We start from the raw sequence: 288,358 nt of genomic DNA, 5'->3' as shown, positions 1-288,358 counted from the left end.
CTATGTCAGCTCCTCAAAGTAACTTAACAAATCTTATACATATCAAAATAAATTCTGTCTAAGCCTTCACAAAACACCAAAAAAATTTAAATTAAACTCTGTCCATTTCATGACAGTAATACACATCAAACATAAACAAAAAAAAGTGGTTGAACTAAGCTCAGTCCTAAGCATTTGCAGCAGTAAAAGTCAATATATACATGAATGTAACAATAACATTAATCCAAAAACACCGACATGGACCATTGCGGGATGATTTTCTGATCATGTAATACCCAACTTGTCCTTCTAGTCTGGAACTTTCCCATCATGAATTAGTATTTTTTATAAAACAAAATGATCTGAACTCGACAAACACTACTGCTTTTGTACATGTGGTTCAATTCAGAACCGCCGCCATTACATGTTGGAAAATGATATGGTCCACCTTTTAAAAAAGGGACAGAGTGAACTGCCAAAAAAAAAAAAACACATTAAATTTGAGCAATAAATCTGTAGTGGCCAAGGCCTCAAGTCCAGTTTGTGCTTTGTGGGCTGGTGGGATGTGGTGTATGGCTGACGCCGGGTTGCTATGACTGCCTGTACACATGGTGCCTGGGCTGTCAGTGTCTGTCTTCCCCTTGGGTTGTTTGGTTGGGTAAACTTTGGTCGGCTTGTCTTCTGTTCTCATACATCTATGCTGGTTTACACGTCCACACACTACACACATTAGTGATGGTCTGACTCACATCCTTGATCGAATCGGGTCGTGACAAGTCTTAAATGAGCACAGAGACTGGTAGATTGAGCATAATCAAAGTGAGGTGATACTGGGACAATGAGGGTCACAAAGGACACCTCACGTCTTCAGGAAAACCTAGCTATTTTTTTTTTTTTTAAATAAAATTATCATTACCATCACCCCACTATGGTATCATCTGTTTGACTACACAAAAAACTCAATCTCATTATCACTTCAAAAGTTTGCATGAGGTCTCTACTATGTCTGGATCCTCTGCTTAGAAGGTGGTTCAGAGTTTTTTAAAGGATTCCTCATCAGTGGGATATAGGACGCTATTTGAAGTTATTTAGGGCAGTAAGGAAAGTAGCTATTGGCTGTTCTAAAAGTCACTAGAAGTCGCTGATAGACGCTAATGGGGCTTATATTGCATGCTAGGTACCACCTCCCCTCATCCTTCTCCCCCTCCAAAATAAATTTGCGACCAGGGCTTTAGGATGATGTAGATCAGTTACTGCAGGATGATCACAATCTCCAAAACACCATAAAAGTCTGTAGTAGCACCAGAAAAAGTCACTAGATTTGTTGCTAATCGGTTTTGACAAAAAAAGTCGCCAAGAGGATTTGAAAAGTTGCCAGATTTAGCAACAAGGTCGCCAAGTTGGCAACACTGATTCAGGATGCTTGCTCTTTATCCAAATAAAAATTCCAGACTTTTGCAAAACTGATATTTTTTTCTCCAACATCTTGACTTTATGTACTTTTATACTTGTGTGCCTACTTTTTTGGTTGAGATTGTACCTGTTGTGTGGAGTAGAAAAGTTCATTTTAATAAGTGTATGAAAGAATGAATGTAGAATTCACAGTAAATTATGTTTTACTGACAAAAACGTTTTCAAAACATATGAAAATGACATTTTTTGCTTCCCACAAGTGTAATGTTTACTTCCTGGATTCAGACACATGATGAATGATGGCCTCTTCAAGTTGAACACACAGGCTGCACAGGCTTTGATTGGATATCATTCCAGTATCGACCAGTTAGCAAAATTATATCACATATTTTAAATGCGTTCCTCATGTATTTCTTATCTTACCAGATTATGTGCCTTTGTACAAACTCTAAAATTCGACTATGAGAGAAGCTTTTTTTACATACTTTATTAAGACTTTAACACAAAATTCCAGACTTTTCAAGGTCTGGAAAACAACGTTTCAAAACTCCATATATTTTTTCAAGACTTTCAAGACCTGCACAAGCACCTAGTTATTGTTCTGAAAAAATCACACCCACACTGGAGGATAATATATACCAACATGATCCATTTCTTGTTAATTTCTTGTTGAGGGCACATTTCATGGGTGTTCATAATCTGAGTTTCGTCTGATTGTCATTATTCACATTATTATAAAACCTTTTCATACTCTGATAATAGAAATGACAGTAATGACCCTGAAATCACATCCTCTCAACCTCGAGTAACTTCAAAATGATTGATAATAGAAACATGAATCAAATCCCGACAGCATGTTTTAAAGGTCAAGGAACTGAACATTTATATGTTTCTTAAAGTGTATTCATAACAGTGCAATTATTCAGCATGGTAGTAATGGTCTAAGAGAGCAAGAGACTGCATAAAAAACAAAAATGATGCCTTTTTTTCTTATTTCCACTGCTGTATTATCCACCATTTTCTCTAATAGTAGTGAATATATGTGGCAGAGGTTTGGCAGGTGTATTCTGGTTGTAAAGCAGAAAAAAAATAGTGAGTAATACCAAGGGACAAAAAGAGACAAAAATGGAATAATAAAAAAAAAAAAAAAAAAAAAAAAAAAAAAAAAACTACCTGAGGATTGCCAGTGAAGTATTCGCCCACACCTGTCAGCGATGGGAAAAAACACGATTGGTCAAGACAGGCTCTTTTCATTTCATAACTTTGAACAAGAGAGTCCCTCGAAAGGACAGTTCTAAGCTCTGACGCTATCAGTGTAATCTTCTGCCAGAGGAACACGATCCTTATCTCAATAATGACCATCAAAATTATATTTTAATGCTGAGATCGGCACTGGCAGTTGTACCCTGGGGAAGGACTTCTTAGAGATGAGTGCGGCTAGATGTTATCCAGTATGGCGGTTATCAGATCTGCTACAGAGGATGTGAAGCTTCCCGATCTGGGTTTGAGGGGAGGGGACAGAAAAAGGAAACCATTCCACTGCCCGTGGACGTCATGGAAGGCAGGTGACTATGATGCAGTGTACGTAGAAACAACTCTCAAACACACACACACACACACACACATTGGCTGCTCTCACCGTCTGAAGACATGCATCAATATTAAAGCTCCTCTCTCTCTGTTGGTCTGTCTCACTGGTGTGCAGCTCACCCCTGGGACAACCATGGATTTTACCACGATGAATGCAAATGAAACCTCTTCTTCTGCATGTCTGACACAGTATCTTGAACCCTCTGGGGCAAAGACACTCCTCAACAAAACCCTCCACCCCACCCCACTGCTCCCCATCCCCTACCCCTCTGTTACACTCATCTTCCAACAACACTGCATCAGAGATTTTGAGACCTGATCAAACCAGTTTTCACTGGATGAAAAACAGATTCCATCAAACTGTAACGCCATCGAATAATCTTATAAAAACAGTGGAAGAGCCCAAGTGCCCAAGGCAAAAAAAAAAAAAACAACAACATTTAAGAGGCTGTGGCTAAGGCCCCCTTAGCCAACAACAGGGCTCTGTGCAGTCCCCGCTTCCAACTGAACGTTTAACATTGTACCACACATTTACCCGTCAACTACATTAACTGACAGAACCAGTGTGGCAGCAAGTTGTAAAGCAAGAAAAGTTAAGAATCAGGTCAAAGGTGACTCAGTGGTCTATAATAAAGAGAGTCATGGATTCAGTCTATGGTCGTGGTTATAATAAAGTACCGTCATTTAGTCTTTTAACCCTTTATAGTTCACTCATAGAAATACTCTGAAATTCAAACTTTCAACCTTAGTCTGTTATTGGAGGACATAACAAGACTTTATTACTTTTGGGAAATTTTTCTAAAACATTTATTGTCATGTAGAAAATCAAGGTCAATGAAGTTATCGTATTTGGTTCCTTGCCAGTATGTGGCAATAAATAAATACATACATACATACATACATACATACATACATACATACATACATACGTAAACAAACAAACAAGCGGTGTCAGGCACAACAAACCCCGCCCCTCACACATATTGTACCTTATTCTGGCATCGATCCAGCTGTCATCATCTCTATGCGTGTGCTGATGTCAGCTTATCAATTGCTTCTAAATATGCGCCAAGTTTGAAGTAAATTAAGGCAAAATTGATGTATTTATAGACACTTGAAATTTTGCTCTTTTTAAGTAAATTGGAGAAGAAAATAGAGTTTAAAAAATCATAAAAAATGTGAACTTTGATCTACTATTCCCAAATATAACCACATCTATTCTGGGTCACTGGCAATCTATAAACCCAATTTGGCATGAATTGAAGCAATAGCTCCTAAAGTATTAACAAACAAAGAACCCGAACCAAAAAGAATAACCCTTGCCTCCCCTTCAGGGAGCAGGGTAATAAACAAATAAATAAATACAAGTATATTTAAAAATACAAGAAAATCACATGTAAGGTGAAATGAACATGTATTTTAGAACATTAGACCACCATCAGTGCTGATGCAGACCCCTGTCCACATCCACATTTTCCCTTTGAACATCATTCCTTACATTAGTACCATTACTTCATGGTACCTAACAAAGCAGGTCCACTCACCGTTCATGCAGAGGTGGACCTTACAGACCCTGTAGACCACATTGGACCTGAGATTGTTGACTCACTGTAACTCTAACTGTTGCTGCCACTGTCTTGTAATGTGTGTGTGTGTGTGTGTGTGTATGTGTGTGTGTGTGTGTGTGTGTGTGTGTGTGTGTGTGTGTGTGTGTGTGTGTGTGGAAATGACCAAAAATAGTCACTTGCCCGATAAAGGGTTAAGGCTTAGCTGTGACTCTTTCTGTTTTTTAATAGTGCTGTATAAGCTTTTCCCTTTCAGCTTTTATTCAGCCAAAACCCATTCTGTTGTCTTGTTAGGTAACAGTCCAAAACTTTGAAGAGCTATCCATTAGCGATGAAAGCAACCGCTGGGAAATGGATCGTTCCTGGCTTACATTTGCTTTTACCATTTAAGCTAAATAGGGTCTAACCAGACCAGCACAAGACAGTAACTGTCTCTCAAAGCCAAAGATTCTGCACCATTTTTTAAGTAAATACACTGCCATTTGGATTTTTGACATTTTATTCTGCCAGCATTATCACCGCAGTATCAACTTCTCGCTAACAGGCATGCTTTCAATTTGCCAACAGGCGTCTTTGCAGGGCTGTCAGTTTGTGCATAACGGTACCTGTTGTGTTAAACCGTGTAAATTAGCATGATGAATCCAACACCCCTTCAGGTTTTTTGGGTTGCTGTAATCTGTGTCTTCCACCCATCAAGTGTCCAAACCTTAACATGACATTGAACCATCTCAACCCATTCAGAAGTGAGGGAGTGAAAATGTACAAGAAGATGATAAGAAGAGAATGGCAACACATAGGAAGTGAGGAAGAGGAGGAAAAAAGATGAGAGGAGGAGGAGAAGAGGAGGCCTATTTATCAGTCTAATTATGAGAGACAGATCAGAGGCCCCAGTGTATAGTGGGATGGTCTGAGTCAGGGAAAAGACTTCGGCCGGCCGCACTGAATATTAATAGAACCACAAGAGAAGGGGGGAAGCATTTTATTAGTGAGACTAATGGTGGATGCGAGTAAACCTCTTTTCCAATATATGGGTTGCTCTGACCTCTCTCATCTCCGTGGCCTCTTTTGAATAGAACAGCTCTCAGATAAGCTGGACCACTGCAGGGCGACCTTCTCCGATTTCAATATCAGACGCTCAGATTTTAACCCACTCTTCACCCGGGAGTGGAATATGAGGAAGGAATTGGAAGCTGGACTCCAAATCCCAGCGGACTAGCACTAGAGATTTGGAGGTTCTTTTAATTTAATGTTGAAACATGAAATAACAGCTGCACGGAGCATTTTAGCTCCCTTTGCATGAGCATCTCATTTTATTAAAGTTGGATACACTTTACTCTCATCTCATCTGTCCTGCATTGTAAAATGTATAAAAAAAAATAATAAAAAGAAAGATGTGTTTTGTACAAATTGATTAGTGATGAAGTAACTTATTTTAACCCATAAAGACCCAAACATGCACTGGTGACCAAAATCATTTACTGATATAAAATGTTAAATAACTGTTTATCCACTAATCTCAAAAACACGTGTAAATAATTGGTGTAAAATACAATTTGTCATCTTTTCATGGTCATCAGCAGAGACGATTTCTCATAGACAACACGGGAAGCTCGGCTTCTCCTAAAATTATGAACATTAAATGGTTAAATATGTTCGGTTGTGTTGACAATTCATTGACTACAAATGTGTTAGAACACGTTCATCTCACAGACGAGTTTGTTCAGAATCAGCTTTATCACAAATCAACGGACGCAATGTTGTTCACTTCTCATACATTCCCGTTGTGCTGTTTTCTCATTCGATCTCTGCTCAGTGCATTTGCCTGTAGACGCCCAGCATCCATACACTTCAGTGGGACTGAGTGGAACAGTTTTTCTCATTGCCTCAAAACTGGACGGTAATTGGATAAATGCCACAATGTTGCCCCGCCCCCGGATGCTCTGCGTCTCTGGGGGTGAATGGAGCTGTGGGCGGAGCTCGGCTGGGCTGGACGCCAGGCTTCCAGGTACTGATTGGAGGATCAGTTGAAAGGCTGAATCCCGTTTGATTGACAGCTATTTTGAGATCTACTCCTTCACTTGACAGAGTTCAGTTTAATACCGTCTCACATTCTGCTGTGAAATTGAGAGAGAAACCACTACAAAATTACTTGTTCACTCCTTGCACTGTAAATAAAACACACTCATTGTACTTCCTTGTTTCAATTTAACATAATTTCAACGTTTTCTTGTTTACTTGGTACGATAAGGTCACTGACCATTTTCTTAAAAAGGAACGGAGGGCCAAATTTATGTTTAAATAACTTGACTTTTTTTTATGTAAGCCGACAATGAGCTTCCTCTCTGAATGACGAGCAGCCGACACTGGTCATCAGATATGACCCATTTGGACGTTCAGAGGCTCCGTAGTTACTGTGGAAACGCCATCATCTTCTACAACATTGATTCCCCAGTAAAACCCATGGAGTTGGATCATTGACAGTGGATGGTAACACTTGTTTTTACATTCAGTTATTGATATTATTGCTGAAAGTATCTTTTTTCTCCAGTTTTTTCTGTTTCAGATATGATAACCTCCAACTTTAATCTGAGCTTTAATGAACATCTACTTGATCTACTTGTAAATTAAATATGGGAAAATACATGATTTTCAAGTAAAAATACGAAATACAGAGGGTAATAATATAGTAAATGGTGATAAATCACTTAAAGGTTAAAAATAGAAAAAAAAAGTGGAACTCCCACAAAAGTATCACTGTGTCTAAAATCAATCTCTATATTTCTGCAATGTATAAAGTAAATTGAGTTAAAAATTTACGTTTTTATAGTGATTTGAAATTTTGTCCATTATAAGTAAATGAGGAAAAAAAAAAAGATTTTAAAAATTCAGAAAAATTTGAACTTTGACCTACTTTTCCCAAAATGTAACCACATCTATTCTGGGTCAGTGGCAATCTAGAAACCCAATTTGGTATGAATTTAACCAATAGTTTAGCTGCTAAAGTGTTAACAAACAAACAAACAAACCAAACCTAAAAACAATACCCGTTGCCTCCCCCTCAGGGGGGTAGGGTAATGAATCTGGAGTTGTAGAATGCCAATAACAACAATTATCCATTTGCATAGCCCATTTAAAGTCACAAAACTTCAGGTGAAAGTGATACAGTCAACACCCATAAAAGTAATTTAAAAAATAATCATTTAACCTGTCCATTAGGTCACCAGCCCACCACAAATGGTTAGGGTGAAGGTTACATTTAACACGGTTGTGTTTCAGCCACATGTCAACACAGTATCTTGAATATGTTCCCTTACAGATGAAGCTGATATATGCACACTGGCCTTACTCTTCTTAGGGTATAAGCCTACTCGTAGATCAAGGCTCAAGGTTTCGTTTGTTTGTTTCCCATGGGAGAAACTCATGTTGTACAAGGGCAGCGCTTTAATGCAAACAGTAGAAAACACCTAAAATTACAGAAGACAAATTAATGTCAACATATGATCATGTACATACGCAAACATAAAAATATAAGAACCTCCTAAACATTAAAATAAAGAGTACAAATACAAAATGCAGAGATAACCCAGGAAAACCATGATTTTAACAGGGTAAAATTTATTAAAACCTGTCAGATGCTTTATTTTATGGCCACACAGGAGGTTGTAGCCTCAGTTAAACTGTTTCACATGTTATGCTTCTAAAACACTGTTGCCCATAAAGTTGGAATAATTATGTTTTCGGACACATTCCTGTTTTTATTCCTATTTATACACATTAATAATCTCCTTTGAGTCTCAGTTGCAGTTTATTTATCAAGAATAAATCATATTGTCACAATCATTTCATGACAGAAGGTAGAAATATTTTTTTCCAACTTTATGTGCAACAGTGTAAATATCTAAACCCATTGATTTGAAGCTTAAAGAGTTTGTTTTGGGTTGTGCAGTATACTAGCCATCACTTTTTTTATTGTGTCTGCCAGTGGTTTTTCAACCGTGACATAAGGGGGGGGGGGGGGGGGGGGGGGGTTGTTAATTAGAAGTAATTTACCAGAAAGGTACCAGTTTACCAAAGTCTCCCTTTTAGCAATAATTGCTTCTCATTTACATAATTATTTCCTTGAAAGTTTCTCATATTTCCCAGGAAACTAAGCAGAAATGGTAAGGAGAGTAAAGCTTTAATGAACATCCAGTATTAGGAATTGAAGAAAGCTAGTACTTAGAAACCAAAGCACAGGATCGCAGTCTTCTGAGCGGTCGACTACAGCCAATCAGACGGTATACTCTTGTTTATCTTAAAAAAGAAAAAAAAAAGTATTGTTAAAAGTTAAAACATTTGATGAATTTTACAATTATTGTTTGATTTAGTCATAGTCTTATATACTGAAATGCATTTTATCACCGCTAAATTTTTTTTGTGCTCTTTAGTAAAAGTTTATTCGTTATGATCTTGACATTTTATCGCCTCATTAAAATGATTTCATTTTAATGTGGGCAAGCTCGGACTTCCGTAATTTAACACTGACACATAATAAAAGAAGAAATACATGATTCTGGCAAATTGGCCAGAGCTGTCGTCAAACTATTTCCCCTTCAGAAAAGAAAGCTGCCCTTAAATCAACCTGAAAACTGTCTGGTCTTGTTGGGCTGGAATGTGACGGTTAAAACCAGACCTCATGGCATGCAGCACTCTATGAAACAGAGAGAGAAAGAAAGACGTGGGGTCAGCCAGAGAAAGACGAAGAGGCTTAGGGGAACTTTTCGTCTGATAGCACGCACTATGTACAAATACCACAAAGCATTCACCAAACTGCCCTTTTTCTTTTAATCTTGCTACACAGGAATATTGCAATAAGCGCTAAATCTGATCACCAGCCCAGATTTCCTAAAGGTCAACTTATCAGCGAGCCGAGGCAAGGAAAGGGAGAGAGAAAGAGTGAGAGTGGAAAATATGTAATGATAATTTACTGCTCAGACAATGAAAGGCAAAGAAGATGTTATCGCTAAATAATATGTATTAAACATACAAGGACGGGTTTCTGCTACATGTGAGACTGCTAAGAGAAGGGAGGTTTGCTTATCAAATATAATCACCAGTCTGGGGCAAATACACACGACTGAGGCACAATCTGAAACATAAGAATAACTGTAAAATACTGTACTTATTGTTTTTTATTCACAGCCCTTACTTATGATAAATTATGATGAATGGGCCCTGGATGCAGTGTAGACAACTGCACGGACGGTATGTTTAACCTTTTGACAACTAAATTATTGGTTATTGTTAAGTAGGAAGATGAACAGCTAGTTCTGAACATGTTAAAATGATGTCTTACACATTTTCATGTAATGATGTGGAAGTGGACTCTATCATTTTATGGTTAAAGGTGAAAGGTTAAGGTTAACTTATCCCTGTAGGGAAATTCAGTCTCTGTATTTTACACATCCTAATACAGTGTTTTTCAACCTTGAGGTCACCTGGAATTCAAATGGGGTCACCTGAAATTTCAAGTAATTGATTAATAAAATAAAATTACTAATAAAAAGATTTTTTTTTAATGATTCAGTATATTTTTAATTATAATTAAAACACCACTCATTTTAAAAAAAAAATAAAAAATTCATGTTCAAATAAAATGCAGGGTATAATATCTGAGAGGGCATAGCTTGATCATGTGACCGTGTGCATTACTATGTTTCAACCTGCCCGGACACAGTCGCAGTCAAAAAAACAGACCAAACAGAGAATGCAAAGATTTCTCCACCCGCCTGGCCCTGCTAAGACATCTCTAAGAGAAACTGGAGCCTAAAAGTCATGTAAAATTAACGCGTATTTGGAACATAGTTTATCAAACTATTACATGATCAAAAACAAATTCATTTTAGCAAAAAAAAAAAAAAAAAAAAAAAAGTCCCCGTTTTGAATGTGTGGAGTCGCCAGAAATTTGTGATGTTAAAATGGGGTCATGAGTCAAAAAAGGTTGGGAATCACTGTCCTAATACATACAGAGCACCTAGCATTAGCAGTGACAATTAGCATTAGCACATAGCACACACATAAGGAGTGGTGAGTTGCCACTGAAGGACCTCGAGAACCAAATGCGAATCTTCGTTAGCACTGTGGTCAAAGGCACCGACTGGAAAATTAGTAACCTATAAGTACCTGTTTTTAATGACCGGGTCCTCGAGCACCTTCAGTGGAAGCCCACTGTTTCTAATGTGTGCTATGTGCTTATGCTAATTGCTAACGCTAAGTGCTGTATGTGTATTAGGTCGGATAAAGTACAGAGACTGAATTTCCCCACAGGCATAGTAGAGTAAACCTGGGGATCTTATAAATAAATAAATAAATAGTTTTCCCCAATGTATATACCATTTTTCTGTTTTTAGTGTCACTCAAACTGGTAATGCTACTTGCTAAAAGCACATCTGATAGGATTTAACTGCTGCTTCCTTTAATGTTTGTATGACAGCTGCTTAGTTATAGTAATTTATAGTTTTCCTTTTATACTTTCTTCTGTGTCTAGCACATTGGTTGGATCCCCAGATTCAGAAAGCGTGCCTCAGCAGAGTGTGGGAACTGCTGACCTGAACAGACATGACCCTAATTGTGTAGCTAACACTTGATTAATGAACTGCACCAAATAAAATACATTTCATGATGAGCACTCTCCAGATGTGTCTAACGTGTCTTTATATGTTTTCTTTACTATTTCCGGTTGGGATTGTTTGTCTGAGGTATTGTCCCAGTTCGTATCAGAAAAAATAATAGTTTATACATCATGTGTCTTACTATTAGAGATGTAACAATCTGAAAATTTCATAACATGGTTATTGTGACCAAAATTATCATGGTTATCATTATCATCATGGTATTGTTGAAGTGTGCTCAAAATGTTCAGAAAGTACTGATACATACACTGAAATGATTTAAACATGTTTTATTTTGATTAAAAATAAATAAATAAATAAATATTACGTACAATGTACTTTCTGTTGGCAGAAGCATTAAAATGTTAACATGTAAATATCAAACATACAGACGTGCAATAAAGATGGCACCTTATGGCCATAAGAGGTAACTGCACTTAGTGCAAATTGTAGGTAAGAACCAAGAATACTTTTCTTTACATTCAGCGCTCAAGAGTAGATCTAAGAACTGGTACATGAACTGCAGATGGCTCATCAAATTTGAAGTGTTGGTCCATTTCACAGAGACTTGTTTTCTGCATTTTCTGCAGACAGGCTGACCATCTTCAGTTAGTTTCCCCTCAGCACCCTTTAAAAATCCAAAATACGTTCAGACTTCCAACTTTGTCCTTTTAGTGAGAAGAAAAATCTCCGGAGCACTGTCCATAAGGGTGCCTTCCACCAGGTTTTCAGAGGCCAAACACTGCAAACTGCACTTGCACACTTCTCCAGGAAATGAGCAGGATCAATGAGTTTTTCAAAGAAAAACAAAAAACCACAGTTTTAATGATAATTAGAATTTGAAACAGTAATAAATACTAACCATCAGGAATTTTACAGGGGTTTATCATTTTACCGATAGTCGTTACATCCCTACTTACTATCAATGTTTATTTCAATTGTTTTAAACTGTATTTACCTACCATGTGAGGGCAACAGCCAAATGAATGCGTATGTACTGTATGTTGTTCAACATTTGGCAGGCGACTTAAGGCTGCAGCCAAGTTGGCTGTTGGTTGTTTACAGATTTCCCACAAAGCACAACTCTGTCATAGCTAAGCAAAACAAAAAGGGATGGTGCAAAACACTTTTTGACTCAGAGATGTTCATTCAAAGCTCAGCACTGTTTAGAACTTACAATCTGTATGTAAAAGTTGGATGAAGTTGAACATTAATGTGAAAGATGAAGATCTCTTTTTCCACTAAAGACATGTAAATACAGTAGGAGCCCAATTAGTGGGAATGATGATCAGTGCATGGCTCCAAATGTTGACACTATACTATCATGCCATCCAACACTTGTGAAATATAAAGGTCAAAGCCTTAAACTTTTGCTTGCTGATACCTGCAGATCATGCCTGCACACCATGTTCTCTATTGGTATGTCCTCTGGTCCTGGCTGGGTGCCAGTAAGAATCTGTTTAGTAGCCTCATGTTGTCCTGGTGCTGCAGGATGAAGCTGCTCAGTGCTGTGTTGAAGACCTCTTTGGTTTTATTCAAACCTGTCATTTTGGTCAAACCCCATGCATTCAGTGCCCTCAGGAGCAAACCATTGATTATAGCTTTGAGGGGGGGACGAGCAGGGTTTCTTTTATATATATATACATATTGTTGTGTAAAGCAAGACCGAGTGATTGTTGCTTTGGAGGCGGGGAGGTGTTAGCAGGCTGGGCAGAAAGGATTTGATTGTAGGTTGGTTTTCCCAGAGCCTGTGAGTCCATGCAGACAGTCAACCTTGAAGCAATAGAAGTCACAAAACTGGATTTCTTACATGCCTGTTCATTCTTTCCCATCAGGCCAAGCGATCCTGTCACCCGTCTCCAACCCTCAGGCCTTTTCTGGATAATTGCAGCAGTTTCACCTTTTCATAACAAATATATCCAAGATTATAAACAGAGACAGAGAGAGAGATTGAAACGCAATATTTTTAATTGAGGACATTTACTTGGCGCATCTGCATTTTCAACAATAAAATTCCCTGTAACCAGCGGTGTACACCTTGCAGCGTTTCTCCCTCCCCGTCTGACCTCAATTTGTGGACTTCATAAAAAGGTGGACAGATATCTGGCCCCGTGGTCCAGGAGGTAATTACTAATGTTACCGCTTCTCCTTGGGGAGGGAAGATGCAATGCCTCGGCCAGCGCTCCCGTTTGGAGCCGGGCCAGTTATTTCCTGTGGAATCAGGCAGCATTAACCTCCTGGATGCAGATCCATTCGCTTGTAAATTAGCAACTAATTAGAAGGCTCTCGTCATCTTCCGGAGACACTGCAGATGAAAAACACATCAGCGTATGACAGTGAGAATAAAGAGCCACAGAGGAAGAATAGTAGGGGATTGTTTAGTTGGTTTTTGCTAGTGTTGCTTTTCCTTTTTCACTAGAGACACAATGTTAACAGTCTTCCCCTTATGTGTGATATAAAAACACATCCTGATCACTTGTAGAATCAAACTGTCATCAATATGATCAGCTGTTGGGGGTAATAAAATAGCTAGGCAGTAGTAGCAGAGATGGAGTATTCTATGAACACACTGAATTTATGGGATTGTCATTAACCCATAAAGACCCAAACATCCACTGTCGACCAAAAGCGTCTACTGATCTAAACTGTTTAATACCTGTGGATCCACTAATCCTATCAATACATGTAAATAATTGGTGTAAAATACAGTTTGTCGTCTTTTCATAGTCATCAGATATGACCCATTTGGACGTTCAGAGGCTCCGTAGTGAACGTGGAAACACCATCATCTTGTACAACATTGATTCACCAGTAAAACCCGTGGAGTTGGATCAATGGCAGTGGATGGAGACACTTGTTTTATGTTCAGTTAATAATAGATTTTATTGAAAAAGTCACATTTTCTTCAGTTTCTCTGTTTCTGATATAGAAATCCTCAACTTTAATCTGAGCTTTTATGAACATCTATATGAACAGTAAACCTGATTTTCAGTCAAAAATGCAAAATACTGAGGATAATATTTCAATAAATGGTGATTAATCATTTAAGAAAGGATAAATATAGAGAGAAACTCATTTGGGAGCTGCCACAAAAGTAGCACTGGGTCTTTATGGGTTAAGTAACTGGCAAAAATCAGCCATAGTGGCTACTTGTAACGAAATGTCAAAAACTAGAATTGAAAACACAGTTTTGTTAACTGATATAAATATGAATTATAATTAAAAGAAATAATGATAACTAACTGAAACTGTATTGTGTGCTTACAAAACTAACTAAAACTTATAAAAATTATGGATAAAATTCCCTTTGTCTTCATCTTTGTCAATGTCGGATTGATATGAAATTGATTTATTTTGCTCGAGCAATTTTCGCTGGCAGCACCATACGACACTTCACGGTCCGTCACTTCTCGTCACTTGTCATTTGGAATCATCTTCTCGTTCCCACTCTACCTGGAAACATGAAGGCTAATTGGGAGAAAGCAGCAGAGTCATATTTGGGATTTAGGTGAATATGACGATGAAGATAAATGATATGAAAAAACTAATACTAAACTAAAACTATGCATTTAGAAAAAAAAAGAAAACCAATAAAAACTAGCAAACCTGCTCTAAAACTAATTAAAACAAACTGAAACAGGGAGAAAAAAAAAGCAAAAACTAAATAAAACTAAACTATATTGAAAAATCCAAAACTATTATAACCTTGCTTCTATAAGGTGACATTAAAGCTGAAAACTATAATTTATGATCATGAAATTAAGGTCAGATGTTAGAGCTGTCCCCTCAGAGGTTCCAACCCAGAGCTGGTCATCTGGGGTCTTTCTGGAGTTCGGATGTCCTCCCTTTGTCTGTGTTATGGATGTTCCAGCCTCTTCAATCCAATGACATGAGCGTTAAAAGTTTAGGTGGTCACTCCCAATCACCCTTGTTATGAAACACGGTCTGTCCCTGTGATGGAGTCTTGAACTGTCCAGGGTTAAACATCATCGTTGAACATCAGAAATACAACTTCCTGACGTGATTTCATATCCGATCTGTGAAAGACAAGTAAAAACTGGTGATAGGTGGAACTCCGACAGCACTTCTGGAATAGTGAGACACCAGACTGTGATTGGCTTATCAAGAGTCTGGTCCTGCTATAGAAACAGAATGTGATTTGATTTAGAACATAGAACAACTTTATCAATGATAGACTTTTTTTTTTCGTATTTTTTTTTAAGTGTATACAAGAGAATTACAGGTACATACAAATACCACCAAATGTCAACATTAACCATGTTTGTAAACACCATTACGTTTAGATTTGCATATTTTTTAGGAACAAATAACAATGAAACCTGACAAACAATACAATGAAAAGAATACGAAGACATAGTCTGTATAAAATAAACTGGTGACATAAACATAAGAAAAAAAAAAAAAAGGGAAGGGAAGGGAATTACATTGTCTCAAAAAAAAAAAAAAAACATAAACGGTTGCCATTCATTATAGAATTTGTTCAAGTTTCAGTGAAAGACCATTTTGACTTGTGGTCTTTGTTGTGATATATCTCAAATCATCATCAAACTACTCAAACTTAAACATTTTTCAGTTAACCCTTTCATGCGTAAATTATGAGAACCTTACTCAAGATTTTTTTCCTGAGTGTTTTAATTCCTCTTTAGGCATGAAAAAAACGATGCCATTGATTTTTTTTTTTTTTTTTTTTTGTAATTAACCTATTTTTCATGGAGTTGCAAAAATGTCCACACAGCCAGACACCATGCATTTAATTTTTGAAGCAAAGAAACATGTATTTACTGACATACTGTGTGAAAACTATGGAATCTTTTTTTTTTTTTTTTTTTTTTTACCTGTCTCATCCAGCATCATAACAGCAGAATGGTAGTCTGGTTGACTTTTTGTGCTGAACAAATTTGTTTTGCCAAGGGAAACTTCAATGAGGCTCCCCTACTCCCCTGCTGTCTTTATTATGAGTTTTGTTTGAGTCACATTTCGATGCCGGACCTGACAACAAAACATGTATTTACTGAAACACTGTGTAAAAACTATGACTTTTTTTTTTTTTAACCCTTTCATGCATAGTGGTCACTACAGTGGACAGTTACTCTACAGCTTTACTCTTGTATATTTATGGGTTTTGTTGTTTTAGTTCCATATCAACCAAAACAGTGGACACTTATGCATCATCTCATAAACTGCAGTTCATACCATTATTGTAACTTTGCTGTTCTTGATTAGTTCTTGAGTGGAAATCAATTGTTAATATTTATTTTTTGCATATGAAGTGAGTAATAACTAGTATTAGAATATGTTAAAATGTGAGAAAACATCAGATTAGCTGCATTAAACATGGTTTCATTTCACTGTTTTCATATCACTTTATGATATTGGGTTTTAAATACATGTTTCTTTGCTTCAAGAATAAAATTCATGGTGTATCTGAGTGGACATTTTTGTAATTCCATGAAAAACAGGTTGATTTAAAAAAAAAAATAAATGTAATCACATTGTTTTTTTTTCATGCCTAAAGAGGAATAAAAAGGAAAAAAAAAATCTTGATTAAGGTTCTCATAATTCATGCATGAAAGGGTTAATGCTGCTAATCTGATGTTTTGTCATTTTAACGTACTCTAATACTAGTTATTACTCACTTTATGGAGATAATATGCAAAAAAAAATTGTTTAAAAAACATGTTCATTACAGTCAATAATAATAACAAGCAATTGATTTACACTCAAACATGTTACTGCAGATCAGGTTTATCAAGAACAGCAAAGTTACAGTAATGGTTCCAATGTCAGTCTATGGGATGATCCACTGTGTTGGCTGAGGTGGAACTAAAACAGTAAAATCCATGAATATACAAGAGAACAGCTGTAGAAAAGCTGTCCACTGTAGTGACCACTGTGCATGAAAGGGTTAATGCCACGTCAAATCCGTCAATGACAGCATCATAAATATCCTATTAATGTAGAATCTGACACGCTTGTTTATTAGTGTCTCTGTGCAGTGACTGCCTAGTAAAGCGGAAATGATTTCGTACCAACTTATGCAATGCTTTGTAACAGATATTTCCTATCTGTCCTTATAATATTACATATGTTTACATATATTTGTGCTAACCTTCCTGAATGTGTCAAAATTAACACAACAAACATTCTCCCATAGATGTGTAAGAATTGAACATGGTTTGTGTCAGTTTTAACACATCCTTTGTGAGAGTGTAATACATGTACAGTATTTGAACCTCGGTTCTACACGTAGACGCCTCGCTGCTGCAAGAACATGCAATAGGCTGCAGACGTCAGTTGAAAAGAAAGACAGAAAGAAAGAAATCACAAGCAATGAACTCGACAACAAAGAACAACATGAACTACACTCAATATCAGGGTTTTTCTGCAGTGCTACTTGTTCTGGTATATTCCTATTGGCAAACTTTTTATGGCTGTTGTATAAGTGGCATAACATATCGTCGCTGTTGGGTGGAAACCTCGTAAATCCATAAGTTTTGGTGTTTTGTTTACCTCCACCAAGTGAAACGGCGAAGGTTATGTTTTCACCGGGGTTTGTCTGTCTGTCTGTTTGTTTGTTTGTTTGTCTTTTAGCAGAATAACTCAAAAAGTTACAGATGGATTTTCATGAAATTTTCAGGAAATGTTGATACTGGCACAAGGAGCAAATGATTAAATTTTGGTGGTGATCGGGGGGGGGGATTTTTTGTTTGTTCATCTGTCTGTTAGCAAAATAAGTCAAAACGTTATGTACGGATTTAGATAAAAATTTTCAGGAAATGTTGATACTGGCACAAGGAACAAATGATTAAATTTAGGTGGTGATCGTGGTGAGGGTGGGGAGGACAAGGGGGACGGGGTCGGATTTTGATGAAATTATGAAATTTTGATGAAATTTTGGTGGTAAATGGGGGGGGGGCGACAACAGTGGTCTGCATTCTCCGAGTGCTTTTCTACTTTGTCATAAAACGATTCTATTGGTCAGCCTTCTTGTTGGCCTGGCAGTTTTAGGAATATTTAACCAATAAAAAGGGTTGAAAACTGCAGGTGACCACGTCTATTAACTCCATTCATTTAATTAGAATATACATAATTTTCCAATTTCCTGAAAAATAGAGGTTTTCCACTCGTGTCAGGCTGCTGCTCCACTGTGTTTCACCGTTCACCATTGTCCTGCAGCTGATAATACTATTTCCCTTAGACATGTCTTAATGTTTGTTGTCTTTAAAGTCTTAGCTGACACTAACTCCTGCCACATAATCTCATACCTGAGATGTGATTTCAATTCATATAACCTATCTACATGCGTGTACATGTTTGCCAGTAGAGTGGCTGGTTGTGGATAAAGGCACCTTTCATACTCTGTCACACAGCTAAGATCCAGTGGATATCTGGAGATAGGGATTACCCGTGGATAGTGGGACTGAAAATCTCTCTCAGTATGTCTTTGTGGCCGAGCAGGTGAAGTGGATTATGAACAGGTTGTGTAATCCACAGCTTCTCTTATCTCTTTGGGGGAAATAACCATCGCTCTTTGTCTCACAGGTCAACACACTGCTGGGTTTTTGCAAGCCTGCAAAGTCAGTGTGATTTTTACTTCCTCTACAAAGTAACTACAGGGTTTTACTAAAGTAAATTCATAAAGATGCTGATTTAATGCATTGCTGTGATGATATAAGAAGTTTCTTGGGCTTATTTTATTACAATCAACGGACGGTAGCAGCACCCATGGTTCGATACGCGTTGTAAAGACTCATTGCCTTAGATGATGCCGGCACCCCACAGGCCAATCAAGATGCGACTTCACCCAAACCGGACCACTTGAGCAGACTTTGTGGCCTTTCAAAGTTTGAAATTTTGACCTTTAATTATGAAACCCCCCACCGGGCCAATCAGTCGAATGTCTGCCACGTCAGAGCGGTGTGCTAAAATATACCATCACTCCTGGTTTCATCGGAAACCAAGCAGAAGTGCCTGAGATCACATTTGCGTTAAAAATCATGACATTTAATCAGAGCGCCCTCGTAAGGTCAATTAGCTTAGCATTACATGAGTGTTGTTTTTAGCATTATGTAAAAGAACAACACTCAGTAAGTACCTCTGTCTGGCCCGCGTTGATAGTGTTGTATGGACAGGCTGCAACAATAACACACAAACTATTAATCAGTACTTACCGTAAAATAACTCAGAAAGTTGGACTTTTTCTATCTGTCACAAAACGGCAACAAACAGCAGGATGGATAGAAAAAATGAATAAGGTTGTACTTGAGAGGAACTTCATGGATAAGGATAAGGTATATCCTCCTGAGACCCAGGAAAGTGAAAATTTTTGCTTTTCTCAGATACATTTTTAACATTATTTTATTTATTTTTTAATGGAATGTCCTTTGCAATGGTCAGCATTTTTGAAGTATAACTGTCAAACTTTTGTCCCCTATGGAGGACAAAAATGCATTGCTGTGTCTCAGGAGGTAAAAAAAAAAAACAAAAAAAAAAAAGGCAGAGCTGCATTCCCACCAAAATGCTCAAGAACTTTAGTTGTTACAAGACTTTTCACCATAATGAAACTTTCATATGAAGAACTAGGGAACAATTTAGCCCAATGTGATTTAAAATTACATTAAAAAGTGTATGTATTTTTGTTTTAATTACCAAAGAAGTCCCTCTTGGCCTCCCCATTTCATTTCCCCTCTCTGACAACTGTTTTTGACTCTACTTTTTTAAGAAATGTCCAACCATATATCAACATCAGAGTAATTTATTAATTAGAAAAGGACCTCTGAAACTTCTTAAAAAACGTACAAGTGAGAAACATTTGTAGGGCCGAAGATTTTATTTCAAACATTAAAGCAGTTGAATCATGATAAGACAGACATGAGAGCTAAGTGCTTTACAAACTTCTTGTTCCTCAGCCAAAGGTCCTGTTGTGGAACCAGGGCTTTTCTGAACCCATCCATCTAATATGGCTGTGTCCTTAAAAGACTCTCAGAGTTTATAATATTAATACCACACAACTTATATTACATCCATGTAGGTGCTACTGTTCCTGAGGGAACACTGAACAATCAATATGATATCATGCAATCATGTAAATATACACACCACTTTGAATTGGCATGTGATCTGTTTGCATTATTAGCTCTCATGCCGCATCAGATACCACACACTGAGAGTTAGGGTTAGGGCTTAGGCCAGTGGTTCCCAACCTTTTTTGGCTTGTGACCCCATTTTAACATCACAAATTTCTGGCTACCCCAGACATTCAAAACGGAGAGTTTTGGGTTTTTTTTTACTAAAATTAATTTGTTTTTGATCATGCAATAGTTTGCTATACTATGATGCAAATAAATGTTAATTTTAGATGACATTTAGTCTGTATAACGTATATTATTATGAACGGAGGCAGAAAAGCCAGGTGTAGATTACTGCACAAAGTGAGAATTTTATTTTCCTTGGTCAGGATATGTACAGTCAGTCCAGCTTGTATTTACAAGGCTGACAATTAATACTGAACAATCAGGAACTCAAACTATGAATTATCAAAGAGCTGCAGCATCTGAAACTGACCACAATGAACATTTGAAAGATAAACAGAACCACAGTGCTTCAGTTTCAGCTTCACAGTTTGTCATGTCTTTTATGGATTGTGATTGTCTCTGTCAACAGATATTTTTTACCTCCACCATGGAGGTTATGTTTTTGTCTGTGTTGGTTTGTCTGTTTGTCTGTCTGTGTGCAAGATAACTCAAAAAGTTACGGACAGATTTGGATGAAAATTTCAGGAAATGTTGACAGTGACACAAGAAACAAATGATTAAATTTTGGTGGTGATCGGGGGTGGGGGGGGCACTGATCTGCCTTGGCGGAGGTCTGCGCTTTACGAGTGCTTTTCTAGAAAAGACAGCGCAGATCTCCGCCAAGGTAGATCAGTGGCCCCCCCACCCCCAGTCACCACCAGAATTTAATAATTTGTTTCTGGTGTCACTGTCAACATTTCCTGAAATTTTCATCCAAATCTGGGGCACTGATCTGCCTTGGTGGAGGTCTGTGCTCTCCAAGTGCTTCTAGTTTTTTAATTTTTTTTTTTTTTAATCAGTTACTAGAAATCTGAATTCCAGGCGACCCCACAAGAGGTCCTGACCAAAAGGTTGAAAAACACTGGCTTAGGGTTATATGAACTGGACATCTTGGCCTAAAATGACATGCCATCAAATGCCGTTGAATAACACACGAAAGGTCGAAAATGCATATGTATAGCACGCCAAATGCCATAAGAACTGGTGTGATATACAACGCAATTTCATGAGATCAGTCTCGAACAATATAGGAAATATTTGTGTTAAAGAGTTAAAAGAGACACCTTTTTCATGTAAACATCACTGAGAGCAAAATAATTCTACTATAATGGAACATAATATGAAGAGTGAAAAAGCAAAGACAGTATGATCCTAATGAACAGAGATGTATGACCTTGATACCCCTCCAGCTCCTTCTGTCTGTCTGTCTGTCTGTCTGTCTGTCTGTCTGTCTGTCTGCATAGCATACAAACATGTGCTGCAACACCAGTCAAATACACAATAATCCCTTCACCATAAACATTAGTGAACCTGCACACACACACACACACACACACACACACACAAACACATAAAATGCTTTGCACGCCTGTGATGCATGTCAGTGTTTGTGCGTATGTGTGTGTGTTTTGCCACGGGGGCTTGGCTGGCATTAAAGACGGGAATTGGGAAGACAGTAGCATGCATTGTGTGTGTGTTTGCATGTATTTGTGTATGTGTATGCATATTGTACGTGTCCAGCTGGCAGGCTAAGGCCTTTGTACAGCCTTTCATATTGTCCTATCAGTTCACAAATAAACATGGCTGCTGATGAAGCCCACAAGAGAAAATGATGACTGCATGTGTGTTTACAGAGAAGCCTGCACCATTTGTTTTCACTTTACACATTCATATCCATTGTGATATTTAGACCCAATCACACATGCAAACACATTCAGATATACTTTACTTGATTGATTATAATTGTCAAAATGGATCTCTTCCACATGGAAAGTCCATCAAAATGTTGGATCGTGGAACAGCAGGGTCATGGAGCTTCGAGGAAATGTTTCTATATGGAGCATTATCGGGTAAATGTGTGTGTGAGTAATGCAGTGTGTTCTGCAAAGCTCAGCTCCAGAGGCTCAAAGGTCTGGACCCTGAGAAAAAACATGAGAAAGGACCTTTTGAAACCTCTGCTCTTATTTAAAGTGATTCATACACCATGTTCTTTCCTTCCCTCTCTCTCTTTCACTTCTCCTCCGTCTTCTAAATGCAGACGTTCTCCACTATCCAGCCCAGAGCTGCAGAAACGCAGGTAAAATATTTAAAAGTTGCAGCTTATTTTTCCTGTAGAGATATTTGTGTTGGTACACTGGAAGTATATCAGCTTTATGGGAACTCTTTCTCTTCATTATTTCCTATTTCACTCCCAGTTTTTTTTTTGTATGTGTGTGTTTTATTAAGGAGTGGTGTGGGTAAATCTGTGCAGGAGAAGGCAAGGGGCTATTCTGTCTTAATTACTGCAGTGAGGAACAAGTCACCCCAAAGCAATCATCTGTGTGTTTGTTAAGGAGACACTATCCGCCTGGACGCACTTACTGTAGAAAGAAAGACAGGAAATAAAGGAGAAAAGGGAAAAAAGGGAAAGGAAAAAAAAAAAAAAAAAAAAAAAGGGAAAAAAGGAAAGGAAAGAAAGGAAAGGAAAAGATGCTAGAGGAAGATGCCGAGAGAGAAAAGATGAGTACAGCAGCAAAAGGTGACAGGATCGAAACAAAAGTTGGCACAAAAGTGATAAAGGCAAGGTAAGCAAGGAAAGAAATAATGGAAAAGGGAGGAACTAGTTAGGGAATAGCAAAGGAAAGAAAGCAGTTATGAATAGGAAAAGAGGAGATAGTGGGAAGGGAAGGGAAAGGAAGGGGAAGGGGGTAAGGGAAGGGAATGGAAGGGAATGGAAGGGAAGGGAAGGGAAGGGAAAGGGAAGGGAAGGGAAGGGAAGGGAAAGGAAGGGAAAGGAAAGGAAAGGAAAGGAAAGGAAAGGAAAGGAAAGATGATGATGAGAGAGTAAGGAAGGACAGGACAGAAACAAAGTGGCAGAAGAAAGAGAAAACATGGGTAAAAGGGCAAAAAGCAGACAAGATTGGTCAAAAGGAAATAAAGGCAAAGCAAGGAAAGATGAAAAGAAAGGAATGAATGAAACTGGGATCAGAGTAGAAATAGAAAAGAAAAAAGCAGGTGTGAAGAGTAGAAGAGCAGATAGTGGGAAAGGAAAGGAAAGGAAAGGAAAGGAAAGGAAAGGAAAGGAAAGGAAAGGAAAGGAAAGGAAAGGAAAGGAAAGGAAAGGAAAGGAAAGGAAAGGAAAGATGATGAGAGGAAGGTAGCAGAGAGAAAAGATGAATAAAGCAGCAAAAAGGTGACAGGATCAAACACAAGTGGTGAAAAAGTGATAAAGGCAAGGTAAGAAAGGAAGGAAATAATGGAAAAGGGGATAATAGTAGAGTTAGCAAAGGAAAGAAAGCAGGTATGAAGAGGAAAAGAGGAGATAGTGGGAAAGGAAAGGAAATGTGATGAGATGAGAGTAAGGAAGGACAGGACAGAAACAAAGTGTCAGAAGTGAGAGAAAAGATGGGTAAAAGGGCAAAAAGCAGACAAGATTGGTCAAAAGGAAATAAAGGCAAAGCAAGAAAAGGTGAAAAGAAAGGAGAGGGATGAATGAAACTGGGATCAGAGTAGAAATAGAAAAGAAAAAGCAGGTGTGAAGAGAAGAGCAGATAGTGGGAAAGGAAAGGAAAGGAAAGGAAAGGAAAGGAAAGGAAAGGAAAGGAAAGGAAAGGAAAGGAAAGGAAAGGAAAGGAAAGGAAAGGAAAGGAAAGGAAAGGAAAGGAAAGGCAGAGGAGAGAACATATTATATGAAAGGAGGACAGACAAGAAAAGACAACTCCAAAACATGATCTTCTCTCTATTTTCCTCAGCTTCCTCAGTATCTCACTCGCTCTCCGTTATCTGATGAGCCTCACGAGGCCTGTCATGGCTGACTGATCGAGGCGGCCAATCGCCATCTTTGCCCCACAACCCTACCCTACCCCACCCCACCCTTTCCCAACCCCCCACCCCACCCCACCACCACCACCACCCCTTCTGATGTAAATAACCTCCCCGCTGGTTCAAGGTGGGACGTCACTCCAACTCCATTAGTTTATTTTATTACCAGCAAAAGGCAGGAGGTGGAGGTGGAGGCGGGTGGATGCAAAGAGGAAATGGGGTGTGGGTGACAGGCCTGATGGGTGGAGAGGAGGGGGTGTGAGGGAGTACAAGGGGGGAAGGAGTCCTCTGTAGTGGGACAGAGGCGGGAAGGATGGAGATGGGCGAGAGAGATTAGGAGAGACAGAGGAAGAGGGAGAGAGAAATAATGCAGAATGATAGAAAGAAGCAATCTAAAAGACAGACAGGGCTGAGGGAGGAATGGAGGAGGGTGACAGCTGACATGAGAAGGTGTGTGTGTGTGCATGTGTGTGTGTGTGTGTTTGTATGTTACACATGCACTACATAGAAGATGCACCCTGAATAGTGTGGATGACACCCACCAGACGCCCACAGTCCGGGTTTGTTCAGTCCACCCCGACACTTACTTTTATCATTCAACAACAGCCTGATAAGCAAATTACTTAAAGCTTCACTAGGCAATATTTTGTGGTGTCATTGGGCTGTAATAACCTGTCAGCATATAGTAATTCAAGTGATCTTAGAGAAAACTATATCTCTCCACCCCCTCTTTAATCTGTTTTCAGGCTATAGAAAATGTAGGCGATTATAGATAATTTTGGCCAATCACAGATTTTTTTTTTTTTTTTTGGTCATAGATGGAGTGATAAGGACTGATGCTTTATGACCAATCACATGGAAGCTTAGATTCAATGCAGCTCCTTTATATACATATTTACTATATTTAAGCTCCTGAGACACAGAACAGTACAGGTTTATGCTTTTTTTTTTTTTTTTGTTGCTTTTTTGCAGTAAAAAAAAATGTCTAAAACAACCTTTTTTTCTGATTTAAAAAAAATAAATAAATAAAATAAAAAAAATATCTTTATTAATCCATAAAGACCCAGTGTTACTTTTGTGGCAATTCATTTTACTCTCTTTCTTAACCCAAAAAGACCCAAAGAGCCACTGGTGATCAAAAGCATCTACTGATCTAAAATGTTTAATAACTTCTGAACCATTAATTCTATCAATATATGTAAATAACTGGTGTAAAATTCAGTTTGTCATCTTTTCATGGTCATCAGATATGACCCATTTGGACGTTCAGAGGTTCCGTAGTTACCATGGAAACACTGTCATCTTCTATAACATTCATTTACCAGTAAAACCCATGGAGTTGGACCAATGACTCCATGGATGGAGATGCTTGTTTTTATGTTCTGTTAATGATATCTTTGCTGAAAAAGTCACTTTTTTCTTCAGTTTTCTCTGTTTGTGATACAATTACCCTCAACGTTAATCTGAGCTTTTATGAACATCTACATGATCAATAAATTAAATACAAGAAAATACCTGATTTATACTGATAAAATACAAAATACAGAGGATAATATTATAAATAAATGGTAATAAATCACTTAAGAAGGGTTAGATATAGAGAAAATTTTATTTGGGAACTGACATAAAAGTAACGCTGGGTCTTTATGGGTTAAATGATTTATCACCATTTATTCTAATATTATTCTCTGTATTTTGCATTTTTTTTTGTGAAAATCATGTATTTTCGTATTTTTAATTCACTGATCATGTACAGTTGCAGAAAAAAATTATTAGACCACCCTTGTTTTCTTCAATTTCTTGTTCATTTTAATGCCTGGTACAACTAAAGGTACATTTGTTAGGATAAATATAATAATAACAACAAAAATAGGTCGTAAGAGTTTAACTTCAGAGCTGATATCTAACCATTTTCCATGGTTTTCTTGATAATAACCAAAATCACTTCAGTTCTTACATCAGTATCTATGGCATTGTACTGACAAAAACAGTGCTTTTAGGCATTCCATGTTTTCTTTTCTGTCTGTTTTAGTCACATGATACACACAGGAGTTACTACTGGATTGCATAACCATTGTTTTTGATGACTTTTGATGGTCTAAAAATGTTTTTTCCACAACTGCAGATGTTCATAAAAGCTCAGATTAAAGTTGAGGGTTATGTCAGACACAGAAATAAGTGAAGAAAAAGTGAATTTTTCAGCAAAGATATTAATAACTGAACATAAAAACAAGTGTCTCCACCATTAAAAGATGAAAAACTGTATTTTACACCAATTATTTACATGTATTCATAGCTTTAGGGATTCAGAAGTTATTAAACATTTTAGATCAGTAGATTATTTTGGTCGTCAGTTGCTGTTTGGGTCTTTATGGGTTAATGGATGTCCTTTGCAGTGGATGGCCTTTTTAAAAAACTAAAGCTGTAAAAGTCTTGTTCACAAACTTGGACAAAAAAAAAACTTTAATTTAAACACAGACACTAACTGCAGGAAGAAGGTGTGTACTTTCAATTCTGGTATTTTTTCCCCATTGATTTGTGCTGAGAAAATCATAAATGCTTCACTTGGAACAGTTAAGGTTTTATCTACATTTAAATGTTTTTCATCTCCTGCTGAAGTCTGTAGTTTGTGTTGTGGTTCCCACTATGTTGGTATTTGGGGTAACAAATGACCGTATTTGGACAAAAGGGCAGAACTGGGGGAACACACGATAAATGGCATCTTACTGATACAGTAAAATGGTAAATTTAATCAGCTGTGTAAGTTTTTTGAAGGTCTTGTTAGTGGTAACTTATGAAGCACAACTACAGTGGAGCCATCTATCAGGGAAAATATGTTTTATTCAATAACAAAAAAAAAAAAAAAACCTCAGAAAAACTCTGTAGATGTTCAAACTGTCAATCACACCTGCCACTCAAAGTCCAACAAGGCACACTTCAAAAACCTTTATTCTGCCTAAAATGTTCTTAATGGAGCCATAATTTACAGATGGATCATCAGCAAACGTACTAGAGGATCCAAATGAAACGAATGAGACCAGAATGACTCCTGGGAAAAAAAAAAAAATGTATTGACTTTGTATTTTAGGTTACAAATTCAGTGTAAGTCTATGGGAGCCAGGCCTCTAGTGGCCGTTGTCAGTATTGCACTGATACTGAACTTTGACGTTGGCTTCACTTTAGAGCTCCTGGCCCCTTGGTTGTAACTTAGGAAAAAATAATGTCACAAGAAAATCTTAATTGAGATTCATGTGAGGCATTGAATCATACATGTGTACATACATGTGCAGGTGTGTGGGCAATAAACACAAAAATATGTGCAATTTTGTTATGCAATTCTGTAGTAAAGTCAGTATAATGTCTGTTTCCCATTCACCGATGTCATCTGTACAGAAACAAAATATGGCAAACCAACAACTATATGACATTTTCTAGTATAATTTATATAGAATGTGTCACATACATTATGATTTTATGCTAATTAACTAACTGTAAACTGTGTTCACTCCATGTTCCTGTCAATCAAGTTTAATTTTCGCATTAACCCTGTAAAGCCTGAACTATTAAATCATTGACAGAAAATTCCAGTTCTTTGAAACCAGAGCCTTTATTGGTCCTTCTGAACAACCAAAAAAAAAATAAAAATTCAAATGTCAATTTCCATGTACGAGTTTCAATTTTGTATCATATTTGATACATCAGGTCTCAACGCTCAAATATTATTATTTTTGAACAAACAAAAAAATAATATAACACAAACATGTCAAACAAATTGGTAATTCCTTTTCAAAATTACCAAAGTTCTGCCTCCTTCCTCATTAATGACAGTCTTGTAGTGTCACTGGAAAGGCCTGTGGTGAACGAATTCCTCCCCCTGGTGGATTATCAGTGTATTGCGTGTATTAAATTGTATACATCCGGTTTTTCAAGAAAAAAATATCCCATTGATCATGTAGAGGGCTTCAAAACTCATGTATCAAATATGATACGTTCGGTGTTATACGGTTAATAGTATATCATTAAAAGAAACATGGCCAAGACTTTTCATTTGAAGGGTTTCAAACATGAGAATTACAGTGAAAACAGATGTGACATTGAATTTAACATTAGTTCTACTGTAAAAAAATTAAAGCCGTGCCCAAAATGTATGTATGTAGTTGTATAAAAACACACTCTCCAAACCGTGGGCCTAAGTCCGACTGTCATAGTTGGGGGCGAAATGCACTAATCTTTAATAAGGAGATAACAGCACACACTTCCAGACAATCCCCCCAGAAGGCTTTCATGTGCGTTGCATTTGTTTGCCAAAAAGCAACAGTAGCAGTCGTCTAAGGAGAGAACGCCCATGTGAAAGGAGAATGTGTATGTACTTTTACACCACTGCAGCCTGTCTGATTGTTGTCAGATTAGCTTTTACATGAGCTGTTGAATGGAGAAACCCTAGTTCCAACGCAGATATGTTGACGGACACGACGGAGAAAAGAACTCTTCACTGTGACATTCATTATTTAAAGTAGAAGTTTGGAAAGATTGTACATAAACCACACCACACAGAAGCAGCTCTACAGTAGTTGGAGCTGATTCAGCCTAAAGCCACTTTGTTCACATGGGAGAGTATGAACATTTGGACCTGCAGTTATTTAGAAATTAACCCCTTGCACCTCTGTTATATGGTATATTCACACTGGATAAGGCTTTGCTTCAGTGAAATTAGCAGACACCATCCAGGGAGATGGGGGCTAACAGACCACCACCCACAGAAGACCACTGAGTCTATAGCAGTGTTTTTCAACCTTGGGGTCACCTGGAATTCACATGGGGTCACCTGAAATTTCTAGTAATTGCTAAAAATAAGAATAAAAACTTACTAATAAAAAAATATATGGTGAGTTGACAGAGACAATCACATCCATAAAAGACATGACAAACTGTGAAGCTGAAACTGAAGCACTGTGGTTCTGTTTATCTGTCAAATGTTCATTGTGGTCAGTTTCAGATGCTGCAGCTCTGTCATAATTCATAGTTTGAGTTATTGTTTGTTCAGTATTAATTGTCAGCCTTGTAAATCCAAGATGGACTGACTGTACATATCCTGACCAAGGAAAATAAAACTCTACCTTTGTGCAGTAATCTACACCTGGCTTTTCTGCCTCCGTCCATAATAATATACATTATACAGACTAAATGTCGTCTAAAATTAACATTTATTTGCAACATAGTATAGCAAATTATCACACGATCAAAAACAAATTAATTTTAGCAAAAAAAAAAAAGTTTCTGTTTTGAATGTCTGGGGTCGCCAGAAATTTGTGATGTTGAAATGGGGTCATGAGGCAAAAAAGTTTGGGAACCACTGGTCTATAGAGAAATGTCCACATCTGATCACCTTTGGAGATTTCCCTTTTCTGAAGGGTTTAATCTCGCTGTGTCATGTCATGAGCCCCCTAAAATTTATCCCAAAATGCATTTAAACTTGTCATATTTAATGGACATTCTCAAAAAACAGAATAAGTGCAGATGAAACAAATTGTTGTAAATCTCTCCAGTTAAAGATGTTGATGAGCAATGGACTCCTGTTATCACTGGACCTCAGTGTTTACCAAAACAAGGTGGATAATTTGCAGTGAACTTCTATGAACATTGCATGTTTTTACAGGTATTACCCATAAAGACCCAATGCTACTTTTGTGGCAGTTGTATGGGTGATTTTTTTCCTCTATTTTTAACTTTTCTTAAGTGATTTATTTCCATTTATTCTAATATTACGGTCAGTATTTTGTGTTTTTCTATATTTCATTCATTGATCATATAGATCAGTTTTTCTCAAACTGAAACTGTGTGGAGGGTGACTCGAGGGGAGGGGGGGTACAAAGGCTTACCATGGGGGCATGGGATCACTCCTGGGTGTTTTGTTTAGTTTTTTCTTCAGGTTAGAACATGTACCAGGTGGAACTAATGTTTTAGCATTGGAGCACCCTGGACTCATTTTAGGGACGTACAACAAACCAATCTACTGCTATGGTGATCTGTCACTAGACTAGACAAAGAGTTTAGGTTTGGAGAATGGACAAGGACTGGACTGGAAAAGAAACATGTGATTTGGTTTTTGCAGTTTTCCCTTTAATGTTCTGAGATGTGCAATGGAAACAGGCTCAGTGCAGCCACTGATATTGTTCAAATGTTCATCTTTGTTACCAAAATATGTTTGTTGTTCTTAAAAAAGTAACTTTATTGTCATAGTTGTAAGATTAATTGCGCTCTTCCTATTTTTATTTGGAAAAACATTGTCTCAGGGATCAGTCTGGTGGAGTTTATTTATACTGTTCAAGCAAAAATCTAAGTTATTTTTAATTTGCCCAACAAATTATTCAAGGAAAAGCTAAAAGTATTCTTGCGATATAGATGTTTCTTTCAATAAAAGTTATAATTGCACCACTGTTACAAAGTTCTAGGGGTTTAGAGGGGGCCTGGAGATATTTCATCCTCCAAAGAGGGGTCCGACAGAAAAAGATTGAGAATCACTGATGTAGATGTTCATAAGAGCTCAAATTAAATATAAGGGTTATGGTTTCCAAAACATAGAAAATGGTTATTATGCTAGTATTCTACTGGTCTGACCCACTTGAGACCAAAATAAGGCTGTAGATCGACAGGTAAGAAATTACAGATGTATGTGGCCCCTGAACTAATAGAAGTTTGACAGCCTTCATTGCAATCATGTAATTTTTGTATTACACAAATTCATCCCATGGGCCAGATTGGACCCTTAGGTGGGCTGGTTTTGGCCCCTGGTCCATATGTTTGACACCCCTGGTTTGCAGTATACATGCATTAAACATATATGCACAGTTCCTTTATCGTACTGGAGTTATGCAACAGAACATGTTAGGTATCGCACATATCGTGGGTATCGCCCACCAAAGGGCCCAGTCTGGCCCCTGGGATGAATTTGTGAAATGCAAAAATTACACTGAAGATATTAATCATTTTAGTTCAGGTTCCACGTACAGACCAATTTAATGTCAAATGGGTCAGATTAGTAAAATACTATCATAATAACCTATAAATACTCACAACTCCAATTTTTCTCTTTAAATGTAAACGTTTTCCTGTCATTTTGCTGTATTTACACTAAAACAAACTATCATTTCACAAAAACACAAATAGCCTGAACAAATATGAAATGTCTGAAGTGCAACTTTACCAATATTCTGCCTGTTATTAAATGTTTTATGTATTTGTTGATCCACTGTGATCTGTAAGTTGTAATTTACATGTGTAAATGATAAACTGAGACACAATATTGTTAAAATCGCACTTAGTTTTCTTAAGAAGTGTCAGTTTGTTCATGTTATTCACATTGTTTTAAAGGATAGTGGGTAGATGTAAACATTTTCATCACATAATTTTACTTTTTTCGCTTTAAAACATTGAGGAAAGTTTGAAGTTGACATTATTTATATATTATTATGCTATTATTTCACTGGTCCATCCCACTTCAGATCAAATTTGTCCCCTGGACTAAAATGAGTTTACAGCATTGAGACCAGGTTTTATTTTGCTGAAAGGGCATTTTATTAGCCTACATTGTCAATTACATACTGTATATTTAGTGATAATGAAAATATAAATATGATTTGTAAATTCACAGAGCATTAAATCACACGGCGGAGCCTGAACTATCATGGTTTGACACGCTGATTTCTCCTTGCTGGAAGGCTTCATTTCTATAATCATGGCCAGTGTGTGAAATAAAGGCTATGAAACAAGGCTGGAGCTGAGTGATAATGCTACTGATACCGTCACTCATGCTTCACCTCTCTCTCGCTGCCTCGCTTGGCCTATAATCTCAGTTTTCCCCCTGTAACCTCCTCTTTATTTCAAAGCAAAAAAAAAGCAAAAAAGAAAAAATCGCCTTCAGTGGTCAGATCTATCTGATCCTATCTTTTTTCTCTCTGGCTTTAATGTAAGCAGATTCCCAATCAGCCAGGATGAATCCAATCAAGGCGAAGGGGGAGGCGCAACAATCTAGGGCACTTTTCCCAATGACTGCTGCAGGCCAGGAGATTAGAGGACAGAGAGTGAGAAAGACACTGAAAAGGAATGGGGGGGGTTTGAACGGTAGAGTTTCTACGAAGGCGAAGATGCTTTTCATTCAGTGCGACACTAAATCACAGATGCATTCATCACCTTCACCTCCGTTTGTCGAACCCCCAACACAACTCCTCTCCCAACACAACTCCTCTCAGATACAGGGATGCAAATGTCCCTCCTCCTTCTGCATTTTCTTCTCTTTTTTTTTTTTAATTATTTCAACCATATGGACGCCAACGAGGATGCAAGAGTGGATGAGGATGGGGGTGGAGGTGGTTAGTGTAGGGGTAGGTGTGTGTGTGTGTGTGTGTGTGTGTGGGGGGGGGGGGGGCAGTGTTTCTTCAAATCAGCATGACTACCGGTTGATTTATCCTCAAACTTTCCTCCCTCCCCTCCCTCCATCTCTTCATCCTTCCACCACCAACACCCGGTGACGGCTCTCCTTCCTCTCTCCTCTCTCCTATTTCCAAAGCTTAACTTCATTGTCTCAAGCCCCACTCCGCTTTCATCTTAAGACAAAGATTTATGTAAATCTTTGGGCCGGGCGTTAATGCGGAGCGCCGTGTGAGAAATAGCATCCCTAAATCGTGGCATTGTTGTTGAAAATGACAAGGCAGGCCCGTTAATCCTACAATGCGATCATCCAAATGTGTCATAATGCCGTGTGTAGGCAGGCGAATCTGAATATCAAAAAGACGCCACGCACCTCTTACAGCGCCTTCAGTACTTCCACCGCTAAGGCACTACTTCCCTCTTTCTCCCTCTTTCTCTCTGTCTCTTTAGCTTCTTAAAGAACTCACCCTGCTTGTCACCGCGCCCGCATAAAAACCGGAATAAAACACACATAAGACGCCACAATCTCAAGTTTGTCGCAGAGCAGAGCCATCACCGTCATATTTAGCTTTTTTCTTTATTGTTTGCCTTGTTTTTCTCCCAGATATGAAGGCTTTTGATTCATTCAGATAATAACAAAACTACATCTGCGTAATTGTCTAAGTGGCTGCGATTGTGAGTTGAAATAAATCGATGGCTTTTTGCTTTGTCACCCAGATGTATTTATTTCAACAAACTGCATCACAAAGCTTTGTGGCGGAACAATATGCAAATATAAAAGAAACAAAGGCCCGTATCAACACGTCGAGTCAAGTCACTACATGTATGGAGCATTTAGCTAACAATCAGTTACCTTGTTTTCCTTCATTTAGGATCTGAGGAGGAGGCAGTGCCAGCTCTTCCTCTTATTTGTCTGCGGCGCTGCAGTCGGGGGGGATCAAATTGAGCCCCGGTAAAAGTCTGATGAGGATTCATTTGTCGGGGAAATTGACAGTGGAAGGGAAGCAGAGACGGAGGAGCGTGATAGCACCGCTGCTTTTTGGAAAGAGCCATGAAACAGGCATGCCAATCAATTGGACAGGGACATGGCTGCTGAATGATAATGTTAATAATTACCAGCCTCATCGTGGGACTCCTCCCTGATTGGCCGTGAAACCTCTGCTGTAATTAAAGGCCCGGCCCCCCCTCGGTTTGGTCGTTCCCTCCTGACATTGCGACACCTCCTTGTCTGACCCCTCTTTCTACCACCCCACCCCCAACCCCCACCCCTTTTTTTTTTTTTTCTTTTTCCCCCCTCCTTCATTCCTCTGCCATCCCGTCGGGGAGGAGACCCGCAGGGGGATTTTGTCAGGGAGAATAGCAGCGTTGATCTTGAAGGCTTAAGACCCTACTGTACCTGTCAACAGTGTGGCTTTGGCGCTGACGACCAGCGGCTTAAGTCATTTGAAGTTGCTTTTTTTTTAATGAGGAGGGGAGGAGGCGCAGCGAGCGTTGACAGCCAGTCAGGGTCTTGAAATAATTCCATACCTCTGAATAACCAGAGGTGTCTGTCTGACTTAATCCAACCCCCACCCCTCCCTCCTCAACCCCCCCCCCCCCCCCCTCCCCAAATCACACATACTCTTTTAAGGTAGTGGAAATAAAAGCAGGTTGCAGGGCTAATAATGAGGAAGTGGTGGCAGAGAGGGCGACATCCTCATCCTCATCCTCGTCCTGTCACAATGCAGAACTGCGGCAGCTGCGAATCAAAGGGGAAAAGACACATTCCTTAATTAAAATGAAAAAAAATCCAGCTCTTTTATTGTCTTTAAGATCCTTGCACCTCTCAGCCGTCATCACCGACGTCCTTTGTTTATGATAATGTGAAACTGAACATAATTGTAAGCAAAAACAGTGTTAACGTCACCCTTTCATCTAACTTTGAACCCATGGAGATGTGTTTACACCTCAGATGTAAATCCGCCACCACTGTCCGTCAGTGATTTATAATTTTGAGATTTTAAAATGTATTAGTTGTGCTATTTTAATCTGTGTTTCAGCACAGCTTTACTCCTTGCTTTCTCAATTTCTCCCTTCTTATTTGGTCTCATTACTTTGCTCTCACTTTCTTTCTCTTGGCTGGGATAATCCCCCCTGTAGGGGACTTCAAAGTGCAGGCCGGCCAGGGAAAAGCCTTAATTACCCATTTGCCTTGAAACTCAAGCCAAATCACAACTCGCCCCGGTCCGTCCGACTCTGCACTCCTGCCTCCCTCGGACTAATTGTGAGTCTGAATTTTTTATTTTTTTTTTTTCCTTTCCTCAGCTGTGGAAATGGAAAGATAAAATTAAATGAAAATAAGACAGGGAAAAATATGTTGAAGCAGGAGGTGAGATAGTGACCTCAAAAAACTCAAAAGAAGTATTTTAATGCAAAGGATCGGCGATAAACTACCTCCTCGTGCTTGTTTTGGTGTTATTCTACCAGACAAACCGCACTTCATCTGACCAAAGACGTATTGTGTTTCTTTGGAATCAGATTTAATTACCCCGACTTGTCATTTATTCACTGCGGTCTGTGAAAAATATTGAGCTCCACTGATTGATGGCGAGGTTCAACATTTTAACAAGTCGTGGTGCCACCTCTGAAGTGGAGCGCTCATTCTGACTGGAGATGTCAATCAGAGCACAGACGCAGACCCACTAAAGCTACTATTGTGGATGACAATTGTGTTCAAATTAGCTGAATAAACTGAAGGGCTGCAAATGTTTTCTCAGAAGGTTTCAGAATTAATTATCCACACTCAAAAGGAAATCAAATATGCTTACTGTATTTGTGTAAAAGTATCATGTTAATGGCGACAACACAAAGCGACGACTTCAACAGAATGAGAGTAAATTAACTTGGGTTATTGTTCGGGTCAGAAATATCCAACAAGTAAAGGTTTCATTCAAGGTTTTAGCTTTATTTATACATGATAATTAATAGAAATGGAATGCTGGTACTGTTAATAAAATAGCCCGACCTTGTGCATTTTTGCATCATCCTGCAGAGAAAATACAAGTAAATGACATTTAAGTTCATTTAATATTATTTTTCATAAACTGAATATGTAAAATTCTATACTACTGGCTTCAGGGTTAGTTACAGGCTAAAAAACAACCAATTATGATACGATATGTGAATAAATCATCATGTGAAAAAGGAGTTATGAAAATGTTTTCACTTGACTATATACCGTTACAGTGCAAAGTGCATCCAGCTGTTTAAAGTATGACTCTAGCACTATTTTTGTTCATTTTTTTAATTTCCAACCTTTCCAAAGTGATTTATTATAATATTATGCTCTGCTGTTTCTAGTGAAAACCAGGTATTTTCCTTTTTTTAATTTATTGATCATGTAGACGTTCATAAAAGCTACAGAGTGCATTCAAAGGTTATTATATTAAACGGAGAAGATGGAATAAAATTTGACTTTTTCAGCAAAGTTTATCATTGATTGAATATAAAAACGACTGTCATTTGTCAAACAATGTGAGTTTTACGATGACGGTGTTTCCATGTTCACTGTGGAGCCACTGAATGTCCAAATCAGATATATATGATAATGTTGAAAAGCTGAGAAATCACTTTTTACCTAATTTATTTCAACATAATGATAGGATTGTTGGTTCAGAAAGGATTACATAGTTTATATTAGTAAATGCTTTTGGTCGATGGTGGCTTGTAACTCTTTAAAACCTGACGTATCACCGCTGACACACCCTGTGCATATGCAGTTTGGATGGCTGTAACTCTTTCACTGTTTGTGCAATTGGGAAAATTCCAACAGTTTCTGAAACTTGAGACATTGCACTTTATAGGTTTTTATTGTGTCATTACGGTAATTTCACTAATGCCTGTACTAGAAGCTGGAGAAGAAGCCATTTTAGCAGAATAATAATGTGCAGTAAATTGGAAATAATTACTAGATTTTGAAAAATCTGAAAAAAGTGCTCTAGAAAAATGTTCAAACGGACTCACTCACAGCATATTTTCTAACCTTTTAGTCAAAATAAGAAAAAAAAAACAGTCCAGGTGGACCATTTTAGGGTTTAGAGTTTAAAGGGTTAATGTTAACTCTACTTCAAATACTCATCTACACAATGAAAACATATGTAAATAGTAAAGTAAATCAAAAATGTGATTGTAGTGTTTTTGTGTATAAGTGTGTTTCTTTAGGATTAAATTGCAGAATGTGCCCAGTAATGAGATATATGTTGTGAAATGCATCTGGTCAGAGGCTCAAAGGGAATTAAAACACACTTACAGTATCATAGAATATCGTTGAATACCAGCAGAACTCACTTTACATGAGCTTTGGAAAGTTTCATTGAATTTTCTATTTTTTATATTTTCAGAGTGACGCTCATTTGCCATTCATTACGCATTGTGTTTAAAAACAGAGGAGGTAGACAGGGGCGGTGTGAATGTCATGTTTACTGCAACCGACCAATGAGGTTCATCGATGACGTCATAGAAAAAACAAGCCTATGGAAGTCAGTTCGTGTGTTTAGAGAAAGTGACATCACCAACAGCAATAAGCCCCGCCCCTCTGCAGTTTAACATTATTACATAGCAAAAATGACATGGTGCTGTTTATTACATTCGCCAGGAGGTTTTGTGTGTTTGCGTGCATGCATGCGTGTTTGTTTGTTAGCAAGATAACTCAAAAAGTTATGGACGGATTTTCATGAAATTTTCAGGAAATGTTGATATTGGCACAAGGAAGAAATTATTAAATTTTGGTGGTGATCGGGGGGGCAGATCTGTCTTGGTGGGGGTCTGCGCTCTCTGAGTGCTTTTCTTGTTATATGTTTATTTTTGTTGTAGAAATATGTAAAAAAAAAACAAAAAAAAAACAAGCTACCTAAATAGAACATGGAACAGATATGATTTGGATTTGAAGGCTAAAAAATACATTGTGAACTGCTGTACTGTTCTTTTTTTGTTTTTGTTTTTGTCAAATATACATTTTAAAGAAGTCAGTCATCTTTATCATCACTTTTAATCTGACATGTTTGTATGATTGTGTCTATTTGAAGTTTTCAGCAGCTAAACATGACTGCAGTTCGTGCTCTAAGTGTGCAGATTTTCAGGCGTCGAAACCACAAGCGTAATTTAACAGTGCATGAAAAATAATGTGGGTTAAAATGCTGTGATCTGTGGTCGTTTTTATTTATTTATTTATTTATTTATTTTCCCTCTGACCAAAGATGGAGCAAAAATGAGACAAACAGGCAGAAGATGGAGAATTGTAACAGCTTGTATTTGTGCTCTGTTCTCATGCCGAGAAATATCAATGGGGAAGGCAATACGCCTGAAAACTGACATGGAGGTCACAAAGGTCAAACAGAAGAACCCCCCACACACACCCACCCACCCGCCCGCCCCCAGCCCCCCTTTACCCCACCCTCTAAACATAGGGAAGTCACTGCCAGTGCCAGTTAGAAATCACAAACAAATAAAAAAATTCAAACAAAATGAAAACAGCGTAGTCATAAAAAACTATGTACAACCAATGGAGCGGTAAACAAAACATCATCAACTTGTGTTTTATTTGTTGTCACTAAAAGGCCGTCAAACAACCTTTTTGATCCCCTTCTGTACAACGTGACTAATTACAACAGTACAAATTCATCAGGTTATATGTGTTTCCTGCCGAATGAAAAGAAAAATAGATCATGGCAGCCTGTGAGTTTACTCTCGTCACTGAAATGAAGTCACCCACCCCACCCCACACCCCACACCCCCTGCACCCAATATAAGAGCATGAGGTACGCAGAGGTACCCTATTCACAAAGGATGCACAAGTTAAAAAAGACAAGCTCTGTAGGAAAGACAGCAAGTGCCTACACATGTATTTCAAACCATGAAGAATAATCAATTCCAGTAGAAGAAAACTAGATACAAGTCAGGATTCTGTGTTTTTCCTGAAAAGTCGAACCAGTGGTTTGTGGGAGAAAAACCTCCGACTGCTGACGGAGCGCCCATTTCAACCCCCCACCCCCCTCCCCCACCCACCCACACACCCACTCCCACCCCCCCACCACCACCAAATCCAAGTTTGTTACAGCTCAGTCATTTTTTAATTCATTTATTTTTTTTTTTTATTTCATTACACCCAAGGCAGAATAAAAGTTACTAAAACTTAAGACTTTTACAGTTACAGTGACAAAAACAGTTTAAGAGACCCACAATTTAAATTGGACTGCAAAATAAAAAATAAAAAACAACCTTTTTCTATTTTTGTAAAATGCCCAGGCATTCTCCAATATTACAAATACTGGTATACTTTTACAGTAAACAAGAAAAATGTAATATATATTCATATATATTTATATATATATACTAAAACCCCTTCACCGAAATAAAAAGGAAAAAAAAAAAAAAACAATATACACATCGCCACTACGGCATTCAGAGAAATTTTAGAAGCAAACCTGGAAAAAAAAAAATACTCGTTTGTTTAAAACACACATACACACAAATATTATTTTACCCTTGTACTTGTTTCAATACTGTAAACTTATTTTAAGACGGAGTGCACTAAATTCTTTTTTTTTTTTTTTAGTTTATGCATTTCCTGATTTTTGTCCAGTCTCTTCCTTGACTTTTGTGTGGCTTTTAACCACTCCTGGAATTTTTCTGTTGAGGGACAGATTCTTGTCCTTATGAGTGAGGAATTTGATAAATATCTATATATAGGTTTGTGCCTTTATATGTACATATGCATACATATATACACACGCAGACACATCAGTATTGTGCTGGGTACTCCTAAACCTAAACTCAGCATTGTTTCATTTGCGCTAATTTCAATAAATCTGTTGAAATATCAGATTACACGTCAAAGTCACAATTTTACAAGATTTTTTTGACCTCATTCAATTTGTTGCTTCATAAAAAGTTGTTGCATTTGTCAAGACAATAAATAGGAAGATCATTATTCAAGGCACACTCATGTCAAATTGAATGGCAGTACAAAAACTGTCCCAAATAAATTAATTCTGCTTTTTTTGTTTTTTACTCAATTTTATAGTGCCAGCATTGGGAAAGCCAAGCCTAACAACCCTGGGCACTTCAGCGTCAGGGGATCCCAAGCTCTAGACCCTTTTTAGTACCTTTTTCTGTCCAGCTCTGTGTGTGTGTCGGACGGAAAATTATAAAGTGCGGGTCTGTTGTTAAGAGCTCCGAATGATCCGCTTACATTGACAGCATACAAATGTGATCCGATTTAAAGGTAAAAAAAAATAAAAAGGACAAAAAATTAAAAAATAAAAAAGTGCCAGTTTAGGTGGGTGGGGCTTAAGAAAAGTTATGATATCTAAAAAATAACAAAGAGGCATGGAGCAAACTGATGCTGCTTGTCTTACTAGTAGTCTTACTATTTCAGCACACACTGATACATGTTTTTCCTCGTCTACACAAAACTGTCCCACAACCAACAGTGAAATTTAGGAATGAGGTTTCCTATTCCAGCAGAGGTGACTTAATTCATCAGATTAATTTTATACAATCATAGACTCACTATAACAATACAAGTCAAAATTTACTACTAATGTTATTTATTTTTTTTAAGAAATTGTAATTTATTTAAGCACAAAATGCATAGGGATGTTGATTTTTAATAAATTTTGAGTTAAAATTTTCTGCAGAAATCTAGTTACAGTGGTGGCATCTGCCATGTATGCACATATTTAACCCTTTAAATTTGTATTATTAGAAGCAGTGATGTAAAATATACTGTAGGTGGGTATGGTCAGGGGTAAAGCTTGGGTGTTAGCATGGTGTTTTTTGGGTGGGGGGTGATGGAGGGCAGCAGGGGAGACTGGAGTGTCCCTAATTATTTCCATACAATGGAATGAAAGTACTTGGCCGAGGGGCAACTTAGGAGTGAATGAGTAAATAAAGAAAAGTAGTATAGCTCACCCTGAGATGTCCCTGTGCTCACTCCCTAGTCTTGTCCATCCATCTGTCTCTATGCATACACGTCTTTCATGGCTTCGTGCTCAGTTTACTCCTCAAATAATATAGCCTCGATCATATGGCTTCATGCAAAATATAATACATAGGCGTGGATATATGAATGAAGGTAACATGGTGAGGTGAAAGGGGGATGAGGAAAGCAGGGGGAGTGAAGGGTGGTGTTTGTAGCGTTGTCAGGGCTTGGTACTAAGTACCAGTCAGCAGCTGCCTTATCTAGAATCTGTTTCTTGTGGCTGGTAATGATGTTCTCAGGAGGAGAGGCTTTATGAACCTTGGGATCCTCTTTTAGATTTACCGTCAAACATGACAGTCAGTGCTACATATCCAATTATATTGACATGTTTTTAGAGTCAGTTCATGCTACAATGCCAAAGGATTGTTGTCCGCGTTATCGTCATCACACAAAATAGACTAATTCTAGCATTCTCAGTGAAACGCACTTTCAAATCGAAGATTGAATTCAGCTTCTCTTCAACAAATCACACGTTTAGCTTAATATACAATTTCCTACAAGCAGCGGCCAAAAAAGTTTACTTAAAATGGATTTTTTGTCATTTTAAAAAACTCTCAGGAATATCATGTGGGTTTTTAAAAAACAGAGTAAAGCAAAATCAAAGTAAAATGTAAAAAAATGCCTAAATAAAAATGTACCTGCACATGCCAAAATACAAAATCCAATAAATACAGAAATTATTGCACAGTTAAAGGCTCCACAAATGTTAAAACTCAACTGACTGATTGTTTAAAAAGGAACGCCAAATGAGGCAGTTTAGACAGCTTCAAATGGTGTTAAGATTTCTGTTTTCACTTTTTTCTCAGTTGGCAGTTTCTTAGGCAAAAACACAAAATTAACCCAAAATTAATATTTCACAAAAAGAGTATCCAGCTACCCCATTTTGTTTGTTTTTTTAAAGTCAAAGTGTGGCGCAGAGTACAGAAATATGGAACCTGCTTTAGGTTCTCTCTGCTTGTTCAATTTTGACCTCATTGGTCATCAAATGTTCTCCATGCCACTTTTTCATATGTTTCTCCAGAGTGCTGTACACACTGAAGGGCATTTGGCAAATGTCACAGCGGTAGACCTCCTTACCGAGCTGGCCGTGTGTTTTCATGTGGCGTGTGAGCTTGGAGCTCTGGGCGCAGGCATAGTTGCACAGCTCACACTTGTAGGGCCTCTCACCAGTGTGGCTGCGCCGGTGCACCGTCAGGTTGCTACAGTTCTTAAACACCTTGCCACAGTATTCACAGGTGTCACACCTCCTGCTATCCTTGGAGCTCGGTCGGCCCGGACCGCCCCCTCCACCCAGATGAGGCGTGCTGCCTCCGCTGGCGGTGCCGCTGCGGCCTGACAGGCCGCCGTCCAACAGGTCACCTGGAGGTGTGGAGAACCGTAGGCTGCCGTTCTCAGATGAGTGCTCGGAGGAAGTGGCAAAGGGCGATTGTCTGGAGTCAGTGAAGCCTAGGAAAGGGTCTTTGATGAAATGGCGAGAGGCAGCATAGCCCACCAACCACTGGGAGTAGACATTCTCAGAGGGGATGTGGGGGGCTGGGGGAATGTCCAAGTCCTTCTCAATCTTGATCCTCTTATTTGAGGAGTTGGATAGACTGGGACTGGTGATGGGAGTGGGCTTACGGGGGAACAGGCCTGAGAAAGAGTCACCGGAGCCACAGTTCCGGCCATTAATGGTTGTCCTCTCTCCCTGCTGGTGGTGGTCTATCTCCCCAGCCACTGAGTCCTCATCCCCAGTGTCTCGCTGGCCATCCATGCTTCTCTTGGAGAAGGGCATCCTTTTACGATTGTCAACGATTAAATTATTGTACGGCTGTATAGAGTTGAGACCCCCACCTTCCACCATCTTGTCAAGGGCAAGCGACGACTTCTCCTCTAAGGGCGGTTTTGAACCATTCTCCCTGTTCCGGTAGAACTCAGACTCTATGCTAAAGTTGGATTCTGGTCGGCTCTCATTTTCAAGTTCCTCTTCTTCTTCTTCCTCCTCCTCCTCTTCATTGCCGTCCCCCTGGAAGTCCCCATCACGATTCTTCATGCCCTCACCTGTAACGTCACTGGTGCCTGGCTCTGGAGAGCTTGTGGTGGATAAACCATCATCTGAGCGCCCCGTCAGCGAGCCAGCCTTGTGCATGTGGGTTTTCATGTGGCGTTTCAGCTTGCTTGCCTGCGAACAGGCGTGGTCACACAGCTGGCACTTATATGGTTTTTCGCCAGTATGGCTCCGCCGATGTACCACCAAGTTGCTCTGAAACTTGAAGGTCTTACCGCAGAACTCACAGGATTTGACCTTGTTCTGTGTCTGGGGAGGGGTAGTGCTGTTTGGGGGCATCGGCGGTAAAGGGGGGGTGCTCAGAAAAGGTGATTTTGGCCCTGGCTGGAAGGGGTTGGGGTTTAGTAGTCGGTGCATAGGGTTGGCCCTGCTGGGTGACAACGGTGGCGTGGTGTTGTTGTTGTTCCCTGCCAACTCACGTAACCGCCTGGAAAAGTCCATAGACTGGGACTCCATGGCCATTGGCGTCAGCCGCATCACCCTCTCAAAGGCACTGGGGTGCTGGGAGATGAGGCCCATTTCCTCAGCGCTAAGGCGTTCCAGCCGATGGGGATCCAGGTGGTGGCGGGGAGGCGGACTGACAAACGGAGGCGTGTTGGGGAGGCGGTTCTCCACAAAGCCTGGTGGAGGCTCCCGGAGTAGTGGGCCTGTCATTCTAAGGAGGTGGAAGGGATTGTTTTCCCCCAAAAAGTTGTTGAGGGGGGACTGTGGGATGGCGTCATTGCCCATGGGTGGAGGCATAGTGATCCGTGGGGTAAGGGCTGTACTGGAGGGGTTGGACTCCAGGTAGATGCGAATGCCGTGGGTGTTCTGGGCATGCTGCAACAGGAACCAGGCGCTGGGGAAGGGCTGCTTACATGTGGTACATATATAGCTGGAAGGTTCATCCCTGCCACCTGCAACACACAGAAAGAAATACATTAAATATTTTAGAGGAAACCAACTCTTTTACTGTAGGCTTTAGGAGCTCCAGGGAAACATCAGACAAATCTGAAATGACACGTACAAAATAGAAAACTGAAGAAAAATGTGCTTCATTGATACTTTAAACTGTCATTAACTATACTTTTTTCAACAGCTGTTCTATTTATTATGAATGTAAACTATTCTTAGATAATAGGCAGCAGGATGTGATAAGTGTGTGTGCTTTTTATTCTGCCTAATATTCCCTGTGGCTGGAAAAGGCCTTGTCTCATCATGTTGTCACATAAATGCTATGTACTTATCACGGTTTTGACAAGTGCATTTTCACAGTCACAGTGGATTGGCCCACACTAGATCCATGTTTTAAGAGGTGCTTAATCTCTCACTTAGTATTGGAGTGAATTTCCCACTGTAAACCTCTGAATTATTACACTGAATGTGTGTGTGTGTGTGTTTGCACCTGGGTTTGCTTGCATGTATGCATGATGGTAGGTGTACTGTATATTATGTCAGCCTGGGCGCACTTGAACTGTGTGCATGTGTGATATTAAAACGCCGGGAACACCTCCAAGCAGAGTCGGAAATGTTTGCCTAGCTGGAGATGGCAGTCATGTGGTTATCGATAAAGTACGGTGAACAACTTCACGAGTTATTTCAGAGAGACTAATACCTAGATGAACAAAAATAAATGACAAATGTTACTCTGTTTTTCAGCTTTGGTTTATTTATGAATGCACTTTTTAAGTAGGAGCAAAAGGTTCAACAAATCATTGAGGACTTGTTTCCACAGCGGCGCAGCCTCAACGCATTGTGACTTAAGGACACAAAACAGGCTAAGGAGCACTCCTACAGGGATTAAACACAGACATCCCCCACATGTGCACACACACACACACACACACACACACAATGGTAATTGTGCTCTTGTTCATGCTCTTGTATTTATTAAACGAGAGCTTGTAGTCTTGACCTAGTACACTAATTTTAGATACCGGGGAAAACATATGCTGCTGTAATTGTTTCACTTATTTGTGTGTGTGTGTGTTTGTGTGATTGTAGCTGCTGCACACATATGTGCATAAATACAGTGCAGTCATTGTCAATTTAGATGCTATTTGGATCAAAATACACTACTTTTATATATTTATTTTACATTCCTTTATTTAATATCTTGAATGCAAATGTGGTTTACTTCTTAAAAAAACAAAATTAATGCAAAGACAAGTACAATAATTTTAGTTTTGTAGGTTACGTATACATCATATTTACATTTTAAAGATGTATTTAATATGTATTTTGAATCTGGTATAGGTTTGATGCTTTAAACCTCTTCCAACATTATAAAAATATTTCTCGTAAAAATATCAATATTAAAGATTTTTTGGCGTTGGAAAAGGTGGGGAGAAAAGAAAAATGTCCCCTTAATAATATTTATGTGGGTGGGTGCACGTGTGTGTGTTGAGAAGGAGAAGCGAGAGGCGGAACAGCTGTTCACCTCCACAGTCCTGTAAAGCCTTTTGACTTAATTATAGTGGACAGCGCATTCGCACACACACACACACACACACACACACACCCTCACACCCTCACACACACACACACACACACACACACACACACGCACACACAATGAAAATAGCAACTCCCCGTCTCAGCTTTTGTCTGCACCCTCTTCTCTTTCTCCCTCTCACACACACACACACACACACACACACAAGCTGTTTTACTGCTGAATCTTAAGAGAACACTCAAAAAAAGAAACATCCAGCCCCCCTCTCCACGCTCTCGCTCTCTCTGTCTCTCATACGGCATGTAGATCTGTGAGTAAAAAAAAAAGCAAAAAAGAAACCCCAACCCTAACCCTCCATCCTCCATCTTTCAGTTGAACTTCTCATCTGCAGACAGAAGTCATCCTGTAGGAGGGGGTGGGGTTATGGGGGTGGGAACCAATGTTCATTTCTGCCCAACAATTAAAAGTGAGTGTGTGTGTAAAACAGAATGTGAAATAGTGTGTGTGTTGTTTTTTTTTTTTCTTCCCCTGCGCTGAAACGCCATTTCTCTCCGGCCGCAGTGCAAAGAGTGGGTCGTGGTTTTTGTATGGGTGTGTGTGTGTGTGCATATATATGTGTGTTATCATGTGTGTGTGTGTGTGTATCTGTGTGTGCGCCCTCCCGGGGGAAAGGAGTCCAACGCAGATGGCAAATAAAGTATGCAGCCCGAGGCGAGAGCACATTATGCTAATTCTAATGTCAGCTGTACTTTAATATACGACTCTATTTAATCACCCCATTATTTCCTATTTCCATATGAAAAAACAGAAAGAGAGAGAGACTGAGTGAGAGAGAGAGAGAGAGAGAGAGGGAGAGAGAGAGGGAGAGAGAGAGGGAGGGAGCTGCTCATCACTTTATTTGGTAGAATGCAGAGGGCTGTGTTTTATGAAGTGTCATGTGTACGTCTGTCTGTGTGTGTGTGTGTGTGTGTGTGTGTGTTTGTGTGTGTGTGTGGGGGGGACTGAACGAGAAAACACACTCCCTCCTCTGCATCTGCATAGACACTTTCTCCCCTTCACTCGTCCCTCTGTGTTTCTGTCTTGCATCCCCACACACATGCACATGCACGGGTTGAGTTATGACCTACTGTATATGTGTATTTACAGTAAGTGTGGGCTGTGTGTGTGTGTGTGTGTGTGTGTGTGTAGAAGCTACATCTCTGAGAAGGTTAAACCAGTTCACTGTGTGTTCTTGGCATCCTCCTCTCTCTTTCTGTAGAAACATTAATACTAGAGTAGGACTTCTTAAAGTACGTTAACTCAGTGTCCATTTGGTTGGTTGATGCTATTCATTTATTACCAAGCAGCAGGATGTGGGTAATGGCCTTATGTAAGTGAATTAGTATTAAATAGATGTAACTGTAATTGTTTACAGCTACTGAGAGGAGAAGTGGAAATTTTTGTGAACATTTTAAAAACAAAAAGGACAGGAAGTGTTGTAACATCAAATGATTGAATTTTCCTTAAAACAAAAAAAGGCTCTGACTGGACTGTGTAGCATTAGTTATTTTAACCCATAAAGAAGGTGTTACTTTTGTGTTTTCTTTTCTATATTTAACTTTTCTCAGTTGATTTATCACAATTTATTATGACATTATCTTCTGCATTTTGCATTTTTTGCATTTCAGTGTAAATCTGGTATTTTCCTATATTTAATTCACTGATCATGAAGACATTCACTAAAACTCAGATTAAAGTTGAGGGTTATTATATCAGACACAGGAAAAACTGAAGAAAAAGTGACTTTTTCAGCAAAATATATCATTGACTGAACTGTGTCTCCATCCACTGTCCTTTATCAAACTCCATGGGTTTTACTGGTGAATCGATGTTGTAGAAGAAGACGATGTTTCCACGTTCCCAAATGACCTTGTCTCTATATTTTTAGCCTTTCTTAACTGATTTATCACCATCTATTCTAATATTATGCTCTGTATTTTGCACTTTCAATTATAAATCATGCAATTTCCTATATTTAATTCACTGATCATGTAGATATTCATAAAAAATCAGATTAAAGATGAGGGTTATTATATCAAAAATAGAGCAAATGTGAATTTTTTTTTTTTTGGTAAAATCTATCATTAACTGTACATAAACCAAGTGTCTCCATCCACTGTCATTGATCCAACTTCATAGGTTTTTCTGGTGAATTGATGTTGTAGAAGATGAGTGTTTCCACATTCACTATGGAGCCTCTGAATGTCCAAGGGGACCATATCTGATGACCGCGAAAAGATGATGAACTGTATTTTACACCAATTATTTACATGTATTAGTAGGTTTAGTGGTTCAAAAGTTGTTAAACATCTTAGATCAGTAGATGGTTCTAGTCGTTGGTGGCTGTTTGGGTCTTTATGGGTTAAGGAAAATAACATCCCCATCACTCATAAAACTATCTTATTCATTTTGTTTCAGTGCAGATGACATTAGAAACAGAATACAGCTGCTATTAAGGCTCTTTAGTTACACCTATAACATTAAAAAGTCAGCTATCTGTGAAAAACTGCATTTGAATCTGTAGTATATGCTTAAATAATGTTTGCAAAGATGAAATTGCGCTAAGTTTTAAGGTCTTTTATAAGATAATTTTGTGGTACATAAATAAAGGAGAAACATACAGTATTTTGTCGTCTTTGTGTTTATTCTAATGAACAGAGGAGACAGAGGATTAGACGAAAACTGAGTGATTGTAACTTGTTAGTTTAGGGATAGAGTAGCAGCCAAAAGAGTGTATGATCATTTTGCAAAAATCTTTCATCAATTACTTGTTGGCAAAAACACTGTAATAAGCCAAATGATTTATTTGTGGGGAGCATTCAGGTGCTGACAGAGAGAAGTCAGTAGTCAGTCAGTCGGTGTGGAGATTCTGTTTAATCCATTCAAACCATTATTCTCCATGTAGTTGTGTCTCTCTCTGGCTCTTCAAGCCTCTCTCTCTATCAGTCGAAGTGCGGTCTGGCCCTTTGCCTGTGTTTTGTTTGGCTCCCATTCTCACACACACATGCACACACACACACACACACACGCATACACACAGTTACACACTCTGGCAGCACAACCTGTTTGGATGAGTGTGACAGAAAAAGAAAATGTGTGCTGTTGTGGAAAATAAAAGTTCTTTTTTTCTCTCTCCTTTAATTCTTAAAAAAGGTTGACAAATTTATAGACACACACACACACATTTTTTTTTTTAAAGAAACTGTGATAATGCGAGTGTTAAAAATCCAATGTTATAAATACCACTGTATGGCTCTGGTTTGTGTGTTGTGTTTTTATAAATACACTCATCACTACATGCTATATAGTGTGTATATCTGTGTGTGTACGTGTGTGTGTGTGTGTGTCCTCTAGCAGCAGCCATATGGATGAGAAACATCCAAATAGAAACAATACGCAATGACAAATACTCTGGCATCCATCCCTCATCCCTTCATTCTTCCAGTAGCGCTCTCGAGGTATTCTCTCCTCCGCCTTTCCTCTATTCCTGGTTCAGTTTCACACAGTATAAAACTCATTACTGCCTGATTCCAGTTTTCACTATGATTCAATTTGCCATAATTACTGCGGCTGCGGCTAATAAAAAAGGGAAGAGAGGGAACGGCTAGAAATCCAGTGCGAAGGTCAACTGGCAGTTAGCGGCGTTCATTTTCATCTCAGTGTATTCATCTGGGGCGGCTAATGGCCCAATTTTCTCCCCCTCACTCCTCAATAAATATTGCTGGAATTACAGGTTAAATAGCTAAATTAAATCACAGCTATTACAGATGAGGGAGGGAGGAAGAGAGAGATGGAGAGTAGAAGAGGAGGAGAGAGGGAGTCGGATATGTACAATTACGCAGGAAGTGCCAATTGACGCAAATTATGCGATTAATGTAGCGAGTGTCAGAGGAGCGCCGTCGGATTATTGTGTAAAAAATTATTACATAGATCATTTTTCCTGTGGCCGGGAGCCCAGGAGAAGACAAACACAGAGAGAGTGGACTGGGAAAAGCCAGGGCGGAGGTGAACAGACTTGGCTCTATAACTCCACTTCTATGGATGCTTGTGCTTTTACAGTTTAGAGTAAATAGTCGTCTTGATATTTGTTTGCCCTTTTATAAAGATTTACTGCTTTTCGATCACTAAAACAAACACATCTGAATTTATTTTATAGAACAAAGTTTTATTAACCCATAAAGACCCAGTGCTACTTTTGTGGCACTATTTTTAACCTTAACTGATTTATCACCATTTATTCTAATATTATCCTCTGTATTTCGCATTTTCAAGTATAAATCCGGTATTTTCCTATATTTCATTCACAGATCATGAAGATGTTCATAAAAGCTCAGATTCAAAGATGAGTGTTATTATATAAAAAATAGAAAAAACGTGATATTTTTTTAGTAAAATATGTCATTACCTGAACATAAACCAAGTGTCTCCATCCACTGTCATCATTACTTATCCACTGTATTTTGTGTTTTTTCAGTGAAAATCATGTATTTTTTCAATATTTAATTCACTGATCATGTAGCTGTTTGTTAAACTCAGATTAAAGTTGAAGGTTACTGAATCAAAAAGAGAGAAAACTAAAGAAAAAGGGACTTCTTCAGCAACATAAATCAGTAACAAAATAATAAAAAGTGTGTCCATCCACCGTCATTGATCCAGCTCCATGGGTTTTATTGGTGAATCAATATTGTAGAAGATGACGGTGTTTCCACGTTCACTACGGAGCCTCTGAACATCCAAATGGGTCATATCTGATGACCATGAAAAGATAATAAACTGTATTTTACACCAATTATTTACATGTATTGATAGGATTAGTGGATCAACAGGTATTAAACATTTTAGATCATTAGATGATTTTGGTTGTTGGTGGATGTTTGGGTCTTTATGGGTTAATGCAGCAAATCCCACTCATTTAACTTTGCCACAATAAAGATTTTAGGACAAATTCTGACGCTGGAAGTTCAACCTTGACTTTGAGATCAAAACATTGCGATAAAAGACTCCAAACAGAGAGTTAACTTCGTGTTTTTGTCAAGCCTTTGGCTATATCTCACAGTGTGACTGAAAACAATGAAAAACTCAGGAAGCTATAAGTGACTTTGAATATTTAATGTCAGGTTTGATGAAAGTATTGGATTCTTCAAGTATAGAAGAAATCCCTGCTCAAATGGAGAGATAAACCTCTTCCTTCAATGCATTGAGCTTAGGGGGTTCTTTAAAAATGCAGAATGACCTGATGTTTTTCCCATCATTTACATTACTTTGATATTGTTGGGATTTGTTTTTCATTAAAAAATTTTTTATCAGTTCAGTAGGGATGGATGATGCAGTGCAAAAGTGGAAATTTACATGACAGACACTGAATTTAACCTGCTTTATCACCTGGTGTCTCAGAGAATCACTGAAAAAAAAAAAGAAACTGTGTTGATGATGGTATTATTTGCATTATTACATAACCACAGCTAAAATAGAAAGTACAGTAGCTTCCCAGCTGTAATAAACACATGACCAGAATAAGTTATGTTATTTATAGGTAGTGTCTCCGTGTGAATGTAGCCTAAAATAAAAGATAAAACTGTCTATCTGTCTCTGCTGTGACAGGTTAGAACTGATGAATGCAAATAATATAGCAAGTCCCAGATAATGTACGCAGAGAGGCGTCCAGGTGTCTAGGTTACCTTCAGATTAGCATGTTTTTTCACACTAGGTTGATTCAGTAGAATGACCGTAATCCCAATTCATCTGCAGATTTCCTTTCGCCCTCTAATTCGCCGCTGTGTTTCATTTCATTCCTCTGGATACCGCGGTGCTGTAACTGCCCTCCACCTTGATCTCTCAATCACGGAGGCTTACAGACGCCGTGCTGTACGCCAGCGCCCGCTCCCTCTGTCCAATCAAAAGTGGATTAGAGACCCGAGCTCGTTTGCATACAGGAAGTACAGCAGCAGCAGAGGGGTCTTGATGTAAGGGGGCCAATGTCAGCACAGAGGCATTTACATACAGAACAAAGCTGACATGAGCCAAGGGTACACCGCTCTCATGTGTGTGAGTGTAAGTGTGTGTGTAAGTGTGTATGTGTATGGCCTCGGTGGCCTTTCGTCATGCTTGTAAAAACTTTCCTGACATTTTTTTTTTTCTTTTTTTGCATTATTAAGATGACGCTATCATTAGCATGTATGTGATCTCAACGTGTCCCTGCCCCGCCCCCACCCTGCATCCACCACCTACACACAAATACACATGCACCAAGGTGCTCTGGATTCCTCACCTTGCATGGATAATGTCTTGTTTATCACCATCATAGCACAGAAACAATTAGATGCAAATCAGACAGTGGATATGTTGTCTCTATTTTCTGCCTCCACAGACACAATGCACTGTACTGAAGAACATGAGCTTTTACCAGGGGTCCCACAGGGGCTTAAAAAATCTTAAAGGTCTTGAATTTACAAATCTGCATTTAATACCTTAAAAAAAGTCTTTAACTCTTTAAAACCTGATGTGTCGTTGCTGACACACCCTGCATATATGCAGTTTGGATGGCTGTAACTCTGTCACTGTTTGTGCAAATGGAAAAATTCCAACGGTTTCTGAACCCTGAGACATTGCGCTTTACAGGCTTTCTTGGGTCATTATGGTAATTTCACTCAGTTCTGTACTAGAAGCTGGAAAAGTAGTCATTTTAACAGTATTATAACATGCAGTAAATTGTAAATGATTGCTAGATCTGGAAGTGCTCTGGAAAAATGGGCAAACAGACTCACTCACAGCATATATAAAAAAAAAAAGTCCAGGCTGACCAATTTTAGGCTTAGGGCTTAAAGGGTTAAAAAGGTATTAAATTTGATATGGTTGGTCTTAAGTTATGTTGCCATAAACTTGTTCACTGTATTGTGTTTTAATGTATCTGTAAATGTCCAAGCTGCATAGAAAGTGACATTAGTCTCCTCAGTTCCACCCATTCCAACCTGACAATTTATATTGAAATTAAGAACCCATTATGGCTAAATCTGCAGCCCCCGGTGAGAAATAACTCAGAACGGTGGAAATCAAGGCGTTGGAGTAAATAAGTACATTTTCTTAAATTCTAGGAGTCACCAATTTTTGCCAGAATGGCTATGAAATGGGCATTAAATTCTGTTCAAAGCAGTCTTAAAAAGGTCTTAAAAAGCTCTTAAATTTAACTTGCAGAAACCCGTAGGAACCCTGTTTTACTGTACATACATCCATGCAACAGCTTCAACCAGAGGAATATTAACAAGCAAGTGGGGCTTTTTGCATTTCACAGCTCTAAGAAGCATTTATTTCCTGTGTGCGTCTCCTCCTAATTAGATCATTTCAAAAAAAAGCAGACCTCATTTGGCGCCAAGTTCCCAGTATTCTTTTAGTAGTCTGTTAGTTTTGAATGAAGTGGTTTGAGTGCAGGGTTTTAACGTCATCCAACAAGCTTTTTAAATTGGCTTTAATAGCTAGCGCCTAAAATCACTACAGGACCACACAGCAGCAGCGTTAATTAAATCACGCTAACTGAACGGAAATGAAAATGTTGCACTTTTCTTCCAAACAGACAGCAGCAGAATCGGTTAAGGCTTTATCTGCTGCGTCTGAACCGTGATTCACTACAGCAGTTCACAGCTCCTGAAGCTCCAGTCGGCCAGACTAAACTCCTTCTGGGGAAACTGAGTCATCTCTGAGCTCAGCTCGCTGTGGTTGGCTAACGACCAAGAGGCAAACCCCAAACTCTTGCTGCTATACAGCCTGTTACTGCCACAAACTGGGTGTCTATCCAAGGTTTGTTCTTTTTGTTTGTTTATTGGTGTTTTTTTTTCCTTTTTGATGTCTAATATGAGTTGAAAGGAAGGATCCATATCGACCTTTCAATGATTTTTTGGTGGGAAATTAACCCATAAAGACCCTAACAGCCACTGACAACCAAAACCATCTACTGATCTAAGATGTTTAATAACTTCTGATCCATTAATCCTATCAATACATGTAAATAATTGGTGTAAAATACAGTTTGTCACCTTTTCATGTTCATCAGATATGACCCATTTGGACGTTCACAGGCTCCGTAGTTAATGTGGAAACACCGTCATCTTCAACAACATTGATTCACGGGTTCTTTTTGATATAATAACCTTCAACTTTAAATATTAAATATCGAAAAATACATGATTTTCACTGAAAAAACACAAAATACAGAGAATAATATTATAATATGTTGTGATAAATTGCTTAAGAAAGGTTAAATACAGAAAAAATTAATTTGGGAACTGCCACAAAAGAAGCACTGGGTCTTTATGGGTTAAAGGAACTGTGGAAATAGTAAGTTTCTAATCTTTATCTTTATAACTTTCTCATAATAAAGCCAACATTCATCTTCAAACAAAAATTACAAAACAATCCAGCCTCTGTTGATGTTGTCTGGTTCATTCCACATTTTCTATTATTTTGAAAAGTCATAATTTATTCAGAATTTCACTTCTCATGGGGTTTCAGCCAATGCTTTTTCACCCAAGACAAAAGTTAAAGTAAAATTCAGTGTAATAAAAGTGGCAACAGTAACAAAACAGGTGAGTGGATTAGAACAAATGTGTTTCAGATGCCTAATTGTCATTTTAAAATAGATTGAAAACCTCAAGAACATCACATTGGTTTTCTCACAGGTAGCTTAAAATCTCTATTTCCATTTTTTATGTTTCTGTTGTTTTGTTTACTTCAGTAGCATGTTTGTAATAGCCATTCTCTAAGACAACAGGGCAATGTCAAAAGGAAGATTAGCTGTTGATGCTTTCAATTTAACATTAAAGAGTTACACAGATTTAGTAGTTTAAAGCTAATTGGATACACGACAACCTTTGCTTGCATGCCTGCATAGCCTTTGCAACATCAGACTTTTGTAAAATGCTAAAAATAAACTGAGATTGAGCACCAATTTAAAGGTCGGGAATCTTTATTAAACATTTAATCACTACCAAAGGAAGACTTGGAGCTATTTCTCAGTCATGTGTTTTCTTTGGAGCAGTTGATGGACACCTGCTTAACTCCTGTTTTAATTTAAGCAATGTTTCGAGCATTTTCCGTGTAATTTCCCTGACAGTTGGATGGGAACAAAGTGAGTGCTGGCATCCAGCAGAGCCGGTTGATCTCAACAGGACTAACCCAGATAAAAAAAGTTAACAGGTAACGTCAAAAGAATCAACACGAGCTGCATTTATTTTTATTTTCTCCACCTCACTGGAACTCTCTGTCCTTTACTCGGTCTCTTTCGGAGCCTACGCAACCTTCTTTCATCCCAGCATGTGTTGAACTTTAGCATTACTCCATCTTCTCTGCATGTTATCCAGCCAACAAAGGATTATCATTGTGCAAGGTGTCGGAGTATGTGTGTGTATGTCTGTGTGTGTGTGTGTGTGTGTGTGTGTGTGTGTGTGTATACAAGCCCTGACAGTCATGGCAAGATGAGACGGGGAGGGAGGTAAGAAGGGGGGCTTTGACAGTCTTATGTTATGAATTTTAAAGGAAGGCTTAGCTGATCATAGCCAAATTAGAATGCATTTAGCTCATTAGGGGAGTGGAAGAGCAGCAGGAAGAGGAAGAGGAGGAAGACGAGACCCTCCGTCCATCACGCAGAGAGAAGCAGCACCGTAGTCAAAACTAGGAAGTGAGATGCAATCCAAAACAAACCGCCACAGTGAGTGTATGTATGTGTGAGTGTGTGTCCCTGTCTCTGTGCCCTGTTAACAAATTAGAGGGATTACCAGAAGAGAGTGCCAGAGCATACCAGCTAATCCCACACTGATGGCCCGCACCACTGCACCTGGGGAGTGTGTGTATGTGGGATAGCATGTGTGTAAGTGTAAGGGGTGTGGTGGCAGGACGGGGCTTTGTAAGGGTAAAAACACGCCTCCCGGTGCCAGTGGTCCTCCTAATCCTGGAGGTAAACTCATAGGGTCCAAGCGGGATGCACCTGGTACGTGTCACTCTCACTGTGTGTGGAGGTGTATGATACGGCGAGGTGGAACTATTTGAAGCAGTGAACAAAAGGACACTGAATACAAGTGAGTCGGCGGAGGATGAAACCCCGCTGAGTGTATTTTCTAGTTTTCTGTTTAGTCCAATAAAAACCTAAATTACCAAGAATAGGCTCTAGGATCAAAAGTAGCTTCACAGCTCATATTAGTACTGGGCAAAATATCAAATTAATTCGATTACTAGAGGTTTTGCTTTGTAAAAATGATTATAAATGAATAAATCGCAAAAGTGGGACTATTCCTCTATAGACAAAAATTAAAAACGCAACCTGTTTGCATATATTAACTGTAATTGGGTTTCTCAGGTTAGATATGGACTATAGATTTAGTAAAGAAAGAGTGTCTTTTAATCATCTTTTGTCTTTAGATCATCACAAAATAATCAAAATCACATAAAAAAAATTAAGCCTAGTTTTCATAATATTTTAACCGACTATAAAACGTTTTCTAGTGTTTTATATTTTAGGTGTTTCGGTATTGTATCTAAGTCGTGGCACCTCCAGTGGTCTATCTGGAGTAATTCAAAGTCAGTTTTGTGATTTTTGGTGCATTATTTGTGATAATAATCAGAAAAGATGCTGACCAAATAACTGCAACATGTCATTTAACACCATATAACAACCTATCAAGTTTACTATTTACTGCACTTAAGAGTAAGTTGTTAAATCAATCATTTATTCCAATTTAGAGTCAGGTTTAGATTTAAGCCACGTTGAAAGTGATGTAGTTTTTGTTTGTGTTTCTCGTACATGTTAAACACACACTTAGATTCCTTTAAAATAAAGTGTAATACATGCATGATGGCTTTACATTTCTTTTGTTATAATGCTGGCTTTAGGGTTTAGGGTTCCAAGAAATAAGTGGATGTTTAAAAAACTAAAGAAATCAGATGGAATTCCACTCTTACTGAAAGCATAGATTGAAACATTTGGGGAAATAAACAACAAATGGAAGAAGGGTTGCGCAAGCTGATTGTGATTTATTTCAACGGCAGGATGTATAAGATGATAAATCCCTTATCGAGCACACGGAGGCAGATCTATGCTGTTCAGTATCCTGCGAGGAGTGCGCCTCTGTGGAGACTCAAAGTGTTTTCGTCTTTTGAGGTTTAGTCATTGACATCTTGTCAGGTGAAGAGTTGGCTTGGTCTCTGTAGCCACAATAGAGAAACTCTGCCATGAGCCTGATTTGACCGGGACGGCGGTCCAACACATTTTTGGATCTCTCCCCCTCTCTCTCTCTCTCTCCCTCCTCTCTACGTCTCTCTGTCGCCTGTCCCATCCAAATCCTCTCCCTCCTTCCCTCCCCTCATATAAATCTGGTCCAAATTGTGCACTGCCAAGTGGGAGTCTCCTGGAACACACACACACACACACACACACACCTACACGTACACACACACACACACATGCCAAAGCCCCATCCCAGACTATGATGTAGCAGTGCCCCTCCTGTCTGAATAAGACATATTACAGTGCTGCCTGACACCGGCATCAAGAAGAAAAGATGTCTCTTTCTCCCTCACTCTCTTGCTCCACCAGTGAACCACACATAGTTGAGTGTAATCCTAGGTTTATGAATTCAACATTATGCCCTCTGATCAGCTTCACCTTTTCAACTTACAGCATGAAGCAGGGATCTTTTCTTGTAAATGTAACCTTTAACGGCTATTTAAATATCTTCCTCCCTATAAAAGGTACATGTAAAAGAAGTCATATTTGAGTTGAGTAACTTCACCTATGGAGACAGTAGAAAGCCGACAGAAATGGTGTGCTGAGGTGGAAAAAGAGGTGAAGCAGGGGAAAGGAGGGGGGGTGAAAATGAAGGAGTGTAGCCCGGGGTCTGAGTGTTATGGTCAGACTCCACTTGTTTATACAGAAATGGCAGCAGAGAAGTAGGAGCGGGGAGGGAGTGGAGGTAAAGGGGGGGCAGGTCGAGGACGAGAGCAGATCCAGACCAGATGGAGGTTAGAGGAGGGCACGGATGGAGGGATGGTGGGAGGAATGAGGGGACAGGTCTGTGCTCAAAACCCTTATAAGGCCTGGATGACTGGGAAGCTGTGGAAAGGCAGCAGAGACATTGCAGGAACATATACTGTACCTGCAGGCAGGGACACAGCACAGGGGAGCTCACATAAAGTCAGTTTATTGACATTTTAATACGCACAGTTTGGCTCCTTATCACCACATAGAATGAAGTTACCTTAGTAAGGTGGGTTCATTTATTTAAGTACTCTAGGTTTTGTGTATATAAAGAGTTGGATTTCACTTACAGTAATACACAGAGTCATTCAAGCTTATTATTACAGGATTTTTTAAGTGTCTGAAAAACATTAGTCTCCACAAGGTCATCTAGTAGCTTCATTAGGCTACTATATATACAGTAAACCAGTCATCCAGTGAGACTGGTTTTGGGCAATTATCAACTTAGTGTCTGTCAAGAATCAAATGTTTGGATGCGTGTACCTTCCAAAATTATGACTAGTTGGGAGAATTTAGGAGAAGGAATAGTAAGAAGGAATAAAGTTAACCATAAATAAACTTATTCATGACCAAACCACACTTAAGTTTTTGTATTGCAAATTTGGGACATGGGAAAGGAAAGAAAATGAAAGGAAAGGAAAGGAAAGGAAAGGAAAGGAAAGGAAAGGAAAGGAAAGGAAAGGAAAGGAAAGGAAAGGAAAGGAAAGGCGCAATACTCCCACTGTCTCCACACTAACTGGAAGCAGGCCTGCTCCCATAACCACTCCAATCTGTTTTCATTTGTCGAGCTTCATACCATCACACACACACACACATACACACACACAATCTGAAGCATAGTGTAGCAGGACTGTCTCATCTCTTAAAGCAGCATTTTGTTTTTGAAACAAACATCTAGAATATCACGGTCACACAGTTTCTTAAAAAATCACATGAGCCAAAATCTGAAGAAATGAAACAGATTCATTTCACACAAGTGCACAAAATCCAACACGCACCACATCCTCCTACTGTAACGCACTGCCTCGTGCAGCAAAATCCTGTGAGGGACTGTAACATGCTTTAACGTGCAGTCACAATCTCCGACATGCTGGAAATCACTGCAACATGATGTGACATGGTCTAATGCTGCGGCATATGCTAAGACGAGTCATAGCATGCCGCCGCTTCACGAGGCTACATTTTCTCTGTAACCCAGGTATGAAAAATAATGTATCATGATGAGTAAAAGGGTGAGGGCTACGAAAGGAAGGAGGAGGTTAAGTGCTGGACAGAAGGAGGAACTAGACAGACTGGAAAAAACCCTTTGTCATATGAGGACATGACACTGTCAGAAGCGAAAGAGCACTGTGGAACTTAAAAGAACCTCATAGTCATAGCTCACTGGTCATTGCAGCAGCCAAACACAACAAAGATGTGAATAGAGAGTGAGGAAAGATATATGATGAGTGAGTGTGGGGAAAGAATGCTTTTAACTCATCTCTTAGACAAAAGTTACTACAGGCTATTTTGGCTATAAAAGAAATTTTCAACCAGAGGAACTTTTGTGGAACTTTCCATGCATTTTGTCCAAAGGAATCAAGATTCTGTTTTGGTTCCTCAGCTGAAGACTTCTTTTTTTCCTCCAAAAGGCCCTGCGGTAGGTTCAGGACTTGTAGATCGAGAAACAATCTGGACGCAATGTGTGCAATGTGCAATATGAATGTTGCTGACTGATCAAAGACAAGTCTTAACAGTAGATCAACTTTTGAGCAACATTTACTCGGAGTATAAGAAATACCCTTGTATCAACATACTGAGAAATAAGCGTTTGTGCATTCCTGTGTGCATGTGTGTATTACAGTAGCAACAAGGCCAACTCTGATCTTAATATTCTGTACTTTCAGCATTCTTGGCCCATCACTTTACTTTCTGTCCTTAAATAATGTATATGTCACAAACAGTGCTGGTCAGAGCTGAGGTCCCAGCTTGCTCCACTGCTCATTAGACTCAAATAGTGACCATTTAGGTCAAGGCTTCCTCTGCTAGATTTGCTCTAGTGCTCCTTGGAGTGTTTCAGTGTGCTTTGTCTAGCTGTTGTAGTGAAGCTTACATCAAGCTACACTGAAAGCACTGATCTGATTTCCCTTGCTAGCGAGACTCCACACCGCAGCCAGGCAGATGGCAGTGCTGTGCTGGCAACCATGACGGAAGGCCGCACAGGGCCCGGGCTTGCTGACAGCTGGGCGCACTTTATCCACTGACCACTCGTAGTCGGGAAATGGAAGAAAATGTTTCAGGTCCTGTGATTGTTGTGAACGTCTGCATGGGTGGTCATACAGCGCTCTGGTGTACCTAAGTATCTTGATGACATAATAATCTGCTGTGGGGCAGGGGGAGCAAAAACAATGGAGGAACCCTCTGGTGATTAAGCAGCCTTAGACAGGGAGAGACAAAACACAGCGCCCGCCAACCTGCAATTTCCTCCCAGGTATGCCTTTTATCTGCAAGCCTTCAAGTGGTGCCAGTGGGGCAGTTAAGGGATCCTGTGGCTGGCCAGGAGCTTCGCTAAATGGGCCAAAAATTTAGCTCTGTGTCATGCACACACAACAATTCATATGTAGACTCTTAGCATTTGTGGTCAGGGATATGGGAGAGCATGTTGGTTGCAATATGGTGGCAAGATGGTCCTGATTTTAACAATTGCTGTAACCGACAAAACTCAGTTTAAAGCAACACAGTGAAATAAGAGACTCGCTCCAGCTTTCACTGTATGAAGAAGACAAAAAGCAAGCGAGAGTGTCTGCCTGTTTCTAATCAGAGGGGTTGTACTGCCAGTTGTTGGCCTTCAGCCAGCATTGTTTACTTGGCCGGCCCCCAACCTCGCTCCGACTAGCAAATTACCCCAGCGAAGGGCAATTTTAGCCTAAACAACAGGTAGAAAAGACTGCTCCCACATGGGAAGGCCCCCAATCCATACACACATGCTCTAACTACCTAAATAACAAAGTAGATATAATTTAAATGCATTATTTGCTTTCCTGGGAAACAGGACACAGGTTGCTTTCTCAGGAGAAAAACTACGCATGTTATTGATTTATTTACAGATGAAAAAAAAAGAGACGGCAGCAGCTCAGCTCCTATCCTCCGGCCCTCTTTTTGTTATCTGTGATGTTGCCCAAAGAAATCAATAGAACAACTGTAGCTAGCAAGCTTTGTTTATCTTTTCCTCTAAGTGAATAATTCAGGGGTGTCAGCGGGGGTGAGGCAAAGCTTTGATACAACCGAAAGGGTTTGGTGTTCAGGGGGGGAAATCTACCCCTTCACACAACCCTAACCCACTCTTCTTCACCCAAAAGTCTTGAAGAGATGAGAGGAGCTGAAAGCAGCTAAAATCTCAGTCTGGGTGAAAGACAGAGGAAGACTGCCATGCTGGGTTTTATAGCAGCGCTACCAAGAATGTCCCTCACACCAAATAAACAGATGACTATGGGAGCTGAAGACTGCAAAATCTGCCAAGTATTGGTTGAAGAGAATAGCCAGAAAAAAAGTTGGTTGGAGTACAGTGGTAGAAGGGGTGGTGCTAAGTGTGTTTAAAAGGCAATAAAGAGCTTTGAGCATTGCTAGGAGTACTACAAGATGCAGGAATAAATGGTTTTACAGCTGTTAAAGGAGGTGGATGTCATGGACAGGGCTAAAACAGTGCAGCCAGTACATATAAATATATACAGAACAGACAAAAGAGAGCTCCATAGACATGTTCAAATCACACATACTTTACAGTCCATTCATGTTTCTTCTAGAGAAAATATTTTAGGCAATGTTGAATGATCTGAAAAGCACTTAACTTGATGTGTTAAGAAGGATGCAAAGGTGATGTAAAGGCTTTTGAAGACGGTATGCGATGAAACCTGAGTGTGAGTCTTACAAGTGATATATTATCAGACCTACTGTTTCCATGACACCACACAAACAGGAAGGGTTTAAATTGCCTAAGCTTTGATTGTAAGTTGTCGCTCATCGTGTAGCGCCCAAGTGCTGTTAGTATGTGAAACTGGGGAGACTTAAACCCTCCTAAACAAGGGGATCAACATGTATTTGTCAGGCTATGCCACCCTCGGCTGCATGCACATACGCACACACAGGCACACACACGTGCACAACAAGGCAGCAAACATTTCCAGCGAAGTCGCTAAAACCTTAGTGTCCCACCTTCGCCACGGACACACAAAAGCCCTCAGTCCCTTGTAATTGAGGTTTAAATCCTTTCCTAACATGCCTCCATCCCTCACTCTTCACCAAACATGGATTGCGCCGACACAGGGCCCCTAATCCTTCCCAGTTTAACCAAGTGAGAAATTAGCTTTTGTTAAGTGGTGATTTGGCCGGTGCTAAACGCCAACAGCCCATTGTAGAGGAGCGGGGCAGTCATGAGTCCCCCCAACGCAGCAAAATACTGTGGTAATCCCATCCTGTCCGTGCGGCCTCTGCTGCCTGCTATTGTGCAGTGACAATATTGTCAAGTTATTTTTAGTCAAGAGTTCTCTGCCTGTTTACGTCTCTCTCTTTTTATCCGAAGATGTTTTGAAGCATCAACTTTGGCAAGGAAGGCTTACAGTATGTGTTACCTATTTCTGAGAAGTTGTGTGTGTTTTGCAGCATCTACAAGCCTCACGAACTCGCACCCCGACCACCCCACCCCACCCCACCCCACCCCTACTCCACCTCCCTCTTTTCCCTCACTGCCATCTCCGACTTTACAAAATCAAATCATGTATGCAGAGTTGTAGTGAAAGCCACCAGTGTCAGGTTGATAGACGACACAAGGAGCGGCTGCGGATTCAGATCCTCAAAGCCGGTGAGAAAGAGCAGGCTGTTCTGGCAGGAGGAGACAAGACAAAGCACAGCATCGTCTCGGAGACTCAGCGGGGAGAAATCTGCCACAGAAAATCCCTGTGACTTGGTCTCAGTCCGAGCAAAATTCAGGAGTTAATTCAGAGAAGTCTGCAATGGCAGGGTGTTACGATATAGCTGGAAGGCAGGAGATATTTTCAGGCAATAAAAAAAAGACAGAAGAAGACCAAAGAGCTGCTGGAGAGAGAGCTGGCGATGACCAGCGTGCCAAACATTTTTTATGGCCAAACCCAGGCCAGATGACTGTCAAGTTTATTCCCCACTGTGGTAGGAAGCAAGGCAGATACCACAGTTCTACTGAGCATGGACGTGCACACAGGGAGTTGATGTCTTTATGTGGAACACCATAACTCTTTAATCCGCAAAGTACACTATGTGTAGCCAAGCTAACGTTTTCATATATGCAAATTTAGTTTAAAAAAACCCCCAAAAACTAACAAACATGCCAAATGGTCACTGATGTATCCCATTCTCAACAGACTTTAGATATACTCTGTTTTATGCTTACGGTCCACTTCGTCTTTTATTTATTCCAATCTAAGTGGAAGTTCCTGTTCCTAGTGTCATTGAGGGAACACCTTACAAACACCAGGACCCAAGCCTGACAAATAATAGATTGTCTTTTTTTTTTTTAATATTTCATTTCATTTCGTTTTTGTTTTTTTTTTACAGTGCTTGTCTACAGGTTTTCTACATGGGTTTGCATGGGATGTGTAGACTCATGAGGTTGTTCCACTTTGTTATATTCACACTGAAATTCAGAGGTTCCCTGTATGTCTATACTGGATTTCTTTTTCAGATTTTTTTTGGTAGAAACAATGATGATACATTTCATACTTAAATTAAAACAGCAGTCACTGTGTAATGATTTTAAAATTGTGAATACATATATAAGCCAAATGTGTAAAATCTCACTATAAAATGCACCAGATCATCCTGATTTCACTGAAACATGTATTCACCAGTTGTTTTCACATCCATTCAAAATCAAGGAAGCTTTAAAGGAGGCTGAATTTCATTGCATGTGGTAAAAAAGTAAAACAACCATTTATTTATATGTAAATATTGAAGATTATTAGTTTAACTGCAGATGGAATATTTTCTATACTTACACATGCCAGGAAGTGACACCCACCATCATTCTGTTACTAAGTATAAACGCTTGTGAGTGCATTGGAAAAGGCAGGTTTTGGGTTCACTGGGTAAATGTGTCGGGTTACTGTAAGATCTCATCATATGGATCTCAGTCTCAGTGTGTCTGCGCTGCTTAAAATACCACAGAAAGGCTGTGTCAGTCTGCAAACATTACACTGGGTCTGCCTGTGAGGGAAATTTCACAGTAGAACCCAGTCCTTGCACAAAAAAAGCTCATTTTTTAAATGCATCCGCATTCACAAATTGCAGAGTAAACACATGTACACACACAAATTTGCCCACAGACAATACAGCATAAACACACACATATTACAAATTTGCTTAGAGAGAAATTGCACTGTAAACACAGACATGCACATGTAGCACACTGACACAAAATAAAGGTGTACACACACAGATTGTACACACACAGGAAAAGTGGAAGCAGCAGGCACAGTTTCTCTGTAAACACACACACACTTGAGCACACACACTGCAGCCTACATAGCGTACAATGGCATTCAGAATGAGTGTGGGGTGCAGCCTTTCCTGGAGGGCCTGCGTCCTGAAATATCATCAGCGCAGAGTCCAGATGAATGCAGAGGCGAGTATAGCTTTGCATCCATCCATTGTCACCTCCACAAAGCTTCCCAATCAGCCTCCTTCAGCCTTTCTCCTCTCTCTATTCACTTTCACATACTACCTGCCTGACAAGAGCTCCTCGCTCAGGGACACAATTGGAAACAAACTACACCTCGCGCTTTATCGCCTGATCTGATCGCTCAGAGTCACAATAGCCAACACGCTATATGAAAACCTCTCCCATTGACAGAGGGATTATTCACCCAGGAACCTATATTTTATTCAGAGATTACATTTCCCTCAGAGCGATCATTACAGCTCTGATGACACTTGAAGTGAATATTGTTGATACTCCCGTGTGAATACATGTCACTGTTGTTAGAATCTATTTGTAAAACTGTGTTCAAACTTTAAGGCAAAGGTTTTTTTTTTTTCTTTTTACAATTTCTCTCTGATTGTGTGAGCCTTTCCTTTCTATTCTTAAGTCTCTTCATTCCTTTTCATTTTTAGTCATATTTAGCCTTGTAGACTTCTATCTAGAGTGATTCTTTTCATTTTAATCTTTATTTGTGCAGTTGTGGCCCAGTGAGAGTAGTGCACCTTAAATGAGCAAATCAGATCAGTCTAAAGTTTTTGTAATTGATCCCTCTTACACTGAATTAAAAAGCCTCCCTATCTTTATTTGTGTGTTGATTGAAGACCTCAATAACTTGGAAATCTAGTGCAATGCACCCTCAATCTTTATTTAAGCAAGTTAATCAAAGATAAATCTAAGATTCTAAGGGGGAAAAAATTTATATATATAAATATATATTCCAGTATTGCAAGGCTACGTGCCATTGTAAGTGGAGACAAAAGCTGCCACAACACTAATACATTTAAAAGATAAAAATTAGAAGTGTAGAGAAACACAGTGAAATAAGGAATAAAATGTGCTTTTTGCAACAACAGTTAGTTCAATATTTATTCAGCTCTTTATCAGATTTACTTGCACGTGAACCGGTGAGGGTACTGTGCACACACTACAGGAAGAGGTGTTTTATATTGTCAGTAGGTAAAAATGAATGAAGACCTAGGTTTTGATCTAAGTGAGCAGACAAAAAAGAGCCCCACCTACAGAACCTGCAGAGAAATAGACCTCACGCTGTTTGACTGACAGGTGATCTAGGATGTGTAAAGCAGAAACAGAAACCTTTCACGAGCTCTCACGGCTAAAATTAAGAGAAAACAAACAACAACTGGAATCTTCTGTACAACCACTTTAAAACCTTTATCCGTGGCTGCCTATGATTCATGTCCATCCTGTTGGAAATGTCTTTGCGTTGGCCGATGCCCCAGACTCTCCATGCTGCTAATAGCTTCTGGCTTTAATTCTATCGTTGCGTTCGAGTGAATCAGAGACCACCAAGAAAAACACATACATTTTCTCTCCTTTTCAACAAGGCTCTCTGTTTCGCTAGATTTTTCTGTGCACACATGACACATACATCCAAAGCCCTGTGCCAAAACCACAAGCAAAAGGCCAAAAAAATACCATGAATAAACGTCTGAACTCCAGAGGGACCATAAAGAAAATTCTCTAACTGGGTTTAGCAGAAGGTTTGTTAAACCTGATCGTCCCTGTGGGGAATTCAAATGAGCCCGTCCTTGAGGGAAAAGCTTTAAATAAATGGAAAGCTTCTAAAATCAACCTTCGCTCACTTAGATGCCATTTTCATCAAAGAAAAGCTGATTTTCCAAAGCTATTAAAAGCCAAACAGCAAAGTAGACGTCATTTCTCAGTAGCTGCTAAACCAAGTGGTTCTCAAAGTGGGGCCAGGGACCTACGGGGGTCCACTAGAGGTGCAATAAATGCTATGCTGCAAATCATACAGTTATACATAATCAAATGTAGGTCTCTTCAGAAAAGTGTTCCATTAAAAAGTCAAAGACATTTGCTTCTAAGCCATCATATTCCACCACACACACACACACACACACACACACACACACACACACACACACACACACACACGCACACGTACTGTAAAACATAAAGTAAACATCGCAAGAGAGAATTCTTATTAGTACCAAATTATCATCTTTAAAATGCTGTGAATATTATCCAATTTGATCAAACCTGGCACTGTTTGAGAAGCTGAAAGCAAAATAAAAGTGTCTGCTGTTTGAAATGAAGAACTGAGAGTAAACAATAGATTCACAAATGGCTGCCAGCCAGCCTCTGTGAGTATGTGTGACTGCAAGTGTTAGCGTGTGCACGCTGTAAGACAAAATTAGGAGGGGATTTTACTGAAAAGCCTCTCCTCTCTCAACAATTAAAGGAGATTTCATAAAAGTTATAGACAGACATAGAAAGAAAGGCTGTGCCTGAAAAACAAACCACACCAATCTGCCATCGATTCTGCCTCAATAATGCCCCCCACTCACCAATCTACCGTCACCCCCTTCTTCTCCTTCGCCTTCATCATCTCCATCCTGCCTCCATCCTCATTCACACACACACACACACACACACACACACACACACACATACAGACACACACACATACACACACATACACACACATACACAGAGCCTCTTCCACCAATCTCATCCCTGACGCCAGGACATCAATTTTCGCAAGTCGCCGAAAATTACCATGCATGAATGCAAAAAAGGCTGATCAGGAGTAATTAACACGGCTTCATATGCAAATTTTATTAATGCAGAACTACAAAGTCATTATGCAAATGAGGGTTTCGTCGAGCCTCTTGACAAATACTCCCAGCTCCAGCCATCTAGCAGCCGGAATGGATGACAAGTCTACTCGCTTAGTTTAGACTGGAGGGATGCCTGTGTGTTTTAGTCTAGTTAGCGGATTAGCACTGGTTAGCGCCAGTGGCTAGCTGTATGCGTGTGTGTGTGTGCGTGCAAATACATGGCCTAGTCTGTGTGTGTGTAAACTGTGTGATTAGGGAAGTGGCTAATGGCTCCACGGCAGAGTAATGAACCTGAGATCCAGGGGATGGAGGGGAGAGTGGGAGAGAGGGGAGGGGAGGGGAGGGGGGGGGTAAGATGATATGAATATGCATGATGCTCACTGGCTTTGATGATTAAAGAAAATTTTAATATTTAAATGAGTGCATGCAAAGTGATTAACGCGGCAGAGAGAGGCGACGAGGCGAAAATCGCAAAAAGGGATTTTGAAAATGCTAAGAAGCACATGAGATGCCGCTTTGCCTTTTTATGCTCTATTAATGGTTAAACTCTCTCTCCTTGTGTCTCAGCGTGTCTCTCTACCCCTGGTCTGTCTCCTCTGTCTTTTTCCAGCCTTCATGTCGTGGTTGTTTTGCTCTCAGTGTCTGGTTTGTGTCCAGGATGCTGGATTTACAGAGGAAAGGTAGAGCGGCGTTTAGACGATGAGAAGAGAGGAAGGACACACACTTTCACACATGGACACACAACAGGTTTCACTCTCAGGTGGAATGATGAGTGTCGTCGAGACCTGGACAATAATCCTTATACTCAAACTAAAACGTCATCACTATACATATTAAATCACTGTGATATGTGCAGTCTGAGTGTGTTTCAAACTTATTTGGAGCTGGAGGTGAAGAGAACCAGCTTACCTCTTATTTACTGCATATTATCACTGTCAGGTGGAAACCTCTTAAGTCCATTTTTGGTCTTTTTTTTTGTCATAAAAAGTTTCTATTGATCAGTCTTCACGTTGGCCTGATGGTTTTAGAAATATGTAACAAATCAGAAGTGTTGAAAATGGCTTGCAGCTACATTTCTTAACTCAATTCAGTTATTTAGAACATACATAGTTTTTCCAGTTTCCTGAAAAATAACTTTTTTGGACGTAAGAGGTTTTGTCATATGTTTTTGTGCTGTTAACTGAAAGATGGTAGATCTTGGATCCATCATATGGCTTCTTGCTGTAGACGCAACCACTGGGGCTAAGTGAGCTGTCAATGGCTAATAAACACCTCTAAATTGTAGGCTTGCAACTTTTTAAACCACTATGTTTTGTTTTCTGTTTTTGCACATGAGACATGGTTTATTTACTTTAAAGTCAATAGGAATTCCAGCTCTGACATAACCACAATAGTGTTTTTTAGTAGAACGTATGCTACATTCTACTGCATTCAGAAAAGAAGTAAAGGAGAAAATAAATGAAGATTATTGCATTATGACTCGTTTCCATACACTTCAGATTCTGTGAGAACCTAATACTGCTCTTGCATAATTATTAAACTAATCCAATCCGCCTTTTTTTTTGTATTCCATGTAGCTTGCTCAACAGTGTGACTATAAAAAAAAAGCAACTCTAGTCGTCTTTACGTTTCAATGTGTTTGTGCATGTGCGTTTGTCCACATCCTCACAGGCCGTATTAAAAATGCATCAGGACTGTAGTGGTGTGAACACAGACACACACATACATAACACACACAAACACGCCGAACCGAAACTAGCCAAAAGCGCACAGGATACAGAGGGCGAGAGAGAGACAGAGGGAGAGAGAAAGAGCGAGCAGCGATACAAACCAGAGTAATTACCACTTCAAAAAGGCCGGCGCTCCATCCGAGAGGCCTCCCAGCTTTATTGAAACAACGCAAAAAAACAAGAGCAGCGGGCGCCGTAATGCCTCTAAAGTACAGGCTGTTATATCAAACACACACACATACACACAGACACTGCGCCGTAGCTCTTTGTTAAGTCTTTGTGCAATTTCATTTGGAAGATAAATAAGCATATGGTAAATATTTTAGGGACACACCACTGTGCTCAGTCATTATTTATTAAAAATGTGTGTGTGTCCAAATGAATAATGTTTACACACGATTCAAACATGCTCTTGAAAATGATTTTTTTCACTCTGTCTTGCTCTCCGCATCGCACTGAAATAATTCGTATTAATTATGATTCTCTCTGCTGTCTGACAATCAACCTTAAGCTGAGCGTGTGTGAGAGCGAGCATCTAAAGACTGCCTTGTCTGCTTTTACAAGTAACCATCTGCATGTAAAAGAAAGAGAGAGACAGTGAGAATGAATTGGAGCAAACAGATAAAAAAAAAGTCAGCTGGGAAAAAATATTTTAAAAAATAAGAGTGTGAAAGCAGAGGTATAGCTAGACAGCTGGCACACACACATAACACACACACAGCCTGTCAAATGGCTGTGCCAGATTAAAAAGGTGTCATCATATTTGAGTTTGTCAAAACTACTCAAGCCTTTATATATGTGTGTGTGTGTGCATGTGTGTGTGTGTGTGTGTGTGTGTGTGTGTGTGTGTGTGTGTGTATGTGAGCTTCTCCACTCCAACTGGACTTAGCTAAATGTCTGAATTAAACCCTAGTTGACAAGGCTTTAAGGACTGCACAGCACCGTGTCAGGTGGTGTTAAACACTCCTCAGTGATATGTATATGTTACGTGTGTGTGTGTGTGTGTGTGTGTGTGGTTGTATGCCTTACAGTTAAAAATGACACGCTTCCTTCTCTTTTCTCTAATCCAAAGTGTCAGGATTCCACCTTTGAAATGGAGTTTACCCCTAAACTGACTGACAGCCACCTGGGAGTTTCGTGCATGTGTGTGACCAGGTTGCTAGTTTAAATCTCTCTCCCTTGAAAAAAAAAATAAATAAAAAATGGAGTGATGACTATCGGTGCATATGAGCAAGATCTTGCAAACCAGCAGAGAACTGTGCACTGAGGAAGGCATGATCCTCTGTGAATCTAAATAAAGGTTTAAAGTCTTAATTAGCCACATTACTATAAACAGCAATGTTACATTTCCTTAATTTCAGGATTAAATTGCTTGTATCAGGTTCCAAATTAGCCTACGTTCCACAACATATTTCCTCAAAGTTTCTGTGAAGTATAGTGATGGCCATGCTACAAGGTTAATTTGTCTCTAATGTTTTACTTGTTAAAATAATTGGGCCACATCTCCATTTTCAAAGCTCGTACTTTTCTAATTATTCAACGACTTCATTTCCCACCAGTATGTTTACTATCAAAGGTTTAAGCTCCTGTTAATACAGTCAAAATCTGACAATATGAACAGAATTTAAGTGTGATTTCTCCAGTGATCATGTAACAGGTTTTATGTTTAAATTCTGTCAATATAGTCGAGTTCTGCTTGCATGAGCGACCTAATAGCAGTTAAATTATCCTGACTATTGCTATGGAGCTGTGTCATAATATGAAGTTGCTGTTCACTTTGACTTTGATTATTAATTGATAACATGTGAATCCAGTGGAATACTGCAGAGAGGGAGGATGAGGAAGAAGAACCATGCTGGTTGAGGCGAGAAGCGATAGATCCAGGTAGTGAAGAGGAGGCTGTTTGTTAACGTTACTCTTTTCCCCAGATATGGATTTGTGAGATCAAAGCTTTTTGGGGGGGCTGTAAGCAGCCTGAAGGGAGTATGTGTGTTCATGTCATAAGATGGTGCTTTCAGATATTCTTCATGTAGTGTTGTGTTTCCTCCTCTGGTGATTTACACATACACACACACACACACCATGGCCTACAGATGACATTGATGACTATCATTAATGTCTAGGCGAACGGATTAGAGGTGGAAAACAAGAAGACACAGAGCTCTTCTAACTTTGTCCAGCTCAACAAAAAAAAGACACTGTAGTGATATAACTACTGTTCAATGATAATATAATAAATGTGAACACAAATAATTCAATACATCAAATTTGACAAACTAGATTGCGGGCTCATTTTATGATATGGTACTATTTTTTATGTTGGTTTTCTACTAAACAAGCTTCACTTCAGCATGACCAATCTACACTAAAACACACCTTCCTCTTCAATACCAGTCTGTCAATGCGACTCACAAAAACGTATGATGTAGGTGGCAGCAAAGAAACTCGATAAACCCAAAATGGTGTGTCCGTGATAAGACTGAAGCTTTTTTCTACACTACACCTGTTACTGGTCTTTGTACTGAATCCAGCTTAAGTCACCAAAACTGAAAATAAGCTCTCTGCTGTTTTATTTTCATTTTCATTTCTCTGCTACCAGGCAGAAGGATACCTTGGAGAAAAAAAAACACACACACACACACACACACTAGCACTCAGAGCAAGAACACATCTTCTAATTTAGGAGTTAAAAAAAAAAAAACTTGGCTGGATGCACTTGTAAGTGTGTGTGAATATATGTGTGTGTTCCATTTCACATGGTGAACAAATGGAAGTGAAAAAGCTGGAGAATAAAGGAGTAGTTTGACCTGCTGGGAGCCAATTACGAAGCGTCGTCGTCGTCAGTCGTGTTCTGAGCTGACATTCAAACTCCCTGATCACTTTTCCCCCTTCGCTCGCTCTCTCTCCTACTTCCTCCCCTATGTCTCTCGCCCCCCCACCCCCTTTCACCACGTAATGAAAGGTGTAAAAATCTGCCGGAGAAAAAAGCTCAGTCTGACTTACAAAGACAAAATTCCACCTGCCATATTTCAGTCCCCTGGTGATTATGAGCGGTGCTGAGCATGTTCTCTCAAAATTAAACTCTGGCTCGATTAATAAACCCCTCTGTCCTCTCCTCGTGTTAATAAGGTGCTAGTTGGACATATTTCATGTGGAAATTGTGAAATACAGAGGGTAATTTTGAAACATAAAATGTTATTGCAGCAATATAGTTTACAGTTGCCGCAGTGCACGTCCAATTGAGCCGCTAATATGTTTTTGCTTTTAATGTGAAAATTATTGCGCGTTCTGTTATGAAGAAATATTGTGCAATTACAATTTCAAGCCTCTCCAATCTGCACATGTGGAGTTGATTTCACAGGAGGATTACAGTTAGATATATTGCGAGCATTTAAACGCAGGGGGAAAAATTTACCTGTGCACATAAATATGAATAATGTCAGACTAATAACGTGACCAACGCCAATCAATTAGTCCTCATGCCTGGGTGCAGCTGTGTACACACTCCGGGACTGTATTAGAGCTATTTGCATTCTCACACTGCTCGGATTCTAATACGGCAAATGAAAAGCCAGAGTGTAGTTACAGACCTAAGTGTTGAGCTTTCAGAGGTTCAGGTGGCCGCGCTGTCCGCAACGGTGCTGGGCGTCTGCTTGGCACAGTTGTAACAGCCTGGTAAAATATTGATGAAGTTTAGGCCCAAACACAGTGTTATACAGCGCAGGCCAAACCGCAGACTGACACATCCAGAGGAGCTTTGTCCTGCTCCAACGCACTAAATGGGGAAACAGAGCCAGGAGTGCTACCTGTGAGTGCATTTCCTCACGTGGCTTTGGGCCAGTCTTGTCTTGTAACTCTAGTCCAGGGCTGGGGATGAAGTTAGTTATGTTTCCGCCCAAACGTCAGGCTGATTCTGCACAAACTTCTGAAACACTGCTATAAATAGAGCAAACCAGAGGGCTGCTTCTATCAGAATGAAAGGAATAAACAAGCCTCCAGAACAACAAAAATCAGGTTTGGAGGAGAAAATAAAGTCTTTACAAGATTGAGCTGCAACATTTACAGTAACTGGTATAATACTGGTTTGTATTAGAGAGCTCATACATTCATCTATTTGTGATTTTGTATGTATTAAACCCAACGTGCACTCAGTGGTTCATGGTGAAAGTCTCATCTAATCTGCTTCGGAGTGCAGAAACCCCCCAGATCGTTTTAGTCATATGGGCCTGGTCTACTTACTAGTTAGGGTTAAAATAAAGCACGATAATGAAGCGTTTGGTTTGTATGAACCACATGTCAGGACAGTAAACTACTGTTTGTGGTTTGCTTCTTCTGGATCTATTTTTCTCTGTGCAGCAGCAGTCCTGAATCTTTAATACAGCTTGTATTACTTCATATGGTCACATTCTCATTTGGAACTTATTTTATTTTTCTTCTCTCTGCTCTTTTGTTCTGTGTTGATTCTTTTTTTATCTATAAAATTTCCAAAGTATTGATCCCTACACCTCCATATTTCACTTTCATACAGACAAAAAAACTTGCCAATATGATCTTTATACCACCTTAAACCTATGAGCATGAATGGGAAAAACACTGGGTTGCAAACAAACAGGTTAGATCAAATAACAGTAAGTTGTGTATCTTACTTTCTGGGAAATGACCAGCAAATGTCACACTCACACATCAAACTGAACAAAACAGCTTTTTTTTTATTTGCTGTCATCTTTAAGAAGTCCTTATTTAGGCGGTGACTCGTGGGCCATTTTAGCACCTGCTGGCTGTTGGCGTGTACCTGCTATCAAACACTGAACCACCGAGTTCTTCAAACAGTGACCTCTAAGAAGGCAGGGCGGCTGAAAGGGGTTCTCGGTGCACACTGGAGTATCCTGCTCTTCCCCTCTGGCTTTTTTACGAGCGTCTTGACTGGTTTGAGAGATAACTGCTGGTGCTCTTCTCCCCGCAGCTGCTCTCCTGCTAAAATGCCTCTTTACCCCAATGAATGGGGGAGAAACTAGCCTCTTTTTAATCCCTCTTTCTCTGCTTTTTTTCTGCCCGGCTCTCTGCTCACCATGTTTTTTTTTTTCTCTCCCCTCCTTTGCTTATTCGAATTTTAATGAGCTTTTCACCTTTTTAAGCAGATGGCTTAGGCTGGATTTCTCCATGAAAGTCGGGGTGAGTCTCTCTGTCACGTTTTGCACAATTTGTTTCAACTAGCCGAGTCCTTGAGGGGGTTTAGGGCTCTCAGTGGGTAATGTGCCTGTCTCTCCCCTCTTATTCTTCTCTTTCTTACTGTTGTCCTTTCCTTCGACTAAAATGAACATCCTTTTCTCTCCCTCTCTCTCTCTAGGCCTTTGTGGAGCGGAGATTGAATGCTCATTCTCAACAGGGTGACTTACAAATTTTGTAAAGACATATTCATGTGTGTTTATGCGTCTTGCTGCGTAGTCAAGTCCTGTGTCACTTTACTAAACTGCGGGTTTGCGACTGTCCACAAACAGCCCTCATCATCCCTCACATTGTTCATTTCCTTTCTTTAAGGTGTAGTTAAACACTTTACAGACTAGATTTATGAGCCTTGTATTTCAGTTTACATGAAAATCTCATGTCTGTGCATTCAGTAGAGAACCAAAAACCAGATCTGGTTAGCTCAGGTTAGTGCAAAAAAACAGAAACAGATGGAAACTCACCTACATCTGGACTAAGTTTGAAAGGCTGAATTTAGTTGTTAACCCATTCCAAAGATGTGTAATGATAAAACAAGTTGTGGTTTCAGTTTAAAAGCACATTGAGTTTGCTTGTTGTGCCTCTGCAAAAACCAGATCTCATGCCTATTGATTGCATCTAGAAAACAGCACTAGGCAGAGACACTTTAAGTCAGTTATAGAGCACACTGGTAATAATAAACTAAAATGGAAAAACTAAACACTGATATACTGATGTCACATCATGTGATCTTTAAGTCCAAAACTAACCAAAATGTGCAAATATTAACCCAGTTCATTATCAAAACAATTATTATTTTATTTCTCTTTTGTAACTCTTCTTAAGTCCTATTGAGTTCAGTTTTTTCAGGTTAAATCTACAAACACTAAGTGGCACATGCATGGTTGGTATACTGGTCAGTCCATTTCTTAAAATAGTATGTTTTATTACACTTTTTGACATTTTTTAATCTTACCTCTGATAAATACTGTAAAAAATGACTAAAACCGATATTGAGATGAATTAAAACTGAATTACAGCTAAGCATTTTCAACAAATAAAAGATAAAGTAAACTACCAAACCAAAAAGTAACAGATATTGATAAAAAGTAATGAAAATGCTAACTTTCCTAACCTTTGCCTATGCAGGTGATGCTAATGAAACCAAAATGTCAATTGGACCATGTTGATCAGAAGGACAAAGCTTATTTCTGAATCTTAGAAGTAGTTTTATTAAACTGAAGTGGTACCTGGCTCCTACTCCATACTCAATGCACAGATGTGAAGGTGGTATAGAGTACATTCATACAGCATTTTCTCTAAAACTACTTCTATGGAGACTGTGTGTTCATTGTGCCTACCTGCCAATGGGTTCTCCTGCTTGGGACAAATTCCTTTGGGGGGCGTCCTCTGTCCCCTGTTGCCTCTTTGACCTTCTCCCGCCTCCTCATCCTCCTCTGGTGTCACTTGGATGCCGATCTCCACCGGCTCCAGCACCTTCCTCAGCTCCACCCGGTTGGCGTGGTGATGAAGGCTGTGCAGAGTGGGGCTCCCTCCCCCGCCTCCTCCCCCTCCTCCCCGGTCGGTCATCTTGTCGTAGCAGCCGTTGGCTAACAGCGGCGTTTGGCATTGCTTCTTCTTGTGCTCGATGAAGATGAGGATGTCACCTAGCGGGAAGGTCATCTGGCACTGGCCGCAGGTCAGCAGGTCGTGGTCAGCGTGGAGGCCCGGCGGCAGGGCGTGGGCCAGGCTGGGGTCCAACGGGTGGGGTAGGCCGAGAGGGTGTGGGGGTAGGCTGAGCGGGTGAGGGGGGAGGGAGTCGGAGAGCAAGCCGCCATCAGGATGCTCGACCTCCGCTGGCCAATGAGAAAAGAACGGAGAGGTGATGTCAGAAGACCAGACACCCAACACTGGTAAAAGTTTACTCTTTGACATGGACATTTGAGAAAGAATGGAGCTGCTTTGTCCTTATAAAGCAGCTGTTCTATTTGTTGTGTTGTTTCTAAAGTGTCAGATAATGCAATGATTCATTTTGATATATATGGACCCTGAATGTAAGTATGTCTTGGTGACCAAAACCTTTGATCTAAAGCTCTCAGAGTTTGGAAAACGGTGTACCCGTCCAATTTAACAAACAGATCCAAGCAACTTTTCATGCAACGATTAATCTTATGTGCAGAAGAAGTCTAATTGCAAGTCTATGAATGGCTTCAAGGAAAGTGTGCTTTTACCTCTTTAGCGTCCTTAAGAGACAAGATGTGGTTAAACTGTTTATAGATTTCTATTGACAGAACCTTCAAATGTGCTCAATAAGCAATAAGAAAAGGTACATACATGGTTTTTGCACTTGAAACAACCTGTCATACACAACAACTCGTATGTATTTGTAGATGTAGCCTGTTTCCTTTAACAAAGATCATATGCCACTACACAGTGTTAGCATGAGGAGAGCTAAAGACAAAAACTTAGTAGCAGAAACCTTGAATCATTAGTTTCTAGAATTTAGTTTCAAACTTTTTGGTTTAAAGTGTAGAGTGCATAAATAAGTGGATAGAGCCACCGTCGGTTTACTGAGCTGCAACATTTGACAAAAGACAGGAAGCATGATTAGTGATAGACGAACTAATACTCAACGCTTACGCTAGCTTACTGGCACAGTAGAGTACCATACTTCAAATATATTCATAACAAAATCATGTTATAGTCTTGTGAGTGTAACTTATTAACCACAACTACAACTGAGCTCTTTGTCAGGAGCAAAAATGTTCTATTGGCTAAAAAGATGCTCTGACTCTGCAGGCGTCAAACAGCTGTTAAATATATATCAAAGCATTCTATTAACTCAAAAATCTTATCAAAGGAGGAATAACTTAAAGATGGAGCACCAACAGGATGACTAGAGGGTCCAAATGAAACAAGTGAGACCAGAATGACCCACTGGAAAGCTCAATGTACATCTCTGGAGGTTTTTTTCAGCCAGCATCTAGTGGTCAGCAGAGGTATTACACTTTCAAATATTTCCGCAATGGCATCACTCCTTGGTTTAAAATGAACCACTGAGGCACACTCTTGATAGTAAATTTGAGATGAAATTCACAATAACAAATGTGAAATTCCGAAATATCTGACCTCTAGTCTAATAAACAAACCACCTCAACAGTCATACTGGGAACCATTGATCCAAAAGTCCCCAGAACTGTATAGATAGAGCTACAATACTTCTATACATTACACCTCTCCTCTTTTTTTTTTGCTTGGTACCGTCAGTAGATGTATAAAATACTAACAGAAGTAAAAGCTGTTATGACTAGTCTTTAAGTATGAGACTGGTTTACATTATCACTTCAAGCAAGTAGAGGGGAATGAGTGAAAAGGTCTGGGAGAGGATGGAACAAAGAACTGACGATAGAGGTAAACAGGAAAAGAGACATCGTCATCTCTCTCTCTCTCTCTAATACAAGATGATGGATTAGCAGCAGGTTGGCCATTTGTCTCAGCCTCCACATTAGAAATGCAAACAGATTTGGGATGTCAAATGCTGATGGAGGCTCCAGATGGAGCAGCCCACCTCAGTATCTACCTGCTTTAAGTCTGCTTTTAAATACTGATGCACACTCTGCTTTTCACACTGGAAATCTGAATTTGCCTGAATATATTAAAAATGTTCCTAATGGGAGTGGTTTCCGATATTTTTGACTTTTACATGCTTATATTGAGCAACATTTGTGTCCGCTTATAACATATTTTAGCAGTTCCAGACTGATTTTAGTAATTTCAGATGGGACACACTTTGGAGTAAGAGTAGCACAAATATGTTTTTTTTCTTTACATGACTGATTTTAGCTCAATTTGTGCTCTTTTATACACTGAATTCAGATGACTAATGTTTGCTCTATGTATAATTATTTGATAAAATGACATATCTATACTGTCAGTCAATACTGCTAAAAATAAATTAAAAAGTGCAGTAAATACAAACAAGTCTTTCATGCATTTTTGTATGGAACGTTATTATGACACACAGTAAGTCACAACTGTAAAATACAACAAAAACAATAATTTTAAGCCAATAATGTGTATAACTAACAATAAAATGCATTTTGTGTGACATGTTGTAGTAATGGCCAGTATTTCTCATCATCCTAACTGAACTTATAAAATGCTCTTTTAGTCAAAGACAAGTATATTTATGATTTTTTTTTTTAGAGATAGAAAAAGCCCAGACATATATGTGTGTGAGCAGGTGTGCAGTGTATTCCCTCTGTCAGCCCACATCTCTGCACGTTACAACTACACCGCTCCCTTTGCATGTGCATGTATGTTGCATGTTATTCTGCAACCGTCGTATGTCGTAGCATGTTTGTATGTGCACGGGTAGACGTACATGTAAATTATCTGTGTGTAGATGTGTGTGTGTGTGTGTGGCCTCCAGGCTGTAACCATCTGTCCTCTACTACTGAAATGAACAGCCATGTACAGTACAGTGCATTTCCCCCACAATAAACATTAGAAAGAATAATGTCAGTGAGTTGACCTGGAACAAACACATTCGGCAATTACACTGACCCCTGAGAGCCCTGGCTTCATCTGAGAGACCAACTATTAGAATTAGATGAGAAATGAAATAAAGCTCAAAAAAGCGTATCTCACTTCCTGTGTGTGTATGAATATATGCTGATCAACTGATTTTGTCAAAGCCACAGACGTATGTTTTATTCATTTGTGCTCATCAATAAATGCCCTGATGTTTGAAATGATGTTAATATAAATTCCAGTGTTTTCACAGCGGAAGACTGTATCAAAAAACAAAATGAGCATTTGGATGCAGTTTGGGTATACGTGATTGGAAGGAGCCGAGATGTGTGTATGCAAATGATGGATGTGAAGAAAGGGGTGTCACTTTGGCCTGATTTACTTAATAAGGCTTGGGTGAGTCAGCCAAGAGAACTAATAGGATTTCAGTTAACCGGGCTGAAGAGGAGCAAAATATATATATATATATATAAAAAATAAAAAATCAAAGGAAATGGAGTATCTAAATTTGAACTGTGGAAAAATAAAACTCGGCTGTTGACAAACCATCTGCAAAAGCTGCACAAGTATTTAAACAGGTGAATAAAATGAGCGTTTGGGTCACGTGGAGGCCTAAAGGTGTCCACGCCGCTGTGCGTTCCCGTCGTCAGGGAAAAGTCTGGGAGCAGACCTCCATCTCTGGGGTTCAGTTTCCTCTATTTACAGCCTATCACTCCAAATGCGCTGTTAATCCATCTAGACCCTTCACGCTTTCCACACAGCCGTCACATAATAAGCTCGACACAAATGGGATAGCATATTAGCAGCAAGCTGCTTCTCAAATATTTGTTCTCGTTGGTCGTCACTAGTTTGTTTTTGATGATTTTACCCTTTTTTTAAAAAAGCGTTATAACTTCCCTCTGTTCTGGCTGATGAAAACCTTGCAAAGACCAATGAAAATGATGAGTGAATGTGTGTGTGTGTGTGTGTGTGTGTGTGTGTGTGTCAGAGAGAGAGAGAGAGAGAGTGTATGAGGTCTGGACCGGAATGAGAGACTTTATCAAAACTGTTAAAACTAGTGGGTTTTAACTGTTTCCTCCACCACGAACAGACACATGCAATGTCTAAAATCAAGATTAAATGTTTTGTGGGTGAGACTGCACACAAACGCACAACCACACATGTACACTAGAGCTGCTACACACTCTCTCACACACACACACACACACACACACCTGCAGCATCACAGTAAGTCGTCGCCCGCTTAGCTACAGCCACACCTCAACATTTCCCCAAACCTAAAGAAACTGACGGTTATTACAGTACATATGCACACGCAGCAGCTGTGTTACTGCTGCACGCCTGTAGATTAAGAAAAGTAATTTGGTATGTGTGTGGCAAATGTTTGCTCAAATCATTTATAAATTAAAAAAGCTTCAAAATATGACGATTCCTGAGCTGATTGCTGGTTGGCTGCACACACCACTATGTGTAATTGCAACGTGAATATTCATACAGAACGTAAATGATTCATCCTCCTCTAAGAGGCGAATATTTGAAGAAAAACCTCAGATTGATTGAATTTTATCTGCCACCACAGATACTGTTGAACAGCACACTTTCAATTTAAGCAGGAAGTGGCTTTTCATCTTGAGTCAATTTTGTTACTGTACTGAGTACTCTCTGGTGTATTTATGCAGTATTTGAAGTCAGTAATTTTATATATAAAAAGGTATGAAAGCACGTTTTAGGCAGGAGTGTTATGGCGCTCTCCACTCATTTTCTGTCACCTTTAAAATGTGGACCACCAAAGTAAGGGCAAAAACGCCCTCACTGGTAATACTCGTGAGCCATATTTGCAAAAATGTCACATTATTTAACATTAACTGTACATAAGTGACTGTCTGGAAGTGCAAAATGTATCTTCGCACTCAAGCTGAAATAGAGGAAACATTGAATTCGAACTGTTGCAGCTTTCAGCCTACTTTCAGACTTGGCCTGGTTTAGAATTAAAACCTGTTTACCTCAAAGCTAATTCAAGTTCATCACAAGGTAAACCCTCCCGTTCTGGTTGAGGTCGACCCAATCAGATGTGTCTCTACGGCAAATTTGCAAATAAACTTTGTTTCCGATGTGAGGGTAAACAGTAGCAAAGAGTTCAGACGGGAAGCGTTTCTGAGGAAGAAGTGAGTACAGAGCCGCCTGCCTGGGAGGTGCTGTGGTAGGAATGAAACGCCCCTCAGAAAAAGACGACAGAAGAAGCTCTTTGAGGGAAATGAGGGCGTTACTTCCAGTGTTTTACGCAAAAATAACAGACAAATCATCTTTTTTTAGTGGTTTCTGAATTTAGAGTACTTTTTTTTTTGCTTTAAAAACTCAAACTCACATGATCAAAGCACAGTTCAAGTCATTAACAACATGATTTCTAGCTGCCTTATTATATGAGTCGCACACACACCTAATATAGACGACAACACACACACATTTCACCCTTCTGCTGTCATGAAGTTACAGTATATGCAGTAAATAAAAAGTGAGACGTGTAGTGAAGTGCAGTGTGCAGGTGTTGACAGTTAAAAGAGGCGAATGTGGTCTTTGAGCACTGATGTCATCTGATTAACAAACACACACACACACACACACACTGCATGTTCACACTCTCCCCTCTCATTGGTAGAGCGAACGCAGCACTGACAGCCGGAGAGCTCCCTCTAGCAGGAAGAGAGAGAGAGACATACAGACGGACAGAAAGAGAGAGGGTGGGTGTGTGTGTGAGTGTGTGTGTGTGAATGGGGGGGCCGTAGAGAAACACACACTCAGAAAAAGAGAGAGTGAAGGGCGAGCGGTGGCAGACAGACAGCTCACCAAGCCTCAGCTGAGCAAACCAACACTCTGGTATGCAGGCAATGGTAGTGTGTGTGTGTGTGTGTGTGTGTGTGTGTGTGTAGGTATGTGTGTGTGTGTGTGTGTGTGTGTGTGTGTGTGTGTGTGTGTGTGTGTGTGTGTAAATGTAGTATCAGTAGTGGGAGAATGTGAACAGCCTGCTGATCAACAAAATGAGTTTAGGCATGCTCTCTGGGAACTGGAAACCCTTGTCCTGTGGATTCATAAACACACACACACAGTCAATAGTGACACCTTTTCTGTTGTACGTGCGAGGTATTTCTAATGTTTTGCATTTTCTAACAGAAGAATAACCAAATTGGGAATTTAAAGGGCTAGTTCACGCAAATTGCAATCCCTCCCCATTTGTGGAACAGATGCTTTTTCCACAAAAGATTAAAACAAAAAAGAAAATGTAAAAAAAAATCAAGTAAAAATGAAGTGTCTATGAATAATTCACAGAACTGTCAGTGACTACTTTTAGAATAAACAGAAAAGGAAACAACAAAATTGAAAAGTTTGTTATTCTGGACGTTTATCACTGCACTTTCTGGGTGTGTAAAAAGGCAATTGTTAAAACATAATGTACAATTTGCCTATTATGAATGTCATTATGCATTCAATACAATCAGCCCAGACACTTAATAAGACACAGTGAAGAAATGCATTTTCCATTTATGGGTTTTTAACAAACACCTCATCTACACAACGCTTCAGTGCATATAAAAGAAGAAGGAGTTGCTAGGTTTTCTCTCCCTCTCTCTCTCTCTCTCTCTCCTCGCTGTCTCTCTCTCTCTAACAAAGACTTAGCCCCAGCAGGGTGCACGGCTATTTGACAAGCCAAAGGGAAACATGCATCTCAAGTGGGCGACTGCAATTTACACGCAGCCCTCTCTCCCTCTCCTTGTGTGTGTGAGTGTGAGTGTGTGCGGCTACAATGGGAGCTCTCGTCCTGTTTGCATCTCTTCACACTAAATCAGCCTCTCTGAGGAAAGCTGGGGTTATTTGCAGTGAATGAGAAGCAGAAGGCGCGTCGGCACCTTCGGGTGTAAACTGTCTTGGCGTGGCGATGCCAAAACACACACTGAATTCGCCTGACAAGCATAAAAAATATAGATTTCCACTGATTAATCTTTCCCACGTGTCATTTGAGAGTGGAAATTGCAGTGAATTTCTTGTGAAGGCTTCCCACTCGGGGTGGGTTGTTTTTTGGTGTTTTGATCGTTTTATCGTACCAGGAAATGAGTGAGAATTAGGTGAGATGTAAAGCATAAAATAGGTGGCCCTGGTGCTGAATCCGGCAGATTTAAAACAGAGGAGGGAAAAATAAAAATCATGCAAAACTTCTCCGGGGAAGTGTATTCCAGTTGAAAATCTTGATTCTTTTTTTTTTTCTTGCTTTTTTCTTTGTAAATCTGTGCTGATCATACAAGACAGGAGAATGCACAAAACAAAGGCTGAAACAAGATTGAAACAAAGGGAGGAGAGGAAATTAGTGGATGCATTTTAAGCTTTGAGACAAGTGGGGATTCTGCAAAAAGTCGCTGCAACTCATAGTGAGGAAGTTGCCTTCTGTCATTTTGACCATAGAGTGTAAGAATGAGGCTGCATGACCGAGGCCTCACCAAACTACATCTTAAAAATATCAGCAATTTAACTTCCAGACACTCCGCCTAACCTTCCCTAACACCTCCTTTCATTCAGGGAAAGACACTGAAAGACAAAAGAGGTGGAGAAATCAGGAATCCATGCAGGAGGTGATTATTCACCGATGTGATGTATCATAACTGGAAATATAAATTAAAAACAACCTGGTTAAAAACAAGATTCAGGTCAGATGGATTTTATGACCTGAGAAGAATTATGCCAATTTTGGAGATGGAGATTCACATATGTGCATTTGCATACATGTCCGTGTTGCTGTCTGCGTCCATGCAAGCCTACTTATATGTAAACGTGTCTGCATGTGTGTGCGACTGTGTGTGTACTCAAGCATACTAAATCTGCAAGCATCTCTTACACATAAATTATGGAATGTACAGCACTGTGCTGCAGCCTGAATAGTGATAAATCAGACAGGGAGATATACAGGTCAGACCTGCTCTGTGGACACAACTACCAAACATGCATTTTACACTTCACACACACAAAAAGCAGCTTTAAATACAGTTCAGTCACAAATCTCTCGTATTAACTTCCTAAGCATCTTGTGTCTGTCTGTCCGTCCACCTGCCTGTCTACCTGTCTGTTTATGTGTTAGCATGTATTATCGGCCCTTTCCTGCAGAAGCTGATGTCACAGCAAGTCGTGCAGCGTTCACAATGTGACCCATTTCCAAAGGTAACAGTACACACTGCAGGCCTGCATACGAGCTACCACACACACACACGTTTCAGCTCCGTTGAGCAAATCTCTACTTGTCAAGAGGTGATTTGACATCTAGGCTAGTGTGTGTGCATGTGTGTGTGTGTGCGACTATAGTGGTTGGTGGTACAACGCTGTGAGGCTAGGCCTTGCAGCAGAGCCGAGGAACTTAATGGAGAGCCGGGCAGCATCGGCCACAACCTGTGCATAGGCGTTTACTGCACAGGCATGCAGATTGTCCACTGTAAATATGGATGTTCCACACACCAAACCACTGAAGTGCACACTGATAGAGTGTAGTGTAAGTGATCTGATCTGGCAGCCTTCATGCAACACAAGTCTCACCAAATAACCTCAAGCTGAAGGAAATTCAGTAAAAGTAACATCTTGATCCTGTGTTGCAAAAAAAAAAAAAAAAAAAAAAAGTCTGAATCTTCTCATTGACATTGGTGATTTAAAGTCATGAATCCAAATCTGCACTTCAGCTCTGTAGTTACATGTATCTGATCACTAGAAGCTTGGACTAAATTGTTTTTCCTCCAGTAGTTAAACTCTGCTTCTCCTGTCAGGACATTCAGTCTTGCATTTGCTGTTAAACTGATCTGAGGCCAGAGGATCATTTTAGTGCTCCGAAGTTAAGCGGCAAAAGGTATATAAAAAAAGCAATTGTTTGCTTTCAATTATACATCATGGCTCTGGCATTAACGTGCGTTTCATCTTTAAATTTCTATTTCATTTTTAGAAAAAAAAAAAAAAAAGTTGATATGCTGTGTAAAAATAAGAAAATGTATTTTTATCACCTTTTTATTTCTCAATAAACGCCACTTAGATTACACCAATACTACACATAAATAAGAAACCTTAATTTCATGGTATTTTGTCCCTAAATGCCGCCACTTATTGTACTCTGCATAAAAGTGCCGTGAGGGAAACCCTTGAATTTTTCGCTGTCAAGGCGTGCAAGCTATTAAATAATCCAAACCTACCATTAATATTACAACCGGGGGGAGCAGAAGCTTTGCATCCAGCACAAAAACACCATGAACGGGACCAACTAATTAAACTGAACACAGAGGGTCTGACTGCGCCACTAACGTGGATATGAATGATTCAATAACCTGTGGAAAAACAAAATAAAGTCTTAGTGTTCAACCTGAGGCACTCTGTGGCTTCTTCAAAGTGCGCAGAAAAAGAAAATCACCCCGTTGAGTTCTTTTTATGATCTTTTTCTTTGCGGCTGCTGGTTATTATAGAGGACTTTTACAGTTTTCTGCTGCATTAAAACAAAAGGTCGGTGTTCTACTCCAAATAAAAGACAAAAAAGGAAAATGTTTTTGTTTTAAATCTGGGAATTATTTCTTCTATTGTATGTTGATCTAAAATGAATCTTTAAATTGTTCACCGGGTTGGAGCGAACTCTGCTGTGAAACCGCGTTAAAAAAGTAATTAATGAGTTCAATTGTAGTAGTTGCGCTTTTTTTAAAAAAAAAAAAAATCATTTAAAAATCTTGAGTAATTTGTTAATTGTTCCATCGTTCATAATGTAATAATAATTAAAAAAAAAAAAAAAAAAAAAAAAAAAAAAAAAAGACAAATAAAGTTTGTGTTCAGACAGAAAACAGAGCTGGTCCGGAAGCTGCTGAAGTCAAACAGCCAGAGTTTTGACTCTGAACCCGGTGTGTACGTTTCCCCTGCGCCTTTTCATTGACTGTAATAATCGGAGTAATTATGTCCTCTATCTAATTTTATTAACGTAGTAAAAGAGGAAAGAAAATTGCTTTCCCGAGACACTTCTGAAAACTTTGAGCAAAAGTGTGAAAGTGTCAAAATGTGCGTTTTTACGCACCGATCGTCCAGGGAGAGAAAAAAAAATCCAGTCAAGTTCTTTAGAGTAAAACAGATGCCAGTCCTGCGCTGTGATGGTGTGCATGTTTGCGGGTGTACTTACGTGTTATTTCTCTCTGGGACAGGTGCTGCGGGTTCCCCTGCTTTCGTCGGGACATCGCCCTGGCATTTACACTGGCATCGCCCGGAGAGCGGCGCTGGAAGGGTCGGCTCTCCTCCTCCGGCTCCTGTATACTGGCCGCAAACTGGCCCCAAAAGCGGCCGCTGGTTGTCCACCCCAAACTAGCCGCTGCGTACTGGCCCCAATTCTGGCTCCTCAAACTGACCCCTGCGCGACAGACCTCCCTCCAGCGGGCGGCGGCTCCTGCGCTCTGCGGTGACCGGCCGAGGCGCAGCGCTGGGCGGCCGGGCGCTCGGTCGGAGCTCGGTGCCAAAGTGGTTGCGCGCTCGCTTGGTTGAGTCTCGGTGTGGAAGGAGGAGAGGTGGGGGGTAGTCCGGCTCTGCCTTCCGCCGCTTTCACACCATATGTCAGGGGAGCGGAGGAAGTGAGCAGCCGGGCGGAGTGGAGTGGAGGAGAGACGCGCGGAAAGACGCTGGAGGTCGGCGGTCACCTCCTGATGGTCAGTCACTACCTGTGTCCACTCTCCGGCCACCCTGGACACCGTGCGTCCCTGTCCGGAGAAACCCGGTGATCAGACACCAATTACCGTATTAAAGTGTATAAAATATGAATCCAATTTTCTTCTCGGCACTTCTCGAGGTGTCGCCAAGTGGTGGGCACTTCTTCTGCTGCACTGGCAGTGCCAGCCAGGCGGGCGGGTTAGACTTGAACTCTTCGAGTCAAAGCCCGGTGCTGGTTTGAGGACAGTCTGCCACCCTCTTTTCTCTTTGTACTCGCTGCAGAGTCCCGCATCCCCGGGCTGTGTGCGGCTCTGTGCGGCTCTGTGCGGCTCTCTGGCTTCTACAATGGGAGAAAACTCAAGTTCAAGTGCGGACGTGACGTTCAGTCTGCGGTGAGAAGGGAGAGTGGAGACTGAAGAGCACTGGGGGCGACTAGTGGTGGCTTTCACACACACTGACACACACACACACACATATACACACACACGCCACTCACACCCTCGCACACACCCGTGCGTGTGGCGCGCACGGCAGCAGTGGTCAGAGACGCTCAAGTCATGTCTGCCGGTGTCCCATCAGGGTTAGGACGGGCTTTATTCTGTTCAATGTTGACCTGAGGGGCTTCCGTAGCGCGTCCACAGGATACTGGACACTTTGCACGAGCCTGTGCACAGATCCGAGACGCATGATGGTTTGCTGTGTGTAATTATCCTGCCGGTCGTTTGTTACACACTTCTCCGCCTGCTTCGATTTAACCCTGACATTTTACTGTTTTAACTAACATTTTATTTACGTTTGACCCTTTAATCCACTTTGCAACACACACATGGAAACACCTTTACAATAAAGACCCGTCACACAACACCTCACTTTTAATTTACGCATAAGTTTGGGACCGTTTGCGTTTTTAATGCGTAGAAGACTAATTATGTATTTATAATAAAAACTAATTGTATTTATATTTGCAGAAGATTTCCGTTTAATTTTCTGTATTGTTAATAAAATCTTTATTTCAGTTGTATTTTTGCATGACAGATTCCCACTGATGCGTCGTCGTGGCCTAGATACGCACACATTTATGGCTCACACACCCTCGCGTTTATTTACATTCAGATCATTTAATTTATGAACACACACTTCGTTTTATCTGTTGTTTAGATTTTTTTTTTTTTTTTTTAAAAGAGTGCTGTAAGTAATATGTCAGATAATTAAAGGTGTTAAATAAATAAAATAAAGGCAAGTGAAGTGGGGAAGACAGTGGAAATGTGTGACCCCATGGTGACCTGAGTGGACAAAGAAGGTATGATGCATTTCAGGTCATCAGGAATTTGTTGTTTCCATTAGCAAAGATGTGACAGCTACTCATCAGGGAAATAAAATTAAAATTCAACCCAAGCACCCCATAGGCTGTGAATGCTATAACATATAGAACGAGTGGAGTGTCCCGTTTGGCACAGTGTGTGTGCTCCTACAGTAAATGTGTGTTGGTTTGTGGATGCGGGCTGATGATAGATAACTGGTTGGTGGCAGAAAGCAGCATCTCCGCATGCCGGCTGCTGACTGACTCCCCAGCACAGTTTAAAGAGAGGCAGGTACAGTATAGGGAGCGTCTGATTTTCATCCACACTCGCTCCTGTGAGAGAAGAGTATGAGACAGGTTTTTTTTTTATTCCCCCTTTTTTTTTTTTTAAAGAAAAAGTGAAATTTGGAGACTTGGAGAAAGACGGTGTGGTTTTGGAAACATGTTAGGGGAGTGTGTGTGTGTGTGTGTGTGTCTGTGTGTGTGGAAACTGGGTGAGAGTTGCAGCAGCTGAGCGGTGGCATCTCTATGATGAAACCCACCTAGCTCAGATTTAGATTAGAGGAACATCAGTGTTTTTTTGTGTTTTTTTTGTGTGTTTTTTTTTAAAGCAGAGTTTTGAACCAGTGGCCAGTCAGCCTTGACTAGAAACTAAAGCTGCCAACCCCTTCCTCCCTACAGTGTCTCATCTGAGCTGGATTAGCTGCTATCACATTCCAAAAACACTCCTTCCTCCTATTTTTTTCTTCTTCTTCTTCATCTGCATGTCTGCTTCTCAACTTCGACGCTCCATCTCTATATCCTCAACCCCATGGCTCACAGGAGGAGGGGAGGGGAAGGAGGGGAGGAGGAGGAGGAGGAGGAGGAGGAGGAGAAGGAGAAGGAGGGGGGGGTCCAGGCCTCAGGGTTCTTTTTTATCCCTCCCTACCTCGCATCTACACAAGCCTCTAGTTTGTTCCTGGGCCAGGTGTTGTCAGAGCGGCAGATCATCCTACAAGAACGCCTTCCCCATCCCTCGTACAGCATCAGCCCAGGCTTTGTGTTTGGACTCACTACTTTTCTGCATCGCCTCAAGTGCCACCGCTTTCTGCTCCGTCCTTCTCTTTCTCTTTCTATGTATCTTCACGGGCTCGTCTTGGCTGTTTCGGGCTGTCTCCCCATAAGCCAAAAGCCTCTCCTTATTTCACCAGTAGGAGGACATAAATAGATTTCCCATGCTCATTTACAAGAAAAAGGAGAGGATGGCAGGTTCGTCCAAATGTCTTTGTCGCGCACATAACAGAACACCCACTTTCATTTGGGAGGGATACATCCAGCACTTTGTCACAATAACAGCCGACAGAGAGCATTATGTTGAAATGTAAATCATTGTCATTTTTAAAGCAAGACTCAGTGCCAGTGTTTTTTTTTTCATGAAGATATGGGATTAAAGCTGCTTTGAGCAGCTTTGGACGGACGGAGAGAATGCAGAAGGAGCTGTCTTTATTGTCGCTCTTCATCCAGCATATTCAGTCCACACACACATGCACACACAGACACCTCTAAACATACATTTTCAGATTCACACTCATCAGTTTGTGAGTTGTAAAATATTTCCTATCGCTGCTTCAAATGTTTTTGAGGTTTCATTTATTTTGAGCTGTTTTCATAGCATCTAAAGCTGTGAAATCCTCACTATTGTGCGATCATACGTGCATTCTCTTCCAAGTGATACTCCAGGCCAACAGCACTTCCTGGATGTGCTCTTTGTCCTTGCAACCTGATTGGCTCATTAGTCAGATGGGCGACAGGTGCATCATTTCCACTTCCTTATTGGACGTTTTTCGAAGGCGATTTCTCACTAAAGGCCATCAGTGTGAGTTATGGCGCGTGGCTCCCGGCGTCCTGCTTTTGCCTTGCCTTCATTTGCATATATATATGCGGCTGTTTGTTTTTATGTTAATGCTAAATAAGCCTTTTTTCCCTCCCCCCTCCAATCGCCTACCGCCTCGGCTGGGCGGTTAAGTTTTAATTAGAGGGACGTGGAGGTGTCCTTTGGAGTTTTAAGATCACTTTCCCAACAACTGTTCACCACTAAACTGCTAATATTGATGTTTATGTGCTCTGATGCATGCTGGGGGAGAAAGCGTGACGTGTAAAGAAGCAAATCTGTGCAGTGAGTTCACAACTTTAAGGAGGAGCTCCGGAAGGAACGCAAACATTTTTTTAATTTCACTGTTATATTGTGACATAAGATTTTAAAAGCCAATGAAAATATACTATTTTGAGGGTGGAAACGTGTGATAAACATCCTTTTAATCAAGCAGCTTTATTTGTGGAATGACAATAATGTAGGATGCAGTTGACAGCTTGGAAAAAAGCAGGTGAGTTGACCTTGAGTTAAATCTTTCTTACTCGAACTATAAAGAGTATTAGTTGAGATTCAGTGATTTTTCTTGAGGTTATAAAAAATAGGTCTATTTTGTATAGTAGGTCTTTTTTGGCTTTCAGTCAAACCACATGATCCTCATGGCTGATTTCTAATTAAATTGTAGGTTTTTAGAATTACAATTGTCTAAACACCTGAAGGACTACTGTAGGTGCACGTTGACTTTACAAGTTAATTCTCTGACATGTTAACAATATTTAATAGTGTATGAAGATCATTACATTTGAGTTAAAGCTTCTGAAAATAAATAAAACGGACCTTTGTATTAGGTTTCCTTAAACAAACAGATCCTTGCCTTAATAACAGGATACTAAAGAAAATATGTATCTGAAAAATATGTACTAAAGTTTTCAGTATTTTCCAGTTAATTTTGGATTTAATAAAGAGCTAGATTTTTCAGAATCAGCAGCTATATCTTATGTAAAAGATTCCTGTTTATCAATGAACAGCTGACAAGTCCTCTTTAACAGCAACCATCAAGTCTTAATGTCAGCATCATCCATTAAAGGGGTGATTTCCTTTTTTTCCCCATCCCGTCATCAATAATGAAAACCAGATTAGAAAGGCAGGTGTTGATGTGATGAGCTCCATGTCGCTCCCCGTTGAAAACGATGACCCTCTATAGCCAGACCCGCAATGCAACACCACCCTCTATTGGTTAGCCACTGCTACATGCAAATAACAAGCCCTGTGTGCCACTGCACGGCAGCTTGTTTGAGTGTACATGTGTGTGTATGTATACTTCTTTGCATTATTTTATGTGTGTGTATGCAGAGAAAGGACGGAGCCTCCAGTGGATTAACAGACTTTTCTATTCTGGGTGTCCGAGCCTGTTCGAGAGTATGTGTTACAGATGATTGATCACTCCCAGTGTCTGCTCTGCTGTGTGTTCTTTTTTATCTGCACACACTGTTACATGAAGATAATGTACTGTCGGAGTACTCCAACACTTCTACATACCTGGAACAGGCCGGGCTTTGGGTGTTGTAGTGGTTTGTTTCATTTTCTTTTATTACTACAGGTTCTGAATGAAGTGTTAAGTGAATAAAGCGTGGCTGTGATAGTCTCTGCATGGGTTGAAGAGCGAGTGTTTGAGGGCTAGCAGAGGAGCGCAGAAGCCCTTAAGCACAATTACAGATATCAAAGTTGAAATTATTCCCTTTAAAGGGAAAATGCTAATCATAGATTTATTTAGAGCAAGTTAGCAGCAGCACCGAGCTCTCATTACCAACACACACACACTGATGCAAACATGTGTGTGCTCTCACTTCAAGACCTTTTACTCCTCTTTATACTCTGTTTTCATTTCGCACTCTCTTTTCAAAGAGATTTATTTTCAGAATCATTAATTTCCTCATAATTATAGCAGTGGTTAATGTATATGTTGGTCATTATTCGGAGTCTCATATAATGAGCCAGATAGAAGAAACAAGAAAAAAGAATGTGCTCTCGACTCAAAGAGCGACATCCTAATTAGCTTTGCCTTCAATTAGAGGCTATATGAGCAGGACAACCCTCCAATGGCTTCATGGAAGTTTCTTTACCAAGAGAAACCTGAAGCATCACAGAACACTATGATGACTTCTACTCTTTTAGTAATTTTAAGACAACATTACAGATAATTAAAGAGTTTGTGCGTTGACGATTAAGGAATAAAGAATGGATTTATTCTTGGAAGTAAACTTACCAAAGTTGATCTTGAATTTGGCATCATATATCTGTAGAGGAAAAAACATACTTAGACTTAAGAGTAATTTCACGCACAAGACATCACAAGGCAAAAAGTTAGAAAAAGAACATTGAACATTTGAGTGAATAAAAGAAAAAATGGGGGTTACAATAGTCAGAGTCAACCAGTACAAAGTCTCATGCAATGGGATAAATAGGACATAAAATAAAAAGTGGCTATGCCTCAATATTAGATCCAAAACCCACCCACTGTTGTTCACAAACCGACACATGATGCAGTTAAAGTCTTTGTCAATTCACCATCTTAAATATTTCAGTTCTGGAAAGTAAATTTGCATTAGCTCTGCTGGTCAGCACTCTGTATTTATCATGAAAGCTAGCTGGGTTAATGCTAGCTGCTACTAGCCGTCTAAGCTAGCTTGGCTAACAGCTACATAGAAATACAAAATTCATGGACATCTAAAACGAACAGGGAAGTGAATAGTGTCAATGACTTACTGTAGATATATCAGGTTGGCAGAGACAGGACTCAAAACAAATACGAGTGTGGCTTTGTGTCTTCTAGAAATGTAAATACAGAGTCTTTGCCAACGTGGCCTTGTAAGCTACATTAACTCGATGTTGATTTTTTTTTTTAGCTTGGATGAAAGGTAACCAAAAAAAAAATAATTAAAAAAAACTGTAAAATGAGACCTTAAACTCCACTTTAAGTAACTGTATGGTAGAACATTTTAATTGGAATTTTTTAATCTAATGACCAAATCAGAGGAGGTGTATTTCATAAAGTGCATCATACTTGCTGTTGTCAGATTATACAGTCAATACTGTAAGCTAGTTCTATCTTATTAACATTATTATTAGTAATAATAATAATAATAATAATAATAATAATAATAATAAAAGATAAGTGCAATTTAATAATACGTGACATTTTAAAATAAAAACACTGAATTAGTAATAACGTAAATGTGCCAGTTTTTTCAGTGCTGTTTCACTGTTTTTGACCATTAGCGTACTAGCAAAATACTATCATAAGATAATCACATGGGTGTGTTAGAAAACATGCATCCTAAACTATGCTAGAAAGCCAGATTCTTTGGCTGGAGGCTCAAACCTTGCTTTTAAGTGCATTTCAGTGTGTCAGTGCTCATCACTTGAATTCCATCGAGACAATGTAAAAAGTGTACAGCTCTTGTTGCTAAATGGTTTCCAACAGAAATTTGAGAAACTATGTACATAACTATGTACGCTTTGCCTTGAAACTGCAAAAATCCCCCACTTCAAATATACAGTTAAAACACTACAGCTCTGTTAAAATGAGATCTAAAGCCAACCGTCCGCCCGGACCAGTTGAGGACCCCTGAGCCTGCAGACGGCCGGCCACCGGCCACCGGCCAGCGGGCCAAACACGATTGTTTTGTCGAAGAAAAATGGCAGCAGAGTGTGACTAAATCAGGTTTGCTTGGCACTCGGACGGCAGGCCTACTTCCACCACAGTCCCTGGAGGAACGGGGAGAGTGAGCAAACAAACGAGTGAGGGAATGCGCAGCCCTGAACACACACAAAACACACACTAGCACAGATACACACATACAAAAAAAATGTTGGCATCTGATAGAGGAGCCCGGCGCTGCCAAAGCTCTGTATTCACCACAATTAGCTCCGTCCTCAGACGCTCATCCTAAACCCAGCGGTGGTGAGCCAAGTGGATGCTGTTGTTTTAAAGAAGCTCTCATGTCCTTTTCCTTTTCCAGTTTTGACTTAACTTTTGGCTGTGTAACCTCATCCTTTGTCCTTTGGTGGACAGAAACAACAACACACAGGCTATCCATGGCCAAAACACATTAACAAAGTCTACACCCATTTTATGTCAGAAAGGAGGGCTAATGAGACTGAAAAAAAGATAATAGCAGGTTGTCAAAGCATTATTCCAGGCCTAAATTGAATGTGTAAACTCATGGTGGCTTATTGTTGTTTGCCAGTCATTTGTGCAGCGAAGATGAGGCATTCAGAGCCTGACACTCAGGTGAAAATTGAGATGAAATACTCAGATTCTATTTGATTGTGAAAGCAGCACAGTTTAAATCCTTGTACTCGCACCGCAGGATTTTGAGGTTCAGTGTAGGAGAACATAATATAACATAATGACATTGTTTTGTCAGTAAGCAAGGGAAACCTGCATAAGCACACACAGCAGCCAGTCCAGTCAAGGTGAGAGACGTGGCGCTGTCGTAAACTGAAATGATCAATACAGAAGAAAAGGAGTTGTCAAAATGTTGGACAACACATACATGGGCACGCACACACACACATCCAACATCCAACGCTCACTGTTATTCCATGTAAATGAAGCTGAGGTGCAGCTCTTATCAAGCTGAACTGCAGCTGACTCCTGTGTCGGGGCAGCGAGAGACGGAGCCAAGCCTATCCATCACTGTGATGTATGAGAGAGAGAGAGAGAGAGAGAGCACTGGGTCAGTACTGGAGCTTCACCATCAAACTGGGTTTTTGCTTTTCGCAGTTCAGTGTCTTTCAAGTTTGAGTCGTGCATGGAAAAAAAAAAGGATCCAGACTTTCCTCCAAAATTGGTGGTAATTGGCAGTGGTAAAATCTTAAAATGACAGTAATAATGTGACAAATGATTGCAAACAATTTAGATTTTTAATTTACATTTGGAACAACTGATGCAAGAGTTATCCTCCTGAGACCCAGTAGTGCATTTTTGTCCTCTGTAGGGGAGAAGAGTTTCAAAGCTTTACTGAAAAGACAGTAGAAGTGTCTGAAAAAATTGTTATATTATACTGTTTCCAATCAAGGCATGTATTTATTGTAAGTAAGTAAAAAAAACAAAAGAAAAGAAGAAGAATAACGCCAAACCTTTTACTTTCCTAAATCTCAGGAAGGTAAATTTAAAAAAAAAAAAAAAAAAAAGAAGAGTAAAACCACACATTACACATAGTATTCAATATATATACATAGATGTTCATATACATGGGCTTATTGTGTGCACTACATTCTTAGTATCACCTTAATTTTCTGCATTCTGTGATTTTTTTCATGCATCACCTTGTGCCTTATCTCTGTCTGTTTATGCTGAATATGTTATTTTTTGTGGAGCACAGATACCCAAGTTTGTCAGCTCAAGACGTGAGACCTTCCCTCAATTCAAACTTACAAAAACACAGCATTAAATAGGATTTATTTATTTAGTAGATTAAAAAAAAACTTTTGAAAACCACAAATTAAAACTATACAAATGCACTAACCATATGAATTGTTGCATTTTTCACATCAGCCAAAAAGTATGACTACTGTTGAATTAATGTAAAAAATAAATATATAAATAAATAAATGTTTCAGATACTAATGTTCTAAGTATGGAGGAGAACGTGTGTACCCGCCTCCTAAAACCTGCATCTATGCACAGCTTTAACAGTGATCAATGACCTATTACATTTAGGGTTCCTATTATAGGCCTTCTTTGACTTTAAGGCCCTATATATGCAAAAAGTGTCACATTGCTGTGTTGAAAATATGCTTTGGACTGAGAGCACATCACCATGTAGAATAAAGCAGTCCTTGATAGTGATTTATGATATTTAGTTGGCTGCAGCTGTATTTTTTTTCCCCATGTGGAATTCCATTGAATGCATTGTAAATGTTTGTATAGTAGAATGCATCATGAAAGTGTATGGATATAGTTTCACATGTAGGAAAAAGACACAGTGATTGTCTCTGCCTCTTCCAGTCCTGGTTAATTAAACAGCTCTGCTTCGTTAACTGTCCTTCGCTGCCCTCTTCTGGTCAGTCTGTCCTCACAACACACATGTACTGCACCTCAGAAATGCTGCTCCTGGATTTACATAATTGCTCACTTATTTACATTTAACACTTACCTTTGTGACTGTATTTTATGCAGAAGTCTTTAATTTATTTTGCATTGTTTATCAGGGTTATATAAACCACTTGAGTCTGCATTCTAGTGAACGCAAGTTGTGTCACTCAAATAATTTCTTTGTTTTGTTTGTTTCTGTATCAGTATTATCATCTGTGCATTATTGTTACTGCAAAGGACATTAATTTATATTCAAATATTCTATTATAACACATCTGAGACTTCTGTGTTTTGATAATTTTCAATTGCAAATCAGTATGTTTGACCTCTAACATCAATTGTCATGATGTTTACAAATGTTTGACCTTGGTTGAAAACTCAGAACAGTGATATTAGTTCTGCAGGAGCATGCAAATAAATAAAAATAATCACAGATAAAGGGGTTTTCAGTGGGGGGTCAGTTCTGTTCACGCTCTATATTTTCTGCTCTCTTTCATTAATGCCAACCTTTTTGCTTGTACTTACTCCTTTAACAACAGAACATATACATTCATTGCAGAAAGTTATCATACAGTACAAACCCCATTAGCTTATTGTATGTTGCAATCTACATCAACATTTGTACTTCATTGTACTTGTGGAAATTTTTTATGTATTACAGGGTGGGGAAGCAAAATTTACAATGAACATTTAGTTGTTTTTTCTCAGCAGGCACTACGTCAATTGTTTTGAAATCAAACATATATTGATGTCATAATCATACCTAACACTATTATCCATACCTTTTCAGAAACTTTTGCCCATATGAGCAATCAGGAAAGCAAACGTCAAAGAGTGTGTGATTTGCTGAATGCACTCGTCACACCAAAGGAGATTTCAAAAATAGTTGGAGTGTCCATAAAGACTGTTTAAAATGTAAAGAAGAGAATGACTATGAGCAAAACTATTACGAGAAAGTCTGGAAGATACTATTAAAGAAGTATGGGAGAAGTTGTCACCCGATTATTTGAGGAACACTTGTGCAAGTTTCAGGAAGCGTGTGAAGGCAGTTATTGAGAAAGAAGGAGGACACATAGAATAAAAACATTTTCTACTATGTCAATTTTCTTGTGGCAAATAAATTCTCATGACTTTCAATAAACTAATTGGTCATACACTGTCTTTCAATCCCTGCCTCAAAATATTGTAAATTTTGCTTCCCCACCCTGTACATTTGCAAAGTTTTGTACACGCAACACTTGTTATGTTGATCTTGACATCACTTCTATTTTTGACAACCTCTGTGTGACGATACACAGGTAATAGGACAGAGTGTTTCATATTGTACAGAATATACAGCCCATAAAAAGTCAATATGTGATTTGCTATTTCGGGCTATTTCAAAAAAATTGAAATGAAAAAAACAAAAATAAAATCCACAAAGTTTTGTGAGTGCTAGTCACTGTCAAGTTGTCAACAACTGTTTTAGGTTTTTTCTTTTCTTTTTAAATACCATTATTGTAAACAGAGAACATTTTCTGTCCGGATGGCCTATATCTTTTGGTTCAGGATAATAGACATAAGTAACACAAACGTGTGTGTGAGTTAATTAATTTTACATAGAAATGACACATGTCAATGCACAACATATTCTTGAGTAAACTACAGAAAAAGAGGCTTGATCCCTGGCTGAGAGTTAGGCCAACACTGTACTCTAAACTCTTGAAAGTTCTAACTTCTCCATACAGCACATTTATTTGACACCGCTGACAAGTTGAATTCCCTGTGCCAAACTTTAGTAAAGTTCTGCCACCCAACAACACTGTGGAAAGCTAAGCCACTGTAATATTTCTATACAAATCTGACGATAAAATGATGCAAGAATGTTGGTTTTATTTACAGAATCCTGCTGGACTAAAAGCCTCAGTTCCAGATCATGTTCTAATGCAACACCTGAGAGCTCCTTCAAGTAAAAAAAGAGTGAAAGAATCCCATAAGTGTGAGAAGTACTTCTGACTTTGCATGAGATGCTGCAGTGTTGGAGGAAAAAAAAAACTGGGGGAGAAAAGCTGCCTGTCTCCTTATCAGTTCTGAGAATGAGGTATGGATGGAGGGAATGTAAAGTCTATACGACTGACTTTATTATAAGTCATGATTCCCCCCCTCTACCTCCATCCCATCGTGTTTCTCTCCAGCCTTCCATTCTTCTCCTCGTCCCTCAGATATTTGGCCTGACAGTCAGGCTACTGGGCAGGAGAGCCCACAGTGCCAAAAGCCATCATGTCACACACACTCACACACATTCTGTGTCCACCTGAGCAGCCAGGGCCGCAGCGACAGTAATCATGGATGTGGTCAGAGGAAGCAGACACACACAGACACATGCAGAGCCAGGGGTGGCAGGTCTGGAGGATTCTGGGTCAGGGCTGGGAGGTCTGATGGAAATGAGGTGGGACACCGGCACTGGGCCTCTTCACTGCTCACTGGTCAGCACACCGCTGCGCCTGGGCGAGTATGTGTGAGGGGATCAGGTCTGATCTGAGCTGATTTTGTCGTCTCTCTGCCCTCTCGGCGGCTTCTCCTGACAGGCCATCACACCATAACCAAGGAGAAGGACCAGAGACACGGAGGTGGTGGTTTGGGGGTGGAATGTGGAGGATAGGAAGTAGCAGGTCAACGGAAGGAGAGCTCACTGTGTGCACCTCAGATCAACTTCTGAACAAAGCGCTGATTAGATTAGATTAGATTAGATTAGATTACATTAGACATTATTGATCCCACAACAGGGAAATTCATTGGTCAAGGCAGCAACAGAATAAAGTGCAAGAAAAAATGTGCATGCATGAAGATAGTGAAAAATAAAAAAAATAAAAAACTGTAATAACAGTAATAAGAAATAAAACTCTCTAGACTAAATACACACAGTGTGTACAAAAGAGATCTGATCTGAATAAAAATTATAACAATCTACATCACATACATACAAGAAATAGTAGAAAAGTAGACTAAAGGTAGGTAACAAGTTTAGTAACTTCAGCAGAAAAATAACCTACGATCAATGGGACTAAACAAACTTTAATGTACAAAATGTACTAATTCATCTGTCTATTTCCACCAGATTGTATTGCTATGTATTTTCCAGTAGTTTTTGGTAAGAAATTAAAGTTTAATGAGGAAATAAATCAACTTCAGCAACAAAAGTGCACTTATTAAATTGACTTGAATTTAGCTTCTTTTTTATATATATTAAAATGCACTAATGTTATTTAAGCAGATCTAATGAAAATTAATGGAAACTGACCATATTAATTTGTGAAAATAGTAAATGAATCAAAACTTTTAAACACATTTTTGACTTTGAACCTAATTTTTGGTCAAATTCATCTGGTTATATTCAATATTTAGACTGCATTATATACATTTGATTAACTTCAGAAATACATTTAAATACGGTCTGATTTTGATCAAGTGATTCAACTCAGTCATTGTGCGCAGCAGAAGTTCATTAAGTTGTTTTAGTTTGTCTTAAATCATGTAAAAGGCAATAATTAATGCAGTCAGAATATTTCCACCTGTGGTGACCCAGTGGTTAATGATGTCCACTACAAAAACCATCCTGGACCTGGGTCACTTGTCCTCATCCTGTTCTGTCCTTTTGTAGCTTTTGCTTGTAAGAGATTTAATTGCCTTTTGAATATTATTTGGATAAATAGTTAAGTATAATCCAAATGCAAATCAATGTGTTTGAAATACAAACTGATCTTAAGTTCTTCCTGATTCAGACTTATACTCCTTTTATTAAATTAATTAGTGTTTAGTCATTAGCTCAATATGAAATGTGTATTCATGACACAACATACTTCCATTGTGTTCAGTATTGTCAGTGTTTCCTGTCATGTGTCTCATTTATTGTAAATCTATGTTTGTAGTCCAAGTGTGTCAGTGGACAACAGTACTCCTGATTTTGCAACAGTATTTATATGAATAATAATTATGATTTACATTAGTTTGTTTGGGGTGCATGACGGTTTTGTTGCGTTTTTCATTGCTCATCTATGAAATCTCTCTGTAAGAAGGAAGGAAGGAAGGAAAGAAGGAAGGAAGGAAGGAAATATACAAGCTACCACCATAGACATGTAAATCCAGTGGCATTTTGGGCATGAGAACACTTTTTACACACATAGATTTGCATAATTCTGTTGGGTTTCTGTAAATCCTGTTGGGTTTCTGTAAATTGGCTTAGAGTCTGGTTTTGACCAACTCTATATATAAAGTGTCATGAGATAACTTTTTTGTTGTGATCTGGCGCTATATAAATAAAATTTGATTGAGTGATTTGATTGGTTTTCTCCAGTAAGTCGCTTTGGAAAAATGCGTCTGCCAAATGTATAAACATAAACATAAACACATAATTTTAAACTATGAAAATGGATCTATTTTTGTCATTAGTAATCAAGTCCTTTCATAGAACACATCTATACATAAGTGATTTATAGATGTTGGTTTAAGTATGTAATTCCCTATTATATTATGATATAAAACACATTTTTAAAACAAGTTCTTCATAAAAGTTCATGGCCTTTTGAAAATAAGAATCAGTTTTTGGTTGTGGTTCTTACTTTTGTGGTTCTTAGGGTGACATGATAATAACAATATTAATTTATCACGGTGTCTGTAGAAGTGAGTTGTTATGTACATGATCAGCCTCATTTCTTCACCTTAAAGAACACCAACACCAATATGGACACTGATTTTGCACATTTGACCCTCTAACAGCTGACTGTACCGCATCCTTTGTCGCATGTAATTTTGTCATCAATGCAACGGTCACTGCCTTCTGCTATTTATATTACTTATTCTGTACACACACACACACACACACACACACACACACACACACACACACACACACACATACATACATATTATTTACATATTTGCAATACAGTTGCACATAATGTTGGTATTTATGTGAGTACCACAGTTTAGAGAAACTTTGATAGAAGGTGAAAAAGAACTAAAAGAGATGAGAATCACTACAGGTCTCATCATGTTGAAGCACAGAGACATCTATGATATCTGTATTGTCTATTTACAGATTTTACTGATACTTGAATAATTTTATAACTTTCTTGATTTGTAAATCAAGTCTTGTTTTTTGGCAAACATCATATGTATAAATGATGGCATTGTTTAAACAGGATAAACAATGACTTTCCTCTCACCTTTGACTGTAATCAGATTGTTTTATAATGTCAGGTTCCATGAGGCAGCACCAGAAGGGGCGGGGCTTCTACTCTAACTTCAACTCCTCCATTCAATCAAACTTCTCTAGGATATTAGAAATTCACATTCACATTTCATGCAGTTGTAGTAAGTACCTCACTATGACAACCTATATTTATTTTAAGACACTACACATTTTATAGTGCTACAAAAAAAAAAAAAAGGAACACCTCTTGTTCCACAACCAAGATGTCGTTTTGATGACGTATTGCATGTGCGACCCCCCCAAAAGATGAGCGCGGGCTGTGTACAGTGAACAAACATATGAACGCGACCAAAAAGATGACAAACTGGGGAGATGCTGAGATCCACGAGCTGTTGTCACTTTAGGCGGAGGACTCTATCCACACTAACATTTGTGGAACGGTGAAAGACGGGCTAACTCTGGAGAGGTTAGCAACACTGCTATGCTTGGGGTACTTACGACGTGCAAGTTATATGTCATATGTCACACTAAATGCTGTGTTACGTCACCACCCCTTTGATTCCAGAACTCAGGTCAGCTGTGTAAAAGTCCAGCCTGTCTCACCTCTGTTACTCCTTTGACTTGGCTGTGGAAATCAGTCAATGGTGGAATAAAGGTGGGATCACCAGCTCACCGTTTTTCCAGGATCTCTGTGTAAAAGTTGCTTCAGGTGACACATTACCATCCAGTGCTGGGTCCCGTCTCTAGGATAATGGTGGAGTACAAAGCTTACAGCTGCACAAATAACAAGCATAAACATGTGTTTCCACTCAATCATGCTCACTGACTGCTGCTTGTTTACTTGTACTCCTAATCTGGAATCAACGATGGATTGTCACTTCTGGGGCTCCCTCCCATAGGTTCTGCCCCCACCTGTTATTCACATACTAAAAAGGTCCAGTGTGGTGCATTTATGGTGATTTTTTTTTACTGAATTTGCGCCTCTTTTGCTTATAAGTAATACACAAACCAATATGGTAAGCATGACCAGTACAGGTACACTTTAATGAGCTGAAAAGCTATGTTGGAAAAGCACAAAGTCAGTTTTTCACCACGTGTCACTCAAATGAATATGGGAACAAAGGCCTCAACGTATAGTCACGGAAAAAAATATTAGACTACCCCTTGTTTTCGTCAATTTGTTGTTCATTTTAATGCCTGGTACAACTTGTTTGGACAAATATAATGATAACAACAAAAGTATCTCATAGTAGTTTAATTTCAGAGCTGGTATCTAGCCATTTTCCACGTTTTCTTGATAATAACCAAAATCACTTCAGTTCTTACATCAATGTCTATGGCATTGTACTGACAAAAACAGTGCTTTTAGGCTGTCCATGTTTTCTTTTCTGTCTGTTTTAGTCACATGATACACACAAGAGTTAGTACTGGATTGCATAACCATTGTTTCTGATGACTTTTGATGGTCTAATAATTTTTTCCGCGACTGTATTTGCAGACAATCTTTACAGAAAACATAACTATGAGTAAGGGTTCGCAATATTATCCAGACTGTACATGTTCCATCTGGTTTAGATCAAGTCATAGTGCCTCGTGAGCCAAACAGAGATCACCACATTTATTTCTCCATTACACTATACACACACATACACAGTGTATATGACAAGGAGGAGTGTTCCTGGCTTCCATCAGCAGCAGCACAGCAGATCCATCAAGCAGACAGTCAACGCCTGCCACATGCAAAACAAGGACACCACCTTTGTGTGTGTGTCCATGCATGTGTGTGTGTGTGTGTGTTTGCATGTCCGGGTGCATGTGTGTGAGTGACTCAGATGTCCTCCAATGTAGACGTACCTTGTTAAGGGTATTAGAGATCAAGTAAGTGATTGATCTACATGTCAGGTGACTAAGTGGTGTTTCTGTCCACATCTCGAGTCAATTAAGAAATGTGTGTGTGTGAATAAGTGTGAGAGAGGTGGATAAGTTGAAGGGAGGGGAAAGATTGAGATTCATCACGGAGGAAAATGAGGGGTGTCCATTCAGCAGACAGACGATTGGAGGGGGCGGGTTTACTTGCATTTTCCATCTTTAAAGGTCTGCTGTAGAATTTAGGAGACAGAATTAAATATAGCACAAACAAGCTAATACATAGAGCAGTTAATGTACAGTTGGCTGTTTTTGTAAAAGTGACTTATAGGTTGGTTTGAGTCTTGTAACCATAGTTGTTTCTCACTGTCAGCTGTGGCTACGCAGTTACAGAAGTGTAACCACAGAAAGGCCTGCATCTCGCAACCATGACAACGGTGAATCAAATTAAACACTAGAGTCTGCAGCTACAGCTACTACGTTAGCGCGACTGAAACCACAGAACTCACAGCAGTTAAGGTCCAAGCCTGCATGGGGCTTCACATCACTTATTTCGCCTAAAAATAAAAGCCGTGACTTTTTACCTGTTAGCAAAATGTTAGAGAAAGGGACGATTGACCACCAATTTACTCAGTTTTGTAAATACAATACTGCCATTTCTCAGTATTTTTTGCAAGGTCAGCTGGAATTTTGGGGCTACATTTCATTTGCATTTAGCTTGTTATTATAGCAATTAAGTTCAATTCTATATGTCAGTGGTTCTCAAACTTCTTACAGTGGAGGACCCCCGAAATATACTTTTTTTTAGCCAAGTACCCCCAACTCTCGCTTCAGCACTTTTGATTGAAAAAAATTGCCAATTTCCAAAGGTGTCTGTTTATATTTCCAAAACGTTGTAAACAAACAACATATATTTAACTTTAATATATAATTTAAAAAAAAAAAAAAATTAAAGTGCATTTCATGTGCAAAATATAATCTGAAAAGTGCCCTCTTTCATTGATAAGAAAAATGAATAATTTGGTCGTTAATTAATAAATGAACCTTTCATTAACAAAAAAAGAATTGCTTAGCTACTCAAATAAACTCATTTTGAATAATATAAAATAGAAATGTTCTTAAAATGTTACCAAAGCTTAAACAAGATGATTGACAATAAAACTATTACATGAATGTATTTATTGTGTTTTATATTTCAGCATTAATTCTCTTTTTTTTTTTTTTTTTTGTATTCTGTACATGATGATTTATTTAATGTATTTTTCCCCAAAAAAATTTCAAGTACCCTCTGGGCTTCTTCCAAGTACCCCTGGGGGTACTTTGGGAACCCCTGCAATACATTATTGTCATTGTATAAAAAAACACAACAAGGTTAAAGTTTAAAGTGATGAAAATGATTCAAGGTAAACATAAAGTTAGAGAAAAAAACAAATTCAGTTATTTAACCTTATTATTAGAGAGATATTCTGTTTTTTATGTCTTAATATTAACTGTATGGACAAAACGTGGACTTTTTTTTTTTTTTTTTTTTTTAATTCATGACCACAATTTTGCACTCGCTGGCCAAAAAACCTTTAAATTATGACTTTAATTATATTGCACAATTTGCAGTATCACAATAAATTCTATGTTTATTTCGGTCCAAGATCTTGTATTGATGATGGGAGAATCAGACTGCAGTGTAAAGTCGTCTCCATCAGATCACATAGATTTTCAATGTGGTTCATGTCTGGACTCTGTGGAGGCCAATCCATGTGTGACAAGTCCAATCCAGTATCATCCTCCCTGAACCACTCTACCAATCTGACCCTGATGAATCCTGGTGTTGGTGTTGGAATACGTCTGTGTCATCTGCAAAGTAGAAACCCACTGATGTTCTCACCTGGTCACTCAGTACATTTAGCTGATCTCATTTTACGGACGTGTAACATTACTGAACCTAGACCTGACCAACTGAACCAACCCCAGATTATAACACTGCCCCCACAGGCTTGGACTGTAGGAACTAGGCATGATGGGTTATCACTTCATCCACCTCTGTTCTCACCCTGAGTCACCCAGGGTCAATCTGGACTCATCAGACCCACTGAAACATGGTGGTTGTTTAACAAATGTGAATCTACTCACTGCATTAGTTTGGGTTAAAAAACTTGTATTAGCTGAAACGTATTAATCACAGCAGTATTTATCCAGTGGAAGTTCTTACAATGAGCCTGTTTACATGCACAATAATACTCCGATTATTATCTGATTTAATCTGATTGTGTGAAATCTGATTAACACACCTGGATTTCTAACCGATACTTCGATGTCTTCCTGCATGTATACAGGTTAATCTGATTAGTTTAATTTTTTTTTACATCTGTGCATGTGTAAACACAATTAAAATAATAGGAAAGGGAAGTTACGTAGTCAAATGTGAGTGGAAGACAATAAAAAGAAGTTTGATTCTACCATCACTAAGTACGAATATACTCTGAAAAAAATCTGATAATGGACTGGAGTATCTAACCCAGGGTTTACGATTATAGCATTTCTGAAGTGCATGTAAATGTGTTAGATCTGATTATTACAATTGTCAGATTACTCCCAGTTATCAGATGTGTATGGTCATGTAAACAGGCTCAGTGTTTCTGTCAACATCTATGTCCATCTCTTTCCTTGAAAGGCTTTTACACTCTTTGTTTTCTATTTTACACAAATTAAAATTTGTAAAATGAAAAGCTCACATTTTACAACAATTCACCAAACAGAAATAAACAGGTGTGGATAGGTGTGGTAGGGAAGGAATATGGTGGGCTAGATGAAGGGCTGAGGGGAGGTGGGGATCATGTTTATTTTATTGATTGTTAATGGATTCTTATTCCATTTTTTAATGCAATATCTGATTTTAAAAATTGATATCTTTTGCTGATAGCCAGGAATTTATGTTTGGTGGGTTTAGCTGTTTCTCTGTTCTTGTCAGGTGCTTCACAGCCATCGCACACAGTATGTTAAAAAAAAATATTTACATAATAGGATATTCTGAGACTATTTACCTGTCTAATGTGTTAATGGTTAAAATCGTGATACTAAACTGAAAAGTTTTTGCTGTTTATCCAATCCCAGTGTCTTTGTGTGGCAACAATAATTAAATTTGGGGCAAAGCAAGGTTTTTCCAGAAAGAACAACGCACATTGCCTACCAAGGTCGTCACCCAACAAGGTGTATTAAGTAGATATGTGAGTAAACAGAACCATTTATGTGGTTTTAACATAAAACCAATGAGAATTCAGAATTAATGGGAGCTGTGTTATAACCTTTGCTGAAACAGCGTGAGCTTCAGGAGCGTCTTTGACTCCGTCACAGTGGATTGTGTACAAGGCTGTTGGTCAACATTGTGATGCGATGATGCTACCATGCCAGCCCGGCTGCAGCGTATTCCCCAGGGCAGTTTGCTGTCTGGAAGCCTCCATCAGCTCTAACAAATGAGCCTCTCTGCTGGGCAGGTGGCTGCATCTCCTCCACCTCCTCCCTGTTCTCCTTGGTGAGAAATGATCCTGGAAAGGGTTAACCCCCCCTCCTTTTCCACTGCCCCTGACTTTCCCTGCCTCCACCCAACCACCCCCGCCCCTCCCTCCCATCCTCTATCTCCCCGCATCCATTTGCAAATGATCTGGCTTGTCTGCATATTGTCAGTTGCAGCCGGCCTGGCCATTCATCACCTGTCGGCGACTCCCAGCGCCCTCCACACTTAATTGTTCCCTCTCTGACCTGGAGAATAGAGAATGATGTCCCCTCTCCCCGAGAAGGGAGATGGAGAGAAAAGAAAGAAAGAAAGAAAGAAAGAAAGAAAGAAAGAAAGAAAGAAAGAAAGAAAGAAAGAAAGAAAGAAAGAAAGAAAGAAAGAAAGAAAGAAAGAAAGAAAGAAAGAAGAAAGAAAGAAAGAAAGAAGAAAGAAAGAAAGAAAGAAAGCAAGCATCTATTAAATGTCCACAAAGCTGGTCACTCTTCCTTCCTCTTGTTTCTTGTTTTCTGCCTTTCTTCTCTGTCTTTCTAGGTCAGATTGAAGAAGAAGAAAGAAAAAAAAAAATGGACAAGAAAATGAGATAATGACAGGAAAGAACAGGAAACCTAGTCCATAGCAGCCAGTCCATTATAGCATATTTAATATAAAGGCCTGAGTAAGAGGCACATATACATACGCATGCATATATATATATACACACACTCAGAGGATTTATGGGTGCTTATCAGCATGCCATTTGCATCTATACTCAGATGGCTTGAGCACACGTGTCCCCTCACATCTTCCCTCTCTTTCCTCTTATATTTTCCTCCATGTCTGAACCTGTCTTTTCTCCGCTCGTGCAATTACTCTCATCTCTCCATCTCGGTTCTGTCTCGTTTTTCTCAGTCACTCAGCTCTGTATTCTGAGATTAAACGTGATCATATTCAATTAACGGAGGTTACTCGTTCCCTTAATTATCAATATTAAGGCAGTAGTGTTCCAAATACTTGACCCCATTATTTTAATCATCAATAATAAAGCAGGGAAATGTGCCCATAATCTATTTAATAATTCTGAACACAAAAAGCAACTGATTTGCTTTTAAGACCTCAATTATCTACAATGAATCTGTTCCTCATAAGCTCACCTATGACCTTTAACCCCTTCCAGTCATGTTCCCTGTGCATTAGCAAGGAAACACCATCCATTATGCATGGAGCAGTTTCACTGTTGCAAAATACTATTTCCGTCTGGCTAAAGTTTGATTAAAAATTAAATGTTGCTCACCGAGCTGGAAGAGGAAAGTCAGTGGGATGCTATAGTGGAGTGTGTGTTTATGTGTGTGGGATCACGCTGTAGCAGCTTGTAAAAGCCAGATAAAATCGACTCTTACAATGCCTTAGTTTTTTTCTGTCTTTTAAGTTTAATAAAAGGGAATTCAGTATTTGAATATTCACAAATGGGTGCTTCTATGAAAGTGGGTACATTTTGGTGCCTGGCACTTTGCCAGCTTTTTTAGACCCAGTAATGAAAGAGAAATTTAGACATATTTCCCCCCAGGATGTACCTGCTGACGACCTCAGATAAATGCAAAAAAATTATACTCTTGCTTTGAGCCATCCCAAAATTAATTAATTTTTAATAAAATATTGAGGCCAAAAATAGGACCAAAATTGGGACATGAAAAACTACCTAGGTGTCAGTGCATTTGATCTGGAAAACATGGCTGGAAATGGTCTTATATACCGCTATAAATAAGGACACTGTGTTACATTTGATGATCCTAGTGGTTTTTCTAATCCAGACATGCAGGTTGTTCATGAGTCTCAGTCTCATTCCAGGTTTTGTATGTAACCCATCGTGTCCACTTGCATTACATGCAGAACCTACCCATTTCAACACATGTAAATCGCGAATGATTTTGCAACAGCTGCCATTTTTGTGAAACACTCTGCCTTGCATAATTAGTTCAATTCCCAAAATGTACCTGTGAGAGAATAAAGAGATACTCAAGAAAATAATAGCATGTAATTTTCGTGTCCTTTTTTGTGTTACATGCAGATTTTTGTATTAAATATAATGTAAAATAATATAAAAATGTGTTTTTTCTGAAAAATAGTTTCTCTTTTATCCCAGTAAATATCTGTTTTTAAAATAGACCCAAAGTGCTTCCAAACTTGCTTCATAATATTAGTCTACATCTGGTTTGAATTTTTAGTTCCCATGTCCTGTTTTTAGGACCAGTTTCATAGAAGCACTCAAATGCATTAAAAAGAGAAGATTAACTGAACTTTACTCGAACTGTACGTGGATCACAGATGCTGACTGTTTACCACTACTGTGATATATGCTCAAGGGCTTATGGGATGTGTGATATTCGCCTTCTTCATATGCAGACCATAGAACCACTGTTCAGTAAGGGAGGAGAATAGGCAGCCTGCCATTGACAGAAACATATTATTTTACATATTCAGAAGAAATGACATTATTAGAACTGAGATAAAACTATTATTTTTCAAAAAATACATAGTGAGGGGTTTTTGTAAATATAAATATGTATGTTACATTCAGTGTGGATATGCTGAATATTACCATACTTCTGTTTCAACTCATTTTTTCAACATTTTATGAACCACAGAAGTGAAACATGACTTCTTTTTTTTTTAACCCCTTTTTCATGTATTGCTGTGTGTGGCTTGTTTCTGGGATTTGAATGAACAAGTAATTCTTTTCCATGAACATATCATCAGCTCAATACGTTTATTTGGCATTTCCACTGAGTGTGAGCAGGGACCAGCAGATACTATCAAAACCATAAATATGACATTAAACACACGCAGACCTCAGATCAGCTGAGTCAGTATGGATGTGTCTCATCATGTTGAGATATGAGACACCAAGATAAGCTAGCAGACAATCTCTAAAAACACCAGAGAAAATTTGTAAATACGCTTTATCTGGATAAATCCATCACAGATTTGAAATAATTATACTCGCCAAAAGAATCATAATATAATGTTTTACTTTGAAAATTATAATTAACAGTTTAAATTTAACATTCCTCCATTGTTGTCGTACTGATAGATGCACTTGCACAGCAGATGACATCAAAATAGTTTCCACAGTGTTGTTATGACGACCAGCTGTAGTGGAAATGCATTGCACTGGTGTAAAAAGAGTATATATCTATATCTATATCTATATCTATATATATCTATCTATATACATATATATATATATATATATATATATATATATATATATATATATATAAATATATATAAAGAGGTTGATTCTAGTCATTGGATTAGATCATGCTGCCAATATGTTCGTTTAGAGCCTATGTTTGATAGTGTAGAGTCTTATCAAACAAGTTTCTAATGCAGGGCCGTTCCTATCTTCATGGGGGCCCTAAGCAAGATGCTGTTTAGGGGCCCCTAGTTTCTCAAACTACGATGAAGAAATTCCTAAACCCTTTAGATGGTCTACTAAGGTGCCAAAATCTGTTACACTTCATGAGCAAAACAGGCTACAGTTAAAATTAAACATCTTAAGTTAAGCCACTGAGGTAAGTTAAACTGATAAAAAAAAAAAAAAAAAAAACAACTATAATACAAGGAAAATGACAATCCTCTATAAATAAATACCTATGTCAATAAATAAAGCAGATTTTGAGTGTTTATAAAAAATGTTTACTTTAAATAAGAAAATGCAACAACCGCTGAGATAACTTCTTTTTGATGCCATTATTGTGTTTGTTTTGTTTAATACTCTCACTAACTGAAATGGTCGGTGGGTAACTGTCAATCATTCCCATCATACCTGTCGGCAGCCTGCTACATCACTAACTGTGTGACGAATATGACTAATTAATGACACAGAAACACCAGCCACAGCTAGTCATTGCAGTTTATTTTATTCACATCCTACATTTATTTATTTATTTAAGTATATAAGGGATCTAATAAACATATGAGATGGCTACAGATAAAGACAGGACATTTTAATTTTCCTTAGATGAGGCTGAACATGCAGCTTCGGGGCCCCCTGGTGGCTTGGGGGCCCTAAACATTCATCTATAGTAAGAAACAGCCCTGTTCTAATGCATCTACCAGCTTCTCTTCTTATGTTTGTCCATGTTAGTGTGTTTACATCAGGTGTGTGTCTGACATTAGCTGCTGTTAAGTTAAAAGTTTGCAGTCCTTTGCACTTTTGCAGAAGCAGTAAGTGAATGAGTTTAGGAATATGAGGTTCGTTGACCCAATAAAAGTCTCCATAATATCAATTTCCATGTTTAGGTGTATTTATATATTATGTCTTGCGTTCCACATCACCTCGTCTTGGACCTAGGACATAGGCCTGACACCCTCTCTGATCATTTTGTTGTATAAATAGGAGTTATCATGGATTGTTGACCCAGATCAGGGGTGTCAAACTCATTTTAGTCAGGGGCCACATACAGCCCAATGTGACTTCAAATGGGCTGGACCAGTAAAATAATAACATAATAACCTATACATAATAATCCCAATTTTTTTTCTTTGCTTCAGTGTGAAAGTTAAATTACATTTTATGTTTTAGTATATCTTGTATTTATTCTTATTTTACTCGTTTTTGCATATCTTGCATTTGTATCTGTAGATTTGCACAGCACTTTGCATTGTTTCAAATGTGCTTTCTAAATAAACTTGACCTTGACCTACATTATAAACTGCAAATAACCTGAACAACCATGTACTCCCTGAAATATCTTTGGAAAAAATAAGTGCAATTTCAACAATATTATGTCACAATATATTATTAACACAGTTTACAGATCACAGTGGATCTAAAACTGCAGAACAGATTTGTAACAAGCATTATATGGTTGACTCTGCACTTCTTTTTCTTCACTTCACTTCTTATATCTGTTTGCATTATTCACATATTATTGTGACAGGATAGTTTGTAAATGTAAATATTTTCATAATGTAATTGTACTTTTTTTCACATCAGACCAAAATTTGGAGTTGTTTTTATTTAGGCGAATATGTTATTATTTACATGATATCACATTTAGATGTACATGGCCCCTGAATACCCTTGAAAATTAATATTTCCAGCATAATCTTTGCACTTCTAAAATGACTCCCACAGGCCAGATTGCATCATGTGGTGGCTCACTTTTGGCCTCCGGGCCATATGTTTGACACCCCTGGACTAGATCTTGGGCCGCACTAGGGGCCATAAGTGTAGAGTTTTTTAAGAGAAGAAGATGAAGACAAAGAAGGAAATCAATAATAACTAGAAGCACTCGGAGAGTGAGTTGGTGATGGTACACTGTCTTTTCTAGAAAAGCACTCGGAGAGCACAGACCTCCGCCAAGGCAGATCAGTGGGCTCCTGTGGCCCCCCCACCCCCCCACCAACCCCAATCACCACCAAAATTTAATCATTTGTTCCTTGTGCCAGTATCAACATTTCCTGAAATTTTCATCCAAATCCATCCATAACTTTTTGAGTTATCTTGCACACAAACAGACAGACAGACAGACAAACCAGCGCTGACAAAAACATAACCTCCTTGGTGGAGGTAACAAACATGGCAATGACAAAAGAAGTGTTATTAATGTCGGAAATATGTTGGTAGGTTTTCACCAACTCACACAGTCAGTTTTTGAAAAGTTCCACCATTTCTGGAAATGATTGTCTTCAAATCTTAGTGTGGACACCCGTGACTACTGCTCTTCTTTCTCCAATTGTGGATTCGCATCAGCAAGCTCCCAAAGGATGGACAGAAATATGCATGATAAAAAAAACAAAACTAAGAAATATACTTCATCTGTATACATGCACGTATTTAACATTTAGCATGAATGGGCTTTTACATGCTAAGATGATTTAATACATATAAAACCTCCGTGTTATAAAAATTGATAGTACACAAAATCATTTCTTACCATTTTTACATGTGTAAAAATGTACTGATGTCTCCTCTTGGTCTACTATCTGTTTCATGGAGGATTTTTCATTATTCTGGAAGTAATTGTTATCAACTCTGGAGCACAGAGTTACATCTAAAATGTTATCATGATTAGTTTATACTGGATAAAGAACCAGACTGACACATCCCTAAATTGTGTTGTTGATGTGGTACCCACTGAAACTTCCCTGCAAACTTGGTCAAACAGGTTTGTTGTGTATTCATAAGATGTTATCAGCAAACAGTGACAATGACTGCACTGCTTGAAGTTCTTCTGGTTCTTATTTGGCCTCATTGCATATCATCATCAGAAGTAATAAATGTAATAATGTGCCCCCCTGGAGTGAATGTCTCTTTATCTATCCATAATCAGCTCAGCCTTACCTTCCTCATAAGCGCTGTGGTTGTTGTCACATTGTTTCTCCAGCTTAAATGTTGAAGTCTACCTGTACTGGTCATGCTTACCACATTAATATCATTTATAAGAAAGAGAGGTGCAAATTCAGTAGAATTGCCATAAATGCACCACACAGGACCTTTTTATTACGAGAATTACGTGTGATGGAAGCGACGTACCATCATTGACTCTAGGTAATGAGTGTGAGTAAACAAGCAGCAGTCAGTAGGCGCTTTTCCATTGACCCTAAAATTGTGCAAATATAACTTGTGCATAAAAATTTGCGTAATGGAAAAACGAAAATTTCGCCAAAACTGTCATTTTTCGATGAAAAGTTTTTGCGCTGGCAAGAGATGGTTTTTCAGACATATTGAAATTGGTATATCTCACAAAACTGCAATGGAAAGACCTTTTTCCGCAACTAGAGTCATGTGAACAAAAAAAACGGATGTTGACGGATGTTACAACAAGCAAATAAGAAGAGTTTTAAAAGAAACATGACATGGTATGTGTGGACACACCAGGAAACCAAATCATTTTTTAAGTTAGGATAGAGGGGTAATACATAATGTAAATCAATATGATATATATATTCGTCCTGATGTTTATGGAATGACTTTTCATGTTAGCTCATGATAATAAATAAACAAATCATCGCATTTGTGATTTAATGGAAAAACCAACATTACACACTTGTGTTTCTTCAACATTTAGTAAATATATAAAGTTTTGTGCATATGTCCAATGGAAAAGTGACTCGTGAGACTAGGGTGACCAGGTGTCCCGCTTTGTGTGGGACTGCACAGCATTATGACCATTTTTTCCATGTCCTGCAAATTGAGACGAAGTCCTGCATTTCATTGGCTCTGTCTGTCCAAAGTGCAGGACAGTCGCCTTCCTCCAAACATGACTTTCATTTTATAACGGAGACAGCGCTATCACCATTGGCTGTGTCCACTGTCAATCAACCAACATACACGTGGGGTCAGGAGTCCATCAACTTGTCACCTGTGTCCTCCTGAGCTCCGCCCACTGACACACAAAAAACAAAGGGAAAAGCCTAAGACACCGGCATGCAAATATATGCGGAAATCATGGAAACTCTGCGCAAAAAAAGAAGATACAACTACAGAAAAGACATCAGCGAAAGCGGTGGGGGATGATTCACAGAGGGTATTCTGCGAACTATGTCAAACTTATTTCTCCATCGCACACGGAGACGAGTATGACCTGAAGCGACACACTGTATGTATATTATGTTTTGGTAGATTTGATCCATATTCCCTTTTAACTATTTTCAAGTTTGGAGTTTGAACTGAGAGACTTGAGGAGACAAATATGTTTTTGTTATGTTTGTGGATATTTATTTTTTGACAAAATTCCACAGGATATTTACTTTATCTTTTTCTATTTCTATTACTGTGTTCAAATGCTAAATGTTTGACTGTTCTGTGTTTGGATGCACAAGGTTTTTGGTCCAAGTAATTTTAGATTGACTGGAAGTGGAAACAGCTGTTAGAATGTTGTCAGTTCTGCCTTTTTTGTTTTACTGCTCATAGATTAGTTTACCTTCGAGGGTTGAGAACATGTACTCAAATAAAAAAAAAAAAAAAATGCTGATTCTCTAAAAGTACTTAATTACAACATTTGAAACTTGAGTTTTCTTTTTGACTTTTTACAAGTCGATATTTTTTTGTTTTGTTTTTACAAGCAAAAAAAGTTGTTGAAACCTGTGGAAAAAAAGCAAAAAATAAATGCCCAGTGCAAAAATATGTTTATGTTTATGTTTATGCATTTGGCAGACACTTTTTTCCAAAGTGACTTACAGGGGAAAACCAATTAAATCACTCAATCAATCAAATTTTATTTATATAGCGCCAGATTGCAACAAAAAAGTTATCTCATGACACTTTCTATATAGAGTTGGTCAAAACCAGACTCTAAGCCAATTTACAGAAACCCAACAGAATCCTCCAGGAGCAAACACTTGTGACTGGTGACAGTGGCGAGGAAAAACTTCCCTTTAACAGCAGAAACCTGGAGCAGACCCAGACTCCTGGAGGATGGCCGTCTGCCTTGACCAGTTGGGGTTAAAGAGAGAGAGTAAAGAAAGAGAGAGTGATAGAGATAGAGACTGGGGGAGAAGGGGGGAGTAGGGGGAGACACATGGAGGCAGCTGAGGATAAGTGAGTGGTGATGATGAAGGCAGGAGAGAGGCAGGACCACCGCAGCAGGTCCAGAGATAATCCTGGGAAAATCTGATATGCTAAATATGCATACTGTGTGCAACTACATCAAATTGTTGTTATTCATATTTATAAGCTCGACAATAAGATGCACATTGTTTAAAAATCTAGACTTTGTTCCAGCATTACGGTTATGTGTCCCACATTGTCCCACACAAACACACTCCTTGTCCCACATGTGGCTTGTCACCCTATGTGAGACAGATTAAGTGGATTTCTGGGATTTCTGCGCTTGTTGTTTGTGCAGCTGTAAGATTTGTACTCCACCATTGTCCTAGAGATGCAACCCAGCACTGGACGATAATGTGTCATCTTAGACTGGTGTCTGCTGCACGGGGTCAGTGTCCAGCCCATCACAGACCAGGTAATCAGACAATACAATGAGTCTGCATCACTACCGGTGCTGGAACAGCCCATGAAGGAGGAAACATGACACTGACCATGACTGACTGACGGAGCAGTGACTTAGTACTCACGTGTACTTGACATAAGTTATTTGATGGAACTGCTAGTATTATCCATGATCTTTTGAAAATTCAATGAAAATTCACAACGACTACCATTTAAACATCAACCAAAATGAGCTGCAAGCCATACTCCTCCTCCTCCTCCTCCTCCTTAATCCTATCACCCATCTTTTTATTCACGCTGTCTTTGCTGCCAGCCGTCTTGTGTCCCTTCATTCTTCACTTCCTCTGTGATGAAGACCTCTCACGCCAGGCCAGGAACTCCTCCATCCCACCCACCTCTTCAATAATAAATGTACGCCTCCATTATGAGCTGCTGAGAGCATTGAATCATAGTCAGTCATGCTCTGGGGAGAAGGGGACGGCTGTGGAATGGCATGGGATGTTTGTGCAGTGAAGTTAAGCTGACATGCTTATTTATGTGGTTACTTAAAGAAAGTTGGACTTGTCCTGGGGATTCTTGGTTCGTCCAATGGTTTTTAAAGGAGACAGATGTTGTATTGCTACTCAAAAATGACCTAAAAGTTGGCTAAAATCCAGAGTTGTGATATTATGTCAGATCTCTATCTCTACGTATTGCAGAGATATTAACCCTTTTATGCATAGTGATCACTACAGTGGACAGTTATTCTACAGCTGTTCTCTTGTATTTTCTTGTTTTTTGTTGTTTTAGTTGCATATCAGCCAACACAGTGGACGCTTATGTATCATCCCAAACACTGCAATTCATACCATTACTGAAACTTTGCTGTTGTTGATAAACCTGATCTGCAGTAATATGGTTTAGTGTAAATCAATTTTTCTTTCATATCTCTGTGAAGTGAGTAATAACTAGTACTAGAGTATGTTCAAATATGAGCATTAGCAGCATTAAAAATGTTTCTATTTCATAGTTTTCATACATTACATCACTTTATGATGATGGGTTTTAAATACATGTTTCGTTGCTTCAAAAATTAAATGCATTGTGTCCAGCTGAGTAGACATTTTTGTAACTCCATGAAAAATACATTCATAAAAAATTTCAATTGCATTGTTTTTTTTCATGCCTAAAAGAAGAATAAAATCACTCAAGAAAAAAATATTGACTAAGGTTCTCATAATTCATGCCAGAAAAGGTTAACTGAATTTATTCACAATCACAGTGTTACTGTGAATGTATTTGACCACTAGAGGGAGTAGTGAGTCCTGCTGGTCCCTCATGGTTTCAAACACTAAGTTGAGAACTGACTGAAACAAGAGACCAAGAAAGTGACAAAGTGATAATAAAAAAAAAATAACTAAAAGGATTTCGTTGCTGAAATTGCAGTGTTTCTTGGGCATTTTCGGAAATTTGTCGCAACGCGCTTTGTGGGAAGCGGAGCTCCACGCAGCTGCAGTAGGAAGAGGCAATAAAGCCGTTTCCATGTTTGTTGCTGCTGCGGCCATAATGCAGCTGCGTGGAGCTCCACTTTCCACAATGCATGCTGTGAAAAATTTCCGAAAATGCCAGAGTGGCTGACCAGCTCTGTTTGTAAACATGTGGATTGCTTATGATGGAGTACACTTGAAATTGTTCACTGTTAGGGAAGCGATTTGGGTGCGTAATCATGGAAAGACTTACGGATTCGTGATACCTCGGCTATGACTCGGGTTTTCTAGATTTGATGAAAAATTGGTGATGAAAGTAATACACAACTTTAAGTATAAAATGTGTAAAGGTGTGAAATTAATATGTTATGTTTGGTAGTTTCAAGGCGAAAACTTGATACTATGATACAGATGTGTTTAAATAAAGAGCTTCATACTTGATTCAGTGAGTGATACAGTACGTTGAAATGTATCGTTAGTATTTTTGGTAGCCGTGGATTCATTCGATACAGTTTCCCATAACAATATCACTAATGTAGATTTCACTGACAGACGTTGACAGAGCAGCTATTGTTGGCTGTATTTGTAGTTGTAAGTACAGTTTTACACTTGACCTCATCATCACTGGAGGTTTTTTTTAAACCACATCAGTTATTCAGAGGCCAACCTGTAGCACTGTGTTAACCTTTATGCTAACACTTCCTATTTGTGGACAGCTGGGCCTGTCATACAAGCACAACATGCTAAACCACAATCATTTTAAAACATTAAAGCTCACTACGTGTGGTTAGAGTTGACTTACTGATGTGCAGCTTTTCAAGAGCATGAATGGAAGAGTTTAAGGGATGAAGAAGACAGTGGACAGATGTGTGATTCAACTACTGCAGTTCTTGCCATCCCGACTAGTTTATACATTCTCAGTGTAATATCCACTGTTCACAGTCGAAATTAGTGCAACTGAGAAAATGAACAGGCTGTCTCCATGCCCCACTAGAAAAATAAATCCAGTATTCACCCATCAAGACCAAACATTCACTATCAACCAAGAGCATCTACTGCTGTAAAATATTTAAGAACTTCTGATCCACTAATCATGTGAACCCATGTACATAATTGGTGTAAAATACATTTTGTCATCTTTTCATGGTCATCAGATATGACCCATTTGGACGTTCAGAGGCTCCATAGTGAACGTGGAAACATGGTCATCTTCTACATCTTTAAGTTATACGACCTGTCACTCCTTTTTGAACGTACAAATGAAGTCATACTTTGTTTTCATGTATATGTAGGCTACAGGCTTTTGTTTTTTGTTTTGTTTTCTTATAATCTGTTTCATTTGTAAAGACTAAGTAGGATTATTTTGTTTTGCTGCATATTTGAACTAAACTAAACTAAACTAAACTAAACAACATTGATTCACCAGTAAAACCCATGGAGTTGGATCAATGAGAGTGGATGGACACACTCGGTTTATGTTCAGTTAATGGTAGATTTTGTTAAAAAAAAGTCTCTTTTTCCTTGGCTTCATGCAATAACCTTTGAATATGCACTGAGCTTGAATGAACATCTACAAACCAGTAAATTAAATAAAGGAAAATACCTGACAAATGCAAAAGGTGGAGGGTAATATTACAATAAATGGTCGAGACAAAAAAAACAAAAAAAAAAATCCTTCTGAAGGTGCAGCAAAAATAGTTGTGAGTCTTTAAGGGTTAAATATTTTCTCTTACTTTTACCAAGTTGTTACTGTATTACATTCCAGTATGTACAGGGATGGCTTTGTCAAATTGTTGAGATCTATTCAGCCTTGACCTGAACAATGTAAAGAAACCATATATCTTCCAGTCGTATCTACAGTAACATCAGTGTAAGGTTGTACAGTCGGATTAGTGTTGACTTTTCACTGATGTCCAGCTCTATAATGGTCCTCAATCTCCCCCTTGATGGTGAATAAAGGTGTTGAACCATTTCACAATGTAAACAGCAGAGATTTGTTATAGGGAAACATAACATAATTAATAGATGGACATCTGTTGTAGTTTTCATGAAAAATCCATGTATGTTTAACAAACCCTATTACACTTAAAATGAAACATCTTTGAAAAGGCTTGAGTAAGTTCCATCAAATATGTACCAAAAAAAAAAAAAAAAAGATGCAACTGCGAGGAGAATTTCAGGCAAATATATAATGAAATAAAAGAAGTGATGATGTTTGTGTGTCCAGAAGGTCAAAGGTCAACTTTACTTTTAAGCCTTGAGTTTTGTTTTGTTTTTTTTGGCACATATTTTACCTTAGAGTTCAAGAATGATTGGATTAGATTTTTGTAGTCAAAGATCAAGGTCACAATAGTAATTAAAAAAAACCAATACAATCCAGGACACTACACTAAAAAAGACAATCAATAACTTTATTTGCCAGTAACTGAGAAAATTGTCTAAACAGATTGTGATGCATTGATAGTGGATATTTTTAATGCATTTCATGTGTTTTAACCACTTTGGCAGATTTCTTAGACACTAAATTCCAGGAATATATTTAATTTTTAAGGAGGATGAAAAAAAACAAAGACCTCATGGATTTTTTTTTTTTTTAACTGTATTTCATGTTAGGGGTGTAATGGTACAGAAAAATTTCAATTCTGTACGTTTTCGATACTGGGGTCTTCAGTTCGATACATTTTCGGTACAGTAAAAGAGAACAGTGGGGGGGGGGGGGGGGGGGCTATGGGGGTGTACTCTATAACTACCGAAAACCAAAAGTGAAAACTTAACATGGTGAAAAAAGCCCTGGTGAAGACCAGAGGTTGCAACACGTTGGCTGTATTTTAAAAGATTGCCATGGAGTAATAAAGGCATTTTATTTTTACAAAAATCCTATAGTGTGCCTTGGAATATTTTTTGAAATCTTGTATGCTTATGTGGATTTTTTTGACTCCAAATGTAAGACACACCACAAGTTTCCAAAGAGCACCAGTGGATAATCACCAAGAAGACCCAGCAGCACCTCCACTTTGTTGGTTTATTGAAAAACTTAACATGCTTCAACCATCCAACCCGGCTTCTGTGCCTCTGTTATACTCTCTGTTGTCATGTTTACACCCCCCCCCCCTTATTGGTGCCCCAGCCTCAAAGTAAAGTGTTTGTGTTTTTTTTTTAACAGCGGCGCCACTGCTGAATGTATGTAGTGGAAACCCTGCACGTGGGTTCTGCTTGCGTTCTTCACCTTGGCTACATGCATTTGTTCGGTCCGCCTCTGTATTGTATCAAAGGCCTCGAACCAAAACAATTCGGTACAAACCAAGGTTATTATCATTAACGAAAACTAACGAAATGACGAAAACTAGAATTGAAAGAACATTTTCGTTAACTGAAATAAATAAAAACTATAATTAAAAGAAAAAAAACGATAACTAACTGAAACTGTATTGTGTATTTACAAAACTAACTAAAACAGATAAAAATTATGGATAAAATTCCCTTCGTTTTCGCCTTTGTCAATGTCAGATTGATACGAAAGTGATTTATTTCGCTCTAGCAATTTTAGCTAGCAGCACCACACGGTACTTCACGGTCCGTCACTTCTCATCACTTGTGGTTTCCAGTCGTCTTGTGGTCCCCACTCTACCTGGAAACATGGAGACTAAATTTGGGAGAAAGCAGCAGAGTCCTGGCTGGGATTTATTTGACTTTGATGGCGAAGAAGACAAAAGATACGACAAAACTAAAATTAATACTAAAACCAAACTAAAACTAAGCATTTAGAAAAAAAATGAAAACTAATAAAAACTAGCAAACCTGCTCTAAAAACGAATTAAAACTAACTGAATTAGAGAAAAAAAAGTCAAAACTAAATAAAACTAAACTTTAATGAAAAATCCAAAACTATTATAACTTTGGTACAAATGAGTTCACCGTTACACCCCTATTTCATGTGTTTTAGCCACTTGTGCCAGATTTGTTCGACACTAAACTCCAGTAATATACTGACAGTCAATAGAAACTTTGAGGTAGAAATGTCTGCATATTTCTACTTGTAGGGGGTTGTAATTATTCACTGTGGATTTATTGATGACCTAGTGCTCGGGTAGTTGAGATAATGATGAGTTGTCATGTTGTCATGTTGTCATGGTTCATTGCACATGGGTTGGTCTCTTTGTAAAAGTGGACCAAATACACATTCAGCAATACTCAGTGGGTATCTGCACAATTTGAGGATTGGTTTGGAAGGCCTATATAAAGGCCCAAAAAAGGCCACCATTGTTAGTCCAGTGAACGGCATCATGCCACGTCTCTCACATGGACAATGTCTCCAGGCACTGGGTATGGTGGAGGCCGGTTTGAGCTCCAGTGATATAGCCAGGCCTATGTATGGGCTGTTCCCAACCCACGATCACAAACCTGGTTGAACACCACAACACCACAGGCTCTGTTGACCATAGACCACATCCAGGGTGAGAGAGAGAGACAACTGCAGACCAGGACCGCTATTGTTGTGACTTTGTGTTTAGCAGGTGCCATCTTCTATTGTTAGGTTTTTTGTTTTGAAATTATTCTCTAAACTTTAGATTTTTGTTTCTGTATGCCAATATCCTAAACAAATGATTCATATGAAAAAAAATCCAGTTTAGGGTTTCAAAATAAAAATTATGTGGAAAAATATGGTCTCAAAGTTTTCATTGACTGTGAGTGTACATTTAATTTTCTAAGGAGGATGAAAAAAACTCCTGACAGATATACAAACAATTACAAAGTCAGCTTACTATCACCTCAAGAATATTTCTAGGATTAAAGAACTGATGTCACAGCAGGACCTTGAAAAACTTGTCCATGCATTTATCTTTAGTCGAGTTAACTACTATAACAGTATCTTCTCTGGTCTGCCTAAAAAGTCTATCCGATGACTGAAGCTGATCCAGAATGCTGCTGCTCGAGTCCTCACTAAGACCAAGAGAGTGGACCACATCACTCCAGTTCTGAGGTCTCTACACTGGCTCCCTGTTTCTCAGAGAATAGACTTTAAAATTCTCTTGCTAGCATATGAAGCGCTGAATGGTTTAGGCCCAAAATACATCAGAGACCTTCTAGTCCAGTATGAACCATCCAGACCACTCAGGTCATCTGGTGCAGGTCTGCTCTGTGTTCCAAAAGTCAGAACTAAACATGGAGAATCAGCGTTCAGTTTCTATGCTCCATATATCTGGAACAAACTACCAGAAAATATCAGGTCTGCTGAGAGTCTGAGTTCTTTTAAGTCAAGGTTAAAGACTCACCTGTTCACTGCTGCCTTTGACTAAAAGGCTTTTGACTTTTTAAATTTTATTCTCTTCTGAAACTCTGCACTGCAACTCTTACTTTAATATGTTTTTATTTTTTTTGATTTTATGTGTTGTTTTCTTACTTGCTGTTTTTAATCACCTTTACATGTTTCTTTTATAATGTTTTAAATGTGTTTCTTTTTCCCTGTCGTATTTCAATGTCCTGTGTGAAGCACCTTGAATTGCCTTGTTGCTGAAATGTGCTATACAAATAAACTTGCCTTGCCTTGCCTGACAGATATCCAGTAGGTTAATATTGAAGCTACTAGAGGAGCGGACAGTAGCTCATACATTCTCCAGTTAATTAAAAATGTGTGACTACAATACACATATGGTGATGAAATCTGGTTCTTCATGCTCAAACCGACTTCTGCACGACCTCGGAGTAGTTCCTGCCGAGGTCAGTTCTTCCCGTGTTAATGCAGACGGAGGAAGCGTGATAACGATGCACGTGTCAGTCCATCACCTTCAATTCCATGCTCAGTCTGTCTTAAAATGATAATGGCCTGACTCTAACCTGACCCCCCCCCCACCACCACGCATCTCCATTGTGACACCGGTAAACACTTGCATGACAATGGTGCTATCCCACAGTGAACCGGGCCAGGCTGCGGCTGCTGCCATTCTATATTAATATGGAAGGCGCTTTATAATTCATATGGCAGGATTACGTGGGAGTGCTGGTCCCAGGCCTGCTCCCAGCACTGACACAGCGAGTACTAACAATACTGGACATGCCTCGCTCTCCGCTGCCCACCCCAATGCCCATTATAATAATATATTCAAGGATTAAAGGGGTTTTATCTTAGACATCCATGAATAATGAATGGGGTACTTCAAAATTTAATTGCCCCGAATTAAATGATTCAAGATAATGTTTCTTTTATAAATTCGTAATAGGGCCAGGGGCCAAAGAAGGGGAAAATACATTAAATAACCCTTTTTTCCCCTCAACAAAAGGATAAGAGAGAGGAATAATACACACGGTGACCCTATGTCTCTGAAGGAGTAGATGTTTTGATCCAAAGAAAGAAGCTTTAAGAACGACACCACACAAGAAATTAGAAATGAGATGAAGTTTAATCTCTGGCTTTTTGAATGTTGGCAGCTTCAGGACAAGTTTCCCTATCAACTTTAACTTTGACTGTACATTCTCGGTGTTGTTACGCTGACAGAACCCTAAACTACTGCACTCTGAAATGGTGAGGAGTCCATTTTTAGCCGGATAGGACGTGTTGAGTCTATGGTTAAAGCTAGCCGCTCACACTCACACACACACTCACACACTCATATATATACACACACACACTATGATAAAGAGGTCTTTAGAAAAGCAGCAAACAGACTGAACATTACCAGTAAGGTTGGTAAAAGTACGATTGCATAAAAAATACAGATTTGTGATGGAAAAAGTGCTCTAGCCACAGAAAGACAAATGGCACATCAAACGTGATACAAAACAAGCTCATCGTGTCACAGACTGTGGTAAAAACACATCTGACCTCAGAAAAAGCCATTCTACTTTTGGTCATGTGAATGCATACCACTTGCAGAGGGAACAACGTGGCTGTAATAATTCACTACCTTCCCTTCGGTTCAGACCACACTCACACAGGAACGACTCCACCAAGTCTCAACGAGTGAAATGGTACGAGTAGGGGCGACCCCGTCTGACAGTTTGAGTTGCTGAATTTAATTTCAGAACCGAATCCGTCCCATCATCTTTTAGCCAACAGTTATTTCTCAGAACAAATATCAACACAGGGAGGTACAGTCATGACACTTCATTGCTATTTTTCCATATAATAAAAAACAGATCCGTCCTATAAACGTACAGAAGTAATTTGTCGTCTTCAAAATATACTTTTTGCTTTCTTTCCGAGAGTTAGAAGAAAAGTTCAACACGACTCTTGTCTGTGTAATATACCAGTTTTTGTACCCAGTTTGTGTTTTAGTGTTCTGATGTTTAATTTTTGGAGCTAAAAATGATCACATTTGTACATAACGTCAGAGCTGAGTTAGCATAAGGGGTCAAGGGTGTGCTAATGCTAAACGCTAGCTAACAGACACAGTAAGGAGGTAAACTTAAAAAAAAATTACGTTGTTATTGTAACTTATCTACCACAACTACAGTCGAGCTGTTTGTGAGGAAAAATTCACCTTATATTTAGCGAACACAAGCTAAAAAATCAGATTCTGCAAATTAACACAACATGGCACACGACAAAACCTATTAGCATTAAAATAAGGTTAAGTTAATCAAAAAAGATAGACCACCGGACCACTTATTAGAAGGTCCAAATAAAATGAATAAGATTAGAATGGTTAGTACAAAAAACAAAAAAAAAAAACATGACATAGGACTTTTAAAAACAAGTTCACTTTCGACAGTCCTTGTCCCTTCAGCTAAAGGCAGGATATTAGCATAGCTTAGCATCAAGCTAGGCTAGCATCAACTACAAACTCAAAAGAAAACTTGTCATATTCTTTTATATAATGTGTGAAGAATTAACAGCCTGACGTGACAATGACGCCAGCTTCTTCGTGTCAGTATATAAAGTTTATTTTTCTGCTTTAGACGGATACAGGCTACTTACTTCTCTTCTCTTAAGCTAGGCTAATCAGCTCCCATTTCTAGCTTCAAACTTAACATACAGACAAAAATTTAGTATTTATCTGCTCATCTCACTCTCTCCGAAAGAAAGCAAAATGTTCAACTATTCCTTGAAGTATATTTAACAGTTTCATGATGATATTGTGTCGAAAGATGCATGAAAAATGTGGTTTTAAGAGTAAAACTACGCGACGTCTGCACTAAGCAACATCTGTAGGTGTTTCACTAATCATGAAAATGATAATTAAAAATATATATCCCATTGTCTGTAAATCTTTGTTTTGAATATGTTTTCCCTGCATGCTCTGTAATTAGATATTTTTAATAAATTCTGCTAAAGCTGTCGAGCTCATTAGTTCTCACGCGGTCTGCACACTAAAGAAAACTGCCTCTACTTAATAAAAGGTAACTGATCACTGAAGAAGCTGTCAATCACGTTTGCAAACAAGCTTCTTTTCCTGTTTGATATCTGAGGTGTGCACAAGCAAGATGAAGGAAAAATGCTAATAAGCTGCAACAAAGCCATCTCTGAAGGTTTTTTTTTTGTGTATATTTTTTTTTTCAAAGCAGGAAGACAACCTCACAGGACATATGCAGAATGAGTGTCATCCCGCTTTGCTGAAAGAATACAACTGTCCTCTTTCCCCAGATACGTACGTACATGTGTGGAATTCAGAAATAGTTCGAGGCTACGTTGCTTTGTTTCAAAATAAAAGTTCACTCTAGATTCATATTTGGTGTTAATTACATGAAAACATCAACATTAGGCTATGTTTTAACAAATGCATTAAGTGTACTTGTGTAAAAATGCATTTTCCTAGAGTGAAAGTGATTGTTCAGATCAGAAGGAAGTGTTAAAAGAGTATCAATCCCTCAAATGGACTATAATCTATGTACCACTTCTGTATGGCTCATCTTTTACTAAACCACTCCTACGGTGTGTGTACTAAGATAATATCAGTCTTGAAAACAAAATAGTGATGCTTAAGTTCTAAATGCCAGTTTGTTCCAGGCTTTCAAGTTCAAATTATTCCTTAAGCTTTACATTACATTTCTCTCTGGTTGTAAATGTAATAGTATCACTGACTTTGTTTACATATACTAAATATTCGGATTTTTACCCTTCTGATATAAAAGACAAACTCTTATTAAACTGTTTATGTGACTAATGAATATGAATATTCCACTAGAATTGCTGTTTACATAGAGATGCATGTACCCAGGTTTCTTTTTTTTTTTTTTTTTTTTTACATTTTAAACACCAGTCTTTGATATGTGTGAATAAACTTGTTAATATTCTCTTCCATTATGGGAAAAGTTGGGGTTTCATCTTCAGACCAGAAATGTATGTGGACTTTTGTTTGATCAGTACATCATGACTAGCTGCTTTTCTTTTTACACCAGCAATATATTTTACACCCTGCTTTGATTATTTTTGTTCATATGCATATTTTGGCACACAGTTTTTATCCTGTGTATATTTTGTTGTTTTTATTGTCGTGTGCCTTCTTTTTCTTTTGCACCGTGGGGAGCAGGACTCCAGTTTCATTGTATGGTGTACGTAGTATGCTTGTGCAATAACAATAAAGATTTTTCTAATCTTATCGAGTCTAATGTTCATGATCTGAATGCGCTGTTTACATTTCTGAAGAATACTCATAAAACTGGGATATTATTGCCATTATCCTGCAGGACTTATTTTGGCAAATACGTTCTTAATTCAGAGTATCAAAATAGAATATCCTGGAATAAAAGTAGAATATTATTGTGCATGTAAACATAGTCATTGATGTAAGGAGTTGAAAAAAGATCAGGTGCTCTAGCAAAATGAAATCAGTGACAAAGAATTTCCAATGTGATTGAAAGTTCTATAAAAAAAACCAAAACAAAAAGACTAGGAGGTGGACCCTGACTAGTCATCCTACTGTATATAACAACAGCTCTGCAATGCAAAGTTTATATAGTAGAATTTCAGGGTGCGATGATTATATTTTAGTTTTAATAAACGTATTGGAGCCAATAGTCCAAACTGAACATTTCTCCTCCACCATGCGTTGATCATCAGTAGTTCATCGGTGAACAGGGTCAGGTTTTGGGGCCACCCCTACATTTGACTTTAAAAAAAAAAAACAAACAAACAAGCAAACTGACAGTGCTTCTGCGGTTTTTATACAAAAGGTATCTTGATGAAATTGCCTCATTTTAAGGCATTCAAAGAAAAGCTTCCAACAGGAAATTTTACATAAACTATCATCATCATCCTCTTCTTCAGTTTCACTGGCTCCTCAGTGACAGATATGGCTTTCTCGGGGGCAACACTACGTCAGTCATCACTCCCTTTACGTGACATCCACAGATAATCACTGCAACTTTGAGTACATTCATAAAGACTTATTTTCAAACAAAATTAAACAAAAATTCTTCAACAGATTTCAACTTTAAAGTAACTTTTCACACAGGCTAACAGGAGCATTTTATGTTTCCTTTCGTTGCACAGCCTGAAATGGTTTTATCTGGAACATAAACCAAAGCGGGCAGTGACGATCTCAACTCAGCAACACACCCCTCAAAACGCACTAGAGAATACGATTGTCAACTCAAAACATACTGGACATATATGGAGACAAACTGCAGTAATAAACCAACCAATTCACGGGATCAGAGAGATTTTGGCTTTGTGGAAATAACATTCACCTAATTTCATTTAGCTATTTTTTTCTTTTTTTTTCCCAGTTTGCTGGAACCAGTTCCCTTACTCTCTTCTATGCTTCAGGACTCGAACAGTTTGCGTCTTCACTGTAATATAAACCCTTATATGAACCAAAAACTGCTCTGCATAGAAGGCTGGGGACACACTGGCAGCATTTTAGAACAAGTTCAGCAGCGAACAACTAATCAAAGCCACGCTGGATGAACATACAGTCGATAAAAGTTCTGTGACTTTTAATTAAAATTTTGTTTTCGGCTTCTATATTTCTGAGTCATTTAAGAGACACAAAAATAAATAAATAGCATGGGCTGTGGCGGAAAGTGGAATATATTTATTCACCGTTCTCTTTGGGATTATCTTCAGTTCGACTGGCACTTAGGGTGGCCGCTTCCCTTTGGCCTTTCTGGGTTGCGTTAGAACTTCCAACTGAGTCCAAAGCTGAATTCACATCTTTGCTGACCTTCTCCTGAGTTTCCTGCTGCACCGGGTCTCCGTTAGCCTCCATATTCATCCCATACATGGCCTTCTCCCCATTGAGGAGGTGACCGTCCTCCTCTACTTGGATCTCCTGGCCTTCCTCGACCTCCTCCAGTTTGCGCAGGATGATCGGGAGCTTTGCATCAGCGTCAGTGTTCTCCAGCAAAGCGATGTCGCTTTCCTCGTAGCGGGGTAACGGAGCTTCCTCTTCCAGCTTCTTCTCGAAGTGCATCCGTTTGGAGCGTCCGCTCGCCGATGCCTTCTCCAGGATCTGCTTCTCAGCCAGTCGCAGCTGGATGGCGACACGGGAGTGGAGGGACAGATCGGGCTTCTCCAGCATGGAACGGTCCTCCTGGTGGAAGATCAGAAACATACGTCAGAGCAAAAGATAAATAAATGAAAGGATAAACCCAAATCAGAGGTGATCTCCACTGTGTTTATCGGCTGCATCTGAACGTAAGATAATATGGACCAAAATGTTCCTAAAATAAATATTTTCCAGGAACTGTGGAGGTAAGTGTGTTTTGGAGGGAGGTTTTCAATGCCCTGAAGGAGGTTTTTTTAAATGAACATCCCACAAAACCTCACAGTGGCAATACTGGGAGAAAAACCCAAAAGTCTGGATAGAAGGGCAGATAAATGCCTCTTGAATAGATTATTCACCACTGCTTTAAAGTCTATAATCATCAGCTGGATGAAACCAGAACCTCCTTTATATAATACATGGATTCAAAAAGTTTGGGATATGTCAACATCAACACAAAACTTAAATTTAATGAGTTTGATAAAACAACACTGTGACTGGGATTGAGGATGGAAGAGATCAGTAAAACATGTAAATGTAAATAAAAAAAAACATGGTGTCTGCTACAACACTGCAATGAGAAGCATAAACGAAAGCAGTCGTCCTGTAGACTAATGCTTACTTCTTCTCTCACTTCCTCTTGCATGTGAACTGTTAAAGTGGGTGTGTAGTGTGGCCTTCATAAAACACTTCCCTTATGTCGTGCAACACATTCATAAGGATCATTAATATAAAAGTGACCCATGTCTGTCTGTTAAAAGCTTGATAGAGTCAAAAATGCTATGTATCGCATGATTGACATAAACGAACATATAAAGAAAATCCTTCTCGTCATTTTCCATTTCACTGTAAAATAACTGATGTCTCTGGTCATTAACCCATTTGCACTTAAATATCATTTTGCTCATTCTGAATATTACAGCTTGTTTTGTGCCTTACAGTTTTATTTTGGCACATTACATTACAGTTATTATCCAGGTTTTCTACTCAATTTTTTTATACTTGTAATTTACTATATTTAGTGTATAGTGTTTGCTCTTGTGGTGGATTTTTTTTATTTCTATTTGCTCTTGTGTTCTATTTTTATTGTGTCATACTGCTGCTTCATTGTAATTTCCCAGTTTGGGATAAATAAAGTACATCTGTCTATCTAGCAGCTAAATAAGAAATGTAATAAAAGATGGAAGACAAATATTCATACTTTTCATTCCACCTAAAAATGCATCTCCCAATCACACTGAATCAATAGAGCACAAAATTCCTAACTCCAGTGAACTCACCTCTGAGGTGGTCTTATAGGTTTTAAGTAGCAGGGCAGCTCTAGTCTCAAGGAAAGTCCACAACTTGATCTCATTCTCCCAACTGACTGGGAACTCGCTGTTACCCAAGGTGAAAATCTTATTGATGGCACCGTCTCCCAGAAGATAATCTTTCAGTTCCTCTGAAAGAAAACAAATGTTAGTGTGTGATTTTCAAGACACATTGTAGCAGAGTCAGGCATGGGCTCAGGACAAACCCCTGGAAATTTGGCAAAAATTATAAGAAGGGGTGGAGGTAGAGTGCACTCGCAGAAGATCCTTCCACTTTTCACGTATTAAAATAGGACCAATGCCCCTGTATCTGACCAGCATGTTCCACCAAGAATCAGTAAGTTGAATTTGCGAGGTTGTCAGGTTGTGCTGCTATGATAGAGTCCTGTGGTCCTGATCCAGGAGATCAGTCTCCCAATAGAAGTGGGTGGTACTTTCACTGGAGGAGAACTCAACTAATTAAATGAAAGTCCATATATGACTTCCTGTCAGTGATCAATAGTAACTATATTGATATCTGTAACCATTTCCATGTTATAAACCATCAAACCATGTGTATATTGTCTGTCCAGTTATCATCTGTTAAGCGTTAAATTGTGGTAGCAGGTTTGAAATAAACATGTGAATGAAATGAAAATGAAAATATGGACCATCATAAGTAAAGGCACATGTTTAATATTTCAGAAATTTGTCAATTATTCAAAAATCTAAATTTCTCAAAACTGTGAACAAACTTTGTAGACACTGTCCCAAGGAAGTGACAGAATTTTTTTTTAAAAAATTAATCCGACCAGTAGTTTTGGAGAAGAAGACTGTTGAAATGTAGACATTGGTGACCTTGAGTTTGACCCTTCAAGGTCACTTCAGATCAAAGGTCATGAACCCAAATCAAAGTCCATATATGACTTCCTCTCAGTGCTCAACAGTAATAGTATTGATATCTGTAACCATTTCCATGTTTAAACCATCAAAATATGGACCATTATAAGTACAGGCACATTTTAAATATTTCAAAAACTCACCAAATTAAAAAATCTAAATATCTCAAAACTGTGAACAAACTTTGTAGACATTATCCCACAGAAGGTACACCTAAATTTTGAAATTAATCCAACCAGTAGTTTCAGAGAAGACATTTGCAGAAACTGCCAACAAGGACGATGAGGATGACGACTTAAATGACGTCTTCACAATAGCTCATGGCCTATCAGCTGATGAGGTAAAAACAGTATAGATACTGTGAGTTGTTGATAAAATAGGCTATTTGTTGAAATTTTACCTCCAGAATTTGTGTGTACCTCTCACTGACAAAAAAAATCCACCACTGATCTTGATAAGGGATGGATGGGGGTGGGGTGAGGGAGTGGCGCTGTCCCTTTATTTTGCGATCAGTGTTTCTTCTTATCACCACTTCATCTGTCAAAGACGAGCAAAGCCAGCTGGTCCTGACCTCCCACACCGTCTGGCTGAATCCTGAACACCGTTTTAGTAAAGATCGCTCCTTAAATAAATGTCACAAATGTCTAAAAAGTCATGAGCGGGTCTTTGCTTCCTCATGAAGCCTTTCGCCTGCTGGCTTTGATCTGACGAGTTAAACATGGCTTAGTTACATGAGAAGATGAAAGAGCCCGACTGCAGCGCACCGGTTGTGTGCGCACACTATTCCATCATGTCACATCTGTTAAGAAATGTCGACGCACATACACACAAGTGATGATACCCCCACCCCACCCCACCCGCACACATCCAAAGGCATTGGGGCCGTTTTAAAAATTAACATGCAGCAAAAAAATGTGAATAATATATCAAGCGGGGTCCTGAAGATGAGTCCTCTGACAGAGGAGGATGTGGCCTTGTGTGGTTGGGGATTTATGACACCGGTGCCGTTCTGCATACATGCGATGAATATTGCAAACCCCCCTGGTGTATTGCTCCTTCCACACATCTGGTGGCCTGCCTTGATCAATTAACCAGCGCGGGAATGGACAGGCCTTGCTCTTCCCTCTCCTCCTCTACCCTCCACTGCCGGTGCGCAGAGGAAGCAGCCGCTTGGCGACAGTCTCCGAGGACGGCGTCAGAAACCGTGGTGTGCTTCGCTTTAGACCCTGTGCCCATGCTTAGGGCCCAGAGGCTGCTTTGGAAAATGCAGTGGTGCTGATATTTGTGTGTGTGTGTGTGTGTGTGTGTGTGTGTGTGTGTGTGTGTGTGTGCATGTGTGTGTGTGACCAGCGTCTTACCCTCGGTCATGCAGAAGACTCTGAGAAAGGCGAGGAGCTGGGCAGAAATTGGAGGTTCATTACAGTGCAGAGCAAAGATACAGGACCTAAGAGTAAAACGACACAAAGTAAAACTAAATGAACAAACCACAGAAACAGAGGAAACAGTGGTCTAGTGCATTTTTCTATTTAACTGTTGAATAAGTTGTTCTAAATGTAAATCAAAAATCTACATTGTTTGCATACGTTTGTCATTTTTAGAGCTGCAGCTGTCGATGATTTTTGTGATCAATTAAATCTACGAATTATTTTCTTTGATTCTATTAAACGATATTTAAATAGATGAAAAAATAGTTAAGATGTCAAAAAGACATGTCTGAAAAGGACAAAAACTTGTCCTTTATTCCAGAACCAGCTGAAACAACAACCACAAAAAGAATAAAAGTAAAAGGATATAAAAAAATATCGATAAACAGGCTACATAAACAACAAACAAGTCAACTTGCATCTACAAACAGTATGTGCACTGCAGTCTTCAACACATTAGTATCCAACAAACTCACAAACTTAAGATCAAACTAACATTTAACTTAAAATAAAGCTAATTAGTTTTAATGATTGTGTTGAAGCTTAAAGGTTTAAAGCAGTAAGAGATGAATCCAATGTAGAAAAGTGAGCATATAGACATATTTTCTGCCTTTTTGTCCTTGTCTCCATGTTGTTTGTTTTGATCCACGTGTGTCACAATAAGCGTCCGTGTGAAACAACAGTGGAACCAATGTTTAGCGGCAGTGAAATTAAGAAAACAAAGCTTCGATTCAGGAGAATTGTAAATGAATATTCTTTTAAATTGGTTTGAATCAATTAATCGTCAGCTCTAAACATGACAATAATGGACTCCTCTGGTGTATCTGCTAAAACAGACTTAAATCTGTTCCATGTTCTGAAACACCTCTACCCAAACCTAACAATCATTACAGTTTACTACAGAGTTAATAAAGGAGAGAAAGATGGGCTGAGGAAAACTGGTGAGCAATAAAATCAGTAAAAAGTATGAATGAAAATAAACGAAATAAGGAAAAAACTGTCAACATAATCTAGAACATGAACGCAATAAACAAAACAATGAAGAATAAAAATAAAATTGACAAAAAGACTGGAAATGAACAAAATAAACAATAAAATGAACAAGTCAATGGATTTTCAAACTTTTGCTTTAGTATTTCCCAAACTCTCTAAAAATTAACAAAACCACAGTAACCCAATTCACAACCATATCTATAGACTGGCAATTTTTTCCTGCCATTTCCATATCACATCGATATTCTGAACAGGTACAACAGCGTTTTCTGAACAGAAACAACAATAGGATGAATCACAGTGTTGTTTTGTGCATCAAAAACACTAAAACAAGACAAAATAAAGTTCACAGACTCCTGTATAATAAACAGGGTACTAGTTGCTGGCCTTCCACACCAAGTCCAACGTTATTTATCTTTTATCAGAATATGACGAACTATCCTATCTACTCTTCATTTATTTGCTTTATTTTGGTGACACTACTAGAAATCTCCTGTGACCCACCTATTTGGGAATGGTTGGGTTACTGTGGACTAGAAGAGATCACTAAGAATAGTTAACCCCCGCAATTAACCCCTCGTCTATGGCCAGATATATTTAACCAAAAACAGCTCATGTTTTACAGCTTTCACTACAGAGCATCCTATCCAGTGGTTAGAGGTTTAAAGGGACTGTTGTAATTGAAACCTTTCTGATAATTTCAAAGTTCATGAAGACTGTGAGGAGTGAAGAGTTCTGAAAAATGTAAGTGAGATCAGGCTAAAGGTAAAGTAAAAAGGACAGCACTGTGTCCTTTTAGTGACGGACTGAGCTTTTTAAGTGCTGTGACGAGTGGATCAGTGCGTGCATTTAAGGCTTTATTCATTTTAACTTTTCCCTGCAAATGTAGGATATGTCATCAGAAATGTAACTAAGATGACCTACATTAAGATCTGCTTTAAAACATGAGAATTGCATACTTGATACTTTAGTTTTTTGTACATTGTAACAGATTACTTTGTATGATAACTATATTCCAGAACAAAGATTACAACCACTTCAACCACAATTAAAAACAAACAAACAAACAAAAAAATCCCAGATCTTGCATATATAACAGAAATTTCTCTTCCATACAATAATGCTGGGAACCAAATGTAAGTATTTTTACGGCACTGATGGTCTTAAATAACTTAGAGCAGTGGTTCTCAAACTTTTTACAGTGGAGTAACCCCTGAAATTTACTTTTTTAGCCAAGTACCCCCAACTCTGACTTCAGCATGTTTGACTGAAAAAAAAATCCTGTGCCAAAGGTGTCTGTTTATATTTTCAAAACTTTGTAAACAAACAACATATATTTAACTGCAATATATAAAAAAAAACAAATACATTTTTTTAAAGTAAATTTTGAGCACAATATGAACTGAAAAGTGCCCTCTTTTATTGATAAGAAAAACAAATAAATTGGTCATTAATTAATGAATGAACCTTTTATCAACAAAAAATAATTACTTAGCTTCTCAAATAAACTCAATTTGAATAATATAAAACAGAAATGTTCTTAAAATGTTACCAAAGCTTAAACAAGATGATTGACAATAAAACTATTATATGAATGTATTTATTGTGTTTTCCATTTCAGCATTAATTCTCATTGATGCCTTTTTTTATGTATTTTTCCCAAAAAATAACAAGGACCCCCTGGGGGTACACGTACCCCTGTTTGGGAACCCCTGACTTAGAGTATTGAAAAATATGTTCTCATTTGATACCGAATTCCAAACCTAAGGAGGACGGCTATCACACATTTTTATTAACTGTTATACTCATCCCTAGATACCTGGAACTATTTTTGTGCCAACTTCTAAATGAATTTTTCCTCTATATTTATCAACTCCCAAGTGATTTATCACCATCTACTACATTATTCTCTGCATATTTCAGTGAAAACCGGGTTATATTCGTGTAGAATTTCATAAAATGTCAGAGTAAATTCAAAGGTTGTTATATCAAACCAAAAAAAACCGAAGACAAAGTCATTTTTCTAGTAAAATATAGCATTAACTAAATATAAAAATAGTCTATAACTAGTGTCATTTGTTAAACTTCATGGGTTCTATTGGTCAATCAATGTTGCATAAAATAATGGTGTTCCATGTTCACTACAGAGCCTGTGAATGTCCAAATAAGACGCAACTAATGCCAAAAAAATTAAAAGCTGAGAAACTGTATTTTACTTAGAGGTCCAACTAAAGTAATAATGCTTTTCTGTGTATTTTTCTTATTTGCCATCTTACACTGATAATGATGTCATAACTTGCCTGTATATATAAAAAACATCTATTATCACTGCTCAAACCTCCACTTTCCTTTGCTACTTCTTCTGTTATGTGCAGTTATATTTTATTGAGGTCAAACTTCTGCAGGAATAAAACATGAGCCCACTCCCGAAATAAACCCTAAATCTGAAGAACGTCCACTGACAGTAAACAAGTTTGATTTTACGACATGCTGTGGTCACCAGCCTTCAGGTGCTCCGAGATTAAATTCTTGTCTTTCTTGTGACATCTGTATTTGTGTTTTATGTATTGAAAGAACAGCAGCGGGACAAAACGACAGAAAAAAAAAAAGTGTGTGAAGTGTAATCCAGGACTCAGCAGAATCCATTCCACATCATAACATTACAGGCCGAGGTAATTGCGGAGAGGACAATATTTTCCCCCTATTTCAGCAAAGTGATCGATGTGGCGATCGGTAGCACAGGGTCGACATTATTACAGCGCACAAACACATTACAGCCGCCTTCCCCCTAGTCTTCCTATTAAATTATCCCTCTGTCCATTGCTCCAGCAATAGAGCATTCAGCTGAGGAAAGTTAACTCTTTGTCGAAAATACTGCACTTAAAAAAAAAAAAAAGTTAAATAAAAAAAAAAATGGAGCTGCTAAGACAAGGGTGTCAAACTCATTTTCTTTCAGGTTCCACATTCAGCCCAATTTGACCTCAAGTGGCCAGACCAGTAAAATAATAAGCACAATACTCTAGAAATAATGACCACTGCATAAGTTTCTCTTTGTGTTAGTGCAATTAAATTACGAAAACATTTACATTTACAAACTATCCAAACCAAAAAGATGTGAATAACCCGAAAAAACTGAAATTTCTTAAGAAAAATAAGTACAATTTCAACAATACTATGCCTCAACTCATCATTTATACATGTGCATTATGGATCGGATCTACAAAGGCACAAAACATTTAGTAACAAGCAGAATATTGTTCAAATTGCACTTAATTTTCTTTAAACATTCCAAGCTGTTCAGGTTATTCACATTTTATTGTTAAAGGATAGTTTGTTAATGTAAATATTTTCACAATTTATTGTTATTTTTGGAACTAAAAGAGAAAAATTTGGAGTTGTCTTTATTTATGGGCATTATGGAATATTTTTTCAAACTAAACCAAAGAGAAAATCTGGAGTCATTATTTATTGGATAGTATACTATTATTTTATTTGAGATCACATTGGTCTGTATGTAGAACCTGTGAAACCAGTTTAACACCCTTGATTGTTAATATCTTCCAAATTCATCCTGTGAGCCAGATTGGACCCTTTGGCGGGCCGGTTTTGGCCAGCGGGCCTCATGTTTAAGGTCTTTGTAGACTTACTTGAGACTTAACATTTGCAGATTCTGTAAACGTACATTCCACTGTATGTGCACACTCGACTCATTCCCACATATTGGATGAAATAGAGTGGGAGTGATTTTCTCGTTGTTAAAACAGTTCGATGACAGCAGCCGCTCAGCATCTGCACCAGGCCCCGACAGCGAATCTGTTGCTGTTTCCTTTGAAAATGATCTACGAGCATATCTGTCAGTTTAATAGAGCACCACGGCAACAATGGGGATTGTTTCATTTAATTTCCACTGTTGAGATTTAGACTGTCATCAATAAGAGATTAAAAGGCGTCTGATTAAAAATGCCGAGCAGAGAATGCTGCATAAAATTAAGAGGCTAATGATAAAATGATTAAGCTTCTTGGTGATGAAAGTGTTGGGGCGGATGGTAAATTGATACTCTGTGTGGTGGGAGGCAAAGAAAATACAAAAAAATAAAAAGAAACCTGCTGCAACATTTATATTATGTGTTTCAATTATGCCAAAAGGGGGGCCTAATTGGTTGGAATATCTACTGTGGGAAGACAAAAGTGCACAAGGCGATAGAAGGGTGGGGTGAAGTTAGCGATGAGCCTAAAGCTGTCCTTGACCCACATTAAAGACCGAACGTAAAACCGCTGCGAGCCTCGTACGCAGACACGGTGTTCATAGATAAGCAGCAAAAAAAAAAAAAAAATTAAAAAAAATAGAGGGTGAGAAGTGTTTTGTCAAGACATACGCTGGGATGCCGGCTCGTGCCAGTACTTCGGCCTTCATGGCGTACAGGCGTTCGCTCTTGCTGACGCCCAGCTTGATCTTCACTCGGTCGTGGGCGTTGTCTTGGAAGAAGAAGCCGTTGTGGATGACGAATTCGGCATTGGACCTCGTGCCGTAAAAGATGTAGATCTGGGGGAGGGATAAATCATCAGCGTCGACACCATTACCGTCACAACAGGCAATATGTCGGCCATTTTTTATGAAGGGAGCGTGTCCTTTCTTTGAGAGGAGGGAGAAGACCAGAGGAGATCAGCCAACTAGTCCCTCTGTAGTTTATCCAATAGTCTGATCGTACAGGACAGAACACATGCCTACCTACTGTCTAAAGTGGCGGTTCTCAAATGGTCTGGCTTTGAGGCCCACTACCATCCCCCAATGATAAGCCACAACCCAAACTGATAAAAGTTAAACTTCTCAAATTTCTTAAATTAAAGGATGGTGTGTTTTGAACCTGAGATAATACAGAATAACAGTATGAAAAACACAGAAGAGAAGTTTAACAAGTGGTTCCAGGCACAACAAACCCCGCCCCTCGCACGTATTGTAGCTTATTTTGGCATCGATCCTGCTGATGTCATCATGTCTATGCATGCGCTGATGTCAGCAAATGAACTGCCTCTATATATGTGCTAAATTTGAAGTAAATTGAATCAAAATTGAAGTTTTTATAGACATTTGAAATATCACCCATTATAAGTAAATGGGAGAACAAAAAAGAAAAAAAAAAAAATTGAACTTTGACCTACTTTTCCCAAAATGTAACCACATCTATTCTAGATCACTGGCAATCTATAAACCTAATTTGGTATGAATTCAACCAATAGTTTTGCTGTTACAGACATTTGAAATTTCACCCATTATAAGTAAATAGGGAGGGGGTTTAAAAATTCATTAAAAAAATTAACTTTGACATACTTTTCCCATAATGTAATCAAATCTATTCTGGGTCACTAGCAATCTATAAACCCAATTTGATATGGTTTCAACCAGTAGTTTTGCTGCTAGAGCGTTAACAAAGAAACAAACAAACAAACAAACCAAACCAAAAACAATACCCCTTATTATTACCCCACAATAATAAACCAAAATGAGCAGCAGGTGTTAATGCTAAAGAGGGAAATATTCCCTTTAACACTAAATTAGGTACATTTTAACCAAAAACTAAAATGTGCACTCAGTTCAAAATTAAAAATGTATTCAGTCACTTATTCAACAATTAAACACTGAGGTTTTTGTCCTCAATGTAAGTAAAACCATATCTTTTGTAGTCTGCGTCATACTTGAGATTCACCATAATTTGGATACAAACTTTTGGGTCTTCTTTTATGCTGTGAAATACATGGTTTTAATTAGCATTACAGCACATTACCACCACCTACTGTTGGGGAGTGTGAATGAGCAGGGCTTAGCTCCATAAAAAAATAAAGAAAAAAATAATAATTTTTTTTCCAGACAAAGGCTTGCGACCCACTTTTGTGTCATGACCCACCAGTTGAGAATCACTGGTCTTGAACTCATGAATAGAGTTTAGATTGGGAACAGAGAACAGTAAAGGCCAAACAAGTGTGTCCTCACCTGTTCGTTCTCCTTGTAGTCCTGTAGCGCAACACATTCACAGCGATCATCCTCCAGGTTGTAGCCGGTGGTGATCTGCAAAAACAACAGAGAAAAAGTGGAAAAGCATTCGGAGAACGCAGACCTCCACCGAGGCAGATCATTCCCCCCGATCACTACCAAAATTTAATCATTTGTTCCTTGTGCCAGTATCAACGTTTCCAGAAAATTTCATCAAAATCTGTCCATAACTTTTTGAGTCATCTTGCTAACAGACAAACAGACAGACAAACCCCGATGAAAACATAACCTCCGCTGTTCCTTGGCGGAGATAATAAATCTACTATCAAAAAAAAAAAAAGAAGAAAAACTGGACCAGAGAGGACTCTTAATAATGCACTACTAATACTAAACAGCATTTTCCCCAGTTCTCTGTTTGCATGTTCACAGAATTTATTGTTTTTCACCATTTTTCTATTGTGATGATGATTTAGTGCTGCCTTTAAAGGGTTGAAACCAAAAATAATAGGACCAATGTCCCTTTATCTCACCAGCATGTTCTATCAAGAATCAATAACAAGTTGAATTTGTGAGGTTGTCAGGTTCTGCCGCTCTGTTAGAGTCATGGGGTCTTGATGCAGGAGATCAATCAATAGAAGTGGGAGGTACTTTCACTGGAGGAGAACTCAACTAATTAAATGAAAGTCCATGTATGACTTCCTATCAATGCAGGAAACTTAAAAAAGGACATTCAACACAGTGGTTTTTCTCTCTTCAAATACATTTCATATGAATAATTAACACTTTTACTCGCAATTTTACTCAGGACTGGACCTCATCATTCTGCTTTAGTTTTAAGAATGATGACCTACAGTGGATGCAAATACACCACTAGTTCTATTTTTGGCCAAGTGTGTGTGTGTGTGTGTGTGCGTGTGTGTCTGTGTCAGTGTGAAGAACCCACCAGTCCATTGGTGTGGTTACACATGTCCCAGAGGGGGATGAGGGCCAGAGTGACCCGGCTGCCATCTTCAGTGGGGATCTGGTTCTGACGGGTCATCACCGAGGACACAGCCCACCTATTATCCACAGTAAAAGCAACTGATCACTGTCTGTTACACTGAAAGGCCACACACAGTGAAGCGACATATTCTATTATGACTCAATAACAGCATCGTCAATGTGACAACAATGGTGTGGATAAAGATGGAGGAAGTTGTTGCCAGACAGAAGGGAGGGAGGCATCAGATAAGGAGAGAGAAAGGATGAAGGAAAAGAGAGAACAGAGAGGAGGGTCACATGTAGTCAGTGAATTTTAAAAGCATCATTTCAGTTTATACAGATGAGTCTTAAATTCATAGTTATGTTCATTAAATCCATCATTTGTTAAAATCCTTAAACAAATTGCTGGAATCTGGGTTCAATTTGAAAACTTAGATTAGATTAGATTATATTAGATTAGATTAGATTAGATTAGATTAGATGCAGTTGAACTGTACTGATCCTTTGGGCAGAGTCCTCAGGAAATTAAGCAGTATAACACCAAATGTACGCACGAGAAATACGACAAGAAAAAAGCAAAACAATAATTTATGTAAAAAAATAAATACATTTAAAAAACACAGGCAATTGCACATAATAAAGTACTAGCAGAAATGAGTATCAGAGAGGTGATAATAAAGTAATAATAATAATAACAATTAATAATGAACTTGTAAAACCTTTGGGAAACCACAATGAGGACATATCCAGAATGTTTGTACTTCATGTTTTGTTTCAGAGGAAAACTTCCTGCTTCTACAGATATTTGACGAATTAAGAGACGAACCTACATTAAACATGTGACCAGAACCACTCCAGTGCTCCATGATTTTATAAGTATCTGAGCTAAAACAGTATCTAAATCAGGCGTGTCAAACATGCAGCCCTTGGCATGAATTTGCAAAGTGCAAAATTTACACCGAAGATATTCACAGTCACAGGTGTCATACTTGTTTTAGTTCAGGTTCCACATTCAGCCCAATTGTGATCTCAAGTAAAATAATATCAAAATAACCTATTAATAATGATTCAAAAATTTCTCTTTAATTAAATGTGAACAAAAAAACAACAACAATATAACATTATGCCTTTAAATCCTGACAACTCCACATATTTTGTCTTTGTTTTAGTGCAAAAAAAAGACAAACATTAAATTATGAAAATATTTACATGAACAAACTATCCTTTAACAATTAAATGGAAACAACTGGAACAAATATGAACAAACCAAAATTTATAAAGAAAATCAGTTGTAATTTTAACAATATTCTGCCTGTTACTAAATTTTTTGTGCCTTTGTAGATCTGATCCATAATGCACATGTATAAATGATAGGTTGAGGCATAATATTGTTAAAATTGCACTTATTTTTCTTAACAAATGTCAGGTTTTTCAGGTTGAGTTGTCATTCTGCTTTTATTTTACTGGTCTGGCCCACTTGAGATCAAATTGGACTGAATGTGGCCTCTGAAATAAAATATGTTTGACATCCCTGATCTAAATGAAGGTGATGGAAAACACTGTCTAATGACCTTAATGCCACATCCACACTAATACAGATATTTTTTCTAAAGCAGATAATATCCTCCTCCTCTTTAAAGAAAAATCTGTCCACCTGACCTTGGTCTTACAAGGTATCTCATCCACACTACAAGTCAAAAACGACCACAGACGGATACAAATGCTCAGACAAAGTATCATTTCTATGGGATGTTAAACTGTAGATGTAACAGACCTTCAGATAATATTGAACGCAGCAGATACAGCGTTCAATATTAGATTCAATATCAGAGGATTCAGTCTGTCATGAAGGTGAGCAGCAATGACAAGTCGAATTATAAAGTTACCACTATATTCACTTACAAGTTTTGATGTGAATTCTTTCTAGAGTTTTCACCACTTTTCAACGATCATGTTTCCATGCTGATCTGAATCTACTGCAGGTAATACTTTGATTATACATGTATGTTAACAATATTTGATATTTCAGGAGCAGATTCATTATACAACGCAAAAACAGGCATTTGCACATTTAGGTAAGACAACATTGTTTTCTAGTCTGTTTTCTCTGTCCATACAGACACACAAAAGCCAGGGTTTTTAAAAATGTTCCTTTTCCAGCATATCCTCACTAGTGTAGACAAGGCACAAAATGTCAGACCAAAAATCAAGATCCATAAAGATCTGGTGGCTGTGCACAGAATCTTTTCATTTTCACATTTGTAAATATACATAATAATATACACAGACGCCTAGTTCAGCAAGTTAAATCCTCATTACATCATTTTTGTCATTGCCATCGAGTGCATTTCCATCCACTTTCTTAACTTGCACAGAAGAGAAAAAGGAAGTGGAGTTTAAACATCAACAAAAAACTTGACTTGAGCGTCACAGTTGCGAGGGTTGGGGGCAGGTCATTGTCATGTTATTTTGCTAGAGACTGGATAAAAAAACTGAAATATATTAACAGGGTTTCTGCAGGTATCAGCAAATCTAATTTAATGCTTTTTAATACCCTTTTTAATGCCCCTTTAAACAAATTTAATGCCCATGTCCAACTGCAGATACAGTTTTATACATAGTTTTATGACGGTTTACCTTCAACAGGCTTTAACCAGGTTCTGAATAGTTCCTCCACCAATCACTTCTGCTGAAACTTGCATTTTCCCGACATTTGCTTATGTTCCCTCTGTTCTTTCGCTGCAGCACGTTGCAATCCAAGCATCCGGTGTTGTGACTTTGTGTATAGGCCATAAACAATAGCCAAATAAAGGGTTCTGCCTGTCAATCATGACACTATACTTTCCATCAAAATCATTAAATGTTTATATAATCAAAATAAATCATAAACCACAAAGCTTTTTTTCCCCATCAAGTGTATTTAATTTTTTAATGCCTCTGGACATCGAATGTAATGCTTTTTAATGCCATTTAAGGCTTTAATTTTCACAAAATGTATTAAATGACTTTTAATGCTTTTTAATGACCCACAGAAACCCTCATAAAAAGAATATATAAAATGCTACATGATGCCAGTGCCGCCAGCTGTTAATTCTGAGGCGACCAATCTTATTTTGCAGAAAAGTGCCTTCATTTGCAAAGTTATTCGCCAATTTTCTACAAACTTGGTTAAATTTTCCGCATATTTGATTGAACATCTTATAAATATTATATAATTGAGCGCTGAATCGGCAAATAACCAGACCCAAAGACGAACAGCAGCAGTAACAAAAGTATCTATTTCATCAATTAAAACTGAAAATGATAGAAGTCTGTAGTCGTGAAAACTGGAAAGTAGAAGTTGTTTGCATCTTCTAAGGAACAAGGAAACAAACAAGGAAGAATCCACAAATTTCTACTGCAGGTTTTGTTGAAAGATAAAAATGAAATTGGTTTAAAATGGGGAGTAACACCTGAACAAGCATTTGATCCCAGGTTGGTTTACACTGAAATACTGCTGTAAATAGACAGTGATAATTGGGCAAAAGCAAAAAACAATAGTAACTGACAATTGCAGCCAGAGCTACAACAGTTTAGGTAATAACTGTCACTGTATAACCTTTTCCCACACATATTTGGCTAACCTCAAGGTTTGTTTCCAAGGTTTCTGATCTGATCTGACCTGACTACAGTCTCATTGCGTTTTCACATTCCAGCAATTAACTCAGTAAATGTTACGTTCATGTTGCCTGTAGAAATAATGACAAAATAACTCAATTCCTTCGTCATTCCTTCCCACACTCATCAGCCTATACAACAGTTCACAGTAATTCCCCCCGAATCATATAAATATCAACATAATGTTCCGTACATATAAACACAGTGTATTATTTACATATTTGCATATAGTTGTACAAGTTATATAAATAGAAAATTGTCTTTTCTATTTCCTGTTTCACTCTTGTGTGTTTCTGCCTGTCCTTCTGTGTTTGTGTTGCTGTAAACATGGTGGGATCAATAAACTCAACTCTTATCTTAAAATAAGACTTGGACAAAAAGTTGGATTTAAGCAAAATCCTCTTTTAGCTGTTGCTCCAGTTCATAAGAGTTAACACAGAGATATAAAGAAGAAGATGTGACCAATCTAAAAACAGGACGAAGACGTACCAGCACACACACACACACACACACACACACACACACACACACACTGACCTGTAGTCATCAAATGTGAAGCTGTCCTTCAGGGGCAGTTTGCTGGCGGCGGGATGAGTCTGGGGATGGAGGGAAAAGGTGGACGAGAGGAAAGAGGGAGAGAGAAGAAAAAAAAAAAACACAAATCAGTATGAGGAATTTCATTATGCAGGTATGCTGGAGGGGGGCTGCCTGACAGGGACGCCTAACAAGAAGGACTGGGAGTAGGGGGCCACCGCTGGGGCAGGCGTGTGTGTGTGAGTGTGTGTGGTCCGTTAGTGCAGTGTGACACTCGCCCCCCCACATACATCACTGTCAACTTAATTTGTTGTGGCCAGCAGCCGTCATAAATCTGCCTCATCAATTTGGGCCTGAAACGGAGTGTGCCTGTGTACGTGTGTGTGTTGGAGTGTGTGTGTGTGCACCGATGCCACCGGTTCCTCCATTTAAAGCCACAGCCGCCACCTACGAGAGCCATTTGCAAACTGTCCTGAGCTTAAACAGGGAGAGAGGGAGGGAGAGGAGTTCAGAGGAATGCATAATGAAGAAACATAAGAGAAAAGGGGGAAATAAAATGGAAGGAGGGGGCAAAGAGTAAGAACAAAGTAAAGTGAGGGAAAAGTAAAAGGAAGTTAAAAGAGACCAGAAACATAAAAGATAAGAGGATGTGTTGGTTTTATATTAGGAGCTTTAAGGACATTATTTATTTTAATATGAAGAAATGACAAAAATGTAACTTGGCCTCTTTAAAAGCAGGTTAATTCTCTTGCCGCTGACCCTGATCACAGTGCCGAGAGTGTCTTCACTGCTCCTAATATGCGTGTGCTAATGCTAATGCTAATATTTGGTACAGTATGTGCATTAGGATGGGTAAAATGCAGAAACTGCGCTTCCCTACAGAGACAATAAAATGAGTTGACTTTTTTAAAAACCTTTTAAACCTTTACATAGCTAACGCAGTATGTTTTAGCTAATCAATTTCAAGCAACAGATTTACCATAGTTACTCTAGCAGAGCGTAAAAGCTATCAACGGGCAAAAGGAAGCTGAAAGAGACCAGGGTAGAAGATAAATATATAAGCTAAGAGGATGTGTTGGTTTTATATTAGGACCTATAAGGATATTATTTTATTCAATATGAAGAAATGACTAATATGCAACTTTGCGTCTTTAAAAACAAGTACATGAAGGATAATTCTCCTGTTGGTAACCCTGATCATGGTACTGATGGAGATCTGGAGTTAGTCCTGGCGTGTCTTCACTGCTCCTAATATGTGTATGCTAATGCTAATGCTAATACTAGGTGCTGTATGTGTATTAGGATGGGTAAAATGGAGAGACCAAACTTTCCTACGGGGATAATAAAGTGAGTTAACGGTTTGTTTTTTATTTACCTTTTACATTGCTAACTCGGCATGTTTTAGCTAATCACATTCAAGCCACAGAGAGTTAGCATAGTTAGCCTAGCACAGCATAAAAGTTATCAATAGGGTGAAATAATTGGTGGTCATTCAGCTTGAAAATATCCTCTTTATCAGTTTTAAATATCACCAATAAATATGTAATGTGATTTTTGTTGAAAATAGCATTCATTCCACATTATGTTTTCAATATAAAGAAATGACTAATATCCAACTTGATTTCTTTACATAGCAGATTAAGCCTGTTTAAACTAATCACATTCAAGCCACAGAGAGTTAGCATAGTTAGCCTAGCACAGCATAAAAGCTATCAATAGGGAGAAATGATTGTTGGCTATCCAGCTTGAAATTATGCTCTATTAGTTTTAAATATCACCAATGAATATGTAATGTGATTTTTGTTGAAAACAGCAACTTTGCTCTCATTTCTCCACATTACGTTTTCAATATAAAGAAATGACTAACATCTAACTTGGTCTCTTTCTAATCACATACAAGCCACACAGAGTTAGCATAGCTAGCTTAGCATAGCAAAAAAAGTATCAGCAAGGGGAAATATTGGTGGCCATTGAGCTTAAAAATATGTTTTTGATTAGTTTTAAAAATCACCAATGAATAGGCAATATGATTTTTATTTCATTCATTAACAGAAATGTTAAAATGACCCAGTGGTTTTGGGTTCTGTAAACTCTGTGTTATCATACCAGCTGATTTTTGATGATGCAAAATTGTGAGTTCCTGCCCTACATAACCCTAAAATGTGCCAGTGGAGACCTGGTGGATGTTAAAGAGTTAATGGATAGCAAAATAAATGCAAGACATGATCAAATTCACCTCAACTTTTTCTTGGGTTGGTGTTATTAGTCTTGTGGGCTTCAATTTATGTCAACACACCCTGGTTTTCACTGGCTGTGGCATGAAAGGGCACAATATTGTAAATAACCTTTACTCAAAAAACAGAGTTGATTTACTATATTAAGCATGTTAGTTTGTAGTAAATATCAGTCTATTGCCACACGACACCTCAGGGTAAAACAGAGGTTGATGGGGCTTTATCTCTTGAGGTGAAAAGCTACGCATCTATGGCGACACTGATCATTCCTTTTGCTAAGTGCAGAGAATTATGACAAGTTAAACAGACTTTGATCACATAAATGCAGATTATCAGAAACAAATACCTTTGCTCTCATTTCTCCAACTGAATGAAAAGCAATGGGAGGAGTCTATTACACTGTGTGGGTATGATTACTATGACTGTAAATGCAGGACTGTTCTTTTTGTCCTTTTAAGTATAAAGAAAACTAATTAAGGGATGTAAATTTCCTCTGGCAACACATTTACCCTGTTCACATTTGAACTAGGCGTGCACAAGGATAGCTGAAAGACGTCCAGGTAAGTCGACTCGGACGTGACGCCGCCTTCTCCCTGGTGCAATGTCTGGAAATTACAGGGGAGCTCATGCACAATACGAACAGGGGCGGGAGATTGTTTGGTATACTCCCTCCAAGCAAATGTGTGAGTCTGGTAACTCCCTGTCCTTGGCTACATTCATGTGCAAAAGGGTAACTCCAGGCAAGATCTGGACCTATTCTCTGAACATTACCCAGAGTTCATGTATCAAAGGTACAAAGAACATATTTTATAAATGTACAGAGAGATGAGGAACAGGTTTATAGACAAGACAAGCTGCTGTAACCAGTGTTGAAATGACTATAGCACAAATACCGACCACAAATTATGTAAATTTTTAATATAGATTAGTTGCTGGCAGGAGTCTCCCTTCATTTTTCTTCCTCCCACCAACACATTCATCTTATACAACCAGAGAACCAACATAAATATAGAATATTTTACAGAGTGTTGCATTATGTGGTGTTCATAGTGATTCTTCTTTAGTTTTTCAGCACTAAAGGGTTTGGGAAGTCCTATTTAACCTGCAGGATATTGTGTAACATGTTCGGTTTTGTGATGTTCTTATGTCTTTGGTTGACGAAATTTTGCCTGTCTAAAAAAAATCTAAGAAAGAAGACGTAGATCTATTAGGTTCTAATCCTCCAAAAACAACAACACTAAAGGTGACCAAAGAGTTTTGAACAGTACTGCACATCACCCAGCCAGACTCCAGACTAGAGCTGAAACAATTAATCGAAAAAACATATTTGATTACAGTTTTTCAGAATCAAAGCTTTGGTTCCACTGTTGTGTTTCACACGGACACTTAATGCGATGCACATGACACCAGGATCAACACAAACAACAGAGTGTAGCTCAGAAATGATGAAGATAAAAAGGCAGAAAATGTCTATATGCTCACTTTTCCTCATTGGAACCCTCACTTACTCCTTTAAACTTTTACACAAATATTTGGCTTTATTTTTTTCTCAGGTTGCATGTGAGTTCCATCTGAGGTTAAGTTAGTAAGTAAGCAGGATACAAATTTGTTGATGAGTGCAGTGCACATATTGTTTGTACATGTCATTTAACAGGTTTATTGCTTATAAATATTTATCTATAGACATATATTTTTTTTATTTCTATATAAATATTTTTCTATATTCTTTACCTTGTGGTTGTTGTTTCAGCTGGTTCTGGAATAAAGGACAAGTTGTTTGCCATTTTCAACATGTCTTTTTGTCACCTATTCAAATAATAATTTAATCAAATCAAAGAAAATAATCAATAGCTTAATCAGTTATAAAAATAACTGATAGCTGCCACTCTATTCCAGACTAAGCTATCATGACAAATACTCACATCATTCTTTGATGAGTTTTCTATAATGTAGCCATCAGTTAGTTGTATATATACTATTACGAATCTTAAGAAGCTCCCTCATTCCTCAGTTCTTCCTCTATTTATATATTCATATGCATAGCAGAGGAGAGAGGAACACCTGACAACCAGACATATTTGGTTACACTTTCACTACAGAGCTCGCAAGAGATGGACACATGGGTGCAAAAAAATAAATAAAAAAATCAGCTGAATGGACTGTCTGTACCCCCTCCCCTTACTCACTCACACACACAGAGCAGTGCACGCTGAGCTCTTGATGCATTAGCATCCAAAGACAAGGGTCATCCATCATGTGCCACTGTGGAGAGTGTGTGTGTGTGTTGGAAGAGGCTGAAGGTATGGGTAAAAGACAGACATGAGGGGAGGAGGGGGGGACAGAGACGAAGTCCAGGTAGAGTCTTAAGAATCAATGACTGATGCAAAAAAGAAATCTTGCACTTATTATGGACTGCTAATTGACGAAGTGGAGTTATTCACTCAGAGCTAAAATTAAAACCATAACAGAGGACGACCCAACAGCTGAGTGGTTTTGGTGCAAATGCCCTGAGCAGTGAGTCCCTGGTTTGATTCCCAACAGGCCAGACCATTTGCTGAATGACATTCCCCTACTCTACACATATCTCATGTCTCTCTCCATTGTTAAATAAAGGCCAAAAAAGAATAAATCTTTTAAAGTATAACAGAGCGGCGTACCAGCCTACGGGGGGCGTTTTCCCAGTGCTATAGGCTACACATTTCCAACCATATGTTATAATCTGGCCTGCAAATAAAAACTGAACGCCCCTCATTTCACTGGATTCTGCTTGATTTATTACAGATTAATATCAGCATTTAAGGCTGCAATGCTTGATCGGTTTTGGCATTATTAGGTAAATCCACCATTATCTTTCACCATTAGCCATTAGCCTTACCTTAAGTCATTCAAGTGATCTGAGTGGAAACAAGAATTCCATCAACTCATTTGGTTTTTGGCTGTAGATCTACCTTATAACAGGAGGTTATCACTGCTCAAAGGTGTTTTGGAACCGAAAGGGGATGTAATATGTGACTGCTGTAATTACAGATGTTAGGATTTAAATAGACATGACTATGCTTCTCTGTTCTCAATGTAAAAGCTTGAAGACGAAGTTTAATTTTCCCATAGTTACATGAAACAGCATCAGGTTATCTATATTTATATTTGGTCTTGATTTAGACTGAGACGAAATACCTGCAGAGGGAAGATGTGTGTTTTCAAATTAAAAAGAATAAAAATAAACTATCCAACAGATGATTCATGATCCATGTGATTCATGTTGATGTAAAGCAAAGAGTCAGCAACACAAATGCAAAAAACAGGAAACATAAATCTAAATAATTCTTCAATTTACCAAAAAACCTTTAAAAAAGGGCTATGTTGCAATATTTCTACTTTCACATATTTAAAAAAATGACCTAAAAATACCATTAGTATTTATATTAAAATGTTATGAGATTTCTGTTGAATATGGCGGTGTATTGGAATGTAGAGACATGAAGTGAATATTTTTACCCCAGCGGTCTTATGGATTTATGTGACCACTAGAGGGAGTAGTGAGTCACTCTACCAGTCTCCCATGATCATGCTTACGTACACCATGACGCCTTTGACCAGAGTGTCAGACAGTGGTGAGATTGGATAAGAACAGCTAAGAAACAACTTTTAGAGTCAAAGAAAGAGACAAAGTGATAAAAGCTAGAAACACTGTTGTTTTCACCACTGGACGCAGCTGTAAATGAAACGAATGGAGTTTGATACTGAAATGGTACCGTTTCTTCTACACAGGTGAGTTTGATTATAAGGCTTGTACCTTTGTAACATTATTATGTGATGTTATAATCTTTGCTAAGTTGTTGTTTCTTGATCCACGGTTTAAACTAAACTGAAAATTCCACACTAGGGGTTTAACGGTGCACTCTTTTGTACCAACCATTTTGTTTCGGGGCCTTTAATACAATACAGAGATGTACCGTACAAATAGATGTAGCCTAGGTGAAGAACGAAGACACTTGCCTTAAGTTTCCACATGAGCCTTAAAGTGGAAATCTATGTCACAATATGAGCAGGGTGGCCGTAAGCAGAACCCATGTGCAACATTTGATATCCTACACGGGCGTCTAAGTGGTACACACACCATACACATGCTGAACGTGAACTAGCCAGAGTTGGAAGACCCTCTGTCTTCTCTAAGGTCTCCGATTTAGGAGCATTTTGGATTCCCTGTCAGTTAAGTCAATGGAGAGAGACAAGTTGACAAAACAAGAGCGGTGTGCCGACATTGTTTTCGTGAAGACCAGTTATATTTCTGGTAACACGTCAAATTTCATAACGCACTTAGAACGACACCATCCACTGTACCAAAAACATATCAAACCGAAATTTTCCACACAGATCTTTAGTGCAGCTATTGACAGCCCAAACTGTACAGGAGGTGATTGGTGGTTTTACTGTGTCTGTTTTCTGTCTAAAAAACAAAGCTAAGCTAACAAAGCTATAATGTCAACTATCAACACATGCAGCACATGAAGATTATTTTGGTGCTTGTTCAAAATAACCCGCTATGAGTTTTAGTTTGAAGAAGAAACTTTGATGATACAATAATACAGATGTGTGTGGAAAAACAAGCTTTATCGTCTATTCAGGGAGTGATACAGTTTGTGGACGGTTTTGGTTTTCATAAGTGTGTTTTTGGAATATCAATGCAACATAGAACCCTATAATGTTTGTGGAAATCACGTGAGAGGCCTTAACACACAATATATTTGGCAATAAATACTCATTTTCTGGGGGGTTAAGTTGCCACTAAAGGGATATGTTTGCATACATAAAAAGTGCACCTTATGTCCAACTGTACACAACATAATATAACTGATAATTTTGTATCAGTACAAAGATTAAAAGGCACTAAATAAGTGACTTTGACAGTGGAGGCCTAGCTGCTACACCAAGCTCCCCACAAACAAACTCCAACTCTAATGCCCAGATGTGAAATTGATATTGATCCTCATCTCACTTCTTGGAAAGAAATCACAAAAGTGTATCCAAAATGATGAACCAACTAAAAAGTTCAAAAGAAAACACAGTGAAAATAAATTGTAGTAGTGTGATGAAAGCATCAGAAACACACACAGTATTTTAGGTTTAGATTAAATGGCCACAAACATCAGAAGTGGGACCTGCATTATGATCTGAAACGGATGTACATTCTGGAGGTATGTCTCTGTGTTTGGGTGAATGTCAGTAATGGTTGTGTCTATCTGTATACATCAGCATACATCAGTCTGCGAGGCTGATCATACATCCAACACACCGGACACAGAGATGGAGGATGGGGGAGGGGGTTGGAGAGAGAGAGAGAGTGAGATAGAGAGAGAGGGGTTTTTGAGGAAGGTACATTCAGGTCAATTCAATTCAAAGCCAATGTGACAAGCTAATTTTCCAGCCCGGTCATCTGAGGAGGAGGGAGGTGAGGGGGGAGGCGGGAGGGGAGGGGAGGAGGAGGTGGGGACGGAGCAAGGAGGCAGCACGACGAGGAGAGTGTATGTGTGTGAGTGTGTGTTAAGAAAGGAGATGTGTCAAAGATAAGGGGACAGGACACACACACCTCCATGAGCCCTCCTCGTCAAGTCTCCGTCTCAAGCCAAGTACAACACCGAGCTGGGAGAGCGTGTGTTCCTCACCCGGAACTTTGACCTGAATGCACATTGACCTGTGGGGACTCGTGTCACTGAGGTCCCCACAGGTAGAACCCACATTTTGAGGGTTAACTTTCTGCCTCAGGGTTAGGAGATACAGTCGCAGAAAAAATTATTAGACCACCCCTTGTTTTCTTCAGTTTCTTGTTCATTTTAATGCCGGGTACAACTAAAGGTACATTTGTTAGGACAAATATAATGATAACAACAAAAATAGCTCATAGTAGTTTAATTTCAAAGCTGATATCTATCCATTTTCCATGTTTTCTTGATAATAACCAAAATCACTTCAGTTCTTATATCAATATCTATGGCATGGTACTGCCAAAAACAGTGCTTTTAGGCATTCCATGTTTTTTTTTTCTGTCTGTTTTAGTCACATGATACACACAGGAGTTAGTACTCGATTGCACAACTGTTGTTTTTGATGACTTTTGATGGTCTAATATTTTTTTTCCTGCAACTGTAGAACTGTGTGAATGCGAGTCTGTGTAGCATCATTAAAGGGGACCTGTAGTGAATTTTCATTGCTAGCCATTACAAAAAAAATCATTTATAATACTAGCGGTTCTTATAACTTATGTCAAGTACGTACATGTACTAAGTTACTGTTCCAGCACCAATAGTGGCACAGTAAGTAACCATTTACACCCATTTCTCAAAATTGCTGGCCATAGTTTGCTTCTTGAACACGTGCTTTCCACTCAATCTTGCCCACTGACTGCTGCTTGTTTACTCGCACCTAGAATCAACGTGGGTACCTCACTTCCAGCAATAACTGCTGCCCATAGGCTCTGCCCTCACACGTAATAAAAAGTTCCAGTGTGGTGCATTTCTAGCGATTTGTAACCAAATTTGCGCCTTATAAGTAATAAGCAACGCACAATCAATGCTGTAAACATGACCAGTACAGGTACACTTTAAATACAATGCAAGACCTTTTACAAACTACTGGTATTGATATAACTATTATAGTGACTGAGACTTTTTTCTGTTTTTTTTTTTTTTAACATTGTATTACTGTGGTCCAGCTAAGCTCCCCTTCACACTGCAATTTAACAATCAAATGCATACATCCTGCAGTCATCATCCACACATGCATCTCACTTGTGTAAACACGTTTAGCTTATTAAGTTAACGTTTATCTTCTTCCGTTTGCTTACTTTCATTCATTTGGTCATGATAGCCTTCCATAAATTAACGAAATTGGTTCAAACTCCAACCAGCCAGAAACAGGTGTCATACTGTAAATTAAACAAACTGTGGTTCAGCTCCATCCAGAACATGACCATCCATTTTTCCAGCTGTTCAGTTTGTGATATGGTTGCACTGAATTTTCACTCTTATACAACTGGTTCTGGTCAAACTGAAAAGACCAAAATACCCATCACAATCTACATAGCTGTGAAATATGAAGTGGAATTAATGTAAGTAAAGACAAAAAAAATGGATTTATTAATTACGTCAAGTTGGATTTTTAGAGACAGACTTACTTTTTATTTTAGTAATTAGATAAGCGTGGAAGTGGACACCTAATAAAGTAATACCCCCCCAAAAAAGGGAGATACCAGCCAATGAATTGACTTTTCATGTAAACTGTCATTATAGTGACCCCAGTCCACAGTTGTTCAACTTGAAATATCAATCCCATCAACACTAAAATTAATGTGACACTCATAATCAGATTGGTATCTATACAGTGTAATGGTAATATGCTTATACCATATATAAATAAATGCATGTTTTATGTTGTACAATGTGTAAAATATACTATATGCAAAAGAAGTACCCTTAATAGATGGCATGAGGTATAATATCATTAACGTGCCTGTACTAGACCTGTGTATTGTTACATCCCACCCCAGCAATGACATTTGATAAATATGCAAGTCTTTACATAGTTATAATGTAACTGGTGAATACAAATTAAAGAAGGTAGGAGGAGTCCAAGTCCCTCAGGTCCTCATTCGCAGCCAAATACTAAGAACTAAGCAGCTTTGACTCATCTTTGGACACATTAGTTGTAATATGTTTCTACTGAGCTACAAGAGGATAAACTGTGAAATAGAAGGTTTAATTTTCTCTAAAAACATTAAATCACAACACAGTCTCATGTATTAACACAGAAAGGTGATTACCAGCCCTAAATGTTGGCCACTGAATCAAACAAAACAGTTTCCAATCAGTATGGGTGATTCTTCCATCGCTCAAAGTGAATCAGGAAGAACACAACACTCCCCCCTAGTGGATGCCACTAAAATTGCACTTTCAAGTCCATCTCGAAAAGGGGGCTGACTACAGCATGTACTATTCTCAATGGCTTTACAAGAATTATGTGCATTTAACCCATCAAAAATTGTCTAAAATGTAGTGAAAGTATAAGGAATATACTCATCAAAACATAGTTGTAATACATTCTATAAACAAAAAAGAAAAAAAAAAAAAAGACATCCAGTCAGATATGGAAATCATGTCTGCTATCTTAACATGCAAGTTATTCATGCCCCTGTCTGTATGTGTTCTAATTAAAACAAACACCTAGCTACTGATAAAAAGAAAGAATTCTCTGACAAACTCTTCTTTCTGTGCTTCTTTGATATATGAAGAAGAGTGGGACTTCAGAGAGAAGGACTGTGGCGATTTCTGATCAAAACTGAGCACGACATGACTGTCATTCCACTACGCTTCACATTAATAATGGGATATTAGCATATTTGGAGATTACTATCCCGCTATCTGTTGTCTGGGCGTGTTAACCAGTGTTTCATCATATACCATAATCACTCCCTTTCTACATTATATTCATTTCTGACTCCTTTCATTGGTGCATTAAACTGAGCAAGAAAAAAAATCTTTCTCTGATAATTTTTAAAGTTTACATATTCAATCTTTTCCCAAATTGCAAAAAGACTTTGCTGATCTTACTATGTTAATCAGTTGTCATACATCACATTATAATTGAATTTGTGCATATGAGCCTGTCAAAAACATCAGCAACTATGGTCCTCAAACTATTTGTATGATATATCAAGTGATCTCTGCTTAAACTTTAACTCCGATCATAGCCCAATGCCTCCCCCTCCTGGTCAATGGCAGCATTTCAGTCACAAGTTGAAACTTCTTTTTCACTACTGCTGATAATAGAAAGTAAAAAACTGAATAAAAGTAGGGTGAAGGCTTCACAGTTGTGGCTTTCAACACTTTTTAGTTCATGTAAGTGGTTCTGTCTACCTGACAGACAGCTGTGACCAAAAAAGAACACATACTCTAGTGTTATTTCAGAGTTTCAGTTCTTCTTTTTCTTTTTTTGTCTCAATTGTACATTTATCTGCAAACCAAGCCTCTTTTAGAAGTGTTTTATTAACTACCAAGCAAACTGTTGTTTTGGTTTTCTTATTATTAAATTCTACGGTTTTATTATTATACAGGCTATGACTAATTTGCCCTGGTTCACCTACATTCTGTGGGTTAAAGGACCTCTTAAACTTTAATATATAAAACAATGTAAAATACAGCGACGGAATTGCAATATCAAGTTGATAACAGAGATGCCAAACAAGTTAAGTCTTAAAAGTCCAGAGTGTAACATTTAGGAGGATGTAGTGGCATATGTGGAATAGAGAATTTATACATTTGTTTTTGTTACCTTAGGCCCAGTTTACACGACAACGCTCTCAGGTGAAAATATTTGATCAGATGTGCCTTTTGTTTAGACTGCAACTGCATTTTTGGGGGTTGAGAACAAAAAAACTGACACCATCTTCCAGAGTGGAAATCTTAAAAATGCTCCACTCTCGCCACCGTCTAAAAGGGTTGAAAACGCAAAAGTATGTTTTCTCGTTTAGAGTTTAGATCACAGGCACGTCCCAGTACAGGACAGCCACATGTCAGATTATTTTCCTGCGATGAACCTTCAAGTTGCCCTAGACGCTCTAATTTACATCCAATAGTAAAGCAATTGTCTCGAATCTTCATAGAGAGTAGTAGAGAGCAGAGAAGGCACATTAACTACTTTCATCAAATTATTGATGCGCCAATATTGCAAAGATGAACCAGACAGCTGTGGATGAGAACAGGAAAAGAAGTAAAAAGGTTCTATGCAAGTGCTTGGTCTTGGTGGTGGTGATGCCACCTAGCCACCTGGTGTGCATACTACACTGATAAATAGGAAAGTTCACATACTTTTGCGTGTCCATGTGCATGCAGAGTTCCCCCCCAAAACGCACATCTAAACACGGAATTTAAAGTGAGAATGCAACACCACTTTTGCTTTTTTGATTCAAATCGTTATCGCCTAAACGTAGCCTTAGAGTAAGTTGTTCATCTACAGAGGGACTGATTACAGCTGCCTTGCTTGGTGTAGACTTTTAGAATCTTTAGTTCAGTCCAAACAAAATTATCAGGTGCAAAACTTTTCTACACCATGGTATGGATTACAAAAAAAAAAAAAAAAAAAACACAAGAGCTGGTCTCATCCTGGTCTCAGGCCAGATCATACTCGACTTGTTCTGTTCATTTACAGAGTGAAAACACTTTTTGGAAGGTTCAGACTAACAGACCAGTTACAGAAGATACACAATGCTATCAATACCAATAAAAAAAATTACAAAAACAAATAGGAGGTGGAAGAGGTGAAAAGTGAGGAGATGACAACACCAATGTCAGACACATACCAATATTTAAGCCAGTCAGTGTCTAAGTAAAAGTACAAAGTACAGGACTCACAGCACATGTAATGTAATGATAACAGGATGGAGGTATATTAGGTGAAGTCCTTTTGACTGCTCCTAGACTTAAAGTGAAAACACAAAGATAACTGAGCCAAATGGATCAGAATCAGAATACTTTATTAAACCCAACGGGAAATTATTGGGTGTTATATAATGTATATAATGTAAAAGAAGCATGAAACTGCAATGTGTGATTACTAGTTTGGTTCAACTGGGGTCAAAGTTCTACAATTGCCATTCAGTCCCAGTATTATCCAATGGTCTTACAGGAAAGAAACCTTCTACCCACTTCTGTGTGCTCAGACTTTGGCTGATCATTGGTGTTGTCAGGTAAACACACTGGCTCTACTGAATGACATGACAATGCATTGACAGCTGTAATTACTGATCAATGAACAGATTCAGTCAGATGTGACTGTGACTCGACACACACACTTGGAACAGTGTCAATTCATTCCCACAGCGGCATCAGGGCATTTATTTTTTATTTATTTTTGGATATTTAGTTTTTTTTTCTGTTATGATATGGTGTTTGTGCTCCATACCATGTATTTGGTGATGAGCAAAATAAAATAAAATGAAGTGAAAATGATTTGGACTGAGAGGAGAGGGCTGCAGAAGGAATGTGTGTATTTACAAATTTTGTGGTTTGTTTCCCCTTAATGTCTGCTCCTGCTTTACAATGCATTACAGTTCCCTAGTATGTTTTAGTGTGGATCAGAGTTGGTATCACCTTACTAAAAAAAAAAGTGCAGAACAGCAAAACAAACACTGGCTCTATTGAATGAGTGTGAGTGTATCCTGTCCTCTCACCTGTACCAGCTTGTAGAAGTAAGCGTACTGACGTGCAGTGTTCTTATACTGGCTCAAGACGTCCTGCACCGCCTGCGTGCCCAGCAGCAGCTGCACCTCCTCCTGCTGGTAGTAAAGCGGTGTGTCGTAATCCTGTGGAAGGCTGCGGATGTACGGCAGCCAGGATGATGCCGGATTGGCTCGCTCACACAGGAGATGGAGGGCCAGCGTCACGTTGCCCATAGCCTGTAAAATCCGGTCCTGACTGTACAGAGGACCTGGAAACAGAGGTTACATGAACTCACACCGCTGCTTTGAGTAAACTGAAAACCCCAGACAGCTGCTGGGTTAAACGTTAACATTTACACAAAGTTGGGAAAAGTTCTGACAATCTTACACAACATCTGAGGTGAATGAATGGGCGCACAACAGCCAAACAGGCACACACATCTGGTGATAAAAACCACCCCAGACAGACCACAGGTGTCAAACATACGGCCCCAGACCAAAACCAGCCCGCCAAAGGGTCCACTCCGGCCCGTGGGATGAATTTGTGAAAAGGCAAAAATTACACTAAAGAGATTAAACACTCAAGGATGTTAAAATCATTTTAATTCAGATTCTGCATACAGAACAATGTGATCTGAAGTGGATCAGACCAGTAAAATACTCTCATAATAACCACCACAAATGTTTCTCTTTGTTTTAGTGTAAAAAAGTACAATTACATTAAAATGTTTATATATATAAACTATCCTTTTACAAAGAAATGTGAATAACCCGACATGTCTTAAGAAAAGTTAGTGGCAAGTCCCATTTTAACAATATTCTGCCTGTCCCTAAACGTTTTGTGTATTTGTAGATCCATTGTGATCTGTAAGTTATAATGTACATGTGTAAATGATAAACTGAGGCATAACATTGTTAAAATTTTACTTATTTTTCCAAAGACATTTCAGGTTGTTCATGTTAATCTGATTTTTACGGAAACTTTATAGATGTAAACTTTTTCATCATGTAATTTAAGTTTTATCACTGTTATTATGTTACTGGTTTGGCCCATTTGAGATCCTATTGAGCTGAATGTGGACCCTGAACTGAAATGAGTTTGACACCCCAGAGATAAACTGTACTCTGTGTTGGACGGGTATTCATTCATATACTACTGACACAACAATTATATGCTGTTTAGAATACAACAATGATAAAGGAGATTTTTTTAGGTCTTAACACCTTGTTTGATTATATTTTTTTTTCTGTTTGCGTCAGAGCTGATGATTTCCTCATCATTTCAAGTCCTTACCGAGTATAGAGTTCTGGGCCGACTCCACCGTCATCAGCATCTTTCTGGGAATCCACAGAAACAGTTCCTCTGCCTGCACACACATGCAAACACAAAAACAGACAGACTATTATTCAACACAGGAGGCCTCAAGCAAAATCTCTGTGTTTTCACTCTAAATCTCTCACAGTTGCATTTTATGAAGTTTGCTTGTTTGTACAAACTCACTCAGCGGCTGCTTGGTTCAGTTTGAGGAACTCCTGCTCATAAGGAAGTACAAAAGATAAAGCCTCTAAAAAACTAGCCTTATTGTTCATTCACAACAATCTTACAAAGGAGGAAAAGGAACGGTTTGATGACCTATTCAACAGAACTGTGTTGACAATAGTATTAATAGATGAGCGGAAATCTCCTTGGCGATTCGTGACTATGATGTGAGAGATTAAAAGGATATGACAGTTGTAAAATATCAGTGTTGTAGCTTCCACATGAGACATTACATTGTCACTATATCACGTTATACAGACGACACTTACCATCATGCATATACTTAAACATCACAATAGCTGTAACTACTGTATTTCCTTCAATAAAAACTAGGAGTCAATTACAACCTTGGTCTATAGGAGTAAGTGAGGTTGCCACCAACAAAATAAAAGCTGATTGTCAAATACAAGAGAGTTAAAAAAGAACAAAATGTGCAAAAATTCTTTAACCCATAAAGACCCAGTGCTAATTTGTGGCAGTTCCCAAAGTAATTTTTCTCTGTAGTTAACCTTTCTTACGTGATTTATCACCACTTACGATAATATTATCCTCTGTATTTTGCATTTTAAGAGGAAATCAGGTATTTTCTTATATTTAATTTATTGATTATGTGGACGCTCATTAAAGCTCAGATTAAGTTGGGGGTTATTACTTCAAAAATAGAAAAAAAATGACTTTTTCTGTAAAATCTATCATTAACTGAACCTAAAACAAGTGTGTCCATCCACTGTCATTGATCCAACTCCATGGGTTTTACTGGTGAATCAATGTTGTAGAAGATGACAGTGTTTCCACGGTAACTATGGAGCCTCTGAACGTCCAAATGGGTCATATCTGATGACCATGAAAAGACAACAAACTGTATTTTACACCAATTATTTACATGTATTGATAGGATTAATGGATCAACAGGAATTAAACAGTTCAGATCAGTAGATACTTTTGGTCACCAGTGGATGTTTGGGTCTTTATAGGTTAATATTATCGAGCTACTTTCACCACTTTGCTGTTATAGATCACTCATGTCACTCATCTAGAGTTATTGTCTAATTTCAGTCACTGCAGGTGTGTGTGTCTCATGATTTCATTGAATTGTCATTTGTATAGTATTAACACATCAGGAAGACAAAACCTGCTGGTAAAAGCTATGAATGGTTTCTACATTCTTTAAAAAAATGTTGTTTTTACTTGTTTGTTATTACTTTTATTACTAAATAATTGCCTTTTTTAAAATTTATTTTTATCACCAATCTTTCAACATGTTTTTCATCATGGTGTGTGCTGCTGACCTCTTGGCCAGGTTGCCCTTGTAAAAGAGATCTTGATCTCAGTGGGATTTTATCTGGTTAAATAAAGGTTAAATAAATAAAAATATCCACTGACACAATCAAGCTCTTTCAGTATGAAAAGGTTAAAAGAAGTATTGTATTTGTAAATGGTACTTATAGTCACACACAGGAGCAGATCAAAAGAAAATTTCACACCAATGAAGACCATTTGTACTTATCAAAACAGAGGAAATGATAAATAAAGGTCCAACTCCAACACTATCCTCTTTCAAATAAAGGCCTTGTACCTTCTGCAGCTGGGGGTAAATAAAAGCCCTGAAATATGGTAAATTGAGGCCTATGATGATGACGGTGTGGTGTACAGAATAGTAATGCAGCAGTAGGATTGTTTTTGCTGTCTGTTTCATTATTTAGTGTTGAGCTCACCTTGATGTCTCTGGTGGCCTGCAGACCATAACCCTCTGCCCCAAAGTCGGCCACAGTGAAGCCGTCGCACGAAGCCCCATTCTCCTGAGCCCAGGCCATCAGATCTGAGAAGTAGTCCTCTCTGCTGCCTTCAAACACTATGGACATTCCTGAACACATACAGTTGATATTAACATTAACCTTTATATGTAATTGTACATTCAATGAGGTATGAATTTTCTTAACCCTTTAACCCCTAACGTGTCTGTGGTGAGCGTTCTGAATGTATTATTTATTTGAAATATTCAAAAATATTCAACCGTTTGCTCAATAAGAAAAACTTCAAAATGTGCTGATAGAATAGACCTTGTACTTTCCATAGACATCTGAGCATGCTTAGTGCACCCCCCCACCACCTGTGGAATGGGGAGAAGAACACAGAGCAGTGAGTGAGACCGACTTGCTATAAAAAAATAAGACAGTTTGGGCTTTTTTTTTTTTTTTTTTTTAATACTGTTTTCCTTGTGTTTTTTTGTTTTTACTTTTGTTTGCAATGTTGTAGTGATTTTCCTTTTTTACTGTGTTTTTACTGAGTTTTAACCTTGTAACTGCTTTTTGGAATTCAACCAGGTGTCAAAAAGCAGCTGGACTGATTTAGAAAATAAGAGCCCCCCCCCCCAAAAAAAAAAAACTGCTGGGCTGAAATTCAAACACTTGTTGTTCAGTGTGTTCTAGTTCACAGTTCATGTTCAACATCCTAAATCTCTTATTGATGTACATTCTGAGTGCATTATTTAGTAAAAACCTGTCAAACTTCAATTCCTCTCTTTGTCTTTTTCAGTTACTCCACCTTGTTTTGACCCTAAAACACGCAGTAAACAAAACCACTTAAGAAAAAGAACACAAGCACATACTCACAGCAGCTTTTATGACACCGAAACATACGCAAATTCCAAGTAGCCCCTTTCACTGAAATAATGCCTCAGGGGTTAAAGGGTTAATGAAAAAAGGGAGAAGTTAAGTATCTGTGTGTGTAATCACCCTTCTGCTTCTTGCGGATCTTCTCCACCAGGCCTCTGATCTGAGTGTACTCCTCCCATTCTTTACCAGCAGAGGGTGCTGCACTGCTGCATTCTGAAGAAACACAGCCTGATAACAACACCTTAAACAGATCACACACACTCACAGCCAAACACACCTCAGCTGAGACAAAGAAGCTTAAAAACAGCAGTGTAAAGCTAGATCTGTTGTTCTGTCTTTGACAAGTGATGCAAACCCTTTTATGGACCTATATGAATATGATGGCACACATTTCAGTTGTATTCCTTGTAAGAAGACATACTAAAACCACAACATGTCGCTAAATCAGTCTGAACTGTAAATACACACTATATGGACAAAAATATTGGGACATATAATGGCTACAGCTCATAAGATTGATAGAAAGAAACATGAGATGAGATGAGATGAGATAGAAACATCAATATTTCCTCAAAGTTTCATGGAAGATGTGAAGAAAGTAGATGTTAGTTGTGGTAGAACATTATTATTTAAGGTCAAAGGCAGAGCATGAAAAATATTTTAGAAATGTAGAGATAGAGCAAATAAAAATCATAGCCATAGATAAACAAAACAAAAAACAAAATCAATGTTGAGAGAAATTAAGTAAAAACAATCTACTAGGCATTTTGGAAACAAACATAACAATGTAAACAAAACTAAACAATGCAATGCAATATTTGCAATTTGCAATATATTTGCAATATATATTAATGCAATATTTATTACAATATAAAACTATAATATGACATTTGTCATTATTGTTTTGTATCCCAGAAAAGAAACACCTGAATTCAACGTGTCCCAATACTTTTGTCCATATAGTGTAGATCACTACTACCACCTGCAAATCAACAGTTTACCTTAAGAACACCAATCACCCTGTAATAGAACATTATTTAAGACATTTTACAAGCACCTAAATAAACTTGAGAAGTACATGGTTGACTGTACGCTGCTCATATCCTGTTATGTTTCCATTTTCCACACATAAAGGCTGCAATGTGAAGGTGAGGTGGGTGTAGAAGTTGAATGTAAACATACTCTGCAGCAGTTCAGAGATGAGGTTCATCATTTCCTTTGGGGAAACCACAGCACTGGCTCCTGAACCTGACTTCTGAGTCTTCACCCGACTCTTCTTTCCCATGGTGGTGGATGAACAACTGGGCTGGGGAGTTTTTACACACACTGTTAGCATAGCAAGACAAATATGAACCAAAAAACATGTTCAAAAACCACAAGCACAAACAGTTCTAACATCGTCCACACTTCAGCCTCTGTAGTGTTTCTAAGAAAGAGTTCAGTCAGCTCTGTGTCTCTGATGGCTTAAGAAGTTACAGAATTACCAGATCTGGTAATTCTTTTAGCTGAGAAAGAAGAAAAAATACCAACAAGCAGACTGTGTGGAACATAATATGGTTAATTATTTTAAAGAACATAAATAATGATGTTTTGCCAATTCTTTAACCCGGTAAAATAAATGCTGTTTCATTAAGTATTGCTACAAGTAAAATATTTTCATTATCAGTCAGTCAGAAAACTGTTTTTTACAATGAATAACTGTGTGAAAATGAACTGGTTTAAACTCCCATACACATCTAAAGTTAGCAATCAAAAATGTAAGAATATGGCTAATGAAAGGAAACCCAGCTTCCAGTGGCACAGGAAAGTTACCTAATTAAAAAAAAAAAAAAAAAGATTCTCTTGAATTTGAAGGCTTTCTAGTTTCCTTGCTCATCTGGCTATAATCACCAAAATGAAGACCTTTGGATTATGAACCAAACCAGACACTTGAGACTTTGGAAAACACCTGACAGATACATTTGGCCATTTATCAGATAATTTATAGACCTAACAACTTCCTGAGAAAAAAATAACTGATAGATGAGTCAATAATCCCAACCCCACAAGCTCTCAAATGACAAGCTTTAACCTGCAAAAGACTAAAATTGTTCACTGATCATCAATGTACTTGAATATAGCACTAATGGTGAGACTTTGTTGCTGAATTTTCAGTTTTAATTTCTTCATCTTTTGAGTGAAATTGGCAGTTGTATTTTTTTTTTACTTGCATTTTACTTATTTATAGCTCCATGCTATGAAACAACATTATAACTCTTATATACTGTCTAAGCCATCTTAAATCCATCATGGCATTCAACAGCAGCACAAAAACAACAAGAACGTCTGTTTTTTTCTTCATGAAACTGAATGACTTGTACCGAAACGGTACAAAATAGATTTTGCACAGGTTCTACAAATGCCAGTACAGTGAAACTGCTGTAAATTAAATTGGACTTAATCTTAAACGAACATGATGTTTCAGTTTGAACAAAATATGTCGATCAATGTTGCGCTTGTGTTTTTATGTCTTAGGTAAAAAAAATCTTGTAATTTACTGACCACACCGACTCTGCTCTCTGAAACATTAAGTAAGGGTTAACCACCTATGTATTAATGTCAGATATGGTTATTTATACATTTTAAATATATCTGTTCCAAAATTTGGTACAGATAATTATTTTAAGGGAATTTTTTAATCTTGAAGGGAACAATATGTAAGGGAGAGCGTGAGATCAAGTGCTCATTTGACCAAGCTTCTACAGAAAACATACAAACTACATATGAAAATGGAAAAAGATTTAGTCTCTAAACCGACCGACAGAGGTAGTGCATGGCTGCATTCAGGCAACTGTACTCTAAACTCAGCTGGGACTCAGATGGATATAAGGTACACATTTGTGCAACAGCTTTTCCTTTATGTCGAAACAGATTGCTTTGTAAACCCCTGAGGTTAAATTTGCTTGCCTTTCTTTAGGAAACAATCCATTCCAGGTTCATGTGGATCCTTCGATTCTATTATTAACACAATATACTCAACATCTCTACAGAACCTTATCGAATGACTGATATTTCATTATGCACAACAGGCTACGGTGTTAGGCCTTTGGCGTTTACACCAGCAAAATGACCCCTTTAAATAGACCAAGTGTCAATGTCTAGTTTACATGGACCAATTCAATTTCCTCCTGGCTTTAACACGACTAATATGAATTCCTCCCCCCTGAGCAGCTGCTTTCTGTCTCTTTTGCTCATGCACAATCACACCATTTCACAACCCAGATTCTTTACAAAAGCAAAGGAAGTGAATGAGGCCACTTTAGTTTTTGTGTCTAACAGGAAAGCCCATCAACTGCACACCACCGAACAGCCCTAGTGTCTCTCTCTGTCTCGCCCTCATAGTCGACAGCTGCTCAGTGACATTCAGGAGCAGTTGTCAACGTGGTCCAGAGCCAATCACTTACAAGAACACAGGGCCTTGGTCTGCCACTGTCCTGCATTCTCAGAATACAGAGGAACTTCACTGATCTCAAATGGGCAAAGTTTTAACATCACTTTATAGGCAACAATGTGACTTAACTGTATTTTTCATTTAACACTCCCACAAGGCTGAGTGTTACCTTTTAACAGTACAAGAACAATTTCTCCTCTTTGAGTACTGTGTCAAGTGGTTTTAGGAAATAAGTGATCTTTAAAAAACAACAAACAAACTTGGCAGTAAACTTCTACCTCAATTGTAAAGGTTTCTTCAATAGGAATGACAGCTTGCAGATGTAACTTTTATTCATGTGAAACTTACAGGTTTTGATGTACTTTACCTTGGTAATAAGTCTTAGAAATAAGTGTCAAGAAAACAATAGGAACACTGTTCAACACGTGTTTTTGTAGACAGTCAACCACAGATAAGTTGCAGAGCCACTTTCTGAAAACAAATATCTGTCAGATGTTTTGGTACTTTAAGAAAAGGCTGTACCTTGAAATGCACATGACTCATCTCAATCAAACACGATTTTTGCGGTCTCACCATCTCTGTCTCTCAATTAAATATGTTTTTAAAGTTTAAGACAAGGCTCTGTGAGCATGGGGAAGATCTGTTTAAGCTAGTGACACAGCTACTTTCACCGTGTCACGAATGCCTCTCTAGAACCAAATTCAACTCCCTTAGGACCTAGGTAGATATCATCTTAAAACCCTAGAGTTAATCCGGGTTAAATTGTGTGCTGTTTCGGTGTCTTAAGTACAGAAAGGTAAAATACATGGGTCAATTTTCTTGGCACTGGCTACGTGGGGTTAGCAGGGTTTTTATCCCCCAGCCTCTGTGGATATTTGTAGCTCATGCCACTAGGCCAGTAGCTACCGTACTAGCACAGAGGAATCACGCCCATCTGAGCAGAGATGTAATTGGAGCGGAGCAGAGTACAGAGCTCATTCATCTATACTAGCTCCACTGAATAGACGATACCAGGCTAACTGTTAGCTGCTAAGCTGTCAAGTGATAAAGGATCAGCCTGAGTTTTAGAAGGGGCTAATCTGCTGGATTGTCTAGCTAGCTGGGCGACACCGCTATAACACAACTGCCATAAACTGCATGCAAACATCCACACAGAATTACACTGACGCCTAACATCATGTGGCGACTAAGCAAACTATAAACATTTTTCTTCGATTCAGTCATACCTTATTTAGTGACAGCAGCAGTTCCTCTGTTCCTGTACTGAAACCCAACTTGACTGTAACTCTCTTGTGTGATTGGAGAAGCCGTGTGTTACGCCCACCAAACCCACACCGCCTTCAGGGATTTTAATTGGCTGCTGAGCTGCACGCTCACGGAAACTGACAGCGACTGGTTGAGGATGGTGATTAATGTAAACTTTAGTGTAAATATATTAACGTCCCGCCCATTAAGCCTTGCTATTGGACACTCACTTTTAGAAAGATTAAGATGACCATAAATGGACAGGACTGGACTGCAGTGGTTGGTTTTAAGTCATGCCAATCACGGACACAGCTCCGGCGTAGTGCGGTGGTCTTTGTTTGGATGGAGCGGCTACACGGTTTTACTACTATAGATATCGGATTTTATACAATTTTTACAGTGATGGAAACGCATATCTTAAAGAATTCATAAGTGTTAATTACTGGTATCACTGAGTAAAAGTAGCTGTAGTTATTTCATACAAAATTTATCTCAAATTTAAGAAAAAAAAAATCCAATGCTATACATTATATGGTATAATAGCTAATAGCATCTCGTGCTAGCAGGGTAAATGCTGGATCTTTCAACAAAACCTAACAGGGAAAGAGAAGTCCTGCTTTTTGCGGGACTGAACAGACCTGGCCAACCTGGACCACATCAGACCTTGCTTATATTCGGACAGGAAGGACCCGTCCGCCCTGGACCATATAAAACCCTGTTGGTACTGGGACAAAAAGGACCTTGCTCATACACCGTCTCAGTCAGAGGGACTGGACCCAGCCACTGAGGCCCGGTACCGGAGAGAGGGGGCTCGGTTCATATTTGATGTGGGCACACGGCTTGGACTGTATCCTTTTGGACAGTATAATGAATAACATATATCAAGGGTATATGAATATAGACACGTCATTATTTACGCTACATTCACACACTGACTGTACACAGTATTAGGGTGTTATCATTGCGTAGCAGATGTCCTGCTTTGTATGGCACATGGTTATGGATTGTTCATGTGACTAGCTTGTGTTCTGCTGCAGGCTGTTAGCCACATTATGCACTTACATTTTTTTTTTCATACCGACACAACAAAGTCCTGCATTATATGGCAACGTGATGGTAATATCCATTTAATCATCTTCTGACTGCAGTAGAAGTAGTTAAGTAATATGGTGCAAAACTCTGCAAGTTGTGTTTCCATGTTCTAATAATAATATTAATAATGTTAGAGTCAGTTTCTTAACTTCTCTACAGACACTATGAAACACTGGCCACTGGAATCGTTTACTTTCACCGCTTCTACATGTTCCACTCATTTAAGCAGTTCCCAAGATATGTAAGCGTGCAGATCTTTCTTCATGTCTTTGTCTTTTAATTTGGAGTCCTCAAACTGGACTCAATTTTTTTTTCTTTGCATATGCGTCATGTTCCATGTACATTATGGCAAGCTGTAAAATAGTCAAAGACCACTTGCAAACTTAGATACAAACATATGTAAACAATCCTTGATTATTCAATTTCCTGCTGAAGATGCACTAGGTTTCATTCACTGTTTGCATTCAGAGAGGTTAGTGCTTGATAATAACCATAATTAGATTTTTTCTTTTCTTTTGGAACATGTTTGGCAAGCCATCTGGCCATTAGGGACTGGCACAAACTCTAAATGCACCTCTGAGAAATAGTGTTACCCTTACTAACACAGTGCTTGTACTATACCTGTAGGTGACAGGAGGATGCTGCCTTTTCCTCGCAGGCAAAGTGGAAGAAACCCCAAAGAAATGCAAAGACATCATCAAGACAGCACGGAGCCTGCTCAATGACATCCAGTTTGCTCAGTTTGGAGATGATCCAAAGGTCTGGTATCAGGAGATCATTTGTTATAACCATCACTAGGGTTTTCCCTGCCATAAGGTTTAGGCATGACACCTAAGCTATTTTGTTTCTATTTCTAAACCGAAATAAATTTGTAGATCATCAAAACTAATGGATGCAGTTGGTCCCCATTGGATATGCTGTATCTAGCAAATTTTGTTGTAAGCTTTGAGGGTATAGCTTTTGCACACAAATAAAGAAATAATTATATATAATCAAAATATAAATAATTGTTTAAGATGTCACTTAATATATTTTTATTGAAAAATGTTTCTAGGGCAAACACTGGAAAGCACAAAGCACTGATCCCCAGGAAAAAACTGGAGCAATGGAAAATCCATAAATCTGAATTTATATAAACTGTCATATAAGTTTATAGTGTCTATATAAGTGACTATATAATTTGTGGGAACAGTGTGGAAATATGAGTTTTCTGTGAGAGATGGATGTTTTGGTCACCTTAACCTTCTCTCTTTATCTGTCTGTCATGTTGTCACATTTTGCTAAACAGCCAGCACATTTTTTTGTAAAATATCTCACCATCAGCTCATGGAAGAATCCTTTTTCCCAACAGGAGGAGGTGATGGTGTTGGAGCGCATCTTGCTGCAGACCATCAAGTTCGACCTGCAGGTGGAGCATCCATATCAGTTCCTGCTGCGTTATGCCAAACAGCTCAAAGGTAAAACCTCTGGGATATTTAGTAGCATTTAACAGTGAAGTTACTGTTTGCAGCTAATAGAATACCCCTCCTCCACCATGTCTGTGGTGGATGCAGAGAACTCTGAAGTCCCTCATGAAAGCCACTGTGTGTAATAACTGTGGTACACTTTCTAACATAATAGGTGGCAGTGATGCACTTTAACCCTGGATCCCATTTACTATAAATGGCTAACCCTAACAAAGTACAACTGTTATCAGGTTTACACGTTTATACACCAATAAAAATTTAATTCCTCCTAATCTTACACGCTGAATCTTTAGGGTATAATCTACTGTAAGCAGTTGAGGCTATTTTATTACTTCTTCAAGATTAGTTTTCTTTAATTTGTTATGAGAGCTATTAGAGGTACTTCTGGTTATTTCAAAAAATGTTTATATCACTGATGGCAGAGTTTCCTTTTCCAGGTGACAAGAACAAGGTGCAGAAACTGGTCCAGATGGCCTGGACGTTTGTGAATGACAGGTAAATTTAGTGGACATTATGTCCACTATAAGTTAAGTTAAGTCCACTATAATTCTGTGCATTGATGCAGGGTGCTTGCACAGGTCTTGAAAGTCTTAAAAAGAATGGAATTTTGAAACGCTGTTTTCCAGACCTTGAAAAGTCTGGAATTTTGTTTGAAAGTCTTAATAAAACATGGAAAAAAGTTTCTCTCATAGTCAAATTTTAGAGTATGTACAAAGACACATAATCTTGTAAAATAAGAAATACATGAGGAAAGCATATAAAAAACTGGATATAATTGCGCTAACTGGTGAGTACTGGAATGATATCCAATCAAAGCCTGTGTAGCCTGCGTGTTCAACTTGAGGAGGTCATCATTCGTCATGTGTCTGAATCCGGGAAGTAAACATTATGCTTGTGGGAAGCAAAAAATGTGATTTTCATATGTTTTGAAAATGTTTCTGTCAGTAAAACATAATTTACTGTGAATTATGCATTCATTCATTCATTCATACATATATTAAAATGAACTTTACTACACACAACAGATACAATCTCAACCAAAAAAAGTAGGCACACAAGTATAAAAGTCCATAAAGTCAAGGTCTTGGGGGAAAAAATAGCAGTTTTGAAAAAGTCTGGAATTTTTATTTGGATAAAGAGCAAGCACCATGTGACTGTTCCATGTTCAAAAAAGTGATATTTAGTGCAGTTTGTCATGTATTTTTTGTCAAAGTAACAGCTGCTTATTAAAACACAATTCAGATTTCTTAGCTCATTTTATCCAGTACACCTAGGATTCTGCAAGTTCCACAATATTACACACCATTGGGGACTTTGGTTATATTTGTTGTGATATACAGGAAATTTGCCAGAGTAAAATTTACTCAAATTGAAGATAACAATAACATTTGGTCCCTCTCTAAAAAGAGTAAAAGTTACTCTTTGGGTAGAGCTCTCCAAACTCAGTATAGAGCCAAATTTACTCTTTTTGAGGACAATACTTTTGACTCTGGAAAAAATGCTCTGTAATTATTCCTGTGTAGTATGGTATAGTTCTGATCCTGTCCATCCTGGTCCTTTAAAGCTTGTGCACCATGGTGGCCCTGCAGTGGGAGCCTCAGATCATAGCAGTGGCAGTCATGTATCTGGCCGGGCGCCTCTGTAAGTTTGACATCCAGGAGTGGACTTCCAAGCTGTCGTCCCGGCGCTGGTGGGAGCAGTTTGTCCATGATGTCCCTGTGGAGGTTCTGGAAGGTAAAGAGAACACTGCCACACAGTTGCTTTAATATCACTGTAGTTTATCTGGCAAGGTGGCCGAGTGGTTAAGGTGATGAACTGCTAATTTGTTGTGCTCTGCACATGTGGGTTTGAATCCCATCCTCGTCAAGGTCAGTCTTACTGGAATTTTCCCTTGTGGGACTAATAAAAGCATATCTTCTAGTTTTCATTATTATTTATAAGCTTTTTAACTCCCTCTCTTCCCATCAGATATCTGTCACCAGATCCTGGACTTGTATTCTCAGGCCAAGCAGCCGATGCCTGATGGGAGTGCAGGGACTGGGGAGAACCTACCCCCACCTTCCATCCCATCTCCCTTAGCCCCCCCACCAGCCAAGAAGGTTTCTCCTCAGAGCAGCCCCAGACCCCCTAAACCGGCTCAGGTGAGTCAACCCATCAGCGTCATCTTATACCTTTTACTTTACACTTTAATAACTCTGATTCATTTGACTTCTGATTGTTTTTCAGCCGTCTCCCAAAGATGACAGTAAGGCCTCAAGTAAGCAAGTACACAGACCACACACCAGTAGACCGATTCAAACCACACACTGCCTTTATTTATTTATTGTTCTGCTTTTTTCAGAGCTCCCAAATCCAGAACTTCTTCCTCCTCCTCCTCCGCCCCCACCTCCTCCTCCACCAGTTACTGTAAATCCAGGTGAGTAACTCCTGTTTAATTCACCCTCATTTAACTCTGAGGCACCAGTGAGTCTGTCTGTTTAAGTCCAGTATATCTAGTATATATAATATACACTATATGAACAAAAGTATTGGGACACAGTGAATTCAGGTGTTTCTTTTCTAACAGGGGTCTGGGATACAAAACAATAATGACAAATGTCATAAAATACTTCTATATTGTGATAAATATCATTGCATTGGTTTGGTTTAAACTGTTATCTTTGTTTCCAAAGTGCCTCAGATGGTTTTTACTTGATTTCTGTCAACATTGGTTTTGTTTTTTTATCCATGAGTATGATTTTAAATGTTCTACTTCTAAATGTCTAAAATATTTTTCATGCTTTGACTGTAATTATAATTTTTTACCCCAACTAATCATCTAATTTCTTCACATCTTAGGAAGAAAAACATCCCATTAAACTTTAAGGAAATATTGATGTTTATATCTCAAATCAGTATCAGTAGGACAGCCATGATGTGTCCCAATATATGTCCCGTATTTTGTGCAAATGTGCTGTTTGAAACGCAGATGTGGGGGGTAATAATCCACAGGTTATATGTCAATGAAAAATCTGTAGTTAATGTATAGAAAAACACCACTAACAGCTGATCAGTCAGATGAGTGAGATGTTTATTATTAAAGTAGTATTTAAGTTGGGCTTTCTCTTGGAGTTCTACTGAAGCAGCTTCTCCTCTCTGTTATTCCATCAAACACCTGGGTCTTTCAGTATTTACCCATATCCAAAAGCCTGTTTCATATTCATTATTTAGAAGATGGATTGCAAAAGGTTGAGAGCCTAAGAAATCTGTGCATTAAACTGCATGAACCTGTTGTCACTGTACTGTACAAAGAAACACAAATCAAACCTTGTTCCTAAACATTTCTCCCACAGACCATAAACCCCCTCCCTCCTACCCACCAACACCAGATCTTTCTTCCAAACCCACTCCCCCACCCTTACCCCACTGCCCCCCTCCACCACCGCCTCCTCCAATGGACCTCCCCACCTCCAGCTCTCTGGTGTCCAGTGAAGGCTACCAGAAACTGCAGTCCATGATGACAACCGAGGGCTCCTGTTACACCGCCGTCCCTCCAGCCTGTGCCCCCCCACTGGGCTACCACCCCTACCCATCAGGCACCACTACCTACCACACACCCCCACTGTCAGCCTACAGCTACCTGCTGGCACCTCCACCCCCCTCAGTCATGGGGATGGCCTCCAGTCTGGCTAGTGGGTACCCACCACCCTCCACCACCGGACACAACCAGCTGCCTCCCCCACTTCCACCCGGGATGCCCCCTGTGGGTGGGATGAATCGGGGTACGTGGATGAGATGAGACAGGTGACCAGAGTGTTCCTACCTTGACTTGACTATCAATTTTCCAGGATTTTAGATCTGAAAAGTATTCATAAGCAGTGTTATCAGAGACACGACAGATGTCCAATGAATGTCTTCCTTTATCTCTGATATTTGCACGACACATTTTTAAGTGGACAGTGTTCACATCAATCTCCTGCTAAGATAATCTGTCATTGTTCCATTTCCTTTGCAGCAGGAGGTGGAAAGAACACTAGTTTGTTGTACATTTAATGTCTGACTTTTCAGTTGAGGATATTTAATAATTTACACAAATATGATCTTTGAAAGCACATATTGTTTTTATTTTTTTTTAGCTTCTTCAAGAGAGCACAGCACTGTTAAAGGCAGCTTTTTATGTTCAGGACGTTGTGAAATCAGCTGTTTCCATTCAGTTCACATAGAAGTGTGGATCCTTTGTCAGTGTTAACATCAGTTTATGATGTTATTTGTTTTGTATAAGGGAAGCCTTATTGAAAACATGTCCGTGCCAACCAGAATGGGTTTGTATGTCTAGTATAATGCTGCTTTTTATTTAATTTTTATCCCTTTTTTTTAATACAAATATAATAAACCACTAAGAAGAAGGTGTGTGTGCGTCAGTCCTGCCCTGTTCTTCAGTATAAAACAAATCTATGTTTATTCTTGTAATTGCAAAGTGAAGATTTGACATAATGGATCATTGTAGCAACAAGTTTTTTAAATAAATATAGGGCGAGGAGTTCAGTCACCAGGGAGGAACTCGGAGCAGATCCGCTGCTCCTCCACTTCAAGAGGGGCCAGCTGAGGTGGCTCGGGCATCTGTTTCAGATGCCTCCTGGACGACTCCCAGGGGAGATGTTCTGGGCATGTCCCACCAGGAGGAGACCTCAGGAAAGACCTAGGACACGCTGGAGAGACTATGTCTCTCGGCTGGCCTGGGAACACCTCAGGATCCCCCCAGCAGAGCTAGAGGAGGTGTCTGGGGAGAGGGAAGTCTGGGCACCCCTGCTTAGACTGTTGCCTCCATGGCCAGGCCCCTTTTGGCCCGCAGCCCATGTGTTTGATACCTGTGCTTTAAGGAATTTCAACAAAAGTGACAAAAAACTGATATCAGAGTGCATTCATCTGTCCTGTAGTCAGTCAGTCTTCTTAATCAGTATCTTGTGAACGTATCATTTGTGATTGGAGCACAGGACTGAGCCGACTAAGGTCAAAGGTAGGATGTGAGGCACAATCCAGATCTGGCACAAACCAATTCATATATATCAAAAACACTTAGTTACAAGGATAGGAGGAAATGCAAGGACACCACAGTAATCAGTACATGTTTTGATGTATATAAAGCCAACACCAAGAGCAGCATCATCTTGTGTTGAACTACTTGATTTGTGCACTAGCTGAGCATGACGACCACAGCAAATATCTTCATCTGAATCTCCCTGAACTCATGACATCCCCAGTCCCAGTGCAGCAGAATTAGGTTTAAACATTAGATTAGATGGATGAGGATAAATATCCATGGTAAGATGCACCTGTTTCTGCAGGACTAGGATATCCACCATTACACTGTTAACTGCAGAGGAAAAAGACCCTTAAATTGTGTGATGGAATACTGTGATGTGCACATCTGAGGACTGAATATTACTCATTGTAGAACCACTGCACAATCCAGACATGACAGACATAATAGTGTGTGTGTGTGTGTGTGTGTGTGTGTCGGGCGGGGGGGGGGGGGGGGGGGGGGGGTCAAGTAATCAATTGATACCTGTTTTTGAAGTAACATAGTAATAACAGACTATGTTATTACAACATACAATACTTATTATAAATTCCTATGTTAATGCCATAGGAAGCTTCCATTTGTATAGCACTAACAGTAAATAACCTTACACTACATTTACTGCAGTACTATAATGCTACCACTACATGGCAGTGTAAGACAACGGAAGCTCCATTACATAGCCGTTTAAGTATTTTATGCAAAACACGACATGATATAAACGGTATCATTTAGTGCTAGTGAGGTTATTTGAAGGTGTGATTAGTGTGAAAGAATAAAGGGTTTGTTCATTTATATCTTGTTGGAGTTGTATGTTCATAGTATCAGGGTTTGACTTTCCTTGAACCAAACACTCAATGACACCAACAGCGTTTACAAAGAAAGTTTACTTTTTTCAAAATCATCTAAATGTGGACTATTTGTTTCCATTTTGTTTTGCAGATTATTGTTTTATATTGATAAAATACCTTTTCATCTACATACAGCTTATTAAAAAATATAAAGGCATGCAATGCCATTGGAAAATATGGGAAATATGTGTTAACACACAAAAAAAGCTGTGACTTTTGTGTCAATAAAGTCACAGTGAAGAGTTCAGCCAGTAGCTCTGTGACAAAATAAGAAGTGCATTTGAAGACCACAATAGGAAAATATTCTTATTTCCGACATTTCAGAATTTTAACAAAAAAAATTTTGTGACAGAAAATGAGAAATGAAGTACTTTTATGAAATAATTGTTTTGAACAAAGGTCACTTTGAACATTGAGCAACTGTTTCATTGTCACTAAATCAAATCATTTGTCCACATTCAAAAATAATAGCTCCATTTAGAAAAAGAAAACAGATATAAAACTTTATTCCCATTTAAATTCTTACTGCTCATATTGTACAAGTAGTTTTGTGGAACTTCAGTGACCACATTAATCTTATGTTATTTGCCAAAGACACGTCATAAGCTAGATTCTCAGCTACATTAAAACGTACAGTCTTTAATCCAATAAAAACAGGACGTAAAGACAGTATGATCTATAAAGAGATGGATAGCACATGGTGCACACATAACATCTTACCAATGTTTTCATCTTTAAAAATTTCACAAGAAATAACACTTAATCAGAGTAAATAAAACAAGTGAAAGAAAGTTAAATGACAATATGCAGGATGGAACTTCACTGGATTCAGACATTTTGAAACGCATGGCTGTACAACATATAGGAAATAATGTGGATTCAGCTTGAATATTTGATTCTGAGGTAATAGTGTGTGCTAGTTATTAGGACGTGTACTTTCCGTATGGTTCAGACAGAACATAGCACTGCAGGGTAAAGGGGAATGGACTGGGAATTTTAAGTTTATCGTTTCCAAAATAATTTTCATGTAGTTACTGTATGTGTGAAATTATTTTGGAAATTGGGAAAATAGGAACATTTTTAGGAACAACATCATCGTTATTAGACACCCAGAAAAAAGATAGCAATAGATATAAGACAGAAGAAGAAATAAGAACTAAGTTATCATCTATTAGGAATATGGGATATATTTATAAAAGAAAACTAAGATAACCTTTTCTTTACTACACGCAGATATCACTTGTGTATTCTGTATTTAATTTGTCTGGAAATAAGATTTTAAACATGCTGTTTTAGGAGCCGTTCACTGTCAACTTTACAGTGATCCAACAGCTTCATACAATGACTGCAGTGTTTATAATTGTAACCTGTCTATTTACCAGACAGTAAGATGTGAAAATGATATCAATCAAGAGGACTTTACCAAAATAGGAGACATAATGTATATATATTTTTTTTTACATTTAACATCCGCATTTATGTGTGTATTGTAGCACTCCTCAAAACAGGAAAGGCTTGTTGGTATCAAGCCTTGACATGTAGTTACATTTATGTGTAGAAGGAATGAGCGTAAGCCAGTGGTGTTAGTGTCATAATTATACAACTTTAAAAGGAAAAGAATAATTGTGCTGCAAATGGGAGTCACCCTTCAAAAGGCCATTTTCCTCTGACGTTAGACTCAGGCTGTGCAGCTCAAATAGCTCATAATTACCAAAAGGATCATGTAAAACTGTCAGACTGTTGATTTTATGTGTCAGCAACTGAAAAAGTTAGTGATGCATGTAATTTTGTCAGAATATTTGATCATAAAATAACATATTTGCTAACTATTAGCAGCTCTTACACACAGCTAAGCCTTCAACCACTTCTGTATTTTACATGATATAACAGAAAAGACATAAATTAACTCTTTTATGCACGGTGGTCACTCCAGTGGACAGTTATTCTATAGCTGTTCTCTTGTATATTGACAGGTTTTGTTGTTTTGGTTCCATATCAGTCAACACAGTGGACACTTATGCATCATCTCATACACTTCAATTCATACCATTACTGTAACTTTGCTGTTCTTGATAAACCTGATCTGCACTAACATGTTTGAGTGTAAATCAATTGTTTTTTTGGTTTTTTTTTTTAAACAAAAGGTTTTTTTTTTTTTGCATATTACCTCCATGAAGTGAGTAATAACTAGTATTAGAATATGTTAAAATGTGAGAAAACATCAGATTAGCAGCATTAAAAATGTTTTAATTTCATTGTTTTCATATCACTTTCTGCTATTGGGTCAAAACATGTTTTGGAAATTTCTCTGACGGGACATTTTAGAGACAATTTGACAGATTAGTGGTGGGAAATGACCCACATTTTTACTTTTAAAATAATTTTTGCTTTAATTGGACCATAAGGAATTATCCAAAACAAGAAGCTACTTTATATTGAAATAAATGTTGGAATGGCGATCAGTTAAAGTTCGCTCTCTGACGGGACATTACTGTGTTTGGACCCTACTGGGTTTTAAATACATGCTTCTTTGCTTCAAAAATTAAACATATGGTGTTTTTGAGTGGACATTTTGTAGCTACATGAGAAAAAAAAAACAACCAAAACTCGATCACATTGTTTTTTTTTTCATGCCTAAGGAGGAATAAAAACACTAGACAAAAAATCTTGATGAAGGTTCTCATAATTCATGCATGAAAGGGTTAATTTTAAAATATGTGTTTGGCTGTTTTTACCTGATATTTAGACTGCATACAGACATGAATATTTCAGAACTGACATCGTTTTTATAATACTGAGTTACATTATGACACAGTATAGGTCGTTAAGAAGAGGTTGAATGCTAATGCTAGCTGTAGTAACAGTAGCTAGTGTCTTTTTAGTTGCTTAACAATTGGGAAATGATAACAATTTGGATGATTCCTTGCATTTGTACAATTATCTCCTTGTAGTACAGTGGTATGACAACATCCTTTTGATAACGTTGGAGCTTCTAACCATGAATGTGACATCAGAGGAAATTGGCTGCATGGACAAAATGGTCTGTAGGTGGATCTGCAGGTAAACTTAAAACAAAAAGGAGAGCCCAAATCACAGGCAGTTTCTGTGACGAATGGGGACTTCAGTCTTTAGTCTCACTGTACATGTACACCGCAAAAACCAAAAGGAAATGAATCCTTTTTGATGCCAAGTTTCTCCACTTGTGGATTGTTTCAAAACATCGACTCCTTTTCTTCACTGAAACCTTGTATCAGCTGACGATCACACACACAAACCCAGTCTCCTGAGGCACTGGTGACTTGGTGTGTGTATTGGATGTTTGTTCGCTGGCGTTCGTTGGTCTCATCCTGAAAAGTTCACCGCTGTTTCCCAATCCTGTCACCATCTTCTCCATAACTAAGCAGGATCCACCACAGCTGAACCATGGAAGAAGTGGTTTGAGTTATAGTTCCTCTACGGACCGTAAAAAGACCTCAATCGTATCAAAGTCCATTTGAAAAAACTTCCAAAAACTAAACGCTTATTTATTCTTCCAGCACAAGTTCACATTTATAAAAATGGATGTTTACATTTGTGTGTGTCTAGGTGGTGACTTGGATTTCTGTACCATTAAGAGGCTTTTAAGGCTGGAACAGAGGTATGATGTGAACTGTGATGCCTTCACTGACATGTGCATCATCAGGTCTCTTTTGCAGTTCTCATTTTTCTCTGTTTTCAAATGGAAAAAGGTCATCCAGGCTTCGTATGATCTGAGTTCTGAAAAGCAGTTCATCACCACCGTATTAGTGACAGATACAACCATGGCTCAATTCAGTCCAGGTTGTGAAGGGTTTGGAGTTCATCAGCTGAGAGAGAAAAACAGTTTTGCTGGAGGTTTCCAGTCCGAAATGGGAGCGTATATGTTTACTGGTGTCTGACGGCTATAAAGGGGGTTTGTACTGGTTGCCTGAGAGCTGCTGTCTGACAGAAGGCTTGGATCCAGCTGCATCTCCCAGCTTTCTCCAAACCACCTGGAAGAGGAACAACACAGTGTCAAAGTCAGCAGTAGACTAAAAGATGCATCACAATAAGAAATGAATATCATTAGCCTCATAGCATAACTGCCTAAGACATACATTATATGGATATACAGTTGAGGAAAATATTATTAGACCACCCTTGTTTTCTTTGATTTCTTGTTCATTTTAATGCCTGGTACAACTAAAGGTACATTTGTTTGGACAAATATAATGATAACAAAAATAGCTCATAAGAGTTTAATTTCAGAGCTGATATCTATCCATTTTCCATTTTTTCTTAATAATAACGAAAATCACTTCAGTTCTTCCATCAGTAGCTATGGCATTGTACTGACAAAAACAGTGCTGTTAGGCATTCCATGTTTTCGTTTCTGTCTCTTTTAGTCACATGATACACACAGGAGTTAGCACTTGATTGCATAACCATTGTTTTTGATGACTTTTGATGGTCTAATATTTTTTTCTGCAACTGTATATGAGTTATTACACTATTACACTGGTCTACAAGTAAAATGCTTCCAGAATAAAAGTAATGAAATTTTACCACATGAGAGTTACTGATAAAGAAAAATCAAGTAAAAAATGCTGGTTGGCTAAACTTTCCAAGATACAGCCTTGGGTCAAAATGTTAAATTCAAGAATTAACGAGAGAATGGGTTTGACTCAAAAGGAATATTTGTCTCAGAGCTACAAGATCTACTTCAAAACACTGTCTGCACATTAGAATACATTCACTTTACAGGTTCTATTTAGTGGAAGATTTATAAAACTATTACATAAATGTACATAAACCAATATATATGTGTAATAACACTTAATCATATACCTTGAAAACATCAGCAAACCAGCTCTTTTGTCATTTATTTTCCAATTAATCTTATCAAAATACGTAACATTTAGCACATTTAATCTCTGAAGCAAACCATTTCTAACAAATTGTAGACCAGTGTTATTTTAGTTGAGGTCACAGTGGGTTGTATGTGGCCCCTGAACTGAAAGGATTTTGACACCCTTGACTGTATTTTTTGCTTTGGACCCTCTGGTGGGCTGGTTTTGGCATGCGGGCTATATGTTTGACACCCCTGCTGTAAAGGAAAACAGTGAAGGAAGTATTGTAGGAGTCTGAGACTATCAACCTCTGGGTCACAGGCTGTCCTGGATGCATTTTATCCACAGTGGTCATCTCTGAGAGTCTGAGACATAGTGGGTACTCAAAAAACATTTGCACATGCCTGTTGTTAGCCTCATACCATAACTGCTTAAGTCATACACTATATTGACTTAAGTATTGGGACACGTTGAATTCAGGTGTTTCTTTTCTAACAGGGGTCTGGGATACAAAACAATAATGACAAATGTCATAAAATAGTTTTATATTGTGATAAATATCATTACATTTCATTAATTAGTTTGGTTTAAATTGTTAACTTTCCTTCCAAAATGCCACAGAGATGTTTTTTACTTAATTTCTCTCAACATTTATTTATTTAATCTATGACTATGATTTTAAATGTTCTACCTCTAAATTTATAAAATATTTTTTTGTGTTCTGACTTGTAAATAATCATTTTCTACCACAACTACCATACACTTTCTTCATATTTTACTTACCCATTTAACATGAAGGAAATATTGATGTTTATAAACTATATGGACAAAAATATTGGGACACATTATGTCTACAGCTGTAAGATGTCCTGTTCATGCTGATTTGACATATAAACATCAACATTAATGATCAATATGATATCTATAACAATATAAAACGTATTATGACATTTCTTAATAGTGTTTTGTTAGAAAAGAAACACCTGAATTCAACGTGTCCCAGTACTTTTGTCCATATAGTGTATGACTTAGGCAGTTATGCTATAAGGCTAACGATATGAGTCTTTGAAGGGAACACAAAAGTAAAAGCGCTAATCTTTAAAAAGTGTGTGCTTGTGTTGTGTGGTAGTGTGTATTCATGTGAGACATAGATGGACTAATAGGTCAGGGTGTCTGTGTTCTGAATAGTGTCTATTGTTTCTTCCTGGGTCAGGGTTGAATGCATTGAACCGTCACTAGTGCAGAGTAATCAACCTCAACACACACACAAAACATACAAACCTATGTATGCAACAATTTATGTATACTGATATTCCTGCTGCAGTTTATATATTTACATCAAACAAGCTTAAATTATGGTAAAGTATGAGTACAATACTTTTTAAATAATATAAAATCTGTTTTGTTGGATGATTTATGTGACTGTTTACACATTTTTACTCTGCACCGCAAGACATATTTCACTTTTCTGGAACTCATGTTGAGATGAGAATGTTACAATGATACCAAAACATACTTGAGAGTGAATATTTTCACCAGATTACATTCCTGTAACCTGGCAGACAGTCACTCTGGAAAGATATTTTCTGACTTAAAATTAAGTTTTTAACTCATCTCATTCAGATATTGATAACTTATTAATAAAGAATGCATTTGGTTAAAACTTTAATTTTGTGTTACTGGTGTTTGACATTAGACTGTGTATAGTGAGCGTGTCCTAAACGTGTCTATTTTAACCCATAAAGACCCAGTGCTACTTTTGTGTCAGGTCCCAAATTAAGTTTTCTCTCTATTTAACTTTTCTTAAGTGATTTATCACTGTTTATTGCAATGTTATCTTCTTTATTTAGCATTTTTTCAGTGTAAAGCATGTTTTTTCCTATAATTAATTCACTGATCATGTAGATTTTCATAAAACCTCAGATTCACATTGAAGGTAGTTATATTAGAAACAGAGAAAACGGAAGAAAAAGTGACTTTTTAAGCAAATCTATCATTAGGTAAACATAAACCAAGTGTCTCCATCCACTGTTATTTATCAAACTCCATGGGTTTTACTGGTGAATCAATGTTGTAGAAGATGACGGTGTTTCCATGGTAACTACAGAGCCTCTGAACATCCAAATGGGTCATATCTGATGACCCTGAAAAGATGACAATCTGTAATTTACACTAATTATTTACATGTATTGATAGGATTAATGGATCAACAGGTATTAAACAGTTTAGATCAGTAGATGGTTTGGTCACCAGTGGATGTTTGGGTCTTTATGGGTTAACATTCATATTGGAGAATTCTGAGTTTATTTCCTGAATGTTTGGAACTCATTCATCACAAATACAAATGTCAGTTGGAAATTGATCAGAAGCTGCATATTAATACATTCTAAAAGTCTACATACAGTTGTACCAGTGTTTTTGGTTTTTTTTCTTTTTAAGGCCAAATACGTTGATGGTGAAACCTACATTGCACATCTCTCTGACGATGGCCTTCTCTTTCTCACTCAGATCTTCTTCATATTCCTGGGAGTTCTGCCTGTCCAGCTTCTCATGGACCTCAAGCACCTACACACATAAACAAACAAATGAACATGCACTTGTCATGTGTAAAGCATACAACCAAATACATGCAGTATATTAGGTAGAGCTGAAATGAATCATCGATTAATTGACTTATATGTTAGTTCAATCTTGAGAAGTTAGTAAAGGGTATACAAATTTGTTGTGCATATATTATTTGTAGACTTGTTTGCTGTTGTTTATATGTAGATATCTATGTTATAAAAGCCAAGTGGCCTCTGTGAGTGCATCTGGGGATTCACACAAAATCTGGTAAGAGCTGACTGCTGCAGTTTGGTATACTTATGCATTTTTGGTCAAGGAACAGACTAGTGAAAACAGCAAGTTGATAGGGCTAAAATTTTGGGAGATATTAGTAACTTTGTAATACAATAGTCTCACAATCATGTTGCTACACCCAGAACGGTTTGGCAGTAACTGGTGGACAAATGTGGTACGACATGCACGAATACACAACAGCATAAAAACTACCATATCTAGAACCCATGGAACCCTACGGGTCAACGCATTAGTTTTTATATATACAGGGTGGGGAAGCAAAATTTACAATATCATAAGGCAGGGATTGAAAGACAGTGTATGACCAGTTAGTTTATTGAAAGTCATGAGAATTTATTTGCCACAAGAAAATTTACATAATAGAAAATGTTTTTATTCTATGTGTCCTCCTTCTTTCTCAATAACTGCCTTCACACGCTTCCTGAAACTTGCGCGAGTGTTCCTCAAATATTCGGGTGACAACTTCTCCCATTCTTCTTTAATAGTATCTTCCAGACTTTCTCGTAATAGTTTTGCTCATAGTCATTCTCTTCTTTACATTATAAACAGTCTTTATGGACACTCCAACTTTTTTTGAAATCTCCTTTGGTGTGACGAGTGCATTCAGCAAATCACACACTCTTTGACGTTTGCTTTCCTGATTACTCATATGGGCAAAAGTTTCTGAAAAGGTATGGATAATAGTGTTAGGTATGATTATGACATCAATATATGTTTGGTTTCAAAACAATTGACGTAGTGCCTGCTAAGAAAAAACAACTAAATGTTCATTGTAAATTTTGCTTCCCCACCCTACTTCTATGTTATTGTTGTTATTTCTATATATCTATAGATATATAGAAATAATATCGATATAATAGCTATTGATTATTTTGCAATCGCTTAATCTCTCGGTAATTTTCTTTCATTCAGTTTGATTAAACAAATAAAATAAACTTAAATAGGCGAGGGAAAAAAAAGAGTAAAATGTGAAAAAGACGTGTCCGAAAATAACAAATAACTTGTCCTTTACTCCAACTAAAACAATAACCACAAAATCTATAAAAGTAAAAGCATTTATCTAAAAAAAAAAATGTATATAGAAATAACAACAATAACAGTATAAAGGTACACACAAATACACACACACACACACAAACAAGTCACATGACATCTATAAATAATATGTGCACTGCAGTCTTCAACATATTTGTGTCCTATTTTAACTAACATATAACTGTGTTGATTCTGCAGCAAAATTAAGGAAACAAAGCTTCGATTCAGGAAAATTGTAAAAGAATAATTTTTTAATCAATTTCAGTTGATTAATCAATTAATCATTTCAGTTATAATTAATACTGTATAAAGTGCACTGGATTCTTCTTGTGGCAGTATTCAGACACTAGAGGGCAGTCCATGTCATTTTATTACAGGGAATCACATATGGCATAGTGTCCATTTGCAATAATACTCATGTTTCATTCATCACATACCTTAACACAACTATTCATGACTTATTAACATGATTAAAAGTGTTCTGAATTCTTGCTCTGACAGGCTGTTAGTGGTTTACCTTCATGGCATGGACCACAGCCTCAGGTTTCTGCCCTGGTGGGAGGTAGATCCCAGTGGGGGATGGTTCACCGCTGGGGGTCCGGGGAGCACCCTGCAGAGGTAGAAGACGCCGAGTGATCACAAACATTGTAATCACAGGCAGGAGAGAGCAACAAAAGAAGTGCAGACGTACATGATACTCTACAAACATACACAGTGAAGAGAGGATTAAAAGTATGAGAGGAGGAAGCAGCACTGCTGAGTTAGGTGTGTGTTCCCATGGCGACAGGAGGTGCAGTAGACCTGCTGTGTTTGCAGTAAAAGCAGGAGAGGATCAATCAGTCGGCAAGACAAGTTTATCAATGGGTGAGATAGGGTTTCCTGTATCTGCTGTGGATAGCACACATATTCCTTAGATTTTAATCATATCAAGGCACCAAAGAGAGACTGACAGAAACTGCTCTCTGGATGTTTTCAGTTGGATTTGGTGCAGCTAAATAACCTCAGTTCACTTAAAAAAAATAACCAAAACTTATGCATATACAGATGTTAACCCATAAAGACCCAAACATCCACCGTCAACCAAAAGCATCTACTGATCTAAATGGTTTAATACCTGTTGATCCATTAATCCTATCAATACATGTAAATAATTGATGTAAAATGCAGTTTGTCATCTTTTCGTGGTCATCAGATATGACCCATTTGGACGTTCAGAGGCTCTGTAGTGAACAAGGAAACACCATCATCTTCTACAACATTGATTCACCAGTAAAATCCATGGAGTTGGATCAATGACACTGGATGGAGTCAGTTGGTTTATGTTCAGTTAATGATAGATTTGCTTTAAAAGTCACATTTTCCTCAGTTTTCTTTGTTTTTTAATACATTTTTACTAGATATTTTTTTATTTAGCACTTAGCACTTTCTTGTCTCCCTGCACTTTAGGCGTCTTTATATGTTCTGTGTTGTGATTGTCATGTGTAGTCCATGTTTGTTTTATATGACAAACCAACTGTCTTTGTTATAATGTGTCCATGTTTTTTGTTTTGTCTGTGAAGCAATGATATGTAGCACAGTGCCCAAGATGAATATCCCCCAGGGGACAATAAAGTTTACTTTACTTACTTTACTTGCTTTATTATTAAAAAAAAAAAAGAATTTTTATGAACATTTACATGATCAGTGAATTAAATTGTAAATTGCACTGAAAAGGCGCAATAAATAAATAATTTAAAAAAAAGATAGTTTTATAATAAATGGTGATAGATCATTTAAGAAAGGTTAAATACAGAAAAAAAAATCATTTAGGATCTGCCACAAAAGTAGTACTGGGTCTTTATGGGTTAAAACAGAATTTCCTTGACCTCTTGACACTGACACCACATGATCCGTTAGAGAAAATTAAATTACAAAAGAGGTACATTCAATATATTATATTTACAAATTAAATCAGTCTGCTTCGGTAAAATTCCAACAGACTCTTTTTCTGAAGTGCTAAATCAAATGAACTAATCGCATTACTGATTTGTGTAAATAACCGTAAAGATACAACAAGAAGTTGGTCTAAAAACACTTTGTATCAGGTGCTTTTGTTGATCTACTTCTACTTTAATAAAACACTACAATAAAACTCCACTCCAACAGCCTCCCCAGTCTTCAGTTTTAATAAGAGGAGCTTTGTAATTTGAACTGGGACACGACTTTATTGTTGTTAGTCATAAAAAGAAATGAGAGTAATATTGAATAAGGCGAAAAATTATGGATGCGGTCTCCTCGATGCTAGTGTTGTTTTGCACCGGTCGGATTCTTCAACGCCGGGGAAATGTAAATGAGGCTTACACTGAATACAAGAGCTTAATTAAATTGTGCTTACATGTGATACAGACAAAAGAGAAGGAAGGAGACACTCAAAACTTGATAAAAAAAAAAAAAAAGAAGAGATATGAGCTTTAATCCTTTATCAGGCAAGTGACTATTTTTGGTAATTTCCTCAAACATTTACTCTTTATAGTCACTCATAGAAATACTCCGAAATTCAAATTTTCAACCTTAGTGTGTTATTGGAGGACATAACAAGACTGTATTACTTTTATGAAATTTATAAAAAAAATTTATTGTTATGTAGAAAATCAAGGTTAATTAAGTGGCCATATTTGGTTCCTTACCCATAAGTGGCAAAAAAAAAAAAGAAAACCATGTTAAAAAAAGTAATAATAAAAAAAAAACACAAAAAAAAACATAAGGTGAAAGGAACATGTATTTTAGAACATTAGACCAACATAAGTGCTGATCCAGACCCCTGTCCACATCCACATTATCCCTTTGAACATCATTCCTTACATTAGTACCATTACTTCATGGTACCTAACAGAGCAGGTACACTCCCTGTTCATGCAGAGGTGGACCTTACAGACCCTGGAGACCACACTGGACCTGAGATTGTTGACTCACTGTCCTCACTGGAACTGATGATGTCACTGTCTTGAAATGTGTGTGGAAATAACCAAAAATAGTCACTTGCCCGATAAAGGGTTAAATATTGGGCCATCCTGTGCCTCAGCGAGGTCCAGAAGCATGTTGGTTTTTATAACATTATACAGCACTGGTGTCAAACATGCGGCCCGGGGGCCAAATCCGGCCCGCGAAAGGGTGCGGTCCGGCCCTTGGGATGAATTTGTGAAATGCAAAAATAGATATTAAGAAATTAACAGTCATTTTAGTTCCGGTTCCACATGCAGACCAATTAAATCTCCAGTGGGTCAGAATAGTAAAATACTATCATAATAATCTATAAATACTCACAACTCCACATTTTTCTCTTTGTAAATGTAAATATTTTCATGTTTTTACACTAAAACAAAGTATAATTTCACAAAAAATGAGAATAATCTGAACAAATGTGAAAAACCTGAAATAAGAAAAATAAGTGCAATTTTAACAATATTCTGCCTGATACTACATGTTTTGTGTATTTGTAGATCCACTGTGATCTGTACGTTATAATGAACATGTGGAAATGATCAACTGGGGCAGAATATTGTTAAAATTACACTTATTCTTTCAGTTTGTTCATGTTATTCACATTGTTTGACAGGACAGTTTGTAGATGTAAACATTTTCATTGTTTAATTTTACTTTTTTCCTTGTAAAATATAGAGAAAAGTTTGGAGTTGACATTATTTCTATATTATTATGTTATTATTTTACTGGTTTGGCCCATTTCAGATCAAATTTAGCTGAATGTGGCCCCTGAACTAAAATGAGTTTGACATCCCTGTTATACAGTGATTCAGAGAGATTTTATGGACATTTTGAAGCTGTAAATAGTGAATATGAGTGATTTTTGTCAGTTTATGACCTTGTAACAGTTGTTTATTGCATGTGTTTACTTTTTAGCAAGTGCTGCTCAGATGTTTTAAAGCAAGAGGAGGTAGATGACGATGTCTAATAACACACTAAGGTTGATATTTTGAGAATCAGTGAGTGCCCTATAAAGGGTTAATTTGTTGGTGTGTACAGGTTGGTATTGGTTTATGTGTCGGACTAACACATACACATGCATACATGTTGTGTGGTGTTTCACGTACATTGTGTAAACCGTCCTGGAACTGTGACAGCTGGGTTTCCGAATGGTACAGAGACAACCCTTTCCTCAGTGTCTTCACTTCCCCGCTGTTCCCCTGAAGGAAAAAAACAGAGGGAAACTTTCTGTTTTAACTAAGATAACAAATCATTTACACCAAACACTGTTCGCGTAAACAGTAAAGTATCTGCACACAGAGCTGCTATTGTTACAGCTCCGTATTAACACACATTTTCGTTAACTGCCTTCATTTGGCTCATGATAACTTCAATCATTAGAAAGACAAAGGCCTTTAGTTTCACGGTGGTATGGACTCCAAATATGTGCTTTCAGAAGTTGGCAGTGTGTACAAAGGCAGCTGTGTACGAGGCTGAAAAGGTAAAGCTCATCAAAATCGCACTGTTCGGATTGTCCCACTACAAGCCCTTCTATCATCATACTTCACTGAACTCTCCAGATAATTAAGGGTTTCATAACACATCACATGGTATTCCAGTATATATACACCCTGTCTACACACTGGCACTTCCACTGTGTCACATACTGATGATTGGTCATTTTTCAAAGCAAACATTATATTGTAGGATTTTTGACAAACAGGGTTGACATCAGTGTTCGACACATTGTGTAGGAATCAGAAAGTCAGCTGGTTTTGGTTATGGACTTTATGTAATTAGTAACGTCATCCTACTTTTAACCATTTCAAAGCAAGTAGTTTGCAATTTTGCTGTCACCATGTTGGCTTTGTGGAGTCAGAAGTGACCGTATTTGGACAAAAGGGGCAGAGATGATGAAGCCTGAGGAGTTACAGGTGAGCTAAGGCTAAGTGACTGTATATAGGGTTCCTACAGGTTTCGACAAGTTAAATTTAAGACTTTTTAAGACCTTTTTAACCTCCTGAGACCCAGCAATGCATTTTTGTCCTCTGTAGTTGACAAGAGTTTTACAGCTTTACTTTGAAATAAAAAAAAAATGTCCACTGAAAAGGACATTATATTAAAAAAATAAAATAAAAATGTATCTGAAAAAAACTGTTGCATCATGCTGTTTCCAATTAAGGCAATTACTTAATGTAAAATGGTGAAAATGTTTACTTACTGGGTCTCAGGAGGTTAAAGCAACATAGAATAGAATTTAATGCCAATTTCACAGCTTATTTCACAGCCATACTGGCAAAAATTCATGTCACCTAGAATTTATCAAAATGTTTTTATGTACATCAGCAGACATTGAATATTAGATATATACTGTACACAGAACTGAATGTTGTGTGATCATTTCTCACAGGGGCTGTGAAGTTAGAGCTAATTGGTTCCTAATTTTAATCTAAATTGTCAGGTTGGAACGGGTGGAACTGAGTAGAATACTGTTACGTCTTTGCAGCGTAGACATTTAACAGACACATTTAAACATAATACAGTGAACAAGTTTATGGCAACATAACTTAAGACCTACCATATCGAATTTAATACATTTTAAAGACTTTTTAAGGTATTAAATGCAGATTTGTAAATTCAAGACTTTTAAGACTTTTTAAGAACTCTGTGTAAGAAATTAATTTTACAATCATGTTAGTGGAACCTGTTAACCACAACTAAAGTAGAGCTGTCTGTCAAACTCACAGACCTCAGATCTGATTAATGGAGGAAAACTATGAGGATGGCCCACCAGATCACCTACAAAAGGGTCCAAATACAACAGATGAGACTGGAATGGTTTCTGGAAATGAACTATTGACTTTGTATTTTTGGAAAGAAGTTCAGGAAGTCCATGGGAGCCAGGGCTTTTTACAGACATCCCCAGCATTGGCCTTATTTTGGGAGTCAAGGTCCTGGGCCCTTGGCTTTATTATCTAATTAATTCTCTGAAACAAACAAAAAATTATTCAGTTTTCCAAACTAAATTTCCCAGCAAATGTTAGCTACTGGTTTCTATCTGTCCACCTAAGTATCTGTCTGCTAATATAATGTAGGCCTAATGTAAAGCTATATTTAACTGATTTACTAGCATGTTATTAGGATATATTTAAGGTTATAAAACTATCTAATACGGGGCTGTTACATACATTTAACCCCAAATCCAGGGGTGTCAAACATGTGGTCAGCGGGCCAAAACCAGCCCACCGCAGGGTCCAATCTGGCCTGTGGGATGAATTTGCAAATGCCAAGGAGGTCGAATACGTTTTAGTTCAGGGACCACATACAGACCAGTATGGACTGGATCAATAAAATACTAAAATAATGACCTATAAATCATGAAACCTCCAAATTTTTCTTTTTTTTAATTGTTTCAGTGAGAAAATTACATTATGAAAATGTTTACAATACAGACAATTCTTTTTCAAAATTCTCAAAATTCTCAAAATTCAAAAAACGTGAATAATATAAATAACCATAACAAAACTTAAATTTCTTTAGACACATAAAATGCAATTTTAACAATATTCTGCCTGTTAACAAAGATTTTGTGTATTTCACACAATGTAAGTTGTAATGCACATATGTAAATGATAAGCTGAGGCATAATATTAGTATAGTATATAGTAAACATGGCACTTTTACTTTTTTTGCACTAAAAGAAATGAGAAAATTTTGAGTTATTATTTAGTTATTTATTTATTTAAGTTATTATGCTATTATTTTACTGGTCTGGTCCACTTGAGAGGAAATTGGGCTCAATGTGGCCCCTTATTTGGAAGCTGAGGTTCTTGCCCACTCATTCATTCATTCATGCATTCAAAAGCGATGCAGTTTGGGGTTAGAGAAACATGAACATGAATCCTGGTCTCATGTCCACAAATGTCTGCATTCTGCTATAACCTGGGGCGCCGATAAGGGTGGGTATACATGACAAATTCATGGGGCCCAGCATTTGTGGGGGGGCCATAGAGCAGTGGAGGGGGTCCAGTGGATACAGTTTAGAAGTTGTGAAAACTGCATGTAAGATCCAGTGTGTCATAGAGGCATAGAAGTTAGGAGTCGGACGTTGAAAGCATGTTAAATTTCAGTTTAGTTTCACGCTAGCTTAAGTGACGTTATGTACGGATCACACCCCCACCTGCATACCCCCCCACAACGTTTATGCTTTCATGGGGCCCACAGTTGGCAGCGGTGCCCCAGGCTATAACCATACCCAACATCCCACATGCTTCTAAAGTCTGTCCTTCCCAGTGTCACACAGTTGGCACTTTCTGATGTGTGATGACTCCTATCCCAAGAATCGATACTATAAGGGGCTGTCGTGGTTTGTGTGTCGAGAGTATTTACCTGTGACAGCAGCTGCCGGTTTTCATCCTCCAGCATCCTCACCCTGTTCTCAAGCTGTCTGATGTAGGTAAATGATGCATCTGAAAGAGAAAAGTAAAAACAAAGGTAAATGTGAATGCCTGACCTCAGGAGAAAACACCTCAGTTGTCTTCAGAACAAAACGTCAATGTTCCGCCGTGTTGTCTGATCCGCCTTTTGCAACGTGAACACGAAGAGCGTTTCCCATCAAAATAATACCTGAGTTCTGTTTCGGTTCATTGTGTCCCACTCCCTGTTAATGTTAGCCTCCAGTGTTTCCAGCTTTTCCTCCTGACTGACATGTTTTTCAGATGATTAGCTGTCCTTTCAAGTTTAATCCCCACGAAATCCATTGTTGATTTTCCAAAACAGATCTACCTTAATCTGACTAATCCTTAAATTGTACTGCTGTAGTCAGTGATTATCAAACTAACACTCGGTCAAATGTACAATTGTGGTTTGTAGAACGATATTAAACGACAAAGGAATTTCTGGTACATGAAAGACTGTTTGAGTCTGTCACTGGGTACAATATGTCAACACAAGAATTAGTGCTTTGTTTACAGTATTATACACATTCGCAGACAGCCAGAAACCTTTGACCCTGATCTCATGGAAAGTTGTAAACAACTTCTTGAACAAATCTCGATAGTGGTTGTATGAGGCTATGTAATATGCTCACAGTGACAGTGTTGCTATGCTTGTAGTGAGCAGGTAATATTTGCAGGGCTCACTCACTGTTAGCATTAGCTTCTAGGGCTGGAACGATTCACAAACCCACGGTTCGGTTCATTTCAAGGTTATTATTGTTACCAAAAACTAACGAAATGACGAAAACTAGAATTGTAAGAACATTTTCGTTAACTGAAATAAATAAAAACTATAATTAAAAGAAAAAAAAATGATAACTAACTGAAACTGTATTGTGTGCTTACAAAACTAACTAAAACGTATAAAAATTAGGAATAAAATTCCCTTCATTTTTGTCTTTGTTAGCATCGGATTGATATGAAATCGATTTATTTCCCTTAAGCAATTTTAGCTGGTGGCACCATATGATATTTAACGGTCCGTCACTTCTCGCCACTTGTGCTTTAGAGTTGTCTTCTCGTTCCCACTCTACCTGGAAACATGGAAACTAAAGCAGCAGAGTCCTGTCTGGGATTTATGTGAATACAGCGAAGAAGATAAAAGATATAAAAAAAACTAAAACTAAACTAAAACTAAGCATTTAGAGAAGAATGAAAACTAATAAAAACTAGCAAACCTGCTCTAAAAACTAATTAAAACTAACTGAATTAGAGAAAAAAAAAAGTCAAAACTAAACAAAACTAAACTATAATGAAAAATCCAAAACTATTATAACCTTGGTTCATATCACGGTTTGGTTCGGTTCAGATATTTATTTTTACTGCAAAAACAATTACTAAAAAAAAAAAAAAAAAAAAAAAAAAGGACAACTATAACTTTGTTTTTTTTCATGTATTATAACTTCAAAATGCTCATAGCAAGGAACTATCTTTCAAAACTTTAACTGAAAGCAGTTTTCAAGGAATCAAAGATTGAGAAAAAGCATGAAAATTAAACATTCAGTATTCAGTTGTTAAATTAAAGGGCAAAACATGCCAAGAAGCTCCTTTTTACAGTGCTGAACTAAACAACGCACAAACAAACTAAACAAAGCATGAGCTTCTCATGAGCTTACAATTTTAAATACTTTACAAAAAAAATCAGGATGTGTGCATTGTCTGGGGACAGTACAGACCTCTTGGCAGTAACTATGTCCTCAGCTGTGGAGAACATTCTCTCATGAACTACTTTAGCATAACACCATCTACTCCAACGAAGCCTTTTCCACCACTGTCACTAGTTTAGCCCTTTAAGCCTATCATTTCCCTACAAAACTTTAAATTTGGGAAATTATATTGTATTTCTGTTACATTAACCCTTTCATGCAATTATGAGAACCTTAGTCACGATATTTTTCCTGAGTGTTTTTATTCCTCTTCAGGCATGAAAAAACCATACGATTGAGGTTTTTTTTTTTTTTTAAGGAGTTACAAAAATGTCCACTCAGCCGGACCCCATGCATTTAATTTTTGAAGCAAAGAAACATGTATTTAATTATTCATTTTCTGAACCCGCTTTATCCTCACTAGGGTCACGGGGGTCGCTTGGAGCCTATCCCAGCTACATAGGGGCGAAGGCGGGGTACACCCTGGACAAGTCGCCAGTTCATCAATTTATTTTATTTTATTTTTAGTGATTTATTCTGAACATGCAATGAAATTTAACATATATGCACTTGCAAAACATACATAATAATACAAATATCAAGAATCATAACAACCTTAGTCAGAAGAAAAGCACAATAATTCCATTTACATGCCCGAAAAGGGGTGGGAAGATTTAAAACTTAATATTAGAAAGTGATATGGAAAACTATGCAATAAAAACATTTTTAATGCTGCTAATCGGATGTTTTCTCACATTTTAACATACTCTAATACTAGTTATTATTCACTTCATGGAGATAATATGCAAAAAAAAAAAAAGTTTTGTTTGTTGATTTACACTAAAATATGTCACTGCAGATCAGGTTTATCAAGAACAGCATGGTTTCAGTAACAGTATGAATTGCATTGTATGGGATGACGCATAAGTGTCCACTGTGTTGGCTTTTCGAGCGCCGAAATAGTTTGTTTGACCATGTAATACGGTTCTTTGTTATCTGATTTTTTGTGCTCCAAATAAAAACTACACTAACTAGCTAACTAACACTGATATGGAATTAAAACAATAAAACCCATGAATAAACAAGAGAACAGCTATAGAATAACTGTCCACTGTAGTGACCACTATGCATGAAAGGGTTAAATATAAAGATAGCAGTTGAAATAATTTAGCATGTTCAGAATTTTTGCAACTAAACTGCAGCACGCATGCGTACTGAGCCAGTCCAGTCCGTAGACCGTTCCACCCCTATTACCTTCATGTCTGCGCAAAAAAAAAAAAATGGCAGTTGTGCCGATCCAGCAAGTATTTCTTGAGTTATTTTGAGCTGGACCACAAGTGGCATGAAAGATGTTCAGCACAGGTTGTCATTTTTCTGCTAAGTTGACTTTTTAAATATTATTTGAGATATAAAAAAGGCTTGGCATGGTCGACAGCTGTAAATGCTAACAGCTGTCAGAGCTCTGTCAGATACATCCCACTGCCTCTGGTGCACAGAAGAGTGTATCACAGAAGCAGCAACATTTTCACTTCTTTTTTCCACAATCTTTATACAGATTCTGAGTATTTATTTATTCACTGGTACTTACTGTTTTTGACCACATTAAGCTGCTCACACTTGACAGTGTATGTATGTGTATGATGATGATGTCTGAAATATCAATGTAGGTGAGTTTTTTGTTTTTTTTTTTGTATACTGTTCTATCTATCTATCTATCTATCTATCTATCTATCTATCTATCTATCTATCTATCTATCTATCTATCTATCTATCTATCTATCTATCTATCTATGTAAATTACCTTTTAAATCATTGATAGTGTTTTATATGTGTGTTCTTAGTTTAGTGTTTTGTTAAAATGGTGAATAGATGGAAGGGTATGGGTGGGTAGTGGGGGGATAGGAGGGGTATCTGTTTTTCTTTATCTTCCCTCCATTTTTTCTCCTTATTTGTGTTTTGTATCTCATGTTTGTGTCTGTTCTCTGTTGTTATATGTTAAAAGAAAACAATAAGAGTACATTTTGACCTAACCGTACATTTATCTACATGGATGTAAAAATCCTGCATGCAATGTATATGCAGTAAATATGTAACTGTGTGACAATGTGTTCTAATAAAAACAGTGTGTTTTGTTTAGTGTATGGTTTTAGGACTGACTTTGATTGTGTTTTATGTATGTTTTTAGTGTGGATGTATGGCTGTGATTACTATTTTGTGTTACTTCTGCTGCTGTGTTGGCCAGGACAATCTTGAGAAAGAGATTTTTTTTTTTTTTTTTATCTCAATGAGCTTTTTTCCTGGTTAAATGAAGGTTCAATAAAAAAAAAAAAAAAAAAAGATTTGGAACTGTATAAGGATGTTGCTTAGATGGACCAAAGACTTAATGCAAATATATACACATAAGCACCTAAAGGCTTACATTCACTCACAAAAATGTGGTTATCTGGGGGCTGCAAACATATTGATTAAAGGAGATAAGATACAGTGGCATGTTTTTGCAGCTGAGTCAAATATTTTCTGTGTTAAATTCTGAATCTGCTTGTTTATCTACTGAATTCTTCACACCTGATAACTGACATCAGCTTTGTCTCTGCTTGTCAGTCAATGCATCTGCGATACCTCACTTAGCCCTACCAGCCCACCCGCGGGCCGAAAAAATTATATTAATATTCATTTACTATAAAAATATAATAAATCAGGACAATGGATGTTTTTTTCAACTTTTGCTCAAAGTTTAGACCCTACTGTAAATAAAAGTACATCAAAAGTGTATTTTAGTGCAAACTTTAATGTTCAAACACGATTTTTAATCTTTGTGGGGTGAAATATACGCTACGAACAAATAATTGATGCATATCATCATCAATCCAGACGAAAAAAAACAGGCGAGGATAAAAAAATTCTAATTTCTCTTTTAGTTTGTTACAGTTTACTCAGGCATAGTAATAGATACAATATTTTAGACAATGGGAATAGATTCTGTGAGGTCTCTAAATGTCCATAGACACCAAGAACATCCATATGAACCTTATTATTATAAGTATTATAAGTAATTCTTCAATTACTTTGGGTATGTCTTTTTAGGCGTTTTTCCCCTGAAAATATGGTCAGGGTTAAACAGGTTAAAAAAATTAACTTTCCAAGGCTAAATAGAGCTATGAGAACAAAAACGTTGATCAAATCAGCCACCAAAGGAGCTAAGATAGAAACGTGGAGCAACAGATGAGCGGACATTAGAAAAAAAAAAGTTAAAAAAAAAAAAAAAAAAAAGAGGGGAAGAAAAGTACGCAGGAGAGATGTGTTGTGGCAGTAAGCCTCTTTGCTTCCTTGTGACCTCGGCTCTAATCTAACTCAGATGTAGAGCAGGATTAGCTGACCTGCAGTCAGCGAGCCCCTTACTGTTCACACATACACACTGTAGTGAAGCGTACACACTCTGAGCTCAACATTCATTTCCCTGCACTGCAATCAATCATATGTACAAATACCAAACACAAGATTAGACTCATCTGACACCCAGAGCCAGTGCAGTTTTTTTTCCTCAGTAACAGTCCTCATCATTGTTTTCATTTTCTCATCTAGTCCTCATATGGTCATGGTATAGCACACTGCATGAAGCACGAGGTTCACCAGCAGGATAAATATACCTCTGCTAACACACTACTGACGTGCTCAGACTGGTGTTAGAGCAACATTTAACCGCAATCTGCACCACAATGGATCATCACTGACACACACTTGATTTTGATGTGTTAAAGTTGCTGTTGTAAAATGTTAGAGCACACCACAGCATTTGACCTGTCCACAGCCCGAGCTCCTATACGACACAGAGTGATTTCAAGTACCCTACACACACACACACAGTCGACTTATAGTTAATTTCAATGACATATAGCTGAGCAGCAGGAGAAAGGGAGGAGAAGGTTAGTGGGGCTGGAAAAGCAAAAACAGAGAACACATTGTTCCACACCCATCCCTCCTCTGCCTCTCTGTCTGTCATTCTATAAGTTATTTGAGCCTGCCGTCCAGATTCCTGTTATTCTGTATGTTATTCAACCAGTGTGAGGGGATCAAAGGGGGAAAACTGAAACAGGAATGAGGAGATTATCAATCACGTTTTGGTTTCGACTGTGATGTGTGATATCTTAGCCTCATTTCTACAACAGAGAACCGCAGCAATGTCAGTTCTGCAGCATTATGTAGGACTTTCCAGAACAAGAGAACTGCCAAAACGAGACACTAAAACTAGTGCGCTATGAGTGCAGCACAAGTGGAAGTGCTGATGATGCACAATCTGACTTTTTAGTCTCTCAAGACCAATTGAAGCCATTGCTGCATACTGACAGGCCCTCTTTTCCTTTTTTTTTTTAGATTGAAACGTTGTCTTAGAGCACTGCATCAAACCCACAATGTTTCTTGTTTACTGTATGACAACCTGAAGGTTTAATTACATGTTATTTCTTAAATATATGTGTAGTGCATGTCATGTTGTCACTCTTCTGAGGCTGAATTTGTGGCTGATTCCAACTGCAATAATGTAATAATGATGGAAACAGTACCTTTAACCCAAACAGACCCAGTGTTACTTTTGTGGCAATTCCCAAATGAATTTTTCTCTATTTTTAACCTTTCTTAACTGATTTATCACTAATTTTTTTCATAATATTATCCTCTGTATTTTGCATTTTTTGGTGTAAATCATGGATTTCTGTGTATATTAAATTCACAGGCCATGTAGCTGTTCATGAAAACTCTAAGTAAATTCAAAGTTAACTATATTAAAAACAGAGAAAAACTAGAAAAACACTTGGAGAGCAACCCCCCCACCCCCGATCACCACCAAAATGTAATCATTTGTTCCTTGTGCCAGTATCAACATTTCCTGAAATTTTCATCCAAATCCATCCATAACTTTTTGAGTTATCTTGCACATGGACAGACAGACAAATCAATGCCGGCAAAAACATAACGTCCTTGGCAGAGGTAATGAAGAAAAAGTGACTTTTTCAGCAAAGATACAAAGATATAGCTGACTGAATATAAAAACAAGTGTCTTCCACCACTGTCATTGATCCAACTCCATGGGTTTTACTGGTGAATCCATGTTGTAGAAGATGATGGTGTTTCCACAGTAACTATGGAGACTCTGAACGTCCAAATAGGTCATATCTGATGACCATGAAAAGATGACAAACTGCATTTTACACCAATTATTTACATGTATTGTTAGGATTAGTGGATAAACAGGAATTAAAGTTTATATCAGTAGATGGTTTGTGTCGCCGGCGGCTGTTTGGGTCTTTATGGGTTAATGGAGACATAATATTAAATCTTCGTCTTAACCCTTTAACCCCTGAGACATTATTCTAGGTAAACGTGCTGCTGTGCTTGTGTTCCTTTTCTTCAGTGGTTTTGCTTTACTGTGTTTTAGGGTCAAAACAGGTAGAATAACAGAAAAAGACAAAGAAAGGAATTGAAGTTTGACAGGTTTTTACTAAATAATGCACTCAGAATGTACATCAGTAAGAGATTTTGGATGATGAACATGAACTGTGAACTGGAACACACTGAACAACAAGTACTTGAATTTGGGCCCATTAGTTTTAGTTTTGGGGCCCTTTTTAAATCAGTCCAGCTGCTTTTTAGCACCTGGTTGAACTCCAAAAAGCAGTCTGTAAAAACACAGTAAAAAAAAAAAAAAAAAAGAAAAAAGAAAAATCACAACATTGCAAATAACGGTAAAAACAAAAAACGATGAGGAAAATAGTGTTAGAAAAAAAAGGCCCAAACTGTCTATTTTTATAGTGAGTTGATCTTACTCGCTGTTCTATGCTTTGCCCCCCATTCCCCAGGCAGCAGGGGGGTGCACTGAGCATGCTCAGATGGCTGTGGAAAGTACCAGGTCTATTCTATCAGCACAACTTCAAATTTTTCCTATTGAGCGAATGGTTGAATTTTTATGAATATTTCAAATAAATCATACATTCAGAATGCTCACCACAGACACCTAAGGGGTTAAAGGGTTAACAACCCCAATATTGAAGGCATGTAAATACCACCCCCACTTATTTTAGCATATTTAACATGTGTCTGCCATAATGAAGTGGATGGTTCTCCCAGAAGAACATTTAACTATTTCATTTCTCTGCAATTCTAGGAAACCATCTGGCTTGAAGACATGTATCTGTGGCAGACTCTCAGCAAACTGTCACCTCACTTTCAGCAAAGTTATTTTTTCCTCATAAAAATGCTGTCATTACTTTGCCAGTGTGCACAGAGCGCTGAGGACACATCCTCACTTTCCACAGCAACAATAGTGGCTTCCCCATATTGCTTCTGTTAGTCAAATGTTCACTTTTTTTTCTAGTATGGGAGTGATGGTGTGAACAGTCACATAAAGTCTAAAATACATCTATGAAAAATCTATGAAAACATGTAGCCTTTTCTGATTATGCACAAAAATCTTTATATAGATACTGCCTATTCCAAGACAAACCTGGACCAGAAAGCCACATCACCTAAAACAAAGCCCATACCTAATAAGTCCATTAAAGTTGGAATAATTTTGTTTTCACACACATTCCTCTATTTATTCCTCTTTATTCACATCAGTAATCAATTTAATCAAGTGCCATCATAACTACTGAGTCCCAGTTACACTTTATCTATCGAGAATAAATCCCATTGTTACAATCGCTTCATGAGAAGAGGTAAAAATATTTTATTCCAACTTTACAGGTAACAGTGTAAGGTTCTTTTTTATTTATTAAACTCTATTTAACAAAAAAAAATAAAAAAAACTCACTGAGATTAAAAGACAGGCCAAGACAGCAGCAGCAGAAGTTAGAGAAAATAGAAATTTCAGCCATACATCCACACTAAAACCATACACAAAACACCTATAATACTAAAAACATATATACAAAACACCACCAATCATTTAAAATATGGCTGGCAAACATACGGCCTCTGGGATGAATTTATGAAATGCAAAAATTACAATCATTGGTATCAAAATCATTTTAGCTCAGGTTCCACATTCAGACCAATTCAATCTCAAGTGGGTCAGACCAGTGAAATACTATCATAATAACCTATAAATAATGATAACGCTAAAATTTTCTCTTTGTTTTAGTGTAAAAAAGTACAATTACATGAAAATATTTACATTTACTAAGTGTCCTTTCACAAAAAAAATGTGAATTACCTGAACAAATATGAACAACATGAAATACCTCATGAGAACTAAGTGCAATTTGAACAATATTATGTCTGTTATTAAATGTTTTGTGTATTTGTAGATCCACTGTGATCTGTAAGTTGTAATGCACATGTGTAAATGATAAGCTGAGGCCTAATATTTTTAAACTTGCACTTATTTTTCTTAAGACATTTCAAGTTGTTCATGTTATTCACATTTTTAAGGACACTTTGTAGATCTACACCCTTTCACAATGTAACTTTTACTTAAAGGAGTGATATTTTGCTTTTTTTAAATGGAATTATGCATTATAAAACATTTCCCTGTGGTCGACATAAACTGTAAATGCTATGCTTGTATCTGAATTCTTTATTAATTCAACTCCAGGGTTCATCTTCAACCCTATTTCAGAGTAATGACACCAGAAAGGTCGTTTTGAGCGCTGGCCCTTTAAATCCAAATAAACCACTTCATGCCCCACCCCCTCCAGGTTGTTTTGGCTGTGCTTTCTGTCCTGTTCAGCCACTTGAGTTTGTTAATACAACCAACAACTGAACATTTTAGGTAATCGGCTTGAAGTTTGGACATATTTTCAGTTTTTACCACAACCACTGCTGCTGACAAACAATTATATCGTACTCTGAGAAATGTTTGTCGGAAGTCTTGACCTTATATGAGCAAATGTCATGACGTAACTAGTTATAAAACATAACAAATTAAGAAGGAATTGAAACAGGTTGTAGAAATCCTCTTGATTTTTGCCGGAATAAATATAAAGATAGCTTTGCAGCACCTGGAGGGTTCAAATTCAAACTTTATGAACTATTAGGGTCCAAATACACAAATAAATAAACCAAAGACTAACTAGAAGCACTCGGAGAGCGCAGACCTCCGCCAAGGCTGATCAGTGGCCCCCCCCCGTGGGCCCCCCCACCCCCGATCACCACCAAAATTTAATCATTTCTTCCTTATCCCATTTCCAACAAACCCTGAAAATTTCATCCAAATCTGTCTATAACTTTTTGAGTTATGTTGCACAGTAACGGACAGACAAACAAACAAACAAACAAACAAACAAACAAACAAACAAACAAACAGACAAACAAACAAACAAACCCTGGCAAAAACATAACCTCCTTGGCGGAGGTAATAAAAGTGGGTTTAGCTAAATATGACCCCCTTAAGTTTTAATTTTTTCACTTTTACTTTTACTTTCAATATTATTTTACTGGTCCAGCCCACTTGAGATCATATTGGGCTGAATGTGACCCCTAAACTAAAATGAGTTTGACATTTAAAAGGTTCTAAAAGTCTACAACAATGTTCCTTAAAACCATCTCAAAGCAGACGTTTGGTTAATTGCTGTCAGTATGTCAGAGTAAACCTTTAAATATGAAACATCACAACCAAGTAACCATAAGGAAATGACCAGTCTAATGCAGTGAAAGTCACTGGTACAGATGATGCTGACCTCAGGGCAAATCTAACACACACATACACACAAGAGAAGACAATGCTGACAAAATAAAAGCAAAGGACAGAGGACATCCTTGAATTACAGTCAGTCAGCACACAGTTCACCTCCCCTTCTCTGTGTCCTTCTACAACTAAACACACTTTCAACCAATTAAATCATGATTTTTAAGCTCCACTTCCATGAAAAATATACAGGCTACTAGTCAATTCCAACTAGAACAGTACAGCCACAGCCTTCTACTGGTGATCCCGTCTGACACCAGCAAATTTCAAGGACACGTTCGAGTTGTTGAGTAATGGGAGGATGAAGGGTGGGGTCGCAGCTGAACTTTCCTTCCTTACTTTCCTTCCTCACATTTTTGCAGCTGGACCTGGGACTCAGCCAACAGCACTTGGGCTCGGTCCAGGGTTTTAACCTTTACATGGCCAGGTTTTTCCCATCCTGTATATGAGAAATTTGGATCTAAAATCCAGTTTCTGCATTTGTGTGTCAACATTTTGCACGACTGTTGCTGTAGGATTCCTCCAGTCCTGTCTGACTTCCTACAAAGGATTAAATAAGCTGTAGTTGTGCTTTTTCTGACAAATATTGCAAGTATTTGGTTCATTTTTCCCTGAGCCCCACCCTATTTTTTATTCTTTTTCCAACTGTACATGGACATCTAATAAAAAATAACAGCCTACAGTTGCAGTTCAAGGCTGACTGTAACACCACCCAGAAAAAAAAGAGAGTGGCATGCTATCAGCCTCTGTCCAGACCGAACCTATTAAAACCAAATGATTAAATGCACACTCCAAGCCTTCTGTGCTGCGTTCACAGGGACTGGAAATTGTCAGACTGGATAAATCTATCTAACTTTAAGTGGCAAAATGGTGCACTGCTAGTTGGCCTTTTCTTTTTTCCTGTGTGTGTTGTTACATCTCCCCACAGGTAGACATGAGGTATGTTAAAGCCTCTAGAAATGCAGTAAAAATATGCATGTTTTATATATTAAGCATCTAGAAAATTAACAGTCATATTTAACACAGAACATAAACCTAAAAAGTAAATTCTGCTGTTTAGATCGTTGCGCAAAACCATTATATTCTTGCACATCACATGCTATTTATATTGTTTTGACAAAGTTCTATGTTTATTTTAGGTGATATTTGCTTTTTAAGAGCAGTGAAATACGTTTATTTTTTAATTGTTTTTTTTAATTTCTTAGAATTAACTATGCATTAAAACCCAAGAAAAAAGGATCTCAGCTCCAAAATGTAGCCAGTGCAGAAGTATTTTAGAGTTGTAATACCAGTGATGGCCACTAGGGTTGGATTCAAAGAGCCTCAGATCCCACAGACTTACATTTTTTGTAAAAAAAACAAACAAACAAACAAAAAAAACCACAGTATTTTTATTATTATTTTTGTTTTCCAGGAGTCATTCCAGTCTCATTCGTCTTCTTTGGAACCTCTAATAAGTAATCTATAGTTTATCCTTTAAATGTCTTCTGAAGTTTCTGTTCATACATCAAAACATGTTTTATTTCTGACAGGCAGCTCCACTGTAGTTGTGGATAAAATGCTGTAAAGTTACTTTGTTAAACTGTGCTTGATGAAGTTTACCATTTTACCAAGTCAGTAAGCTACTGCGTAGCATTATCTGACCTCTGACCCCTCAGGATCCAGTAGTTCTGACTCTTTTGTCCAAATATGGTCACTTCTGACTCCAAAAAATCAACATGGTGATGACCAAAAAGAAAAGGACTGGCTTCAAAACAACAGTTAACAAACTAATAGATCACACCATGATTCTGTTGACTATGGTGGAACCACCAAAGTTTTCTAAATATTTATCAATATTTGGAATTTGGATTGAATCTTCATTTCTAATATTTTTTTTTATGTTTTCTACTATGAGGGTTTAATGTATATTTTTCATGTATTGTGCTAAATAGTTATCTTATTTACCCAATTATTTATCATATTTTACTAGTGGTCTTATTTACTTAACTCATTAAAATGGAAACAAATCAAAGTAAGACACTAAAATCCACTTTTTTCTTAAAAATAAATGGTGAGAAATGACAAATTTGGACTTATTATCAATGTTAACCAGAGTAGACATTTTATCATTATACATTTTTCATTTTCATCACTAAGCACAAGTCAAAATATTTAACATAGTTTATATCAAATCCGTTCATCTGTATATAATCTTCTTCATTCTCATCATCCTCAACTGTTACCTACCAGTATAAAAACTATTTTTGGCCAGAACACTGTTGAGTACTGGCATATTTAACCAGACACTAAGTCCAGAGTTTCTTTATGGGTGTTTGGCGTCCCACCAAAATGCAGTTAATGGCATATTTGCTGCCAGTTGAAAAATCACACTCTTTAAAGCCACAATTTTGTTGTAAAAGAAAAAGTAACAACCCTCAAGCAAAACCACCAAATTTCTCTCTAGTACATTTTTATCACCATTAATCACTGCTTGCAAACAAGCTAATAAAACTAACGTTTTGGTGCTGTACTTAACCCACAAAGACCCAGTGGTACTTTTGTGACAGTTCCCAAATGATGTTTTCTCAATATTTAACCTTTCTGAAGTGATTTATCACCATTTATTGTAATATTATCTTCTGTGTTCTTAATTTTTAGTGCAAAACTGATATTTTCTAATATTTATCTCACTGATTATTTAGATGTTCATAAAAGCTCAGATTAAAATTGAAGGTTATTAATGAAAAACACAGAAAACTGAAGAAAAAGTGACTTTTAAAGGAAATTTGTCATTAACTGAACATAAACCAAGTGTCTCCATCCACTGTCATTGATCCAACTCCATGGGTTTTACTGGTGAATCAATGTTGTAGAAGATAACGGTGTTTCCATGGTAACTACAGAGCTTCTGAACGTCCAAATGGGTCATATCTGATGACCATGAAAAGATGACAAATTGTATTTAACACCAATTATTTACATGTATTGATAGGATTTGTGGATTAATAGCTATTAAGCATTTTAGATCAGTTCATGGTTTTGGTCGACGGTGGATGTTTGGGTCTTCATGGGTTAAAAACTACATGCAATTTATCATCCAACTTAATATAAATGGATAATATATATGGCATTCCCGCCAAAGGTAAACACTCTACTCCACAGGAACATGGAAACCTCCCTTAACCTGCCATAGTCTCTGAACCTTATCTAATCCCTGAGTGCCCCCTGCTTGGATTTTATTGAACCACATATTTCAATGTCCACCCCCCACAGGCAACTTCTGAGGCTTCCTAATATCCACGTATGAGGCAGAGCTCATGTCTCCAGGGCGGGATATTGAATGAATGAATGAACAAACAAACCTTGCGCACATGTTTCCAACGTAAGGCATGACAACTTCCAAGGAAGCTCTTCAACTTACTGCAAGCAATTCGAACCAGCTCCAGAGCACAAGCGTTCGCTGGGGTTCTACTACAACCAGATGCTGTGGTGACGCTAACTGGGCGTCAGTCCAAAATGAGTCATCCATCATTCAGAGACGGAGACGCTACACCTACTCTGGGTGAAAGTAGAAGTTAACTAGGAAACACCTTCTCTCAGACTGTTATTAATCTAGTTTTGATATTGTGAGAGAAAAAGACTAATCTTCATCAGTCTTACTTTTATTCTGGTCCTTTTTCACAGCAGTTCAGTATTTTTTTTTGAGAAACTGACTAGTTTTAGTCGAGACTTTACTTACTGTTAGTATGAGTTTTAGTTTTTCCAAGTATTATGAGGAAAGATTTGATTAGACAGGCTGAGGGAGGAAGGATGAAGCAATGCATGACATCAAATTTGATAAGATTTAACCTCTTAAGACCCAGGAAATGTCAGCAAAGTACAAGCTTTTTTTGTTTTTAATTAAATAAGTGCCTATATTGGAAACAATATGATGCAACAGTTATTTTCAGATGCAGTTTTTAAAATTTTTATGGAATGTCCTTTGTGGTGGACAATTTTCTTTTCTTTTTTCTTTTTTGTATAAAGTTGTGAAACTCTTGTCCACAAATGTGGACAGAAAACCCATAGCTGGGTCTTAGGAGGTTTAGCAACCAATCAGTCAATCAGTCAATCAATCAATCAATCAAATTTTATTTATGTAGCGCCACATCATCACAAAAGTTATCTCATTACACTTTACATTTAGAAGTGGTCTAACTCATAAAGACCCAAACATCTACTGGCAACCAAAACCATCTACTGATCTCAAATGTTTCATATCTGTTGATCCACCAGTACTATCAATACAGGTAAATTATTGGTATAAAATACAGATATGATCCATTTGGACGTTCAGAGGCTCCGTAGTGAACGTGGAAACACCGTCATCTTCTACAACATTGATTCACCAGTAAAACCCATAGAGTTCGATCAATGACAGTGGAAGGAAACACCAGTTTTATGTTCAGTTAAGGATATATTTTACTGAAAATGTAGCTTCTTCTTCAGTTTTCAGTTTTCTCTCTATTGATAAAATAACCTTTGAACTTTCATGAACATCTAAATTACATATAGGAAATTAAATACAGGAAAACACACAATTTACAGTAAAAAATGATATGTACAAAATGATTCAGAGGATAATATTATAATAAATGGTGATAAATCACTTAAGAAAGTTTAGAGAGAAAATTTAATTTGGAAACTGCCAGAAAAGTAGCACTGGGTCTTTATAACTGTTAATACTACTATTCCAAATTCTACTATTAACAGTGGATACACTACTACTGCAGCTGTTAGTACCAGTAATAGAAACCTGTACCATCTATCTAACTACATAATAAACACTATCACAACTACATGGATAAATGAGTGATGACAGTGGAGGCAGGACAGAAGCAGGACCACAGCAGTAGGTCCAGTTTAGATGAATTAGATAAATGAGAATCTCCCATGTTGTGTAAAACCATTTTATTCTTGTCCATCATGAGATATTAATATTATTTTCTAGAAACACTTCGAAAGGGAAGACAAAGTTATTCATGTTTACCTGAGGTGATATTTGTGAACCTGTTGAAATACCTGGATTGTTTGAGCTTCCTGTACGGTGACTGGATTACACATGCTAACAGGTCTGTCTGTGTTGACACAAACTGCCGTTGACCCAATTTTACTGACATGCTATATCATGAGCTCATGCTTAGCATAGATACATTGCTACTGACACCGTTAGCCACTGATTTGGCCTTTTTCCCATAATGCTTGAAAACTGAGGAATGGGTCACAATAAAAACATTTTTTTTGAAGATTTTCAAGACTGGTAAAGATAATTATGGTTTGTTGCAAGATTGTGTTTGGTAGTTTGAAGGAAAAGTTGACATTGTTTCAGGTTTGTCTTGTTTTTATTAAGGCTTACCTTAGGGTGAAATGAGTCTGATCGTTCGACTGCTCAAGTTTCTTACACTGGCTGACGTTTTCTACTGATGTCATTACATCCCAGTATTATTTACTCTTATTCTTTTCATATTTTCATCATGTTAACTCAGTTTCGATCTGTACTTTCTTTTATTGCGCAAACTAAATAAGGTAAAAATGTCCACTGTCATTTTTTTATAGAATGAGAACAATTCACAGTCTTTCTTCCTTTTCTCCTCAAAAATTACTTAAAAAGTTTAACCTTTTTTAAGAAAAGTTTTACTACAAAAAAATTACAAAATTCAGGCTCTCATTTACACCATTATATTTGCACCAAATCAAAATATGTCAGAGGTGGATGCACAATATGTCTGGATTACTATTTTTCAACTATCACTGACATGTATATAAAGAAAATATTTATGAGTTGTTGCTACGGCTGAAAGAATCTCTACATCTCTACAATCCTCCATGAGATATGGCCACTATAAAATCCAGGCGTAGATAGTAAAAAATGACCTTTGTCCCTGACTAGTCATGGAGCTTGAGGCCTCTTGTCACATTATTACAAGAATGACATGCTATAGGCTGCAGCCTGCGCACAAACATAAAGACATGACTGGAATAAGAAAGAGCGACACAGGGAGGTTTTGGATGGGTGATGTGATGCTCCCACTCTGTGCATTCTGCCTTTGAAGACCCTACACCCCATTGTCAAACAGACAATACTGTCGGACAGATGGCCAGGGCATGGAGTTCACACACATACACAAAAACAGACCGACCACTTCTGTCTGGGAGACCACTGGTTAAAAAAAGCCCACAGCCTCATGACATCACTTTCAAAAATGAGTACCTAACAAACACAAAAGCTAGTTTTAAAGCTAGTTGTAATGCAACATGTACATACAATTACTAAAAGAGTAGGCAGCACTATTAGATGTGACATAACAGAGCTGAGAGGATTAAAACTGTGTGTCCACTTAACTTACTACTGATGAAGCATCCCCATTCTGATGTTTACTTGGCTTTGTGATGCTAGTTCCTATGTTCAACAAGTACTGGCTTGTCCATCAGGAATTTAACAAAAGAGGATTCTGAGGCAGTGTCAACATAGACACATCTTCTCTATGATCAAACGTCAGTGTGACTCTGCAAACACTGGTCAATATCTGTAAGGATATTACAGCTAATTAGTGCTGCAACAATGAATTGATCCAAGTCGATTCTTAAAAGAGTTGGCAAAAATTGAGAGTTGATTTGTTGGGTCTTGAGCACATTAGTATTGAGGCATACCCGCATGCTGTGTAGTGTAACAGAGGAAAACATGGAGCAACATGGCTGAGGCTTCGGATGCTGGGCCAGATTTTTAAAGCTTTACATTATGTTTCCAGTGGCCACAGTAGCCCTGTTCGCCTGAAATTTAGTGCACTGTTAACGTAACAAAACTTGAATATGGAGAAAAAAATAGTCAAAATCCTATGTCGCACTATGTTTCTGGCAAACGGGGCTGCTGTGGCCACCAGGAACATAAACCTGGCTTACGATAGCCTACATGTCATGATTACTTTAGCATGGTAGCTAGTTAGACACTGTTGTCATAATTATCATGTTTTCATCTATCTCCGTTTATCAGCCCACCAGACTAACATTACCTACTGGAGCTGGTTGAAGACTATAACTTGCTAGTCTCTAGCCATAACAAGTCTAGGTAGTGGGCTAGTGCTTGCTAACTATACCTGAAGCTATTGCGGGGATGTAGTCATTAATGACTTGTCTACAGCCTATATTGCTACAGATTAATCGATTATTAAAATTCTTAGTTGCAGCCCTACAGCTAATACTGCCATGTTTTTGTGGCTCAAACATTGTTCATCAAAAAATAGATATACACTGCATATTGTATGCAGATGATTCTTCACTTTCCTGTACAGATTAGTGTAACATTTAATGCATTTTTAGAAAGAAAGAGCATGGAATTTTATCATATCCGCAGAAAATGCAACAGGTATTTTTCTCTTTTTTTCCCCACACTTTTTGGTATTTATTTATTTATTTGCTAATTTTTGTGCCACTATTTGGTAAAGGAAAAGAGACAATTACAAAACAGAAAGATGATAAATGACATACAACAAAAGTCAACCTGACAGGGGTAGGTTTCAGGACACTGCACTACACTACCTGGCAACCTGATGTCATTTCGTTGATGCATTTCTCAAATATGAAACTGATTAATAAAGAATGAGGCAAAGCCTGTTATCTATTTCAGTCAGTTTCATGTGTGTACCTTGTCTTATATTTATTTCTGTCATTCCAGTCTACCTACACTCGCTGAGTTTGATCTTATTCTGGATAAGCAAAAGCAAACTGCATGTTCTACATTCATTTCATAATACATCCAACATGAGTTTGATGACTGCAATAAAAATAATTATCAGTTGCAGTGCTGCCCTAGTAACAACTCGAGGAATATTTTGTAGCTTCATAAAGTTTTACTGCAGGAATATTACAGCAGATGCTTTTTTTTTTTTTTTTTACTTTTCTTTGACCACTCCCTTTATGATACTGTGCCATTATTTCTGGCATTTTCTTTTCTTCACTTCCATTATGCAGTAAAATAAATACCTGCATGCTCTTTGGTTTCATGTGATATATAAAAACAAAGCTGAGTCCTCAGATACTAAACAGGCCTGATGATGTTTTAACTGTACTTTCTTGTGTAGAAAACTTTCACATGCTCTTTGTTACTCTATGCTGTGCTGTGCAGGACAAAGCAGGAGAAACTGAGCAAACAGGACATACAGCACAGCTGGCAGAGGGGAAAAACTCACTGACTCAGCATTGTTTTCCAGCCGAAACCCGCTGATGACTTACACACTGTATATACTCAACCATACAATGCAAGCACACACACAGGTTTATTTGTTCCGTATTTATATTCGGTAACGCCGCTGTGCCAATTTCCAATTTAGCTGATTTAACCTCTTCTTCACTGGTAGTATCTCAGCAGGTGACTGGGGCTCTTCCAGTCATGTCTGACTAAACAATACACTGTTATTGTTTCCTGGACGTGCCTGTTTTCCCACAGTGCTTTTGGTCCATTATGTGGGCTGGAATGTGGGAATTCCTGAACAGACGGCTTTTCTCAGTAAATCCCTGTGATGCTATGCCAGGGCTAATTTTTAGAGCAAAAGTGAGCTCATTCTCTTGAACGGGACTGATTTTAATTGGCATGGCTGCTAGCCTGATGCTCTGTAATACTTTCTGATTAATATGACTGCAGTCGCACTCATATACCAAGACTCACATTCACCATAATGTCTGTCAGATAAAAGCCCTAGTTCTGCTTCAACTCATCATCACTAGAATGTAACAGAAAGTGTGTCAAAATAAAAACTTCCGACCAAATAAAATTAATTCTATAATCATTATGTGCAAATATGATTATGGGCAGGGGAAAGTAGTGGTGTTCCTTATAACCTTATGACTTAGCTATAGCCTTATAACCACATAATTATAATTACAACTATATTTTTGCACATTTATTATGTATATTTCTTTAATTGTTATATTGATGATATATTGTCTAGTACATATTGTACAAATTACAGTTCTAATTTTGTGTGTTAATAGAATATTTTAATATGTATTTGGTGTGTGTGTGTGTGTGTGTGTGTATATATATATATATATATATATATATACTGTATATATATATATACTGTATATATATATATACTGTATATATATATATATATATATATATATATATATATATATATATATGTATATATTTGCTCTCAGAACATCCTACAAATGGTGGTTCAGTCAGAACAGTACTATATAAAACAACTTTTTGATACAGGATCTGAAACTGTCAAAACTTGTTACTTTGTGGGAATTTGTGTCTGTTTGAAAGAATCAAGAAGACAATATGCTTGGATAATGGTTAATTGATTGTAAATTTGCACTAAATTATTGCTGATTGAACTTCCTTTAATTACACATAACCAGACACAACATTACTGTATACAGGAAAAGTCAGGAAACAGCTGCACTATAAATGTTTAAGATATGCTGCATACTGCATGTTTAATATATATCACATGGATGCACTGATATATCAGCCAGACATTGGTATTGGCTCATATTTACTGATATCTGTCAATACCAGTATCTACAAGATAATGTTTGTGTTAAAATGTGTTCATTCTAAGATTATGTGACAAGGGATTAAAACACTTGAACAAAAACAAAATAAACAAACACTAACATCAGTATCTGCATCAGCTGTCAGCCATAATGCAATTTTATATTAAATATTGGCATCAGCAAATAATTTTTCAGTCAGTGCATGAAACAGTTTTGTAAAAACACAACACTATGTAGTTCTAGGGCTTTGAGAAGTATAGTAGTATCTATAATAGTTGATTAGTAACCAACCACCATGACTTGATTGATCACTTCCCAGCTCCATGTCAATGGTACATGCAATGATAAAAGTGTATGAAAAAAAGTAAATAATCTTCTAAACCAATAAACTGTTTTGGAAAAATCTAAACAGATCCTTGTTAATCAGTGCAGAACTTCTGCAAAATAATCAACAGTTAAGGAAGATAAAATACAAAGAGTTGCAGTGCTTTCCTACTGCAAAGCTACCCTGTAGAATCTTCTAATTCTGTGAATCAAGTGACTTTCTACTGGTGAATATTTGTCAAACAGGTTGTTTTTAAGCATCAGACACAGAGTGCAGACCCCCGCCCCCATTTAAGTGAACACATGTACCGTCCGTCCACATTGTGTGTGTGTGTGTGTGTGTGAAAAAGAGAGGCAGACAGACAGACAGATGGGGGGGGGAGGCTGCCTCCGAGCCAAACGATTAAATGAAAGTCCATTATTGTTACTTCAAAAACAGTCACTCATATCCACTTTGTATTGTGTACTTATTAGGAAGAAATTCCCAAAAAATACACACACTGGCGGTCATATGTGTACATAAAAGACCATTGACACACACACAAACACACACAAACACACAGCCCTTTCCTTTAGCAGACAGTGGATGCTGCATAGAAAGGGGCTTATTCTCCCATGGTGTGTTCAAACCTTTCCATAGCTCCACACACAGACAAAGACCTTCCCATGCTGCCTCATTATCATAACAACGCGGCCTCTCTTTCCATCGCACGCTGTAAATCCGTCACCCCAACACACACACACACACACACACACACACACACACTTAAAGAGATGCCTAGCCTAGATACGGCTGAGAGGCACTCCTGCCTTTATTAAACGGGACACGAAGTGAAGGGTTATTCAACCTTTCATTCTGCTAAAGTCTAAAATTTCCAAATGCAAACACACAGAGTTTCCACAATGTCAAGTAATTACCCAAAAGAAAGCACTAAACTAATATAAACAGTAAGAATCTGTGGTGGAAAAGCTGCAGTTTCTGTTTTCTTGCTTTACATAACCTGCAGTGCATTGTCCAGTCTTCCCACACACCCTTCCACTCTCCTCCATCATACAGCAGTAAAAGTTATGAGTCCCCTGAGGGCCACTGGGAAACTGTCAATGTGCTGGTTATGGATAGCCCCAATTAAAGAATCCTTAACACTAGCAACGCCGTGTCAGGACAAAGATAATAGTTGCTTTACAAACTGCAGGAGTAAGCAAAAAGAACTCAGACAAGTGCATGTATGTCAAAAAAAAAAAAAAAAAAAGGTTTTCATGCACTTAAGACCTAAAGTGCATTTTGGAGAGTTTAGCAGGTAATGTTTAAGAGTTTAACTGTAAAGACCAGGCTACAAAAATGTAATTAGACTCATTCAGAAACCAAAACAGAAATAAACACAGTCTAAAAGTATGTAGATGCTCCTGTTTATGCGCAAAGCTTTAATTTTACTTAAAGGCAACTTAATGTTAGAGCACTGAAGCATACTTTAGACCAGTAGGTCCTATTCATGTAGGAACTTCATAAAAGATTCAAATTTGTTCTAACTCTGGATTTCTACTGTTATCCCTTCATGTTTTTGGCATATTATGGGTTAATGAAGTTTTTTCAAGCCTTTAAAACTACATAAAACTGACATGCATCTAGTGGCTTTTATGGTTTGGCTTTTGACCCACAAAGACCCAGTGTTACTTTTGTGTCAGTTCCAAAATACTTTATTCTCTGTACATATTATTGTGAATTTTCACAATTTAGTATGACATAATCCTCTGTATTTTGTGTTTTTTCAGTGAACATCGGGTATTTTCCTATATTTAATTCACTGATCATGTAGATGTTCATAAAAGCTCAGATTAACGTTAGGGTTATTATATCAAAAACAGAGAAAACTGAAGAAAAAGTGACTTTTTCTGCAAAATATATCATTAACTGAACATAAAACAAGTGTCTCCATCCACTGTCATTGATCCAACTCCATGGGTTTTACTGGTAAATCAGTGTTGTAGAAGATGACAGTGTTTCCTCGTGCATTACTGAGCCTCTGTATGTCCAAATGGGTCATATCTGATGACCATGAAAAGATGACAAACTGCATTTTACAGCAATTATTTACATGGATTGACAGGATTAGTGGATCAGAAGTTATTAAACATCTTATATCAGTAGATAGTTTTGGTCATCGGTGGCTGTTTGGGTCTTTATGGGTTAAGCAAAAAAAAAAAAAGTTGGTATCAACTATTTATGATACAATAGTGTGTTCCAACTTCCTGTCAAAGGTTTTCTGTTGGCAGTTTTCTCCTTATGGTATCAGCTCATCTCACCTTGACTTTACTTTGCTCAAATCTGGTCCCAACACATTGCATTTCTGCTCCCTCAGTGTGGCTGCTGGTTGCAATGATACAACATAATATATGGGGTGATCAGGAGGTAGAGCGGGTCGTCCAATAACCGAAGGGTTGGCGGTTCAATCCTGCTCTTTTCTTATTATATGCCGTTGTGTCCTTGGGCAAGACACTTCACCCACCTTATCTGCAGTGTCACTTTAAATGCATATGAATGTTCAGTGGTGGTTGAAGGGGGTGTTTGGTGCGCACTGGCAGCCATGCTTCCGTTAGCCTGTCTCATGGCTACAAATGTAGATTACCACCACCAGAGTGTGAATGTGAGAGCAAATGAATAATGGATCAATAATGTAAAGTGCCTTGAAAAGCGCTATAGAAATCTAATCTTATTATTATGTACATTTGCATCATAACTGCTGCCACAGGTGAGGCAATAATGGTAAAGGACTAGAACTATAAATTAAAGATTTTGAAATTATTATTATTATGATTATGATTATGATTATTATTATTATTATTATTATTATTATTATTATTATTATTATTTTGGTTTGGGTGGAGGGTATGTATTCACAGTGATCTCAAGATTAAAGGAAATCCCTCATATTGACTCCGCAGCCTTCTGGATCATTGTGATCTTTGATGTGCGTGGTTTCATCTCATCATTTTGAATTGCATTACTGGGCTTGGAATCTCAGTAAAGGTGGTACTAAACATGGTACCCTGACTGGAAATGCAAAAAAACACTGTGCCAACTTGAGTTACGTTGACTTCCGATGTCTACATCCTCATTTTTGTCCTCCCGGTACCAACACGACTCCATGTCTGTTCATATTATCAGCGTAATAAACATGTGATTATTTTTCCAGTCGACTGTGACAGGACTTAACTGGTCTACACAGCATCCTGACGTCAAATCCATCAACTCTGGAGCTGGAACATGATAAATGTTAATAAACTTCAAATGCACTGACTGAATTGAAGCACTGAGGTTGACATGGAGCAAGAAAATCCAAGTAAGGCATCTGCTTTCAAGCTGTTCCAGAGTATTAAGTAGAGTGATGACCTGTGTCACCGTTTCATGTTACTAACCCCCCAGAAATGCATGACTAAATAAACAATGACACAACAGATTAGGCTGGTAGGTAGGGGGTTTATCTGACCTGGTGGGTTCTAGAGGGTCTCAGCTCTGATGTTCCTCTTCTTCCATTAAAGTCCATATAACGTCATGTGAACTGACCCACCTGATCTACTTCTTATGTACAAACATGAAAACACTGTAATCACTCACATGGGGATGTAATCCTAAAAAGATGTGAGAATACACATAAGAAACCTTGATCAGCCTAATTGAAAATTACCGAAGACGATTAACTGCCTCCCTGGAGCAATGAGTGAACATGACTTTACAAATCATCAGACACAGGGTAACGTTCTCCGCACAAACAAGCTGCTAATTCTATGGTGCGACGCAGGTAAAGTACAGTGCAAGCTTTTCTACTCAAAACAGCAGCTGCATGTGCTTAAAATGAGATTAATGAGAGCTGTAAAACTGAACTAAAACATTCAAGGCTTTAAAGCTACCAAGCAGCAGAAAGCAGCTCAGGGGGACTTTCGAGCTGGGTGATACTTTACTGTGGGATTTTTTTTTTTTTTTTTTTTTTTTTATTATTATTACTGCTGTGATCGGCGCAACTTTCAATAACTGGAAAAGCACTCAGAGAGCACAGACCTCCGCCAAGGCAGATCAGCGCCCCCCCCCCCCCCCCCCCCCCGATCACAACCAAAATGTAATCATTTGTTCCTTGTGCCAGTCTCAACATTTCCTAGAATTTTCATCCAAATCCGTCCATAACTTTTGAGTTATCTTGCACACAGGCAGACAGACAGACAGACAAACCAACGCCGGCAAAAACATAACCTCCTTGGTGGAGGTCGTAACACGCCATAACAAAAGTTTAAAAGGTGGAAATTATTTAGATTTTTTAATTTTACCTTGTACATGCCCTATACTGACCCTAGTGAGGATAGAGTGGGTTCAGAAGATGAATGAATGAATGAATAGCCTATACTGCCTGTACATATCTATATATGTTGTATATATTTCTTTTATTTGTGGTACAGAGTTAGCTTTTTGTGTATTTTAGACATATTTTAGTAGTATATGTATATTTAATATTTTATCTTGTAGTTTTTGTACATTGCCAATATTTACACTTAAAGTTTTTTCTGATAAACAGAACAGAGCTGCTAAATGGACTCTCATTATTCCTGTAACAGTAACAATAAAGATCTATTCTATTCTATTCTATTCTATGCTCAATCCAAATGCATGTTGATTTTATAAGTACAGATTTCCTGTATTCTCCATGTTCCGCTTTAGAACCTTCCAGTGTTTTTAACGCTGTGAAACTCAGCCTCTGGGTAAAAACAACACAGACAGTTCATCACCGTGACACATATTCAGAGATATAAGGAGGACTGATTGCCTATAGCGTTTTCTATAAGTGAAATACACCTGCTAGAACTGAGCCGTTGTCTAAATCAGTGTCTTTTGAAATTTTATTTACACCATTAATAAAAATGTCAGGACGTTACAGGCTCACTGTTGTAAACTCTAATGTAAAGTGTTGAACCTTTAACTGTTATACTGTAGACCAGGGGTGTCAGACTTATTTTAGTTCAGGACCCATATTCATTAAGATCTGAAGTGGGCCAGACCAGTAAAATAATACCAGTGAAAAAAGTAAACATTATGAGACATGTTTATGTCTATAAAATTTCATTAAAAATGTAAATGACATGAACAACCTGAAATGTCTTAAGAGATACAAGTGCAATTTTAAATAAAATAATAACATAATAATCTATAAATAATGTTAAACCCTATGTTTTAGAGTAAAAAAAAAAGTAAAATTACATGATGAAAATGTTTACATCTACTAACTATCCCTTAAAAAATTGTGAATAACATGAACAACCTGAAATGTCTTAAGAGATACAAGTGCAATTTTAAGTAAAATAATAACATAAAAACCTATACATAATGTCAAACCCTATATTTCAGAGTAAAAAAAAAAAAGTAAAATTACATGATGAAAATGTTTACATCTACTAACTATCCCTTAAAAAAATGTGAATAACATGAACAACCTGAAATGTCTTAAGAGATACAAGTGCGATTTTAAATAAAATAATAACATAATAATCTATAAATAATGTTAAACCCTATGTTTTAGAGTAAAAAAAAAAGTAAAATTACATGATGAAAATGTTTACATCTACTAGTGCCCCCCCCCGATCACCACCAAAATTGAATCATTTCTTCCTTGTGCCAGTATCAACATTTCCTGAAATTTTCATCCAAATCCGTCCATAACTTTTTGAGTTATCTTGCACACGGACAGACAGACAGACAGACAGACAAACCAACGCTGGCAAAAACATAACCTCCTTGACGGAGGTAACTATCCTTTAAAAAAATGTGAATAACATGAACAACCATGAAAAACCTTAAATTTATTAAGAAACATAAGTGCAATTTAAACAATATTATGCCTCAGCTTCTCATTTGCACACATGCATTAGAACTTATAGATCACAGCAGATCTACAAATACACAAAACATTTAGTAACAGGCAGAATATTGGTAAAATAGCACTCAATTCTCTTAAGACATTTCAGGTTGTTCACATTTTTAGTGAAGGACAGTGACAGCAACAGTTCCAGTAAGGACAGTGAGTCCACAATCTCAGGTCCAATGTGGTCTCCAGGGTCTGTAAGGTCCACCTCTACATGAACAGTGAGTGGACCTGCTTTGTTAGGTACCATGAAGTAATGGTACTAATGTAAGGAATGATGTTCAAAGGGATAATGTGGATGTGGACAGGGGTCTGGATCAGCACTTATGTTGGACTAATGTTCTAAAATACATGTTCCTTTCACCTTACATGTGACTTTTTTTTGTTTGCATTTTTTTTATATTTACTTCTTGGATTTTTATTTTTGCCACTGATGGTAATAAACCAAATATGATAATTTCATTAACCTTGATTTTCTACTTAACAATAACAAGTTTTTAAAAAAAAAATCACAAAAGTAATAAAGTCTTGTTATGTCCTCCAATAACACACTGAGGTTGCACTTTTGAATTTCACAGTATTTCAATGAGTGTCCTATAGAGTTAAACATTTTCATGTAATTTAATTTTTTTACACTAAAACAAGGACACTAATTTTGAGTTGTCATTATTTACAGGTTATTATGATAGTATTTAACTCATCTGACCCACTTCAGATCATGTTGGTCTGTATGTGGACCTGAATTTAAATGATTTTAACATCCTTGATTGTTAATATCTTCAGCATAATCTTTGCATTTCACAAATTCATCCTGGGGGCTAGATTGAACCCTTTGGCGGGCAGCTTCTGGCCTACAGGTTGTATGTTTGACACCTGTGCTGTAGAGTGACAGCTCTTTACGGCTGAGTGTAACTATAAACATAAAGTCTTGCTGTCTCAACATGACTGAAGAAACACAGATTTTTACTCCTCAACACGTCTGATTTACACACTCACTTGTTTGTCAATGAAAGCGGGAGGTATCAAATAGCCAGATACACATATATTAACAGTGGTTGAATAAATGCATATCCTGTTGTTTGTGAAATAGGACTCTTCTCATGGTGTTCATTTGCTGATATGGAGACAAAAAAGTAATTGAAAACAAGAAAATGCCAGTCCTGTTAGGGAATTCAATCCCTGAACAAAATACCAACACCTAAATACAGAGCTGCAGGAGGGGCATGTTTACAGTGATATTAGTAGAAGTTAAAGAACAGGAAAATAATGACCTAAATATGTTACCTCTGAAAACTTTTAGCAGTGTCTCACTTCTCAGTACTTTGCTTTTAACCAAAACTTTCCACATTGTAAGTGTGTCACAGAGATATTCCATATCTGCTGATCAAACCCTTCATTATTATACGTTAGTTACGCCAAGTTAAATACTACAAACCTACAACGCTGTGCAATTTTACTTACATTGGTTGGAAATATTCTAGACGTCATTTTGTTTCCTCTAAAATTCAACCAACATATTGGCTAGATATTGAAGCCTCTGGGCACCAGCTTGGAGAAAAGTCTGGTGGGTTTAAAAGAACTGAGACTACTGTTTTTGTGTACTTATAAATAAAATCTGACTTTTCTTGAACTGCTCTTAATTATAATATAGAAACAATAAATAAAGGCTTTATATAAAGGGTTTATTTTCCACTAATGTAGTTGTATATAAGCAAACAAAGGGTGAAATTTATTCTGTAATTTATTCTCATTTTATCGTTTAGGTACAGTTTATGGGTCACCAAATATCAATAATTATGCATTTAATCTATATCTGAATATTTATATAAATACCAAAGTTCCCATTTTCTCTTATTACCCCGCCCCCTGAAGGGGAGGCAAGGGGTATTGTCTTTGGTTTGGTTTGTTTGTTTCTTGGTTTGTTTGTTTGTTTGTTTGTAAACACTCTAGCAGTAAAACTATTAGTTGAATTCATACCAGATTGGATTTATAGATTACCAGTAACCCAGAACGGATCCCATTACATTTTGAGAACAGTAGGTCAAAGTTTCAATTTTTAATAAATTTTTAAAATCTTTTTTTCCCATTTACATATGATGGTAAAATGTCAAATGTCTGTGGTAGCAAAACTATTAGTTGAATTCATACCAAATTTGGTTTACAGATTGCCAGTGCCCCAGAATAGATCTCATTACATTTTGGGAAAAATAGGTCAAAGTTTCAATTTTTTATGAATTTTTAAAATCCCCCGAATTTACTTATAATGGGCAAAATTTCAAATGTCTACAAAAAAAAAAAAAAAATCAATTTTGTTTCAGTTTACTTCAAACTTGGCACATATAAAGAGGCAATTGATATGGTGACATCAGCACACACATAGACATGATGACATCAGCTGGATCAATGCCAAAATAAGCTACAGTACATGCGGGTGGCAGGGTTTATGTGGCACCACTTGTATATCTTATATTTATTACCTCCGCCAAGGAGGTTATGTTTTTGCCAGGGTTTGTTTGTTTGTTTGTTTGTTTGTTTGTTTGTTTGTTTGTTTGTTTGTCTGTCCGTTAGTGTGCAACATAACTCAAAAAGTTATGGACAGATTTGGATGAAATTTTCAGGGTTTGTTGGAAATGGGATAAGGAAGAAATGATTAAATTTTGGTGGTGATTGGGGGTGGGGGGGCCCACGGGGGGGGCCACTGATCAGCCTTGGCGGAGGTCTGCGCTCTCCGAGTGCTTCTAGTTCTCTTTATTTTCTACCTGTCTTTTCTTTGCATTTGTTTGTTGTATGTTGCTGCTCTTAACTGTGAAATCTATCTATCTATCTATCTATCTATCTATCTATCTATCTATCTATCTATCTATCTATCTATCTATTAACTGTAGGTAATTGGTGAAATCTTTCATCAAAGGAAAATTCATAATTGTAGTATGAAATATATTAATAAACACCAAATTTGCCCTTATTTCTTCCAGCAGCTACATTATACTCCATTTATTTGACTATAACTGACATAATGAGGTGTATAAGGAGCTGAAAATTAAGTATTGGTGTATTCCCTAATGGGAGATACACAAATATGCAACTTACGCAACATCAAAGGCCTTGCAGGCATGAGAAAACAGTGCTGAAATGTTATCTTGCCACTGAAACCAGACCTGAATGTGACCCTGATGACAGTACGAGAGAAAGGACTGGTGCTGGGGGACTATCTGGATGCTCTGGCTTTTATCAGAGAGGTCAGCAAAACACTATCTGGTATCTTCGTGGTGGCTAAGCTCAACGGCACATAATGAGTAGTTCAAGAATCACAACCAAAGAGGTAAAAAGTGTGGCTATCTCTTAGTTCACACTTAGTACTAAAAGTGTTCAACAAATACACACACACATCAAAGACATCCACAGCTGTTAGAGCCATCTCCAGCGGGCTCAGGTCGGACGGTGTGACAGACCTTAAAGGCTTTCAGTTTTACAGCTTTGTCCCAGACTGTTGACTTTCTCATTAAGACTGATCACTTTAGGGTTGGAGTGATTTATTGTTCTAAATGGTCAAAGTGACCTCAGGCAAGATGCACTCATTTCATCTAATGACAGACACGTTGTCTGTGCGGTGTGTGTGAACATAGGCTGACGGTAGTTCAGACTGTATAATGGGCTGAAAGGAGTTTTACATACACTGTGTTAGTGCTGTGGCAGTACTGGAGATACCATCCACTATCATTCTGGAAAAAGGGAAAACAATCTGGTGGCTAAACTGTATTTTTTTAAATAAATCATGCTTGTCTTGAGCAGTGTGAAAGTTACACTGCAGTGATAGTTTACATTGCAAATAGCATCACAGCAGATATTGTTTTGGTGCAACATTAGCACATGGACAAGTGAGTCATCGTATTAAATTGACTAAATCCCTGTGAAAGGAAATGTCACATGAAAACACCTTTGATTTTGCAAAATTTGCCAAGTTAACCCATAAAGACCCAGTGCAACTTTCATGGCAGTTCCCAAATTTTTCTCTCGAAGTGATTTATCGCCATTCATTACAATATTCTCTCCTATATATTTTACTTTTTTCAGTGTAAATCATGTATTTTTCCCTATAATTAATTCACTGATCATGTAGATGATTTTACAAAGAGTAAATTATTATTTTACAGCAGAGAAAACTGAAGAAGTGACATTTTCAGCAAATATATTAATAACTGAACATAAAAACAAGCATCTCAATCCACTGTCATTGATCCAACTCCATGGGTTTTACTGGTGAATCAATGTTGTAGAAGATGACGGTGTTTCCACGTTCACTATGGAGCCTCTGAATGTCCAAATGGGTCATATCTGATGACCATGAAAAGATGACAAACTGTATTTCACATTAATTATTTACATGTACTGATAGGATAGTTAGTGGACAACAGGTACTAAACATTAGAGTTGAGTAGATGCTTTTGGTCACTAGTGGCTGTTTGGGTCTTTATGGGTTAATGTTATTTTTCACATATTGAGGGGGACTTAACAGCTGTCGGTGACCAAAACCATCTTCTGATCTAAAATGCTGAATATACTTTGAACCACTAATCCTATCAATTCAGGTAAAATTCAGTTTCTCAGCCTTTCATCAGCAACAGATATGACCTATTTAGATGATCAGAGAATCATCAATGACGGTGTTTATGTGGAAACACCGTCATCTACTCCAGCACTGATTCACCAGTAAAACCCAAGTAGTTTGATAAATGACAGCGGTTGGAGAGGCTTGGTTTTATATTCAGTCAATGATATATTTTGCTGAAAAGTCACTTTTTCCTTCAGTTTCCTCTGTTTTGATATAATAACCTCTGAATTTAATCTGAGCTGTTATGAACATCTGCAGTCTGTAAATTAAATATCGGAAAACACCTGATTTTCATTGGGAAAAAAAGCAAAATGCAGAGGATGATATTATAATAAATGGTGCTGAATTACTTAGGAAAGATTAAATGTAGAGAAAATTCCATTTGTAAGTCACCACAAAGGTAACTCTAGGGGCTTTAAGAGTAAAAATGTTTACACACAGATGAGGAGATTGGAATAGTAGATCCTGTGGATATTTTTCTCATATACTTCTATATTTTTCAGTGTGTAAAGCCTCTCACACAGCAAGGACCAATGACATCATAACATTATTTATCAAGTAGATTATTTACACTTTGTATGATTTGTCTTTTTGCCTCAGATCAAATATACACTGATCTACATGAAAAAACACAAAAACTGATGACATATTCTGCTAAATACTAAATATAAAGGCTGATATTGATATTATTCCCTCAAACTAATGTTACAGTTTCAATCATTTGAAACACATCAAAGACTCTTAAACAGTGGTGTAGTGCAGGGTATACAGTGTATACCTATTTATTTTTCAGTCAGTATTGCGTATACCCACTTCTAAATCCCCCCTAATGTGCACCATTCAGTTGTATCTGAGCCAAATTGCTCATTTTTTCCCCTCGGATGGTGAAGCAATGACCCGCCCTACTCCGCCTCTAATTGGCTAGTACTCGCCTTCACTGATTAGATTGGTTAACTTTAGGCATGAGGACTGACGAGCTAATCAGAGGCAGAGTAGAGCGGGTCATGCTGAGGAAAATATTACTTACTAGCGTCGGCCACCTCTGGAACCTGATTGGACACCTCAGGTGCTAGTTGCACCTCAGTTGATTGACAGGTCACTGCATGTCTCGTTGAAAGATGCGCAATTATTGGAAATGAGAAAGGCAGAATAAACGTCTTTCAAGTAAGTGGCACAAGTAGAGAGAACCTGCTTTCATGGAAAACATAATTCTGAGGTAAGTTTTATGGTGGTTTCAGAATGAGTCACTGTTTTAAACTACTGGTCATATGACTGCACATTTGAGGAGAGGAGAAGAGATTTTGTCACCAATACTTTAACTGTGTGAGTAGGCTAACATTATGAAAGGCTAACGTTATGAAAGGCTAACATTATCCTATGTTTGCCTCATGTTGAATACATTTACATTCATGCAGCTGCTTGTGTGACCAGAAATACCTACAAACTGCTCCTGATCAAGTCATGATATTTTTTATAATAGTGAGCACATACTACTAACAGATTTTTGGGAAAACTAAATGGGTAGTCTGACATGTCACTGTTTCTAAAACAGGGTGATTTTTCTGGACTACTTTAAAAAAAAAAGGCAAAAATTGAGAGTATACCCACTTCTCCAGGGACCACTACACCACTGTTCCTAAACATGTACATATGAGACTTTTTCGCTGGTGTGTCTAAAGGTGAAGTTTTTCAGGGGATTTGGGTGCTCACCTCATTCTTCTAATCTTCAAATAACATTCAGCACTAATTAGATCAACTCCACAGTTCTGCTATTTGGATCAAATGTTCCAACGGCTCAAAGTGTCAAACAGATTTATGTTTTTTCCATTAAACCAGTCCTGTCTTTATGCCTTTTTAATTATAATCATGTGCAGTTTACTTCTATTTACTTCTAGTGTTTTCTTCTATTTTCTGCCTTGTTGATGAAAAATACTCACAGAAGCCACATGCGATGTTTGAACTGTCAACTTACATTAAATTTACTGCCATGCTGCGTATGAGTAATTCACAGTTGGCGTTAACAGTATCAGTCTTACAGCTACAGAGTTTAAGAAATGATTTACTGTCAAAAGCTCATGCAGAGCTCATAATGGGACTGAAAAAGTTGCAGGATTCAAAACAAGCACATGCCATCACTCACAACAAGCCTGGATGGAATGATCGCTATGCGTGAATTCAGAATTTTCACCTCTCTGCATGAATTCCCCGTCGCTAAAGGCATTTATTCATGAAGGCTCCAGCGGTTCTGCTCATCACCAAAAGCTTTCATGCATTCAGTTGGACATTTGTCATGGCCTATAAATATTCCTGTCTGAGGTCAGGGATTTCTAACGGTGAGGGTAAGTGTCAACAACCTCAACAGCTGAGTCTTCCTCACCAGCTGTATCTGCTGCTGCTGCTGAAATATGCATTTTTATCTGCTCTGTATAACACCCTCAGGTTTTTCTTATGGATTCAGACAGCTGGGTGTAAACAGTGAACTGAATGCAAAGTTCTTATCATCTAATACTAGTGATTTTGCTGTTGTAACAGTGTTTACCTGGGAATGGTCCTTCACCAACAAAAAAACTTGACTGAACCAAGATGTAAAAAGAGAATTCTGTACCAAAAATAAATAAATAAATAAATAAAATAATATTAGTATCTTCTGAATCAGAACTACCAACAATTAAGGTTAACACTAGTAAAATGCAAAGACGTAAACCCAGTGTTTTTTCAGAGCTGATGGTGGAAAAAGCCGTGAACTGACCAAAGGGCAAGGACCCCAGCCCCAAATTGAAGCCGATATAGAAATATCGTACAGTTGTAATACCACTGACAGCCACTAGATGCTGAAAAAAGCCTGTCTACCTTTCACACTACACACATTAAATTGAACTTCGCCCTAAAAATACAAAGTCAACCTTTTTCCAGGAGTCACTCTGGTTTCATCCATTTTATTTGCAACCTCTAACAAGTATTCTGGTGGTCCATCTTGGAATTTGAGATTCATTAATTAGATCTCAGGTCGAACAGAAGCTCCATTAAGGCTCGCCAGTTTAATCTGACTCAGTTTATTTTAATAAAACACATTTTTTCCACTGTAGTTGTGGTTTATAGGTTTAACCCTTTATAGGGCAGTCATTGAAATTTCAACCTTAGTGTGTTGTTAGACATTGTCATCTCCCTCCTCTTGCCTGAAAACATCTAAGCAGCACTTGCTAAAAAGTAAACAAATGCAATAAAACAACGGTTATAAGTCATAAACTGACAAAAATCACTCATATTCACTATTTACAGCTTCAAATGTCCATAAAATCTCTCTGAATCACTGTATAGTGTTATAAAAACCAACATGCTTCTGGACCTCACTGAGGCACGGCATTGGCCCCATATTTAATGTTTGAGGAAATTACCAAAAATAGTCACTTGCCCAATAAATGGTTAACTAACAATATTGCACACCTTAGCTACAAGTAGTGTGAGCATTAGATAACCTCTGACCAAATAGTTCTGCCCTTTGTGTCCAAATATGGACACTTCAGGCTTGGAAAAGACAACACTAACCAGCAAATGCCAAACTACAAAGAGAGACGTCACAAATCCTCTGTTTATTAATTATATACTGTCTATGGATCGAACTCACTTATTTATAGTGCCTGTTGAAAGTTCAACATCCACATGAACCTTAAGAATTTCACAGTTTAGGTCAGACAAGTAAAACCCCTAAACTTCAAGGATTTTAAGTAACAGGTAACATTCACATGTAGATTCAGAAACACTGTTGAGTATCAACTCAAATCAGTCAACGCCAACTACAGTATATCACAGTAATCAAAACAGAGCTGTATCTTTTTTTCAATCCTGGTTAAATCATATAGTAGCCTTTCATTGGACATCTGTTTCTATTCAGTGTTCATACCTATGTTTATGTGGAATAACTGGATGCTGGTTTGTAACATTCATTGAAAAGCCATTAAAATTCAACCAACTTTACAAGGCAGGACACAATCTGTGGACAACGGACAAATGCATAAAATCCAATCTGAGAGGCAGAATGTCTTGACTAATTGACATTTACATCTGTCTCATGACATAATTCACATTAACAATCCCTGCCACATGTATTTCAGATTACTTAAATGTTTATCAGCTTAAGTATGAGTGTACATTTTGTAAATGACGTCTTATGGCCACTACTTTCTAATCCACACTGAATAGACGTCGTTTCACATGACAGTTCAAACCCTCATTACTGTTCCTACTGTTTCTGTCAATTTGTTCCCTAAATAGGAATGGCAATGCAAATAGCTCTAAATCTCCCTGATGTGTGTTGGTAAAATGGAGATAAAATTGCCTTACACGTTTTCCCCCAGCGCAGCAATTATTGCCATATCGTTTTTATTACAGTCCAATGAGATGGCAATAAATAAAGCTTTCACTGCTGTCATATAATTTCATTTTAATTGGACATTTGTTCCATGCATTATGTTTATTCTCTATTCAGACCTGTAGGTAAGCTGTAGCAACATTAGGATTTCTATTTGTTTTCCAAAAGACTCAGTGTTTGAAGTGACTATTTTTGGTAATTTCCATAAACATGCCATACCATCCAGAAACATGTTGGTTTTTATAACACTATACAGGGATTCAGAGAGATTTTATAGAAATTTTGACGTTGTAAATAGTGAATATGAGTGATTTTTGTCAGTTTATGACCTTATAACAGTGTTTTTTTTCCCCATGTGTTTACTTTTTAGCAAGCGCTGCTCAGATGTTTTATTGGCAAGAGGAGGGAGACTGTTGTCACGCCAACCGACGAGGAGGTAGATGATAATGTTCAATAAGTCACTAAAGTTAAAATTTTGAATTTCAGAGTGTTATGATGTGTGCTCTATAAAGGGTTAATGGGTTAAACTTTCCAAAAGGAACAAAGAAATGATTATTCAGGGAATTTACAGTTGATTTTTGGTTCTGTCATGTCTGCAAGTTTTCACATGGCACTGCAAAAATTAAAATCTTACAAAGTGTAATTTTCTCATAACTAGTCGAAATATCTCATCACACTTAAAATAAGACATAATCACTTGAGTAACTTGTAAGTGAGATATAAGAACTAAGACAACAAATACTGAAAATCTTATTCCAACAAATCTTACCAAGATAATTTTCACTTGTTCTATTGGTAGATTTTTTTTTTTTTTTGCTTGAATTAAGCACAAAAAAATCTTGAATTAAGCAAAAAAATTGCCAATGGAACTAGAGAAAATTATCTTCGTTGAAATAAGATTTTCAAGATTTGTTGTCTAAAAATAAGTTCTTATATCTCACTGAAAAGTTATTCTTTAAGTAATTATATCTTATTTGAAGTGTGATGAGATATTTTAACTAGAAATGAAAAAAATACGCTTGGTAAGATTTTGATTTTTGCAGTGTGTCAGATAAATATTGCACTAAAATATGGGTTTTCATTTCAAAGTTTCATACAGCGAGGTTGTTTTCTTGAGAAAGCCTTCACCCTCACAACAGAGTGGCCCCGACACCGTCCGTGACCACCTTCCTTCCTCCCGGTGTGACAAGTTGCTGCAGTGGATAATAAATCTCCACAACCATCACCTCCACACGCTGCATTTGCCAAAGTCGCTCTGCCCTCATTCATCAGTTCTGACCTTTCCGGCGTGGCATTCCCCCTGCCAAGTAGTCCTTTCAGCTGATCATCTGAATGCAGATGGTTCTCCGTCCAACTATAGCGGGGTATTCACACGACAAGATAAACGGAGCGATGGCATTTTGCTGCAGCTGAAGATACAAATAAATACTAGACAGACACATGTCTGCAGGACCAGACACGTTACTGTCAAGACTGCTGCGCATTCCCACGCAGGTGTTGTGAAAAATGAATCCAGAGAATTTACAGTCGCAGCCGTCAGAACAAGTGTTAGCTCCTGTACGCAGCCACGACGCACATCAATAAGAGGAGTTCTGGAAGTCAGCCATGAAGCTTGTAAATAACCAGGCTGAGAAGAGGGGAGCAGAAGCAGCCAGGAGGACACATAGTGGTGTGATTTAATAAACCAGAGAGCAGGAACAACCAATAAACAACTTATAACTCTAACTGGCAGCGCCCTCTCACTCAAGCACCATCATGAAATGTCACCAAACCTATTCACAATGGAAACTTCATAGGTCAAAGAAATACCTGAATGAATGAATGAATGAATGAATGAATGAACAAACATGGGCTCTAATAAACAGACATGGTTTAACGTGGAACTTGACTGTAATAGTGGCCAGTTTCACATCTTGAGGGGAAATAACATCAAACATTTCTACAGTTAATTTTCCGTTCAGCTTTATTGATGCATTACTTTGAGTTTAATTTTCAACGTACTTGCTTTCTTATTTATTTAGGTATTTATTACCAGTTTTAATGAGGTTAAAGTGAGTTCAGTTCTAACAGTGTCACATTTTTTCCAGCTGATGGAAGCAATATTGGCAGATTAGTTTATGGTTTATTTGTTTTTTTCCTGCTCCAATCTATTGTTAAATAGCTTAAAAATCCACCATTATTCAATGTCTGGTTTACCCTTTTAACATCCACTCTTCATGGACCCTAACTCAAAGTTGAGTATCGGAGTTACATTTAACCCTTTCATGCATAGGCCACTCCAGTGGACAGTTCTTCTCCAGCTGTTCTCTTGTATATTCATGGGTTTCGTTGTTTTAGTTCCATATCAGCCAACACAGTGGACACTTACGCACCATCCCATACACTGACATTCAGACCATTACTGTAACTTTGCTGTTCTTGATGAACCTGATCTGCACTAACATGTTTAAGTGTAAATCAATTGTTATTTGTTAGACAAGAAGTTTTTTTTTGCATATTATCTCCATGAAGTGAGTAATTACTAGCATTAGAATATGTTAAAATGTGAGAAGACATCAGATTAGCAGCATTAAAAATGTTTTTATTTCATGGTTTTCATATCACTTTCTGATATTGGGTTTTAAACATGTTTCTTTACTTCAGAAATTAAATGCATGGATATTTTTGTAACTCCATAGAAAAAAAAAAACTCGATCGCATTGTTTTTTTCATGCCTAAGGAGGAATAAAAACACTGAAGAAAAAAATCTTGACTAAGGTTCTCGCAATTCATGCATGAAAGGGTTAAACCATGGATAAAATGACTTGATTTAGAAACTAGAAGCTTTTCCCTTTCAAAGGCAGTCTAAAATATTTAACTGACCTTACGCTTCCTCTGTTGTAAGGTTAACCTCAGGTTGGTACCAGGGTGAAAATGTTCATAGCAGTTTGATACGAAGCCAAACACCAAACTGAACTTTTATGTATGACACTACCACGAGCAAATGCAACTGAATAGAAGAAATGAGGCCATCATCGTCTCTGAATCATAATGTAGGAACTGCTGTCCTATATTTTCCTTCTCTCCTCTTTTGTCAACATCAAATCCAACATGTTTCAGTACAGTTGGTGCAGTTTGAGTTTTACCTTGAGACTAAGTCCCTCATGTGTCGTCTTGTCATCACCTGAAAAACATGAACCTTCGAGTAAACAGACACAGTGTACCTTGTGTATCTACCGCCTTCCTCGACTGTGAACTTCAAGTTGAAGACAGCAAACTGCTCACAGCTCATAAAACATTCACAGTTCTGTTAGTCTATTTAAAACAAACATAAAATTATCTCCATCATGTTGTCATGTTGCTTATTACAGATGTACCTGTGGTCATACTTACAACATTAATTGTGCTTTGTGTGTTACTTGTAAACAAGAAAGGCGCAAATTCAGTCAAAAAATTGCCATAAATGCACCACACTGGACCTTTTTATTATGTGAATTCCATGTAGAGGCAGAAACTATGGGGAGCAGCCATTGTGATGTTACAGTGTTGATTCCGGGTGATCGAGTGCAAGTAAACAACCAGCAGTCAGTGAGCGAGATTGAGTGGAAAGCACATGTTCAAGAAGTAAACTATAGCTAGCAATTTTGGGGAAATGTGTGAAAATAGTTACCTGTTATTATTCCTAGACTGGTGTCTGCTGCACAGGGTCAGTGACTAGTCCATCTCAGCCAAGGTAATCAGACAAATCATGTGTCACTCAGTACCAGTGTTGGAAGAACCCATGGAGGACGCAACATGTCTTTGACCACATCCGACTGACAGAGCAGTCACTTAGTACTCGGACAAACTTGACAATGGGCTATAATGGGTAAATAAGTTACCTGATGGAACTGCTAGTATTATATGTGATCTTTTGAAATAGCTAGCAATGAAAATTAACAACAGGTACCCTTTGATGTAAAACAACATGAATTCAGTGCTGTGATGTCACAAGCAGATGTTCCTAAATTTTTAATCTGAACCCGTGATGACAACTGTCAATCCACCTGGTTTGATAGAACAAAGCAGTTTCATTTCCTACACCAGCCCAGACCAGTTCAGCCAGAAACTGACCCGACTCTTGCTTAACCCCAACCCTAAAATGAGTAATCAGTGACCTGGTGGCCTGGTGGGTGTTAAGAAGTTAAATCTTATCTAAGTGTTTATATGTTCATGTGCTTACGTAAAGTTTATGTTGGGCAAGGTCATTGACAACTACATTTCCAAGGCAACAGTATCTAGCATTGCACACTGATGCACCAGGAGAGGAAATGAGGCAATTGAGAGTAAGAATGAGGATTTTTGTTTTATTTAGTTTTGGGTTTCTCTGCCATTACTTGATTCATCAAGTGAACAGAGACAGGAAATGGGAGAGAGAGGTTATAGAATAACTGGCTCTGCAATAAGGCCATTCTATATGTAGTGCACACTCAAAGGTAGAAGAGTTAGTATAAAACATTGAAAGACCTCTTATAACTTACAAACATATCCCCCATTTTCTCCTAAATAAATGTGTCCCTACACTATTTGAGGACAAGCTACTTTCTCTATTGGTTTTGCAAAATTTTGGCACAGAATTAAAAAAAAAAAAAATCACAGTAGCTGGATAATAACATTAAACATACTAAGAATACCAAGTCAAATATTCAAGGTAAATTGTCTAGAAAAAACTGTGAGCAATGAGCCAAAGATTAACACGTTTTCATGCCTCTGATATCCTTTATCAGCACAACTTACAACATTCATCTACTCTTCTTACACAACATTGAGCGCTTCCAGTGATCAGTATCACATACTCCAGGTTATCTGTGCAGCCAACGACCTTTTATCGCATCAACTTTATATTAAATTAATGTTGCTTGCTTGTGTGTTTTCTTTTGATGACATGACTACTCTGATTAACTGAAATAAAGGTTTAAAAATGTCACAAAACTCAAAAGCATCATCACTTTTTTTGTTGTCCGTGAGTCAGTCGGCAAGTTTTTTGTTTCAGATCTCCAAACCTGCTCAACAGGTAAGTTTACCAGTAGCATGTGAACCTTTCCAGGCAACCTAATCCGAATCTAATCTCTTTACCTGTGAATAAAACAAAGTCTGATATCTACAAGAATGTGTCAAAGACAAGAGTTAGTATGCACGGTATCTCAGCTGCCAGCACCTACAGCTGTGTTTTCAAATAGATGACTTGATGACATGACTTACAGTATCACCCTGTCGGTGCTGCGAAGCTGCTAAATCCTCATTAGGTTTGACTTCATCCGTAATGATCTAAGGTAATTAGGCCTGTGCCATCTGTGCTGGGCCAAGCCGGGCCAGACAGTGTCACTCAGAATGTGAGCAAACAACAAGGTGACTGGGGGAGAAGGTCTTAGTCTGTGATCGGAGAGTGCTTCAGGTACAACTCTGAGTAAGTATACAAATACAGGAGCACTGTCAAAATGTCTGCTAGTGGGGTTGTCAGTCATGGGCTCAGTGGATCCTGCCAGATCTAAACTAGAACACACTGGGTATAAAGGTGGAGCTCTGACACTGTTGAAGGAAAATAATGTTTTACATACATCCTCTATGAGTCTTTAATAGATGCTCTGTCCATATTACATTTAAATGGAATATCTCAATGTATCAAAGTTTGACACATTCATTCACACATGGACGAACTAAAAATATCTTTGGTGTCAAAGGTCAGAGGTTAAGCCACTGTGACCTTGTGTCTTACCATTCTTGCGATTATAAAAGAATTTTTGAGGAACATTTAGTAGAAATGTCTTCAAATTTGGCAAAAATTAGGACTCAATAATGAGATGAAACCACTTTGATGGCCTCATGTCAAAGGTCAAGTTCCTTGTGATCTTATATTTATTCATGTGTTGTTCATTTTTATGACTGTGATATCTCAGGAACTCCTTGAGGAAATGAACATTCACATAGTTTCAAGGATAATTTATAAGATTTTGGTGGTCAAAGGTCACAGATGTATACAGTAGGGATCCACAGATCCAGTTATTTCAGTTCCGATGCTGATACTAATGCTGGGGCCTTGCGTATTGGTCGATACCGGATCTGATATAATTGTTGATCTAGAGCAGAGGTTCTCAACCAGGGGGGCACATTGGGGGGTCGTCGCAGGTGTGTGCATGCGTGCGGGTGTGGTACTACTGTTGATAATCCCCCCCGCCCCCCTGCTCACAGATTGAGGTCCATGAGCGGGGTGGAGGGGTATTTGTTTTCGGGGGCAGCAGGTAGTCAGTGATAAGGTGAGGGGAGTTCACTTTCACTTTCTCACAGCTTTATCCACAGAGATATGACCCACCATGTCCTCCACATACAGGTCCATCACATTACTTTTAGAATTAAAACATAATGCGATAAATGGCCCGTGTCACTAAAATTTAAAGGGGAAGCATCGGTCTTACTAAGGTTGCTTTTAACGATCCCTGATCCTGCTAAAATGTTGATATCTGGGCCGATATCCGATTCTAATATTGGATCAGTGCAACCTTAGTACACAGACCAGTGTGCTCAGTTTAATATGTGTGATTTCCTCAGCCCATGACTTGCCTTTATGAAGTATAGTAGTCTTAGTGCAGTAAACTTCCTGTGTGTGTGACACTACAATATGTATTTGAAACTGAAGCTTATTTGGAAAGCTACATGAGGTTCATGTTGCTTGTTTTGCTGGAGTAATGTTCATAAGTGCAAAGTAAGTGTGAAGCACCGGCAGAACAGCCACAATTAAGGATATAAGAAACAGGTTTAAATGTGCAGGCATTTCTCTTGAGGTTGTCTAGTAGTATCCATGTAATTATGTAATCTGCACAGACCTTCCCTGTTTGCACACACAAAGCCATGTTTAATTCACTTGACAACAGGCTACAGCAAAAAAATCCTTCTCCACAGTCATGTACCAAGATGATTCTCATGCAAAGAGACACTGATACAAGTGCCTGGGGCTACATGCACATATATTTGCTCAGAACAGCACACATGTATACCCCTATAGTGTTCATTTAACCTAAAGGAGAGCATGGTTTACCTCTAAAGAAGTCATTTTTAACATTAAGACTCCTGCAACCTGATCCCTGACCTAATCAGTCCTCTTACACTGAAAAGGATGATAAATGCAGGCTATAATAAAAGGCCAGCTGAGTCTCCACGACAAAACTGATCACTGATAAAGTGAAACATCAAACCATTTTTTCCTATGATACAGCCTTACATTTGGTCTGGATGGGAAAATAAGTGCTGTTTTTTTATTCTTGTATCTTTTATAGTTTCCATTTAATCTTAATGGAGTTTACTGGGCAGGCTGGATGGCGATTTTACAACCTGCTGCACAACTGCAATGAAACTGAGGGCAGTGTGGTCATAAAGGAAACTGAAAATATGGACAAAATTTTACCCTGATGCTGGTTCTTTCACTATAAGCAGTGATAGTGTGATAAACTCACACTCAAACAGTAATTCTGTTTATATGGGAATTTCACTTCCTGAGCTCGTATCATGACTTGAGCTTCATTATACACCAGAAAACTGACCCGAAACTTCTCTTTTGAGGAAATCACCAATATTACTTTCAATAACAGACTAAATCTCACCATTCCTTCCTTTTGTAAACCAACTCACATGACCGTCATCCTCTTGTACAGAGTGAAATGTTTTACCATTGATATTGGATGATGATAAGAGGGTGGCATATCATTACATCCATCATCATGACATTGAAATAAACTCCATGACAATAGGACAAAAGGGTTGGAAACTGCTTTAAAGTGCACCTGAGGTAGGAATGTACTTGGATGTTTGGGATGAACTTCTTTTGAAGCTACAAGTTATCAGTAGCCCACTTCAGTACAAGCTCCAAAACTTTTTTTTCCTCTCCATGATCACATTTTTTTTGACTGACTCAGATCTATAGTGATGCGTTCACGGACCTGCCTAATAGAGTGGTATTGGGAGTATGATGGTCTGACTTACCACTGAGTCCAGTCCCCCTGTGGACCTGCGGGGTGGACAGGTCGTCCATAGACCTTCTCAGTGATGCTATCTTTCCTTCGGATCCTTTGTGTAAGTGGTTGTGGTGGTCCGGACTGCCGGCGCTCCCAGTGCTGGACGTGCTGCTCCCATCTCCCACGTCCCGGACAGACCCGGACCCGTTCAGGTTACTCAGACTGGACTGGCTGTCGATGGAGCTCCTGGATCCGGCTCCGCTCCTCTCCTCATCCAGCATGAGGACGATCTCCTTCAGGTCGGTGTTCTCCGTCCTCAGCGCCTCCTGACTGGCCTCCAGCTCCCTCAGCTTCTGCTGGTACAGACCCACGTCCTTCCACAGGACACTGGCCGTGTAGCGGCCGAACCGCTGCCACTCCCGGGACACCTTCTTGCCCTTCTGTCGGTCGTCGTCCAGGAAGCAGCAGAGCTCCCGGAGCTCCTGGTTGTCATCCTGCAGTTTCTGGTTGACCTCCTTCAGACTCCGAATCTCGTGGAGGTGGACTTGCAGGCTCCGGTTCACGTCCTTCATCATGTTTCCGTGCTCCAGCATCAGATCCATGTTGCGGTTCTCCAGCCTCCTCAGCCTCCGGACCAGATCCTCCTTCCCCAGCATCAGCAGCTCCTCGTCGGGCAGCTGGCTCACCTCCGCCCCGTCCATAGCTCCGCGTCTGGAGATAACACTGTCCTCTAAGCAGTCTAAGTTAGAAGGAAAACCAGATCCATAATAGATGATGTGTCGGGCTGCAGACAGATCCAAGTACCGGGCCCAGATCACACTGCGCCGGCTCTAATCCCCCAGAGTCCCCGCAGACACAACAGGACGACCCGGTTCTTCTTAGTGCGGATGGAGGCTGGTCCCGGAGACGCGCTGAGACGCAGTGTGTGAAGCCGGAGCCCGGAGCCGGTCCTCAGAGCAGGGCAGCATGGGAGGAGACAGGGAGAGAGAGAGGGAGGGGGGGGCTGAACCCGGTCCATAGACGGAGACACAGTGTCCTCTATTGGCCGAGCCAGACCTGTAGAGTCCACCAAAACAACACACCCCCAGTTAGATGTGCGCAGCTCCCAGAGGAAAAGGACCTGTGTGGGAGATGGTTTATTTCAGTACAGTGATTTTGGGTTTATTAATGGGGTACAACACAGGCTTAAAAATACATGTTATAAAAAGTTAGGAAATTAAACTTCTATTGAAATTAAAACTGAAAACCATGTTAGTAAATGATCTTTGGTCTTTATTACACTCAAACTAACCCCCAGCCTATTTTTACTTCTATTGATTTTTCCTGGATGCTGCTTCTGTGCATGATCATGATTATCTTTTAATATTGCATTAATTTTATTTCATCACTAGCCAAAAAGTGTTCTTCTTAAAGCTTTTTTAATGTGTTGCAGCCTGGATGAAATGAACAAAATGTGTTGTGTTCACTGTCTACAATTAAACACATTAAACATCATTATTTATCACTGAATTCATTTTTAATTGGGTTTTCCGCACTGCTCCAATCATCTCTAATACAGAGTGGATTTATTGCTTTTGTTATTCTTATTCTTATTATTCCTGTTATTGTTATTCTTATTCTTATTATCATTATCATTATTATTATTATTATTATTATTATTATTATTATTATTATTATTATTGTTGTTATTATTGTTGTTATTATAACTATAGAGAATTCTTGCCCATCAGTTACCCCTTTTCCGCCAAACTGGTTCCAGGGCTGGTTTGGAACCAGTGCCTGACTTAGCACTTTGTGTTTCCACTGCCCAAGCACCAGCCAAACTGGTTCCAAAGTGGTTCCAAACCGGTTCCGGGCAGGTACCAACTTAAAGCTGGGCTACAAACATTACAGATGTTAAAACGCTAGCTACTGGTATGCTAGTGTCTCCCTCAGCAGACAGGTTACAGTAGCACCAAAGGTCTTTTTTCTCTGGGTTATACCAAGGGCACAGTTCTCTACTCTGCACTGAGTGGAGATTGGTATGTGTGTGTGCGTGTGTATGTGTATTTCAAATTAACAAAAATTTTAATCAGATTAATCACAGGGTTGCTGTGGATTAATTTTAATTGCGATTAAATATTCATATTCATTCATTGTTAATCTCTATTAATCGCATTTCATTTTGCATTAGCAAACAGACTCAAGAAAGAAGGGAATATATATACTTAATGTGTTTGTCGCAAGCTGGATGACGCATTAGCTGAAGTGCTAGCAGAATCCCCAACTAACATATTTTCATATTAATGTGTTATTTTAAGTTGGAAGTGCTTCAGTGACAAGAAAACTCCTTCCTGCAGAGTGTGCATAATACTTTATGTCGGTCGACTGTTCTATCTTGTTTTTTTTGTTTTTTTTTGTCCTCATATTTCCATCCAGAGGACCAACATGCTGTTGAGTGTCTTCCATCTTTATGGGTTGGTTCTGCTGCCTTTCACTATCGGATCAACTGCCCATTTGCACATGTGCAATGCTAACTCTTCCTGCCCCAAATGCATTGGCAGAGTTGTTCAGAGTCATTTTGCACTAGAGATGGGTTAACTGCATTAAAATTTTTAATCAGATTAATCATGACGCATTAATCTGCGTTAATGCATTTATTTTGACAGCCCTCGTTTAAATATATGAAAGCACACAGTAACACATGTCTGTTTTTTTATGCAGGCATGGAGAGGCATTGGCAATGAAAAATGGGTACCGCAAACCTGTGAGGATCTTGAACAGATGTCATGCATCCTTGTCCTGACAGGACAAGACCCACTTGGAGACACACAGTCCAGGTAAACGTCCCTGCCCGCCCACGCAGCAAGTGTAGCTGTTGGTCAGTCAAGGCTTTCAGAGTGCACTGCACAATTTTAAAACAAGTTTCTAATTGAATTATTCTTCAAAACGGAAACTACCCGACCAAACAGGAGTCAGGACCACTGTTGAATCGACTCTGAGATCTTGCTCTTCTATTGTGTATCTTTCTATCTTCTCTCAGTGAGTAACCTGATTGAACTCAAGGCTACACCTTGTGGTTGCTCTGTGAATTAGCTTAGCAATAGCGTTAGCTACAGGTTTCTACCGATTGAGGTATATGTGTATGAAAGAATGTGTGTGAAGTGTGTGTGTGTCTGTTGATTTCTTGGTATAAACTCTGATTTATCTTGAGTTAAGTGGCTGCTAGGGCTAACTTTCCTCATTTTGATTGAACTGACTATGGCACTGGGTATTATTATCTTTGGCCAGTAGATGACAGTATGGCAATACAGAATCTCATTGTTTCAGTCATTTTATTCAATGTAATGAGCAGATACTGTCTAAAACTGCAGTTTGGTTCACAATTAACCAGAAAATGCTTTCATGAATGTTTTATTTGTTTATTGTATTTTATTTGTACTTCTGGAGTGAATATGCATAGATAAAAATGAGGATTAACATTTATTAGGTTGACATTTCATATGTTGACTTTCCAGTGCAACAGTTTTCCTGAGTTCATGGGGTAATTTGTGGAGTTGTAATTCATATTGTAAAAAATATATAAACTGTACAGTTACAATGTGTTAAAAAGCTATTTAAAGCAGTTAAAAAGTTAAAACAACATTTAAGAGTTTGACTAGAAATGCATATGCTATAAACCACTTGTGTTAATACAGGCTGAGTTTTTTTGGATACCTTTGGATCACTTGTTCTTGGATTGGACCTGGATTTGATGTTGATTCTCTCCCTGGAAGGAGATTGGCGAGCTACCCAAGTTGAGCACCTGGACTGAGAACCTTCATCCTTCACCTTCTGTCGGTGTGGTAAAACTGTGTAACTTTTAACCTTCAAGTGGAAGGTGAACAAAACTGCTTCCCTTTACTTCAAGGAAGCAAACAGATCCATTTTGTTTTTAAAGTTGTTTTTAAAGTTGTTTTAAAGTTGCACCCAAATTTTCCAATATGGAATAGATTATTTGCTGGCTTAGAGTGTAATTTTATATGTCTATGTTTTGGTCAATACAATTCAATGTTTACCATTCTATTGTCGCATCCTTTTTACTCACTGGTGTCTCTCTCTTAATCATCAACCCTTTCCATGAACCTATGAGGTTATTTTGATGATTTTCTTTACATTTAGTCCATAGTGACCATTGTTTCCACATGTACCAAAAGCAGGGGTGTGAAAAATTGCAACTTTGGTTAAAACGACAGTCTTTTAATTTTCTCAGTTTCAGTAGAATAGGCTTTAATCCAGTTCAACAATATTTGAAGTATTATGTTACTGCCTATAGAGAGCCCTGCTTCATTAAATCAATTGTTATTGCTAATATATTCACCTCCCCCACTCCATGACCTGGATTTTAACAATACCTCAACTGTGTACCTCAGAGGAAAAAAAGAAAGAAAGAAAGAAAAGAAAGTAGAGTAGAGGAGTTTGTGGAGTTTATAGAATAATAACTTGGATCACCTGCAAAAACTCTATAAATGCAAACATAGTAAATATATTAAGTAATACTTTTGATTATTTTTGTCCTGTTTTTATTTTAAGGAACTGAATCCATCCATCAGTTCCAGTAGATGAGGTCGCCATCTGCTGGACAAAAGGAGGAGACACATCATTATCCAACATTTCAGAAGATGAATGTTTAACAGAAAGTAGGTTACAACAAAAAGGGGGAGCATTGGGATCCACAATGCACTGCGCTGCTATGAAATACAGCAGACAATAATAACTCAGAAAGCACGTGTCAAAGAGCTCCTGGACCCAGTTATGGATGGGGCTTAAAATGAGGCTGCGTGGCTGATATAAATGTGTTTCTGGTGGATTTTGGCGTCACTATCAATAAAGTCTGTCCTTTTGGGAGCAGCTCTGCTGATGTTGTTATTTTGTGTGTGTGTGTGTGTGTGTGTGTGTGTGTGTGTGTGTGTGTGTGTGTGTGTGTGTGTGTGTGTGTGTGTGTGTGTGTTAGGAGTGGGACAGTAGGATTCTTCCTCTGCTCCACAGTCGGATGTTGGCTGCCTCCCATTTTGTGTTGCAGATGCACCGGGACGGCAGATGGCCTCGGCCTGCGATCCAGACCGAGCACACGGTTCCAGACGGCCCCGGGGTGACAGAGGACACGGAGGTTCAACACGTCAAAGGGACAAACACAGCGGATGATTGAAGTCGGAGCAAAGTGCACACAGGAAGCGGCTGTAGCGCACACACTTCTGCTCCATGAGCTCCGACGCACGCCATAATGCGGCGGTGTTATGGCAAAGCCCCGGGCCACTTGTGGCTCTCACCCACTGGCATCTTGTCTTTTTGGTTTTTGTGGTTCACACCTGTGCTGTTACACCCGCAGTGTTTGGATTTTAAGCCGCCTTTCCGACCGCTGAGGGAGCTGGAGTTCTGCGTAATGTACAAGGAGTTTGGCTGCTGCGACTTCCAGAAAGACCAGGAGCTCATGTCCAAGTACTACCAAATTATGGATAACTTTGACTATTACGGCTATGCCAACTGTGCCGGGTTCGTCCAGGAGTTGCTGTGCCAGGTATGCATGTGTGGACAAAGGTCGGTTACCTCGGTCCAAACACCTCTGACACGCGCCAATGGTTTGGCCAAACTGCAAAACACTGACGCGTAAATAAGAAGGTAATGGACTTCAGTAAAGTTAGGAAAGATCTTTAACAGCTCAGAACAACAATATGATTTCATTCATTTTCATTTCATTTGTTTGTTTATTTCGAGCTTTTACAGAATACATGCAAATTCAAAAAAAAAAAAAACAAAAAACATTCATTTATACTGGAAAAGGAGTGGGAAGAAGAAAAACTTACTTAATCCCACCCCCATTCTCATCATCAAATAACTTAACATAATAACATTTTAAACACTCACTCCTGTCCTAATTGACTTCAAGCCAGAACAATGAACAAAATAGACCTATACCAAATTAGGATGAACTCATTTGACAGCATTTACATTGCATAACCAAAATGTGTGAGGAAAAAAAAAATAGAAAAAAAAGTACATTCCTGGTGGTGTTACCACAGTTAACTTACATGATAATAGTTACATACCAACAATGGTAAAAAACTGCAATACCACAAGTGGTAAAGAACAGCAATAATTACATACCAACAATGGTAAGAAAAAAAAACAAAAAAAACTACAACAGCACTAATGGTAAAGGGCAGCACATCCCAGCAATGGTAACAATACTGAAGGTAATGGACAACACATACCAACTAGATGAGGAACAACAAGCACACATTAACATTTAAGACAGAATACTGATGTAACATCAGTATTAAGACCCTCTGTCTTTGTACTGGGACCAGACCATATTTTTGGATAACAGTTTAAATCGGTGGATATTTTGGCATTGCTTGTGTTGGATGTCCAGACTGTTCCAAAGTTTCACTCCACATACAGACAATGATAATATATATAATGAAATAATGAAAATACAAAACAGTTACATTAGATGTAAGGTAAATCTCCTAAATCCTCAAAATAGAATAGAATAGAATAGAATATCTTTGTTGTCATTGTAATAAATACAACAAAATGAAAAATGTCATCCCATCCGTGCACCAATTGTAAATACAACTATAAAATATAAATTTATACAAATAAAAGCAGCTAAAATAAATAGGTAGAAAAACAAGCAGAAACCATTCACTCAAGTACAAACATACATTCTGTCATTGCACTTATCCCTTTAACCATATTTCATATCAGATGTTTTTTAAACTGTTATTAAATTTATGTAAATGTAAACATACAGAGTGATGTGTAGAAACTGGTACTGATAGAACATACAACATAGAATATACTGTTTTGATGAGTACTTCATATCAAATGTGCTAAAGAAGTAAAACCAATATGTTTACAATAGAAAAATCAAAGTTTTCTGCCGTATAATTATGGTCAATTCTTTTGTACACTGTTGCCCAGAAAGTAGAATAATTTTGTTTTTTAGCCATATTTATCTTTTTATTTCTGTTTATACACATCATTAATCACCTTTGACCAGGCGCAATATTAACACATTGAGTTCCAGTTACACTTTATCTATCTGGAATAAATCACAATTGTTTCATGAGAAGAGGTAAAAAATATTTTATTTCAACTTTATGAGCAAAAGTGTAATTTAGTCTTTAACATAAGTGACAGTCAGTAAATAAATAGTAGTGTGATAATATACAGCTCTGGAAAAAAAAAAAGGGACCATTGCAAAATTATCACTTTCTCTGATTTAATCATTTATAGGTATGTGTTTGAGTAAAATGAACATTTTTGTTTTATTCTCTAAACTACCAACAACATTTCTCCCAAATTCCAAATAAAATATTATTATTTAGAGCATGTGTTTGCAGAACATGACATGTAGTCAAAATCACAAACAATAAAGATACTTTATGCAGCTCCTGGCACAGAAATTCAAGAAGCTCAGACATGTTCGATGGCTTGTGACCATCCATCTTCCTCCAGAAGTTTTCAAAGTGGGTTCAGGTCTGGAGATTGGACTGGCCATGACAGGGTCTTCATCTGGTGGTCCGTCATCCACACCTTTATGGACCTAGCTGAGGCCAGGAGCATTGTCCTGATAGAAGAACCAGTCCTCAGAGTTTGGGAACACTGTCAGAGCAGAAGTCCAGTAGTTTTCAAAGGTTATGTTTTGATTCCAATTACTTTTGTGGTACTGATAGCACTGTTTTTGCCTATTGTAAGAAGATAGTGATGGCCACAGTAGTGGTGTTTATACTTCTCCTTCTTAAATAAGACATGGATCAGGTGTTTATTCAGTAGAATAAGGTGTGCTTGTGTTGGAATTCAACAGACACAGGAATGGAATGGCTGTCATACATGCACACATGCTGATTTCTCAGGAAATTGCAGTGGTCTATTAATTTTTTCCAGAGCTGTATGCATGATGCATATTTTACCTAAGTAGCATTGGTGAAAAATTGGTGAAAAAAACTAGGTGGAAAAAAAGCTTTTAGAACTGGAAATTCTGATACTTATAGGGCCCAAACTGCAGAAGAGTGTCACCTGGGGTCTGGAGGCAAGTAAAGCATCCCTAACCAGAGGCAAACCTTTGGTTATTAAAGGAGCATCTGTTCAGTCTGAGTTACAGTTACAGTAGATGGGACCTTATGACTCAGTTTATGAAAAGGTGTTTTATGCTCATTAAAGTAACAATCAAAGAATACGCAATGATAATTTAATATGCACTGTTACAAGGTCAACCACACTTTTCGTCCACTTAGCTCGGAAGGCTTCACAACCCTCGATGTACGTTTTGTTTTGTACAATTACGTTCTGTTAGAAATTTATTATTATTATTATTATTATTAGTAGTAGTAGTAGTATTATTATTATTATTATTATTATTATAATAATAATAATAACAATAATATTATTATTAATAATAATATTAATAATAATAATAATAATGATTTCATTTCATTTCCATTATTCATTCTCTCTCACATTCACACTCTAGTGGTGGTAAACTATACGTTTGTAGCCTCGCGTATGTAACGTATTGGCAGACATGATAGAAGCATGGCTGCCAATACGCAGCAAATGGCCCGTCTGACCACCACCAAACATTCATACACATTCACACTGGAGGCGAGGTGGGTGAAGTGTCTTGCCCAAGGACACAATGGCACATGACTAGGACAGAACGGGATTCAAACTGCCAACCCTTCAGTTATTGAATGACCCGCTCTATCTCCCGCCATTGCTGCTGAGACTAAAATCTGCCCATGTTCAGGGAGCCCTCTCTTCCTTTTCTCTTTCTTGTTGCTCTCTCCTTACCTCTCTCCTCTTTTTGACCAGGAATGCTCTCCCTATGCAGCCCACCTTTACGACGCAGAAGACCCCAGCACCCCGATCCGGTCCATCCCTGGTCTGTGCCCTGACTACTGTGCCCATTTCTGGAAGAAATGCAACTCCACCTTCCCCTTCTTATCTGATGATCCACACATAACCAAAGTGCAGCATGACCAGACACGTCTCTGTCGGTACCTGGAGTTAGATGACACTGACTACTGCTACCCACATATCCTCAGCAACCAGCAGCTCACCCAGAACCTGGGTCGGGTTCAGTCTGACTCAGATGGCTGTCTGCAGCTGTGCTTGGAAGAAGTGGCCAACGGGCTGCGAAACCCACTAGCCATGGTCCACGCCAATGACGGTACACATCGCTTCTTTGTGGCTGAGCAGGTGGGCTTGGTGTGGACGTACCTTCCTGACAGGTCCAAACTGGAGAGACCGTTTTTAAACATTACCAAGGCCGTCTTAACCTCATCATGGGAAGGGGATGAGAGAGGCTTTCTGGGACTGATCTTTCACCCCATGTACAAATATAATGGTAAACTGTACGTGTATTACTCAGTGGAAGTGGGTTTTGATGAGAGGATCCGAATCAGTGAGTTCCGTGTGTCCTCCAATGACATGAACATGGTGGATCACAGCTCTGAGCGGTAGGTATGCCATGGAAGCGGATTTTTTTACACACAGGGTGCTTGTGCAGGTCTTGAAAGTCTCAAAAAATATGAAATTTTTAAGTGCTGTTTTAAAGATTATGAAAAGTCTGGAATTTTGTGTGAAAGTCTTAAAAAAGTATGGAAAAAAGTTTGTCTCATTGTCAAATTTTAGAGTATGCTCAAAGGCACATAATCTGGTAAGATAAAGAATACATGAAGAAAGCATATTAGTTAGTTGTATATTTTGAATATGCAACAAAGCAAAGTAATCCTACTTTAGTCCTTAGAAATAAAACAGATTGCAAGAAAACATGAAAAACTTATATATATATTCATGAAACAAAATATGACTTCATTTGCATATTTGGAAAGGAGTGGGAGGAAGTATAGCTTAAGACTTTTAAAACATAAAAAAAACTTGATATGATTTCACTAACCGGTTGGTACTAGAATGATTCTAGTGAAACTTGTTTGTGTGATATCCGTGCACTTTGAGAAGATTTCTGTCAGTAAAAAATAATTTCCTGCAAATTATGCATTAATTCATTCATACATTGATTAAAATTAACTTTTCTACTACACACAACAGGTACAATCTCAACCAAAAAAGTAGGCTCACAAGTATAAAAGTACAGAAAGTCAAGGTCTAGGGGAAAAAAATATCAGTTTTGGAAAAATCTGGAATTTTTATTTGGATAAAGAGCAAACACCTTGTACACATATCATCACTACACACTCTTATAGAACTGGTCTGTGAGCATCAGTGTTAGTCTTACTTGTCGTCTGTACTTTTAGAGTCATTCTGGAGATTGATGAACCTGCATCCAACCACAACGGAGGACAGCTACTATTTGGTGATGACGGCTACTTATACATTTTCACTGGGGATGGTGGAATGGCAGGAGATCCATTTGGGAAATATGGAAATGCTCAGAACAAGTAAGAACAACAATAAAAAGTTCCATTACTACCCTCCGTAATAAACTGAACTAACAAGAGATCCTTACAAGTCCTTACAATGTGCAATAATGAAAATCTAAAATGTGCAATAACTACTATATTTACCTCTCAATGTCCTCTGCACTTTAACTAGGTATGAATGTGTGAAGGTGTGATTTGACAGAATGGGAGAGGGACGGAGTGTGTGTGAGTGTCTATTTAACTGTTTTTACTGCTTTTACTATTAAAATTTTTTTCCCATTGTATATTTCTTGTTTTGTTTTTTTTTACTCAAGTAGTGCCGTTTTTTAAAAGTGCATCAGAATTTTGTTATGTATGCCCTGTGTGTACACACTTTTAATACCCCTCAGCCAAATACAGTGTAAGAGTCTGTTGAAAGTTACTGCCCCAAAATTTAGATTAGATTGTCTTTGTGTAAAACTTATTACATATTTATATTTGAAAGTACTCAGATATTATAACTGCACCAGGCCACTTAACCATGAAAAAGTAGGTCAAAGTCACCTCTTTTCAATAGGCTTCTGCTCCATGCCAAGATACAGCCACAGTATAAATTTGGTGCAGATATGTCAATGCATTCTTCAGATAATGTGATATGTCGTAGAATGGACAGACAGACAACAAAACAGTTACAATACCCCTTCGGCCAGAAGTTGGCCGAGGGTGTAATAAAAGGAATCTTGAATCATGAATCTTCATACTACTTCATCTGCTGTAGATCTGCACTGTTGGGGAAAGTTCTTCGCATCGACGTAGATGACAACAACAGAGGCCCGCTGTACAGAATCCCGTCAGATAACCCCTTCATCCATGAACGAGGGGCACGACCTGAGGTTTACGCTTACGGCGTCCGGAATATGTGGAGGTGCTCTGTGGACCGGGGTGACCCTCGTACAAAAGAGGGCAAAGGGCGCATTTTCTGCGGGGACGTGGGTCAGAACAAGTTTGAAGAAATTGACATCATTGAGAAAGGTCGGAACTACGGCTGGAGAGCCAAAGAGGGGTTTTCCTGCTACGACAAGAAGCTGTGCGCCAACAGTTCATTAGGTAAAGGTGCTCTGGTGATTACAGTCAGATGGTTTTGTAGGGGGAATGCAGCAGCAGCAGCAGAGCATCAGGTTTTTGTGGAGGGCCAAGAGCCTGCAGGTTTTCATTCTAATCAAACACAACGACAGGCCTTTGCATGAGCTGACATACCTCTCTCAGGGTCGGTGAAATTAGCCCCTGCTGTGTTTCCAGGCAGTAAAACAGTTGCACACTTTTGACTTCAGAATGACCAACATTCTTACTGCTGCTGCTGCTGCTGCTGCTGCTGCTGCTGCAGCTACATAGTGACTTTATAGTAAATGAACTCAAAATTATAACTGAAATGCCTCCAGAATAAAACTGGTGAAGCTTTACTGTGTCTGAGTCACTAATTCAGAAAATTCAGTCAAAACTGCTGGTTGGTTGTAGTTTCTGTGATTCAATCTTGGGTCAAAATGTGCAATTCTGAGAATTCATGAGAGAATGGATTGTACTCAAAAGGAATGTTTGTCTCAGTGTTACTAGATCTACTCCAAAATAGTATCTGCACATTCACTTTACTATTATTATTACCCCGTCCCCCAGATGGGAGGCAAGGGGTATTGGATTTGGTTCAGTTTGTTTCTTTGTTAACGCTTTAGCAGCAAAATTATTAGTTGAATTAATACCAAATTGGGTTTATAGATTTCCAGTGACCTAGAATAGATGTAATTACGTTTTAGGATAAGTACGTCAAAGTTCAAATTTTTTATGAATTTTTAACAGGGTTTGTTGTGCCTGGCACCACTTGTTATTACTATCATTATTTCTATTGGAAGATTTATAAATGACCAATACATGTGTGTAATAACACCAGATCATATACACTGAAAACATCAGCTAACCAGCTTTCATTTGTTTTCTGTTCATCTTATTAAAGTATGTAAGATTCAGCTCTGAGGCAGATACTTTCTAAAAAACAAACAAACTGTAGATCAGTGTAATCAGGAGTGCAGTGTGTGTCACGGAAAGTATTGAAAACAGCATCTGACCAATGTGGTTAAAAGCAGAAGGAGAATAACAACAGACAGCTGCTACCATGGTTTGTCATGTATTAGAAAAGAAACTCACAAATTCAAATTATTGTTTTTTTGTAGATGATGTTCTTCCCATTTATGCGTACCCTCATAAAATGGGGAAGTCGGTGACTGGTGGCTACGTCTACAGAGGATGTGAATACCCCAACCTGAATGGCATGTACATATTTGGAGACTTCATGAGTGGGTATGTTTGATCTGAGATACAGTTATTGCAATAATAGGTGGGTCTCTATCTAAATGTATGGCAAAGTTTAAAGGGGTCATATTTTGCTAAACCCACTTATTTTAGTCTTTGGTACATTTATTTGTGTATTTGGACCCTAATTGTTCAAAACGTATGAATTTGAACCCTCCAGGCGCTACAAAGCTATCTTTATATTCATTTAGGCAAAAATCGTGTAGATTTCTACAACCCGTTTTATTTCCTGCTTAATTTGTTACATCTATAACTAGTTACATTACAACATTTGCACATATAAGGTCAAGACTTCTGACGAACAATTTTCAGACTACACCGTAATTGTTTGTCAGCAGCAACAGTTGTAGCAAAAGCTGAAAATATGTCCAAACTTGGAGTCGATTACCTAAAATGTTCCATTGTTGGTTGAACGGGACAGAGCAGCACAGTCAACAACCTGGAGGGGGTGGGGCGTGGAGTGGCTCATTTGCATTTAAAGGACCAGCGCTCAAAACGACCTTTCTGGTGTCATTACTCTGAAATATTTTTGAAGAAGGACCTGTGGAGTTGAATTAATGAAGAACTGAGACCCAAGCGTAGCATTTACAGTTTATGTAGACCACAAGGAAATGTTTTAAAATGCATAATTTCATTTAAAAAAAAGCAAAATATCATTCCTTTAAATTTATGTTATGGGCCTAAAAAATGCCAATTCCTGCACATTCCATCTACTTGTGTACTGTATATAGAAACACTACATCATACAATAGCATACTGAGTGAAGATCTGATAGGAAGGAGGTGTTTTGCATATGAAACCCAAAGCTAGCTTCAGTTTTTGATCCCTGAACAGAAACCACTAGTCTGGCAAACTTTCACATAGTTTGTCAAAGCCACTGTCTAACATTGTTTGTGCAGTTCATCATTTTGTTTGCATTGCCCTTCTACATCCACCTTTTATCATTACTAACTTTGCAAATTCTTCCCAAAGTCTTCCAATGTCTTTCCAATCCATCACGCTATTTATGAATTTCCAGCATTTATGTTTAGTTTTTTTATGCACAAAAATAAACATTCTCAACATAGAAATAGCTGGATGAAAAGGCACCTAATGACCTAATTTGTTGTGAAACCTAGAGTAGCTGCTGTGTATTTTCTACATGCAGGCTTTCAGAATTATTCAGTCTTTAAAGACAGAAAAGGCCCTCGGTGTTGTATTCTCCTCCAACAGAAGTTTAATTAAATCAGTATGTAGGACAGTCAGCTTACATCTCCCAGACATTTTTTCCTGTCATTAAATAACTATGTCTGTCACATTTGGAGTTTCTCCTCCCTGGAAAAAGTGAACTAAGCAAAACAGTAGACCTGTACAACTTCATGCATGCTTCATTTAAGAACACTCTTGGAATTATAGGGAAGATTAAACTAAAATTGCGCAATAAAAGTTCTGACGACTCTGCACTAGCATTAGAGACAACATCTGAGTTTGGATTCTGCTCCTGGTCCAGGCGTTTGATGAGTCTGAAGGAGGACCGATACACCGGGCAGTGGAGGTACAATGAGATCTGCATGGGAATGGGACTGACCTGCGCCTTCCCTGGACTCATCAACAACTACCATCAGTACATTATCTCCTTCGCAGAGGATGAAGCCGGTGAGAGATGAACGCTGTTTCCAAAACCTTCAGGCCTTCCTTCCTGTTAATTCTTAACCCATAAAGACCCAAACAGCCACTGGTGACTAAAAGCATCTACTGATCTAAAATATTCAATAACTTCTGAACCACTAATCCTATCAATACATGTAGATAATAGTGTAAAATGCAGTTTATCATCTTTTCATGGTCATCAGATATGACCCATTTGGACGTTCAGAGGCTCCATAGTTACCGTGGAAACACCGTCATCTTCTACAACATTGATTCACCAGTGAAACCCACACTGTAAAAAAAAAAACAGGTCCAACTGGGAACAATTTAGGGTTCAGTGTCTTCCATGTAAACTTTGACACATGGACAGTCAGAGCCAGGATTCAAACCACCAACCCTTTGGTTATTGGACAAGCCGCTCTACCAACTCTACCAACCCATTAATTTACAAATTTAAAATGTTACATTGTTAAATGTTTACGTTTTTATATATATATATATATAAAAAGCAAATATGCCGTTATTTCAACACTATGGTCTTGCAATTTAAACAGCACCACATTATATTTCAATTTACAGTTTTATTTTCTAACAACAACAGAAATACATAATTTCTACATACAAATCTGGTTTTGTTTATATACTCTTCCTGTAAAAACTACAGCTATATTTAATTCAATTGTTAACACAAAAATCTTTTCAAATAAACAACTTTGCATTTTATTGTCACTTACAGTTTTTTTATGTTGCAATTTTATAACTTTTTGGTGTTAATTCTACGGTCATTTTTACAGTGCATGGAGGTGGATCAGTGACAGTGGTTGTAGATGTTTATTTTATGTCCAGTTAATGATATACTAGCGTGTTGACCCGTGCGGAACCACATGTTCTGGATCCTCTGATACAGTTAATTTCTTTACTTTCTTAGTTTTTTGGTAAATTTCACTGGCAATTTCACTTGAATAACCTCTCAGCTGGCATGTCTGTGTCTGCACATGAAATTTGACACCATGGCGACCCAGTCCTATTGTTTATCTGTTGCTAGGTAACCCAATTCAATGATGATTCTGGGTATAGCAAGGTGATCGGCCATTGGGAGGCCACTGTATTCCAAAATTACTAATATCTCCCAAAATCTTGGTCCTATCAACTTGTTATTTTCACTAGTCTCTTCCTTGACTAAAAATACATAAGTATGACAAACTGCAGCAGTCAACTCTTTGTGGATTTTGTGTGATGCCCGAAACCACTTCCACCGCGTCCACTTTCCTTTTATAATATAGGATTTTGCAGAAAAATGAATTTTCTCTGTTTCTGATATAATAACCCCCAACTTTGATCTGAGCTTCAATGAACATCTACATAACCAGTACATTAAATATAGGAAAATGCCAGATTTTCACTTAAAAATGCAAAATACAGAGCATAACATTGATTCACCAGTAAAACCCATAGAGTTTGATAAATGACAGTGGATGGAGATGTTTGCTTTTACATTCAGTTGTTCATATCTTTGCTGAAAAAGTCACTTTTTCTTCGGTTTTCTGTGTTTCTGATTTAATAACCTTTGAATTTATCCTGAGTTTTTGTGAACATCTACATGATCAGTAAATTAAATATCAGAAAATATACAATTTTCACTGGAAAAAAATGCGAAATACAGAGGATAATATTGTAATAAATGATGATAAATTACTTTAGAAAGGTTAAATCTACAGAAAAAAAATCTTTTGGGAACAGTCACAAAAGTAGCACAGGGTCTTTATGGGTTAAACGTGGTTTCTTGTGTGACCATTTCCTTGATGTAATGTTGTCTTTCCATCAGGCGAGCTGTACTTCATGTCGACTGGAATACCCAGCGCTACGTCACCTTCAGGTGTTGTGTATAAAGTGGTGGATCCCTCAAGGTGAGTAATGTGATCATTTTGTGCGTAATTTGCTTCGTACACTAACTGCTGACTTTGTATTGAGTATGTACAGTACCGTTTCTGTTTCTTGGAAATGGATCTTTAAGACACACATCTGTTTATAATTACAAACACAGGCATGTCATTCTTCTCAGTGAGCCCGAGGGATACACACAGTATCATGATCATACTTGGCTCAGATGTTAGCTTAGATCTGTGTTTTCTCAGCATTGGTGGGATTTCTTTCTCACTCTGAATATGGAGGTCATACTGCCTTTCAGTGTTTTGGTAAAGAAAGGAAATGAAGCGGTGTTGGCAGTAGTGTGAAAGGCCTGCCATCCTAAATCTTCCTTCCCTGACATTGCCTCAGACAGCTCTTGGCTCTCTCTGTATTTCTCGCAGCAGTAGACGGTTGTGTCACCTAATTTGTTTCCCAGCCATCAAGCTCATTTAAACTGTTCTGCACTGCCGTTGTGACCTGAGCAGGAAAATAAACATTAGAGAAAGTCTTTGAGAAAGCTTATAACTAAACCATCTGACATCCGAGTCTTTTATAGTGGCTGCTGTTTGAGATGCAATAATCAGGGTTCACACGGGTGCTTGAAATCCTTGGAAATGTTTGAATTTCAAAGTGCGCAAAGTGCTTGAATTTTAGTTTAAGTGCTTGAAAGTGCCTGCAATTATAACTCTGTAATTTATTTATTCATTTTTAATATTAACTCAAGCTAAACCTACTTACAAAGAGGTGATACATTTTGAAAAATAAAACTTTATGTCAAAAAAGAAAATTACCGGATACTCTCAGGTCGAGTCCAGATACATTTTTATCTTAGTGTGTCTGAAGAATGTAAAGTGGCTTCCCTTTTTTTTGGATAAAACAGTGTGTTCTTCTCAAACCCACAAACACCCTGCTTTCATAGCAGTTTCCAAATGATTTTTTCACTATTTTGAACCTTTCTTAAATGATTTATCACTATTTACTCAAATATTATGCTGTGTATTTTGCATTTTTCAGTGAAAATCAGGTATTTTTCTATATTTAATGCACTGATTATGTAGAAGTTCATTAAAGCTGACAGAGGGACTTTGGCTTCAAACATTTCTGGAGATGATGCCTATGGAGGGAGCTGTGTCTAATCTTTCAGAAATGTGTAATAAGGAACAACAACTGTGGAAGGACATAATGGACATTATTCATAGAATCCCTACACTCCCCAGAGACTTGAGACAAACTAGAGCAACATGAATGGTCTATGTTTCCTTTAGCCTATGTTAGATAGATGGTCCCTATGGCCTTGATTTTGTTGATTTTATCCTTTGCACCCTCACGTCACAGAGCTACACGAATCCCTCTCTTGTTGGAATTTTTTTATTTTATTTTATTTTCTTATTTATTTATTTATTTTCACTTTTTACAGGTATCTATATCGATATGTAAGTCAAAGCATTGGTAGTTTTTTTTGTTTGTTTGTTGAAAAATCAACAAAACTTTAAGTAAAAACAAAAGAAGTTCATTAAAGCTCAGATTCAAGTTGAGGGTTATTACATCAGAAACAGAGAAAATTGATTTTTCTGCACATTATATTATTAACTGGACATAAAATAAGCATCTCCATCCACTGTCACTGATCCAATTCCATGGGTTTTACTGGTGAATCAATGTTGTAAAAGATGACGGTGTTTCCACGTTCTCTGTGGAGCCTCTAAATTTCCAAATGGGTCATATCTGATGACCATGAAAAGATGACAAACTGCATTTTACATCAGTTATTTACATGAATTGATTGGATTAGTGGATCAACAAGTATTTAACATTTTATATTGTTGAATGAGTTTGGTTGATGGTAGATGTTTTGGTCTTTATGGGTTAATTAATGAACTTTTTGCTATTATGAAACGTAATTTTAGATGTTTATAGCATAATACAGTCTACATCATTGTGATAAAAAGTGACAAAAATAATCCTGAGTACATATATATATTCCTGTAGATATGTATTTTACCTCAGCTATAAGGTGCTGTGCTGGAAAAATTTTAAAATGACCCTTAAAAGTGCTTGAAAAGTACTTGAATTTGACTTTGAAAAATGTGTATAAACCCTGAATAATATTTTTCCATTCTGCTTTTTCAGACGTGCCCCACCGAGACAATGCCACTACGACCCTGTTCCAGTTCGTGTTAAAAGCAACCTCATCAAATTTATTCCCCAGGAAAGTGAGTCCACATAAAGACAGTTTAATGTTAACACTTTATAAAACACTCACAGAAATACTCTGAAATTCCAAATTTCAACCTTAGTGTGTTACCTGAGGACATAACATAACTTTATTACTTTTGTGAAATTTTTCAGTGTTTTTTTATTGTCATGTAGAAAATTAAGGTTAATGAAGTTACCATATTTGGTTCCTTACCCGTAAGTGGCAATAAACAAAACAAGAAGTATATATAAAAATAGGACCAATAGCCCTGTAGCTTACCGGCCAAATTAAAAGCTTTGGGAAATGTATCCAGATGCCATTTATTATCACCCAGTTATGTGTATTTATTATATTACAGAAGTAGCCCATGTTTTGGTCATATTCCAATCAGATCTGTAAAAAATTCAAATTCCAACTTGATATCATTGATACTTACTGATTTATTGTATTAATCCACTTCCTATCTGTTATAATGGGAAAATTTTTCAAAGTCGCACCAAATCCAGAATCAGATCTGGATCGAAATAATTTCAATACCTTTTATTGACATCATCATAAAGAAGCTGTATACCAAGTTTGAAGTCAATCAGAACTGGAGTTTTGGAGAAAAAGACGATTGAACTGTTTTCCCCATAAGAGCCCATGTTAAATTTTCCGTAAGTTCCCAGATCCAGAAGAAGATCCTGATCAGCATGTGGCCATTATGCTTTGGTCATCTCCCCATCAGGGCTGGACTGTAGAAATTTACACTGGATATCGTTTATATTTACTGAGTTATTGCTTCGATCCACTTCCTATCTGTTATAATGGGGAAATTTTTCAAAGTCGCACCAAATCCAGAATCAGATCCAGATCCAAATAATTTAACTAACTTTTGTTGACATCATCATAAAGAAGCTGTATACCAAGTTTGAAGTCAATCGGAATTGTAGTTTTGGAGATTGACATTTTTGTTACGGACAACAGACGACGACAGATGATGCTGACGGACACCACATGATGACAATAGCTTACGGCCTGTCAGCTGGTAAGCTAAAAAGTACAAGAAAAATTCATGTAAGGTGAAAAGAACATGTATTTTAGAACATTAGAACATCACTTTTAGAACATTAGACCATCATAAGTACTGACCCAGACACCTGTCAACTTCCACATTATCCCTTTGAACATCATTCCTTACATTAGTACCATTACTTCATGGTACTTAACAAAGCAGGTACACTCACTGTTCATGCAGAGGTGGACCTTACAGACCCTGTAGACCACATTGGACCTGCGATTGTTGACTCACTGTCCTCATTGGAACTTGCTGCCACTGTTTTCTAAATTCCCAAAAATATTCACTTGCCTCATAAAGGGTTAAATTAAACTAAATGAAGCATTAACGGAAGAATGAACTAAAATCCAACAAATCCTATGACCTCCCCATTCTTTCTAAGTATATTTGCTCATCCAGACATCCTGTTTTTCCATTTTCCCTCCACCAGCGTTAATCGGTGTTGAGCCACCGAGCAAAACAAAGCCTGAGGTCCAGCCCACAGATTCCTACGACTGGCTACAAGAACTCATTGACCGTCTAGGTGAACTAGGACCAGACCCAACCACGGCTGCCCCAACCACAACTACCACCAGACAACCCAAAAACTCAAGGAGGAAAGGCCGTCGCAGGAAGGGCAAATCCAGAACGGAGACTGTGCCCGAGCTTCAGAACGGAGCAGTGAGGCTGGTCGGGGACGATCAAGGCCGCAATGATCGGGGACGGGTGGAGATCTACATTAACGGGGAGTGGGGTACGGTGTGTGACGACCTGTGGTCCACCAACAACGCTGCTGTAGTTTGCCGGCAACTTGGCTTCAGGCACGCTCTGAAGGCGGCCAAGAACTCAGAGTTTGGTGAGGGCAAGGATCTGCGGATCCTCCTGGATGATGTTCAGTGTGAGGGGACTGAGTCTAGCCTGCTGGACTGCAAACACGCCGGTGTGGGGGTGCATAACTGTGCCCACTATGAAGACGCCGGGGTGATCTGTGGTAACTCGGACTACATCGTAGAAGTTTGACTACCATACATTTAGAACTAATTGTCAGTAAAAAGATCTATTTTCTTAAATCCATTTAAGAGTTATCCTACAGGGTTTTTTATCGTAGCCAGTTCTAAATGTTTTCTCCTAAATGAGAAGAAAAAACATAGACAACATAATAACACAGGCTACAATGTGCAGCTTGAATTAACGTCAGTAGCATAAATAATTAAGTGAATTAAAGCTGTTTTGTTGTCTTTTCTTTACAATAAAAGAGGAAATGAAAACCTTTAATAGCTGTGCAACCACCATACAGTGTTTTAAATAAAGTGTGATCAAAATTTTACACTTAAGTGAATGTAAAAACAAAGAAATCACTATCCAAGCAAAAGATGAAATGGTTGTAGTGAGAATAGGTACAAAGAATCAATGCCTTTAAGCATTCCAGAGATTATTTATGACATGTAGGAATGCACTGATGATGTCCAAGAGTAGTTTTCCACTGCTTCTATCCTCTATCTGTTTTTGCTCATATTTCTTAGAGGTAAATGCACAGAAACAACAATATTGTTCAGTTTTTCATGCTGAATGTGTAATTTTGAATGTATGACATGACAGTAACAGATTTGAATGTGTCTGAATGTCATGTTTTGTTTCATTTGTAAACCGTGTTGAATGTTCAATTCCTGCTGAATAAATGAATGTAAATGTGAAACTTTTATTATGAAAGTATGATGTGACGAATGATGTTAGCTTCGAGGCTGCCAACTCTCACACATTCAGCTTGACACTCGCACAATAGACTGCCTTCACATGCAGTCATACCATACTTCTGATTTCTGACTCCAAAATTAAAGAAGGAAAAAGAAAAACTGATTTAGGTGACCTGCTGGTGAAATAACAAATCCTACTATGGCCACGTCAAGACCCGCCCTTCTCCATCTCTGATTGGATAGATTTTGCAGTGTGCTATGCTTTGTTTGGGGACGTTTCAGGGACGCTTCACAGCATGAGCGATACATTTCCAGTTTTGAAAATTCCAAGGTAAGTCAAGTTTAAGAGTTTAACCCTTTATTGGGCAAGAGACTATTTTTGGTAATTTTCGCAAACATTAATCATGGGGCCAATCCTGTGCCTCAGTGAGGTCAAGAAGCATGTTGGTGTTTATAACACTAAACAGTGATTCAGAGAGATTTTATAGACATTTTGAAGCTGTAAATAGGGAATATGAGTGATTTTTGTCCGTTTATGACAATATAATAGTTGTTTTATTGCACGTGTTTATAGCAAGTGCTGCTTGGATGTTTTATGGCAAGAGGAGGTAGACTGTTGTCACGCCAACTGACAAAGAGGTAGATGACGATGTCCAATAACACAACAAGGTTGAGATGTTTAATTTCAGAGTATTTCAATGAGTGCCCTATAAAGAGTTAAAGAAGACAGTCTGGGGTCTGGTCCTGCTCTCCCTCACAGGTCCATCGCTAACGTCTCCTCTGATGTCGTCTACACCCACATCTAGAGACATCAAGGCAGAATCATTAAACACTGTGGATGTAGAAGAGTTGATTTCATGATGTGTTTTTGTAAATGGGTCCTGAGGAGACAGAAGTGGATTTGTCCCCTCCTCTGGATCTACTGGTTCTGTTGGAAAATGACACTGATGGATGAATGGCTCCATCAGGTAGGCCTCCTCCTTTACAGAGGATCTGCATCGCTGTTGTCTTTCCTGAAACACAGTCAAAATAAGACCCAGGTTATCCACTGTGACACCCACTGACACACAACAGCACAAACGTACAACTGTGGTGGACATTTCTGATCAGAGTAGAAAAATGCATTTTCACACACCAACATGCTGACTTACATTCAGAGATGATGTCCTTCTACTATTGTTGATCCAAACCAAAGTCCATTTTGTCTCCTCACATGACTCAGCACTTCATCGTCCAGCTGCTGAAAACACAAAGAAGAAGAAAGTTTTAGATGACATCACATTGTACATCAGCTTTGTCAGTATTAAAAGATATTAAATCCTCATCCATGTCATCAGGTCCTGGTCTGTGGCTGGTCTGCACCTGGACTGGTCCTGTTCCTGTGGTGTCTCTCCTCTGGTCTGCTTCAAAAATTATGGCTTCACTCAGCTTCACCTTGAAGTACTTCAATGATTACAGGCTATGTAAAGGCTGTAGTATTCTGTGCAAAGCACCTATAACCCTGGGAAAATATATCAATGAAACAAGCCACTTGGATTATTTTGTAATTCTAGATGTAGCAGTGTCATGAAAGCTTCTATACGTGTTGGTGTTCCTTTTTTCAGGATTCCTACTTTAAAGATCTGGCAGTAGTTTGGCTTTACTGTGTGTTTCAGGTGTTAAAACAGAGCAGAATAACAGACAAAAACAAAAAACAGAATTGGATTTTTACAGGTTTGTAACTGAATAAGACCCTCAGAATGTACATCACCGAAATATTTAGGATCTTGAACATTAACTGTGAACTGTAACACACTGAACAACAAGTATTTTGGTCCAGTCGCTGTCTCTTTTTTTCTAAATCAGTCCAGCTGTTTTTGGTATTTGATTGAACTCCAAAAAGCAGTTCCTCTCCAGCTGTAAACAAAGGCTTCCATTGCACTGCTGACACTTCCAAGGGGTGCTTTTCTTGCAGACAGTGCTCTTCTGCCTTCCCATGCTGGCCTTCTGCCTCTTTTCCATCTCTACAGTGCTTGTTGACTCACTATCCAAATGAACACACAAACCTGCATTACTATCAACAGTCCCTCATCAGAAGTCATCCTAAAAATTAAAGATCAATCAAATGTTATTATATAGTGCCAAATCATAACAAAAGTTATCTAATGACACTTTACATTTCGAGCTGGTCTAAACCAGACTCTTAATAAGCCAATTCATAGACACGCAACAGAATCCTCAAGGAGCAAACACTGGGCAACAGTGGTGAGGAAAAACTTCCTCTTAACAGGCAGAAACCTGGAGCAGACCCCGACTCTGGAGGATGGACGTCTGAAATGACCAGTTGGGTTTAGAGAGAGGGAGAGAGAGAGAGAGAGAGAGAGAGAGAGAGAGAGAGAGAGACCGACCTACTCTCAGTGGGAGAGGGGGGATAGTTAAAGTTAAGATCACATCAGTTTCATTCCAAAGAATTCTTGACAACAGCAGAATAGGAAATGCAATAAATATAACACTATGTCTTGCATCAATATACAAGCAGTGCTACTTCAGTAAACAATGGATACATGATAATAATAACAATAATAATTATAATAAATCCTTTTAATATGAGCATTCCACACATTTTTTTTAAATCAGCAGGACAATATTAATTTGAATCAGCTACTAAGAAGCAGTCTTATATTTCAGGGGTTCCCAATAAATATATTCATATAATAACTTTATTGTCAATCTTCTTTAAGCTTTGGTAACATTTTAAGAACATTTCTATTTTATATTATTCAAAATGAGTTTATTTCAGTAACTAAGTAATTATTGTTGTTAATGAAAGGTTCATTTATTAATTAATGACCAATTTATTTACTTTTCTTATCGATGAAAGAAGGCACTTTTCAGTTTTTATTTTGCACACAAAAATTACTTTAAAAATGTGTTATTTTTTATTAGGGCTGGGCAAGTTAACACGTTATTACTGTGTTAACGCATTCATTAAATAACGCCGACAATTTTTTTTAAATCTCACGTTAATGCCGTTTTATTCTAACTTCTATTCTTCTGCCCGTGCTTGTGTGCGTGTAGCGATTAACTCGGCAGATAGACAACAGGTTTCCCAAGAAAAGCTGGACGCCCAAAACCTCTCTCCAAATTTTTTACTTGAGACTCACTGTAAAACTGCAACATACATACAAAATATGTCTGAGTTTTGTTCACTGCCTTAGTACGTTTACCTGGCATTATACATTTAAATGAATGGGAAAAAGAGCGCTAGCTGGGGTGCTAACTTGAATGGGAAAATCCATAGACACGCTAACGATTAGCATTTACAGATTAATTTAAGATTTACAACGTCTTTTTATCCAGCAACAAAGGTTCACATCAGAGATATTTAATACTATTCATTCTTACAACAACTGAACATAAAATACTTGCAGGCAAACGTTTTTGGGGCCATACAAACAGAGTGAAAGAAATGTGTCTGTTAGTTCTTTCTTATGTCTGAACTGACTACGGGAACACCGCAAGGACAAAACATATGTTAGTGCAACTTATTCCGACGACTAGAGGGCCCCCTTTGCTTGTTTTTAACAACTGAACATCACATATTATTGGGCTTATTAGGCCCGAGCCGAGTAAAGCTGGTGCAGGGCCTGTTGAGTCTGCAGTGGGAGCATGGGGACGAAATCGCCAGTGACGCGGTCACCTTTCTCCACTGTCGCCACTCTCACACATATTCACATTCACGACAGTCAGACCTTTAAGAACATGTATATGACATGTGCACAAACCACATATTTACACCTGCTAGGAATGAATGGGAGTCAATGTGACATGCCCAGTCGGGGTCAGTCACATGTGTAAGTGCACAACAGGAGACACAGAGAGCTTTCAAAGAAGGCCAAATATGTGGTTACCATAGAAACGGCTATATTATTCTTGTTCAGATTATTATTATTATTATTAGTAGTAGTAGTAGTAGTAGTAGTAGTAGTAGTAGTAGCAGTAGTAGCAGTAGTATTGTTTATTTATTTATTTTTATTTATTTATTTATTTTAATGTATTTTTCATCTCCTGCTCTTCGAGCTCAAATTTGACCCCTGAACATTTACGAAAACTCACCAAATTTTGCCCAAAAATTCAGAAGTGCATGAAACTAAATTTACATATAGGTGTCGGTAAAGAAATGTTGCAACAGCGCCCCCTTGAAAAGTGGAAATGCATTACGTCAATGGGAGCACGTCCAACGTAAAGTTTGTTGTAGAGCCATGAAAATCGGTACACAGATTCATCATGAGGAGACAAACAAAAAATATTATTATGGCCATGCCCTTAAACCAACCAGAAGTTGGCCATATTGGATTGAAATTTCCAAAATGCTGAGTCAGCGTTTTCGCTGACGTCGTATTTTAACTATCTCCTCCTTGGGCGTTTGGCCAAATGAGCTCAAAATCAGTGTACAGTATCTAGAGAAGTGGGGCATCAAAAGCTAGCCAAATTTTTGTGATCAGTGCCATCATTTTTGTGCAAGGAGGTCGCAAACTTTGCAAAGTTTTTTCGGAAATTTGCCTTACAAAACTTGCTTCAGTTTGGTCATTCAATCACCGATTTGGCTCAAATTTGAATCAGTTGTCAATCTCCCAAGTCTACACCCATTTATTGGAAGAAATTTAAATTTTGCGCTACAGTGCCCCCTACAAAGTTACTTTCATAAAAATTGCTTCAGCTCGGACATACAAACACCAATTTGGCTCAAATTTGAGTCAGTTGTCAATCTCCCAGGCCTACACCCATTAATCTAAAAAAAAATTTGAAATTTGGCTACATAGCACCCCCTACAAATTTAATTTTACTAAAAGTGGTTCAGTTTGGACATACGATAACCTATTTGGCTCAAATTTGAATCAGTTGCCAATCTCCCAGGCCTACACCCATTTGTCAGAAGACATTGAAAATTCACACCATAGCGCCCCCTACAATTTACCTTTACGAACATTGCATCAGTTTGGACATACAAACACCGATTTGGCTCAAATTTGACTGAGTGGTACATTTCCCAGGCCTACACCGATTCAATGGAAGAAATTGAATTTTGGCTGCATAGCACCCTCTGAAGATTTACTTATACAAAAATTTCTTTAGTTTGCACATACGAACACTGATTTACCTCAAATTTGAGTCAATTGTCAATCTCCCAGGGCCTACACCCATTCATCAGAAGACATTAAAATTTGGTGCTTGAGTGCCACCTGCTGAACGATGGACATACTTGTACTGGATGTGCCCGTGGCGAGGGCCTTTAGATGCTGCTTGCAGCTTTAATTAATATTAGTACTGATTAGTGGGTTTAAGACTCCTGTCAGTCACTCACAACTGGAAATGACTGGTGGGGACATAAACATGGAGAAAAGTACCGGTCTTTTACATGGACATTTTCATTTTAAATGTCTTCAGATGGTGGGGTTGAGAAGGACACAGTTGTTTGTAAGCACTGCAATGTGGAATTATTTTTTATCACCGGAGTACTTCAAGTCTGAAATATCACTTAAAGCCAATACACGCTGTTGATGCCGGCAACCCCCCCCCCCCCATATCACTATGTGATTAATCGTGATTAATCACAGAAATCCACGCGATTAATTACGATTTAAACTTTTAATCGCTGGCCAGCAATATTTTTTTTTTATATATTACAGTTTAATATATGTAGTGTGTTTACAAACTTTTGAAAATGTAAACAGACACCTTTGGCACAGGAACAAATTTTGCTTAATTTTTTTCAGTCAAAAATGCTGAAGCGAGAGTTGGGAGTACTTGGCTAAAAAGTGTGTTTCCGGGGGTACTCCGCTATAATAATAATTTTAAAAAAAAACTTTGAGAACCACTGTGATAGTGTCGTAAGCTTAAGTGGTTGCTACTGCATGCCTTCGACCCACAGGATTAGTTTAATATAAGTCATATTTAGTAGTATTACATATTTAGTTTGCCACACATTCTGCAAGAGAATAACTTGTCTAGCTGCTGCACTTGTAGCCTACAGAGCTATGTCTTTATTGCCATATTGCTGGCTGTCGTGTGGTTTAGCTGGGTGTTTTAGTTTGGTTACAGACATGCCAACACCCAGCAGAACACAGAAAAAGGTTTTACAAAGAGTGACAATTTGCTTCCGTCGTCAGTGTGTGGCTCCATAGCTCAGTGGTTAGAGCACTGGTCTTGTAAACCAGGGGTCGCGAGTTCGATCCTCGCTGGGGCCTGGTTCCGTTTTTTCATCGTTACTACCCGTTCTTTTCACTGCTACTGACCCTTAGCGAAAATAGTTTTCGGTCCGCCCTCACTAGCAGTTGGTTCTGTAAGATATTATTGTCGCTGCAGAAAGGGAGATAGTTGTGACATATGGCCTTTTCGTGTAGAAACGCTGTTGACAGAGTCGGGTTATTTGCTACTGACGATTTTGGTTTTCATATGCAAATGAGTCTGTTCGAACCCTGGTCTATGATTGGTGCCTTTTTTTTCACCTTTAATCCCGCCTGCCACTGTGATGGACAGGGCTGATACTCCAATCAAGATGGCTGTACTTTTTCCACCTGTTTTAGAAGAGCCTGCGTTTATGAAATAGTGATGGGAATATCGGCTCTTTTTAGAGAACCGGCTCTTTTGGCACGGCTCACTAAAAAGAGCCGGATCTTTCAGCTCCCAAGGGGATCTTGAGATTTTTTTGGTGCTTAAATTAATTTATTATCAATAATAATGTAAAGTTATGCGTAATATGAATTACTAATGTAAAAAAACATGCACTGTATCAGATGTTTATGTAAATGTAAATACACCTTTAATTATACACACACTACCGTTTGCGTCGTGCTCCTTGCTCTCTCTCTCGTCTCCCTCCCACCTGTTCGTGCGCTCGCTGTGTGTAACTCCGCCCCTCTCCCCTCTGGTCGTGGGGGGGGGGGGGGGCGGAGCGGGGGGCGCGCGCGGGGGGTAACGAACGAACGGGACAAAGCGGCTCCCAATCAGGAGCCGGTCAAAGAGCCGGGTCTCAGAGCTGTTTCGTTCGCGACCGACACATCACTACTACGAAAACTTTTATTTGGTGTGGCCGTAGCTTGTTTCATTCTTGTATTTGCTTGGTATTGCCTTACATTAATGCTTTAAGTTAGTAGGCAATTATACATTTTTATTTTTCGGGGGTGCAGGGGTACTGCTACATATGGGGTACTAGGGTTGGAAGATATTTGACCAAAAAAAGTTGTAGATTTTCACATATCACTCAGCCATTAGGAAGAACAAAACCCACATAAATATGCTGATTAATAACAATATGTCCTTAAATAATCCTTTACATGTCTGTGTGCCACATAATATAAAACAATCACAAAATAAGTCTATGGTCATGAGCTTTGGGTCATGACCGAAAGGACAAGATCCCGGATACAAGCGGTCGAAATGAGTTTCCTCCATCGGGTGGCTGGGCGCACCCTTAGGGACAGGGTGAGGAGCTCAGTCACCAGGGAGGAGCTCGGAGTAGAGCCGCTGCTCCTCCGCGTCGAGAGGGGCCAGCTGAGGTAGCTCGGGCATCTGTTTCGGATGCCTCCTGGACGCCTCCCTGGGGAGGTGTTCCGGGCATGTCCCACCGGGAGGAGACCTCGGGGAAGACCCAGGACACGTTGGAGAGACTATGTCTCTCGGCTGGCCTGGGAACGCCTCGGGATCCCCCCTGAAGAGCTGGAGGAGGTGTCTGGGGAGAGGGAAGTCTGGGCATCCCTGCTTAGACTGTTACCCCCGCGACCCGGCCCCGGATAAGCGGAAGAGAATGGATGGATGGATGGATGGACAAAATAAGTTACATTGACATTTACTTAAAAAACTGAAATGATCTAAACTTCTGAGACCTCTGATCATATGGGGGTTTTTTTGTTTTGTTTTGGTTTTTTTTTTACATAGTTGTAAAGATAGTATGGAAACTGTGATGTTAGATTTAGTGCAAGTCCTCTTTTGGTTGCATTTGTTTCTTTGAGTTGTTTATTGAGTGTAAAATTTTGGATATCCAAGCTCATTAAAAATTTAGTCCTTTATTATTTTTTTACTCTGATTCTGGTTGTTTCATTGCTTTCTTTCCTCTACTAACAACATTGTCTGTGTGCTTTAAATATCTAGGTTTAGAAGGAAACAAGACCTGCTCTGTCATGTGCATTTCCAGAATGTGGAATAAATTCCTGGGCAAACAGAGCTTTGAAATGACAGCCCTTTTATTCTGCAGTATTCTCAGAGTTGGGAGGGTCATTGGTATGCAGACCACCAAACCTCAGGAGCTGGAGCCAGGTTTGCCCAGTCTGTCAGTGAGTAGGCCCAGTCTTTATTCCTTCCAGTTTGCTATCGGTCCACAATGTCCAGTAATATAACGTCACTGTTTGCCCCATGTTCTCTATTTTCCTTGTGATATACAGCAAAATTATTTCAAGCAGCACAGACATCTTTACAATGTGGCTATGAAAACACAGACAGAGCAGAATAACAACATACAACATAGAATTACTTAGTCTGTCTTTATAAACTTGTTTCTGGCGTGTACGTCCAGTTCAACATGATGAACATGGTGCAGTATCAGTTTGCTGTGCACCTTAAAATGTTACTTTGGTTTGTTTTACTACAATATGAAGAACCCAAAGACATATCGCATGGTGATTATTTTTATTTTCATTTTTTGTCAGGTCTGAAATCCTTAATGTTACATAAATATACAATTAATATTACTATCTCTTTTACTTACAATTTACAGTAACTGAAGCACTGAACCAGCAGAAGCTGAGGATCTAACTGATGTCCTTTGATGCTTTGCTGTTCATTATAAGTGCCACTAGATGGCAGTATTGTCACATGTTAAGTTCCAATCTTTGTACTTGATCTACAGTGTTGCTCCACATTATGTAGTTTAGACATGTTGTTTGCGGAATTAATTCAATAAAATAATGAAATAATTGATGTGTGATTGCTTTCTGTTCCAAACCAGGGGAACAATAGGACCAGATGCTTTCAGAGAATCATTAAATGAATGATTAATGTACAGCTTCAATGGCTGTATGTTCCAGATGGCTGACTGGGTAATCTTCACAAAAGGGAACAGGACATTAATCCTTTAAGTAATTACAAAGTTCTGTGCTTACGCACACAGGCCATTTTTGCTTTCAAGTACATCCCCTGCTGTCTGCACAATATCTGCTTTCCAGGAACTGAGGAATACAGTTTTGTTTTCAGCAGGACTACCAAGCATTTTTCAGTTTAGCCAGCAGTGTTTGACTGGGTTTTGAGATCTTTGCAGCTACCCAAAGACTCTCTAATCCTTTAATTGAAATGAAAACATGAAGATCACCAGAAGTGGATTTAAGAGGTTTTCATCTCACAACATATAACAAACTAGGTGAGGGGTCTGTGGCTTGTGGTGTTGGACCTCAGCTCTGCCTCTCAATGGTGTTTCTGAAGCCCTGAAAGGACTCCTGTCAGCAGAACATGATCCTGACTCATTTCTGATATCAGTCAGGAGCTTTAGGGGCAGAAGAAGGCCTCTCTCTCAGCTCTCTTTTTCTTCACTTCTGTTTAAATTCTTCCGCACAATATACACATCTGCCTTTATCATCTACATCTTCATGCAGCTGACTTTGCACTAAAACAAGAGTTTTCTGACACATTACATCTCCATCCTCAGTGCACCTTGGCTTTAACTTCCACGTCCTCCAGTTTCTAAAAGAAAACATTATGTTTTGTTGGACAGCAGACGCTAAGGTTTACCCAGTAGAGGATCTCCAAAGTTTAATTCAAGAATTGTATTCTATCAAGAGGACTGTACATAATGTGAAAAAATATATAGTATATGCGTTCATAAATAACCATCACACATTGCTTCATTGTGGCTGGATGGAGGCTTTCCCCAGCTTTTAGCTCATTCTTTATTTCTTACATACTTTACTTTCATTATTTGCTGGCGGCTTTACTAACTGCTTCACCAACAATAACATTGCAGCTTTGTGCTGATAAACAACATTTGCATGAAAATTTCAGGATCAGATGGAACCAAACTCAGGTCCAATAAATACTAATGATACTCTGTAAACATGTATATTTCTAAACCCTTTTGCTACCATTAAATTATGTCCATTTTGAAATTGACATTTAATCATAGTAAAATCATTATTAAATGTTTAAACGTTCTGGGGTAATAATACATACAGTTTGTATGTACAGTCTATGTAATAATACAGCAAACCCTTATACAAGGACTGAATACTTATTTGAAAAGCAGATTAATGAAGCATTGAACCGAGGAATAAAATAAACAGAGGTGACAAATAAAATGATCAACAAACATCAAGTACTGGACTTCAGTCCATCTTGGCATAACCTTAACCACTCCATGGAACACCATTCATCCAAAATACATGCTTGTGTTTGGTGGTGGAGAGCTGTGTCCGACATATCAGTCTAAAATCCTCCACTGGTGTTCAGCTGGTTTGAGGTCTGCTGACTGTGGGGGTCATGGCACAGGGTTCAGTTCAGTTTCATCACCAGCCAAACCACTCACCTCCCTGGTTTTCACCACACTCTCTTGTTGTGATCCTGTGATTGGGCCCATTACATGTACCACTCATTCACCATTCTTCTGTACCCTGTCCGATCTTCACTCACTACTTGAACTTTCTGGTCCTTTTTCCTTCCTTACCTTATTTCCTAGCATTTGTTTGACCCTTGTAAGTTTTACCTTTAGTTCTTGGCCTGCTCACACAGATCCTGTTGCCTGTGCGAGCCTGCATCGACCTGGTCGTAATCTTCTCCTGAGGGTTTTCCTGCCATCTTTTTATGACTCTTGAGCTTTGGTTTTTTCCCATGTCCATGACTGGGTTATACTGTTACCTGATCTCCTCTGTTTTCCAGAACATCTCCAAGACTTTCTTTTGAACCTGGATTGAATTTTGTGTTCTTTGAAGAACAGACAGAAAGGGAAATTCTGCAGATAACCATTCTTCTTCTTCCTTTTCTTCTTCTTTCTTTTCTTCTTTCTTTTCTTCTTCTTTTTCATCTCTTTCTTCTTTTCCTTCTTCTTCTTCCTCCCTTTCTCCTCCTTCTCCTCCTCCTTTTTCTTCTTCTCCTTCTTTCCCATCTGCTTTTCCTTCTTCCTCTTCTTCTTCTCCTCCTCCTTTTTCTTCTCTTCTTTTCCTTCTGCTTTTCTTCTTCTTCTTCTTCTTCTTCTTCTTCTTCTTCTTCTTCTTCTTCTTCTTCTTCTTCTTCTTCTTCTTCTTCTTCTTCTTCTTCTTCTTCTTCTTCTTCTTCTTCTTCTTCTTCACAGTCACCTAATCTTTTTCACCAGGGTTCATATCTGTGCCTTGACTGCTTCAGTATCAGTACAGATAAATCAATAGTTTAATGTCGAACATGTGTTTGTGCGAGAACATCGGAAACATATACTTATCAAAATGTAAAACATCATGTTTACAGTATTGTTGGATCCTTAGGTGAGAGTTCAAAGCAGACTGTGACTTTCATTGTCATTCATTCAAGGATAATATGTTTTATTTGGATGAATAAACTGTTGTACGTCATTCCTGAATATCTTCAGAACCATACCTTTTTTTCAATATATCCCAAAATACAATAGGAAAAAAAATTAACGATAGTTTAACTTCAATCAAAATGATGTTAATCCTTTATACGACACATTCTAAATGTCAGCCTTAGTGTGTCATTGGAGGACATAACAAGGCTGTATTACTTTTGTGAAAATTTTCCAAAACTTTCATTGTCATGTAGAAAATCAAGGTCAATGAAGTTATCATGTATCCTACCTATATGTGCCAAAACAAAACAAAAAAAACCAAGAAAAACAAATGTACGTTGAAAGGACCATGTATTCTAGAAGATTAAAGCATCACTTTTAGAGCATTAGGCCAACATAAGTGCTGATCCAGACCCCTGTCCACATCCACATTATCCCTTTGAACATCATTCCGTACATTAGTACCATTACTTCATTGTACCTAACAAAGCAGGTCCACTCACTGTTCATGCAGAGGTGGACCTTACAGACCCTGGAGACCACATTGGACCTGAGATTGGTGACTCACTGTTCTCACTGTAACTGTTGCTGTCACTGTGTTGTAATGTGTGCGGAAATTACCAAAAATAGTCACTTGCCCAATAAAGGGTTAAAAATAAAGGGCGTCAATGAGTATTTGGAAAAAGTAGTGGGTCCAATTCCTTCCAGGAACATCCATGCAGCAGAGGGAACAAGAGAAACTACCAGATGGAGTTCATGATAGTCATGCTTTACTTCCAATGCCGTATTGGCTTACTCCTGGCCTCACACACACATTTTCACTATGGCCTTTTCCATTAACAGGTCCCTCCACATGCGCAGGAGTCGTCTATTAATAGGCACAGAGGTGACGCAGTGACAGAAAACCATCGGGTCACTGGACAGAGAGGCTCCAGCTGGGAGCCACTTCATCTCCTTCGTCTCGTCTTCCTCCCCACATCTTCTCACAGCTTGGGGTCTCCAACCTGTGCCAACATCCAGCCGGTCTATCCCCAACACCCACCCCCACCCTCCATACAATATAATCAACTCACTGAGGCACGAACACACGTCACATGGTGAAACAACCACCTTTCTCCCAAGAACACGGTGTGAATGTCAAATAGAGGATTTAATTTTATATCTTCTCTGCCATTTTGGTAACTCCTCAAACTTGATCCCCAATGCTTTAGCTAAGCAACACTAAAACTGGAGTTACAATTTCCTGTGTGAAGGCCCATGAGTGCAAAGGGAAGCCACATAATGCTCGACACCAGCTACAGTTACTCAAACCAAACAACTTATACCCCTCTGAAGAGTTCCTTCAAATAGTGTGAACAGCACAGCATATTTTTAAACCATAGATGTAAAGAAGACTGCAAACACACCTAACAAACTGACTTTAAAAGGTATTTTTAGAACCAAATGTCGGCCCATTTTTGGCAGGATGTGGAAAAGCATTATCCAAAGTGAAGCCCTTCGCTTCTGTTACGTCTTCTCCACTTGATTTGGAAATCAAAGTTGGATCTGCTTTCTTTCCTCAGCGCTGATGGACAATGTGCAAGTCTCAGTCCAAGTTTTCAATCGTAAATTTAGTTCATGCATTTACTTTGGCAGGTCAAAAATACACGTTGTCTTGCGAGTAACAAAGATGAAAGAGCTCAAGTGATTTGTGGTGTTTTCCTGGTAGCTTCATTTCCAGTCTTCTTTGATCAGCTAAGTTTACAAGCCTGCGTAAACTCAATCAGCAGAGGCAAAGGAACGACTCCACTGTGTGTCAACTCCTGACCTATCTCTGCACAAACCAACACTTCTCCATTATATCCTCCCTATGCTGCCTTAATAGACCGCAGATGGCAAACGTTTGTTTCTCATTTAGCTTAAACAACTTTTTTTCTCTGTTTCTATCCCTTTAGCCTTGCTTCTCAGGTCACATTTTCCAGTAAAACTACAACTTTGCCAGCATCGCAAAGGCTTGTTTCTCTATTCATCCAGGCACGTTGTACTCCATTGACCCTTGACTGCCATAAAAGCTGGACAAACACAGGAACTGAAAGCAAAGATAATGAGGATAAACAGCTCAGGCACTCAGTGTCTGTATGTGTGTGTGCTCAGGGAAGCATGCTTGTGCTTATAGACACTTAGCACAGTTGTGTGTGTGCTTCAGTCGAGATAAAGTGGTAAAAATTTCAGCTGTTTTGGCTCAGAGCTTCAGAACAACAGAGCCAAGATGTTAAAGTAAAGCCAGCAGTGTCACTTTGGACTGTTGAGTGGCCGCTGTCTCCCCCAGACTGAGCCAAGAGTGTGAGTACACCGACTGTGTGAACATGTGGGCTCACTGATAACCTCTTAGGAAAACAAAGTTTTATGAAGCAAATAGTCCACTAGACAACAGCACAACAGGCTAACCATTAGTGGACAAGGTGCAGCTGTGGAGACCTGTGTGTCGGAATACAATGAAGAGTAAACACAACTTGTGTGAGAGCAGAGAGAGGTCAGCTCCCACTGATCAGCCTCTTTCAGAACCTATGGATCCACAAGCCAAAGACATGGAAAATAGCTTCCTCTTATTGTTAGAACAGCTTCTCCTTTTGATTTTTAAGCCGCTGTTATGAAAGAGGTTTTCTTCTAGTTAACTGACAGTGTTCAGTACCGTAAAAATCCATTTTATTTGTTTTTGGCTGTTTCTACCTTGGTTTCAGAGACTCCTGAGGACAGGAACTATGGAGCGGGGAAACTAAATCAGAACCAGTTTCCTCCGGTGGAACAAAGGTACAAACTCCTGAGCTGTTGTAAAAGTTTCTGATTTCTGGAAGAAGTTCATGCAGTGGAAATGGAGACCAGCTAAATTATGCAGGTCTTTCCTGATTTTAAGTGGAACTTGCATTTTGCCAGTTTTTAATGTAGGTGTTTTAAAATGAGTTTCCTTCCAAACAAAACGCAAACCTAGAGCCTCATCTGATTTGGTTTCTGATACTTGCATATATTTGTCACTAAGGAGGGCCATGCCTATCCAGCTTCTATTAGCATAGGCATTTTTTAAATATTTTTTTTTATCTCACCAGCCGATAGGCCATGAGCTACTTTGAAGGTGCTGTGTCCAGCATTATCTTCGTCTTTGTTAGCAGTTTCTTTAAACAGCTACTCCAATGAAACTACTGGTCAGACAAATTTTTATCTGTAGCTTCCGTGGGACAATGTCTACAAAGTCTGTTCACAGTTTTGAGAAATTTAGATTTTTTTAAAAAAAATTTATGAGTTTTAAATATTAAACATTTCCCTTTGCTGGGTCATATTTTAATGGTTTATAACATGGAAAAGGTTACAGATATCAATATAGTTATTACTGTGCACTGATAGGAAGTTATATATGGACTTTCATTTGGGTCTATGGCCTTTGACCTTGAGTGACCTTGAAGGGTCAAACTCAAGGCCACCAGTGTCTAAATTTCAACAATCTTCTTCTCTGACACAACTGGTTGGATTCATTTCAAATTTTATTTGTAGCTTCCTTGGAACAAAGTCTACAAAGTCTCTCACAGTTTTGAGAAATTTTGATTTTTGAATTTTTGACAAATTTTCTAAATATTAAAAATGTGCCTTTACATATCTTTATGGCTTATAACATGTAAATGGTTACAGAAATAAGTATAGCTACTATTGAGTACTGACAGGAAGTCATATATGGACTTTTATTTAATTAGTTGAGTTCTCCAGTGAAAGTACCACCCACTTTCTATTAGGAGATTGATCTCCTGTATCAAAACCACAGGACTCAAACATAGGGGCAGAACTTGACAGCCTCACAAATTCAAGTTGGTGAGATACAGGGACAATAGTCCTATTTTTTTATATCAAGGACCAGGTTTTTGTCCATAAATGGCAGATGTTTCTGTGATCAGATGTCTATCTCTACAGCTTGATAATGTTTTCATATAATTTTGCTTCCCCTGTTACAGTTAACTAGCATGATTAGTGTTATTCTTCGATAAGTGCAAAGTCTGATAGCTCTGTCATGCAATCATTAAACCTTTTAACGTGTTTAAGTTCAGATAAACTCCACAGACAACACAGACAAAACACTTATTGGATATAATGTATAAGTATATAGTACACTTTTTTTTTAAACAATTGGCTTAGATGGTCACGTTTAATGTGTAAAATGTTGTTCATTTTAACAGTCACAAGTTAGCAACTATTTCTAGCTGCTAGAAATAATGAATAACGTGTAAAACTTGTGCAATTCTTGAGAGGCGTAAAAGTGTAAAAACGCTCTATTTATAAAGAATATCATTATCTACATGATGTCTCTGTATTTTGTCTTTCTTCCCTTACCATGAAAGAATACTATAGATCTATAAATTGATAAAACAAGGAATGATTACAGCAAACAATTCCTGTTGCAGTGTTCTTATGTTTCCTATGGAGTATTGTTTTAGGACAAATGCTGAACCCCATCTGAAAGGAGCTAGTCCAGTCTATTGATAATACTTTAGTGCTGTTGTTTCCTGTACGTTTGTACATATTTGGTCATAATAAATCAATAGACACACACTTGATACACTGTGTCCTGAACACAAATAGAGTCCAGAACATGTAGATATGTTAGGACTTAAACGGTCAACTAAGTGTCCTGTAAATGTAATTTATTTAAGCAAAAACACACGCATATGTGCACATTAAGTCAAACACCTGAGATTCTTTAACTGAGGTCAGAGTTCATCATAATCTCCTCGGACTGGGCTTCCTTCCTCTTCAACGACGTCCACAGGGGAGAGAGGTGAGGCCCCGGGGCCCGGCTATGTTTGAAGTAATCCTCTGGAAATGAAAACATTATGGTAGAGCCGATTTCCAGCGAGCGGAGGGAGAGCAGTTGGTTGGGCTATGACATCATCATCATGGTTTCTCATTTGCTTGTTTTTTTTTTGTTTTTGTTTTTTTTTTCTTGTCCATATCATCACATTCTCTCTCTTTTGCCAGTGGGTGGAAGCACCGGGACGGCATTAGACCTAAAAAACATTTCCCGGCAATCATCTGAATCAAATATCCACAGCTGGGAATGAGTTTGTCATTTTTGAGGGCAAGTGGGCACAGTCACAAGTGAAAACACCCCAAACAAAAAAAGAATATACCTATACTCACATCTATTTTCAGTCGTCTATAAAAAACAAAATTAAATTAAGTTTTCATAGGGAATATTTTACTGTTACTCATGATGAACTCACACTTTTTTGCTCAGTCATACTAATATTGTGTACCACCACAGCCAGCAGCCACCGAATCTGACAAAAGCAGCTGTGTATGTTTGTGTGTGTGGCGGCGGTTGTGGTCGAGGTGGTAAATGTGTGTGTCTGTATGTGTGTAGCAGTGTGTGTGCGGTTGGGGGGGGGGTTCTCAGGGTGGTAGTTAGTTTCTGGTAAATAGTGCCCTTTGAGCTCTGTGTGCTGCTCAGAGCTTGGTTTGATAACCTGCCAGAGAGGAAACAACATATCTTTTCATGACAAACTACTGAATGGAGAAAGTTTATCTTCTGATTTATGCTTTAAGTTTTAAATCTTTCTTATCTGGTGTTTTAAATACTATATTGTTCTGTGGAAATGGCTTCCTACCCTTGGCTTAAATCGTGTTATATGGAGGATGTAAAGATATTATGGCTCCCTGCTGATGTTCCTGCAGCTGTACTTTTGGCCCACACGGTGCAGTTAGTGATGTGCAGCAAATTCCAAAATAAACAATGATGGTCAGCCATCATCATAAGGCACACAGCCCCCAACAGAAACATGAATCAGTTACAGCTCCAGAAAATATATAATTTACGACTTTTCCCTTTTTAAAAGCCTATTCTCTCAGACTTTCGGCAGTTTTACTGCTTGCACTGATGCATACTTTGTGTAAAGATGTATTATGGAAGATAAAATGACTTCATGAGTTTGACATAATTGAATCCACATTGTAAATGCTGGTTCAAAGGTAACAGTGTAACTGTAAACCAATCAGTAGTAGAGGTCACTGCTTGAAGAAGACTGTAGGGGTATCTTTAGCTGAATTTGACTATTTATACAGGTTTTAAAATTATTTTAACTAAAATACATTCAGTTAATATTCCTTTGCATCATGACCAGTTCATCATGTATTTTTTTTTTAATTACTTGCAACCTATAGTAAGTTATAGGCTTTTAAGGAGGAGATATGAATCCCTAGTTCACTAGTCTACTGTCCAAGAAATCTATCATTTCAAAACTGGATATGATTCTTGTATGTATGTATGTATGTATGTATGTATGTATGTATGTATGTATGTATGTACATATTTATTTATTTATTTATTTATTTAACTTATTTTAATTTTTGGTGTTTGATGTTCTTTCTTTCTTTCTTTCTTTCTTTCTTTCTTTCTTTCTTTCTTTCTTTCTTTCTTTCTTTCTTTCTTTCTTTCTTTCTTTCTTTCTTTCTTTCTTTCTTTCTTTCTTTCTTTCTTTCTTTCTTTCTTTCTTTCTTTCTTTCTTTCTTTCTTTCTTTCACCTGACTAATGCCTAGCATAGCCATAACATAGTGGGCCAAGAATGGGTCCTTGAGGAACCCCAATACTTAACTGAATAATTCCATAGCATTAGAATTAATATTTGTAAAGGCTATGTGCTTTGACCTACCTTGGGACAAAAAAAACCCTAAGAGGGAAATTAATATCCCGTGACATTGTCAGATTCCAAAATTTCCAAATCCTTTCAGCTAGTTTGCAAACATTTCACCAACACATGCTCTCATGGAATCAACATAATAATAATACAACACAATCATGGCCTCTGCTCCTCTGTGAGAAGGTGGAAGAGTTTACTGGACAGAAAGCACATGCGAGAAGCAAGGTTGTTACTGTTGGCTCATTTATCCCTTTCACTCTTAACACTTAGGCTACTTAATTACAGACATAAGGAACTTTTGGCAGAATCTGCTGACTCTTTTGGCCAGTGTAGGACACAAGCTTAACGCACACTTGCACTCATGAAAACTGAATTTTGTTGTGCAGATAAGGTCTGAATAGTTACACATGTACACACGAGTGTAGAAAATATTATAAACTGACCTCTTTGCCTCATGATCACCAAATCACCCGCCATTTGAACATTTAATATAACTTTACAGTGGAAATCATCATAGGAGAGGATAATATTGCTTAATGACACTGACGTCTTGGACTTGTAGGTGCAGTAGATGTTATATATTATCACATTCCTGCCTGTGCTCTTAACAGACCTATATGCACCCCTCTTTGGACTCATACAGTGGAATGTCCCTGAGGCTCAGACCTCCCCATCTAGCAGCTGATATCCTTGATCCTCACCCTTGCAGACTGTATGCACATCTGTCCCATGTAGCCCTTCCTCCCCACACACAATGTGTGGATCAGATGTGGTCTACATGTGTTAGACCATGTTTCCCCATTCTAACCCCCCATTTGGAATGAATCACTTATAAATTAATAATTGCTTCACCACGTCTGGCCATTGGGATTTAGGGCCTTACATTCAAGGCTTGTCGCAGAAAGCCAGATGGTCAGCGTTGCCCTCAGACACTTAGCTGACCCTCCAGACTACATCAGTCATGAATTAGTGATGAAGTCATTACACTGTCATAGGCTGTATAGATTGTGTTTTACATGTCACCATACAGTAAATGCTGTTCAGAGTGTGCACTTGACTGAATTCAATTTCAGTTTTGTGTCTTAACTCTTTAACCCCTGAGAATTATTTCAGCGTCTGTTTCAGTGTCATAAAAGCTGCTGTGAGTATGTGCTTGTGTTCCTTTTCTTCAGTGGTTTTGCTTTTCTATGTGTTTTAGGATTAAAACAGGTGGAATAACAGAAAAAGGCAAAGAGAGGAATTGACATTTTACAGGTTTTTACTAAATAAGGCAGTCCGAATGTATATCAGTAAGAGCTTTAGGATGTTGAATATGAACTGTGAACTGGAACACACTGAACAACAAAGATTTGAATTTGGGCCCAGTAGTTTTTGTTTTGGGATGTTTTTTTTTTCTAAATCAGTCCAGCTGCTTTTTGGCACCTAGTTGAACTTCAAAAAGTAATTACACAGTCAAAACATGGTAACAACACTGTAAAAAACAAACAAACAAATAAACAAACAAACAAAAAAACACCACAACACTGGAAACAACAGTAAAAACAAAAAACACAAGTAAAACAGTGTAAAAAAAAAAAAAAAATGGTCCAAACTGTCTATTTTTATTGAGTCGGTCTCCCTCACTGCTCTATGTTTTGCCCCCCATTACACAGGTGGTGGTGGTGGTGGGGCGGACTGAGCATGCTCAGATGTGTATAGAAAGAACAAGGTCTATTCTAACAGTGTGTTTTTAAATTTGTATTGTGAGCAATCGATTGAATTTTCATAATTTCAAATAAGTCATACATTCAGAACACTCACCACAGACATGTCAGGGGTTAAACGGTTAATTGTCAATCCTCAATGCAAACTTTCGTTCAGCCTGAAAAGAAATTTTTATAAAAAAGAAAAAAATAACAAAACAATTATAAAATCCAAAATGGAGGCAGTGGGGAAATTTGGAGTTTTTAACTTTTAATGTATTAAGTGTTCTGTTGATATGTTAAGTTTGGAAAAAGAGGAAAGTTCTTAACACTGTTTTTTTGTGAACATCGATTTCGTATAAATACTGAACAAAATCACTACGATGTCAGCCACTGGTTCATCCTCTTCAGTTTTGATGTCATCACATGCTTTTAGGAACAAATGCCTAATAATGAAGTAAGAAGGGATTTGGGAAAAGGGGCGGAGCTACAGGAGTATAAAGGATGATGTAGGAGATAATACTGAAGGGTTGGTTACTGACACTGTAAAACAGTAAACTTCATTAAATAGACAAATTGGCATTTCTGAAGAGACTGCATGGGATTTTCTGATAGATCAAGCATTGCTGGAACTTAACTGAACCACAGCCCACCCACTCAGATAAATACACAGGCCAGTATTATACACATCCTCCATAAGTCAGTACTATTACACACGTTCTCTGTAAGTCACTAGTATTACACACATACTATTTAAGCGCCTGTGGACATGCTCCGGTGGCTTCAGTTGGAATAAATGATGACCAACAAGCCCACATCATCATTTGTGCGACACAATACACCATCATGGAGGATGCTCCAGTTGTTCTGTTGTTCCCTGTGTTTTACTACATTGCAAATAAACCTATGCGATCTGCACAGAAAAGATGCAGACATACACTGGCTTAAACGTGGGTGAACGTAAGTGTGGAATGTTTTAAGTGTGTTCCACCAGTCAGCGTTCTTCTGCACACAGCCCCAGAAATTCTGGGGAATCTGAAATGTCCCACCCCGCTACAAGGTACCTTTTTCAGGGAAAGTTTGGGGTTGAAGGACAATTTTTTTTCCACTTGGTAATTTCAATGGAAATGCACAAAGGTTTTTCAAAATCCCAGGTAAATGAATGAAGTTCCTGTGATGGAAAAGAGGAGTTTGAAGGAGTTTTCCATTTGTTTTAATAGGATTTCTTCAGGGGAAAAAGCAATATTTTATTTTTTTTTTATTAAAAGGTAGAAATGTGAAAAGTAATTGTGCAAATATTCTACACGAACTGCATGTTTTGGTGGTTGAATGGTTTAAATCGCATTGTGTATGCAGGAGTAGTAGCGAGCCACAAAACATGTACAAAAGTGGGGGGAAAAAAAGATTATGAACATCATAGTGTGACTCGTGAATGCATTAGCAATCACACAAAGGCATTTTATGTTTTGCTAGTCAAAATTATTAACAATAAAATGACCTTTCCTTCTTTTAGTAGTGAATGGAGACAAGAAATGTACTTTCCTATTTAACTTCAACTAACTTTTACTGACTAGCATTTCTCATTTCAGTGGTGACTCTCAAGCTACTGGATAGAACATGTAGCTATTAACATAAAAAGGCTAGCCATAACAGTTAGCAAGAAACAAACAATGTGTATTGTGTTTATAGTAATTGCACTTTTTTTTTTTTTATGATTTTGGTATTTCATTGTTTTGGCTATCTAGGTTGTTGTCAATTCCATTTAATCAAGGGATATTAACTTATGTGGTGTCTTAAGTTCTGTGTCATCAACATTCAATAGGTAATTTCCATAAATATTGTATGAAACAACAAATATAACATAAATGATGTCACCTAATGTAGTGTAATCCAAGGCTCTGTAAACTCAGTATTTGTGTTCTGTGCAGGACACAGGTGTTTATGACATGTTACTAAAAGACTGACTCACCAAACCTTTTCCTCCTACAATGTGTAGTCACATTAAATAAATGAAACTCTGACATCTTAAGAAATGCTGCAGACAAAATGAAGTGATGGCCTGAACTCCCAGTGGGTCTGCTGAGGTTTACAACCAAGTAATTAAACATTAATTGCCAGTGGAGGCCAACACATCTATCAAAATAAGGGCGTTACAAAATATAAAGTCTGGACAGTACAGACGAGCTGGTGGGGAAAATAATGACAGGATATTCTGAAAGTTGAGATGTTACCACTCAAATTGCAAACATCTGTAAACTGACCTTGCTTTGGCCTCTCTACTATTAATGCACAGTTAATCCTGTGCTTCTTGTGCACCTTAACAGAGATAGCAGATAACTCACTCTACGCATGCATGTTAAGAAACACCTAACATTTGGCAGTTTCAAATTCCATTTAATCCCAGGCCGATGTGTCCTTGAATGGGCTTTTACAAGTCCTCTGACAGCTATACGCTGACATTTATTAGTGGCACGCAGTTATCATGCTGTACCAAGATACCATTAGTACTGGAAAAGGCAGCTAAAGGTGACTGAGAAAAGCTGACTTCTTGAAACTCTCACCCCCAGCCACCGCTCCTCTATTAAGACCATTGAGCTGCTCTAAATACCTTTAAAATATTTGCTTACAGAAATCTTGACATCTGTCAAGGCCTTCGCGTTGGAGCCAGAGACACAGACGCAGTTCTGTTCAAAGCTCTGGTTTCATGCCCTACCTTCATTTGCTTGAGCTCGTACTGGCCTGAGACTTTGGCAAAGTGTGGAATAAATTAGATAAGTTCTGGGAAGTGGCTCAGGGAGTAAACACGGCACGGCCGCGCTAATGGTATATTTCACACTGTGATTTATGCTTGAATAAGAGGGAGCTGTGTTCGGGATGAGTGCTGCTTACTGACAACTCACCCAACACTTACGCAAACATGCTGCGCTCGATCAGGAAGAGAAAGGCTACAGATAACTATCAGATTGAGTGCTGTAAATCTGTTTGATGAAACCTGTGAGAGTTTGCCGGTGTGTGCATGTGTGTGCGCTGTGTGTTGTGAAATCAGACATCTGGTTTCACGGTCTCTATGCTCACCATCCTCACAGCACCACAGGCCACTATTTACTGCCCCTCCAACGACCATAAAACACGCATGCCTGAGTGTGTCTGCGTATGCCTGTATGTGCACAATCATCTCATCCTTTTCTTTCCCTTTCTTCTCTTTCTCTCAACTTCCTTTGCTGTCCGGAGCCAAAGTTCAAAAGGTTTTATCAGTGGGTAAAGAACTCATGTTTGCCTCTTTGTTCCTCTTTAATCACCTCTCACTTTTTCTCCCCCTCAGTCTTGTTTGCTCACTTAACATCAGCCCCCAGAGAATTCCTGACAAAAATATCTCCAAGTGCTTTCAAGTCCTCTTAATACTGCAGCACTCAGGACCAGGACCAAGAACTACACTCAAAATCTAAGGGCACAAAAGTTTACAAAAAGTTGGTGCCATGTGTTTAAGAAAGCTTATTTAGAGTTAATTTTTCAGCATGTACCTAAATAATGTAAATCTATCTAATAAATGTAGGGTGACTTAAACATTTTGAAAGGTATATTGTAGGTGTCAGTGACTACAGGCACTGAAATTAACCACCAGAACACCAGAATTTGACAATACACACCTCGCTTCTGCAGCTTTCTCCTCTATGTCCACACCAAAAAAACTAAATATACAGTATATATAAACTTGGTGCTGTTTCATGTTGTTACGCAAAAGTGAAGCCACTTTTCAAAGCTTCCATATCAAGACACAGAGTAGAGCAGTAAAGTAACATCCAGGTCACATCTGAAAGAATCTGCAGTTACTGGTCATTATAGCTATCAATCACATATTTAAGCCTCCTACCTGAATGAAAATACCATGGTTAGATTAAATATCCATGGAGTAGAGTTTGTATAGCCTGAAAACACACATCAGGAGCAGATGCAAAAGTCTATTGTCCTCTCACACCACTTGAATTAAAATATTCCAAAAGGTAACTATGGATTTTTTTCCCCAGTAGCACCAGAAAGTATCAAGCACTGCAAGAACAGCAGCATGCAAGCAACAAGAACAGCGTGTGTACGAGGGGGAAACTGAATGTCATAGTATGCAACAAAAAAACCACATGAATGTCATATGTGTGATCTTTGTTTATCTGAACCCTAACTCCATCATAATGCTCTACAGGCAAGCCTTTTCTGAAAACAATCTGGTGTGTATGATGTTAATGTTGATGTTATTAACTGAGGTGGGTAAAATCCATTTCTATAAATACCCGGCTATGGCATTATATTATATTATATTATATTATATTATATTATATTATATTATATTATATTATATTATATTATATTATATTATATTATATACAGCTTCTTTTTTTCTGCCTCTGGCCTTTCTGTGAATTAGATTAAGAAACATTGTGAAATTCCTCCTTGATGCAATTGGAACTACCTAAAAAGCTTTAGAAAACCTGTCTAAAATGTTTCTTTTTAATAAATTATTTGATGATTAAAAATGAGGGGTTTAACAGTTATTATATCCAATGCTGTCTTGAATCTATTCAATCAGCTGTAGCTGGGGCACATCTCTACTATGCAGGCTCCATGTTGGACTTTATTTTTACACAGTGGACAGTAGTGGCATCACAGGATCCACCTTTATAGTCTGTTCCTGAAAAGATTTTTGAAATATGCATGAAATTCTGTCTAAGATTATCATTTTTAGAGCACATAGAAAAGCCTTATACAACTCTATGGAGGATGTTGACGACCACATGACATGACTTTAGAAAGAAAATCTGTGATGAATCATGAATTTGTGCCTTTATAATCATCTATATAGTTTTTCTTTCTTGATACATAGTTTTTATATGAATATCTATTTTATCTTGTCCATATAGTGTCTGTTTTATTTATTCCTGCTGCCTCCTGAGCCACTGCATTCAAATCTCATTGTGATGTAAATGTGAATAAAGTCTACGTTTAATTACTTGGACTATTTGCACAGAACCATAACTAGTACTGTTATACCTCACTCACTCAAGCCCATTGGCTTTGACCACTTGATTATTCTCTATCTTTACTTGTGTATTTATTTTATTTTGTTCTATTTTATTACCCCACCCCCCGAACGGGAGGTAAGGGGTATTGTTTTTGGTTTGGTTTGTTTGTTAGTTTGTTAACACTCTAGCAGCAAAACCATTGGTTGAATTCATACCAAATTTGGTTTATAGATTGCTAATGTCCCAGAATAGATTTGATTGTATTTTGGGAAAAGTAGGTCAAAGTTCAAATTTTTAATGAATTTTTAAAATATTTTTTTCCCCATTTACTTATAATGGGTGAAAGTTCATATCTGTAGCAGCAAAACCATTAGTTGAATTAATACCAAATTGGGTTCATAGATTGCAAGTGACCCAGAATAGATGTGGTTACATTTTAGGAAAAGCAGCTTTTTTTCCAAATTTTTTTAAATCTTTTTTTTCTCCCACATAATTGCAATGGGTGAAATTTCAAATGTCTATAAAAACATCAATTTTGTTTGAATTTACTTCAAACTTGGCACATATACAGAGGCAGTTGATATGCTGACATTAGCACATGCAGACATGATAACATCAGCTGGATCGATGCCAAAATAAGGTACAATACGTGCGAGGGGCGGGGTTTGTTATGCCTAGCACCACTTCATTCATTCACTCATTCACTCATTCATTCATTCATTCATTCATCTATCTTCTGAACTTGCTTTATCCTCACTAGGGTCATAGGGGTTCTGGAGCTTATCCCAGTTACCTATGGGCGAAGACAGGATACACCCTGGACGAGTCGCCAGTTCATTGCAGGGCTGATATATAGACACAAACAATCAATCACTCTCACATTCACACCTGCGGGCAATTTAGATTAACCAATTAACTTATCAGAGAATGTTTTGGGATGGTGGGACTGGCATCATTTGGTTTTAATTTTTTACTGCATGCTTCTTACCTACTCCATGTTCTATGTGTGCACCAAACCACAGAAGCAAATTCCTAGTAATGTGAACCCTGTTTACGCACATGGCAATAAACATGATTCTGATCTGATCTATCTAAATCATTTAAAAAACCAAATATAGCACCCGAAAATGTTTCACAACCTGAAACAACTTCCATGCTCATTCATTCATTCATTGTCTGAATCATCTTGTTTCTGCAATAAATTAGCTGTGGACAAAACAGCAGTTTCAGCATATTCATTCTTATAATTCCATTTTATATCCATGTGAGATATTCGTTACACCAGACCAGACATCTTTATTTGATCAATTGCTCTTGAGACTGATAGCACGTGTCTGAAGCCCATGCCAGTGACCCTCAACATCACCATCACAGTAGTCCATGTTTATCAGAACCCACGAACATCCTCCCAGTCATTTAGAGCCTTCACTGTTTTTCTGTTTTCACGAGCATCTCTTGTTACTTAACCCTCATGACCCATTCTGCCCTCTTTATTTTCATTTTATCTCCTGGCAGGAAGTGAAGCAAATGTTTCATGCCCCGCCCCTCCTTGTTCCCACAATGCCTTGTTTTCAGTCCAAACAGATGCCCCCCCAGGTATCGTTATCTTGAGCGTAAACTGACATCCTTCCCCCCCTCCTGCAGGTTTTGAAGTCGACCTCAGAGGTGTAAAGTGTTGACAATGTCATTATCCTCTTTTTGAACCCCACTGATAGATGTCACCTTTGCTTTGTTTATTTGTGAGAGGGCCTGTAAGTTGATGGAGCACGTTCTTTAAAACACCTCAGCCTGCGGAGGAGGGCGGTCATGTTGGTTTAAGAGATGAACAATATTGTGCTTCACATAAACCTGACAAAAGAGTGAAGACACATCAAGGTCCACGACACTGTATGAGAATTATAGGCTCATTTAAAAGTAATAATGGAGTTAGGAGCAATAAGACACCAACTCCTGGCCTGTCCAAGACTCTTGCTGGTAATCATCGTCATTTCTTGTTTATCTTGATCTGAAATTTTCCTTCTGTTGCGTTGCTCTTTCTCACACTCTTCCCTGATATACTGTATTTATTTTAGCAAGAATGCAAAGTCCTGCTGGGACTAAAACGATACATGCTAGAACAAGGTCACTGCAGTCTCCAGTCTAAAAAAGGTGTATTTATATTCTATAAATTTCATCATCTATCTGTTTCAGTAAAGGCTCACATGGACATTTTCTTGCAGCTCAAAATAAACTATCACAACCAACAGAAGACAAACAACCACTGGCAACTAAAAGCATCTATTTATCGTATTTAACAACCAACTAATCCTATCAATACAGTTAAATAATTCTGGTAAAATCCAATTTCTCATCTTTTCATGGTCATCAGATATGACCCATTTGGACGTTCAGAGGCTCCATACTGAACATGGAAACTTCATCATCTTCTCCAGCATTGATTCTCCAGTAAAACCTACTGAGTTTGACAAATGACAGTGGTTGGAAACATTTGTTTTTATGTTCAGTTGATGTATTTTGCTTAAAAAAGAGAAAAAAAACAAGGTTATTCAGTTTTCTCTCTAATCTTTGAATTTTCTCTGAGCTTTTAAACACCTACATTATCAGTAAATTAAAGGAAAATACTGTGGTTTTGCTTAAAAATACAAAATGCAGACTATAATAACAATAATAATAATAATAATAATAATAATAATGATAAAAATAGTGAATCATTTAGTAAAGGTTAAATGTAGAGAAGTATTCATTTGTAAGTTACCACAAATATTGTTCTAGGTCACTAAGGGTTAAGCACCTGCACACCAACTTCTGCAGAAGCCTACTGTAAAATAAACTAAACTACATGTCCAGTTTCCATCTAATACTTACTTCTCCAGCCCAAGTGAACTGTTATCATCGGTCCATCCAGGCAGGAGTCAATGGCCATGTCTGTGTCTGTTTTGGCAAATACACATGGTAGAGGGATGTCATGTTTGCGTAGTAATTCCATACTGTGAAACCCAAAGAAAAGTGTTGCACTTTAGTAAGAAAACAAGTCAAAACAAAATAAGCTGAGGTAACCCATACTGTACCACTTTCATGAGCTTTTTCTCATGTAGCTGAGTACAAAGATCTTCCTCAAGGCATTGACAGGCCACATGTGAGTGATCATAGCTGGGCTGTAAATATAACAAAAACTTGCATCTTTGCATTTTTTTTGTAGCGGGACCATAATACAGAGATTATATGAATAAAAAATCAGTGTCTACACAAACAAGCCATATGTTACAACTTCCAAAACAACAGATTTTCCTCTCAAAGTGATAAAACTATTTATTAACATGACTTCATTCCATATTTTGTATGCATACAAGTTGGATTTTATTATTAAGTACTTTACATTTTAATGTGTGATTTTTTTTCAGTTTTTCTATGTAAAAATTTCCACTCATGTTCCTGGTCTTCAAAGGTTTGCAATGTAAACATACACAAAACTTGCAAGTGAGAAACAGCACTGAAGTTGATGCCAAGGCTAAATTGGCAATGAAATACCGTGCCAGCGTTATAACAGAGACTGCTTTCCTGTACAAACAAGTGAACTCTAAAACAGATGTTTTTTTTTTTAATGGACCTCTGGTATAAGAAACAATAACTTTTGTTTTCTCATTAATCTGCTTTGGCTATTTTTTATATGCTTTGCTCTGGTTTTACATCCCTCTGTGAGCACAGATTGGATTACTCACACTCACTACTGGCCAAGTCAATCAGCATATTCTATACGTTGGGGTCTGCAGCCTGGGCCCGTGAGAAGCTTCCTCTTCATCCAGATCCAGTTCTTGATTTATTTTATGTGCTTTACACTGAAAGCACAAGAGTAACTTCTTCATATCATGTGCACCATCTCATTTTGCTGGAAAACACACACCCTAATGATTTGCAGATATGCACTAGTGTACTGACGTGGAAAGCCATGTGGTATTGTTTTGTATTTTTCTTTTTAGCAGTAAATACTATTAGAAGATCAAAATCACTGTAGTATAATTCCTGACCATCCCATAGGACTCCCATAGCCTCCTGGTTTCTGCTAATGATGTAAACCCTGGTTACAAATACGAGGCTGAGCACTGTCATTGTGGACTAATTTTGTTCAGACATTGATGGGGGATTTTCGGCCAAGGGAAGGTGGGTTGAGTCGAAAAGTTAATGAAGAAATACTGTGTATGTCAACAGAAAGAACATGTTGTTTTGTGTTGTTTGCATTGTTCTAATTTACCATTTGCCATGCAAGGAGGAACATCTGAGAGGTGCAAAATGAAGCCATAAAGGACTATTGTCTACAGGCTCCCCTGGCTTTGATACATTTAAAGGATGTTTTGTTTTAGACGAAACTAAAAGCAGATATGAAAATCAGTGTAGAATATTACCTTAACCCCTTATCCTGCAAGTGACTATTTTTGGTAATTTCCACATACATTACAAGACAGTGACAGCAACAGTTCCAGTGAGGACAGTAAGTCAACAATCAGGTCTAATGTGGTCTACAGGGTCTGTAAGGTCCACCTCTGCACGAACAGTGAGTGTAAGTGATGATATTCAAAGTGGTAATGTGGATGTTGACAGGTGTCTGTATCAGCACTTTGGTTGTTGTTATGTTCTAAAAGTGATGTTCTTTTCACATAATGTGTTTTTCTTGTTTTTTTTTTTTTTTTTTTTTATTGAAGTGACTATTGCCACAGTACTTGTGGGGCTACTTTCTCATATGTTTATTACCACAGAGCCAATCACCGCAGTCGTTACATCATGTGTAGACTGGTTACCTGTAACCTGTCACCCTGCCGACACAGTACTGTGGCAATAAGCATCACATATGCCATGGGCCTATCCGGTTACAGGAAAAGGCTAAGGTACCAGTTACTAGAAGCTGGTTTGTGCGCCTATACTTTCAGTTTCAGCAGGCAAACAACATGAAACGTGGTGACTTTTTTGCTTCATATGAGGAATTTGCCTGGGTTTTTGATGAATATATATCAGCCACTGAGACAAAGTTCAGAGTCCAGAATTTGGATCATTTGATTGGCTCTGTGGCAATAGACAAACCAATATTTTGTGCCACAGTACTGTGGCTGCCACCTTTTCGTGGTGGGGGAGTTTGAGTGCCCGAATGATCCCAGGAGCTATGTTGTCGGGGGCTTTATGCCCCTGGTAGGGTCTCCCAAGGCAAACTGGTCCTGGGTGACGGGCCAGACTAAGAGCAGTTCAGAAGCCCCTATGAAAAGTAAACATCGGAAGAACATGACGTCGCCCGGTATGGCGCAGCCGGGGCCCCACCCTGGAGCCAGGCCCGGGGTTGGGGCTCGAATGCCAGCGCCTGGTGGCCGGGCCTATGCCCACGGGGTCCGGCCGGGCCCAGCCCAAAGGAGCGACGTGAGCCCGCCCTCCGGTGGACTCACCACCCACCGAGGGAATCGTAGGGGCCGGGTGCAGTGTGGATTGGGTGGCGGTCGACAGCAGGGAGCCCGACAACCCGATCCCCGGACGCAGAGTACTGTGGCAGAAGCCATTGCCATTTTTTAAACATAGTTCTATGATTTTTTTTTTCTCCACTTACGGGTAAGGAACCAAATATGGTAACTTCACTGACCTTGATCTTCTACACAAAAAAATTCACAAAAGTTATACATTCTTATTTTGTCCTCCAGTAACACACTATGGTTGGAATTTTGAACGTCAGAGTATTTCTCTGAGTGCCCTATGAAGGGTTAAGTAAATTAAGATGAATGTTTGCCAGTATTGGCCTGAAGAACCAAAAAAAAAAAAAAGAAAAAAAAAAAAACCACAGAAGAGCAAAGTGATGTGTTCAGAGGGGAAAAACTGTTGAATTGTAAATGAAGGGAGGTTAATAAAGGATAATGGTGTCTAATTTCACTTAATTAAAAAAGAGAGAGACCCCGAACATTTTGTTCATTTATAACATTCCTTATCCCACCCAGTGTGTCGCCCAGGACAGGGATGCTGCATGAAATCTGAGGCTGAGTGGACTAGCCTCTGGGTCCTGAACTTGTTAATGCGAAGAAATCCCAAAGTTTATTCAGCTGGGCCAGATGGAAGATGACCTGCACTAACTCAGGGATCCATTACTCCAGTCTTCATCCCCAACCCCGGTCCAACCTAATGAGATACGGACTGTTGCCAGTCAGCTGGTCACTGCCGCGGGGTGCCAGCTTCTCATCAAGGTAAAAAGGCTGAGTATTAATTAAAAGCTCTGTGTTTTGATTCTTGGCACTGACAAGAGGATGGATTCCAGCTGTTTTCAGGCCACTAGAGGAAGGCAGGTATTATATCAATGGTACTAAACACTGCCAAATGGTAAAGTGCTGAACCCTAAACTGTGTGTTTCATTTCAAATTAGTTTCATCCCTTTGTTCCTCTAGGTTACATTTCCCAAAGTTCTCCATGCTAATGAGATTTTTTTTTTCTTTTGTCTTATGGAAAATATAAATGTGAGCCTGATAAACCTTGCTTACCATTTTAGATAACAGTGAAAATATGTGAGCGTAAATGTACTAATGTTTGCATTTCTCTGTATCTGTTTGTGGAAATAAGATGTCTGGGTTTCCTTGAAGAGGATGAACATGTCTACACAGGGCTAATGTGACAGTCAGGCAGGCATAGCAAAGGATGAATACAAGGAAAGTATGAGTAAGTGACTCCTTCTTATGAACAGTAACAGATTATGTTGTGATGGAGTTGTTCAAGCAGAACGGCAACAGCTGGATGGAAAACAATACACTGGACCGCTGTGCTGAGGCCAAAATGTGTCAAATAGTATTACAGAATATTCAAACTTTCTTCCTCTTCCTCTAGCTGATCATAACTGTAACCATAACAACCACAGAAAGACTGAGGTGTACCCTGCAGACTCGACCCACCATAACACTTAACAAATGATATTTAACAGGAGGAAATACAGGAGGATAAACAGGAGGAAACAGCTCAAAGAACACTTGTTGGAGTCTGCTCCATGGGGGATTAATACACTTTTTGTTGTTCAAAATAAATAAAAATGTGTGGTCACGACTCATTTAATACTTTCATACAGAAATGGAGCTCCATGGTACTAGGATCTAATGCTGCATTCCTTGCTGCTTGACTCCTCCAGTGAACTCATACTAGATCAATGTACAACCAGTTCCACGCTCTGACATCACATAGCCTGTGAACCTACACTGGCAGCCCCCATGGATGTGGTGTTTATGCAAATTGTTAATTAAAACAGGTATTTCTCTAACACTATTTATCTGCAAGTGTTCTGCATAATCAGCAGTTACTCTAGCATTAGCTAGTTTCAGTCTATTGAGTGCAAAAATAAATTAATACCAAATACGTATTGAAATATACAAATAATGTAACATAAAAGGTATGAAAACTTCTCTTGCCTTATACGCTGTTTTGCCTCTGTTTTCCTCAAATAAGCAAGGAGCAAGCACCTCTGGAAGACAGAAATGATTGGAAATGAGCATAAGCCCCGTACAGTCTGCCATGCTGGTTTGTTTACATCTAACTACCACAATTCCTTGCCCTCAGGCAGTTTGGTGTGACTTGCCTGGAACGCTACAAAGTCATGAGTCATGGCTTGAAGTCGGGCCCAAAAACCTGCCTGGAACACAGCATAATTCCTCAAAAGTTGGGATGTTGTGTGAAATGCAATGGTTTACATAACTTTCATAACCCAATTCTATTCACAGCTAAACATAAGAATATAACAGTAATAACCTAATTTTGAATTTGATGGCAGTAACACGTGTTTACCACTGCATTGCATTCATTCTTCTTCTAATGACAGTGTGTGAACTTCTGGGAATTGAGACCATTTGCTGGAATTCTTCTTTCATATAAAATTCTAGTAGCTAAACTATCCTGCCTTTTCTTTGTCGTATCTTTTGTTTCATGATATGACAAATGTTTCCTGTTGGTGGAAGGTCTGGGTTGCAGTTCAGGACCCAGATCCTTCTACTATGAAGGAATGTTGTTGTAATAGATGCAGTATGTGGTTTAGCATTGTCACCTGGATAGAAGCATGTGTCTCTATAAACCTTGTATATTCCTTTCAGCACTGATGGTGTCATTCCAGATATGAAAGGTGTCCATTGTAGGTACTAATGCTACCCCATACCATCAAAGATGCAGGCTTTTGAACTGAGAGGTGAAAACAAACCAGAGGACTTAGCATCCATGGTTTCCAGTTTTCATTTAGTCCATTTTAAACCAGCTTTGGCCTAAAGAAGACAACAGACTCTCTAGGTATTTTCACATATGACATCCTCTTTGATTGATAGAGTTTGATAGTGTTCCTGAGCCCATGCTGTGATTTCCAGATAACCTGATGATCACAGGCATCCAATACTGATTTTTTGCATTTCTCCCTTATGTACAGAGATTTCCCCAGATTCTCAATTTAAAAAAAAAAAAAAAGTATTATGTACTGTAGATGGTGGCATGATGGTGCGCTGACGTGCGATGCGAGCCTTTGTATGGAGTTTGCGTGTTATCCCTGTGTCCTGTAGACGATGAGATTTTCAAAGTCTCTCTGTTTTACATGGATGAACATTAATCTGAAATTGTTCTGTGATTTGCAGACACACTTTTTCTCATTTTAAACATTTGATTTATTTTCAATTCTATTGTGAATAAATTATGGGTTTTGAGATTGGCAAATCATAGCATTCTGGTTTTAATTCACATTTTATACAACATCCCAACTTTCTGGACATTTTGGGGTTGTGGGACCAGACCAACAAAGATCATGTTTAGATTCTGAACCTCTTTTTGATGATTAATCATCTATCAGTTTCCTTTAGAAATGTTTTATTTATTTTTATTTTTATTGGTTTATTTAACAGGGACATTGTACATTAACCCATTAAAACCCAGTGCTAGTTCCTCTGTATTTTATCCTTTCTCAAGTGATTTATCACCATTTATTATAATATTACTCGATGTACAGTATTGTATGTTTTCATCATATAAAATCATGTGTTTCCTTATATTTAATTCACAGATCATGTTGCTATTCTTTAAACCTCAGAGTAAATTCAAAGGTTATGGTATCAAAACAGTGAAAACTAAAGAAAAAAGTGACTTTTTCAGCAAAAATATATCAT

General features: G+C 38.2%; 5 protein-coding genes, 1 long non-coding RNA gene and 1 other non-coding gene across 7 annotated transcripts; 4 read left to right on the top strand and 3 right to left on the bottom strand.

Moving 5' to 3' along the window:
• Positions 1–39,124: 39,124 nt before the first annotated feature.
• Positions 39,125–86,135, bottom strand: bcl11ba (BCL11 transcription factor B a). The gene is made up of 3 exons (XM_030127374.1): positions 85,247–86,135; positions 74,901–75,395; positions 39,125–43,702 (listed from the first exon to the last, which is right to left on the bottom strand). Exons 1-3 carry the CDS (start codon positions 85,299–85,301, stop codon positions 41,700–41,702), a joined length of 2,553 nt encoding a protein of 850 aa, XP_029983234.1. The 5' UTR covers positions 85,302–86,135; the 3' UTR covers positions 39,125–41,699.
• A 36,967-nt stretch (positions 86,136–123,102) lies between these two features.
• setd3 (SET domain containing 3, actin histidine methyltransferase) lies at positions 123,103–165,562 on the bottom strand. Its single transcript, XM_030127727.1, has 13 exons — positions 165,430–165,562; positions 161,956–162,079; positions 160,894–160,986; positions 159,874–160,022; positions 157,913–157,985; positions 156,631–156,887; positions 143,179–143,237; positions 138,947–139,061; positions 138,004–138,078; positions 136,391–136,557; positions 130,956–131,041; positions 128,689–128,849; positions 123,103–127,456 (listed from the first exon to the last, which is right to left on the bottom strand). Exons 2-13 carry the CDS (start codon positions 162,056–162,058, stop codon positions 126,959–126,961), a joined length of 1,836 nt encoding a protein of 611 aa, XP_029983587.1. The 5' UTR covers positions 162,059–162,079; positions 165,430–165,562; the 3' UTR covers positions 123,103–126,958.
• A 201-nt stretch (positions 165,563–165,763) lies between these two features.
• On the top strand, positions 165,764–172,343 carry LOC115414398 (cyclin-K-like). Its single transcript, XM_030127729.1, has 10 exons — positions 165,764–166,295; positions 166,700–166,781; positions 167,168–167,299; positions 167,892–167,997; positions 168,444–168,501; positions 169,571–169,740; positions 169,975–170,147; positions 170,233–170,263; positions 170,348–170,422; positions 171,339–172,343. Exons 2-10 carry the CDS (start codon positions 166,749–166,751, stop codon positions 171,782–171,784), a joined length of 1,224 nt encoding a protein of 407 aa, XP_029983589.1. The 5' UTR covers positions 165,764–166,295; positions 166,700–166,748; the 3' UTR covers positions 171,785–172,343.
• Positions 172,344–177,746: 5,403 nt separating this feature from the next.
• On the bottom strand, positions 177,747–234,105 carry ccdc85ca (coiled-coil domain containing 85C, a). The gene is made up of 6 exons (XM_030127730.1): positions 233,169–234,105; positions 190,008–190,087; positions 186,746–186,838; positions 183,175–183,267; positions 181,230–181,328; positions 177,747–177,926 (listed from the first exon to the last, which is right to left on the bottom strand). Exons 1-6 carry the CDS (start codon positions 233,839–233,841, stop codon positions 177,837–177,839), a joined length of 1,128 nt encoding a protein of 375 aa, XP_029983590.1. The 5' UTR covers positions 233,842–234,105; the 3' UTR covers positions 177,747–177,836.
• Positions 234,106–238,110: 4,005 nt separating this feature from the next.
• On the top strand, positions 238,111–254,359 carry hhipl1 (HHIP-like 1). The gene is made up of 9 exons (XM_030127726.1): positions 238,111–238,676; positions 241,979–242,625; positions 243,424–243,567; positions 244,307–244,635; positions 245,751–245,877; positions 247,379–247,524; positions 249,344–249,425; positions 251,557–251,639; positions 253,111–254,359. The coding sequence occupies exons 1-9, from the start codon at positions 238,383–238,385 to the stop codon at positions 253,677–253,679; spliced, it is 2,421 nt and encodes an 806-aa protein (XP_029983586.1). The 5' UTR covers positions 238,111–238,382; the 3' UTR covers positions 253,680–254,359.
• A 6,148-nt stretch (positions 254,360–260,507) lies between these two features.
• trnat-ugu (transfer RNA threonine (anticodon UGU)) lies at positions 260,508–260,580 on the top strand. Its single transcript has one exon. It is a non-coding gene; the product is annotated as a tRNA-Thr (tRNA).
• A 487-nt stretch (positions 260,581–261,067) lies between these two features.
• On the top strand, positions 261,068–286,832 carry LOC115414060 (uncharacterized). Its single transcript, XR_003934548.1, has 4 exons — positions 261,068–261,080; positions 261,988–261,992; positions 271,666–271,677; positions 286,694–286,832. It is a non-coding gene; the product is annotated as an uncharacterized LOC115414060 (long non-coding RNA).
• Positions 286,833–288,358: the final 1,526 nt, after the last annotated feature.

The sequence above is a fragment of the Sphaeramia orbicularis genome, chromosome 22 (assembly GCF_902148855.1).
Source record: "Sphaeramia orbicularis chromosome 22, fSphaOr1.1, whole genome shotgun sequence".
Classification (NCBI taxonomy): domain Eukaryota; kingdom Metazoa; phylum Chordata; class Actinopteri; order Kurtiformes; family Apogonidae; genus Sphaeramia; species Sphaeramia orbicularis.
This window is presented reverse-complemented; position numbering and strand designations above follow the sequence as displayed.

Bases quoted from the DNA above. Each gene is read 5' to 3' on its own strand.
- bcl11ba (XM_030127374.1), bottom strand. From the start codon at position 85,301: ATGTCCCGACGAAAGCAGGGGAACCCGCAGCACCTGTCCCAGAGAGAA. The intron at 75,396-85,246 runs GTAAGTACACCC...CTCATTGGCCAG, and splicing joins GTCCCAGAGAGAAATAACAC to CGGAGGTCGAGCATCCTGAT. The intron at 43,703-74,900 runs GTAGGCACAATG...TGTGTGTTGCAG, and splicing joins GCAGGAGAACCCATTGGCAG to GTGGCAGGGATGAACCTTCC.
- setd3 (XM_030127727.1), bottom strand. From the start codon at position 162,058: ATGGGAAAGAAGAGTCGGGTGAAGACTCAGAAGTCAGGTTCAGGAGCC. The intron at 160,987-161,955 runs GTATGTTTACAT...GTGTTTCTTCAG, and splicing joins CATCTCTGAACTGCTGCAGA to AATGCAGCAGTGCAGCACCC. The intron at 136,558-138,003 runs GTGAGGACACAC...TCCCTCCCCCAG, and splicing joins ACTACAAGGAGAACGAACAG to ATCTACATCTTTTACGGCAC.
- LOC115414398 (XM_030127729.1), top strand. From the start codon at position 166,749: ATGTTCCACTCATTTAAGCAGTTCCCAAGATAT. The intron at 166,782-167,167 runs GTAAGCGTGCAG...CTATACCTGTAG, and splicing joins TTAAGCAGTTCCCAAGATAT to GTGACAGGAGGATGCTGCCT. The intron at 167,300-167,891 runs GTCTGGTATCAG...TTTTCCCAACAG, and splicing joins AGTTTGGAGATGATCCAAAG to GAGGAGGTGATGGTGTTGGA.
- ccdc85ca (XM_030127730.1), bottom strand. From the start codon at position 233,841: ATGGACGGGGCGGAGGTGAGCCAGCTGCCCGACGAGGAGCTGCTGATG. The intron at 190,088-233,168 runs GTAAGTCAGACC...TTTCTCTTTCAG, and splicing joins CAGGGGGACTGGACTCAGTG to ATGCATCATTTACCTACATC. The intron at 181,329-183,174 runs GTAAACCACTAA...TTATGTGTGTAG, and splicing joins CTGTGGTCCATGCCATGAAG to GTGCTTGAGGTCCATGAGAA.
- hhipl1 (XM_030127726.1), top strand. From the start codon at position 238,383: ATGCGGCGGTGTTATGGCAAAGCCCCGGGCCACTTGTGGCTCTCACCC. The intron at 238,677-241,978 runs GTATGCATGTGT...CTTTTTGACCAG, and splicing joins TCCAGGAGTTGCTGTGCCAG to GAATGCTCTCCCTATGCAGC. The intron at 244,636-245,750 runs GTAAAGGTGCTC...GTTTTTTTGTAG, and splicing joins GTGCGCCAACAGTTCATTAG to ATGATGTTCTTCCCATTTAT.